The following is a 288,358-nucleotide window of genomic DNA, read 5'->3' on the forward strand; positions in this document are numbered from 1 at the left end:
GCCCTGTGGCCAGCTCTGCTCATTAGTGGAGTACAGGAAAGGGCAGTCCTATTTCTCCATAATTTTATTGCAAAATTATACCAGCATGGGTCTAAGCTTGCTATTACAAGTGACTTTGAGTTTAATCTCTGTTAATTTGTTCTCTTGAAAGGGTCACCAACAGGCCACAGTGTTTCATATAATTTTCTCTTATTTGGTTTTATTGTTACTGTGTTTAAAGCCTCAAAAACATGCACTTCTTTGTCTGTGGTGTAGTTTTTCTATCCTTGAATTCCAGTGATCCTTTGTGATACCCAAGCACTCTTAAGCATTGAGATGAATTAATATGAAAATCATACTAACTGCTTCTCAGTGCTTATGCAAACCAAAGAAAATAGAAGTGAAACACAGATTCAGTGGCTGGATGTCATAAGGCCCTGATTTACCTCCCAATTACCACTAACAGAAAATTGCAGTTGCTGGGAATGAAAAGCCTGTGGACCTTGACAGCATGTTCACAATGCTGTTTGTAGACAACAGCCTCATAATAGCTGACCTTGAGGAACTCTGCTGGGTCTGTAGCTTTGTTTCTCTCCTAATGCTTCCTGTAAACAACAGCAGCTGACAAAACCAATGCAAAAGAGAGGGAGGAGGAAAAGTTTAACTGGATTTTTTAAAAATTCCAAAGATGGTAAAAGAAATTTAATCTGTCAAATAATTGTGTAGGCACTGCCTGCGCCCATCTCCCACTGAATTCACAGTGGTGAACAAGCACTGTTGATGTCAACCAAATGACCTGTGAGATGTATTCTCCTCTGACTCAGCAAACTAAACTGTAGCAATTAATCACCATTCAGCTCGTGTTAAATAGAGTTCCTTACTTAATTTTGGTACAGATTTCAGGGTTTTCTGAGTGACATCTCTGACAAATTAGCAGCTAAAACATAGGTTCCATATATCATCAGCAAAGGATCTATGCTATCAGCAGTTAGGTCTTTTTCAGAAAGATAGTCTGAGGCAGGAAAAGAAAGGTATTTGTGTGGGTTTATATTCCTGCAAGATTCTCTAAGCTTGCCCTGCTTTTACCTCCTGCCTAGCTCTCTGCCACAGACCTGCCTCCCCAACTCCTAGGTAGCACTTTTATTGCCACATGTCTCTGCCTTGCCATAGCTATGGTTCTGATGCTCCATAATTCACTGATCATCTGTGGCCTTGCCCAGGCCAAAACATTTTTTACAGCTATATACAGATTTTGCTCTTTTATTTGATTTTGTCTGGCTGTTGATTCATGCAAGTACTTGCAACACATTGTTTTACGCTACATTTATTTTCCCACTTACCATTTCTGTTTATCAAGACTGCATGAGCTAAAGCAGTGCTACTAGCATTGCCAGCAAGACAATTCTATGATGGATTTATGTTCATGAACATGATATGGTATTTTATTACCCAAGGTCAGTCTGAGCAGTCTCCATGGGGATCTGTCTTTTCCATTTGGAGGTATGACTGCAGGTACCAAAATTTCCTTCAGCTAGATTTCTTGCATAATGAATGAGCATGCCAATACTGTTCCTTTCCATAGGAGATGTCATCGTTTGTAATGTCAGCTGTCAAATACTTAGGGTCAACATTAACCATATTACAATGTTTGGTGGGTACAATACAAAAACAAACCAAAACGTTCATCCTCAAAGCACCTACATTTGTCCTCTTACTAATGAGTTACCAAATCTCACTGCTGTTAGGGGTGTAATGTAATACTGAAAGCCAAGTGTTAAAGGGTGCTTGTAGGGAAATCTGACAGATGATGAAGTCTGACTAAGACAACAAGATGGGAAGGCTCTCAACCCCTGTGCTCTGTTTTCACAGACTTAAGGAAATGTCTGTCTCCAAGACAGAAAAAGTCAGCTTTTATATGTTCAGCATTTTAAAGGTTTGAATTTTGATAATGGCTTGTTTTGTGCTACACTGTGGATAAAAGATAACCATTATGTCTACCCTGCTTTAGTTTCCCCTGAAACTAAATCATTAGCTGATATGAAGAAATGTTCAACATTCCTATTACATTGTATTTGAGAGATTAATTTGTTAACTAAGTAGTTGATAAAACCTGGAAAAATGTCTGCTAAATAATTATGTCTTTCTTGTGATCTTCATGTTTGCTAGGATAGTAGGAGTAAAAATATATTTTAGCATTTTTAATCCATTTTGCAGTAATAATATTTTTGCTCATTCTAGTAACAGCAAAGGAATTCTAGAAAGGCAGTGACCTGGGAAATTTTATAGTTAGCATTTTGGGACCTTTATCTCAACAGCTTTTTAAAATGAAGATAAGAAAGAAATAATTAGACACTGGAATTAAATGTAACTTTCAAATGTTCTTGAAACCTAAAATAGCTGCCAAGGAAAGCAATGTTGAAGTTTGGGATTACAAGTTATTTAATGAAAGACAATAACTTACTACATCAGGAAAACTACCCCCTTGTGGTGCTGTGATCAAGAACTGATTTCTTCTTCTTGTTAGCAGCAGTAAGAATATCTTCTTGCCTGGTAAGAGAAGTGGTTCAGATCTCTGTTGTAGTGATTGTCTTTTCATGAGTAGGAGGATTCACTGAACTACAGAAACATACTCCTGCTGCTACTGACCTTCCTGTGGGGCCTCTCTTCAGCTTGGTTACTTTTATGAGATATTGTACTGTCCTGCTGTACAGAAATGTGAGGATAATTTGGGGTGATCATGAAGTACAGTGATGGAGAAGCCATATGGAGATACCAAATGGTGTGGGATGCAAAGTAGATTCTACTGGAGAAGCTTTATGTTGGGGTCCCTTTTGCCTTGCATCTCATGCAGTTAGTTTCCCCAGAATGCTAAAGCATGCAAATTACTGCAATCTTGATTTGGCAGCATTCTGCATCTCCTTTTCACCAGTTGCCAACAAACCGATAAAACCAAGTTGAAAACTGTTTAACATTCAGAACACTACTACAAGTATGAAGGAACAAACAGCACTGGACTTGAAAGATTCTCAGGAACAAAATTTTTCTATTGACAGTGCTTTACTCAATGTGGAGAAATCAGAATTGTTTTGGCAAGTTAATTATATGCTCCTAAGGAAAGCTATTTCAGTTAGAACATGGTTTTCAGGAGTAATATTCTCAACAGTTTCTCTCCATCTCTCGTGCTACTTTTATAGTATCATTAAATATCTCCTGTTGAAGCCCATAATACTTCAGCAGCTGCTCACTTTGAAATGAAAAAAATCCCTACTGACTTGGGATGGCATAAACACGTTTAAAAACTTTTTCTTTATAAAAAAGACTGAAAGACCTCTGTTTGTCTCATTCTTCTCAAGTAGTGCTAGCCAAAAATATTTCAATGCAATCCTTTTCAGTCAGAGAATACTATTCCAAGGAAATTACACCATTTAGTGGAATTATATTCATTAGTGTCAAACTCAGGAGAAACAAACCAGCAGCAATAACGATACATACACAGAGCACATTCCAGGCAACAGCTTGCCTCAAGCTGTGTAGCCACCTGATAATTGTAAAAAACTGGGCCAGATCACACATCTGGATTAAGCATTTTTACATGTGATAGCCTGGATGGCAGGTGATTACCTGCCTGGGAACCAAAGTGTCCAGGTGAAGTTCATAGTATTCTGCTCAAGAAAGAAAGAAAGAAGAAGGAAAGAGAAGCCCTCAATAAAATTCATGAAGTGATATGACTGAATCATTGTTTTAAAAGACAGGTGGGGAAAATTCAAACCCACATTCAGACACCCATATAGGGACACATTACATTTAAATGCTCAGGTGTGAGATAAATGTATAGGTTTTCATTGAAGTCAGATGAAAATCTAATTCTCCATTCTTTTTCACCCATAGAGGTGCCTGTTGTCACCTGAGATGCTGTAGGATATTCAAGACATCCACAGGTATGATAAATCTGATCTAGAACCTACAGAACACCTGCACCCTGGTGGAACAGCTTGAGGCCATGCATTTTTTATGAGCATTGCCATCAGTAGTTTTCAGTCAATACATGCAATGGAATTCTCAGAATCTGGTATTTAATCAAATGAATGTAGCTGCTCCAGGATAATCTGAAGTTGTGCTTGGTTGGTTGATTTGTTGTTTTTTAATAATGAAATTCTGGTGATAAAGTGAGCCAATGCTTCTGTTTAGTAATACTGCCACTTTACAAAAATACTGTGTAGATGGTTGATACCTAAGCCTCCCTGTGGGAACTAGGTGAGACCAAAGCTTTGCTGGTTCTTCCTACCAGCCTGCTTGGGCAACAAAAGATTGAGTAAAATCACTGTCTTTACCACACAGGTTTGACAGAACAACACTCATTTCATTCAATTCAGTGCAGGCAGTTTCTATCTATGAGATCTGTCAGTAAAATAATCTTTATTTCCAGGAGTTCCAGACATGAAGAGGGAAGGAGCATCATCATGAGCTTACCTTGATGCACCCAAGACAAGAGGTTTTGCTTGTATGGTCATATTTTCCCAAGACCATTTTAAGCAGCATTGAGATGACTGACCTACAAAGACATTTGTGGACTAAGGAGAAAATAAATCCAAAACTTACTATTAGTACAAGCATAGGGTTTTAGAGGAATGTGAAAATGCTGTGAAGAGGTTTTCATATTTATACAGTAAATTGAAGTACAGTCCAAGAAATGTGGAAAAAAACCTTTATTCTGCCTTTATGAATTATTAATTTTAACTGGGCCAGAAAGTGACTGAGTGGAGAAGGGGAAACAGGAGAAGCATGTGTTTCACTGGCTAGGAAGGGAATAGGATGAACAGTTTCCAGCAGTCATATTAATTACTGGCCTCCCCATCCTGCTGGTATTTCCTCTTCCCCCAGCATATTTCTCAAATCTTAAATATATATTCTTCAGTGTAAGAAAATATTAGAAATCCCTCTTTTTAATTTTTAGGCAAGTTATATTTGGAAAGTATAACTGGGAAAGATAAGTCAGTAAGTCTCACTATGACCTGACCAAAATTTAGACACATTTGAAAACTCTGGGCTGAGAACACTAGCTGTTTGGAGAAATTATTGAGTTTTAAAATTAAAGCATGCTTCTCTCTTTTTTAGAAGGGACAACTGGAATGTGGAGAAAACTCTTCAGTGTTATCTAAACAGGGGTATTATCTAAACAATCCGGTAATATCTAAACAAGAGCTGGTGGAGACCACTTCAAAAAGGTTATAAAAACAACTTTAGGAAGACCAGGAAAGAGCAAGGATAAGCCAGAAAATATAGGAAAACTATTTCTAGGCAACACAGCCTTAAAATTTACTAGAGCAAATGTTTGTAAAAGGAACAAACTCTCTTGGACATACACTGACTCCAAGAATGACACATCTGTTGTAACACAGAAAGTCTTGCAGATCACAGATACATTTTGCTCATAGGTGCTGAATGGCTCCAAAATAAAAGAAAAAGTGTCACAAAGGCATGGCAAAAATTGCTTGCTATGTTTTTCAGACTTGTATAGTTCTGAAATGGGTGGAGTTCCTAATTTCATAGCACATCTGTTTAGGAAGAAAGCAAAATAACTGCTTTCACTGAACACTGAAATCTGACAGTACAACGTAGAATGTTAACTTTCAAATAGTGAGGTGCTGCAGCATAAAACATCCCTCATTCAGAATTAAAAATCTCTTAGCTCTATGTCTTCCAGTTCAGCCCACATATAACACAAATGGAACAGCTTTAGCTTCCCAAGAGGAACTGTCTGACATAATTGTAATTCAGCATGTTGGCATGTATACTGCCAACATCTGAGGCAATGCCAGACATAGTCACCTTAGGAGACTGGCAAAGAACAACCAGGAATGTAACTTCCTGATTTGAGGGCAGTCTAGCAATGGTGGGGTACAGTATAATTAAAATTAGAATCAGCAACAAATTAAATTCTGATCAGTAAAGACCATCCCTCTTCTGTACATGTTACATCAGACTGTCACTGACAGTAAGTCTTCTTTCCCATGAAAATAAACTCTGTTTTCTTTTCCTCAGCAGAATTCTGCTCCCATCTGCACAGAGCAGTCTAAACCCAGATATAGCGCTTGGACAGTTTGTACCCTTGTGAGATATTCTGCATTTTATACAAATTAAGCATTGTCCTTGCTACTCTGGAACAGGATGAACCTCTTTTCCTATCTTGTTTCCTTTGTAGAGAAAACACTAATCATGTAATTGACATCTCTAGGTAGGACAAATGGTTTAAGTGATGAGTTTCTGCAAAATGTAGCAAAGCCTGAAGAAAATTAAATCTGTAATCATTCATCCAAGCTCATTATAAAACAAACAAACAAAACCAGTGACCTAACGAACACACACAAAAAAAAAAGTCAATTTCCTGCAATAAAAATACAATAGTCTTGTTTGGCTTGCTAACACAATGGCTCCCTCTGCAGGGTGACATATCTTATCTGGATATAAAATGGTCTTGCTATGTAACTCATGTGTATCTCAAGTTGTTTCCAATGGAAGCTGACAAATTCTCAGGATCAGTGAATCCCCTGTGTTCAGATGAAACTGTGTGTTATGTGCAGAATCAATGTATGATATATTAGATTGAAAGTAAGTGCTGTCTCACCTGAACATTATTCTCTCAAAAATTTTTGTATGTACCAGTTCTGTTCCCTTCCACACTGCTAAATCCATGACAACCTCACAAACCTCCTTGCAATAAAACAGAGATCTCAAATATGTTATGCTTCCCTCCTTACTTAGCAGAGTCCACACATCTGAGGCCTTCTTTCATAAAAGAACAAAATATTGATGAAAGAATGTAAAAACTGGTTAAAAATATAAATAGAAAAAAATAAGAATAGGGAAGGGACAACACTCAGAAAAACAACAATGCTTAGTTACACTGAAAATTCTATTTCTAATAAAAAGAAATATATAGAAAAAGAAAGGAAGACATGGTTATCAAGCTTTATGATACTTCAAAATTCAATGTAATTTCTATTTCTGTTCATTGTCTTTTAGAGATTCTTCCTTTCAAGAAAGAAAATGAAATCTTGAAATCAGAGGACAGAGTTGAACAAACACTCCAGAAAGGAGATATGGTCAATCAAAAATGAAATTGAAAAATCACAAAAATTTGAAATGGAGTAACTACAACCAATTGTACTGAGTTGAAATGTGGTTAAGAGAAAAAGACCAAATCTTGCCCAAATTATTCACTTTGAAATCCCCAAAATCAGGAAAGAAAGGGAAACAAAGAGACAGAAGAGAAACAGAAGAATTGAAATTGCAAAAAAAAAAAGAAACCACCTGATAGGAGGTGAAAACAAGAAAAGCCAGTGGGTTGACCTGAGGTGCAGGAATATGGCCCGAAGCTTGCCCAATTGACCCTCATTGAACTCACAACATTTCATTCCCTTTCCTGCTTTATGCCAAGTCTGATGCTAATAACATGCCTTCTCATGTGTACCAATTATGAATTTAATTTCTTCAGATTTAACATGTTACACAAGTTTTTATTTTATATAAACCTGGTCTGGGGAGAGCAAGAAAGAGCATTCTTTATGTTTGAGCTGGATAGATGGAATGCAGAGCCAGGTCAGAGCAGCAGGCAAGGCAACCATGGGCATCAGGCAAGTGGAGTTCAAAGGCTGCAGCTCTTGCCTGCGGCAGAAGAAAATGGAGATCAGGTGTGGGCTTCTCCCTCCTGCTTGTCTTCCCAGTTTTGCTGCCACAGAGAGAGGGATGGAGGCATGCACAAGTACCAGGCTAACCCCAAGGGGCCACCTACTGCCAATCCTAAGTAGCAGCAGGAACAGGCATGCCCATCCTCTGGGACAGTTCCAGCCTCACCCTCCTCCTTTTTTCCTTCATGAGAAACGACAACGCTCCTTAACCGTGGTGACATAGACTGACAAAATACCCAAATGCAGATATTTTCAAACTCAGATGTTTGCATTTACGTCAAATATGAGCTTGTGAAATCTTCCACCACCATAGCCAGATTTTTCTCATCTCTTACCTCTTGATATTAGACAGGCAAATTCTGTTCTTGAGCTGAAGGTTGTTTATATAAGCCAAGAATAAATGTATTCTTAAAAGCTGCTCTTTCTGGGTGGTTTAGCACAGTATAGTGGTTGCATATCCACTTCACTTAGCTGATGCAGTATTCTAGCAGGAAACAGCAGCAGGAGACCAATGTTATGCAGAGCACAAGCAAAAAGGGTGTCCTTGTGAATACTGATCTCCTGACTGATGTAATCACTGTGATAAAAAAAAAAGTCAATAGTATAAGGCCCAACTCTTCTGCATGAAGTTAGATACATTCAGCACAAATCTGGTTTCTTCCAGGAGCTGAAAAAGGAAGGTCACACGGAGCAGATCTGTTGCCATCCAACAGTTTCTTGCCTCCATGGGATCCAGCACAGCAGCAGAAGCCCCAGGTAAGTCCATGGGCACGGCTTCACAGGATTCATGACAGCCTCAAAACATAGGGTGAGAGGGGACCTCTTCCCCAGCATGAAGGAGATGCTGAAATGCCTCCCAGCTGTCCTGACACACCAGGTGCTGGGAGGCAACAAGTAAACTGAGGCTTCTGCATTTGCAGATTAAAAATGGCATTTTAGCTAAATCATTATATGTATTTTTCTATTAATGCACGAAATCAACAAAACATCCTTAAGAGAAATTAATTTGCTCTGAGGTTATCATGGTACTCACCACACCCATAATTCCCTTTGCATGACAGGATCATGAACACTGTTACCAACTAGTTTATTTAAAATCTTCATTAATTATACACCCTGCTTGTCCCTTCTTATCCTTTTGTCCTTCCCACTTTCTATTTCTACTATTTCTTGGTCTGCAGTTCTGTTACTCAATAAACAACTAATTGTCCAAATGCTAATTCTAACCATTGTCCATTGCCTGTAATAGGAGAGAAAGGTCCTGCATCAGTCTTTTTATTCACACTATTATAATTTTTCCTGTTGTGACAACACCAGAATAAACCAAAGATGGATTTTTAATTTTTTAAAAAGATGATGAAACAGTGAATAACCTGATACTACTCAAAAGACTGGCAGTTACAACACTTAAATTCTGTAGCAGGGTGTGATTTTTGAAACAGTGCTGCAGTAAGTACAGGAAATAGTTATATTTAAAAGATGAGCAAATAGGACTGCAGCACACTAACTTCACAGAGCCACACTTACAAAGCTCATGACAGGCTACAAGAAAAGGTTACCACCAACACTTCAAAAAACTTAGTTTAAGGTTGTTAATTCAGCCTACAGTTCCAGGGACACTCACACTCAAAAAGGCATTGCAAGAGCAGGGTGCCCACATTGCCAGCTCCACACTTTCTAATCTCTTAATGAAAATTCTTCATTTCATGAAAGGAAATGAAATCTCACTATTTCCATGAGTATCATTTCATGAAGTTTCAGTCATTCCATTCCATTTTTACTTCATTTTAGAATTTCATTTTTTTCACACTAACCTTTTAGCAATCTTGGTGCTGTAGCTGAGATGTCCATCCCCATTTATGGCCCTAATCTGCAAGGTGTGAAGGCAGCAATGTTGTGCCCTGCCATAATCATCTTGTCATGTATTTTCCAGCTCCAATGTCCCTGGAGCTCTAGGTTCTTTTTCTCTCTTAACCCCAACTCTAGGCATCTTGTTGCTGGGGCTGGGGTTCTGATCACCATGGGAGGTCCAGATTAGAAAGATGTAGGAGCAGGATATTGGTGCCCTGTCAGGATTGCCCTGGCATGCCTTTTCCAGCCCCAGTTTTCCTGGAGCTGTATGCTCTGAAGCTCTCTGAACCCTAACCTGAATCCTAATGGCAGCTTGTCACTGCTGCTGTGATCCCCATCGTCGTGGCTGGCCCAGATTCCAAAAGTGAATAATGAGCAATCTCAGTACCCTGCTGTGATGAAATTTCTTCATTTTTTAAAAGGAAATGAAATCTCACCATTTTAGTGAAGTCATTTCAATGTACTTCATTCCATTCCAAAAATTTAACTTCTCCTAAGAATTTTATTTTTTTTTTTTCAATTCCGTTTCACTTCCTTATATTTCCTTTCATTGTCTTCTCCCTTAACTTCATTTGCTGATTTCTTGTTTCACTTCCTTTCATGAAAGGAAATGAAATCTCGCTATTTCAATAAAAATCATTTTATGAAGTTTCAGCTCATTTCAATGCACTTCAAACAGATCACCTATAATAAGAAATTTACCACAACTTCTAGTGTTCCGTTTTCGTATATTGTTACATTATTGTCAGTGTGGTAAATATGTTGAAATACATTGTACATCAATAAAGAATCACACACTTATTGTTAATTACTCAAATTTTACTTTCACAAATCTGAGCAGTGGGTAATTTCTCCTTACAAATGCTCTACTTGATCTTAAGAAAGGCCAACTGAAACACTATTGTTTTCTCAGGTCTTTACCACTTCTCTTCAAGCTGTATCAAACAAGCTACAATATGAGATGACATGCTTGTTGGTGGGGAAATAATATGCCTCTGAAAACAAAATTATATAAATAAGATCCATTTAATTATTCACTGAAGGCTCAATAAACAGAAAACATTAAAATACCAAAAGTTCTGAATGGCAATCATAAAATATGCTTTAAGAAAATTCAGAGTAATGACATCCATCAATAATTTTAGCAGAGATTTCTGTACTGTGACCAGAAGTGAACTACTTGGAGAGCTTCTGAGGCTGAATCCCTTCAGTATTTCACAGCTTAAGAATGTGGCTTCCTTTGGCAGCCCCCAGACACTGCCACTGAAACCAGTCTCCAGCCTCAGCAATCTCATGGCTGAAATTCTCATTCCCATGTCTCTTCAGCTCATCCCTGCAACGGCTTTACTTGGATGGCATTTACTTTTGTCTCATTGTGTTTACTGCTGTCCTCTATTTGCTCAGCGTCATCACTGGTGATAATAAAAATGACAGAGGAAGAACTGAAAGTCACTTTCTTCTTTGGCCTGTCCCCTGCTTTCTGAGACATAACTATGGGTCGTAATGGTTTGTCACTCCCTGTTGCTGGTGTCTCTCTCATTGTCCTCTGGAACCTCATCAGGCGAAAGCACAGGAGTTGCAAAAGGCAGCGTCGAAACTGCAACACAGAATAAACAGAATTATGTTCAGCTTCCTAAACATTCACTGTCACCTACAAGCAACTGGAGGGCACAGTACAGTAAATGACTCAGAATAAGAGACTTCTGCATATCTTCTGAGTTAGTTTCAGTAACAAAACATGCTGCCTTTGTAGTGGGTACTTTTTCTCTCTACATCTGAATAGGATAACTGAGCCAACAGAGGGCACTGAAATGCAACTGAATATTTTACCAGCTACAAGCAAAAGACAAGAGAACTAGGTTCCAAAGTGTGCTGTAGGTTTTGTTTCCATATTCAAAAATCACATATTAGATCCAGCAGGGAAAGAATATTCTCAAAAACATTCACAGGAGGATACAGAGGGAAGGAACAAGGGGAGGAAGGGGATACAAAGGCATGTTTTCTTCCTTTTAAGTAACTCCGAGGTCTGGAATTTTAACAAAAGCATTTAATGTCACAGCTGTAAAATGAAATTTCAAATGTTAGTAACACAGAAGTCAAGTGTTCCCATTGAATGTGGATGGAACAGAAGTCTTTCAGATAAACAGCAGCTACCTGTGATACAGGAAGTCTGTTCTACTGTGTGACTAAGTGATGTGAGGTATTCAGTGAAAGCTCAAACCAGCACACAGAATGGAAATTTGAGTAGTAGCACTGTATTAATGTTCTAATTTTGGTCTCCCCTTCAATAAACAAAGATCCAGGTATGAGAGTTAAAGATGCATTCATTCAGTAGCTGCATGTCTGCACATATTTAAAGCTCAAACATGATCCTTTGGAGAAGAACCCTGGATCTACAAGAAATAAGAAAGAACTTCCCCTTTGCTTAATAACCTGTAACAAGAATTGCCTGAAATGTATGAAGAAGACTTCAATCAACCAACCAAAATACCAAAAAGCCCCAAAACAAAAAGAACAAAAATCTCAAGCACAACAAACATCTGGGAGCAGGTGGGAAATAATGCACCTTTTCTCTGAAAAGGGGGTAGGACATCTCTTTCTAACAGAGTATCAAAGAAGTTAGAAAGTACAAGGATGTTAGAATGAGTTCAGATTAAAGGAAGGCAATTGTAGAGAGCTTGTTTTAGGATTCCTTCTGAGGGTAAAATAATTTAAAAAAACATTAAGTAGAAATACTATCATTTTGGTCTTAATCTGGAATTAGAGGCAAGAGAAAAAACTTCACAATGCACCTGCAATAAGCGTGTTCAGATGATTGATACTTAGCTTGGCTGTGTCTTCATTGGCATTACACATGGAACAAATTTGATTTGCTGCTGGGTATCAGAACCCACAAAATGTTTTTCAGAAAAGATATTCAGCCTGACAAACTAGGTACAGAGTCAGTGCCAGTGTATTTAAAAAGTCACTCTGTTGAAAAAGCCTTTTTGACTGTGACTGTTGTTAGCTTCCCGTATCTAGGATAACTCTGATATTGTGTAACTGTGGGTCAGCCTGCTGTGAAATGAGCTGTGGGGGAAGAACAAGATGCCACATTGGAGGCCTCTTGCTTTTACTCAGGAAAGCATTTAAGCTTCCTCTTGCCCTGGGTCCTGACCTGAGTTGCACTCAGCCTCTGCTTGGCTGCCTGTGTGGCTGATTGGACCTACTGACTTGGCCTCCTCATCCCCACAGGCTGCTGGCTGGCCCAGGCTGCTGCCTGACAACTGCAAGCCAGTGCAGGAAACGACAGAAAATTCCATCTCTATAATGGGTTTAAAGGTAAGGAAAATTGACCAATACCCCTCCAGCAATCAGTCATGGGTTTTTACCCTTTGTCAAGGGATTCTATTAAACTCCAGATATCTTTATACAATCTTGATTTCAGAAGTTTCAGAATGTGCATGGTATCTTTCAGTATCAGTCCTTGTGTTGCTGTAACACAGAAGTCAGAAGCAAGTTTTTTTTATTCTTAAAAAATAGACATTGATTATTCTAAACTTCCTTTGATGGAATTCTGCTGTAGTAAGGGAGTGATTCCGATGAGGTTTTCTACTAACAATCCATTTCACAGGTAAACTGTCAAAACTAGAAATTTAAATTCTGACACTGTTTCCTGTCCCTTTTGTCAGTTAAATGTTTGAATTTACATATAAGAAAATTACATTTATGATCTGGTGGTATTGAAGCACCATCAGGGATTTTATTTCTTCTAGATTGTTACCATTTATCCTAGCTGTTGAAATTTTTAAATTTTTTTCAGTGTATCAGACCTAAATTTCACAAGTGTAATACTGGCTACTAATAATTCAAATAAGAAAACCTTTAATGTACCTACCTTTCTACTCATGAAGATATAGATAACTGGATTATAAGCAGTACTTGACTTGGCAAAAAAAGATGGAATGATAGCTACTGTTGGAGTTACAAGGTTGCTGTAGCCGTATGTTATCAAGAGGGAGACCACTGCATAGGGCATCCAACAAATAAGGAACGTGGAGATCATCAAGAAACACATTTTAGCCACCTTCTTTTCATATCTTAGAAGTTTGATCACTTGAACTGTCTGGAAATCTTCTACACAGCGAAGCTGTAGAGAAAAAAAAAATCATAAAATAAAATAGCTTTATGTTTTACTTGAACCAGAATAGTTTTACATTTATTTGTAAGTAACTGACTCAATCTCTTAGTTTAAGGCACAGACACCATACACTTTATATTTTAAACTAAAATTCTTCTTGAAGCTTACATAATGTTTCTCAGATTTTATTGCCTACATTAAATGCAAAAATACAAGCTGAGAAAAAATAGAATAGCTAATCTACTACAAAACAACAAATCAAGAGATGTAACAAAGCATGCTGCAGTTATAAGTACTTTAGAAAAATAACTTGCCCTCAGCTATTGCATAAGCAAATTCAGTTTACATTAGTGATCCTTTGTCTGACAGTTAGACAGTCCTGTAGATTCATGGAAAAAAATCTTTAGAGAAAAAAAAATTCATAGATTTCTCTGTAATGCTTTGTCACATAGTATGTTACCCTACAATCATGAAATCTCTAAAGCAGAATACTAGGCAGCAGGTTCCCATGTTACCTAAGTCATAAAATAAGGAAAACATAGGACATGAACATACTCCACAAATTATCCATTCTCCCAGTACTGTTGACCATAAACTTGAATGGGTCCATTTGTCCTGCTAAAGATTTGAATTGAATTTTCAGGTGAGGATCTGATGTGGATTAGTAAACACAAACCATTCTCTACTTCCTCCCAGTAAAACCACACAACAAATAGACCTCGGTAGCTCTAGGCTAGTTCTCTCCCAATCCTACAACCTATCTAGTGCTACCTGACATAGGTGAACATCAAATAATTCAAAAGTTTAAAAGGGATGTGAGAGTGCAAATTTGGCTTGGATCCAACCTTAATATACATCTTCAACATTTTTCACTGATAACCTTACTTTAAGGGAAGTCTTTTTTGAACTAACTTACCATTCTTACTGCATGCAGAATATGGCCATAGCAATAGGCCATGATCCCTACAGGTGCTACTAGACAGCCAAGGAAAAAAAGGAGCACAAAGGAGGTATCATTGGGGTCTTTTGACTTCCAGTCCACTGAGCAACCTAATCCATGAATTTCCAGTGTGTATCTGTTCCAGCCCAAAAGAGGTGCTCCTGTCCAGGCCAGTGAGTACAGCCAGATGTATGTGATAGCCCGCCAAGACCAAGAGAAGTCAATCACTTTTGCATGGACCACCCGAATGTAGCGTTCATAGGCAAGAGCAGTGAGAGTCATAATTGAAACAATTCCTGTAAAAAAAAAAATCAATTAAATTATTCACAAATACTGTAAACTGGACTGCACTCCTCTTGATAAATGTTTCCTTTGCTAGAAGGTTAACTCAAAATTACCTAGCTCATATTATGAATCTAACACCACTAAGATTTTTTGTGCATCACTCACTAACTACTAAGCCAAACAGAATCACCAGCTTCAAACTACTCAGAGTAGGACACCGATATCTGATCTAGGATGTACAATGGCAAAGAAGTGGGACAAGGAAAGAGACTAAGCCAACACCTCTTCCTAAACATTACTTCATTCAGTGAGGGATCATAGTCCAAGGTTTGGGGGTTTTCTCGCTGGCAGTTGTTGTAGGGTTTGTTGCTGTTATATGTTCTTTTGGGGTTTGTGGTTTCCTTTGGCTTTTCAGGCTTTTTAAAAGAAAAAGCTATCATATAAAACGGAGATAATCAGCAAAAAAAAAAACCTCTTAAAAACTTAGTGAATTGAGACCGAAATTAGACAAAACCTTCAGCACCTGAAAGCAGAGATATTCACCTTTAAAATTACTAGAAGAATTCCAATTTATTTCAAGATATCCTGGAAGTGTTTGCATTCCAAGAAGAACCAGGAAGGCAAAGCATTACATTGCTGAAGGTGTCCCATCTGAAAGACATTCAGTTATTTTGAGTGGTTCTTTCCTATCTTGCTGCTTTCATAAAAATGCTGTCCTTGTTTATTTATGCACTCTTTTCCTTTTCTGTCCACCTCAAACCTAGTACACAATTATTAACATGTTATGATAGAAATCATACATTATTTTCAGCTCTCAGTATTACCCTATCCAGACACTTTTAAAATTTCATGAAGCCAAGGCATTTCTGTCTTGATTAGAATATAAGGATTTCTACTTCAATGGTCTATAACACTTGATGATCAAAACACAAATTGCCCATCAGGCAACCGCCAGACATCCGAAATCTGCTATGATTCAGTCATCAAGTTCATAAACACAGGCTCTTAAACAACAAAAGGGTTTATTTCCCAGCATTCTGTGAGATTATACTTATATCTGTGTCTAGATCTGTATAGATTTTATCTAATAGAAAGCACAAGTTGTTTTTTTTTCATGCATATGCACAGCACCTAATTTCTCCAAGTACATTCATATGTGTCATAAGCTCTAAGAAGCTTAATTGTGCAGATTTCACCACCAAAGAGAGAACAAGCATTTTATACTCAGCAAGAACCTGATATCACTTTGAAAAATGATAAACATTTATGGAAGATAAATTAACAACAGCACAGAAGGACCAGCAACATGGATTTTAGGAAGGCAACTAAGAATAACAAAATCTAGAGCAACACATAGCCTGTCTGTAAAGGCATTCAACAGTAAATGCAGTTTATTGTTAACCAAGTATCTCACAGTAGGATATCCTTTAGGATTCTAAGAAAGTTACTTTATGCTGTAGTTATTAAAATATTCCCTTTTTATAAGCGGTGATCTTAGAAATCTTTATTGTTTAAAAGATTTCCCACTCTAATAGAAAATGTGCCACACTCTTTCATAAATCTCTTTAAAATTAAAAATTTTAATGTGCTTTTTTCTAGTTATCTTTAAATCTTCATCACAAAAAGATGGCTAAAATACAGATGTTCACAAGCAATACTTTCCTAAGTCTTCCTTGACATTCTCAAGGAAGTTATTGAATGCTCAGTATCTCTAAAAATCAGTATGTGGACATTTGAACAATGTCCTATCAAACCCTTTTCAATATAAAAGCACTGCTTTTCAAAGACATACTTGAATTTTCCTCCCTGAACTGTAAGTGGGACTTCAGGCAGCCTGTTGGACAGTATGCACCAAAATGCAAATCCCTGTTCTGTTGGTATTCAAGGAGTGTCTGGCAGCACACAGACTTTGAGGCAGGATGCAGGTCACAGCACAAGATGTATATGATTTATGCATGCGTATGGCTCCATTTTCTATGTTTCATTCAGTTTCTGTAGTCTAGTGCAGAAAAAAGCACTGAATTTTACTTCCCTCCCTTCCCCCACTCCTCTACCTTTTCTGGAAATTATTAAATTTCATCCTGAGTTGCATATTTTAATATGATGAAATGCATGCTGATTAAAAAACCAAATCTATTACAGAAAGCCATTATGGTTATTGTTTGGCTATTAGCCTCCTCTTAGCAAAAATACGCATTTCAATTAAATTTCTACCTTTTATTTGAAGCAAATTCTGTTATGCTTCTTGAGGTACTGGGGATCTATATATTTTGATTCAAGGCTAAGACCCAAGATTCTGAGAGTTGATTTAGTCTACCAGTAATTCACTCTAACTCTTTCAAAGTCTTTACTGCCCAGTGTTTACAGAGACTGCATGTCTGATATACAGATTTTCATCTCAGACAATTCCCCTGTCTGCACGTGCTGATTATGAACATAAACACTCTGTGTTTAGGAACTGCTGCTAGTTTTAGCTCTGATCTAAGCCTGGGCAATTACCCTAGCACAAATGGGGTGATTCCCATTGAAGCTGCAGATAAATGTAGCAAAACTGAAGTGTCTTCTTGTTTAAGCCACTAGTTTGCGATTTCTATGTTGCAACTCCTCTTCTTCTCCAGCAGCCTGCCACACAGAATCAGGGAGCTACTTTTTGTTATTTGGATGTTTATGAAGAAAATTCTCATTTTTGACATTTTGTATTGTTTTCCTACTGAAACACTGCATTCAGTGTAGATTTGATTATGTACCATATGTGCTAATTATCTCTTGTTTATTCTGGGCTTTTCCGGAAGACAGTTCTGCATACATCATTAAATACTTCAATCTGCATAGTGTAGGTCATTACAGAGAAGACGGCAAAACACAGCTAAGCTGTACTGCATTATACTATACAATGCGTATATTCTGACTTTATAATCCTTAATTAGAAGAAAAATATTGCAGTGCCTTCATAACTGAAGTATTACTTTCAATAAGTTTGAACAATCACAACAGCTTCTGCCCTCTCCATGCATGATACACCTTATTTTCATACTGAGCCCTTGCCCCAAGCATGGCCTATAATTTGTTCAGAGATTATATCAAATATTCCCAAAGTCTGAGCATCTCTACAGAGCAACTGCAGCATAATGTAGCAAATAAGATCCATTTGTGAGACAGACTGTGGCTTCTGTCAGAGGGTGTGGAAGAGGTTTTACAGTGACTTCTGTGAGCCAGAGCGAAGTTTGCTAAGTGGATCCATGTTTACCCCTGAAAGAATTTTCTACCAATGTCATTGACATAGAAACCAAGAAAGAAATAAGGATAAATAAGAGAAACCTGCAACTGTCTATTCCAATAAGCACTTTGTTTGTCCTTCATGACCAATGAGTAAAGTGTAAATCTACAAGTTTTGTAAGAATATATAAAAAGCATGCATGCTATAATAAAAACAGTTTGAAGCCTTCTGAAAATGGAGTGTGTTGCTTTGTATAATCTCCATCTCAACTACGACAAAAAGGCATATTATCTTGTATATCAATTAATCCTTGCCCTACATTCAAGTGCTGAATAGTATTTTGCATACCTAATCACAGAAGAAAGCCATCCTTCTGCAATCCCTCCTCACCTCTTTTCACATCTGAAAAGCTAAACAACAGCAACTGAGTAGAAGCAACTTCCTGTCCATGACAAGAAAAGGTGTTATTGCACTCCCTAGTTTTGTACTACAAAATATGTAACCAGTCTATCTGAATTCAGCAAATAGGCATTATAATAAGATGTAGGCACCAGCTATGTATCACTTCTAATTTTACAAGGAACTTCAACACCTGCATTTAAATCTAGATAGGTGAAAAATCATTCCTCTTAGACAAAACATACTTCAAGGATATTTTATATGTAGGTGTCCTATAAAATTATGGTGAAATAAATCACCTCTTCCAGATTCAATATTCCAAGTGATTAATTTAGTCTGGTTAAAAAAAAAAAAAAAAAAAGCAAGCTAAATCTGAAAGCACGTGGATTGAGCCTCCAGCTATTTGTAACACAAGTTTCTAAAACTATCTGCTGAGTAACAATTGAAAATGCTTTTAGTGAGATTAAATCAGTGCATATAACATACATGGGTAATACAAGAGAGTGGTACAGGACATCACTGTCACTGTGCAGGGAAGAGCCCTAGATGAACAGGCTGCAACTGAAGCCAGGTCCAGAAGACACTCTCAAGCAATTAATCCTTACTTCAGTATTTGGTAGGTGTGGTGGTATAACCTTGCCTTGAAACAAATAAAAGAACCTGAGCTGTACACAGAGTAGTTTTTCACAGAAGAGTACAGTCTGTAAAATTCTTACAATTTTTCCCATCCTCTAGTTCACATTACTGGAATGGAGTATACACCCAGATATCAACATTGATTTAATAGCTCATTGAGATCTAGCTGCTGCATTCCAATGGTAAGTTGTCCAGAAGGGACATAATACTCTAAATTAATTTGACATTAAAAGCTGGCAGCGTTTGTTTTACCCTTACAAAAACAGCTTGCAGTTACGAAAGACCGAGGTCTCTAATCACATTTCAGTAACAGTAGACTTTCACTTGCAAACAAGGTTTAATGATACAAAGCCTACCCCAGAGTACACCCTGACTATGCAATCTTCTGTCAAGAGACTGCCTCAGATAAAGAGTTTTGGTGCCTGTTCCTCAAGATCATTCCTGTTACCAACCAGTTTTTCCACTCATTTATTCCATTACACAATTAAACTTAGAAGGTGTTAGAACACCAGTACTGGCCAATGGTTTAGCTACCATTACTTTTAGCAAAAGTGATTTATGCTTGAGGGGTTATTTGTGCATGCTCCACGTGATAAGACCAGCTTACCTCAAAACCCTCAGGGCCTATTTCAATGTACAGAAGGTATTAAAGCAGACACCCACTGCCAGGGGGTGAGCAGTATACAAATTAATGTTGGGCACATCAAGTTCTGACAGTCACTGTCATTCAGAAAAAAAACCCTTAAATATCTGTAAGCAACCAACAGATAAACACAGAGATCATAACATCCTGACCCTGTATTTCACAATTACCCTCTTATCTGAAGAAAGAAATTATTTATGTCTGCTAACCAAGACTTTTGGGTATGTTTACCAGTCAGGTATATTCTCAGGAAATCATAACCAAAAAGCTATGCTGTCAGTGATAGCACACCTCCCAGATATCAGTTGTACTGCTAAAACAGATAAAGAGATTACACAGACCTCTACTACTTATGGCTTGGTTGACTACAGACAGGGAAAGAGTTAAAAGTGTTTTACATAAAGCGAGGGTGGCAGATGCAGTAGGGCCTGCACAGAGCTGACTGCACACCTCCATAGAAAAGTGACCCTCATGATATAAATATATCACTTAATTGATGCACAGCTATCATATCACACCAGGATATACCACCTGTAACAAAATAAACACTGGAACCCAGCAAACAAAATTAGATGGGGATTAGTGTCTAAAACAGACAACTGCGTCAGGAAAGCTTAGACTAAGACTTGTCAGGTAATCATTTATGTCGTTTTCCCTGCACTAATATATGAGGTGCTAGGAATGGCTTTGTAGTTGAGAAAAAAATCCCTTCTCACGGCCTCTGCTATGAAAACGTACACCTAAGCTGTATCTTGACTTCAGAGTCTAATGAGTAAAAGAAAAGAGGGACTGTTATTTGTGTGACGAGGACAGATGTTCAGTAATCAAAATTATCAGTTTTGCACTGTAGCAAGCAGGTCTCTGCACCTTCTAAAGGCTCAATGAAAATCTTTCAAGTCACAGAAAACAAAGGCAGTAGCACAAACATCAGGCTCTGAGCTGTGCAATGCAGCTCAAGAGCAGATGTTACTATATGGCCTTGTCTCAAGATAAAGTTATAATAAGGCAGAAGTAGACTATTGTGAGGAACACAAAAACCAGCCATTTATTCCTAGACAGACATCTGTAGTTATGCTGCCATCTTCTCAACTTAAGTTTCAGACTGTGAACATCTGCTTACAGTGTCTAAGTTCTGGATTTTATCACATCTGTAACCGGCTGGCAAAATGAGAAGCACTCTTACAAAGAAAATGGTCAACTCTTCAATGCAAAATTATTAGAAGTGTAGAGAGTGCCTTCATACCTGTGAGGAAGGAAAGAAGTTGTCATTATTCTGTAATGAAAGCTTTTGAAAATACAGATGCTACTAGTTTATTCTAAGCACAAATGCCACCTATGTATTTAATCATACTGAAATCCTTAAGAGGAACACAGAAATACCTTGATCTCAGTTTTCAAAACAGCATGAGGAAAAACCTTGAAACAAAACCTTAAAATTTAAAATACAGCTGCTGAATCATGATTTTCAACCTGATTCCAGATTAACTGCAGAAATTAGGAAGAATCTGATTTTTAAAATTGGTTGAGAATTATCTCTGAATTTAAAGTGGAAATTCTATTTAACAAAAAACAAAACAAAACAAAAACAAAACAAACAAACAAAAAAGCAGATTTAATAATTTGTCCCAAACTTGTTTACTATCAGGGGAACCTCTCATTTATAAGACAACACATGCAGAGAACAACTTACACCATGTATTGGGTCTTAGGGGCTTGTTCTTCCAATTAAAAAAGATGCATAAGGATGGAAAGTAAGACTGAACAGCCTTTGGGTGAAGGGCTGCCACAGAAAGCTCACATAGCAATGTCCAAGATCATATCCAAGAATGAAATCACAAAGTTGTAAATAAAGAGGTTTTGGTCATCTCATCTAAAATGAGCCAGACTGAGTCCAACCCCAAGACATATTCACACCACTAAAGTAACCTCACATGATCTGTTATGGTTTAATAGACTCCATATCCATGGTATCAGAGCTACCCCCCCTCACCTTATTCCAGAAACATCTTCATTGTGGCTTACTGAGAATTGAACACTGCAAAGCTGTAACGCTGCTTAGTTAATGAGAATTTCACTTTTCAAAGCTGTTAATTTCGTATGTCTTTTGATCAACAAATGTACTTTGTATTCCCAAAAGTTCCTGGGAGAGTGTTATACATTCAGAAGCACTTGTGAGTAATACAAGTAAGACTTCCATTGCATTACTTTCCCTACCACCATCACCTCAAGATAACAGGTGACTTGGGTTGCTATATACAAAAGTATATTTATAAATATAATACCTGGTTACCCTAAATGAAATCTTTAATCAGCATCTTCACCTATACCAGGTGGAAAAAACAAACAAACTCATGCAAATAAAAACCGAGGAAAAAACAAACAAAAACAAACAAAATCCAACCAAAATATCTAATCTGAAGCAACAACAAAACATTATCAAACAGAAACAAACAAACAAAAGCCCTTCAAATTACTGTTTTTTCCATAAATACATTACAAAATGAACATAGAAGCCATGGTAGCAATAATCCAGATGGCAAACAGAGTACAATGTTAGCTGAGGGGCATAATTTGTAATTTTTTTTTCCTCAGCATTGACATGCCTCTGCTTTCCTATGCAGGTGGGGAACCACTTATCTTCAAAAACAGGAACAAAAAAGCCTTCTATTTCTAGATTAGAATATTAAAACAATACTGTGGAGGTTAAAATTAGACATCACTTTATCAAATTAGCATTCAACTATGATAGACAAGTTAAATATTTCCTTTGCTTTACATGGCAGCTTAGAAGAGTAAATTAAGGCACCATTCCTGAACATTAAGTTGTGAATTTACTCTCCATATGATCAACTACACACAAACACATACTTTTCTAATAATAATAGAAATAAAAAAAATTCTTCCCAATGAAGCACATTATGGAAAAGGAACATAGCATGACCAACCACAGGAAGATGTAATTTTACAAACCATAGAAGCTAACTTGACCACTGTCTAGACAAGGCCCATGAATTTGCCTACATTTATTTGTGAAAAAAATTCTTAAATATAGGGATGCAGGAAAGCATCAACACTAAATATATTTATAGTAACAAATTATGTAGCATACCTCAAAATAAACAGAAATTAAAAGTCACATGCAATCAAGTAATTTCCTTGCCAAGTTATATACCTCATTGTTTCTATTTCTACTATTTCAGAAGATGGTATGAGATGATTAGAGTTTGTTTTTTTGCCCTTACTATGTATCTTTTTTGAAATTATATGCAATATACCTCCATCAAAAATAATAAGTATATTATATATGAGATAAAGATAGGAACAGAACTGTACTTTACATCCTCTATGTAAGATTAACATTCTGGCATTAACATGTCTGGCAGCATCTGTTTGGCAGACAAGTACTTGAGTTTATCAAGAATTTGAATAGGCTGAGTGATGGAGAAAACCTTATGCCAACAAAGTGCTTAGTACTTTCCCTGATACCAACAGGCACACAAACATCTGAGGTCTGTGCACTACAGAAATTATCTGGCACCAAACACCACACAAATTATTAACTACATCCTACACCCATCATAACTTTCAAGACATAAAATTTTTGCTGCACTATGCAGCAGGAGTCAAACCAGCAGCAACAACCACACACCTTCGCACAGTAGCCAACAAAATGCTGACCACAGAGCCATGTGAAACAAAGGTTATGTATGCAGGAAAGCTACAAAGCTTATCCAAGACTTTACTGTGTCACCTGAAAGTCAATTTTCAGTGTATATATGTCCAGTGGGTGCACTGTGATCCATCTCTTATTTATACACCTCTGCCAGCAGAGGTATCTAACATGAGCTTTAGATTTTGTAACTGGTTAGCCAAACATTTACTTTCACCATTAGAAACATGAGTGTCTTCTTTTGCAGCATCTTTTACTGGCAATACAAAAGCAATATTCCTTTTAAGAGGCTGCAATGTACATAGCTGGACTGCTACCTAATCTTCTGCAGACTTCTGCAAAGGGTATGTATTAATTTCAGGAAGGAAAGCAGTGAAGAGCTTAAAGGTTTTGAAAATGGAAATAGTAGTGTTAGAATTTCAGTGGTTTCCTAAAGCCCAACTGTAACACTGTTATGACTGAAAGATGGTACCTGCATTTCACACATGGATTCAAGGCACTTCCACACACTGTGTAGCTTTATAAACAGACAAGTCACAACGCTGAGAAGGCTGCTGGGGAGAAGCTTTCCACCTTTTCCACAGAGGTGGAACACTGCTGACCCTACATCCAGAATCACACATGCTCCTTATCCGCAGACTGCAGCTCCTATAAAGTGGTTTCTGCTCATGAATTCTGCGCATCACTTGGTCAACTCCAGACTTCTTCTAACAGCGCTGCTTCTCTTTTCCCTAAATCACACCTTACACAGGCAAAGGCAGGAGATCGAAAAACTGATTCTCGAATAATTTCTTTTTTTTTTTCCCTTCGGGTCGTTTTCTCCAGCACTGTCGCTCTTTTTTTATCAAAAACCGCCGGCTCTACCCCCCGCCGCCCCAACCCCTTCGCCAGGGCGGCGACTGAACGCCCCGGGCCGGGCTGCCCCGCAGGAGCGGCAGGGCTGAGGCGGTTGGGGCAGCGGGGATGGAGCGGTTGGGGGCGTTGGGAAGCGGGGACGGGGCGCTTGGGAAGAGGCAGGGCTGAGGCGGTTGGGAAGCGGGGACGGGGCGGTTGGGGCGGTTGGGAAGCGGGGATGGGGCGGTTGGGAAGCGGGGATGGGGCGGTTGGGAAGCGGGGACGGGGCGCTTGGGAAGAGGCAGGGCTGAGGCGGTTGGGAAGCGGGGACGGGGCGGTTGGGGGCGTTGGGAAGCGGGGATGGGGCGGTTGGGAAGCGGGGACGGGGCGCTTGGGAAGAGGCAGGGCTGAGGCGGTTGGGAAGCGGGGACGGGGCGGTTGGGAAGCGGGAACGGGGCGCGGTACCGCGGGTACAAGCTGGCGAGGAGGGACTGGGCAGGACAGGGAGGGACAGGCGGCGCCCGCGGCCCCAGCACCCACCGAAGAGGCTGCTGCTGAAGCCGTCCCAGACGCAGCCGGCGGCGTCCCACACCCAGCGGCTCCTCAAGCAGGACATAAAGGTAAGGCTCACGCCGAAGACGGACACCAGCAGGTCGCTGAGGCTGATGTTGACGAGGAACAGGTTGGTGGGCGTGCGGAGCCGCTTGAACTTGTAGTAGAGCACCAGTACCAGCAAGTTGTTGCACAAGCCCAGCATGCCGATGGTGGCGACCAGCAGCGCCAGCAGCTCGTAGGTGCCGGCGCTGAAGAGGGGCCGCTCGCCCGGCACCTCCTGCTCGGGCGCCGCGGGCGCCGGGCGGCCGGAGGTGCCCGTGCCGTTCCCCGCGGGCATGGCTCGGGCCGGAGCGGGGCTAAGCGTCCCGGCCCGCTCCCAGCCCCATCGCGCAGCGCCGCTCCGGGCGGGAGGAGGAGTTCCCGCTGCCTGCCCGCCCACGGAGGGCGCGCCCTCGAGTGGCTTCGCCCTCGCCTGCCCCGGGGCGTGCCCGGCCCCGGCGTGGCCCCTTCTAAGCAAACAGGTCTGCTGATCCTGTTCCTGGGTGAGCAGCCCGGTGGGCCGGGATGTGGCTGTTGTTTCCTCTTCCTTAAAGGTCCTCTGTGCGCTTTGGCTGGGCCACGGCTGCCGCGAGCAGCGCTTCCCTCCCGGGGACCGCGTCTGGGCAGACCTGCTCTGCGGCCAGCTCCGGGAAGAGGTAGAACCGATATTTAGCTTTCTTCCCCAGATGTCCTTCCCATGAAGACTGCTATTATGGCAGCAGTGTCTTCTCAGGAGGTTTCCCGCAGCGCTCTCAGCTTGGCCCTAGCAGTTTGAGCACCACGAAGCGGCCCGGCAGCACCATGGACCGTGCAAACCCGTGGTGTGAGCGAGCGCTCTGTCAGCCGTGGGGCAGGCAAGACACCGCGCTCTGCACCGTGAAGTCGCCAATTTCCTGCCTTTGTCTCCGGTGTGTGTAGTACAGGCATACGGTGCTGCTTGTGTACAGCTCCAGCCGCTGCTAGTCACAGTGTTGCCCTGGGCCCCAGCTGTGTGTGGTGGCTATGCTGTCTCCAAACCCAACCCACCCCAGCGTTTGCTCACCATGGCTCTACACCCAAAACACTTTGCCAGACCAAGCATTGGTTTTCCTCACAGGAAGACCTAGTTTGTTTGCTTTAATATGTGTTGATAGGTGACAGCCTTCTTAAGGGCACAAAGAAAACTTTCAGTTTAAGTCTATTCTAAACTTTAGTTTAAAAAAAATCAAATGTGAAAGCAAAAGAATTTTAATGTTTTACTGGGTATATGTCTTGTTAAAAAATAGCTGGTTTTTTTCTTCTCATACACAGTGTTACTAAATGATCTAGACTAAGCGTGAACTGAGACTGAAAACATGGATGGTTGAGGTAGGTTTGATGTCTTTCAAAACAAACCTATGTACAAATTATGGGCTTCTCATGACAGCGTATTTTATATGACAAATTACTGCTGTAATACAAGGCAGTAGGAATAAAGTCATAGGTCAGAAAAACACTGGTTAAAGTATCTATTCTTACTGATGTTAACTTTATTTATGATCCATATTGTTAAATCTCTCATATACTGATGTAATCACTAATTTAAACTTAGTTTTAACAGCTAGTTCAGTCTATTTCTTCATCACCAGTCAACAGGGCTTTTCTCACTACAAAGAGCAGCTTCCTTTCTCAAAATCACTTATATGTTTTTACCATAAAAACTGTATTTCCAGAACACATGACCTTCCAAAATTTCTAGTAATAGACCACAGTACTTAAGCATCAGTTTTAGGGAAAGCATAATTTTTTCTTCATCCACAAAAGAAATTTAACTGTGCATGACAGACCATGTGCAAAATTATTATGTCAATGCACAGTTATGGGTTTGTTTAGGACAGTCACTGCATTTTAAAAGTCTAACAATGGCATGACTGTACCAAATTAATACTACACCTCATTGAGAACAAGACATCTCTATCTTCTGCCTCTAAAGGAAAATCTTAAATTGTGCATCTTTTTATCTGTGCAAAATGAAAAGCGAGAAAAGGTGATAAGAAGAACCGGAAAAATGTAGTGTAATTATTAGTACGTGCCAGTCAACATAGTGTCCATTGGCAGATTCCATTATACACTTAGAATTTCTAAGAGGTATTTCACTACATCACCTGTCAGAAATACTGCCTCTAGATGTCTTTGAATTTATAACCTATAACTTGCATTTCATAAAGATCGTATATCAGAATTCCTGGTTTGGGCTTTTTTTGTAGCAAAACTATATAGATCCATAGATGTGCAATCTCTCCAATGCTTTATTTGCAAAGGTCACTTTATTAATACTGTCAGGTTGCTAATGTTATTCAAGTAGTCTTGGATACTTCATGAGCAGAGTTCCATTTGTCTTCCATGCACTGTCACTTCTCATATGAGGCACAACAAAAATGCAGTTTTGTTGTGTCATCAGGCCAAAGCTGGAAACAGAACCCTGACCCCAGTTCTAGTCTAGATTCTGTTTTACCTAATCCACCCTAGAACCAATGCAGCTATTGTTTTAATAAACTAATTAATTCTTTAGTCAATCCTTTTCTACTGCAAAAAGGGTTTTACCTTTACTTTTACCATTGCATGAAAGGATAGATCAGAACCCTAAAAGTGTATGTGTGTGACTTACTGGAAGTGCATCAAAGTACTAAACGTGTGTTGCTGAGCTCATGAGATTAAAAATGTACTACAAGCAGGAATAGAAGGTCCCCAGTCCTGTACTACAAAAACAGTCTCTGAAACTCCAAAAGGCTTCATAGATCTCTTCTGCAACAGTCCTTGTAACATGTCTGTTATGCACAATTCACATGGGGTAGAAGCATGCATAGGCTGTAAATTTTCAGGTGGCCAACATATGCTTACATGTGCACAAGACAAACCTTAAAACCCAGCCTTGGAACTAATCATTCACAAGTACAAAGTCTGCAGATGTCTAGGACTATCTTCAAAAGTTTATAATATTTAGTTATTTGGAATGCTTCAGCACAGCAGAGCACTGAGTGTCACATGTTAGAGCTGAAGAATCTGAAGCAGAGTAAAGAAACTTTCAAAGTCAGTGCTACTCTCTAAGCTTTTGTAGAAATACAAACCACAAATGTGACTCCCAGTTGTAACTGCACCATTAAAAATGTCTGGTGTTTTGCAGTAAGAACACTGTGGGGTGGAAAAAGAGTGTTTTAAGGCATTCAAGAGACCTATTTCATTTTATGTTCACTGACTTATGTGTTGCTTTCACTCATTTTCACTGTTCTCTGTCTTTTGCTAGTGTACCTTTGAAGTCACAGGCTCTTTCCCATCTTTCCTGACAGAGAGTGAGCAGGAAAGTCTTCTGTCTGTATTAAATACATTTGTTCCAGGAGTCAGATAATGCTGTGGGTTTCATGCCTGTTTTGAACTTTGTAAGCTTATTATTTCCAAGGGCATGGTATAGACTCAGAATGCAGGCTGCTCAAAACCAAACCAAACCAAACTAAAACTTCCCAAAAAACTCTGGCTACCTAGCTTCAGCTTTTTTGTTTTTTGTGTTTCTTTTTACAGTGTTCTCCTGGAATATTTTATTTTCTTACATGTTATTTTTGATATTCTTTAGCCTTAGAGGCAGATAAAAGCTGAGTGATTATTCACTGTATCTATATATAGCTGCAGGGTATATCCACAGAACAAGTGTGAGTGTGGACAGAAGAAAGCTTTCATCTGTTGCCAACCTCTTGGCATTAAAACAAGGCTTTCAAGATAGATCTACACTTGTTGATAATGCAATTTTTTAAGTAAAAAAAACCCAAAATGCACATCCCTAGGGGCAAAAGTTTAAAGCTAGTGCTTCGTCTTGCAGAACTTGTAATCCTACATGTATAATCTAGTCCATATTGGGATGTGAACTTTAAATCCTAAAGCAGGTAAAGTGTTAATGTTGCAAGATTGTCAAAATATTCTGGGCTGAGAGAAGAGCTTGGCTCAGACACAGTTCACTGAAGCAAGCACAAGTGTTTTCAGTGGGGGAAGGGGACCCAAGCAGGCTGTCCTGGGAGGTGATGGTGAGCAGTCAGAGCATTTGTGCTGCATTTGGAAGTTGGCTGCAGCCTGTTCTGTGGATGTGTGAGCTCTGGTATACCTGACATGTGTACAAAGAGCTGTACTAGCTGCTGGTGTGATTCATCCCACCTAAATGATGTATTTGAAAGTTAAGCACTTAAGACCAGTAAGATGAATCACCCTCACCCTTATTCAAGTCATCTTATGTGCCAGTCAATAAACATTGACTGGCACATAAGATGACATGAATAATTAACTTTTAGATGCCTAAGTTAGATGAGATTAACTTCATCTTGGCTAGAGAAACTTGTGTGGGACTGTGCCATGTGCTCAGGAGGCAGACGCATATTGATGCCTCTGTGGCACTTGTTTCCTGAGGAGCAGATTAAAAGAGGTGGTGATATATGCTTGTGCCTGCTGACATCCTGATGTCCTTGCTTGTACAGACACAGTTCATAGGGCAGGCTGAACTCTAAACACTGGCATTATAAAACCGGCAACACCAGTGTTTGCAAGAGTAACATTTTTTAATTCATTTGTCATATAAACTGGGTTCTTTTAAGAAATCACCTTGCATAGTAGTTCATACTCACGCCACAGCTTCTTGTTAGTGTGACAAACATAAAATGAAAGTGTTTAGAAGCTCACTGCCTTGTTGATATTTTCCAGAGCCTAACATACAAATCAATATATAGTCTACAGGAAATGCAGTTTTTAAAACTATCACTTGGTTATTTCAGCTGCTGTTAGTGACAGAGGGGAGCACGTACACTTTATAGCAGGGAGCACAATACTGCTCATGGGGTGTTAAAGAAAAGTGAAAAATTGAGCCAGTAGGAAAAAAGAGTGAGCTAATGTAAATGTCAACATGATAGCACCCCTTAAACACTGTTTCATAGAAGGAATTTAATTTTTACAATGCTAAAATTTATTACTTGCTCAGTCCCATACTGGTCAGAGAATTCAGTCAGTCTGAAGTAAAGCATCTCTATCCTGATTCAATTTAAATACAGCTAGGTTTAATGGGATGTTTATAAGGAAGAGATAGAAAAGGATGGGTAAGCTTATCAAAGAAAGCATCTTCAGGGACTGATTTTTTTTTTTTTTTCCTTTTTAAATGACTGGACTTGACCAAAATCAGAAACAGTCTTTTATGTCCCAATGCCTCTTCAGGGACAACTAAGGCCAGTTTAGATCCACTGTGTGATCTACTTCAGGTTGTTCTGAACCATCATTTTACTTGGGGAGAATTTGCTTTTGCATGAGACCACCAGGAAGAGTGACTGGCAGCCTGGTACAGGCAGGAAAAATGATCTATCACCTTTGCTGATTGTCTTCTTCAGTAGGTATAGGTTATTTGCTATGAGCCATCAAATTACATAGTCAGAATTTTAAAACTTGCATGACATTTCATAAACTTATGGTAGTTATTGAGATAAAGATTGAAAATTATTGATTTTTCAAATGAGGTGCCAATCCTACAATGAACTTGCTGCAGCTGTTCTTTGCACCCATACAGACATATCATTATCTTTGTATCTGAGAATTTCTTATAACTGGGACTAATAAGATTATGTGGTAAGAAGAGAAGAGTTGGCAGAGTCAGCTTCTGAATATACATCAATTATATTGTGTTTCATATCCAGTGCTTTCCACACTATCAGTAAGAGAGACAGTGAAGGAGATGCTTTTCATTCAGTTAATGCTACTAATGCATTAGCCCTACTAATGTAGTGCTACTAATGCAAGGACTTCCTGACTCACCAATTAAATATTGAATTTACCTTTTAGACTTTGCTTATCTTCTAATGCAATTCCTATCTTCTCTGTTTTTTTTTCCAGTCTCCTCAGTCATCACATCTTATTTTTAAATTCTCTTGTACTTTTTTTTTTTTTTAACATTGAAGACAAAAGAATCAACGGGTACTGAAAGCAATGACTCTTCATTTGGGGTTTCTTTGCGTTTTCATTATGTTACATAACATGAAGATTCCACATGGGTTTTTGCAAGACAACAAAACATAGATTTCTGTTCGTAACTTCTCTGTTCTGAGGGTGGATGCTAAATACCTTTTATGAACCTTTAACCACTGATATTGACTGGGAAATGAGAATATAACCTGATGTCATACAAACTTAGATAAGAGAGACTGGAAAAATTAATCAACAGGAAGCACTGCATAACAAGAATTCAGTGGAGGCAGTATGTCAAATATACCACAACTCTGACCAAGATATAGTATCTGACCAGCCACTGAGTACCTTGACCTACATAAGAAATATTTTCTTGGAGAATTACTGTTGGAACAGAAAAAATGTATCTTCAAGCTATCCCTCCCTTTTCCAGGCATCATTCTGATTTGCTGCTTTTCTCTGCCAATGTCTTTTCTTTATTCTAATAAAAAGAAATGCTCATTGCAGTAGAACAGAAGTACCCAGAAACTTTTGGGTTCTTCCCCTTGAAATGATAGAATTCCAGGCTCTTGGATTGCTTGTGTTAGGTAGCATATCATGAGACACCATTTTCCCTGAAAAACGATCTATTTCATGCAGAGCTATTTCCATGCATTATTTTTAGTAACTGTTTAATACCAATTAGTTGCTTTCCCTATATGATTAAAAAATGTCATTTAGCTGATATGCTGAGTGTGTGTGAAGACTACTTCCTTTATTTGTTTTGGTTTTTTGAAGAAGTGACTGGAATATTCTTGAAACATGCCTGTTTGATATCAATCCTCTAGATTGCTGTGAGGAAATATAAAATATAATTTCTCCTTTTCAACTACAGAATCTCCTCAGAGCTAAGACTCCTCGCTCAGGAATTCAAGAAAGCCTTATCCAGTAAACCTGGCATCAACCTTGGGAGAAGTAATAGCAAAGATCAATAGCTAAAGAACAATAAAAAGAAATTGATCAGTGTGGTCTACAGAAAAGTGAGTTTAGCAAATAGTCTGAAATTTACCATTTTCCTGTTATGGCATAGCTCAGTAACATGGCATCAATATCCTTTAAATATATTGAAAATATGAAAAATTTGCATAAGAATCACAATTATATTGAAACCTAAAGGAAAGGAGAAGTAGTCCAGGAAAAAGGCCCCTAGTATGAGAATGTACCAACTAAATTAGTGAAGATGTTACAAGAACTGCTGAAAGGAAGCATAAGCCACACAAAGAGGCTTAAATTTTAACACTTTATGCAATTACACTTTGATGCAATTCTCCGTATTTTTGTGTCTGAAGAACAGCACCTGGTGCCTTACTACAAGTTATAATTTAGAACAAAGTTTTGTGCTGTGTGTGGTGATACATGGCTGATATTTATTGATCTGTAACATAAAGGAGGTGAAAGCAGAACTAAAGGTCAGATTTGTTCAAGCAATTAATACATGCTCAATGCTCTCCACTCCTTCAGCTCTCTCCCCAAAGAAACATTTGGAAAAGTGTTACTAAAACCCTGGGGGAAAATACCTCTCTGGAGACATTAAAAAACCATCTGGATGCATTACTGTGTCACCTTCTCTTAAGTGACCCTGCCTTGGCAGTGAGGTTGGACTGTTGGATCTTCAGAGATCCCTTCCAACCCTAACTATTCTGTGAAAAAAACATGAAGTCTTTCTGTCACCAGTTGCATGAGATAAAATGAAATAATGTCACATGCTAGGTTACTTAGTGGTTCTGGTTCATGACCTGGACCACTAAGTAGTGAGTAGGACCTACTCAGTGAGTAGAATTCTGTGATGTGATATTTTGACAGCCACAGTTCACTACAATGTTTGCCAGCTTGAGATGCTAAGCCAGGGTCTCCTCTTTTTTATTTTGTAATGTTTGCTATACCTGTCATGAAGCTGCATCTCACATGAACTCATGTGGGAGTTAAAGGAACAAAGCAAGGCTTGGACATGGCTGTAAGAAGAGCTCTCCCTCTTGTCTTCTATTCATAAAGGATGTCTGAAAAGAAGGGTGATAAGGAGGGTTGCCCTGCTCTTGAATTGATTGATTTCAAGAATGCTTTGGAGCAGTTCCAGAATCTAGTTGAAAAAATGATCATCCAGAAGACCAAGGAGAGTTCAGACTTGTATACTAAAGACGATGGTAAGAAATACTAATTCAGATGGTAAAATGTAATTTTCACATGGAGAGAACATATCACATATCATGATAATTTCCTTCAAATTAGTGTTCTAACTGTAACTGTTTGATTTTTACAGGAAATAGAGAGATTGCACTGTGAAAGTTATTTTCACATTCTGCTAGGATTTCTGGCCAAATTATAAGGCCATGGTGATCACTCAGAAAATATAATTGGTGGAGTTGCAACATATAGAAGTTAGCATGATGCTAACTGGTTTATGTTTCCATAAAAGCACAAACTCAATAAATTATGTAAATACAGTAACTAATTGTAAATAATGAGGGTAAAATTTTGCTTTTCTCAATGCAAGTGGTTGTTGCTGCTTGAAAGGATAATCCCACACACCGTTCAGGTGCAAAAAAACAAATCACAATTATGGTGAGTAAGGGAAGAAAAAAGGAGTGTGACATTTTTATCTTTTTATCTGTTTCCTGTCATACATTGCAAATTAGGTAGTTTTGAAAAGAGAAAATATTAGGACTGATTTTTTTTTTCTTTTTAAATGCTTTAGTGAATACAATGTGAGAAGCTGGAACTTCCATGGTTTGGTATTGAAGGAAAAATAAAATCATGGGTAGGGTGGATAAGAAAGGAATCTGTAGCTTTCTAGTTTTAAACTGTGTGGACATTGTTCCTCCCATGCAGATGAGAGAGATTATGGAAAGTTCTATACAACCACACGAACACTTTTTGGTTCAGCAGTCAAGGATCAAGATATTCAGGCCTTTTTCAGGAAGGTTATGAGCAACCTTGATGTAAGACCAGAGTGGCTTGAGGTAAGAATTTCTTAAGGTTTTCTTAAATATGAAAAACTAATTACAATTTTAAATGGTGACAGTATTTATCTGTTAATTGTGTGTTGTTCATGAGTCTGTTTTCATGAGTTTCAAGGCAGAATGAGGCACTTTCTTGTTACTTATCCTAGCTGCCTAAAGCCTAGGTGTGTTCAGGTCTTCAGTGAACTACCTCAGTGATGTGCATTGTCACTCAGTCTTCTTGACAAAATGCAAAATCTCTTATGACGACAGTATGCCATTTGTTCTCTGAGGATAAGTCTATCTTTAGCTAAATATTCAGAAATTCTTCCTCTTTTTCTCCATTCATCTCTTTTCTCTAACTTCTGCTTCCTCGCCTTTCTCTTCCCCTGTTCACAGCATAAATCTGGCCCTTACTTTGAATACAAAACCTTAAAGGTAGGGCAGCATTTTAGTAGTTTTTGAACCAGAGAATTCTGCATATGTTATTCAGTCCTGTAGGTGAATGAGATATTTGTAGACAATTTTTCAGTCTGTAATAGTGGTAAATACCAAACCTTTGTAAAAAGCATGTAAGAATGAGGTAATGTGAAACAGTAGATCCGATTTACCCTCTTTGCATCTGTGTGCACATACCTTAAGGATTTCCTCTGCCAGAATTATAAATGCACTCTGTTTAATATCCCTTCCTGGATATTAAACAAATCTATCCATTTGTAAGTTATTTCTGAATCCACCTAAGAAGGTTATCTCCATAGCACCCAGTTTTTCACATTTTGTGAAAAAGTACTTTGTCAGGTTTCTTAAACATTTTTTATTTGCACATGTTTTGAGAAATGAACACTTGCTCTAGAAATGTGTCTTTTCTTGAGGTATTTACCATGGCTAGTGTTTCAGGTAACTGTTCTATAAAAATTACTGATTCTTAGATTGTTAGAGCCAATCCTTATCAAGAGCACCCTTCATCATATATTACTGCAAGACTTTTTTGGTCGTTTCTTACCTGAAGACAGAATTCTGCAGAAGGGACATAACTCCCAGTACACAATGACTTTCCTACGCTAGCATAGGAGGCATTATATTCATGGCAAATCCTTGCAGGACTTAAAGTTTTATGGTAGGGTATTAGCAAGTGACATAAACTATAAATTTGTTAGCGTATTTACATTTTATGTTATTCTGGAACATCATCCTAATATTGGAACCTTGAAGATACCCAAGCATCTGTTCCTTATGTGTTATCAACAATTGCTATAAAGTGATTTCCTGATATCATCCTAAAAGCAGTGTGTTCAGCTGTTTCTGTTTAATAAGGTTCTGTGTGAGAACATTTCTGGTTACTACCTTTCTTAACCATTGTTTTTTCTTACTGTGTCACATTAATCACGTATTTTGCTCATGTCAGCCATTAAAGATTTCCTTCAAGGAGGGCTTGGGGCAAATCTGGAAAATAGCTGACAGTCTGGAGGACTGATTGTCCTTTGTTTAGGCTAGCAGAACAGTAGCAAATTATGTTCAGGCTCATTAGTTTATAAGCGAAATAAGGGAAGCTCTGTATGTTTGCTGGAGTGTGGATCATTTCCTCCAAAACCTTACTGTGTTTGTAATGCAGTCAGACTAGTTACCAAATTACTTAATTACATAAATAATTCAGCTACATAATTACAGAAGTAAGCACAGTACGGGGTGTAGTGAAAGAGGTGAAGCCTCTTTAGTTTCTTTTTGAAATCTGTGCACAATTTCCTTGGGATAAAATTCCCCAGAACCCTTTCTATGAGCATTTTTCAAATTTTACCAAGTATGAGCTGACTGATGATAGTCTTTTAGTATGGCTTGCCTATAAACTGTCTTGCAAACACGGATGTATGATAGCTAATAATTGTGTATGTAGAAAGGAGGGAGCTGTGAAGTGAAAGATGAAGAGTAATGCTGTGTGAGAGTATTTTTTTTTAAAGACGTGCATCTGAATCTCTCAAAGAATGAAAATGGGAGTTCTATTGTATAACATGGAAAATACTGAACTAGAATAAAATACAACGTTTTGTCTCCCATCCAAAGGGACATTGCTTTTAGAATTCATGAATGGAAGTATATATAATGTCTATAATATGAGAAAGGAGTTTAAAATTCTGTACAGCTAAGTGGGACTAATTTCCTAAAGAAATGACTAAATTACTATTGGGTACAGAGCTTGAGATTTGTAGAACATTTCCACTGAAAATTTCACACCCTGGAGTAGAAATAAGCTGCTTACCTGACTATCCTGTGCAGAAATCTTCATCATGTTCAAATGGAACATTGTCAGACTTAGGGAGATGGCCAATAAAGGATATTTTAAATTGTCTTTATATTACATTTCTTTTCAAACAAATGGAGATCTACATATCTTTATGGAAAAGCTCTTCTGTGTTGGCTAAACCACTATGCTGCATCGAATGTCTTTGTTTATAAATATGGAGTTGTGTGTTTTGTGTGCCTTTTGCTAGTTTTGTTTGGTTTTTTTTCCCTAGTAGAGGTAGGTGGAACTGGAAAATGGAAATTGAATATGGTTATTTAGAAAGCAAAACTGTACTAAAAACTTTAAAAAATAGATGGGCTGTATTCCTAGAAGTCCTGTGTAAGCTGACTTCTTTACAAACATTGAAGAAAGATTGTGTCTGAGTATCAGATCTCAGCAGTCTAAAGTCATATTGACAGCTAATGGTTAAAGGAAATAATACTAAGGTACATACTCAAAGAATATTAAATTATATTAAAGTGTGAGATAACTATTTGACTTTATATATATATATATATATATATATATATATATATATATATATATATCTTCCAGAAGTAGTTTTGCAATAAATTACTTGTTTAGTTCTATTTTTTTTTTTTTAGATTTTTGGCTGTTTCAGAAGAGCAAATGGTGGCGTGTCTTCCGCATCAAAAGAAAGCATGGTTTTGCTTGTATCTGAAAAACAGCAGATTACTCATTCAGGTGACATACTTCACCTTACATCAAAAACTATATTTTTTCTAGTGCTGTGTGCTGCTCTCTTTCTTGAAAGTAGGGTGATAAAATCCCATGTCTGTCTTTGCATCTTCTTCTTTTTCTTCTACTTCTTCTCCTTCTTCTTCTTCTCTGTTCCCAAATACACGGGTTTTTACTAAACATTGAACATCCCACTGCTGCATTTTCCAATTCTCCATATTCCTAAATTATTTTGAAATTATTTTTTTCTGAACTAGACTATTTATTTATGCAGTTACACATTGTCTTTCTGTTTTTTTTTTAATGTGAAGGAAGAACTGGCACATCCAAAATTACAATATTAATGATATTTAAAATGCAACATGATTAATTTAACCAAGTATGGGATAATTTATGATATATTGCATCGCTGCCTTGCCTATGACACCAAAATTCTTGTCAGGAAGAGGCACTGTTCTTACTATTATAGTCCTATTTGTTTATGTTCTCCTTACTAATATACTTCTATTTGTTTATGCTTTCCATGTCTGTAAGATGAAGAGTAATATTTTGTCATTGACAGTTGTCAAGAGAAAAGATGTGATCAAGGGTATAGTGAAGGTGCCCCTTCTGCATCTCACAGTAACAGCCTCTCAGAAAGGAGTGCTAACTGTATTTAGAAAACAGGTAATTCTAAATCAAACTCTTTTATTATTCCATTAGCAGTACATAGGGGAACTGATTGGACTGTGATCTAGCATTCAAATTTTCCCATTAAAAAAACTACATATCTTTCTTATCAAAGTTAACTTTTTCTATATTTTTAAGTACAGCAGGAAATATACATTGTTCTTTCCAATTACAAACCTACTAGACAGTCCACACAAGTTGACAGAGATGTCTCATAATAGACATTCTTCATAGAAATTCATTTAATAGAAAATAATCTGTGTTTCTGTTTAGAAAAGATTTCCCTAAATAAAAAATATTCTAAAAATATAAAATAAAAAAATTTTAGATATAGAGTGGAAATCAGAGCATTAACTGTTTTCTACAGCTACTGAAAATATCTAGAAGGGACAGAGACAGTTGTTTGCAAATAAGATTTATTCAGTACAGCAACATCTAGAAGCTTGAAAGTCATGAGTTTTACAACAGTCTGCATGAAACTGGCTCACAGTTAGTTCCCTCATCAGTAAAACATAAGGAGATCTGTACCATTTTAAATAGGAATTCAGGATTAAAATGCTGTTAAACTAAAGTTTGTACATTAATTTCCCAGATTATTATATTACTATTTAGTGGTATGCATCTATAGAGGCTATGAGATAGAATGTGTCATACAGAAACCCAGGCTATCACACATCTATGCTTATTGGTACTTTACATTTGTAAAATTTTAATGTAACCAGTTCCTTAAAATTTATTTCAGGCAATGCAATAAAACTTTAAAGCAGCACTAATGTTTTCTAGGGGTTTTAGCTAATTAGTGCATAATGCTTATGACAGGAGCATTTAAACCAAGAAAGGACTCCTGTGGATGATTAAGGAACAAAGCAGTACTGCAGTTTTGATAAACACTGAAATAATTTATTTGAAAGCCTGTCCTCCAGAACATTATCCCTCTTTTGTACCTATGAAAAATAATTTCCCCAAGTATAAGATTAAAAACAGCTCTCCTCCCTACCCTCTGCCTGCCCCTGCTGCCTCCTCATAGGCTGGACTGATGTTATCTGACATCAGTGACTGTAATGTATATTATTTTACACCCAGCTGCTTAACACAGTGAATTAAGGACTTCAACTCTCACTTATAAAACTATGTGCTGAAAATGACTAAGTCATTGTGATAGCCCCAAGATGTGCCAAGAGAGGATTGGACTGGATATTAGGAATAATTTCTTTATCCAAAGAGTTGTCAACCACTGGAACTGCCTAGGGAAGTGGTTGAGTCACCAACCCTGGAGGTATTCAGAAAATGTGTAGAAGCGGCTATTGGGGACACGATCTAGCGGTAGACTTGGCAGTGTTAGTTTTACAGTTGGACTTGATCATCATAAAGATCTTTTCCAGCCTTAATTATTATATGGTTCCATGGTTCCATTTGAGGGCTAAACATTGCTTTCTTTAATGAATGTGGGCTTAATATGACTCAACACCTGTATACAGCTTTATACCATCAGCTACTTCCAGGTTACTCCAGAATATGACACTTACTCAGGTTGCTCAGGTTCTCAGATGGATACTGCCTTGACCTGCACATAAGACCTGTAGGAGTAGGCAGCCTTAATACACATTTTAGTTACTGTAGATAAAGCCAAGTCTGATACAGTGCATAGATATCCATCTCTTGGCTAACAATGCTCTTAAACTCTGCTCAAAGACTGTCCGTTATGACACCTGGCATCTCACTTCTGTGGGAAGAAAGAATTGCTCCTAGCTTCTTGGTTTATGAAATGTGGAATTGCTGGGATGGATATGAGGTGCCATTGAATAATTCCTGATGAGGGGCAGGGACAGGGGCAAGAGGAGGTGAAAAATCGTCTGTGGGTGTTTCAGAAGGGAAAAGGTTGAAACTGCTTTTGAAAACTTAGTAGTTTTGTTAAAAGACATAATAGATAACCCTGTCTCTGCTGGACGATGGTGACACTTTAAACACTTCAGGTTTTCATCCACATGTTACACTGTCTCCCAGTAGTTACCTTTGGTGAAAGGTGCTGTACCAATGTGGTTATTCCTGTTTGCAGCCTGAAGTGCTGCCTCTGCCAGGGATTTTGCTGGCACTGGTTGACATGGCATTGGGCCAGTGTTAACTTGGGTTTCTATATGATAAATCCTATTTCTTACAGGAGCTGATGCTGTTTTAGCTCTCAAAAACCATTAAAAGCACAATTTCATCAGACCAGCTGATCTGTACTCTTATATGTTGTAAAAGTGAGGAGTTTTTACTTATTATCCTTGCTTCAACATCTCAATGTAGAAACTTCAAACCAAACCAGAAACTATGAAACAATTGTGGGGGAAAGAGAAGTTTTAAATTCTTCACAATATAAAGGGCAACAGACCACAGGCAGGTTAAGGATCTTTCTCAGATCTTAACCAACAGCTCTTTCAGTTAGCAGTTATTGTTCTGATCTGCCTGTGAAGAGATGACTCTGTTTAGACTTTTAATTTAAGAACTACCTTGTTATTATGACAATATCTTTCTTGATTTTTTCAGATGAAGGTTCTGACAACCATCAATATTGAAGTAAGTTATTTTTTTTCTCCTTCCTGTTAAATAATTTGAAGTAAAAATTTGCATGTACGAGATTGAAAAAAGTAGAAACTGAGCATTATTCTAATGTCAATTCTAACTTTGAGACTTCTGCATGATTTTTCATAGGGTGCTGTAGGTCAAATGGTTTCAATTTATTCCTTAAAGTTGTTGAAACAATTGAGTAACTTGATTTCTTTCCTCTGATAAATGAAACCTCAGATAAATGCTTCTTTTTCTGCCAAACTATTCTTTACCCATTACCTTGCCAGAACTTTTTTTTTCTAAAATCCAGAACTTCAATTGTCACTGTAAAATTTTAGTGAGTAAAATTTTATTTTTGTTAATTAAAAACAGTTCTACACTTTCCTAGATAGATGACTGGCTACACAGTGTATACATTAAAACCTTGTGTTTACACTGGGAGTATCACTGTAGATTTTCGGTAATGAGCTTCTTTCAGATGACCTGTAGACAAGAGACATCAGTCTTAGCAAAGTGATGTGACCCCTCATCCTAAAAGTCAATTTGGGTAACTTGTGCCAGGAGGCAGTGCCTTTTGTTGGTTCTCTCTTACATATTGTGGGAGTTCTAAAATGCAACAGAAGTACTCCACATCAGAGATCGACTACTCCAACTCAGAAAACAGGGCTTCAGTTGTGTTTTATGTATTGCAAGGGCTGATCTGACCAGTGGAATCAGTGCAGAGAGGTAACCCTGAGAAATATTCTTGAGACCAACTGACTTTTGGAAACTTTGACTAGAATTTGAGCTTCTACAGAAGTGCTACAGGAGTGAATTTTAGTCATTCCAACCTTGCTTGTAGGAACCACTTTCCCCAGCTCAAATATGCAAAGGTAGGATCTTCCCCAGAGATGCCAAGGGAAAGACGATGGAAGAAGCTGGAGTGCTAGCCTGATGCTGCAGTGGGCTGCTGGGTCCCTTTCCTTTCTGAACACTATGATTCCTCAATGAATGTGAAGGGCTTCTTGCTGTGAAAGTACAACAATATTTGGCAGCTGTAGCAGTATTAGGCACCATTGGAGGACATCTTTACCATAAAATGTGTGAAGGAAGAGGGGAAAGATAAAAGCTCTTGAGTGACAGGATGGAATAAGAAAATAATGAAAAGGTTGATCTGGTGCAGCTGCTTAGTTTGTCTGTCAAGTATAGCAGCACTAACAAGAGAAATTCTTATAACCTTTCCTCTGAAGCTGAAATCTGTTACTTTGCATCATCACAAGCCAACACAACTAATTACTGACAGCTACAAATGTAAAATCTTCTTTTTCAAGCCATTTAGTAATTGTTATCTGACGCTATTATAAGAACCTCAAAAAGCCACTGTTAACAAACACTTCCGTAAGAATTGCCAAACAATCCACAAGGCCTCTGCAGAACTGCCATTTTCCACATGCTTATTGTAGTAAAGGGCAACATCTATATAATAGGAAGTATATTTGAACAATAGCTTAACATAGGCACATGTATATATTTCTAAATAGTTGATCTACCTTTTGGGATAATTAAAATTATTTAATAAAGTCACTTATTTTCATAAACATTCATTTCAGTTTTGTTTTTATAACTGAAATTTTGGACTGCCTTTAAATTTCTTTTGTTTCAAACCAAATTGTATTCAGGTAAAAGCTTAATCTGCTTTACTATGGATGTTTTAGCTTAAGCTTTCTCTGCTCAAGAGTGCTTTTCCAGAGTGTCATTACAGTTTGACTAACACTAGATGTTTATTGTGTTTTTTCCTGTGCAACATTTGTGCCTCTCAGGTGAGTAATTGATAACAGAGGTTGAGCCTGGTACCTCTGTAAATTCATGTATGAGCTATTCCTGGAGTTAGAACTCTCAGTGGAACTAGACCTAGCATGTGCTAGTGAAGAGTACATGTGATTTCTGTGCAAATGGTTTAAAATATGTACTTACATGATAGAAAAGTTGATAAATTTGCAGAGAAAATCCTTCTTTAGCTACTTGTTTTATTTTCATCAGGATACTGCTTGGATCACTGGATGTGATTTCCTGCCTAATCTGAACTATGTCGTGGCTGTAACTGAAAGCACAATCATTCTCTGGGACTATAAATCAAAAGAGAGCAAGGTACTATGTTGGATCAGACAAATGCCAAAATGAAACCTGAAAGTTGATCAGTCTATGTTTCCAATATACTTTCACATCCCTTTGGTCTAACAGGATGAAGGCTTTTCACTTTTGTTGTTGTAGGAACTCAGTGAAACAGTGGAATTCACACTAAAGGAGTATACTCTACATGCAAAATGGGATTATTAAAATACATTAAAAGTTTGGAAGAAAAATAAATTTTTACACTATGATGCAAACAAACCTCCAAGGAATTTCTTTTCCATGTGTATCTAGTGCATATGTGTGCACCTGTGCACCTAAAATGTGTGCATGGGCATACATATATCTCAGAATCTGTTAAGAATCAAGGAACAGGTTTTACAAGGAATATAACACAGATTCTTTTTGAGGTAACTTCCTGATTTAAAGAAAATATTTCTTCACATCCTATGTTTTGTTTGGGACTTTTTAAGATAAAAAACATTTTGATGTTAATAATGTATGTCCAAATTGTTAATGTTTTCTTTGATGTCTTATGCATTTTTGCTGACCCATATCTTAGTTTTTTCTTCCTGTTCCTGGAACTTCTCTTGGAAATTTCAAGTTATCTAAGATGATGAAGAGAAGCCAAGTAATTATTTTTTGGATAAGATTTTTTAGGATTTTTTTTACAATATTAAAAGGTTGCTTCCCAAGGTCAGACAGGTCGATTTAAATCTTTTTGCCAATCCAATTCAGCTTCTTGAAGGAGGGCTCAAATATTTACTCTACACCTATTATTCTCCAAATTCCCTCCACTTATTACATCACTGAGATATGCAGGTGTCCTGTTGATGAATAGGTGCAGCTCTCTTTCAAGACCACAGAAATAATATATGGACAGTCCTATTACATCTACAATGTTTCTGTGCTACGCAGACAGCCTTGATGCAGTTAATTCCTATGGCATGTGAACAGTTCCCAGTTTAGGTTGGCAAGGATGCTTTAATCAAATAACAGATGGAGTCAGGCAGTACAATCAATAAATAGTGTAATGCAGATGACCCTGAATCCCATTTCTGGGCCTTCTAGCAAAATACCGCAGTGTCTTGCAACTGTATTCATTCCCACTATCTCTGTGCTTCAAAAATTGAAACACCTGCCTGAATTGGTACACTTGACACTCCCAGGCTGTTTTATTAATTAGGACACTGGTATAGATAATCCCTGTGTGTTACTGCTAAATTTTGTTGTTTGAATTATTCTTTAATTTAGTTATTACCAATTTTCCTGTAGAGAGCATCTTATTTTTGAGCAGGAAACCATATACACTCTTAGCAAGTACACCATCCCACATAGTATGCAGAGATCCTTCCTAGAATTTGCAATTAATACTTCTTCACAGAAATTCAAAAAGCTACCTATGAAACAAAGTCTTGCTGAAACCTCTAGGATTTGCTTTTAACTCCACTTCATGATGGTCTTCCATGAGTTTCTGATACCAGGAAACATTTAACACAGGGGAAGCTTGGAAAAACAAGGGCAAAATTTGAATGCTGATGTAACTAGATAAGCATGATAGATTCAATTTAAGGATCCTCATGCAATATCTGATAATCTCTCTACCATATTCTACAGAGTGATGGCTTTGTCATCAAACCAATGAAAAATTGTCTGCTCTGTGTTTGTACGGTGACTGTGGCAGATAACCTGGCTAAGGATACCATCTTAATGGGAGATGATAAGGGTTATGTTTATCTGCTTACTATCACCAGTGATGACTTCATAATGAAACAATCTAAAGCTGAAAAAGAAGCACAATTTAAAGTCTTGGACTCCGAATCTTTTGACATGTAAGTTGCTTGTGATAAAATATTTTCAGTCTTGTATTATGTTTTGTTTCTAATTTGGGTTTTGTTTGCCCTAAGTGGAGGATTAGCTTCTGTTTCTAAATTAAGCCCATCTAACCAAAGAAAATAATTTTTCAAACTGCAGTATGATTTGCTTCTTGTTGCATGAAGGAAATGCCATAATTTTCAGTAGAAGATTTTACAAGAGGTCTTACAACTGAGAGGATGCAGAATACAATTCAAGGGGAGAATACACAATTGCTGCTTTGCAGTTTGACAAAGGAAGAGCTTTATTGTGCCCAATGAGATGGAAGCATGATTGTGAATAGAAAAGAGCATGGTTCAACCCTGACTTTCTCTCTGCTTGCATTTGAGCTGGAAAAGTTGTTCTGTATCTGCCCTGGATATTAAATAGGTTTTGTATATAATCTCACTGATAAAATCCCTGTCCACCTAGGGACACATCACAGTAGTTGCTATTGTAGCCTAATAAAATCTCCATTTTTATCCCTAGTCCTAAACGCAAGCTACATGATGACTGGGTTGGGAAGATTAAGTATTTTTCTGACCTAAAACGTTTTGGATCCTGCTCCACAGACAGTACTAATTCATTTGTTTTGGATGACATAAAGCGACTAGAGGACCATTTGTAAGTATCTGACATCTTCTAGAAAACAATAGATCTTCTGATTTATAACTCTGCTGGAGATCAGTGCCTCATAAGATGTGCTCTTGTTATATTGAATCTGACTTTTCTATTAGCATTTCTAATAAAAACAAAAATACAATTGTTTAAATGCTTGGATATTTTTGTATACTACCTTTTGATGTAGGAGAGAACTGTTCATACACGTTGAATACTCCGAACCCTTAAAATACGTTATGTTGACAATGTTGTCTCCTCCAATTTCTCCTCAGCAAGCAATTTTAGTTAGAAAATTGATTGGTTTGTTGCAGATATATCATGTAGCCATTCATTTAAAATTTATACATTCAAAAATAAACTCAACTAAATTTCATTTACAATTTTATTTTCACAAGTTTGAGTTATAGAAGTTTAAACCAAGAACACAATTTATTCTAAGGGTGTGAAGTGGTTTTCCAATGCAGCAGAAAAGCGGTTATGGCCTCCTTATTTGTGCCAAGTCCTTATTCATATGGCTTATCAGTGCTATTAGGTGATTTAACTGATTTAACCAAGACTGATTAGTCTGTGAATTTAGAAAACTTCATAGCACAATAGATAGATGAAATTACCTTTAGACAACTGAAAAATTACACAGCTGTTAAAATGAAATTAATAGTCCTAAAAATACCTATAGATCAAATCACTTGGAAATGTCCATTTAATAAATACCTAGTTTAAAAATACGATTTACTGGTTCTAACAAAAGAAATTTCCCCAGTTAACTTTGTAGCAAGGAATTGTTTTTGTACTCAAAGAAGGATGCAATGCATCTTCTCTTTTATGGGACTTAAGTTTGTTTGTCAATAATGACTGAAGAACAGCTACAATATTTTCTTGTAAAGTATCCATAAAAGAGAGGTATGGATATGATCACAAGGTGCTTCTGTTACAAGGCCATGGCTTGAGCAGGACTTCACAGTGACAGAATCCCTTATTCCCATTGATCTTGGAATAGTGTCAAGATATATCAGTATCAATAGTATCAAGTCCATTAAAAAGCTAATGAACAATTATATAGAAGTATAAAAGGTAAAAATCCTTAGAAAATCTGTTAGTCATACATTTAAATCAATTAATTGTTATTTTGTCCTGTCAAGAGAAATAAGACTTCTCTGTTAGAGTTCTGGAAAGAAATCTTTTCTCCCTCTAAATAATAGGAAGCAAACAGCCTTTTATTTACACCTGCCTAGAAATAACAAGCTCTTTCATTAATTCCTCAAAGTTTCCAGAGTCTCAGATTTACTGCCACCCCTATTTATGGTTTTCAATATTAATGGCTACTTTATCCCAGAGTAGATGAACTAATACTTGTTTGAATCTCAAAAGAAAAAATTAAAAGTATTCACATTTGGCTCTGTACAGCTTATTTACACTGGCAGTCATTGATTGTTTCCTGGGAGTGACAAGTGTTAATCCTGATATTGCTACATCCAAAAGCAATAAAATATTCACTCATTAGCAGCAATGGATGAAACTGGGAGAGATAAGCATAAGATTTAGAAGGGCCACTGAGTCAATTTCAGTCTGTGTTGGCTGTTTGAATTCTCATGCTTTAGCAGTGAATGCAGTAGAATAACTGTTGAGTTTCAGATACCTGTGATCTCTTCATGTTGACATACAATACAAAATAGGTCATATAAGGCCTATTCATTGTACAGTACATTATAGAGAAGCAACAGTAAAAAGTAACTGCCCTTACTTAATGTACCATTGAGATCACAGCAGACCTTCATGTCTGAAACAAGCAAGCACAGTTTCTTTGGTAGTTTTCCTCAGTGATAAACTGCTTTAAGCACATAAGCTTATGTGCAGCTTACTTTGGCAAGAGCTACCATTTTAGGAGTCTGTTTGGAGTTTGCCTGTTAAAAGATTCACGTGTGCAGATCAGATATTTATTTCTTTAATGGAAAGTGCACTCTGTTCCTGTTTCGTTGATGCCAGTATCACTCTAAGTCTCTGTTATAAATCAATTTGCTTTTAACATGAGGTTGCATACATTATGCAAACAGCTATTCTGTATACTGCAGAAAAATAATGACTGTAGACTGTATTTTCTGAATATTTCTCACATGATTATTTTATTAATTATTGCAGACCTGTAAAGGAATTTTCTGTCCCTAAAGGAGTAAATGCCTTTACATACTGTGGAAAGGCAAAAGTCATTGTCACTGGAGGTAAGTACTGGGTTTTTTCCAAGAGATTGTTCTTAGAAAAAAATTGTGAATTTTTTATTTGAGTTAAATAATATCAAATAAAGCTGAGTTGACATCTTAAGAATTTCAATAATGGCTGGCTTCCGCCAACAATTAGAGTAAACAGAGGCCTTGCTTTTAATTTCTCTCAGCCCTTGTCTAAAGAGATATACTTCCTGACAGGAATCTGTCAAGGGCTCCATCTGGGTTTGATTCAAGTATCATTTATATAATAAATGAGAAGAAACAGTATGTTCAACTACTGTAAGGTATCTTTCCAAGTCACTGTGGCCTTGACCAGGTTATACACATTATTCCTTGCAGTATCAGCAGAGCTTCCACCCTATTACTCTCCCACCATCCTTTCATATCTTAAGCAGTCACATTGGCTCATCTTATTAATTTCCATTGGTCTCTGGTCATATTTCCCCAAAGTGTTACTGTTGGTTCTTTCTCCCAAAGCAGACTGCAGAAAGGGCACTCTTACATCCACTTTTCCCCTGTTAGCCAATAATTTTATGGGCCTGTCTTCTGCAGTGATCATGTTTGATGCTGCAGAAAAGCACTGGAGTATGGCAGCAACCTTGTTTATATATTGTCTGATAGGCTGGTGGCCTTGAGTGACATTGATGCTGCTTTTCTTCAAGTCTTTATTGCTTAAAACTTTGTTAAAAATTGCAATAGGAAACATAAGAATTCTTACATCTATATACAAAAGTAGTACTAAAAAATGGCCAAGAGTCTGCTGTCCAGCCTTGATAATATACATGGCAGTCTAATATACATGGCAGTATATGGGACATAATGCAATTCATGTTGAATTGTAACAGTTTACCAATAGGAAGACTGTGAAAAATACCAAAATAAATATCAGGCAGTTCTATTGATTTTCTAGACAAAAGATTTAAAGGAAAAGCTGTAGAAGAGTTATTAGTAAATTCTGAAGTTTAACTTTGGAGGAGATGCTGCTTACACTGATTACCTTGTCACAAAAAAAAAGTAGTCTGGTGAAATTTATTGATGACACAAAGTAGGGAGGTCCTATTTAACAAAATGTGGTCACTATTTCCTACAGGTACAACAGGAGGATTTTGCTGTAGTAATAAAACCAGGGTAAAGTGTCTGAATAGGAAAGAATGTCACAGGAACTAAAAAAAGTTTATTTTACACACTGAAAATTCTTATTCCAGAAATAGCAGAAGAGAAAAATCTGGATAAATTTTCTAAGAAAATTCTATTAGCTGTGGTAGGCCAGACCAAATGTCTTCCTAACTCACTCAGCCCACTTTGTCAGTGACCAGCAGTAAACACTTGTGGCACAGAAAAGAAATAGGATAATCATGAAGCATGACTTGCCCAGGTGCATGTGCTGGTTCTGTCTTGCTGATATGAACCACATTTGAGAAAAATTAGTTCAATATAGAAAAGTATGTAGAATATAGAAAAAGGGTGGGTAAAGGGACCCATAACAATCATCAGGTCCAACTCTTAAGTGAATGGCCCATAAAGTGATTGAACTCACAGTCTTGGTGTTTGTAGCAGCAGGATCTAACCAACTAACCTAAGCTCTAACTGCACCATTGTGCAGAGATTTTAAAAGTATATTTTCTATAACCTAGAAAAATTACAATTAACAAGGAGTGCCACTTGTGATGTCTATTTGAGCAAAAATTAGAGCAGTGATATTCAGGAAGAGTCTTCTGAATAGTGGCAGTTGCAGAAAAATATTCTCTGCTTTAAATGGAGCTTGGATTTTTGAAAAAGTTAGATTGCATACTTGTTTGTGATGGTTGGAGAATAGACTTAAAATGCAGGAGCTCCTATCCCATCTAAACAGATCCCTAATCAGGATATTTTAGAAGCGGATGAATTTTCTCAACACTGAATTCTAATTTGTTTTGACTTTGACTGCACAGAAGTACTGAAAGTACTTGAGTTGGAATTCTGTCTTGCTTGTTACCCACCATCCTTCATCTTGGAGCATCCTCCTGCCTCTCGCCTTCATTCCCAAAGCTTAGCCCTGCTGCTCTCCTTGAATATGAAAGGAAATTATTCCTGAGCTGTATTACTAAGAATCCCAGAGCACAGTGGGAATGCCTGTCCAAAGACAGGGTGGGGTCATCTCTTTCAATTTCACTGTGAAGTTAGATCAGTCAGGGCCTACTGTGAACATACACCCAGAATTTAGAATAATGCTAGAGGTCTTGAGAGACCCCTCTACTAAAGCCTTAAAAAACCGAGCTTTAGAATTCTGCTCTGTTAATGGAATACACTGCTCACAATGGCACAGCATACCATCAGGCTGGAGCACACCATGTTTGCCTCTTAAAAGTCATCTCATTTTTGACTAATTGAGGAACACGCATTGATGCTCCAATTAATGACAGATTTAAACTAGTTAAAATGAACATAAGCTAGTCCTGTTAATTAGGGAGCCTGCAATTTTACCTGTTATATAACCTAAAAATGAGAGACCATAACAGGTAAATAATTCAGGAATCATAATATACAGATTTCTTGGTGACATGTTCAAACATTTATAAAAGCTATGTTTATTTGTCTCATTTGGCAATTAACATAAAAGAAAAATCCAGCCTTTGACTGCAGGCTAGCTTCTAAAGTACTCACCAGGGGTAAATCTGCTAAACATTTTAGTAAGCCCCAGCTTAATGTTTTTTAGGCAGTTTATAGCACAAATGGAATGTTACACACTGTGATGAATTATCATTGTGACTATTTAAAAAGTAATATTTTAAGACAATCTTCCATAATTTACTTGTATTTGATTATGCTCATGAGTTTGTCAGTACTGTGACACAACCTAATTTTGTCTTGTAGATATTTGAAATTTATAAAAATGAATTAGAGAAAAACAAACCTGGTACTGAGTTTGCTTTTCATGCTTAAGGCTAGATTTCAAACAGTAAAATTATAAAAGCCTGATAGCGGCCTAAATTATGGAGCCCAAAGAAGTTTAAAATAACTTCTCTGTGTAGCATTTTGCATTAATATTACACTGAATGGTAAATCTGCATGGTTTTATTCTTATTCTGTATTAATTTCAATTCCAGCTGTGTCTTAATCATCACTTCAGGGAATGACTGCAGTTAAAATCAAATTAGGAATTCATATAAAAACAGGAGATAATCAGTTTTAAATGATACATCGACTTCTAACCCTATTAGTTCTTCAAATCTGGCTGTTGTTTTCCTGGGAGCAATGAAACAGAAGAAAAATTATTAGTGATTTCTAAATCTAACAGTAACAGATTAAGACTGATAAAAGGAGCTACTCTGTGCTTGTTCAGTTTCCTTTGTGAATTCCTGGAATAAGTGAAGCACATTTTCAGAAATACCCTGGAATCCCAGTGATAGAAATCACCAGAACTCCTCTAGCATTAACTGCCAGAAGCCTAGCAAACTCTTTTCTATGGTGCCATCTAAATTTAAGAAGAGCATTCAAAGACAGACAAGGAAGCACAAATTAAAAAATAAAACAGAGACATTTGTCAGTATGACAAACTAGTTCCCCAGATGTCTGGCTGTTCTGAAGAGATTTTGCAGACACTATCAGGCAAGATTATTTAAAAGACATATTTGAAAGAAAGACAAGTTCTTTTAAAGGGTAAGGAGTTTTCTGTGTGGGAGTGGGAGTAGCAGCCTAGAAAGAAACCAGGAGGTATATTTTTCATTTACAGTCTTTTGAGGATGCCACGCTAAATCTAGTATTTCTCCATTCAAATATGGCATTGTTCTCAAGTGGATTTCAACACCACTGAAATGCAGACATCTCATCAGGCCTATAACACCACACAAATTGCAAAACTGTGTCAGCAAGAGAGACAGTTTGACAAAGCATCACATGTTTGAAGATGGTATTTGAGTCCATAACATCTAGCTAGAATAGAGCTGTGGTTGTAGAATCTGACTTCTAAAAAAACTCTGAACATCTGGTTTTATAATTATTTATCATGAAAAGGAGCATGCACAACTGAATCTGTTTTGATTCAAATCACAGATTTCACAAAATCTTTAAAAATTGCTGTTGAATAGATCATCTTCTTCAATCTTTTCTTGAATGTGCTTGGTACCCAGACTTTCTGTCCAGGATTCTGAATCCTGGAGGCATATTTGGAGCATGGAGAGAACAAATGTTCCAGGAAATGTTCCAGTGTAGCAGTGAATGTTAGGGCCAATCTGACATTAGTCCAGAAAGAGAGAAGAGAGCACATCTACTATAATAAAATCTACCATTATTTCCACATCAGTAAAAGGAACTAAAATTAATTCACTGCTTCATATATAAAGCAAACAGTATTTCTTAATTTAGGGAAAGGTTTTCTTCCCAAATATCACTTGATCTTCTTGTTAATATCTGAAGTAAATTACATTTATTAGTGAGTCTGTTCTTAAAAAACATTCTGCCAGAATTAAAGGGCACTATCCTCCCCTTCAATCACTGCTGTCACTTCAGGAATATAAAGAACAGAGCAGTTAGGAAGACCAAGAAAGGTTCTATTACTCAAAAGTGCAGCAAGCAGGTAGTCAAGTTGATCATATATTGTCAACACGTTCTTCCCAGTTCTCCACCATCTTAAGACATGACAGTTTCTGAGGCTGGTAAGGGTTTATTGTACAAGCAATGTCTGTTCCCTCTGATATTAAAACCAATCTCACCAGTCTCACTGGAGGCTTCTGTCAACTGTATTTCATGTTCTCCTTCATGGGAGGTCTGCAAGCTGAGTTTTACTCCCATGGACTTGTTTCACCCTAAACCCTGACCTGGTCACAAGGGTCCTGCTAACTTGCAGGATGTGTCTAGGACAGCCTAACAAACTCTGAGGAAGTGAGCAGGGACATCGACCACATTCTGGAGTTTCCCCATCCAAAAGGGCTTCATAAACAATTTCTGCAATTATAACCTGTTTAGGCTACTTCCTGCCATGCTTATAGCATATACAGATTGTCTAGGGTAGTTTTCCCTAAAAAAGAATCTCCTCCCCTTGAAGTTTCAAGCCAGTCAGCTACCATGACCTTCCTTTCCTGTGTAGAAGTTCTCCCTCCACTGTGCTGTACAGTTGTTTGCATAGTTGAATTCTCAGTCACACTTATGAAATGAGCTGGCATAAATCAAAATGGCTTTCTGTTGTAGCTATTTTAAGAGTAGATCATTCCTTCAGTGAGCTTCTCTCGTTTAGAGAGAAACCACATAAACAGTGGAATCAATTTAACTGAGAGAACAATATTGCTTAATGAAGGAAAAGGGAGATGGGATGCTCCTAAACAAATCACATCTTGCTGCATTAAGAAGGAAAGGAATAGATTTCTGTAGAGAGAAATGGAGGGACTGACTAATGACAGTAGGTTGAACAAGCTTAAGGAAGATTATTAACATAATTGAGCTGAGTGCTTAACATAATTGAGCTGGTTCTCTTGAGACGTATACTTCCTAGTCTATGGGGTTTTTTTGCTTTTTGCTCTTCAATTTAATTTGAGTAAAAAGTAGAGCTCAAGCAGAAGTTTAGACAAAATGTGGCTGTTTCATTTATTGTGTGTCAAAATAAACTGTTCAGCTAGATGCATACAATTCGTTCAATTGCAATATTTGCCAGGAATTGAAAGTTAAAATACATTTTTAACATCCTTGGGTTTTGAAATATTTATTAATAGTTTCCTATTAGCAAAATAGCACCAAATATTCACTTAAAACACAATCAAAGATTGTAGGCAAATTCAAAGTTTGAACATAGAAATAAGTATGAAATACCTAATTCTCATTTACGTTACTACAAACGAAATCATCAGCGGTTATTTTTTCTGTCTGCCCTCAACTTTAATGCCCACTTATTTCTGCATGTTCACGTTCTTCCATAAAGGAAGTTGTCTTTTTTTGTCCTGGCTATCTGGGCACAAATTTTTTTTTTACATTTTTCTAAATTACATAATTGAAGGAAACAAAATATGAGCCCCAGTTGTATTTCTGTTAAAGTACACTGCTTCTCTGGGACTAGTCCACATAGTCTCATTCAGTGTCCCTGCCATTCCTTTAGCAAAATAAAAAAATAAAACTGATTAGCTTTGAAAAGCTAATCAGTTGTGCATTTTTAATATGTGTTTGTGGTTAAGCAATGAAACATAAGCTGGAATCCAGCCCTTAGATTGAAAAATTCACATCCTTATGCGGGAGTAGTCTACCCAGATGAAAGGACAAACTTAAGAACACTAAGCTCTCAATTACAAAGCTTAATTGTAATAGAAGTGACTATTCAATCTTTCTGACTATATATAATTTTTTTTTTTTTTAGGTAATGACAGAATCCTTCGGTTGTGGAATCCGGTTGTTAATTTTAGTCCTATGGGGAAGCTATTAGGACACAAACATAGTATTGTGGAAATTGTGACAAATGAAAAAGATCAACATGTTATCAGCCTTTCCTGTGCAAAGGTAAAACACATTTCTGACCCTCAAAGAAAGAGGGCTGGAAGAAGGATCCAGAGAAGTCCAGGCCTGTCAGGTTAACCTCAGTGGTCCACAAAGTTATGGAATAGAGGATCTGGAGTGCAATCACACAGCACAAACAGGACAACCAAAGGATCAGGCCCAGGCAGCATAGGTTTAGGAAAGGCAGATCCTGCCTGACTAACCTCTCCTTTTATGAGCAGGTGACCCACCTGGTGGGTGAGGGTAAGGCTGTGGATGTGGTCTGCCTGGACTTCAGCAAAGCTTTTGGTACTGTCTCCCATGGCATTCTGGAAAAGCTGTCAGCCCACAGCTTGCGCAGGTGCACCTTTTCTGTGTTAAGAACTGATTGGATGGTCAGGCCCAGAGAGCGGTGGTGAATGGTGCCACATCCAGTTGGTGACCAGTCTCTAGAGGAGACCCCAGGGATTAGTGTTGGGTCTAGACCTGTTCAATATCTCTATTGATGATCAGGATGATGGGACCAAGTGCACCCTTAGTAAATTCACAGACAGCACCAAGTTAGGAGAGTGTTGATCTGCTGGAGGGGAGGAGGGCTCTGCAGAGGCATCTGGAGAGACTGGACTGATGGGCCAAAGCCAACAGCATGACGTTCAATAAGGCCAAACATCAGTTCCTGCACTTCAGCACTACAGCCCCAGGCAGCATTACATGCTTGGGGAAGAGTGGCTGAAAGCTGCCCAGCAGAAAAGAACCTGGGGTTAATGGTCAACAGCAGCTGAACTTGAGCTGGGAATGTGCCCATGTAGCTAAGAAGGCCAATGGCATCCTGGTCTGGATCAGCAATAATGTGGCCAGCAAGACCAGGGCAGTGATTGTCCCCGTGTACTCAGCATTGGTGAGGCCACACCTCAAATCCTTTGTTCAGCATTGGGCCCCTCACTTTAGGAAGGGCACTGAGATGCTGGAGCATGTTCAGAGAAGGGCAATGAGGCTGGTAAAGTGTCTGGAGGGCAAGTCCTACGAGGAGCATCTGAGAGAGATGGGGGTGTTTAGCCTGGAAAAAAAAAGCAGGCTGAGGGGAGACCTTATCATTCTCTACAACTGCCTGAAAGGAGGCTGTAGCCAGGTGGGGGTCAGTCAGCCTCTTCTCCCAGACAGCTAGAAATAGGATAAGAGGAAATGGCCTTACACTGTGCCAGAGAAGGTTTAGGTTTAGCATCAGGAAGACTTTATCCACAGAAAGGGCTGGTAAACATTTGAATGGGTTGCCCCAGGAAATGGTAGAATCACCATCACCAGAAGTGCTAAGAAACAGCTGGACATGGCATTTGGTGTCATGATCTGGTTGACAAGGCAATGCTTGGTCAGAGGTTGGACTTGGTGATCTTGGAGGTTTTTCCAATCTAAATGATTCTGTGAAATCATTGTTATAAATTCAAGTAGGAATCTATTTTTGATTAAGTACTTCAGACAATAATTGGTTATCACTTCATTTATTTTAATAAAAAGGGTTTAGCTTAAAATTTCCAAAATATTTTATATTGAGAAACAAGACAAGAATGAAACTATTTGACATATTATCTACACGAGTATGACAAAAGAATGGTTACAATAGTAGATATTAATATTTTTATAATTTCTGTGTTACTTTAGCAACTGACAGATTGAAAACAGAACCCGTACTCAAATGCTTCATTCAGTAGTGATCACCTGCAAAAATTTCCTACAGTTTTTTACACTTGTCTCTTCCTACCAGCCTGCTAAATCCATAGGTGGGGTTTTTCTGGTCTCTATATATCATGTTCAAGTATTGATCTCTTTCTAACCAGTGTCTTTTACAAGGCTTACTGTTCCAAAGCATTGACCATAAACAGGAATATGAATAAAATCTGTAATAACACTTATTCCACCAAATATTACAAGATTCTGATGGAAATAGGTGTGTATATGAGAAGTGATTGGTAGAATCACAGTGTTGGTTATTTATATGATTTGTCAGAATGAGACTGAATAAAAGAGAAATAAAAACTGAATAAAATAAAATAAAATAAAATAAAATAGAAATAAAACTGAATAAAAGAGAATAAAAACTTTTACAAATATGTGCCAAAAAAAGAGAGAAGCCCCTGAAGGAGTAATTGTGAATGGCTATAGAACTCTTTCAAAGTGGTCCAATGCAATATTTTCGATATTTAACACTATTCCATATCCTTATTATCATCTACAATAATGGAGTGGGGAGGAGAGATACTAAATTAACCATTTACACCAGACTGCTTAAAGCTGCAGGCCTTGAGCAGAAGTAGGACAGTTCAGAATGGTCAATAAAATTGAAGGTATGCTTATGAAAAATAGCTCCTATAAATCAATGAGGACCTAATGTAATTAGTCTGCTGAAATATCCTTCTATCTCAAATGTTTCCAGATTTTTATTGGGTTATGTAGGAAATATTACTGAATTATTTGTCCTTCCCATGCCTCTCCTCTGCTATAATTGCTTACCATTGCTCATTGTGGTGGCAGTAAATACCACATTTTCACTTATTTAATCTTATTCTTACACCCCACACATTTCTAAAAGTAATACTAGTTGAAAATAAATTATAAAAATTTCCCAACTTCACATAATCCTGGAGTCATAATTTTTCCCCCTTCCTTACTTCTATGAATCTATACCTGTCTGTTCTGTAGGTAACTCTGTAGCTTTGCTACAGGCATACATTACTGTGAATTCGAGGGGTTTGGCAGATAGCCTGTTAAGGTTTGATGTGAATTTCAAACCCTACCTGTTTGTAGGATTTGAAATTCACTTCTATATCAAACCATAACATAGGCTCAAGGCTACATGTAGGAAAAATGGAGTAAGATGTAAGACATGACTTAAGGGAAATGAACGAACGTGAAGGTATTTATGAAAAAGCAACTGAGAATGGAGCTCCTGGGACATTAAATGTAGATGATCTTTTGAGAGCCCTTCTGGGCTTTTCTATGATTCAATATTTATGATAAAGCAAAATCTATTTTAAAAGTCTCTATGTATGTGGACACGTGCTCTTAACTAAATATAGCTAAGTAGTGCCAATGACATCAGAAAGACCACTTTTAGATGCAAATGAATATATGAAAGTTTGTTTTAATTAAAAGCCGTGTGTGTTTAAATAGTGCAATGAGTTATAAGGCTGAAATTACAGTTCTAAAAAAAAAAAAAATACATTAATTCCTAGACTTTCAAGTGTCAGATAAATCTTGTGGTCACAGTGAAAACTATATCAAAAATAAGGAATCCCACATAGAAGAGTCTAAACTTAGATAACTTTCAAATAAACTAAACTTTCAAATAAAGTGCTTATCACCCTGTACCTCAAATATGCAATCTATAGAAGATATATGGTATACCAAATAACAGAAGGCCAGCTATAACAGGACTGCTTCTAAACTGCTCAAAGCACATTTGTGTTTGACAGTCAAGAACCAAGAATTATACAAAGGTGTGCAACTTCTCAGGGATCTTATTACAATACTTTAGCATTTAATTTGTTTCCACCTAAAAAACAAAGACCAACTTGCTTTTCAATGTGCCTAGCATAAACAAATCAAAATAGTTTTCTCTGTTTTGTTTCTGTTTTTCAGTGACTGTGATATAGAAAGCAAAGGATAAGCAAAATAAGGACAACCTATATATTTTTACTGAAGATAAGTTAGGGACATATTAAAGATCTTATAGAAGCATTGTATCCTAGTGAAATAAAATCTATGTGCATAGATTTTACAATAAATGTTTGACAGAATAGCAGAACAAGACGAAAAGCTTAGGAAAATTAAATTAACACTTTTTCAAACCTTCCCAAAATTAAATTTAGCCTAAACTGTATCAGCTATCCATATTAAAATAAAAGCTTTTTTATTGTGCCATTTTTAACTAAAGTTGCAGAACAAGTTGAAAAGTAGGGAGTAATTTTTTTAAATTAAAATTTGCAATTTTTATCTTTGTTACAGAATTGTAACATTTGAAGATTCAGATGGATTTTAAACTTTATTACTATTTTTCTTGAACTATATGGAAAAGTTCCTTGTCATTGTAAAGATACTTTTTTGCAATGTAAAATGTGTTCACAATAATGTCTCTGCAGCCTGTATGCAACTGATTTATACTACAGAGTTCAAAAGTAAGGGATCACATTGGCTTTTGTTCTCAGATTGGTGCTGTAGCAACGCATTATGGTCTAAAGAAGGATTGGCTGAATTAAGGGCTCAAAATCTGCAGTGAATGGTTTAAAGATACCACAAATCTTACACATCTATTACAAGAGTAGCCGGGGATTTGTTTAGTGTTATTAGCCTTAGTTCCATACTATAGAACACAAATATAGATTGTGGTTTATACAAAAATGTAAAAATTAACAAATCTGAAAACGTGGTTTCACAGCACTAGTGAAAAAAATTAGAGATCATAGATTTGTATTATAGTGGAAGAGCTAGTTTAGAAGAAAGATTCTTAACTCTAACAGTCTGAATATACCAGAGCATGAAAGGGAGAGTAGATCCCAGAAGGGGAGGGAGGCATCACTGTGTTAACTTTGTGAGGTAGATTCCAAAAATAGAGATCACTCAGCAGACCTTGCCTCTGTGCAAGCCCAGCTCAGCAATAACAAAAATGTCTCTGTATTATCAACCTGTGTTCAGCACAAATCCAAAACACATCCCCATACCAGCCACTGGGAAGAAAATTAAGTCTACCCCAGCCAAAACTAGTACAATTCATGAGATCAGTTCTGCTTTTGTCAGGAGAAGAAACATCTGAGCAGTGCTGTCTTCTTCTTGGAGCAGACTTCTTGATTTGCTCTGTGGCATTTTGGGCAGTATGCAATATGGCTTTCTGGAAAGCATTAAAGAAACCTTGGTCATATTTAATCTAACTAAAAACAAGTGGTCCTGAACCAGTAATAACAAAAAATTACCGCAACAATTAAGAAACTATTTTGGAATTTGAATTCAAACAATTGTTCTATTTAAGAAAATTAAGATTTCTTTAACTGTTCCAGCACATGAGCATTTTGTTTGCTCCAACATTATAAGGATTTCTTGATACAACTAATTATTAGTAAAAAGTTGGCAGGCAGCTATTAAAAATTTTCTAATTCTTCTATCAAAAAAATTAAACTTAGTTTTTTGGGTTTATAGCATAAGAATACCTACAAATTAGGCAGAGACATTGAACTGCATATAATTTCTGTATGACTTTTAGTCACATGAATTCATATTTCCATATTATAACATTGAGGTAGAGGGGAGGGCCCAGGCAGGAATTTTCATATTTCTGTGTTGCTGAACTTGCTCTGGAGTATAATATGCATGGAAATATGTTTGTTCCTGATCTTCCAGTTTGTGAATACCTTGGAGATAACAATTTGCATAGGTATGCTTACAGCTGTAGTCCACAGACATGTCTTTTTCTTCAGCAGTTCAGTTACGTGAATTTACAAGAAGACCTGAAATACTGACATGATCTGTGTGTTCTTAACCATAGGAACATTCTCTGAATCTCATGTTGAGATTTCCCACAAACACAATTTTATGTTAAATTATATACCACATTCACCACAATTCACATACTATATTCACCACAATTACACTTAGAGTGTATCTGTTTTGACTTACATTTTGGTTGAAAATACTTCCAAAAAGTAACTACTGTTAAATTTGTCTGAAGATATTAACTCATCCCCTGTGTCATTGTACCAAAATACAGACTCAGGTTTTCATATAATACATGGACTCTTTGCTAAAGTGTCAACATGTTATAGGCATAGATCAGATTATTGGCATAAAAGTAAATGCAAATGTATAAAACTCTTTGATTGGAATTATTCTGCAGAAGCCACTCAAGCAATTTTCAGGAACCATTTTTTCCGAGATAGGCCAAAGCCTATCTCTAGATTTATGATTGTAATACCATTGATATTTATCATTTGGGAGCTCTAAAAAAAAGAATGAGTGATTATTTTCTACTGTTAGAACTGTTTTACACCTTTTCTCTGCAAAGTAAAATAATATGGCTTATTCAAGCACTGAAGCAATATTTTTTTATTGACAAAAAGTGCTGGTAGAATACTTTAAGTCCTTTTAAAAAACCCAGCTTTGGACTTGGAATTACAGCTAAGCAGCATCCTCAGATGCTTCAAGATACACTCAAAAGACAATAATTATTACATCAGTTTGATGTTTCAAGCAGGCAAGGCAAGATTGTCCTATATAAAGATACTTGATCTGCCACTAATGCATTTTTCTACAAATACCAGTACTCCTAAGTTAATAGAAATTGCTATAGTTGCTTGGGTTTTTTGTTTTTTTTTTTCCTGTTGGGCCCAATAAACAGAAGAATTACCTTTACAGAGTGTGTGGTAATATGAGAACAGTCTGTGGGGTAAAGAAATAATGGAAAAGTGACTTGATGCTTCAGCACAGATAGAAGCATACTGCATAGGAAATCTCTGCAGTGTTTATGTTTTCCTCTCCTTCATGTGACTCAGTCTTTTATTGCCTCTGTCTCTCTATAGTTTTCCCATTCTTATTTTCATCCTGCATCAAGAAGCATTTATTATTATTTTTTTTCGTATTACAGAACTGACTGAATGCATTCAGGAAGAATCAAGGGGAAAAAATCCACTTGTAGGCACAGAGGCTATTAAGCCTGGAGATGTGGCAGAAAGCCAGCCATTATCTGAAAGATGACCTTACACTCTGTGGAAACAACGAGGTTAAGGCTAATAGCAGAAACTGGACCTGACTAGCTATTCCAGAGTGACAAGAGCAATTCCAAGAGGAATAGCTCTTATACTGAAAGGCTGTGAAGCAGTGACAGCCACTCTCAGTGCAGAGTGGCGATTCACAACTTGAACAGTGGAGGCTACAACTTTGTGTCTTGCCTAATCGAGTTGTCAATGGAAACCAGAAAGGCAAAATGTACTTCACCAGGTGTCTCATTGATTTTACTAGAACATCTCAGTGGTAGGTTTGGTTGAATTAGACCACCTGAGTGAGTCAGAACAACATTTGAGCCTACAGGCTTCTATTCGTAAAAATAAAGTTTTGTTTGATGATCAGTAGGGCTAATATAAGGACTACATCCCCAGTCTTTAAAACACTGTACAGTATCATTTGTAAACAAGTGAAGTCACTGTTCTTTTGTTTTTTTCTTTTCTAAAAGTAATTTCATATTTGGTAGCTAAAGAGCAATGCACACATTTACACATGGCAGGAGAGTAGTGCAATAAGCAGGAATTTCTCGTATCTTCCTTCTGGGGCATGGAAGAGCTTCATTCCATTCATAATGTCTTCAAAATCTAATGCAGCCAACATGATGCAACAACATAAACATTTCCTTGCTAAAATTTGCCTATCTAAAGTAATTCTGTTATACATATGTTAGCTTTATTCTTACACAACCTAAGGGTAGATTTTTAGCGTTTCAGACAAGATAAAGGGAGGTAAGATTTGTTATTAGTTTTTTAATTTTCTGACTTTTGCAAATTTACTCAACCCTTGATGTTATCAGTTTCCTGCCCTCTCTCTTCTGATCTGCTTAATATCAGCTGGGCGATATCCCTGTGGGAAGTCATAAGTGTCTTTGTCAGTCTGGAACTGAGCAGGTGATTGTATCGGTGCCTGTTAGTGTGAGTGTTGGTCTAACCAGTTTTGAAAGCACATGATATTGTTGTAAGGATATATTTATAATACAGTCATTTGTCTTCCTGAAAAATGAGAGCAACTTGGCTGGAAACACACTGCTTAATTTATGTCAAACCATTGCTAATCATAGCAGTTACTGGAATGTACTGTATAACAATATTCAATTTTATCTAGATAATTTGAAAAAGAGGCATTTGGGAAATCTGTTCCAGTCATCCTTTACAATAATTATGTGGCCATATCTATATCAGGCACATTTTTTTTATTTACACCTTTGAAACCAAAGTTCTCTTACTGCTGTGCCTTTATTCGCTTTGGTTTGTTGTTTCTCCCAGATATTAGGACCAGAACAAAGATAATGAGAACTTCAAAAACTTTGTCTAAGGTGAGAGAATCATTCTAAGATTGGTTGAAGATTGATAAGGGGAGCCTGACTGATTTTTAACTCTTCTGATTCAGGTATTCATGGGCAGCCACCTCTATTCTATACCTCTAGCTTCCTGTTTCTGACCCCCACACCATCTACATGTCCACTGAAGCTGTTCTCCAGAAGTGCTGAGTGTTATTTTCTCTTTGCAGCAGGGATCAGGTACATCCTGCACACAGTACAGAGACAAGAGCATTTACAGAGCATTTGCACCCTCTCGATAGCAGCACCCAGTAAATATCCTTCAAGTTCATTACTATGTAATTAGACTCACTACTGCATACAACAGTTTGATTCCTTTCCAGCATCCCTTCAGGTTTGGGAAAAGTAGGTAATTTTATATACTACCACATGGTATTATCTGAGGACGTGATTTGAAATGCTCATAATTTTGAACTCTGTCAAGTTTCTGTGTCAATAAGGCAGTAGCTATATTACTGACTGCTGCACCACATTGCATTAATGTGATTAGAACTAAATCCTCCGTGCCTTAACCTCACAAGTAATCCCATTGACATCCATTTGTTCCCAAGTATACTTACTGTGACTGGGAGTTGTAGCACTTTGCAGGATCACCTTCAGGGATCACTAGACACATATAGATGCTCTCTGCAGATAACTTAAGTAATGCAGTAAGCAGAACTGCAGTTTGACATTCATGCCTGGTGATTTTTGTCTTTGAGATGTCAGACATTCCATATGAATTTGTGATTTTTTTCATTTAGACCATGGAGCCTTAAATGACCCTCTCAAACAAGTGAACAGGGTAGCAAAAGGGATCAGATAAACTAAATGTTTCAACAAAAAAACCACCTCAATTGTTCCTTACTCTTCCTGTCTATGGCTGCAGTGGCTAGTGCAACTTCTTTCTGCCCCACAAGTGTTTGGATTTTGGATTTTCCTGCATAAGTCTTTTTAAAAACTTGCAGTATCAACATTCTGTAAAACTGAGGAAAGTTGACTTCTTCAAAAAACAACATTCTTTAGGTTTCAAAAAGTATTAGCAGAATGTGAGAGTTTGGAAGAATTAAAATAAAGTTACTGTTTTCTCTAGAGAGTTACTGAGATATTTCTCATAGAACAGTGTTCTAAAGTCACATATTCATAACTAGCAGAAATTGGAAGGGATTATGTTTTGGTGGGGGAAGGGGGAAGGGCAAAACATTAACTTCTTTAATCCTTATCTATCTTAGTTAATTACAGATAGAAAGGAGAACAGGATTTGCTTCTTCCAAAATCAAAGCATGTTTCCACAGTAGTGTTTTCATAGAAACTTGGCAAGAGATAAGTGTTCCAAAACTTGTACTTTATTGTACCTGAGAGGAAGTAAAAAAATTTTTTACCAATTTTTCTGGGCTTATTTCCCATCTTTTTTCTATTTCCCTCTGTTCTTCACATTTTAGTTGTTAAGATTAATCTTTTGCCTTCTGTCTGTCTTTGCGTGTCTTGAGAAAATAGAAGAGAGGTGTGTTGTTAGTTTTATGTGCTCATAAAACAAAGGCTTCAGAGCCAATGGAAAAGATTGTTCAGACTTTTTTCTATGTTCTCAGTTTTAGGGCTTGAAGGAAGGTTGTGCTCAAGAGGAAAATGTTTATGAATGCAAATATAGACATTTAAATTTTTCAGGAGATATCAGAAGGCTCAGAGTGAGTTTCAATGGCAAGAAGTGCCACTGAATTCCAGGAGGATTTGTTTCCCAATTTTTTATCAGTGTCTGTGGAAATTCCATCTGTAACTATGTGATTTTGCCACTGGGTTGAAAAATGAATGACACAAAGAAGAGCCCCCCATAACAGAGGGAGCTGCTCCATGATGCAGTCCTGGAGAGGATAACAAAGTAATTTTCTGGGGTTATTGCAGCCAAGGTAGAGGAAAGAGATGCAGTGTGCATTCCTTGAATGCCCCTGTGCCCCAGATACCAGCTATGTGGAGAAGGTTGGTCACAATGTGGGAACACGGGCAAGTATCCTGCTCTTCTAAGTCTTAAAAACATCTGTCTGTGGGTCAAAGTCAATTCTGCCAACAACTAAACCAAACAAAGTTTCTCAATAATGTAACCTACTATTGTAGAAATAATGTTGCTGGAAGTACAGTTCAGCTTTCCCTATAAAGTTGAAACAGTGAGTTGTTTCCCAATAGCACTTGAAGCACCTTCTTTCCACATTCCTTCTCCTCCCTAATATGTTTTATTTGCTTGTATGTAATCTGTATTTTGCATTTCAGAAGACAGAGTCCAAAAGCACTTTGCCATAAAGAATATGCTCTCAGAGGTTTTCAGGGATTCCTGGTATTTCTCAGGCTGCTGTGGGAAATTCTTCAATAACTAAGTAGGACAGTAAAGTTAGTATTAAAACAACACTCCTAAGGCAACTCCCCCTAGCGACTTCCTAATTTCTAAATAAGCATGCCTTTTGTTGCCTCTCTTCACACATGGATTCATGCACAGTCTGTGTGCTGATGCAGATGAGCAGCACTGACATTGTGTCTTGCGGCCATGCTGGTGATGCCGTGTGTGAGAGTTACTCATGTGGAAGAGTGGTTTATGTAATCTCCCCATCCCTGCCCACGGGCTGGGAAAAAAGGCAGGCATAAGGCAGGGAAGAGATTTATGAATGCTGCAATGCATCTAGGTTTTTGCTGTCACTTTAAGTGGCTGCGTTTTCTGAATGTGCTGGTGGCCTTAGCAGCTGAAAAAGCAGCAAGAAATAGCACAGGAAGCTCTTAGTTATATTCTCTTGTGTTATAAAAACATCTTCTCTTTTTATTGCCTTGATATTATGTCAAACCTATGTCTCACTTTTTGACCAATTGAACTTGAATGTTTTATTAGACTATTAGAATTTTCTTCATTTTTGTTTTGTGTAATTTCACTAGCACTGTAACAGATCAGGGTGATGTTTATGGGAAGGTTTATCTTTGTTCAGTGACTTACTATTTTCACCTGACTGTAGTATCTCCACAGATACCTACTTTTACTTAATTTTCAGCTCTTACCCCTGTTTTACATGCTCTAATTGTGAATGTACCAGAATTGAGCTTGGAGATCCACTTGTGTTATTGCCATAAGTTTCTCAATTCTCATCATCGATCCTTCTTTCAATTTTTGCTGGTCTACTGTTCAGTTGGATGAAGGTCTTCATGATTTTTTCCTATTCAAATGGATTTCCTGTTTCAAGACTTCTCAATGACTTTTGCTCAATGGTTTGTTCTTTGTAGGCTTTAGAAATTGCATGTCTGAGTAAACTCTGAAGTACAATCAGAAGTCAATCAGAGGAATGTAATGGACATGGTTCTTTCGAATCAGTAATGTCTCAGGGAAAATTTATTCTCAGTGAAAAGTTATTTAGAGTCCTTTCTTCTTGAGTTTTCCTGAAAACAAAAAAAAATATTAAGGAAAAACTTTCTTTTACTTAACATTCTGAAACACTTGTGCATGAATTTCTCTCTAGTGCCAAAAGTGATTTGTTTAAACACGGATTGATGTATCTGTTCCTTTTCTTCCTTTCCTTTTCAGAATTCTCGTGGATCCACTGTAACATACTTTAAAATCACGTTGTGAGTTTTGTCAAGCCCACAACCCTCAGAGTATTGATGAGAGTGTTGATGTTGTACCAACATATGTCTTTGTGTTAAAATCCCAATTAAAAGTGAAGCCATAATAATATCACAATTAAATGAATAAAAATAACTTGCACAAATGCCTACATACGACTCACCAGTTATGGCAGCTGAGTAAGAATTGCAGGCAGGTGTGATGACAGAATAATTTTTGAGAGCATAGTAATATTACCTTGCAGAGAAATACACCACACTAAAGGCCATGGGATCTGAGAAATTAAATCATGATTTCTTGGGATGGGATAGCAGTAAGTTCAACACAGCTTTTGATCAGGATGAAAAATGCTGCTAACAATTACTCTAGAGTTCGAAGCAGATGCTGTGTTTTCCATTGAACCTGAAAGTAAGAACAAATACATCTAAATACATCTAATGCTATTTACAGGATGGTACCCTGACTGTGGTCAATGCCATTTCCTTATGGAGAGTACAAGAACTTTATATGCATAACAATAATACTTCTACAGTGTGCTCTGATCCTGATTTGGTCCAACATCTGCTGTTAGTCAAAGACTTCAGGAATTTCTTTATCCAGTGCCCCCTGAAATTTATCTTTGTACTGTTGCACATCATTCCATGCTCCAGTTCAAATACAAGTTTTTAAACAAGTGGCATTTATCTGTATGCTACAGAAAAGTATGGCACACAATGGAGAGATCTAATGACATCTTGTCATTAAGGTGTAGAACCAGTTTTTATGAGACCTGGTTCTGCTGTGGACTTCTAGTCAAGACTAGGTCAAGACTACAAAATTCAGCCTTTCTGTGCATTTTATTCTTAGTAAAATGGGGATAAAGATACCTTTGATATTTTTCTTGCTTATTTTGGGACATACCATTTTTATCCATGTGATTTTCATTGGAGGCTATAGTATTGTCATAGAAAAAAAGTAGTTGAAAATCCAGTCAGGATACAGCACTAGATTTCCTTGTCTCTCTCCCCCTCTAGGTTTTTAGAGTGTGGGATATACAGACTCTTTCACCGCTGCAGGTCTTCTATGAAGATCATGGGACTCCAGAAGAAATTAATTCCTTTCCCATGGTATTTGACAATGATCATGGCCTGCTTCTCACAGGTATGTTATTGAAGTTGGTGTGTGAGAGCATGCCCTTTCTCCTAGAATCCAAATTTCTTTATGATAAAATACAGCTGAAGTTGAGTACAGGAGTAAGGTATATGAGAATATACTGAATACTGGGAGATGAGGGTATTGCCTATTAATACTGTCTTAAAGTGGGTTATATATGGTGATAATTTCAATATTGAAAATGGGATGAAAATATGCAGCATTAGAATTAACAGCAGGAACCAAAGGAAATGAGAAAGGCTTCTCTGAAGGCAAGTTGAGCCTCCCATAGCAAAATTAAACAACACAGATTGTTACATAGACTTGTCATTTCTTGAAAGCTATTATGTTATTGATCTCCCCCAACTATTCCTCTAGGACCCACCTCGTGGTTGGAGATGAAAACAGCAGCATAAAATCTCTGTGGAGCCCTCACAAGTATATTCAAGCTCCTTATTTAACTCAGTAGTAAAGACAGCCCTACAACCAGAAGTATCAACAGACACAGTGCCCAAATGATTAGTAATAAAATATTGTGGGAACTCAACCTGGAGTTTCTGGGCTCTGTTTCCTGACTCTGTAGTAGGGAGCCTGGAACCTCTGAGGGACCAGAGCTTTGCATTTGTCACAAAGGATCTTAGCCTTTTGTATCTAAGGCAGAGACTCTTGAAATTGGCAGGGTTTATCTGTCCCAGAGATGTAGTCACAAAAAAGACAGCTTTGAATGTGTTCTGAGGCTATAGAGGCCTGACATGTACCAGGCAAAATAAAGTAATTGTCTTTGGAGACAGCTTTTTCTGTCCTTGAATTAGGAACAAGGCACAAAGCTTGCAAAGCTTGTCAGATCTGAGAAGACGAATGTGAAATGTTTTGTTTTCAGTGACCTGATGGTTTCTACTGATTTTTTTAATCACTGAAGGATACAGACACTGTCTTCATTTCAAATTTATGCTGGTGAGATTTTTAAGGACTAGCAATGTCGCGAAATTGTACAGGTCACTCCTTGACAAAATGAGGTACTTTACCCTTATAAACAATGGTCCTGTAAGTGCCTAAATATTTGAAAAATTCTGGTACTAGATTATGTTAATGATTCCATTAAAAGCCTAGGTGAATGTTTCCTTGCCCCTGAAGAGGGCAAGAAAGCGAGGCTGTATATGAGTGAATTCATCCTCATTGCTATGTACCTGGCTTCACAGAGGAGATTTTCACTTAGTAATTCACTAACATTCATAAATCACAGCTCACCTTCATGCTTCATTTGAATTTTGCCATAGCTTTCCTTCTGTGCCGGTTTCCAAGTTGCTGGCCTCCGCACCTGGATTTATGCCAAGGATTAGGCAATTTCCTCCTTTATTCTGGGCTCACTGCTGCTCCTCTGCTGGTAGATCAGCAGGAATACCGGGACTGGAATACTGGAGCTGCAGTGAGAAACTGCATATGCACTCTGGCTTGAGAGCACTGTACAGACCTTGTCCTTTCTTTTGTCTTATTGGTCCCGTGTGCCTCTGTCTTTGCACCCCTGAACTGAGAGCAATGGAAGGTGTTTGGAAAACACCATTCAGAGCTGCAGTGCTGTATAGAGAAGGTACTGGAAAGACATCATCATTGCTTGAAGATAGAATTGCTTTATCTCTAAGAAAGCAGAAATCAGAATTTATTTGAGTGATAGATCTCCCAGTTAGAGTTTTATGTATTTCAGTTCATTCCATTTCATGCCAACCATCTCCGTGTCTGGGGGATTTATGGCTTCTACTAATTTGCAGTCAGGATGTCAATCTCATCAAAGGTGGGCAAAGGACTGTGTAAGACAGGTAAATACTTGGCTTTTGTTTCCCTGGTACTTTCTGGGAATGGTGTGAGAATGTTTTCTGCGTCAGAGGGCATGTATTCTCAAAAAACAGACAATATTACATATCCTCTTCAGAAGAACTCATATGAACACAATGATTTACATGAAATCTTTTCATTTCCAGGAAAAGTAATTATGCACAAAATGTATGTATTCTGCCTTCTCTCACCTTGTGCAGGTTCAGATGTCATTGATATTTATCCCCTAGCTAACGTGATACAAGATTCAAAAGAGTTGCCTCAGACACATGAGAAGAGCCTCAATGTTCTGCTTTACAATAGGGCTTTTCACCAGATTCTCAGCATTTGCACTGAGTCAATACTAAAGGTAAGTTGTCACCCTTTATACTGAAAAGTAGAAGTCTCAACTTTTGTATTCAGAATAAGTTATCAGGAAATTTGATAAGTAACTAATATTTTTTATTCAAAGTGTTGTTTTTGTGGCTATTTTTGGGGTCCAAAGAAGTGGTAGCCATGAACCCCATTTGAGTACAGAAGATGCAACTTTTCTTTTTAACATAAATACAATAATCTACAGTAATCTACAATAATCTACAATACATTTTCTACAATAATCAGAAGAGGTACTGAGAACATGTAGTTTTCAGCAGTTGTTGGTACATTGGATGGCAAAATTTGTAGGGAGAGGTAGCATCTTTTATTGGGTCAGTTGGTGATGCATGGCATTCCTATGGAGAAAGGCTTCTGTAGTGGTTTGTTCAGTTTATACTTTCTCTAAAGATGTTATTTGTCACTGTAAATCCTGCCTTCCTTAGACCACAATGGCTGAAACACTATTACAATCACAAGATAATTGGTGCACTGGTGATATAGAAAATCAGATTCCAGTGCATATGAAATTGGTGGCTACTTGATAAATCCTGTTGCATCTGAGTTATCCCACTACAATGACCAAATTTTGTATTGGTGTTTCATTAAAATATGTTGCTTAAATTTCTAAAAGGATTTCATAATGACCAGAGATAGTAGTTTCCATATTTTTGGACCAACTGTTTATGAAAAGCCTAATTTGTATATTCTGCACAGAAACTACAACTCAAACCATTCTTTCTAGCTAAATTTGTTTTCAAACGGTAAAAACACTTAACAAGGGTCTTTATCATAGCATACACAAAAAATAGAGTCTCCCCTTGCCTGGGTGGCTTCCTCAGAGAAAGGGACATTTTCAGAGAAAATACACTAGTGTTTCAATAAAAAAATTTGCTATTGGCCATAATTTTATTACAGTAGAACACACTGTGTAACCAGTTTTAGAGGATGTATTTAAAAAAATAATCTCATTCTAATATTATTTTTTTAGGTCTGGGACCTAGAAACGGGATCTCAAATATATCAAATAGAAGATGCACATGGGCTGAATATTGAGGTGACCTGTGCAGCCATTGAAAGAAATGGGGTTTATCTTGCTACTGGAGCATGTGATGGTAAAATAATTAAATCATCACTACCTTTTTTTTTACCTTTACTACTTTTTGTTACCATTTTAATGGCATATTACATTAACAGACGTAATTCTTTGCCTTGACTGTCTCAATGACAGAATTAATTTTGATTGCACAGCTGTCAGTCTGCAGAAAGGCAGGGCTGGGACTTGCTTGGTTGGTTTCTTTTTATAGGTGGTTCACAGAAACATGATTTTGGGCTGCTTAGCCTCTGGTTCTTTTTTAGCCTATTACTCTTTGAAAGACTGTCTTCAATGCTCTTGGTCTGAAAAGTTGTTTCCTTGTAAATACTTAGGACCTAGATGTATAACTAAATAGTTCCAGATGAAGAATGGCAGTTTTAAAATTTTCTAGTCTTTAAGCTCAATTTCATAGTGATGGAAGTCATTGAACACTAGAAGGTATAGATAGATAGACAGAGAGATATAGATTATAAATACAGATACAGATACAGATATAGATATAGATATAGATATAGATATACATATACATATACATATACATATACATATACATATACATATACATATACATATACATGTACATATACACATTTCCTGTATTTTTCATGTCTGTTATTAATGGTGCATGAGTTTTAGGTAATATGACAAGACCTCTCCAATACACAAGTACATATCTAATTGTGCAGGAAGTTTTAATAATTTTATAATCTGTTAACATGAAAGCATAATTCTTCTTATCTTAAAATGCTCAAGAATACACACCCGAATTTCTAAAATATGTGACATTTATGGAAGCTACTTCACATGAAGAGGAAATGATGGCCTTTGCCACACAACATACTGGCTAATATTTCTTGTTTCTTCCTGAGAGCAGAGACTGCACCCTTTATGGTTCTTAAGAAGGTGAATATTGTCAAGTATTTCAAAAGAAAAGTCACAGATAATTAATAGCTTTACTTAAGAAAATTCCATAGCTCCTTCTCCCCAGTATCTCTCTGGGATAAATCCAGAAATCAGGTCCCTCAGCTCATTGCTGTTGCTCAGAGCCCAGAGTCTTCTGCTGGATAGCCCACACTCTGATTGCTCTCTGATAATGTTATTCAGAAACTGTAGAAGTAAGATAAGCAGAGATCTTTTATCCTGGGCTGTACAAAAAAAAAAAAAAAAAAAAAAAAATAGACATTAAAAAAAAATATTGAAAAGTTGAGAGGGTAGTGATGTTTTCTGTTAAGTTTTTTTGGCCCTACAGCTGCTTAGCTAAGAAATATAGTTACAATTTTTTAAAGACCAGCAACCTAGCTCTTGACCTCAAATTGACCTCTTTCTCTTGACCTCTTTCTCTTTTCCCTGTTTGGTCCTATTTAAGATTCTGGATTTGCAACACAGGTTATTACATAAAGTTCATTCCCTTTTCTACATTTTTGTCATCCCTGTGTAGGATCAGTGAAAATATGGGAGTTTGAAAGCGGGCAAGAAGTTAAGGCATTGCCTTTAGCGCAACACAACAATGATGAGCATCGTATGCTGAAGATAGTATATCTGAAGGCTGATGAGGGTCAACATGCAGTTATTGTTTTGGAGCAGAGAGGGAAGATAAAAATCATTCAGGTTTTTCAAACATGCTTCCTTTTCCCCCACTAATTTCATTTGTTAGCCCCTCATTTCTGAGGTAAAATAGGACTTTTTTATTAATTAGTAGATAAACTTTTAGAAACTGTCAAGGAACAATCTACTTCTTCAATGTAATCAACTTAGCTTTTGCCCTTCTGTCTAGTGATAAAATGTTTATTAGTCCATTACTGGTTTTCAGCATTCTCATAATTTTTTCCTCAAGTTTGCTTTTTCATTTGTGATTGAGGTTTCAGTAGTTACAGATCCTTTGAGACAGTAACTTTAAAATATTTGTGTTGTTACTACAAATAGTGTTTAATGTATTTAAAGAGCTTCTTAAGATGATATTTTGATGAATTTTTTTTTTTTTTGTTTAAAATAATAGATTAAGACAGTGGATTCTTAGGAACTGATACCGAGAAACAAGGCAGTAATAAACCAGATTGCCTTGCTTGGCTTGATTTTGAGTATATACTCTGTGTTCCCTTCAGCTAAAACTAACAGGATGCATTCACAACTTAAAATAATTATAGCTTAATTTTTTAGCTTAACTTCTCAGATAAACCATGTTTCTTTGGAATTAATTTCCTCAAATTGGAATGTTTAACTTGGAACAAAATTCTTCAGAAACTTTAAAGCTACTGTGTGCAAGGTAGATCATATATTTGAGAAAAAAAAAGAAATATACAGGCTCTCATCTCAGTAAATAATACATTCCTTTAAGCCTGCTAATGAAAAGCTGCTTTATACAGGATTTTCTTCTGTTATTCAGACTTTTTTGAAATACTGCATCACACTACTTGCTCCTCAGTGTTATTACTGAAATTGTTCAACCACCCATTAAGTGTAAATTATGTAAATGTATCCCTTGATAAACAGATTGGTGAGGAGTTGAATCTCCTCCAAGTCTTTATGAAACTATTAATACTGTTACACATACTTGCAGAACTACATTTTTCCACAAACATTTCTGTGATAATGAAAAATGCAGGTTGTTTTATTATTAGCTTTTTTAAAGGCTTTAAATATAGTAGTTCACAAGGTAAATGGCAGTAGCAGCCTAAAACAGTTCATCTTTTGCAGGACTCTACTATATATCGCTCCATTTTTAGTTCTTTCCTAAAGGTATTTCTTGTTTTATTACCTCAATAGCGTAAGATTAATTATTCCTTTGTTCTGCAGCTCAAGACAACTATGAAAACAGTAGCAAACCTAAGGAGCTGATTTCAGTAACACTTCTCAAAACGGACAGAAATGTCCATGTTAGAGCAGGAACTAGATACTGGGGTGAATTTGTTATAGCTGGAAAAGCATCGAAGTAACTCCCTGTTGCCTCTAGGCATGATGGAGAGGAATCAGAGACTCAGCTTTAGCTGAGTTATAGCTTCTTCTCACACAGCTGGAGCAACCTTCACTTTTGCTGGATGTTTTGGTAGATATTAAATGGAGAGTAACGGTGTTTGTGAAATAAGCAGCTAAAACTAAGGAGTCAACTTACTCTAAAGAGGTAGCTAAAATGAGTAAAATCAATAGCTCTGAATTCCACAGCTGTGCAGCTTCTAATCTAAGAGCAGGTAAGGGGAGCTGAAATATGTCTAGATGAAGCTTCAGTTTGTAGTTTATGCATATGCTAGTTAATACCTGTAACAATTTTTGTAATTTGTCAAAGAAAACAAGCTTTTGATACACACTTGCTATAATTCTTTATGAATAGAGAAATCCTTTCCTTCCTCTTTCATTAAGTCAGTTATTTTAATAGGGTGACTCAACTCAAACAGATCTGTATGTCACATGGGTGCTTCCCGAGATAGTGCCATTTCCACGAAGGAATCCAGTTGTGTATCTGTCTCTGAAGCCTGCCTCCTTAAAAACACAAGATTTTTTTCCAGAGATTCGTCTTCTGTGTAACACCAGTTGCATGAAAAATGACACAGAGGTGAGAAACACTTCAAAGGTTTCACAACATTTACAGAAGATTAGAATGTAAAATGTTTACTGTGCTCACAAAGATTTCATGTTTTAGGAACACGACAACAACCAAATAATTATTTCCAACTGTAGTCCCTTACAACCTTACACGTTCTGTGATTCTGTGATTCTAAACTTTACTGTACACTGAAGTAAATACACAGAATAAATCATGTAAGAAAGTGACTGTTTCTAAGGGCTGTATCTTCCTAGAAGTCCATTGCATGGTTATCACCATAATTAAGGAGTTGCTCTGGACATAAACTTGACATTCCTGTACAATATAGTAAATTGAGGTTCTCACATAAACACCTCTAGAAATGAGGTGTCTTTCCTTCTATAGCTAGGCTGACCTTTAGTAGTAGTGGCACGTAAAGATCAAGCTCAGTATCAGAGTGATTCCATTTTCTCCTCTTACTGCTTCTGTAAAATAAAATGTCAAAATTATGTTTCAATTTAACTTGAATAGTCCACAAGACAAGTTCTGTCTTGTAAAATTTCACTAACAGGTGTGGATGATGTTTATGCAAAGGTCATTACATCTCTGGTCAGACTTCTTCCTTTAACTTGATTAGAGTATCTCCATAGATACCTACTTTTGATTAACCTTCAGCCCTTACATCTGTTTTCACATGCTCAAATTGCAACTGTACTGTAAAAAGCAGGTGAGGTTGGAGGCCCCTGTCCTCTGCAGCAGGGAGTTTCCCAATATTTTCACTGCCTGTTTCCTCTGGTGCTTCTATGTAGCTCAAATACAACAGCATTAAAATAGCATCCCATATACGTTTGTTCTAGACACTGTCAATTTAGGCATTTTGTTAGATTAACAGTTAAAATATATCAGTCTGTAGCATCCTACTCTTACTCCTACTCAATTTTTTCTTTTAATCCTCTTTGTAGACTTTTTTATCTTCTGTGGATATTAGGTGTTTTGATGTTTTAAAAGTAGAAGGAGGCAGATTGATAGCTACAGGAAGTGCAAATGGTGAAATAAATTTGTGGGATTTTGAATCTGCCTCTGTGAAATGCCTGTAAGTATTACTTTCATGCCTTTTGATCTCCAATATGTCATGCAAACTTTTCAAATGTCATACTAGAAATTCCAATATGCCCAAATATAAAAGGTGATTTACAAGCAGGAATTAAAGTAGCAATTTATATGGGCCCTCCTCCCTCCCACTTCAAATTACTTTGCTAGGTAGTCCTGACATTTCAGGTAGGAGAAGTGATAGAAGAGTGATTTGGGGAAGGGATGATATAATTTAAAATAATGTTTTAATGTAACTCAGCACTGCCACTGAAGGAAACTCACTATATAAATCACTCTAGTCATTGACTAGAGGCTGCTACAGAGCTCTAGAAACATCCTTATTTTGGAAGTTTTGTGTTTGGGAGGACATTTGGAAGTAATGCTACTTCAGATGATAATTGCAGAAGTTCAATATTATCAGTATCTCAATCACTGTCCATACCTAGAAGACTAAAAGTCACATTCAATGAGGAGAAACCTGATGTGATTTTGGAGGTTTGAGAGTAAAGATCTTTCAGAGACAGAGACAAAGAGTGATCATAGGATGGTTCCAGATATTCTTATCCCCATTAAGCTGCTATCTCAGTAAACTGAACCACGGCAATATGTCTGGTTAGACTGAGTGGAGCAGCATAGCAGTATTCCTGTGTTAGTGAAGGAATACAGGTCTTTTAGGACTATACAAAGTTAATATTTAACTATCCTAACCAAGAGTTTCACTTCATCCTTCATGTGCAAAATTGGCAGGTTTGTGAGAAAGTGAGATGAGTTTTCTGCACCATGGAAAATAACCAAAACTTTACTGCAGTTCAGACAGTGGCTTTTTCTTTATATTTGCTTCCCCATATATGAGTCAGCTAATTCATACTGATGCATGGAAGACAGGAAGTCAATGTCAGTAGAGTACTTTACCAGGGACTCACATCACTGCTTGAGTGCCAGGAAGAAGGAACATTGCTAACATTAACTTAGTTATTTAAGTTAATTCACTTTCCTCTTAAATACTAATCCTCAAGAAAATACTTGGCTGAATGAAATTTTCATCATTCCATTAGGTACCTGTTTTTCCTGCAACAGGCACATTCTGTATGTGTTGTCCACTGACATTAAACCATCATGACTGATTAACTGATTCTGAAAAACTGTCTAAAATTTTGGGTGGCACGCATTCTGGGATATTTAAAGTTTAATTTTTTACAAGTTAAATTTGTAACATTTTCTGGAAAAATACACAACCTATCTGACATATCCTGTACAAATATCTTTGTTTCCAGGCATAAAACTACTGAAGACAACCAGGGCTCTGGAGTCAATGCCATATTATTCCTTGTACATAGGATTTCCTCTTCCAGGTAACTCTGCATTTTATCTTCCTTGGGGACAGGCACAGTCGCTTGGAATTTTGTTGTAGTAAAATGATGTAATGTTTCTCCAAGACAGATTATTTGAATTGAGATTTTATTTGTATTTAATCAATTCAGATCCATGCAGTTAATTAATTTTCCCAGTCTTACACTTTCATAATGCTTGTCAAACAAAATGGTTGGTTTTTTTTTCATTCAGCTCTCCTTTTTCCTCTAAATGGTCTCATAAGTCTCAAATATGTTGAAGAATTCAACAGAAGGTAGCTTTTGCCCGGTTTCAGTTTTCCAGTGTACCATAACTTCTATCTCTATGAGATAATTGTGTGGCAGCAGGCTCTTTTTTTATTTTAAACCTGATAAAATCCTCCTGCTTTTAGATACTCTCAGCAAAGAGGAAAGCACATCAAAGCATGTAGCCACAAGATACCCCTTAAAACAAGGTAGAACCTTCCATAGGTTGGTAGTGTTGGAAGAAAAAGAGATTTTTAGCCAAATAAACTCATTTGGAAAGAAAGGCTTTGCACCTGTACATCACTTCAGAAGCACTTGTGTTCCAATGGGGTAGCCAAAAGGATTCAGTATGGCTTAAATACTTATGCAGCTTTAAGTTTTTTTAGCAATTAGATAGCTTTTTTGCTCTTGTGAGCCATAAAGCTGGTTGATGGTCTTATGTTGTTTTAAAATCTTCAAGTAGCTTATGCTACTTGATATCAGCGCTACTTAATTGAACATAAATTCTCTTTTAATAAGTACATGATAACTTAATGATTAGTTTAAGAAATCCTAGCTAAATTTTAAAAATAGGAATGATTAAAATTCATGGATAGATTTTTTTTTATATAAATTAGGATAAGATCTTACTATTCTTAAACAGGAGAATCCTACAATTTCTTGGAAAATCATACAGTCTTAGGATGTTTTGTATTTACTGGGAAAATACCTGGATAAATTTGACTGTGATCATACACACACAAAAATGTTCAAACATGATAGCAAAGCTGTAAAATCAAACACTGAAAATTGCAAAGTTATGGCTACCTGACCAAATTTAGGTGGACTACCCCAGCTGCATACTTTCTAACTATCCAAATTATTCAGATACTCTTGCTGAAAGCAGAGCAGCTGTGACATTAGTGTGTTATGTGGCAAGAATCACTTATTAACACAGTAAGAATTTTTCATGACTCATAAAAAATACCATTAACGATCACATCCATTTTTTGCCATTATTTTCTTCCACAAAAACCACATTATTGAGAGTTTGCATAACAGTTTTAAAGTAAGTTTTTTATTATTAATTGAAAACTATTTGCAGATAAAGTACTGTGTAAAATGAAAGGGAAAAAGCCATTGTCAGGCAGTTAATTTTAAGGATGAATACCAATGTTACTTTTTAATTACGTGGATTTCGTTACCTCAAAACTCCTGCCAGGAAAGGCTGGCTGTGTAATATGCAAATATTGCCTAGTTACTTGAAAAAATATATAAAACCAATAATTCTTAGTCTAATCAGTTTAAGTACTATTTTATTATGCTTTTTAATGCTGGATGATATTGATTTCCAGGTATCAAATAGTATCTTCAAGAATGTCAGTGATCTTCAGTAATTTCTTTCACACAGGAAAAGAAGTTCCCTGTCCCCTACTCCTGTGAGGAGTGATGCCAGTGCCATTGCAGAGCAGAAAGGAAGTTCTTCAGACCAGCATGAGGTAGGGTGGGTGGTTTGATGGATTTGGTAGCATTCAAAACAAATTTTTATTTTCTTTTTGTTTTGATTTTAAAATACTGTAACTTACTAAAATGCCTCCCTAACACCATCTGCAAAACTAAATATCAAGAATTATAAATTAAGAATTATTAATTATGAATGAATTATGAAGAAATTAAGAATTGCTAAGAATTATTAAGAATTAACAAAGCTTTGTTTAGCTTTGTTAAACTGACTGTCACGGTGCATTAAGAATCCTTTGTTAGACAGCTGGCTCTGTGACACATGGAATAGCTAACTGTCAAAGTGTTTGGCAGATACTTATCACCAGCAATTTTGACTTTCATGTAGGGGTATACAAGGATTCAAGGGGGAAGGTAAAATAGAAAAATTATAAAGGACTTGAATAAAAGTGGAACCACTTCAACATTGCAGCCACACTTGCTTGGATACATTCTTTCAAATGAAAGCATCTTTTTAAATTTTATTTTACCAATGCTGTATCAGTGTCTCAATCTGTATATTTTTACTAAGGATATTGTTATGGGTTTTGTGACACTTTTTGGCCTTCTATGCCAGAAGGACATGCCATACTTGCAGAGCAATAAAAAGTAAGTAGGCAAAAAGAGGAAAATCCTTCTACCTCTGAGATTCTTACTAGCATGTTGTTTCAGCAGAATATGGCACTTGGATAGATTCCCAAGCAAACTCTGGCTTAATTGCTATCTGCAAACTGAAGTATCCAATGCACTGTTCTGTGTCCTCACTAGAATAACAAATGGAAAGTGATTTTCAGCCTTTGAAAAGATGCCTGAAAGCTATATACACCAAGCCTTACATATAAATGTGTAGGATAAGATTTAAGTGACTTGCCCTCTTCTGAGATACCTCAAACACTCAGGGCCACAGGGTTTTCCCTGCCTTATTTGACTTGGCAATTTCTGACATCAGGATACTGATTACTGTCAGCCTTGGGGATCCTCAGAAGCCTGTGTGGCAAGGCACAAATGAGGATTTCTGAAAATTCCCTCACTGAAAATGCAGACATGAGTAAAGGTTTATATATGCATAAATGTATTTATAAGCTTTGCTAATTTTTGCTCAAGGCAGTGACAACACTATATGTGTGTTCTGAATGACATTCTCAAAGAGATCTCAAAGGTTACATTCACGATTGTGACTGACTTTGCTTGTCTTAAGAAATTGTCTATTCAGCTAAATTTACATTTAACTTGCTCCTTAATGTCCATTAATTTTGTTTTTTATTTGTTCATCTGTTTATTCTCTTCAAATAAAGTGTTTCTTGTTTATACTCAGTGGAAATTTGAGGAATATTTGAATAATCCATCTAAAAAAATAAGTTCTTACAATCATTTCAACTAATGAACTGTTCTGTAGTTAAATCCAAATTCCACTTCGTAATTCTCTTACATTTTATTCCTTTCTTCTAGAAAAATGCGGAAAGTGATGAAATTAATACTGAAATAAAAACAGGTACAGAAAGATGATTTTCATTCTTTTTGATGTTGATCCACAAGTTCTGCCCAGGCTATTGCAGAAACTGAGTTTGTCAGTTTGTCTGGCAAACTTTGTTTAGAATAATTAGATAACTTCTGGCATGTGAATGACAGAACTCATCATCTTCGTCTCCCTCCTGATTTGCAGTTATTTCCCAAAAACCAAGACAGGATCCAGGATATGCAAGACCTTAATTGCTGTTTTTCTCCAAGTTGACATGATAACACTTTCAGAGTTTGGGAATGTCAGCTATACAGCTATGTATTTATACTACATAAATATTCAATCAATGAATTATTGAAATAGTATAGCAAGAGCCAACTTTAGTCAAGCATCAGTCTCACAGACAAAAAGCCTTGAAACTAGGTGACATTTTAGAAAGAAAATTCTTAATTTTGGTGTCTGTCCTTAAATATCATAATCAAGGGAGAGCCTAGTGCCTAAGAGTTAAAGCTGTGCAAATGAATTGGTGAATTTACAAGAAATAAATCCTCTAAGATCTTCTGAATCCCTTATAAATCCTCTGCTGGAAAGCAGAATTTCCCAATAATAAGAAATTTGATCATCTGCAATATGGATTTAAGATCAAATTATTTGGGCAAAAAAGCACAGTACACCCTAAAACCAGAGCATTCCTAAGCCTTGTAGTTGCCCAATGAAAAAAGACACACGTTAGGTCTTGCATCCACTGAATGTCTATGAAGGTCCTGCCAGCATCTCCAGCTCTGGAAAAGTCACAGCAGAACCTCAGAATGGGTCTCTGTGATCATCTCCTTGCATTTAGCAGAAGTTTTCAATTGGAGAAGTAAGTATAGAAATCTATGATTACAGAATTTTTAAGTGTCACCTCATTGTTAAATTTCATTGCTGAATTCATTGTTGTCTCTAGAAGCCTCATGCAGAGGCTGCACATTTGCCTGGTAGCTGTCCTGATGACCACTGTCCTGCACTCCTCCTCCACTCTCACTGGTGCTTGTCGTTCCTGTAAAATCTATGGCTCTCTTCTAAATAAGGTTCCCCTACATCACCGAGCAGTAGTTCTGGCTGGTTTAAATAAGATAATGAAGACTGTTCCCACTTCTTTTCAGTTATCTTTATCTATACCTGTAATGTTTTTAGAGTAACACTGCCTTGATGATGAGTTTTATTTTCAAATGTAATTCTTTTTCGTGTGTTATGTAATTTCTGTGCATTGAAAAGCAATACTAAAACCTTTTGAGAAAATATATGATCATTTGTGTTCCAAAGCAGAAGAAACAACTAGCTGTAAGGACACCCAAAATCCAAAGATGAATGAACAGTTGTTGAAGGCTAGAGCAGGATTATCACCTCTACTGGCTTCTGCTCATGAAAGTAGCTGTATCCGCCTATGGAGTATTCAGGTAGCCAACTGAATGTCTTTGGGAAGGGACTGGAACATTGAGAAGATAATGCCACTAATCTTTGGAAAATTGCTCTTTAACTAACAATTGCAGCAGCAGATATTTATTGCATCTTTCGGTTATCAGTTTCTTCCATAGACACAAATGAATTCTGCTTTAGTAATTTCAGCAGGGCATAATGGCAAGCGGAAAACAAGAAAAATTATTTAAAGTAATTATAACAAACTGACTAAATTTATGTGAAAGTCTAGAATTTAATTTTTCACCCACAACATTCACCTTCTAAAAAAAGGATGACAGGCAAGGCAGAGTGTCCTACTCTCAGAAAAGGCTAAATAGGTCTGGAAAATTTACATGTCAGCTAGCACTAGTAGGGTAACAAACGAGGAGAGAATCATATCACCTCAGATCTATAAGACTTTTCCAGGCACCATGTTACTCTAAATAAGATACACAGAGTAAATACAACAAGAAGGGAAAGTTGATTTGTAATACTGCTCATTGTGGCAGACAGTAATCATGAAAAGTCAGCCATGTAAGGCTTTAACAGGAATCCCAGCTAAAGCAAGTCATGGGAAGAATTTTTCAGAAAGTTGGTGAGGTAACTTTGCAGATGTTTTATGCAAAATAGAAAATTATGGTAAATGTATCCAAGTATAGTAGGTGTGAGCTTTGTTGGGTTTTGTTTTCTTCATAGTTGATGTATTAGTGTGCTTAGATTCGTACAGGAATCTCCAAATTCATATGCCAGTGGTGTCATCACTAGACTGATTGTCATCGTAATTACATGGATGACAAAATAAGAATCTCCTTATCAGTAAAACATTCTCCCTCACATCCTCCCAGTCCTGAAGAGGCAATAATGGAGAAAGTCTGCTGGTGCTAACTTGTAAAATAGAACAAGCTGGTGAAGGAGACATTATAGGCCCATTTGCATCAAAAAAAACAACATTTCAGTAGCAAATGAGGAGCATTCTGATGTTATTCCATAGCAAATGAGGAGTAAGTGGTGAAGTAGGGGTAGGTGCAACTAGACTGACATATCTGAAGAATTAAAGAGCTTGTCCTTTCAATGACGTACAAGAGACAGCAATCCAGAAGAATACACAGCGGTCTTCATCATTTAGTAGATTTAGGAATTTAACTTCTTAGTAGGTTTCTGAAAAGATATGAGCTCAGCAATGTTGAATATATAAAATCAATGACACACAAATTCTGATGAGTTAATATTTTGAATGTAGATACTATAAGATAAATATGTGGGGGTTATTTGTTTGTTTGTTTTAGGGAAACTTGATGAAAGAACTTCTGCCATTTTCAGGACGTCCCTCAGGTCCTCTGACAGTACTGTGTACAGACATCTTCACTAAAATTCTTTTGACAGGCAGTAAAGGTGAGTAAACATGTTAGTCATTTTGTTCAGGACAGTCAGTAGGATAAGAAAATACCATGGTCTAAATGTGCCAGAAATGTGGAAACGATGATCCAAGTGCTGCCAGGTTTTCTCCATCAAAGCTATAATTAAATAATTATAAAAGTTGTTTTGTTTTATAAAAGGATAGGAAATTAAAGTTTAGTGTTATAGTGTTATCAGTAAATTGTTTTCATTAAAGACATTAAAATTTCCTTCATTCACATGCCCTGAATATACTTTCCATCTAAATTGTGATATTGATCCCAAGAGCAAAGATTACTGCTAAGAACAAGCAAAAATTTCAGTTCCATGGTAATAATACTGAATAAAAAATTGCAACTTGGGCTGTACCAAGAGCTGTGATTCAAACACTGATACAGAGTGCACAGTAATGGCTCCAGCAGTATAAACAGCTATATAGGAAAAGCACTTGTCAATGCTAGCAGCTCATTACTAGACCTTTAATTTCACATGAAGTCTGGCTTTTGTTTGGCAGAATGTTCAAAAGTTTATCTGCTGTGTGATTCTTCTTCAAATCTTTGGAATCACCCTGGCAATTTTCCATTTCAGTGTCTGTCATAATGTGTCACTTTTCTTTTAAAATACGTATTATAACTCTTTTCTGCCAGCTTCCTGCTCCTATGTGGTCAGATATTGGATGGAGCAAGAGATTTTTCCCTTTTTGTTTCAAAATTGAGCAATAATTTAATCTTTATTCTGAAAATGATGAGGAGTTTCCACTCCTCTCTTATTCAAATGAGTAAATGAGTTCAGAAAGGCAGCATGCACTGAACAGGATTTCAATTAATTGTAGAAAAGTATCCATCCTACTCCCTACTCCTTTGATACTCTCCCTTTGCCTTGTTGTGTTTGTGTCGCTGTGTATTTGCTTTTCATGCTTTCCACACTCTTCCCTTTTATCTGCAGTGCTGCTACCGATTTCCCCTCTACAGATTTTTCCTTGTTATAAAAAGGTCAGCTTCTCTGCCTGCCTCCTCCCTTGCTTGCAAATGTACAGTCCTAGAAATCAAATATGACTGGTATGAAAGTTGGAATTACACAAAATATTCCTGTCTTTTAGTAGAAATTAGAAGTAGGAGGCAACTTCATCTGGAGCGGGAGAGCCTATGTAGGAAACAGAGCTGTTGTGGGTGATAAGGAAAGTGGTTCTTTGATTTTAGTTTCACATGAGTGCACTAAAAGGTTGTAAAACATTAAGTATTCATTATGTATACAATTAATTAAACTTTGTCCATTTTACCAGGATTGAAAAACAGTGTAATCCCCAGGAAGTTCTCATACCTTGGCTGCACAATAGACAACTGTCTTGATAAGATAACTCTTGCTTTTCACTCCTAATGTAAAGAAAAAGCTTTACCGTCCATTTCAAACCTGTCCAGTTAATGACACATTGCTCACAACTTGCATAGGTGTTTCTTTGCATATTAATGAACAGTCCATTATTTCTACTCTGAGCTTGACAATAAGATAGTTATATTCACAATAAATGAACTGAACTCTGTTCTCTTCTTCATTCTGCCCAAAATCTACTGAGAGTAAATGGCAGCAACAAGTGAAGGTGTAGCGCTAAAGAAATTTACTGGTGTTTTGCTTTCTCCTTTCTGCAACAGAGGGATATATTTTTCGCTGGAACATGGCCTCATTCTTAGAAGATTCACGAAATAAAAAAAATGTAAGGAATTATCCGTAAGACCTTCTTAACTTGAAAAGTATACCCAGACAAACAGAAAAAAAGTAATACAGAGCTCCACAGGGATAAAAATGTTTTCTGCATATAAAGATGGTGTTTTCTGCTTGAAGTAATAACTTGATGCTGTGGGGGGAAAAAAACACAAGTAAAATGGTGTTAGCATTATTTCATTATGTTCAAAGAAGGTATATTAAGAATAAATTTATCCATGTCCCCTGGGTGGTGTTTCTACCTTATGCCATTTGCAGGCTGTTTCATGAAGGGATTATTTTTTTCATCTCTTCTAATTTTCAGAAAGACATGCTGATAAATCCTCTAAGTTAGCAACCATGATCAGGTACAGAACTACCTCAAATGTGGTTGTGTTGCCTTTTCCCCTCAGGAAATAAAGGAGGAGCTCTGCTGGAGGGCACATGCTACTGAAGTGGTTGACTTATTTATTGAAGAGGAGAAAAATGTGGTAGTGACAGCATCCATTGATAGTTCAGTCAGGTATAAAATAACTAATACTTCCTACTCCTGTGACAAATCAGTTGATCTATCTTCAAAGTTCCTTTTCTTGCTGCACTTTTATATAGGCTAGAACTTAAATAAAATGCACTGGGTGCATTTTCTGTTCTGCACCCAAAATAGCTGGTTTTAACGTAACACTTCTCCAGAAGGCAGATCTTTTGCAGATTTCATTTTCTTTCAGCCCTTGCTTTACTTTTACACATAGGTAATGGCTACATAATTTTTTTAATTACTTCCTGTTCTAATCCTATTTTAGCTTTCAGTATTTGTTAAATTGACATGGATCCTAAGTATGGCATCTAATCAATGTGTATGCAATTAGACCATGGAAGCTTGAAGATACTTCTTAGACAACTATAATTCCTTCTCAACTAACAAGTTACTTTGAAGGGGTTTCTCTTGGGTTTTTTGCAAGTATTAAATGCAGAAATTCTGTGTAGATCCTACTCTGGTGGCAGACTTTACTGCAGGAACAATTCAGGATTTTGGCTCATTTACTCTTAATTTTCATAAATACAAACATGAAGTAGGTTTTTTCCTGTTTTTTTACAACAACCTTCTGAATTTTTTTCACTCTCAAATTATTTACATTATTAAAACAATCTCACTGATGTTTTTTATGACTGGCACTCTGAACTGTAGAAAAGTGCTGCAGAATTTGATAATGTATACAATACTACCTCAATTCTGTTCCACTTCTAAAAATATCCATTTTTCTTTTCTGTCCTTTTGCACTGCTTCTACTATGTCTGTAGGGTTTGGCATGCCAGGATTGGATATTATTTTGGTTACTTTGGACAAGCCAGGAAGTTTGAATTAACAGATACCAGTCGGTTGATTTTGCCTTCTGATGTTAATGATTTTTCTGCTATAATTAAAGAGGAGAGCAAACATACAGAAAAGAAGGAGGTTCTCTATCCTCTCGTGCTGGACAGAGACAAGTAAGATCTCATACATTTACATACATGTATTATTGGGGGAACAGTTTTGAAAACAAGCTTTAAAAACACCTTTCATCTGAAAGTCAGGGAAAAAAAGTACTATTTGTTATTCAGAAAAATCTTTCTAAAGATGTTTTTTGACCCAGTATGGATAAATATTTTCCTTTTTATGACTTGGTGACAGTCAGGATTAGGTGACATTCAAGGTTTGAACTCAGTAATAGTGATGACTAGATACTTGTCTCAGCTTTTAGCCTAATTAGAGGTTGTATATAATATATGCTGTTTGTGATAACAGCCTGTTGCCTGAACAGCTTAATGTGAATTTTTTCGAGCAAAACACAAATCCTTCTAGAAGAATAAACCAAATTTAATCTTTCAGTTTAAGAAATGGTCATCTTAAACTTGCTGGGATATTATGGATACATTCACATACATGGGTAGAGGATTCACAGATCATGGCGTTGTGAAACTGGCATACATGTGTGTTCAGTAGCAGTGTTGAACTTTTCTTCTAGGTAGAATTCTTAAGGGAGATGGGATTAGTTACAAGTCCAGTCAGAGAGCCTTGGGCTGTTAGTTTAAGTATATATTTCTAGTCCTGGAACACTCTGGTTCATTAATTAGTGTATTAACCAAGTGAAGAGAAATATTGAAGAGGGCATCTTCAGAGGCAATACATGCAGTGTCTTAAGTAACAAGAGTCCAAATATTGAAAAAAATATTTAGAACTTAAAAAGTCATGCATTGTTTAGTGGTAAGGTTTCATATACCATGTCCATTCTTAGGCTGACTTTCAAGCAAAGCAATTTGGAACAATGGAAAATCTCTTAAGTTGCTTTACTGTTACCCCATTTAATTTGGTATCCTGCTAATAATTATTATTCCAGGGAGTTCTTACTAATACAAGTAGTGTCACTGCAGTTAGAACAGTAACTCATCAATACAGAGAAGTGCTTGGCCATGTTTGAAGGACCTCTGTAGTTCCTCTGACTAGTCAGTAGCCAGTTTGAAACCTCTGGAACCAAAGATACTATCATTGAGTCAGATAACCTGAAAGAAACTTTCCACAAATTACATGCCTGTGTCAGACTATGACAACTTTTTGAGGATTCTTCAAATATTTCAGTCAAGGAGAATGGCTATCATACATTTAAACACATTAGCTAAACAAAGAGCAAAAAAATGAGAAATGCTTAACTGTGTAGAGAACTGGAGAAAAAAAGCAGCCACACTCGGTGCAATAGAAAGTTTCAGACTTATCCTTCTACAAACTTTATGTGCTGTCACCTCAAGAGTGACTTGGTTCCTCTGGATTAACTGTATCAAATATTGTAATGGAGAGCTAGCCAACCATCATCCAAAAGGCTGTCTTACTTATGGATGCTAGTCTTTGTACTGTAGGATGCAGGCAATTGTCTTGGGACAAGTCACTTATCTTTATCATGCTAGTATAATTCACTTACTGGATAACTCATACAATATTCATCACCAAGATAACATTTTAGGATCTCAATTCACAAATCATGTTACAAGTGTTATTTAAAGATATATATTCATTGAATCATAGAACCATTAAGGTTGGAAAATATTTCTAAGATCATCATGTCCAACCATTAACCAAGGACCACCATATTCACTTCTAAACCATATCCCTCAAGTGCTACATCCAGATGCCTTTTGAACACTTTCAGGAGCGGTGACTCCACCACCTCCCTGAGCAGCCTGTTCCCATGCCTGACTACCCTTTCAGCAAACAATTATTTCCTGATATCTAATCTAAACCTCCCCTGGGGGAACTTTAGACTTGTCCTGTTGTCATCTGTGAGAAGAGGCCAACCTCCACGTGGCTACAGCCTCCTTTCAGGCAGTTGTAGAGATCAATAAGATCTCCCCTGAGCTTCCTTTTCTCCAAGCTAAACAACTTCAGCTCTCCCATCTGCTCCTCATAGGACTTATCCTCTCAATCCTTCACCACTTCTGTTGCCCTTCTCTGGACTCACTCCAGTACTTCAACATTCTTCCTGAATTGAGGGGCCCAGAACTGGACACAGCACTTGAAGTGTGCCCTTACCAGTGCCGAGTATAGGAGGACAATCACCCATAGTCGTGCTGGCCACACTATTTGTATACCACAGATTGAATATCCCAGAATATTCTGAGTTGGAAGGGGACCCACAAGGATCATCAAGTCCAATCCTTAAATGAATGATCTGTACAGGTCATACGATGCCAAAGCCCACAGCTTTAGCATTATGAGCACAATGCTTCAGCCAGCTGAGCTAGTGACTATTGTGCCATTGTCCTTCTTGGCCATCTGGGCACAGCTGGCTCATGTTCAGCCACTGTGGGTCAGCACCTCCAGTGGCAACTTTCCAGCCACTGTGCCCCAGCCTGCAGCACTATCAGGGGTTCTTGTGACCAAGGGCAAGACCTGGCACCTGGCCTTGTTGAACCTCATACCACTGGCCTTGGTCCCTTAGTTCAGCCTGTCCAGGTCTCTCTGCAAAGGTTTCCCGCTGTGATCTCCAAACATACTGAGGGTGCACTCAATCTCCTCCTCCAGATCATTAATAAAGATATTAAACAGAACTGCGCCCCTCAGTAAGCCCTGGAGAACACCACTTGTGCTCTCTGGAATACAAATCACTAAACTCCAGCTGGTGTGCCAGCTGGATTTAACTCCATTCATCACCACTCTCTGGGCCTGGCCATCCAGTCATTTTTTATCTAGCAAACAGTGCACCTGGCCACACCATGACCAGCTAGCTTCTCCAGGAGAAAGCTGGGGGAGAATATTCCCCAAATGTGAAAGCACTTAAAAAGGCACAAACCCACCTGAGCAGCATAGGTGCTTACAGTTTAAACAAGCATCTCAGAAGATAGATTGAAAAATGCCAGGAGGTAAATAGAGCCACATAGAAGAATGGTCTCAGTTTCTCCCTGTAGTTCCTTAGGTTGTGCGACCTGACTTACTTTTCTGATTATAAAGGCAACTGTTAATCTGTGCTAGCAGTAAATCCAGATAATTTCTTCTCATGACTAAATTTGGAAACCAGGCATATGAGCAAAGGACACTTTTGTTATGAAAGTCACATTCAGGTGTTCAAGTCAAAACTTAAAGAAATGCTGAAAAGCCATTACCAGAGAGTTAGCACATGACTCTTGTAAATGGTGTTTATATTAAGATTTCCTGCCTTCTACAGGTGACAGCCATACCTGGATTGGCAAAATATTAGTGAAGCACTCCATGACACCTATGAAGGTCCTAATATAAATTATATTTTGAAGATATATGAAATCACATATACTTCAAAATAATTTCATTTTGGAGCCTAGTTCAAAATAATTTCATTTTGGCATCATATATGAATATTGTGTTAATAACTGTCATTTTGATAGGAACTTCAAATTTTTTCTGTCTTGTACGTACAGGTTGAAGTCACTGACTGGATCACCTTCAGATTTAGAAAAGGCTGGACATGAGGAAGCAGTTCATGGCTTCAAGTTTTTCAGAGCTCTGGCTCCTGAAAAGGTAGCTAATGTATATGACAAATTTATGTTCTGTGCCAGGTATATATAGTAAATAAAATTGTATTTTTTATTTTTAAATTATCCATAAATAACCCTGCATATCTTTCTTATTCAATGGACAAGCTAGACAAAAATGCAAAAACAGAGGGCTCTAAATCTCTGTGGTTTTCATTCTCATTTTTCACATTTCCGAATTTCAGTTTAGAAGGTAGTACAAACTGATTAACTGTTTTAAACATATAAAAGAAACCCTAAAATCTTCCTCTGCTTCAACAGAAAACCTAAATATCTTAAGTTTACTCTAAAGATGTGTGAAAATACTAGAATAACAGTGAATTCCTGGTTGCATTCAATAGTTCTTTCAGGGTTCCTATGAAATCAGAAGTCAGGAGAGTTAGATTTCATTACATATACTTTCTACAACTCTAATTGAATATCAGTGGAGCTCTTCCATCTTTACTTGGCTTTAACCTTAAAAGTCATGGGAATATAAAATTTCTCTTGCAGTTGTAGTAAGAATGTCTTGATTACCTTTTGTCTTCAGCTACTAATGCACTGACTTTGGCTTCCCTTGGTCAGCTCCAACATTTGGAAACTTTTGAGTTTGTAAGCAAAGAGGCTGGTGCAGTATTTGGGTTACTTCCTATCTATGAGGTAAGCAAAAGTGTTTTCTACCTTTTATTGTGTTGTTCATACCTCAGAAGCCATTAGCACTTGTACTTTATTACAGTGACATGCTCTGACATTCCACTGTTAATTGTCTGCTTCTCAATTTAATTTTCTAACATGATTTGCATTACTACTTATCCAACTCCAACTCCAACTTTGGTGGAAGCTTGAGCATCCAATTGAAGTGAGCATGCCAAACAGTGAGTATTGCAGATGCTTACTCCTCCTGTTCAACCTCATGTCAGTAATGTTTTGCTCAGACTGGATTCTTTTAACCAGCCCCAAACCTATTGATTCCCATCCGTCCAAAGATTTGAGTAATTTAAGGTAGTACTATTTTATGGGTATTAATGATCTGATCTATTGCAATCTGACTGGCAAAGCTTCTTAGGTTTTTCTTTTATGGAGCAAGATCAGAATATTCCACAGACTTATCTATCCCACATATCATAGGATGAAATTAATCACCCTTAGCAAAGGTGTTGACCCCTTTCTGTAGAGGGTATCTAGAGAACTGACTTGGATCATAATTAGATCCTACATGACCAGTTAGGTGGGATTAATAGGATACTTTGCATTCCAGCTCTGTATTCCAATACATATGACCTAATCCTTGTACATGCAGCATTACAACGTGTCAGAAAAAACTCAGGAGCACAGTGTTCAAATGATTGGCACATATGCTACTTTTCTGACCATTAATGTACTTTGGAAATCTGTGTTTCATTTTCTGCCTGAAAAAGAAAATAAAATACTCTGAAGCCAAGGGCACTGCAATGGATTTAAAACAAAATGAAATCAGACTTTTTCTGTAAGCTATGTGCACCAAAATATAATTTTTGTCTGTGCTGTTACAAAATGCTATCAATCTGGTCTATTGACCTTAGTATGTTAATTAGTTCTTGAAATTTTTTAAAGGTCTTCAAAGGATCAAAGCTGAGAAGACCGGTCACAAGGGACGGGAAAAGTATCCAGATTCCATTGAAGACTTGAGTCAAGACAAATAAATGTAGTTTCACTTCTTCATTTAAGTGGATTAGCAGATTTCTTTTGTTATTTTTCTTTCTCTGCTTTTCAATTAAGTTTAAATCTATTTCATTATTAAGTAAAACATATAGAAAACACACCTTTACTTCTATTCCAATCCTTCATGCAAAGGATAAATTCTAATAAAGCCAGTGTATGATTATAATTAGATATTGAAGAGCCCATTTGACTTAATGTATATTTGCTGACAGTTATAATCTATGTCAAAACCACTGATTTCCTCTCTGCTTCAATTTGTCCGGTTTGAACTTCTGAATATTGAATATTACACTGCTTTTTTTTCTTGCCAGATTAATCATAAGGTCAACAAAGAGTTAATATGCCCTGCTGTTTCTGCCTGTTTGTGCGGTGGCTCCCTGCCACGGCCTCGGGCAGATGGGATGAGCCTCTGGCACTGCCCGTGTGAGGCCGGGTGGCCACCACGAGAGAGGCACCCCAGGGAACGGCGTCCATCGCCCTGGTGGTGCCGAGTGCTGCGGCGTGGGTGAGCAGCTTCCGTAGCTCCGCACGCTGAGAGCAGGTGAAGGGATGAGACAAGGATACTTTCTGCCAGCCCAAAGAGTCTTTATTTTCCCCAGGTGGGGCAAGAACAAAGGTGCTCTCTGAGTGGGTGCAGGAACAAATGCCAAAGAAATCAAAAATTACAGCAGCTTAAGTAGGAGGTGGGCGGACAGGGGTGCAAACCTGTTTCGCCCGATGGAGATAAACCAGAGAGGGATAACACCAGTTACAACAACCTGTGATAATGTAACGGGGTAGGCACAAGGTCAGGGGACAAATAGAAAAGCTAAACTGGGGTGATTGATACAGAATTTTCTGGAAGAAACTGGGGGTGGTTACAGGATTGACAGCCAAAAGGGTACAAACAAACTCGGATTGATGGAACCAAATAAGGAGAAAACAGGGAGAGGTGAGAAGATTGACAGGTAACTGGGAAGCCAAGTGGCAGGAACTTTTGGATCAAACCAACTGTGAGGGGACAAATGGGGGAGCATAAAGGCTAACTAACATTAATAAAACAAACTGACTAAATCAAACCACACCGCAACATGTTTGCTCCTTGCTTATGCTTTCAAAGAGTGTATTCATCTTCTAAGCCAGAAAAGTGCCTTCTGAACTCATATTCAATTAATTATCCATTATGCTTCCACAAATTTTTTCTTGCATTTCAGCATTTCAGGACAATGTCATAACATTGCCATAACATCAGAGCAGAAAATACATTTTCATCCTTTGGCTAAGCATACAAATGGTGCCAAGTGTCTCACCTTAGTGAGAAAAAAGGTAATTGCATATAATAATGCATATAACTAGTGATATTATTACCTATTATTTTGGAGAAAATATAAGGTTTTCTATATCACTGGTATTGAATGGTGTTTGACCTGCTGGTTTTCTTGAAAAGACATTCGTTTCATTAACTGAATATACAAAATGACTTGCAATTATTTACCTGCCTTCGACTTGTTATAAGGCTAGATGGATTTAAGGGTAGCTGCAAAAGATCATGTGGGAGTATATTTAAAATCCTTATTATCAGCTGTACCAGATCTGGCAGGGATCAATGTAATTTTCTTGATAGCAGCTGGATCCAGAATTAGTAAATAAAACAGTGCTGATAACACACCAGTGTTTTGCCTATTGCTGAGCAATGCCAGCATAACAAGAAGGTGCTTTTTTCCCCACAGCCAGTGAGTAAGCTGGGAAAGGACACAGCTGGGACAGCACATACCATATAACATCCTCATGGAATGGGGAGGGAACAAAGATGTTCATGGTTATAGTGTTTGTCTTCCCAAATTGTCTTTCCAATATGTGTGCTGAGGCCCTGTTTCCCAAGAAGTGGTTAAACGAACATCTGCCTGCTGGTGGTAAGCTGGTTCTTGTTTTGCTGTGCTTGCACATGCAGCTTTGCTTCACCTATTAAGCTGTCTTCATTGTGGCCCAAGAATTTTCTCACTTTTGCTCTTCCACATCTCTTCCCCATCCCACTAGGACAAGTGAGGAAGCAAGCAAGAAACTGGGCAGGCACTTGGTGTCTGCAGAGTCAGCCCACCACATTAGCCAATCTTGTGATCAAAACTAAAATCAGACTTGTCTGACAAACCAAGTGGCACCAAATAAAGTGTGATCTGTCATTTACTGCTTGTATTCACTTCATCTGACCCATGATTTAGCAGTTAGCATATGAAAGGCAACATTCTTGCAATTCTGAGTCCTATATAATTTTGAAATCTACATAAAGTCTTTTTCAGTTACCTGAAAATTGCCTATTCTTCAAATATTATTGTATGTGCACAGTTCAAGTGAAATCCTTAACCATTTATTTTAATGCTCGTATGTGTTATGTTTTAGCATACATAATATAATATTTTCTCTTTGGCATTGTCCCTACTAACAGGTGTAAATTGTTTTACTGTGGTTGCAAGATGCAGATATCCCACTTCTCTTCTGTTCATTAACTGACTACTTACTTCCTCAAAACTGACTATTTACTCAATATTTCTTTTTACCAAACTTTTATCAGTGCTAGTATTTAATATGTTCTTAATTTTCAAATTATACCCTTTTCAGTCTTGCTTCCTTTTCCCTTCAGTTTTCTTTATTAATTGCTTGTGTTTTCTAGGAGTTGACTTGTAGTCATGGCTGTTCATGCCACTATACTCTCCACTGTACAGAAACTATCCATAATGTAGTACTATTGCCAGTAAAAATCAAGTGTTTATGGCGAGTGAAATAATGGACAAGCTCTCAGGAGAGAAAGGAGGGAATCATGCTATAAAGAAAACTGTCAAAAATGCATTATATGTGTGTGCTATCTTTATCAGCCTTCCATCCACTCACTATCTTACTGTTATGCTATTTAAAGTGTGACCAAGTTAGAGTGCTGTAAGTGCTATCAGATCTTTTTTTCATGATTCATTATATTAAAAAAAAACTGGGGTAGATCAGGCTGCATGTCTTTGCTCAGCACTACCGTTTACTTTCAAACCCTAGGCCTTTATAAGCACCAAATAGAAACTGGTCCTGGCCCCAACCATTTTATACAATGATCTTATCCAACTGTCTTTCTTAAGTGTCAATAGGAAAGCAGAGACATTTAATTTCTTTGAACAGATAATCCACTAAGGCATTGCACAGAATTTATTAGAAGATTAGTTGTTTATCAGAGGATAAGACTGGAAAAGAAATTAAGCACAGGCAAGTGATGCTTGCACCCACTCATCTTTATCAGTCTTTTCAATGCTGGGTCTAGTACAAAGGTGTGTGTTAATGGATTTGTTGGTATTAACTGTGGATTTCCTCTATCTTGATGCAGGATGGTTTCCTTCTACCAGCATCCACAGTTATATCGCACTTAAATGTTCCAGGTGAATGAGTTGTTTGATTGTTCCAGATCACTACTCTATTAAGAAAAGGCATCTTAACAGGACAGCCTCTTTCAGCATGGCAGAAGTTTGTGCTTCTGCTGGCTGCAGTAGTTAGTTTGCCAGAATTTCATTACAGCCCTTGCCAGTGCTTTACAAAATCTGTGACGCTCTTCAGCTGCCCTCACCCACTGGGGCAGTTCAAGCTGAATGGCATCAATGGTGCCAGAACTACGGGAACCAAAAGTCTTTGTTATGTACCCGCCACTATAATAGCTTCCATTATTTGGGCTAGGATTGGATGGAGAAGGCACACAAACGTAACTCTTATTTTGTCCTTCAATATATTTACCCAAACTTCTGTTCCCCGCAATCAAAGTCTCAGAAGACACATTGACCAGCTGACTGGCCAGATGGCTTATTGAGGAATTCGATGCAGAAAATACACCTGTGTTAAGGGAAGTTTTTGAAAGTGTGTAACCTAGTTCTATCCACCTTTCAGGATGTGCTTGTCCATGGATATCCAGAATTAGGCCACCTGACATCTGTGATTTTGCAGTGGTCAAAAATCCCATATAGTCCTCCCAGGCCTGTTCTGCTTGGGGAATTCCAAAGGAGGCTTCTTCCTTTTCCCTGTTAGCATCCATCTTGAACCTCTGTAGGTGGTTTATGATGATATGTGGGAAGAAACCATCAGTAATTTTGTTGATTTCTTCAGCAAGAGCCTGAGCCACCTCTATAGTATACCTGTCTTGGTTGGTAGGCACTTTGCATTTCATAGCATTTTGACTACTTCCAGGAGGACAGACATGAGAGAAAATACAAGAGGATGTCATTGCATTCCAACAGGCAGCCTCTCGATCAGGGATGTCTTTAGGTTCCATTGATCCACCATGCGGGACAGAGAGAATGAGGTTCATGTTGCCCACTTGATATTCTGTGAAATTATTATGACCAAATATAACATCTTTGGTGACAGTGACTTTCAAAAGCAAAGGTAAAATGGAAAGGAGGAATAAATACATGTTTTTCATTTGCTGCTGGAAGACTCAGCAATATAGAATATATCAGTACCTACAAAAAAGCAAAAAACAGACTCTAGATTACTTTCAGTTGGGAACACATGACACTGTTCAGCTGCTACTGGCATAATTAGTTAATGATTAACCTATTTTAGTTCTATTCCATGTAGCACAAAGGAGAACACTTATATGAGAAACAGAAATTAACAGGGCACTTAGTATGGCTCGATGTAACAGATGCAAGGGAAATATCCCAGAAAGCACAAACAGTATTTGATCACCCTATCTGATTCCAGAGAATTATCCCAGCAAAATATCTGATTTTTTTTTTTTTTTTTTTGCATCAAAGCCTCTCTTTTTTCATCTCTGAATTGTAAGAAAATTCTAACAGAATTTGATAAAACATCTGTATGACATTAACCTGTGTGAAATAGCTTTGTATTATCAATGTGGTTATAGAGGCTATGTCAGATCAGACCAGCACTTGTGTGACCAGGCTTGTGTAAAATAATCAGACTGATAAAAGTTGAGTGCTACCAAGCTCTGTCTTAATTATGCTCCAGACTGGGTTACTTTAAAACCTTTATAGACAGTCTATAAGGTATAGATAGGTACCCTGGAGTGCATTAAGTAGTGACTCTGTTCTCTTTAGTTTGCAAGTCTCCATTCTGTTTAAGTGAACTAAAATACTTTAAAGCCCTCACTAATGATGCCATTTTTTGGAAAGCTGGAATTTAACAAGATGCTGGCAGGTTTTTCTGTTTTGAAGATATGTCTAGCAAGATCAGCATCTTGAGTGTAACTGTATGTGGTGGCTGTAACATGAACCAGTAAAGTCAGTGAAATCAGAATAAAAATGGATACTTTTCACTTCCAGGAGTGAAAAACCTAATCAGTAAAGGCCAGATGAGTATATAGACACATGTATTTGCAGATGACTCAGGGTACCCTGTTGTCTGGTCCCAGCCCTATCATTACAGCACCTGAGGAAATACAGAAGACAAGAGGAGAGACAAAGGTGAGAGAGAGAAAGAAAGAAGATCAGCACAAATCGATCCCCAACTTCTGGCCTGGGACTATGTATGAGAGCAGCCAGTAATACTGAGAAGGCAGTGGGCACTGTGGAAGCACCTGCCATCAGCTGCCTACTCTAAGAAAGGGAGAGGGAAACGTCACCCAAATAATGCAGTAAAATATTATTTTCCTGCTATGAGGGAGTACTGCTGGATTTTTAGAGACAATCTCTCCTGCCAACTGCACTCTGAGGAACCTGTACCTGAAAAATAAACATCTATCTTCTGCTCTACTGTCTGGGCTGAAAGTCCCATAAAAGTCTGTGAGCTGGAATCGGATATCTGAGAATCTCAGCTACAGTTTTCCTGTTTATGCCAAAATATTTTTTTGATTCATTTTAAGCTTTCATTTAAAAGCTTCTTTTAGTTGAGCTACTGGCTTAAAAAAAGATTTTATCCAAGGCCCATATGGTCCATGCTTCCGTAGACTTCCCTGAAACACAGACATTCACCTGCTAGAAACACTTAGGAAAGGAATGCTTTCAAACATTATTCAAAATCCCTTTTCTCAGAAAAATAGACTACACATGCAGAGTAAGTATGGGAATAGCTTACCTGAGGTGCAGGGGAGTTCAGCACCAAGTTAAATAAGTTGACAGCAACAGCTCCCCAGAGGCTGCTCACCTGCCCCAGAAGGACTCACTCGGCTTTCTTGTCTCAGGCTCTCTTTCAAATACGATGACACAGCCGTTCCTTTCCCACAGCATGCCACGCTGTTTGTTGTTCTCGGCAGCAGTTCTCTTGTCTTTTTGCAATTTCTTGTTAATTATTGCATCAAGCTGTTAATGCTAGTAGATCATGCCTTAATGATAGATATATGGAGAGCTCTATAATTCCCAAACTGAAACATGGCACAGCTCATGTTCTAGACAGACTTGGAGAGTCTGGAGGTACCTTTGTTATTGTAAAGTCAAAAAAAAAGAAAAAAAAAACAAACAAAAAAAAAAAAAAAAAAAAAAAAAAAAAAACACCACAAACCCAAAAAAACCCCCAAAAACCACCAAAACCAAAACAAGAGTAATTTAAAGTGGTATTAGTGACTGGAGGACTAGTTTGAAGATTTACTTGCAAATTAAGAGAGTTTTTCCTGTCTCTGTGCCTCGGAAAGCGAAACTGAACTGCGCTTTGCACTCGGCTGCAGCTGAGGCTGTGTGCCAGGAAGCCTCTGGGGGCCAGGCTGAGCCATGCTGAGTCAGAGACTTCAGCAGCACCCGGATGTATGATTTCACATTGACAGATCACAAGGGAAAAAATATGCACTACTGAGATACTAGTGTTTAGTATGCTTTTGTTCTCTATACTGACATTATGTTTCCAGAGCTAAAAATCTTGCCACACAAGGGGCAGAGCGTAGCACAAGTGCCACACAAGTGTAGCACAACCCAACTTAAGACAAGTTCAGAATAGCTACTAAGTTAACATAATCAGCAGATACCCGTAACAAAACTATGTCTTCTTAGCGAAGCTAAAAAAAGCTGTGAAAATATATAGTCCAATAATAGATATTTCAACAATAGATAAATGGTGTGGTGAATATAAAGCTGCCACCTATCAGAGAAAAATCAAATTTATTTTCTAAGAAATTGATTAAATAGTCCAACTAACTTCCAAAAAAACTTTTTGAGATAAAAGTGATCAACTTCTTAAGCAGTGAAAACAATACAGTAGCAGTAATAAGAAATTCACTGAAGTTTTGGAAAAATTATTGTAAACCAGACAGTCTATTAATATCACAAGGTTGATGGTCTGATTGTGAGCTTCAGCAAAGTGCTGGTTTTCTTTCTGAGGATTTTCATCTTCTGCAAGAAGACACTTTCAGCTGTGCCAGACACTGCACAGAAGGAAGTTTAGTAAAAATCTGGAGGATGTCCTTGCCCATTGTAGCGGGCACAAATTTAATTTTGCTTTACTTGTCTGTGTAAAGGTTAGATGTTTACATCAGTGATCCCATTCCCTCTCTTTAGGAGAGCTGTGTTGAGAAAGAAGCATTTCTAGAGGTACTTCAGTGTTTTTATCTTGGGCACCTATCTCCAATTTCTATTAGGGATCAACAGGGCTATACTCTATACTTCCTTTTTATTACATGAAAGAAAACAGTTGCAAAGAAAACACAATGTTTCTGCTATACTTCCTACTTCAAGATCTCTTTAAAATGTATTCTGCCAGTCACTATTACAAAACTGCTCAAGGAAAGAGAAAAACACACAGCAGAGATTTGGCATAATAATTTATAGTCTTACCAGTTTTCCTGATACAGGAGCTTCTTGTGAAAGAAAATAATTCTCTCTATTACTACAAGTCTTGTAACTAACCATAATGCAGTGCTGCTTTCCTGTTTCATCTGGTACCTATGGGAAATAAAACTGCAATACTGTGATATTCTTCAAAGGAATAACCCACCAAAATGTCACCATCTGACTACTTTCTTCCAGGAGACACTGTTGAACTGAAAGATTGGTATCTTTAACCAGGTTTAAGTCAAGATAGCTCTACTGAAACCAACAAAGCCTTTGACTCATGGTATCAAGCTTCTATTTTATGGAAGACCTCACAAGGGTGGATCACACTGGTTCATACATGGCTGAAGATATTTGTAATAAACTGAATGTTAAGGCATGTTGTGCTAACTGTTCAATTCCAAAGTATTTATCCTTTCAGGTGAAGGAATTGAAAAGGAAAACCTGAGCTGGGCAAGAGTTCTGTAGCTCTGGCTTCTTTCAAGGCAAGTTATTTGGCTCCAGTGCTTCTGACTTTGAGGTTCACCTTAGGACTATTTTAAACTATTTTTAATTTACAGAAAATAGTCAAAAGTATTTTTAATTGAATTACATGTAAGATTTTTAATTTATGTACCAATGATATTGGTAGATTACATTGTCCACTCTGATTACTTATCTTCCCATGAGCACAGCAGTTTGATAGAAGAAGAAATATCAGAAGTGATAAAAGAACATATTTTTAAAATAAGATAACCTAATCCAAATGGATTCTAACTGCAATTGCATTTAAAACTTGGGGAGTGTGTAATATATAGTCAGAATCATGGAGTGAAAAAAGAATTCACAAAGCAGAATTCAATTGATATTTTCAACATCAAAACATCTTATGCTATCACTGTGGCCAAGTTATTTCTATGCATTTCTTAGCTGAGAAATTGTAATTCAGATATGCTCTTTCCAGAATGCATTGAATTTAAACTTTGCTGTCCACTGGAAACATTGCTTTTTACACTGCTGACTGAGTCATCCATGTCACCGAGTCAAAGTATCTAAGAACTGTACAGGTTTCTAAATGGCATGTAGAAAAAGAAACTTCTATCTGTAATTGGCCTACATTTATATCTTACTGCAATTTTTGCTTTTATTTATGGAAATTTATGTTTTTATTTACTTCGGCCATCCGTTCTTACATTAATCCCGGGGTTTCAGCGCTGTAACAATAACATCTGTCCCCGCTGCATCCTTGGCAGGCAGTGACCCACCTCAGCCCCTCCCTTCCCTCCCTCTCACCGCGTTGGCTGCAGTCCATTGTCCTGTTAGAACTCTGCGGGGACTTTTGATTTATGCGTATGTAATATTTAATTTAGCATAAATTCGTGCTCAGGACTAAAAAATACAGTGTCCTTTTTAATGAAACCAAGTGACGGGAAAGAGCAACATACACAGGATTAATTTCTGCCTCAAAGGATGGTTATTCTGAAACATTACTCTGTCTAGAAGATATGCCTTGAACGATAAGATGAATATTCGTCGCCAGAACAAAATATTCGAAGAGATTACCGTCTAACAGGATTTCAGCAATGAGTATTGCGGGGAAACCTCCTTTTAGAAGCATCACGAGAGAAGAAGATGCATGAATATGTGAAAAAGGACAAGAGGAAACAGGAAGATCCCCCCAGAATCCCGCCAAGTCTGGAAACAATATCAAAGAGAAATCGGTACCCAGTGAGCCGCCAGGGTACGGTGCTGCAGTAGCCCGGACCCAGTTCACGCAGCACCGATCGCCTGGCTCGGCGCTGGTCTGCTTGCGGCTTTTCCAATTTTGCTCTGACTCGATTTAAAAACCCCTTTGATTATTAAATCCACCGATTCGTTTGTCACGCGCGTTTAACGTTTACAGACGCCGCGCTCCGCGCGGGACGCCCTCGGGCACGCGCGCGGCACCCTGGGCATCGCTTCGCCGCGCGTGCGCGGGGCGGGGCCACGGCGCCGAGCGCGCGCTGCTCGAAAGCGCCGCGCGGCCGACGAGCCGCGCCTGAGCTCGGCCGGCCGGGCCGCGCAGCGTCTCCGCGCCCCTCTGCGCCTCTGTCTCCCCAGCGCCGGAGCGCCGGCCCGCCGCGGGTACAGCCGGCCCGCCGCGCGTACAGCCGGCCCGCCGCGGGTACAGCCGGCCCGCCGCGCGTACAGCCGCCCCCGCCGCGGGTACAGCCGGCCCGCCGCGCGTACAGCCGGCCCCGCCGCGGGTACAGCCGGCCCGCCGCGCGTACAGCCGGCCCGCCGCGGGTACAGCCGGCCCGCCGCGCGTACAGCCGGCCCCGCCGCGTGGGGAGGCGGCCCCGGGCCGGGATGCGGCGGGGCAGCCGCGGGAGCTCCTCGCGGCCGCGGCGGTGAGCGCCCCGGCGAGCGAGGGTCGAGGGCACGCCGCGCTCGGCTCTGCGCTCTCTCCCTGTCTGCTTCCCCGCTCCGCGGCATCATGGGCATCCAGGGCCTGCTGCAGTTCATCAAGGAGGCTGCCGAGCCTTCCCACGTGAAGAAATACCAAGGAATGACGGTGGCTGTGGACACCTACTGCTGGCTGCACAAAGGCGCCTATGCTTGTGCTGAGAAGCTGGCCCGGGGAGAGCCCACGGATTTGTAAGTCTTTCTTACGCTTAGCTCTCAGCCCTTTTAAAACTGAAGTTTTGTCAGCTTGGTGTTTCTTGAACTAAAAACTAAGTTACATTAGTTACGTTTCTTACTATTGATTATGAATTCTGAGTTGAAGTCTTTTGAAATTGAAATTTTTGGCGATAAATAAACAGCGTTCAGCTGTACAAAATAAAAAAAAAGTATTTAAGAATATATTGGGGGAAAAAGTTCTCAAATATTTTTTTTGTTAGAATACTCAAGGCTGTATCAGTTAGGTTTTTTTGTCCTAGCATGTTTCACTCTCAACTATAATCTGATTTCTCTGGTGAAATTCTGTACATGCAATTCTTTAATTTCAAATTTAATGTTGTTTTCAGATACCTTTTTTGCATGCAAAGAGACTTTGTAAATACTTCTGTGACAAAGGTTGTAATGATGCCAAGGAATTTTGAAAGATGTGTTGTGCTCTGAATAACGTGTAAGATTTTTTGCTGAACATACTACATTTTTAGTTAAAGTAGCTTTTAAAAAACATTTACACAGTTACAGTTCTGGGGAAGGAAATGAACAAAAATTGTGGTCATACTTCAGATTCAACTCCACACCTTAGACCAGGTTTGCACTTCTTGCCCTTCTCTGGCAATATGGCTTGAACTCTTGTTTTAGATTGGATATAGGTAAGGTTGGAAGGGGCCACTGCATGTCATCTCATACAGGCTCCCTTAGAGAACGTCACTTGGGGTTGTGTCCAGATGGCTTTTCAATATGTCCAGAGAAGGAAGAGGTTCAAAAACCTCTCTGGCCAACCTGTTTCAGTGCTTGGTTACTTGCCCAGCAAGGAAGTTCTACTTATCTTCTAGTGGAATTCCCGTGGTTTGGTTTCTGCCTGCTGCCTCCTGTCCTATTGCTTGGCACCATCCAGGGACCCTTGGATCCATCAAATGTTTGATTGGAGGCAAGAGAGAGTTGATGCTTTGCAAATGGATTCAGATATTTACTGCTGCTTATGTTAAGAACTGTGGAGTTTCAGTCCAGTCCTGCCTTGAAGGTAGTGGAGTTTCCTGAGAATAGATACAATTCACCTGAGGAAAAGATTGTCAGGAGAAATAAAGTCATAGGAAACTTTGGAATGATTGAATTTGAATACATGAGTACTTTATGGGCAAATCTTGTTTCCATGCACACATGGCCCTAGACTGGCACCTTAACTATAGTGTAGAGACCTTTCATAGTTTAAAATTCATCTGGATGGAGGTATTATATAGTGACAGTGCTATGTGCTCCTGTCTTTCAAAAATCTGTTATTTTTCTGTAGCTCTAAATCTAGTTTCTTCAGTGCTTCTATCCTTGCATTCTAAATGCTTCTAAATCCCACTCTCCTTCTCCTCCCTTCTTCTGTTAATGAGGTTGCTTTTGCTGTTTTAAACAGTGTCTTTAAAATTAAATTATCTTTTTTCTTTGAGCATCGCTGCAATATGCTTGCTTAGTATTTACAACAGTTGTTAGATTTTAATTCTGTGCTGCTGATAAAACGATCTCATACACATATGTAGGAATAACAGGTAAGAAGATGAGAGGTTTGAGGGAATAACTAATATCTGGAATGCCCAACAAATATTTTTTCAAGGAATGGGTTTGAAGGCAGTGGATGGTTGCCTCCTGAGCCATATACCATCTTCACAGTTTGTACAGAAGGGGAACTTCGCTGTCTTTTGGAATATTTCCAGTGCTGTGCCTGTATTTATAGTATGGGAAGATATGTTTGCATGTCTTGTCCATAGGATATATCCATTATCTGGAGAGAAGAGTGTATAGTTCTACCAGGAGAGACTAAATAACCCCATCACTTCCAACTCGACAAAAGTGGTTTTAGTCTGCCTTTCTGGGGGAAGGTCATGTACTGTGCTTGTCTGTTTCCTGTTTCCCTGGCCATTCGGAATTGAGTTGCTGAAAGTAAAAAGACAATCCGTGTTTTAACTGGTTAAGTTTTTGTCAGTATTGAATCCTAATGCAGCAAAATCAGCTGAATTATACTTTAATTCTTATTTCATTTTGTCTGGGAGAGAGGAGCAGTCAGCCCAGTTCTGAACTGGGAGGTGGATTGTTTCTCTTGGTCAAAAAAAATCAACCAAACTGCATTCAAATGTTCTTTGTTTTTTGTGATACTGGGAGAATGTTCAGCCTGTTATGATTTTTGAACACTAGTTAGTCCTAAATTGACAGTTCTCCTGTCCTGCATCTGGAAAATGTGTAATAGACTTGTGATTAGCAATAAAGTTTATCTCACTTTTCTTACTTTTGTTGTTGTTGATACAGTTATGTAGGTTTCTGTATGAAATTTGTTCATATGCTCCTCTCATTTGGAATTAAACCAATTTTGGTGTTTGATGGATGTACCCTACCATCTAAGAAGGAAGTGGAAAAGGCACGACGAGAGTAAGTACTGAAGTGTACTGATTTGCAAGCAAAGCAGTTTTATTACTACAGTAAAAATCAAAAACCCTCCAACTTCAGCTAGGAAGTAAATTCTGGTAAACTCTGCTGCAATGTAGTGTGATATTTTTTAATTTGCATCTAAAATCATACAAACTTCCTAGAGGTTTTATTCCAAATATAGAAATGCACTTCATAAATGAAAGCTATTTTATAAAGGAAGGAAGTAAGCCTTTGAGCAGTAGTTCCTGTTATGTACTAAAAGCTTTTAGTTTACCCACACTTGTGATCTCTGGACAAAAATATTTTTTCCACCATAATTTTATTTTAAAATAGTACCCCTTTCCTCATCTTTCTCTACAACTAACAAGATAATGTTGTTTCAAATTTGGATTCAGGTCCCTATAAATGGGACATTTCACTGAAGTTATGAGAATTTTTCAGTAGTGGTTGTTATTTATGAAGTCTCATGAGACACATGCTTTCTTCAGCGTGAAGTGAACAATTTCCGATTTATGAAATTAGGTAAATTAGGTTTTCTGTCCTCTGAATCAATAACTATCTAGTGTCAGATACTCCCAACTCCCATTAAATCTATTTTACTGCAAGCTGAGTGCATGCATTTCTTCTTTTACACTGCTAATTTCAGTTCCTATTTGTCACTGTTTTCTGAAAAAATATTATCAATTTCAGCATTCAAATCTTGTTGTCTTTGTCAATGCAGTGACCTAGTAATTATTTTGTTTTTAAAAGTTATGCAGTAGCCCAGATTTGGGAGGTGTTACGATATCCCCCCTTTCTTACCTGTCTCTCTTATTCCCTTCTGCTGTTTGTTCTTTAAGTGAAAAATAATCTGAGATTGGTGGATATTTTTGTCTTTCTTTTAGGAGGCGTCAAGCCAGTCTTCTGAAAGGGAAGCAATTGCTGCAGGAAGGGAGACTGTCAGAGGCTAGGGAATGTTTTGGGCGAAGTGTAAATATTACCCATGCTATGGCTCATGAAGTTATTAAAGTAAGTTGTCAACATTATTGATAATGCCAGTTTTAAAAAAATCTCTGCAATAGGTAGCATATCCTACTCTGCATTTTTGTGGCTACATCACTGCCTCTTCTATATAGAAAAGGAAAGTATTCCCACTTGCTTAGTCTCTAATTTTTGTGCATGTTATTGGATTGTGTTAAACACAATTAACAAGCTTAAAGTTTATTATGCCTATTTGTATAAATAATAATGACGTGTCAAACAAAAGGCATCTCTTCCCACCTCTATGAACTGAATTTGATAACATCTGTTTTACTTTTGCAGCACAAAAAAAATTAAGGGTTTTTTAAAAATATTTTTCTGTTTTCTAGTTTCTGAGCATAGACTACAGAAAAAAAAATTGGCTGATTAAAAATTGTTCTAGTAACTTTTTGCTATAATTTAAATGCAGTCATAGGGTCTTTATCAAAAAGTATTAAGTTTGTTCTAGTACTGTTCTTTTTTGTCCAGAATATAACTTGCATGAGTTCAACATTGTCATCTGTGGTCAGATGTTATAGGAGAGTGTTACAGGAAAGGTTGTTTTTGTAAACCAGTGTATATAGATCTAAACTGCTTTAAAGTGGAGTTTCTGACTATGAAATATTGGACTCTTACTGAGGGAAGGATGGATCTGTGGTTAAAAGGTCATGGTTTTGGCTTTTTAATGTAGAGGTTTTTTATGCTTTCAGGTCTCTTAAGGTAATTACTGAAAATTAATGCAAAGTACTTGTGTGCTGATTTTTTATGTACAGGCTGCACGAGCCCAGGGAGTTGATTGTATTGTTGCTCCTTATGAAGCTGATGCTCAGCTGGCTTATCTTAATAAGACTGGCATGGTTCAAGCTATAATAACGGAAGACTCTGATCTTTTAGCTTTTGGATGTAAAAAGGTATGGAAGAAAATACTAATAACCTTTACCTCTTGCTGGTGTCAGAAAAGCAGAGTTTGAAGTTGCCAAATATGTTTGGTGTATGGATTAATTCTTCTACACCAAATGTGGGAAACAAGAGATAGGAATAGCACTTTGCCTTGTCTTGTTTCCACCAAGTGCAATGAAACACCTTATATGGGTAAAAATTATTGTTTTCACTTCCTCTTAACTTTCAGGTGTTTCTGAAAATTGACAAGTTTGGAAATGGACTAGAGATAGATCAAACTCGACTAGGAAACTGCAAGCAGCTTGGAAATGTATTTACAGAAGAGAAATTCCGCTACATGTGTATTCTTTCTGGTTGTGACTACCTCCCTTCAATTCATGGAATTGGGTTAGCTAAAGCATGCAAGTTACTAAAATTAGCCAACAATCCAGATATTATAAAGGTAAACTCAGTTTTGCTTTGTGTTTTGTTTTTTGGCAGCTTATAATAGTATATACAAAATTTAGCACTGAATTGAAAATATGAAGCTTTGTCTTCCTCCATTTTGAGGAGAATACTAAACAGTATTTTTACCTGTTCTTAAAGATACTGGCCTAAACTTACTCAAGTGCTGAAGCTGATATATATTTATAAAAAATATACCACGGTAAACGTAGGTAAAGAATTGTTTTAATCCTTCAAGGGTATATTCTGTTTGAAGGGAAACTTTTGTTAAGACTTTGATTTCCACCCCCCGCCCTCATTACTGATTTCTTCTGCTTCTGCAGATTAGTTATTAGAACTGTTCAATGAACTGTAACTTCTGCATAAGTACAGGTTTATCTCTGTGAGGGAGGCACAGAGATTTGGAATCCTATTTCATTACACGCATCCATAGATATGGACATTTCTATATTAAAAACAGTATGGAAGAAAAGTGTGATATGATGCAAAACAAATTCATATAGGGTGGTTTTTTTTTTTTCTTGTCCAATGTATAAAATTAAAGCAAATCTCATACTAGGAAATACAGAGATTAAGAGGATTGGAATAACTTCTTCTGTATGGGTAAGAAGGGAGTAGAGAGGTTAAGAGCTAATAAGAATACCTCATGGCGCTGTCCTGGAGGCAGGTAAATCTAGTCCAAAAAAGCCTTTTAATATGCAGTTTAATTAACTTAGTGTGTTATCTTATTTCTTAAATTCCTTGTGTTTTAGTGTATTTATCTTTTTCTCTCACAGAAAAAGAACCATGATTTTTAAATTTAAAGTGTTTTGTATCATACAGAGCAGACATCAGAGCAACTGGTTTGGCTTTTGAGGAAGTAAAAGAGGAACTTTGAACTTTTCCCACGCAAATCATTATTTGCTTTGATGTATGTCTGAGAAAAATTCCAGGGCTTATTCTGGTTGGTTTTGCAATTTTTTTTCCCATTATAAGAACACCCACATATTGCTTATACATCCTGATAAAAATTTGATGTGCATTAGTTTAAATAAATACACCTTAAGGAGATTATATGTTTTTCTGATCTCTAATTTTGTACTGATGTTTGTATTGAAGGCGATACAAAAATTGAATTGTGTTATTTTTATAATTGTAGACAATTTGAGTGGGAAAAGAATGCACGGGGTTCTATTTTCTTTCCTTCCCCTGTTTAAGTTGAATCTGCTTGTTGCAGTAGGACACTCATTCTACATTTAATTACAAGCAAAGAGAATTAATATTTGACACATACTTAACCTTTCACATAACGTGTTAAAATTAAACAGTTGAGTAATTTCTTTTTTTGACAGGTTATTAAGAAAATGGGGCAGTACTTGAAGATGAATATAACAGTACCAGAAGAATACATACAGGGTTTTACACGAGCTAATAATACATTTCTGTATCAGTTAGTTTTTGATCCTGTCAACAGAAAGTTAGTTCCTCTGAATGCATATGGAGATGATATTGATCCAGAAACACTGACTTATGCAGGACGGTATCCTTTGTGTTGAAACAGCAGAATGGGGAAATAAGAGTGAGCTGATGTGGTATCTTGCAACTTTCATTGCATCTGTGGTATACTTAGATTTTTTTTCCCTGCTTTGACTAAAGTCTGGCTTTTCTGCCATCTTAAACTTTTGTGGGGGTTTCCTTCTTTTCTCTTTTGCTCTGATTTTAATATATTTTTTTAAGTGCAGGGGGTAACCAAATGACCTATTATTGATACAGGCAGAAGTTATTTATCTGGCTCTTCTTGTTAGAAAAAAAAATTGTCAATTACAGTTTAAATATAAACTGACTGCTTTATGGCAGTCTTGAATTTCTGCCTGTGTTGTATGCTATAATCTCTTCCAGTTTAATTCTTGCAGTTTGTACTCAACTCAGTCTCTAATCTTAGTATTTCCTATTTTACCTGATCCCTCTTCCTATAGAAAAGGTAGCATTTTGCAACATCTGTGCAGTGTAAATTTCAACATGTAAGATTAGGAAAATGAAGGAAGAGAGGGGACTGTTAAAGTAGTTACTAGCTTTGTATGATCAAACCATCTGATCTCTGGCACTTGCAGAAATTAGGAAGGAGGAAGCTGCTGCCTCTCCTGCTGATAATTGAAGAATTTAATATTGACTTGCATGATATGCCAAAGACTGCAGATCTATTACAATTGCTGTTACATCAGACTGAGCCAGGAGTAGTAGTATTGGTCCTTTGGGTTAATATTCTAGCCATGCCTTTTAGTGGAAAAATGGGATAGTGGCTGTTCTAACTTTCATGGTACAGTTGTTGAAACATAATGTAATATTCATATATTTTCCTTTACTATGATGGAAACAGTCATGTTGGTGATGATACTGCTTTTCAAATTGCTGTTGGCAATATTGATATCAATACAATGGAACAAATTGATAGCTATAACCCTGACATGGCACAGGTAACATCTTTATTATGAAGTTAGACATTAAGAACTTGATGTGGGTCTGAATGTTAATGGGGAAATGTGGTTGAGTGTTATCCACAAATGAGTTGTCAGTGAAAGCTATTCTGATATTACAGAAACTGTGTGCTCCTATACACATAATTCTCTTTTTTTTTAAAAGGTAAAGTTTTATTTTTCATGGCATTTGACTTAAATATCTGTTTTACTTTCAAACGTATTTGCTAGGTCCTTAAATATTTTTACAGAAGTAACTGACTTAAAGAGAAAATTCTTAGAGTTTTGGATTTCTTCCAAGAATAATCCAAAATTGTTTCCTGAACAGAAATAAATTTGAAACTTTAAATTTGCTCTGAGATGAGCAGTTAGTCACTAGTGCCGTATTGAAATGAAGACATCGTGGGAGCACAACAAAAAGTATGAAAAGCATGAAAATTGTAGGAACAAAAAATGTTTTTTGTAGACTAACTAGATGTACAAATGTCAATATTTCCTTCTTTGTGTTCTAAGTCAGGAAATCATATCTAGAAGGCAAGATTATAAACCTGTGTCTTGGTTTTTAACTTGGTTTTCTGTAGTCTGTGCAGCAGAGAAGTTGTGGCTGGAATGACCGACGTGATAATCATGTCAACAGCATTTGGAGCAGAGAATACAAGTTTGGCCTCACTGAAGATCCTGCTCCTCCTAAAGTGCATTTCCCAGAGAAACCATTAACCAAAGGCATGGAGAAAATAATTAGTGTTAAAGGACTAAAGCTTGCAGGCAAAGAGCTCTTCTCAAAAAGGCCAAGGAGTGGTATGTTTATATTAAATAAGTATATGAACAACAGTAGAAGGTTGTGGGAAAAGAAAGGATTTTATCTTGTACTTTATGGTATGAGGCTTTGGTTTGCTATAATTTCAGGTTATGTTTAATACAAGCTGTATTTTGATATAGTTTTGGTTTTAATTTCTATCTTAAAATGCCTTGTGAAGAAGTTAAACCAGCCTGTTTTTCCTAGCACTGATATTAGGCCAGTCTGAAAACATAAAGAATGTTTTCTGTACTCAGACTGTGTTGCATCTAATCCCCTGTATAGGTGCTCTTTTTGCCAAATTTTTCATTTCTCTAGTGCATCTGTGTTATCTTGTCTTCTATGCCACCTGAGTTATATGTGCTCGGATAAACTGTGGGCTTGTAATAGAAGAGGCACTTTTTGTTCCTATTGTGCTTTATGTTAAGTGTTTTCCACTGCTTCCTTTGCTTTCTGATTATACTGTTGGAGCTTTCTTTTTTTCCTTTGGTTCTCCAGGTATCTTCCTACTCCCTTGCTTATCAAAGTCTCTAGGTAGTTCAGCAACCTGCCTCTAAACCAAATGTAGTTTCATTGTAGTTGTTCTACCTTCACTCCATCTACCTTTTCACCAAATTATTTTTAAGGGTATGTTTAAGGCTATGCTAGAAAACAGTGGCATTAAAGACGTCTAAACTCTATTTTCTTACCAGATCCTACTAATATGTTTAAGCCTGTGACAGTAAAAATGTAATGTTTAGCTAACTCATAACTGCTTATTGTAGAATGTGCTTTTACAGTGATGCTTAAATTGTCTCTAGATTCAGAAGAGCTCTCAGATGGAGATCTGTTGAAGCAATATTCATTTTCAAAATCAAAAAAAATCAAGAAGGAGAATAATGATGGTCAAGCACAAAAGAGTGTGTCAGCAATACAAGACCTTGATTCTCCAGGAATTTCCATCTCTCAAGAAAGCTCTAACTCCCTACCCAGAATTAGAAATAAATTTGCTTCCTTTTTACAAAGGAAAAACAAAGAGAAGGATGCTGTAATTGTTCCAGGAACAAGAAGCAGGTATGTTTGTCACATGTTTTTATGAGCAACAAAACACTATTTGCTGTCCTGGTTGCTAAAATAGCCTGAATAATGAAAATAGGAAAAACGCTACCTCAAACTTTTTATAAAACTGTATTGCACCTCAGCTGAGGTGGTGGATCCTTTGTGCTAGGCATGCTATCTTTTGGGAGATAGATAATATTCCTTTTTTTACTGCTGAAGTGAAGACTGATACTATTCATAGAATGGTTTGGTTCAGAGCGGACCTTAAAATCATCTCATTCCAACCCCCCTGACATTGTCAAGACACCTTTTTCTAGACCAGGCTGCTCAGAGATCCATCCAACCTAATCTTGAGCACTTCCAGGGATGGGGCAGCTTCTCTGGGCAACCTGTTCCAGTGCACCGCCGCACTCCCATTCACCACAAGGTGAAGAATTTTGTCCCAGTATCTAATTTCAGTCTCCTTCAACTTGTCCTGTCACTACATACCCTTGTGAAAAGTCCCTCTCCAGCTCTCCTTTAGGGTCCCCTGTAGATACTGCAAGGTGCTCTAAGGTCTCCCTGGAGCCTTTTCTTCTCTAGGCTGAACAGTGCTAACTTTCTCAGTTTTGCTTTGTAGGAGAGGTGCTCCAGCTCTGATCAATTTAGTGGCTCTCAAGAAAGTATTCAGTATCTCCGGGTATCAAAATTAATTAGGAATTGGCTGGGGTTTTTTTCCAGGTAAAGGACATATGACATATCTCAAAAAAACAAGGGTAGCTACTTTGCGGCAAATATGCAAGCAGTTAATGAATACATGGACTTAAGTTGATGGGGCTTTTTGTTTATTTCAGTAAAGATAAACCTGGTCATCCTCTATGACAAATACCTATTCTTATCCCATCCCATTCAGCTGACACTACTGATCTCTGCAGCAGCACTTTGAGAACAGGGACTTTCTTAGGGTTTTTTTTTTCATTTAGTCCCATTTGGCCACAATTACTTGATTTCTCTCTTTTTTTTAATCTATTATTGTGTAATTTTTATCTTAAATAATATGAATATTTTTGAGCAGTGCAATTTTGCAGAGCAATCTTAATACCTTAGTTTTAAAGCACACCTTTCTGAGCTGAAAGTTTTGGAAAGTTTTTTTATTGCATGAAATATTAAGAGTTGTCACTGATGATAGGCTTTTCCCTAAATCTGTGCTCAGTATTCTCAGGAACCGCTACTATAGCATAGAAAAAAAGTAGTAAGGTTTTATTTTCCTTGGTAAGTAGTGCTGAAGTATTTCACTACTAGTTTTATCATAGTTAATATATTCTTAAATGTTGTAGAATTTCTAGATGTTTCTCATTCAGGTGAAGAACCTTCTTAGTATTTCAGCCAAAGAAAGCATCTGTAAAAATGGCATTTTCCTGCTTATTTTTTCCGCTAAATGTCTCCCTGTGGGACTTTTCCTTTTGCCAAAATAATTTGTCTGCAAGTATACCTTGAAAATAAAACTGATGGATAAAGACAATGATGCAAATTAGTATGTCATCATCCATAACTTTCTTCCCCCTTGCTTTCACTTTTTTTTTTCCTTTTTTAGGTTTTTCTGCAATGATGCAGTTATGTTTGACAGTAGAGCAAAGAAGGAAGGTGGTGCCCTAACTCAGGATGCTGAGCAGGATTGCCAGATACAGGAAATAAAACATGTAGCTGAAGATGTTTCTAGGTTTTCAGAAACTGAAAAATCACCACAGACTGTCTTTACCCCTCCTGGAAAAATGCAGAAAAGTTCTTCCCAGTGCTTTAGCGGCCTCAAAAGTAACTCGGGAAATCTTGGTCCATCTCAAACTGTATTTTCACAGCAGTTTCACCAACAGAGAAACAACTGCATTCTATCCCAGGAAGATCAGATTAATGTGGCAGTGTGTGATGAATCAGAGGAAGAGTCCTCCCCCTTAATAGAACTGGAACAGTCATCACAGTCTCATGGGTCTTGTGAGCCATCAGAATGCAGTTTGGAGTCTTCAGAAATCCTGCAAGTATCCAGCAACAGCTTAGGTCCAAAGGTAAAAAAATAAGACATTGTTTCAGCATTTGTTTTCACATTAAATTATAAAAGAAATTGTTCAGTTAAGTCTCCTTTTCAGAATGGTGCCCTACAGCTGATGTACCTTGTGCTAACAAAACTTATCTCTAAATAGAATCACAGGATGATCATTTTCTTGTCAATGCTTAACATAATTGTACAGAATAGATTGACATACTAACTTAAATCAGATCTGTTCTCTGGTTTTAGTTTGTCTTATCTATGCTTTGCTTAGGCACTGCTATTGCTGCAGTGCCTCATAAATGCACCTGGTAGGCAACCTTTTGTTCTCTGCTTTTAGTCCCTCAAGTGCTTTCAGAAGCATATGCATGCCTTTGTAGTGTTGCTTGCTAAAAGACAGGTTTTTGTATGAGTTCTTAGAGCTGCTGAAAATATTGTAACTTAAAGTATATACATGTAGCTATGAAAACATCTTGTGTTTACAAAAAGACAACCTATTTTAAAACCGGACAATTCAATTTTCTCTTGAAGGAATCTGATTCTAGTTCAAAACTGAATGATGATCAATGCTCTCTGTCTCTGCTATTTTCTGCTGTTCAAACTAACAAAAAAACCACAATCATAAAGACCAAGGTAAGAATTATTTTAATTTTATGAGCTTTACTAAACTCTGAGAATCCGTTCCTACTAGTTCATTTTAGAACTTGTAATGAAAGACATAAGCAATGCAAATGTTGACAAGACAAAGCTTTATTCTTGTTCATCTACCCTGGAGCTGGGGTGAAATATAACCACCTATAATTTATAAAATTGTTGCAGCATGTTTGGGGTTGTTAAACACTTCAGTGTAAAGTAAGCCAAGGTAAGGCAAGAAAATCCATTTCAGGTTTTATGATATAAATTGCAGTAATGTTCACAGTCCAGATATGGTCACAAAATACAGCTCTAACTTGACTTCTCTGTGTTTGCTTGTATGTAAAAGAATAAACTTATGTTCCTTTTCTTTGGAACATGTCTAAGAGCTTAATGTATTTATCTAGTTGTTAACTTCTAAGACTTTAACAGCTCTGACTCCCTTAGGTGTTGTCATTAGTTTTCGCCAAAAGATATAAGAGGCAGATGTTTTCTATGTATGCCCCTTAGTAAGTTTTCATGTAGACAGACTAAAAATCACAAGCTTCTTGCTGCCAGACAATAATATTGTGTGTTTTGTAAAATAGTGACATCTTGTGGTTATTGTTAGGAACTTATTTTTTAAGAAGCAAGTTACATTTATATTTTGGAACATGAGCATTTTTCCTGCTTTTTCTCAACAAGACTGAGCAAGGAAATCGTCCTGGCATTCTGAATTCTTATTACTTTGGTTTTAAGATGGTGTTTAATATGTCTTATATTATTTTGCTCACCTTAGAAGGTGTATTGGGAGAATGAATATATTAAATATTGAGGGATCACATTAAGGTACTACTGATGTAATATAATCATCGCATAAAAACAAAATTTTAGCATGCTTGGAGCCCTTCATGAAACAAATACTGCTGAAAAATCTTGTGAGGACAATAGAGTTAGTTTAAAGCAAGTGGCTGTTAGGAGGATTTCCACCACTTATTTCCATGGCCATGAATTCTCTCTTCTGTTATGTGCTGGGAATAATAATTATAAAGAATTACATCAGAAAACTGGCTTGGCCGAAAAGAAACCTGACAACAATGAAAAGGTCAGTGATATTGTAACTTGGGCCCATCCAGACTCTTGGGACTCCTGGGAGTTGTTGCATCAGTAAGACCATGGAAGAGGCAAAGTAGAGATAAGGAGCACCACTTGTGGCTCAGTTTTCTTTCAGAACTTATTAAAATCTTGTTAAGATATTTATTAGGATCCTGCAACTGTAAAACAAGGGATGTGTTTGCTGGTGTTAAACACAGCAGAAGATACCAAAGGGGAAAGTGAGTTCCAGATTTAGGGAAGAAGCAGTTAATCACATAATGCGTAACATATTCTGATTTTGGTAAGCTCAGTATTGGCTATGTAGATTTGCTTAGAGAAATTTAATAACTGGGAGTGGCAATCTGAAAAGTTTGTCAGCTCTTATAGTGGTTCCAAAATATGAAGTACTATCTATTAAATTCTAATATCAAAATTAGTAGAAGATTTTTACTAAAATATGCCTATGTGATACAGAACTCCCTAAGACCTCAAGTTTTTTTCTGTGATACTTCAGCTGTGGTTTTTACTCCTAATTATTTTTCACAATTGCTGTGAGCTCAGCCAAGATTGTAATACAGATAATATGCCAGAGCAGAATGCTCTTTTCTGAAATTTCTTAGCAGGTGTTCACCATGTAGGTTTGCCTACTTTTGGGTTAGCTAAATTGAGTTCAAACTCAGACATAATTCAGTACTACATGGATACATAGGATTTAGGTGCCTTCACATGCTGCAAAAAGACTAAGGGGATTAGATAAAAAGCAAAATACTATAAAGCAGGCAGTTTTAAGATTTTATTTTATTCTTCCTAGTATTCTTGTCACAAGTTTTAGCTTACAACATTCTAAACACCTTTTTCCTTCCTTGGAATACCAAGATCTGCTTAATATATTTAGGTAGAAACAGTGCAATTTCAATAACAGAATCATAGAATCATTAAGGTTGGAAAAGACCTTTGCAGTCAGGTCTATCTGTCAACCCAGCACTACCATGTTCACCATTGAACTGTATCCTGAACTGTATACTGGATATGTATGCCATATCCACACAATTTTTGAACGCTTCCAAGAATTGTGATTCTGCCACTTCTCTGGGCAGCCTGTTCCAATGCTTTACAACCCTTTGCAGGAAGAAATTTTTCTTAATATCCAATCAAAACCTCCCCTGGTGCAACCTGAGGCCGTTTCCTCATGTCCTATTAGTAGTTGCCTGGAAGAAGAGGCCAATCCCCACCTGGCTACACCTTCGCTTCAGGCAGTTGTAGAGAGTGATGAGGTTGCCCCTGAGCCTCTTTTTCTCCAGGCTAAACACTCCCATCTCCCTCATCTGCCCATCATCAGACTTATGCTCCAGACCTTTCACCAGCTCTATTGCCTGTCTTTGGACTCATTCCAGTGCCTCAATATCTTGTAGATGGGGACCAAAACTGAGCACTGTATTTGAGGTGCAAAAAAAATATATAATAAATGTGTGTGGTGGGGGGATGGCAAAATGCCATGATGTTTCAGAAATAACTAAGCTATGAATTCTCTTTGAAGAAAAGACTGCTGAGATGTTCCAATTTAAATCTGATTGCATTTAAGACAGATTCTGGCCAAGCACAACTTTTCTGAGCTCCTGGTATAGAAATTGGATAAGAAGGTCCATCTAGAGTTCTAAGGATCCTTGGGATCATTGTACTGTTACCTGCGCTCTTGCTTATGGCTCCATCTTTGTGAAATCCGAGTGAAACTCACAGGGACTGATACCAGAGAGCCACTGCTCTTAAAATTCTAAAGGATGGCATTACATGAAAGCACAACAAATAGTTTTCAAACAGATGAAAAAGTAACTATTCAGTAGGTTTTAAAAGCTGAATTCAAAAGAAATTAGTATTTACAACATTAATATGAAGACTTATGGAAGCAGGTTTGCCAGTTTTTACAGCTGCAGTATATCTTGCGTTTGAGATGCCAATTTTGGCTTATAGACTATCTAAATATACTTTGTTGTGGCATTTTCAATTTCATTATCTCAATACAATGTAAACCACTATTTTTTTTGATTATAAGCTTTGCAGCATGGTACCTGTTGCTTGCAGGTTGTCATTTTAACCATGTGTGCAATATTAAAATCCTATAGGTTCCTGGATTACGTAAATCCAGTAATATAAGGTCACATATGGCAACAAAGCTCAAGCCATTGATACCAGCTAAAGTAAGTGGACTAAGCAGGAAAATGTCACCTGTGCAGAAGAAAAAGGACTGTGATACTGAAAATAAGCTGGGGCTACAATCCACTATTGGGGAACTCTGGAAAAGCTTCCAATTTAAAAGGTGAGTTGCTTTAACTCTTTACTTAGTATGCTGCCTACTTTTTTCCCAAAGAAACAATTTTCAAAGCAGACTCTACACATGTTCTCCATACAATTCCATAAGGATAACAGCGCAAAATTAGATATTTTCTACATACAATTTATAACTTCCTATGCTTGATGTAAACATGAAGCATGGTTTTTGGTAAATATATTTTTATAATTAGTTTTTTCATTTAACCAGGAAAAACTCTTAGCTAAAATTCACTTACTGAATTTTATTGATAATTACATTTAGTTTGACAATTACATTTAGTTACCATAATTGATATGAAAATCATTGCCATTGTTTGCCATCAAACACAAACAATCATTTCTTGTCCTAAATGCAAAAGCTGCATTAAAGTTGCTAGATTTAATTGCATACAAGACTACTTCTATTTAACTCTATGTCACTCACATTTGGAGATGGCTGATTGGCAGAAATATTCTCCTTTCAAGATGACAGTGAACTGATGGAATATTTCTGTTAGCTGGAGTTTCTGGTTACAAGAGACATTCTTGTACACTATAAAATGCTGTTGCTTTTCCTTGTGGCGATGACTTGTCTAACTTGAAGTTTATGCAAATAGCTTCAAGGTTTGAATTTGAAGGGCAACTATTATTTCTAAAAGGTACAACAGAATCTGAAGTGTAGTTATTCTAACACTATCTCCATGGGCTCAGATAAAAACTCCTGGTGGCAAAGTTTTCCCAGCTTTAAGTAGCAACTTCAACTTTGAATAAATAGGTCTTACTTAAATAAAATTATTTTCACTAACTTGAAACCAAATGTGAGTAAGACAAAAGTATTCTTTGCACTGAGTAGTAAATGTTGATTCATATTGGTGAGCATATGTTAATTCAGATGAATGTATTTTAGTTTGGGACTTAGGGTAGGCCATTATAAACATAGAACTGTGTTCTGTTTAAAAAATATTACTTAGGGTATTTACATTTTTAGAAACCTTACTTATTATCTATCTTATGGGGTGTGAGAATGACTGACAGTTTCAAGAACAAAGTGAAAGTCTTCTGTATTTATTGCTTGACCTCTATTTGGTCAGGGTTGCTCACAGGGAGAAAATTCATAAATTTGGATTTATCAGAATACAGGCAGATAGAACAGTGTGAGCTTAGGTGGCACTCTCTGCTGATGGTTGCAACACTTGGCTTCCACCATGCACATCTTATCCATCCAGTTTTGGTTGGTTTGTAACCTCTGGGTGTTTATACTGGGAATATATATTTTTCTATTACTTCTATGTAAGCAATAGTGTATTAGCTTTTAGGGGATTTTTTTTCCTCAACACATTTCACAAATTGGGTTTTTTACAGCTAGAACTTGCTTAGCTCTTTTTTTTTTTTTCAGATTTTAAGATGTTTCTAGCCTTATGTTTTAACAATTATGTCATCTTATGGCAAATACATTATGTGGGACACTCACCAGTTCTGCCTCAATGTCAAGGCTCACAGGAGCAATGAAGTGCTCCTATGTATAAAACTACATTTATTCAGAAGACTTAAATGTTAAGAAGGCATGTATAACCCAAAGTAGGATGGGGTACATATAGTCTTTCATAAATAAAGCTAACAGCCATCATTCTGTCACTTTCAGTGAAGTTGTTCAGTTGTACTGAAATTAAAACTTCGCATCATAAATTTTTATTTTTTACTTTTTCCTAGGTGGAGTGGGTAGTTAGGTGAGGGGTCTTTCTTTGTTTTAACCTGTATATTCTTACAGGCCTGTGGTCAGAAACACAAAATATCATAACATCCTTTGGTTTTGTTTTGTCTTTGGTTTTTTTGTGCAGAGAGTATGAAAAACTTCCTTCTTGTAGAAAGTCAGATCCTTTGTCTCCAATCAAAGACAATATACAACTCACTCCAGAAACAGAAGAGGAAATCTTTAATCATCTGGAACGTAGTCATGTTCAGAGAGCTATATTCCAGTGAACTGCATGCTGTTCATAATGGGATGGTTTTTAATCATTGTCAAAATTTACCCTTTGGATATTTCATCAATATATAAAAGATACTTTGAAAACCAGCAACATACTTTAGTCTGACTAGTGATTTATCATCTCTTTTTATAAAAGCGTGAATTCAAAGGTACAGTTCTGTACTGACTAGAATAAAATAATTCAGATTCCTCTGTTCTCTTATGAAGTCCCCATGCTAAATTTTTCTCCAAACACTTTTTAGTTGTCCCTGGGCATTTTATGTAGGTCTCACATACAATTCAAGTTCCTGCAAGAGCAGCAGAGCAAGCTTGTGTTGTAATTTGTAATAATTAATGTTTTTTGCCTCTTTCTTTTTTACTCTTGAGGATAATTTGGCTTCAATACAGGTTTAAAACTGCTGTTAAGTGTGCGTAACAGTCTGCAGTATACTTCCAGCAGTCTGATATCTATTTCTTTTCACTATGAGGTAAGATTTGCTCTCTTGACACTTTTTCTGTTTTGTTCAGTTGTGTTGGTGGTAGGAATAACTGGGTGTCTGCAGAAAGAAATATCACAAATATCTGGTCCCCAAATTCTCACATTAATAGAATGCAATCCAAAAAAATATAATGTAGTCTTCTGTTTAACATCTCTATTTCACGTTTATATTCTTCAACAGCAGACACCCAAAATGCTGGTCCTCAGAGGCAGGGTTACAAAATAACATTGTCATCACAACAGGCCAAGCTTCAGTATTCAAAGGAATAGAATGCAGGAGACTAGAGCCATTGCTGTCTTTGACTCAATTACCATGAAATAGTATGATGGAATTTCAGATTTCTACCTTGCAAATCAGGATTTGAATCATTGTAAAGGTATGTTTGCAACTTTCCTGTTTTTAGGAATGGATAGTATTTCTGCAGCAGATGAAGGTTCAAAAAGATATCTTAACCTGTGAAATATATATTTTCCATTCCTGAGATTAATGCTCTCCCTCAGCCTTTGAGCTTTTTGCAGGAGTTTCAAGTTCGAAATTACCTATGAGAAGCAGAGGTTTTAAGGTTGCAATGTACTTTTTTTCCCTAAGAGAATTTCCATCTATGAAACTGAAGTGAGCAGCTAAATTAAATTACAAAGAAGCTGCTTAAAAGAAAAATTTGATCCCCAAATTTGTGGGATCAGCCCTCCTATTTCTATATTTGTGTTGAAAATATGGAAAACAAGGAATTGAGGCAATGATGCTCTAGGACAGGCTTTCTCTCATATGTGCACCACTAGAAAATTTCTAACACAGAAAAGCAGTATTTTAATGTTGATCTTCAGTGATAACTGCCAGGTATGATGTTACAAATCTAGGCCAAGGATAAATGTTTGTATTTCTACTCATAGAACTGTTACCTAGGATGAATTTTTTATGTGTTCCTACAAATATAATAAAAATGACAGAATGAGTCTTTGAAGGGAAAACAGAAAAAGTCTATTTTCATCCATTTCTTATTTATTGGTTGTGGGAGTTGCAAGGTTTTTTATACAGTGCATCCTTGCCTTTTTCCTGCCCCTTCAATCAAAGGGCCACCTGTTCCTGCTTTAGTGGATCATCATAAAAGACAGACTACTTGTTTTTGTGCTAGCAAGGACAGGTGATTTTAAAGGGATTATCTTTTGTGACAGCTACATTGTATGTTCTTAAAGCAGATTTCTTAAAAATACTTCTGTATAGTTCCTGATTTGTATTTGGAGGTCTTGGGTGTACTGACTTCACATTACAGAGGATTCTTTCCAGGAATAGAGGCATCTGTTACATTGGATGTAAATATATAATATGTGTAAGCATACAACAGCATTTAAGGTTTATACTTCTAATGTGGAGTTATTGTGTTGGTGTTTACTCTGTGAAAGGTACAATAACATAAATGCAAGTGAATTGGTGCAAGACTTTATTCCTGAGTTTAATAGGGTAGGAATAGTAAAAATTAAGTATCAGAATAGGAGAAATTATTACAGGTTATGATGGCCTGGGGAGGATAAAATATAACACAATGAAAAAAAAAACAAAAACAAGAAGAGTTTGGTGATTTTAAAAAAGCGCAGGCAATTTAAGATTTGGGTAGTTGGAAAACAAGAAGTGAGTAGAAGGAATTGAAAGCAAATGACAAAGAGGGGCATAACTGTGTTGCTTGCTTTATAATCTCATAAAATACTAAGTGTACCTTTTTTAATATCTAAAACTAATATTTCTAATTTTATCAGCAGGACTTCAGACTATTCTTACAAAATTGATGGCATTGCTATACTATATTAAAAGGGTAAATCTGGCCCAGAAAAACTAAATTTACTAATGGTGATCTAATCAAGTTTCACTTTTGAAAGTGCTGGCTGGCCATTCTTTCATCAGAATTCTCATATGACCTATAAATCACAGAGAATTAATGTGAGAGCGTGATCATCCAAATCCAGTCATGGTTTTGAAACTATAGGTAACTTGTTCAAATTCAACTGAGTATTTCTGCTTAAATAGTTTTATTCTTTCTCATACAAATCAATAGAGTAGAGTTATTTTTATGAATCCATGTGAATAAGGATGTTTGAGGTCAATTAGCAGCTGTTAGCATCCTTTTTTAACAGCTAATTCTGTTAAACTAAATACAATTTTAGATATTTCACCTCACCATTTTTTCTCCAATGAAGATTTTAAATTAGCTAATGCTAACTTTAGCGTATTAAAACCATTTTCATTAGCAAACACAATGACTTTCAATGTTCACCTGAATTACAGTGAACATTTTTAAAAAGTTTTAGGTAGAACTAAACATTAGTACAGATTTATAAATAATTTTTAGTTTAAATATAGAGAACACTGACTTCTAAGATTATGGTTGCTAAATGCAAGAAAACATTGCACATTTTTGGGGGGTCTTTGTTAGGGGATTTTTGTTTGGTTTTTTTTTTTTAATAAGGTAAATTGCTAAGCAAAGTAGAATTCAGTTAATGGTCTAAAATCTGATCAAAACTAAGCTGGATTGTCCTGTGTCTAATATGATATGTATGTTCAGAGGCTTAAATAAGCTAATATTTGTATTGGCTTAAAAGTCTGCTTCCTGGAGGTCAGTCACAGTAAGAACATCCATCTTCTCATTAAACTATAAAAATGATACCATTTTGGAAGTTTCTGTGGTTTGTCTTGATTTTATTGGTTTCCTGTGTCTGGCATGCACATTTTGCCAGTGCCAGAATCCTGAAGTGATATCTGTTGGAAAATTTTCTGTCTGACAGTAAAGATCAAGAGACTGTCTTTTTTTTTTTTAATGTTAATGTGGATTTTGCCCACTTTGATTTCACAAGATTTAATATCTTCAGGCATGCAAGAACATTATGCTCCTCTGTTCTGGTCAGTATTTTTAAGTCAAATTTCAGCTGGCATTGAAGAAGAAAAAAAGCATATATACTGGCAGTGCTTAGCTGAATAAATACAAACTACATATAAATATCACCATATTTGTATTAATGAGTCTTTTGCATATCCTCGGGTTTCTTTTTTAAACAATTCCTTAAAACACATAAAAGCTTTACATAACAGATAAGTTAGAGTAGTCAAAGTGTAGTTTTGGGGTTAGTTATTTTTTTTGTTTTTTCTTTTTTGACTGCCATTATGCTATTTCCTCAGCAAAAACAAGATGAAAGACTTCCCTTCTTTGCCCTAGCCCACATTTATATATATGCCAGCAGTGGCACATGGAGAGAAGGAATTTTGTGGATTTTCTGAAAAAGTTAAAATAGTCTGCAATAGGAATTTCCCCAAAATTAATAATTGTTTGATCTGTCTTCAGAACAGTCCACTGAAGATTTCTGTAGTTTCTGAGGTTAGAGTTTATTATTCTAATCTTATTTACTCGACCTTGAAGTTAGTTCACTGACGTCACTATTTGTCTTCAAGGGAACACTGACTACTAAACTTTACAGCTAAGAATTTGTTTTCATTCCTGCTTTCAAGTTTTAGACTTGCTTCATAGTGATGGCATGAAAGTGGAACAGTAATTTAAAATATACTTACTCTACCTCTCCTCCTCTACAGCAAAGGACAATATTTGATGTGCAGCCTCATTTTTATTTTCCCATGCAGAGTTACACAGCTATAATTAAGCACTATGAGACTAGATGCCTGAGGAAGTTCTTTTTTACCTGAGACTCACTGACTTCTGTGGATCAACACAGGTGTTACAAAAAAAACAGCCCAACTTGCAGAATTTGTTTCATGTTTGCCCAGTACCAAGTGTAATAGACCACTGTCCTCTGGCAAGTATTTGAAAAACAAAATCCTTCAAATTCTGGTAGAAAACTTCATTAGGGTCTGTTCTGAATCCTCTTCAAAAAATACAGCACAATTTAAGGCAACACAGCAAAGTAAGAGATGGGGAGGTATTACCAATTATTAGAATTAATATTTAGACTACAGTGGTCTAGAGCATTAACTAAGACTATTTTCATATCCAAATATAAATAATAAATAACACATTGCTAAGTGTAAAGTTTTAGAGCCAGTTGTGAAATCCAATTAACTGTTGTTTAATTGCCTTTCATGAAAGAGTGTTTCAGCCTAAAAGTACGGAGCAGTAACAAGGCTTTATACTGTGTAACAGTGCACATGGCTCAGAAGTCTTGGGTGCTCAGTGTGTTCCTGGTAGGCAAGGCTCTTATGGATTCAACTCACTACCTGTGTCTAGAAAGCTGGGTAATATTTATTGCTATGTTAATTAAAAAAATAGGATAATTGCCATCCATATCTGAAAATCTTGCGAGCCTGCTTGAGAGTCTGAAAATAAGGACCATTTTGCACAGTAAATCAGAGTTTAGTCCCGATTTGCTGGCATGCCTTGTAATAAGGGAAAAGGATGTATTTACAAATTTTTGGCCTGAGGACTCTGATCACAAATCTATATCTGAACCCAGCTTTCACAAGGAAAGACTCTGAACATACATATTCAGTTGAACTTTTCAAAAAGCTCCCACCAACTATCACAAATTTTAAGCCAAATAAAGCAGTTCTGGAGTACAAACATTTTATGCAGAGTCTGTAAAGTGCTTATTCCACTCTCCTTGACGCTCTCCAGTAGCAAGGAGTACTGTTTTGGGCACCATACTTAAAGAAAAATGTAGACACCCTGGAGACACTTCAGAGAGAAGTAGAAAGAATGAGCAGCAGTCTAGAAGGCACTATGAGGGAGGGTGGAAGGAACTGGCATTGTTTAGTCTAGAGAAGGGAGAGCTAAGAAAGATGGGATGTCAGCCCACAAACCATGAGCAATGTTTCTGCAAAACAGAAAACATCAACTATAGATTGGGAGCCAAGCAATGAAAAGTACACAGCAGAGGATCTTCAATCTTGTGGCTAGAGTAACTTTTCTTAAATAAATTGGTTAAATGCTTAATTAAGCTAGCTACATTTAATTTTCAGTTTAAAAATTAAGTCCTGGTATCTGAAAAGATATAAAGCACAAGTAAACTCTGTATATAAACTGTAACTTCTAGGCCAATTCAGAAGCCTTGACAATAAACTTTCTAGGATGTCTGGAAGATTTTTATATTAAACAAGTGCCTGCAGTAAGTTGTGTCCACTTAACATGAGAGGATACTAGTTTTGCTGAATGCAACCAAGTTGAACATAATTAGTGCAAAGTTTATAAGTAGTAGGACTTTATTTTCATTTGGGTTTTTATTTCATTTTTCAGACCAGCAAGAAAATCTCCTGGGGTGGAAGGGGTTCCATCCCAATTTTTACTTGAATTATTTTCTTTTTGTGGGCCACTGAACAGAGGTATTAGTTTTGCTAACAGTTGTAGTAGTTAATTTTGTGTAAGATCTGACCCTCTTTCTATTCTGAGTCTATAATGTCTCCAGAATTGAAAAGGGCTTTAGAAACTTCTAAACCAGCTGTTTTGAATTTTTTTGTCCTTAATGAGGAAACTGGTTTTCCCTTTTTGTATCAATATTCTTTAATTCTGAATGTTTTGGACCTCAGTTTTCAGCCGTGTCTTCTTGCTTCATTCCTACTTCTTTCTAGGGGTCTAAACAATAAATATATATAAGTAAACCAGAACATTGCATTTAGATATACACATTGGAAAATCATAAATGTTAAAGGACATTTTGGGCTCATATCCTTCTGAATTGAAACATGGAACTTTATACTTTCTGTGCAAGGAGGAGTATTTATATCACTCATATTTACTTTATTTGTACTTCTAGAGACCTGATAACTTAGAAGAGACCATTTACTAGTCAGAAAAGAGGATCAACCTGGGCTCCCTTTCCCACAGGGCTACTAGAAATCATCAGATATGGCAGGTAGAAGTTACTCCATCACAACTGTATTTTACTTAATATATATTGTGCCATACCTTCTTAACTCCTTAAGGATGCAAGTTTTCTGGAGTACTTACCTGCTTGATAGAGTGCTATCACATACAAGTGTAGTGAGAGTAAATTCTGAGTTGCAGTCATTTAGCTTTTATAGGTCTCAATAACAGATCTCAGTGCAACAAGGATCAACGGTACAGTCCTCATCTTTTTTTAAATAGAAACTCTAATTGGTCTGGCTTGGAGGATTAGCCACTGTTTTCTAAACCAGTGAGAGAGTAAAAAATAGCACATAGATACTGTGAATCACAGTTCTGCACTGTAACAAGGAGACATCATTCCTGAAAGCACCTTGAAAATTACATCAACAATGAAACTTGATTATAGGACTACTAATGTGCCCTTCTGCGGTGGGTCACAGGTGCTCAGAAAGGAATAGTATAAACATACAAGCCCAGAAATGTCAATTCAATAAGGTTGACTGTAAACATAAAATCAGCTTTTAGGAGATCAAGGAACACCACTGCTTCTTGATTTATTTTAGATTCTGCACCAAAAAAGCTAAACAAGGGGAGTTGAATAATAGAGATGTGCAAAAAGAAAAGGAGCAATGTCCAGCCAATTAGAACTCGCCCTAATCCCAAGAAAAAAATATTCATCTCATTGCCCTTCCTAACTGGCCCAGCTTGCATATAAACAGGTGATAAAACAATATTCTTTGAGAACAGTTACATTTCAGCTGGAGGGCAAAGATGCACATTTGTTCTGTACAGTACTAAATGAATAGACGATACAAGAATGCATCAGTCCAGTGAGTTACATGTCTACACCTCCATTGTCTGGAGCATAACTTATAAAGCTGCTTCTGCACTTGAGACATGTGCCTAATATAGCTGTGGGTGAGAGCATCTGAACATTCCTCAGCTGTGCCTGCAGGAGGAATAGTGCAAAAATGTTCAATCTCCCACATTTATAGCTGTTGTGAAATGCTGGTATGCTCTAGCAATCAGCATTAATACTTGAGTTTGTTTTGTGGATTTTTATTTAAATGACACTAATTTAAGTTTGAAGAACTTAAATCTATATGTGATGTGGATTTAGATATGAGTGTGCCTTGTGTCTATATGAATGTTGGAGATCAAGAGGTTGAAATAGGAGTTTTCTACCACTCTTAAATACATGTGGGTCAACTTTAAATATTGTATATGTGTAATTAACTTCTGTAGTGGTGCCTTCCTGGGCAGCTGCAGGCTGTAGAAATGTAGGTTATATGTAGGTACAAAAACAGGTGATATACAATGGTTTCTATGATGCCACTGAATTCATAAATTTTGGAGTTTAATCATGAAGATAAACACTGTAACTTAATAAAAATGAAAACAAAGATGACTTCTAAAGTGAGGCAATGCAGTGTATTTTCATATATGTGATAAACTATTTCGAAGAAATCACTAGCCAGTGAAATCACTCAACTGGCTCAATTTGTCCTTTTACAAAAATAGATTTGGTGTCGTGCAGTTGTGCTGCATGAGAATCCATTATTTATAATGGACTTTTAGGGGAAGTTTTTTTCAGGACAGATTAAATATTTGGACTTCAGGACTGTGGGAAGCCACACATTACTTAGAATGAATGTCTGTTGTTTAATTCAGGTATTGGCCTGTATTCTGGGGAGTTGTAGCACTTGAGGACTTTGAATGTCATTCAAACTTACCTTAGCTCCTACCCATCAGCGTTGCCTAGAACCTGACTTGACTGGACCAGAGATTCTGGCTCACAAAGTGTCTGTGCAGTGGAAGGCAAAATAATCCCTGAAAAGCATGGTAGAAAAGATAATTGGTGGAGTCTTATTTTTATCTATACATGTGGCCCACTGAAGGTGAATGCCATTTGCTGGAAAATGGTAACATCTGGTAGATTTATTTTCAGTTAGAAACGTATCTTATTTTACTTTGTGACTGCATTTTTGTCAAACAAAACCTTACTGTTTTCAATTGTTAAGTGTTTGAAATTCTGCTTTGAATCGGTCACGGTAAAGCTGGACATATCAGAAAATATTTAGGAAAGGTGATATATACTGGGTAACAAGGGAGGATAAATGCTCAAACTAATGCATTCTATCAATGTTATTTAGCACTGCTATGGAGGAGAACTCTAGAAAATGACCTTTTGCCTCAGTTTGACCAGATTGTAAATGCCTGGCCTCATTAATCCAGAATGCTAGGTTAGCCTTTGTTCTAAATTCCCTCTGATGCATTACAAGATATCCTAGGCCATTGTTATGTGGTTACTTTAATCTCCCAGATGCCTGCACTGCTGCCAGAAAAGATTGGCCTTGTTTTTTCTTCTCTCCAATAACCCATTGCCTTTTGCCTGCTGGTTTTCATGTCCTACCTCTAGTATGCAAGAAAACTAGTATCAATGAAACAAAAAAATCAGTGTGCTGACACACAAAGGTCATACGTTCATCTGCTAGACTGAAGAACCCATTACCAATTCTTCCTGTCTAAACTATGAAGGAAAGAAAACTATTTGAAAAGAGTAATTTAGCCATCTCTTATCCATAGGTAAAGTAGGTGGGTTTTTTTCCCAACACCTGAATCATTCTTTTGACAATTCTTTGAACTCTCTCCAAGTTGTAGCATTAAGCTTGAATTGTACTCACTAGACTGTCAATAGGAACAGTCATTCCATTGCCAGGTGCAGAAGTAAAGTTAAAATTCTTCTCCCTGTACACTAATCAAAAGGATTGTATTAACCTTTTTTTTAATGACTGGCAACACGTGGTGGCCGCTGTATGATTATTCTCATATTCTTCTACAAGGCCCAGCAGCATCTCCTGTAGTTACAGCTATAGCTGGATTTTATACATGGCTGTTGTGTTTTAACTGTATGTGCTCACCTTCACAGCACCACTAACAGTGATCTGACCTTCACTTTTTATCACTGTCTGTTGCCCTGTAAAATATTTATGGTGAGATACTCCTCAATCACTGTTACTCTAATTGCAATTGTGCCATTGTGTTTCTTTCTGAATACTACTAGAATCCAGATAGAGAGCTTCCATGTTTCAAATGGGAAGGTGGACAGGGTCTAAAAAGCTCCTCTCTAATATGTAAGTAATCCATGGCACATGGGCATTGACATTCTTCCCCTTCCTTTTCAAAGACCCTTTCATTTGTGAGGAATGTCATGTCCCTTTCTGAGCATTTTCTTCTTGAGGCTAAACCACCTCAGTTTGTGCAACTTTTGTCATACTAAATTTGTTCTTATCATTAATAATCTTTGAATTCTCAAGTGGTTCATATTCTTCTTGGTGTGCAGTACACTATACACAGTATTTCAGGCAAAGCCCTACAATTGTTGAGTATAGCACAGAACAGGAATATTTTACCCATCTTGCAGGCTCTACTCTTGGTTAGATATCTCAGTATTGTGTTTGCTTTTCTCAAAACAGCATGATAGTGTTGACTTCTGCTTAGCTTGTGGTTCAGTACATTCCATGGGCTCTTTTAAGAAGAAATGCCACCAGCCACTTGTTTTCCATCCTATATTTATGTAGCTGACTATTCTTGTCTTAATGTAGGGTGTTACATTTATCCCTCTTGAATAGTACCCAGGCAGTGATGACAGCCCTCTTCATCTCTTCATTCTTCCTGTAAGATCTTTGCCAATATTTTTGTGTTTCTTATTTCAAAACCCACAAGATACACAGGACTAGCTAGTCTATGGATTTTTTTTTTTTTTTTTTGCCTTTGGATTCATATCTTTATTTGTTTTGAAGGCATAGTGAGTAAGGGTGTTAGATAAGCACCAGCTCTATTAGCAAGTACTTTGTATGTGGATAAGGGGACTAGAGAAGAAACTTCTCAATTTGTGGGGTAAACTCCATAAATTCTGATTTGTTTAACCAGAGATTAAATCCCAACGTGAAGCAAACAGCATTAACAAGAAAAAGGCAGGAGCTGACATTGGTTAAACCTTTGTAAAATTCCATGACGTCAAGCAGATGATTAGACTTTCAGTCAGGAGAAAGACCTCCAGCATACATAGACTTCCTTTGTGTTTCCTTGCAGTGCAATCATGACTTCTCGTGCAAAGTAATCAAGGAATTAGATATAAAGAAAGCATCTCTTCTCAGTATTTTATAGAAATAGGTCTTCTCACAGTGTTTAGCTCACACTTCATAGGCAAAAATAAATCACTCTTCAGCAATTTATGCTGGAGCCAAAACTGGTTCTGAGCACACCTGAGAATATGGCAGAAATAAGAAAATTTGTTTAAATAAAGGTATCATTAGAGTGAGTCTAAGCACTGTTTTTATATCACAAAATCTTCTACTGGTAAATGGAAGTATTTGGGTTTAGTAGCTGATTAAATTTAGCATATTTGCTTCAAAATACAAAAAGCACCAGGATTTGTTTTGACCTCACTTCTACAGTTTTGGAATCACTGTTCAAACACTCTTTATTTAAATTTAGTAAAACCAAAACTGGGATAAAATGGAAAAGAGCACTGAAATCAGTCTGAGCCTTGAATTTTGGCCTGCTCTAGATGCTGGAGTTTTGTTAATCTCTGATTCAATACCTCTAGTAACCCAGAAGCAGGCCAAGAATAACTTTGAAGCACCTATTTTTTTATTGTTTGTTTAATATACCATTGCTCAAAAAAAATCACAGTTATTGATTAAGGTTATGTAGCAGACTGCAGTGTGGCATTGACTTTGATAATTACAGAAATATAAGAAACAGTATTCATGGGCCTAGTCACAGGGTCAGAAAATACAAATATAGAGAAAAATTCTGTCCTCTCCAAAGGATTTTATTTTCAAATTTCCTGATATTCACCCTGCAATCTGGACTCTCTATAGCATTAATCTCACAAAAAGTGAGGGTTTGTTAACAGATTTCCAAAAGTGTAGGCCTTACATCAAAGTGAGAAGATAATGTGCACACAGCCCTGAAGCATTCAGTTTGTAGTATGACTCTCTTCTTTAAATTCAATTTGACTATATCATCTTCCAAAGAGTTTGCCAGCAGTAATCTACTGGGCTTCACATTCCATGGATAAGCAGGGTGATGCTGTACTCTTGCTCTAGTATTTGCTAACATAGTGAAGGCAGCCTTGATTTAGTGTTTTCTTACTTCAGAAAGATCAGAAAACATAGTCTAACCAGAAGTGTGTGTGCCTTGGTTATATGTAACCAAAACACATCCAAAAACCCCACAGAACACAAAAAATTCTGTGCTGAGAATAAGCAGAAAGTTCCACCTGATTTTAAAATGAGACATCAAAAATGGAATAACCTCTCTTTTGGCTTTTCAGTGTTACCTGAGTGCCTCTTGGCACACTTAGTGCAAATTTTTATTACAGTTACACAGGTTTTTCTCCCATATAATGTAAATTGAGATTTGGATTTTTCTTTTTTGACAAACCAGTTTAAGTAAAATTAACTTGATGAGGGGAAAAATAGTTTTGTTTGAATCAGGAAATAAGATACTTGGCAAAACTGTATTTTGAAGAAAAACTTCCCAAAAACTTAAACCTAAAATCCTTTGTGTCTGCTAGAGTGCTTGACCTTTCCTACTTTTCTCCACTTGCTATGGATAAGTGCTTCCTCCTATGAATTGTAACATGGTAGCTTTAGCTCTGCAGCCTTTATGGCTCCTGACACTAATTTCAGTGCCTGTCCCAGCTTCTACTGGAATTGCTTCATTTATTTTATAGAGTTTTGCCTAAATTTTCCACTAGTAAAACTATTGGATCTCACAGATCCTGCAGTTGCATAGTTTATTTTCAGAAGGAGAAGGTAGGCTGGTAGTTTAATTTGGGAGCTGGGTTCAAGCCCTGTAACCACATACCTGTCACTCCTGGCTTTACCTACAAAAGCCCTAACTTCTGGCAGCAGAAGTTAATTTGTTGTGCTGGGTCCAGGGAGACAGGAGCTATTGGGAATGCACTGTATGGAATTTGTGGCTCAATATCTTCAGGGAGAAAAAGGAATCATAGCAGGGTCTCCCCCGTTCTTTATCCATTGAGTTATAAGTATGCTTCTCTGTGAAGGACATGACAATAATCTTGCTCAACACTTGCCTAGTGGACCAACTGTCTTGGATGTCAGAAACAAAGGAAATCTTCCTTAAAGGAAGATTTATGTAAGAAGTCCTGACAAGGACTAGCCTGCAGACCCATATAATCAAGGTCTACCTATACCAACAGCAGTTCCACCCCTCAGTTTCTTGTGACAACCCTCCTCTGCACCAAACCTCTCCTGAAAGTTGTCACCTCTCACCAGCCTGCACTGCATGGCATCCTGCTTCTTTGCCAAAATCATCTGGATGAGCTGAGACATGAAATTAAGCTGTTCATTCACCTATCTTCTTGTACCGCTAGAAAAATGGTTCCCGTTGGTGAGCAAGGCTAACCCACGCAGCTGTTCTTCAGCTAATTCAAGAAATTTTGTCTCAACAAAATTCACTGGAAGCAGGGGGGTTACCCAAATAGCAGTAATGTATACAGCCATCTCATTTAAACTGCTGCTCCAGCCCTGACAGAGGCGTAGAAAGTTGAGTGACTGAGGCACAGCCAAATTTTGTGGGTTCAACATAGACTGAATTACCATAGCAGAACAGTTATGAATTATTGTACAAGTTTGTCACATGGCAACTAAGGTCATATTATTTATAATTTTCAGCAGTCTTGGAACCTGTAGCCAGGCTCTGCAAACACAGAAGGCCTGGTCCCTTTCCAAAAAAGGAATGGGAACAAAGTCAGAGTGCAAGAGGATGGCTGAAAGAACTGAGGTTTAAACCAAAGCCAGCTGCCTCCTAGGAAAATGCAGTTTCTCCTGAGTCCTCTCTTGACAGTTTTGACAGGTTTATAGCAGAACCAATATAATTTCCAATAGCAAAATTACCTTCATAACCCCTGCAATTCTTGGATTACCCTGACAGTCTAGACAGCACAGATGTGTCTGCACTAAGCTGGTGATTCTTCTCTCACCTGCAGCACAGCAGCTGTTTTTTCTGTTGATGGCTCTTTCATTTTGTAGGTGACTAATGCATCAAGCTGCTGGAAAATGAGCCAGTCAGCATTCAAATATGCAGCTCAAATCTCTGATTTTTAATTTTTGAGCACAGATGCAGCATTTCTGAGGAGAAAGGTCAGACAGAGACCATACTACTATCCATCACTTGACATGAAGTTTTTACGTTTTCTCAGTAAGGGCCAAATTGCCTTGTGAAGTAGTGCCAGCACCAAGAATAGAATTTCTTTATTTGCCATGTCTGCCTTTCAGCACCATTCTGTGTGGTTTTTTCCATTGACAGAGTTCACGTTTTGTTCAGGAAAAGTCTATGTCTACCCTCTATCTGTGAGCATGTGTTTTCTTTTTCATAAGTTCTATTTGTAAGCTAATGGGTGTTATAGTTGCCTTAATGAGATCACACTGAGGCTCAGGCTTTCCAGGCAGTCACAGGCAGGTTTGTGAGGAGTACATGGTTGCAGCTGCTTTGGGTGGGAGCACTGATATGCATGCTTAACCCTCTGGCTCACTTCTTCTCCTTTCCTCACCCACTGATTAGCTGACCTAAAGATTTCCCTGGAAATCCATTTGTCAGGCTGTAAAGTCTTGGCTCTGTTTTTGAGAATAAGAAATAAATTGTAGGTCTACTTAGTAGGCGTGTCTTGCTCAACAGCATCAAGGACCATGCAATCAATTGCATTTCTGACATAAAACAGGTTTGAGCTGAAGGTTTGATTAAGATCCAGACCATGCTGTTATATATAGAAATAAAGTAAATGCAGGGTCCTGAAATATTTGCAAAAATAAACACCAGCAACCAAGCCCACCCTGCAACAAATCATAGGCAGCCTCATAAAGGCCCTTTACAGTCCCTGACAGACATGATGTAAGTGCTGAGTGGCCTGGGCAGCCCCTCCTCAGTCCCTGCCTGCTCTGGAAGCTCTATGTATATCCAGGCAGGCACACTCCCTCCCTCCTGAGGGTCTGCCACTGCACGGAAAAGGACAGAGCTGCTTTTTGAACTGGCATTGAGACTTTCCCTGTGTTCTTCAAAACCCACCTGGACTCCACTGTTACAGTTGTAAGAGAGGCACCCACATGAAATACAGGAGGCAGGGAGTGGTATGACTTTCTGGGGAGAAGCTTTAAGGGCATTATTAATTTCATTCAAGTTATATTCATGTCCCACTAAACTAGGGCCAGACTGTGATTTATTGTAGGACCTAACTGCCCTTGCATGTTGTGGGCTGTACAGGAACAAGTAGTAGCGAACTTAAACTCCTAAGAAACAATCCAAAATCATAAGGGGAGAGAATTGGGTAGAGCTAACACTATAAAACAACAAAGCACCTTAGGAAAGCTAAAGAAACTAAGCACATATTTATAGGCAGAAGTCTGGTTTTGGGTTGGTTTGTTTGTGCGTTTTTTGTTTTGTTTTTGTTGCTCTTGGTTTTTTATTCTCTGTCTCTTATGGGTTGATTCAAAACTATGACAAAAAGGGGCTATTTTAAGATTCAGGAGATTTGTCTCAAAATATTTCTGGAACAGTTGTTCTTGAGGGAAGTATGTATGCCATTACTAGTTTTGCATATTGGAACTGTAACATAGGGAATCACATTTCTCAGTCACCTTCAGGGATCCCTTGGAGGTTTTCCATAGAAACCCTTCCACTCTTCCCACTTCCACTTCATAGTGCGTAAGTTAAAACGCTGGCTTTCAAAAAAAAGTTTCTCTCCTGTTTAGGTTCTATTTTCTCCCTATAATTTCTCTACAGGCTTTCTTGAAAGAAGAATATAGCAGGGTAATTTGATGCTGAAGATAAAATATTCTGTCCTATTATCTCATTTTACCTTCTTAATTACTGTATCTTACCTAAACAAAGCAACTTATTTGCAGCAGGGGACACCATCTGTCACTTATTGTGTGTTAAATATTGAAATATTTTTATCCTGAAACAACCACCATCTGGAAATAGTTAGCATGGGAAAACAATAAAAAGCCCATCTAAGTTCACAAGTGTTACTGCCTTGAACAAGAAGATTAGCATTCCCATTCATTTATTTATTCTACCAATATAAACACAACATTAAGTAATTTTAAAATCCAGTTTGGAAAGCTCCTGATGTTGCTTATGTGTGCTAAAGCCCAAGCTGAGGTTATCATGTTTGCCTTGCAGCAACAAATGTTCAATTTGCACTCCATAAAGCATTGTGCACAGGTTGTAGATGGCTGTAGGACATACTTCCCTTAAGGATCACTGTTCCAGAAAGGCCCTCATATCACTCTAATATTCCATATCCTTCAGATTGATTTGGTTTATATTTGAAGCCAGAGCACTGAGCATCTTCTGGCATTGAGCTGGTAGGCTATGGAAGAAACAGAAGTATCCTCAGAATGTTTTCTGTTCTCTGGTGGATATCTTTGATATTAATGAATACAACTCCATATCATGAAGATAAAACTTTTAAAAACAAATGGCACCTCTGCCATCTCTTTTTACATTAGTGGCACATTGAAAAGAAGTATAAAATCTGCTTAACACAACATTGTGTCCTCCATTGGAAAAAATATACCTCTTTCTAATCAGTAATTATTTGCTTGAGTAAATATTAGCTCTTCAAACAACAGCTACATTGGAAGTAGCTGCAGCTATCTCAGTTGCATATGTCAGTCTGAGCAGTTTTTCTGTTTGCTTCTTTTCTAATCCTTGTTTTTTGCACTTCAAGAGAGAATAAGCTAAATTCAAATCTTCTAATCATACCAAGGCAATTCCACAAGCAAGACAACATATTTATTTGGGCATGTAACTCCTAGTTTATTATTTTAAGATTTTGTGAAAACTGTCTTTGATAGTTAATATCCTAACTTCAACATCTGATAGAAAAGCAGGTCTATTACTATTACCCAATGATCCTTTCCCAGTTCACAGGACTTATTTCTAGGTTCATCAGGCCAGTTTAAACAAGTTTATAATGATGCTCTTTACCTGCAAGTGACATTCTTCTTGTGCAACTTTTTGGGCTAGATCTGTGACTCCGCCTGTAGACACCATACCCTAATGTTAATAAATGCTGGAGGGATCAACACTTACACCTCAGCCACTGCATTACAAACCAAAGAAAGTTGGCTGTCAGACAAAATTGTTCCAGCCAAGAAACTGTAGTGCTTCTCTCTTCATATACCAAGTATTAGACAAGACAGGAAGACAGAGGAGCCATTGAAGCAAAATATTAGCCCAACTCTGGCTGGCAAGAGAGCTTCAACACAGGAAGTCTCCCCTTGCTCCTCCCACCCCAAGGTTCCCACAGCTGTTCAGCATTTCTTTATGGTGCTCCTGCCAAGCAGGTGTCTCTGCTTCCCTGAAGGGCTGGTGACAAATGACTATTGGACTTCAATTTCTGCAGTGGAAACTGTTTCCATTACAAGGGTAAGTGAAATATATCCAAGGGACTGATTCTGGCATCCCAAAGCTCGCATGTTTTTATAACCTATACCAACACAGCCTTATCCTTTCCACAGGTCAGTTCAATGATTTCTTTGTTCCTCAGCTCATGAAACACGAGTTGGCAAACATCACCTCCACTACAGCAGGTACTCCTCTAAAACCCCTGGTTTAGAGGCTCAAACCCAGATCTGCTCAGAACTTCATATTCAAGAGATTATTAATGCAAGAGAACCACTGCAAAAAGCTTACACACACATTCCTTCCTTAAGCATAACTTAAATACTGTCAACACTTCTTTCTTTGCAGTCTAGTTATTCCTACATTAATAATTCTGCAGTTTAGTGCTGAACAGAAGAATTGCATCATATTGTAACAATTTGACCAACCCTAAACTGAGTCTGCCAGAGGTTGATTAACAAACTGCAAACTGTGACAGATATTTAAATTACTTGGTGTTTTTAGTTGATCATGCATGATCAGAGCATTTCCAGCTTTCTAATACATTCCTCACATACAAGGAAGGCAGCTTGAGCTATACTTCAGAATAAGGCTCATGTCAAGTGTTCCTTTAATACATGTTTATAGGAACCAAGCCTGTACATTAAGATGAATCAACATTTTACTACATGTTTTTTTTTATATTTTCAACATTTTCCAGAAACACTGGAATATCTCTTAATCACAAAGTACATGATTTGTCTCTGTTTTTGAGAGAAGGCTCACCAAAGTCCTTCAGGATATGCCTGTAGGGGAATGGATATGACAGTATCTAGAGTAACCATGCTAGCAAAATTCAGTAGCAAGAAAATAACTCTTGAAACTTTATTACCATTCAAATCCTGCTATCTGCATTTCAGTTATGCTAATTAGCAATCAGGTTGCTTATTTAAATAGTTATCTATACCACAGAGAGTGTTTTCTGTAACAGCTGACAGTTTATTTGGGTGTTAAACTCTACACTGCTCTGGCACTACTACTTAATCTCACAGCCCAGATACCTATCTTAATGAACTTTTCATGCTATGGCTTTGCTCATGGGTGACACAACTTAAAACTGATACTTTGTTCAAAAGTTCAGAGTAGCTGTGCAAGCAGTGTTTCATTTAAAAAGCATTGATTCCCAAAATTATTATAGGAGCTTCTCCTAGACAAATTTTTAGAGTCTTTCCCCAGATTAAAAATAATATTCAACTCAATACTTAAAAGGTTCTTTATTTTTCTCTTAGGCTTTCAGGAAACCTTAAAAATCAGTTTGACAACAAAGACTGATATTGCAAAGCAGTGGAGGTGCAGTTCAAAAGAAAAAAACCTAACCCATAGTGTCTTCAAATATAAAAATATATATCCAAATTATTACCTAAGGAAAGTGTACCACCATTTCTGTCTTAAGCTGGTCCTGCCAGCTTTTGGATCATAACTCCCACTACAGAGCTCAAGAGCTCACACTGGAAGGAGTATCTCCGAGGTTCATGTCACAGGCATGATTCAGAGCAAACTGCTTTGCTGCAGCATATGAACCCAATCTTAGATTTTCTGAAAGCATTCCATGGTTTTCCCTTGGGCAGTGGGTAATAAGCATCCAAACATCTCCTGGGAAGCATAGGTCATATACACAAAGCCATCTTCATCTTTGTAGTCCCTGTACACTTCTGCCATTGTCAAGGACATACTGGCTAGGCTTTTGTTGTTCACCAGCAGGTAGAAAGCTTGTGTAGCTGTAAGAGCCATCCTACTTCTAATTGAAAAAGAGAGGAGAAAAAGAGGATTAAACATTAGCAAGCTGAATATGATTTCAACTTCAGTCTATGACATGCATTAAGCAGAGCAGTTGCATGAAGTAGGTACAAGAAATGCTGTGTAAAGTTATTGTTACATTCTTCCATCAGCAGGAACTTAACTGGAAGCTCAAAGGCCTGTGCTCTGAGGAAAGGCTTACATGGCTACACCAAAGGTGCTACCGAGCATGAGCTTGGAGATCCCAGTTACCAGGAAAAAGTGTGAGTAACCAAAGAAGAAACCAAAAGCTTCCATAGTGCAGATTTTGTAAAGGAGTCCAGCTCCAGTCTGTTACATTTACTATAAAGTCTACCTTCAAAAAACAAGTCTTTTTCAGAGACATTACATGCAAGGATTACAATCTAAGTTGACCAAGAGCCAAAAGCATCTTTTACAGAAGTTACAATCTAGAAAGATCTTTTTCTATACTTCAAAAAGTATGCTGAAAAACATAGCTTTCACATTTTGTCAGAAAATACCACTGAGTATTTTGGGCGACTTTGTTTCACAAAGAATAATTTAGAACATTTCATTTTGCTCACATTCAAGAGCTGCTTTGAACTTAAGCTAATTCAGCTAGGTGCACTAAGAGAGCAAGGCAGTGGGAGTCATAAGCAGAACAAGATCACAGAGCCCCAGTATCAAGTCCATGAGGCAGGAAAAGAGCAGAACAAGAGTCTTACATAGTCTTTTTTCACTACAATTACAGAGAAGGGAGGGGACTATGAACCCAAAAAAGACCACATTTTTCACACAAATGCACCTATGAAAACATCTGTTTATTATCTTCAAACACTTGCAAGAGAAGGAAGCCATTACACTACTAACACCTTTAGTGTTATCCTCCCACCCACCAAAGGAAGCAAGATGTCCCCAGCAGCACACTAGGAAATACCTTCCCTGGGAACAGCAGCCAAGTCCAGGTGCAAATCCAAACAAGTAGTATGCACTACCCACCTGATGATGGTTATGAACTGTGCCATGGTCAGCTCCTCGGGAACCAGAAACTTGGTTTTGTCCAAGAGAGGAAGGTATTTCTCTTTATGGTACCTCTCAACAATTACCTGTTTTAATTAGAGTCACACTTAGCAAAACCTAAAATATCCATATCCTTTTCCCTCCCCTCACACGCTTCTTTCCTTAAACAGCGGCAACAAGCTCCGATAACAAACCAGAGATTTACCGGGATTTTGGTCGGGAACTTGGCTCGGATCCCTGCTACTTCTTCCCGCCGGGTGGCTGCGGGGCAGAGAAGAGAAGCGTTACGTGTGCGCGCAGCCCCTGCGACCCGCGCAGCCCTCCGCGCCCCCGGCGCCCCTACCGAGACTCTTCCTGAGCTTGAAGGGCCGGTCCGGCTGCGCGCCGGGCGCCGCCCGCATCCTCCCGCCTCGGGGCCGCCGCTGCGCCCGCCGGCCCGCGCCTCGCACGGAGCGGCACCGCCCGGCCCGGCCCCGCCCCGCCCGGCCCGGCCCCGCCCCGCCCGGCCCGGCCCCGCCCCGCCCGGCCCGGCCCGGGACCGCCCGGCCCCGCCCCGCCCGGGGGAGGCGCGGCCGCCGAGCCCGCCCCTCCCGGCCGCCCCGCAGCGCGCTGTTCTGGCTCCGGGACGCTGCCGTGCTTCGTGAGAGGGCTTGGTCTAGCCTGCCCAGTGGTTCAGGGGTGCAGCTCACGGCTGGAGTGGCCCCCAGCTGTCTTCCCTTTCCACGTGAGCAGCCTTCTTCATACCGACAAACAGCTTTCAAGCGATGTCTTTGGTTTGAAAAGAGAACGAGACAATCTACTCCACGTACACAAAAAACTCCAAAAGCAAACAAAAAAAACTACCTCCACCCAAAAACCCAACCACCCGCCCCTGTCATTTTTCATCTCCTCAGGCTACCAGACTGCTTATTTTCTCGAGAGCTGAGTTTTAGCTCTGGTTTTGTCTCTGAGGCACAGTTGTGATTTTAAGGGGTTTCAAGAAGACTTCAAGTCCATCTATTTGGTAAGTATGATTCCTTGCCTTTTGGATTGCTGGTTCACCTGAGTTTGCTTCAGCTGTCAAGACGGCTTTGCAGATGAAGATGGCTCAGCAAGGGCTAAAGTTGACTCCAGTCTGGTGGTTGTGTTTATAAATCATCTCAGTGGGGGTCTGGAACTGAGCCCTATTACTTGTTTGCTTTGCTTATCCCTTTAAAATATAGGAATTTTCATTTTATTTTATCTATCATTCTGATCATGATCTAGTTGATATGGTGCTTAGGGACGTGATTTAGTGATGGATTTGACAGTGCTAGTTAATGGATAAACTCAAGGATCTTACAGGTATTTTCCAGTCTAAACTCTATTATTTTACCAGGTTAAGGGCAACTAGAATTTGCAAATTTTTACAACTTACAGTTTACAAGCTATGGCAAAGTCAATTACTGTCACCCAAGATAATTTTGAAAAGGAACGTCTTTATTAAAGTGTCTGTGTACTATCTACACGTGTCAGGTTTTTCAAACAGCCTCTCCAGAACAGAGTTTGCAGTGGCTGCAGTCCTTAAGGCTGCTGAGCTGTCCTTTTCTCTTGATCTGGAAGCGATGAGCATCAGCCACAGCACAAGCTCCCCCACGTGGCAGCACAAATTTTATTTTGCAGAGTAGATACTTGGCTTTGAGGGACTCATAGGCAAGAGCTCTGAACTTTGAGAAAGGCCTTGAGCCTATGCTAGAATGGTTTGAGTCCAGCTCATCCCTATGATTTGATCTTTGCATGAGGGGAGGTAAGCCCAGGGATTGGCTTAGAGTAGCTAGGTCTAGTTTAAGGGTTTTTGAATAGAGGTGAGGTGAGAGACTGAGGAAGGCTAAGTGAAGGAGGATGTGTGCCAGAGAATTGACATAGTGCCTTAACTCAGTATGGTGAGTTGTATCTAAGAAGATGAAGGAAAATAGGAATAATTTGAAGAGTAAAGAAACTGCATGGACAGCACAGGAACAAAGCCTGTAGGAGACAGGAGGATGTGTGGAGATCACAGAGTGTTTCTTTGGAACTGTGGTCAAGCATGGGGCTTTCCAAAGCTGTTCAGGAAGTGTATCGGTTTTCCCACACCCTCGTTCTGGTTCTACCTAGTAGATTCAGTAGAAAGAGCTGTGATCCACCTTGTGTAGAGAAGAGGGAACCTGCTATCTATACCCATGCTCTGCTTCCTGTGTCACCTCTCACTGCAGGTGAAGTACAAAAGTGTGGCTCCACCCAGGTATCAGCTGCCTTGTTTGCAGGGAGAGGTGGTTTCTTTTCATGTTCATAAACTCCTATGGCAGCATCTGGAAAGGAAAGTGAAAACCTGGTAAGAAGGTGAGCCAAAAAGATGATTTCCTAGCAAGCCTGGTGATCAGTTATGGCTCTAATGTCTGTGAGAGTTAAGAGTGAGCATAAACCCAGGCTTTAATTAGCATGTGCTAATTAATAATTTTCTGGAGGTAGAGAGAATGGGATGTCTAATGTGCCTGCATAGCACCTATACTTGCTTCTGCAGTGAAATACTCAGTTTCAGACCTAAATGTGGAATCTATTCCTTCTTACATCCTTTCCTTTGGAAGTTTTTCTTACACGCACATAATTAATGAGCTGATAGAGCAATTTTGTGTAGAGAATGGAATACTCAGAGGATACTATTGATACAGAAATGGAAGGACAAAAGTTTCTACCTGCTCGAATGTCCAAAGCCAGCACTTACAGGCATCCTTAAGTCCCCAAACATTAAAGGACAAAGTCAGAGTTCTGTATCTTATCTAGTTGTTTCATTGCCACATCCATAGCCTCTTCCAAAGCCCAAGGTCTGCAGCTGTGTGATTGAGTTCTCATGTGTCCACTGTCTCCATATTGAAATGATCTGCTCTGCAAGTGCTCTCAAACACTCCAATGTGTCCCAGGGAGTCAACAATTTAGCCAAAAGCAGCCATCTACTTTTTGCAAATGCTGTGAGACTTGCACTGCTTTCATCTGGATCTGTGAGATACTGTGGATGTAAGGCTCAAGTTATCTGTAGACTAATAATTTAAATATGAATGATACAGTGCTATAAGGACTGAGATTATTTAAGCAACCTAACTGAATAGCAAGAGAAACTGCAGCATGATGTTCTTAGGGGAAAAATGTGACTTGGCAAAATGAGGGCTTATTTGTCGCTCTGCGAAAGCCTGTGAAGTTCTACAGTATTATGCATAGTTATCTTAAATACATGTTTCCATGGGGGTTGTAAGTGAACCATGAGGTTGAAAGTGAAAATAATCAGGAGGTTTTGAAGAGCCCTCAAGCAGTCAGGCTCAGCCAACCAATTTAATGGGTTTTCAAAGAGCCATCCTAAATATTTGCATGTTTCCTGAACACAGGTAGTTACAGATATGGAATCCTTTACTTACTTCTTTCTTCTGCAACTCTGAATCTGTCTGTATGTCCTCCTGTGACACAGAAGCAAGCCCACTCTTATGGATAAGCCTGAAGTTATTGTGTGCCAGTAACTAAATTTGTGAATTCATAAGTCTTTATACCAAAAAAGTTAGCTGGAGTATTATTATGTTTAAGGCGATGCTTAGTACTGTAGTATGATTTTGGTCCAAGGTCACCCACTAATAAGACTCAGATTATAAACTTGTCTCAAAATGCTGAGATAAATTTCAAGGTCAGCAGTGGTATTTCTCACTTGATTGACTAGGGTTTATATGTACTTTTGGCTCTTTTTCTTTATCTCTTGATTTTTGAACTCTTATATTGAACCTACATCATAACTGATGATCTCTTGGTGTAGCCACAAGGATTAGAAATTATTTATGATACTTTTAAACCAGAGATTACATTACTGTTTTGTACCAGAGCTTGAGATTTTGATCTTAAAATGTCTCTTCCACAGAAGAAACTTCAGTTAGACTCAATAGTTCTCTCTTATCTTTGCCTGTATGCCTGGTATTCAGCTCATTGTGATGGAATAGTTTCTTTAAACTAGTATTTGGATTAAAGTGCACCAGTTGTACTTTTCTCTTCATTGTGCTCTTTCATTTCAAGATTTTTAAAATTGCTCTCAATATTAATTAGCTGAATTTTCAACCATATTGAAAGAGCTGAGCTCTAGTGGTGTATCCTCAGTAGTGTTTTAAGTTCTTTCACACATAAGTGCTCATAGTTTAGCATTTTAAATTTTACAAGAATTTGAGACCTAAATTTTCAGTATTTTTCAGCAAGGGTTACTCAAATTGGTGATTCTGACTAGACATAAAGCCAAAAATAAATCAGTTACTCTCTTTGAGAAAAGCTGGTGTGAGCTGGCAACCTGTTGGTCACAGCCCCTGCAAGTACATCTTTGACTTTCTGTTTCCTGCTGTAGCAGTGGTTCACTGGCTTTTTGCCCTACAGGTGTGGGAGAATGGATTGTGAGAGAATAGAGACAGTGCTGAAGGCAATCTTGCCCCTGATGAGTTGCAGCTGTACTAATTACCAAAGAGTAGGAACAGCCTTGCCTTTAATATGTCACAGCTGTGTCCAGTAAGGATGGGTGTTATAAAAGAGTGGCTCAGCTGGTTGAGGGAGAGTTGGAGTCACTTGGCTGTGATGAGAAAGGGTCAGGCAGCTGTGTGGAAGGAAAAGGAGCCAGTGTTGTGAGAACTGCCCATGAGAACTCACAGGGAGAAGGTATGAAAGTCTTACAGTAAGATAATAAACTAACAGTGGCAGTCAGTTACCATCTACCATTGGTTACTGCCAAGCACCAATGCTGACAATTGGTGGCCCGTACAGCGATGGATCCTGACATACAGGGGCTGAACTCAAGGTCTAGGCAAATGTTAAAGAGGAAAAAGCATTATTGGATCTTCCTTTCCTATCATCTGTTCTCTTATTACCACTAATAAAATGCAATGTGTTTTGTTTTCTGTCTACAGAAAAAACAGAACTGATATTGTTGCTACTAGGCAATTTCCTTGTGAAACTAAAGCAGTGTTCTTCTTGTGGACTGGAATTATGGGCACAATTTCTTTCTTATCTTGCTGTGTCTGCTGTTTGACTTGGTAGAACATTTGCACTCTGGTTTGCTGGTTTTAATAATGCTCCTACTATGAGTACAGCTCTTGATGCTGGTGCCTTGGTGAGAAGCAACAGCATCACTTGCTCTGCAAATATGGATATAAAACTTACTCTTTGTCCAAATATGATCATAATAATGTTTGAAGTGTTTTTTTCTTCCATGCAGGGCTTTAAAGTATTTTGTCCAATGTAGTTCAGTTCTTTTCAGATAGGATGTCTTTGGCTTTATTGCAGACTTTTCCTGTCCTCCCTGTTGAGGTTCCAAAGAATGCGACAGACAATGCCAAAAGTATCCATTGGGTTTTGGTTTGTATATACTGGAAACTGGCTTCTACTTTAGCCTTCAAAAAGGCTGTTTGTTACTGTCTGTTTGACACATAGTAGAGGGTTTTAAAAATAGCTTCAACATGTCACTGTGAAGCTGGCAACTTTGTTGTTTGATCCTTCTGACAGAAGGGGCAAGAGAGTCAAGCTCTCTGTCAGGGTTGAGAGCCTCATCAGGAGAGCAGTGCCAGAGTTTCCAGGAGTGACTGGGACTCCTTGGATACCTCTTCTCTCAGGTGGATATGTAAGAGGCCTGATCCCTACTGGGAAATTGTTCTGTCCTTAATGAAAATCTGGACTCTTAAGGTACCCCCATTTAGGTACTTAGCAACTGTGGCTCTCAGGACTTGAAGTCCTTTTTAAATGATTTCAGCAGAAATGTCTAAGGCTTAGGTCCAAATCCAAAGAATAAAAATCTAAGTATAAAGGAAAGATTAGATTCCTTCTTTACACTGTCAAGACTGTTTACTTTGTTTCAAAAATCTGTTTTTAGGGAATTTTTTAAAGTTGTTAGGAAAAATGTCAAGATTCATGTATGCAAAAGAGTGGGATGTTGCTCAGCTATTTTCAGAGAAAGACCCCCAGATAACTATTCTTGGTGGCTGTACTGAGCCACCTATTCTACTTCTGTGATTTTAAACAAGTGCTGGGACCTGGCCAAGCCCCTGAACCATATCATGTACTTGGCTGCATAACAAATGCATTGCAGAGCTCAGGTCATACTCATGTGCTATGAATGAGGCTCTGGAGAAATGCAAACAATTATTGGATATAAAAATGCTGGAAAGTGCTATGGACTGATATGGGATTACTGCAAATTGTAACCCAAACATTAGCAGATACTCAAAATTGTCTACTTCAGGAGTCTAACTAGGGATGATGAGCCCTGTTTTCTTATGGCCAGTGGACAGAGGAAGAGAGAAACTCTTGTGTTTGGAAAGCAGGTGACTTTCACTACCTGTATGCTTTCGGGTTCCCTATACTCTTTTGAACAGTGTCTTGAGAAGCAATGCAATGCCAGTTTCATAGTGCACCCAACAAGAGCCAAGGTCAGGAATAGATATGCAATTGTTACTGTTGGTGACTCTAACCATACCGTGGCGACCAGCACCACAAAATGGCCTTTTTCCTGACACCTCAGTGTTTGTAAGGGAGACTCTCAGAACAAGAAGAATCCTGCATGGGAAATATTGCTGAAGAGGATTTTTTTTTCATGATTTAAATTAACGATTAGGTAAAGCAGGTCTGAGATCTGGTGAAACTCTCATCCTATAAAAAGACAGATTAACAGGGTAGATGTGGTTGCTGGCAGTAAAAAGTAAAAAGCTCCTGTTGGTAACTTCAGGGAGCCCATATGTAAGGACCAAATGACTCAGAGTGGTATCTGGGTCACTCAATGTTAGGCTTCTGATATGGATCCTTCATATTGTCAATACTTCGTATCAGTTTGTCTGTGATGAAGACCTTTGGAGCAAATGCATGGGATAGTGTCATTTAGTTTCTACTGGGCCCAAGTAGCATCCTTTTTAATAGAGGACAAGTGTAAATTTTCCTCTAGTTTTAAAGAGGACCTCTCAAACACAAGGTTGAACCACACTTAGAAAATAATGGTCCAGAGGGAGCAACTGGAGTGTTAGATCCATGGACCCTTCTGACAAATAGAAATCTTCTCCCTGCACATGCACACTTGGCTGTTTGCACCAGCATGATGGATGTTGTATGCTGCTACTTAAGTCTCTTGGGCTCAGCAGTAAGATGTGTTCCTGTCTGAAACAGTCTCTGCTTGCAGGCTGGGGGTTTTCATTCAAACCAAACGACTCCAAGAAGGCTGCGATCGGACTGCAGAAGGACACATTAAGCTTTTAGACAGCAAATCAAGAGCTGTCCCCATTCAGTTTCAATACATCTTTAAATACTTAATCAGGTGCTTTTCTGAGTTTATAGTATTCTCTCCTTCAAACAACTTTTCCTTTTTCCACTAGTTCTTCATATGCTGCTTTTTTACATCTATCCATGTGAACTGTGTCTTCCTACACGGAATTATGTTGAATATTATGCTGAAATATAAATAGTGAAGTGTATTTCCATGTATCACTAAGAGTTTATTGGGAAATCAAGTTAGCTTCACAACAGCTGAGGCATTCATTTCCATCACTTTTTACTGTGGAAAGTCAAACCAAATTACTCAGACTCACTCTTGTCCCTATCCCTTATGTAGCATTGACTCCATGTAACTGTTAAGTGCAAAACTGGAAAATAAATATTTTATTAACGTAAGAACTTTTCTTGCCCTTAAAATTTCAGTATTCCCCTATGACTTAATTCTGGTCTTGTATTTTCTTTATTGTAAGATGAGAAGCTCTAATCACATCAGGCATTGTGGATTTTTTTGTGTGCATACTTGTATATATAAATATGTACTATTATGTATAATTCTAAGAACATACTTATACATACAGATATATATATGTGTGTATATATATGTATGTATGTTATTTCTTCTTTTCGACTGATGATATGAAGTCAGATACACTCAGTGGATTAAATAAGTTGCTATGGAAGTAAATAATACTAAATGATTAAACAGCCCAGCTGTCTGTGGTCAAATGCAGCTTCTCACAAAACACTTCTCCAAAATAAAAATTCTTCCATGGAATGATTTATAATTTAGACCAGTAAAAAGGTTTCCTGGATAGCATTTTTTTTCCCATGCGTAATGTGGTTTTAAATCTACTTTCTGATCCAACTTTCTGCAGTTGTCTCCAAAATGGGCTTGGTGACAGATGGTGGCAAACTGCCTAAATACAAGTAGACATTTGACTCTCTAGCATACATCTCCATGGTGGTGAATTAGCATCTATCATGGTAATGTCACAAAGAGGAAGTGGGGTGAGAGAATTGCTAATCAAGAATGACTTGCATTGGACTCACAGAAGAAAAACTAGATAGCCAACTGCCTAGACTGATTCCTCTTATCCCATGAAGATTTAAATGTCTTTCTGGGAGAGATTTTATTCAAGCAGAACATCTTTTGTAGATTGTTTTTTACCTGAACAGGAGTAGAATCCATGTCCTATACACATTAAGTCCCATTTAAGTCCCACTGGTGAGGATACCGATACATGAAACTGCCTTCCCTTCTCTTGGGCCAACACAACCTCCAATGCAGTGCAGTTTGGCAACTGGTGAAGATATTCTTACCATCCATTAAACTCCATTGACCTGGCCATCTTGACACTTTTATATGGCTCTTTTTTTTCCTTCTTTTTTTTTTTTTTTTATTTTTTTTTTCCCGTTTCCCATAACTGCAAGCACAGGAAACTAACCTGGGTCGGTTCCAGCCTACTGTCAGCTGGCTAATAGCATTCTGGCATCAGAATCCTTATAAAGTGATACTTTTGTCTACCAGTGAAGAATTACCACAAGAAGGGCTTGCCCTTATGTGAAAACTGAACTCTGAGATGCTGGATTCCTAGCTGTGTCGCAATCAACCTGGGTGCCTTTGGAGCCTCATTCACTTCTGATGGGATATTCAACAATATCTACAAAAAAGTGGTGCAAAATTTCTCATCTGTACTTAGTGCAGTGATTAGCACAGTTCTACTTTGTCCTCATTTGGAGTACACTTAATATCTTGAAATCCAAAGAGAAAGAAGTGGATGTTATTAGTTACTATGCTTAGAACTGGGGATATCCTATGAATATTCTTTCTAGAAGAATGATCTTGAGAAGATAATTTCTCCATTAAAAGATATAGTCGTATGTTACAATTTGTGCATGTACTTTTACATTATGGACTAGATGATTTTTGTCTGATTGCTTTGAATAATGAATAAATTCAAGGAGACTGAGATCTGTTCAGACACCTAGTAATGATACAAGAATAAAATTCATCAAGGTAAAGGTTTACCGTGTGTTATTTTTTGTGTTTCTGAGAACTGTGTAAATTGCACACACCAAGAAGTCTCCTGGTTGACCTACAGTCCCTTCAGTGCAGATGCCATGTTGGTGTCTCTCTCCCTCCTCTGCCTCAGGTCTCTTGCTGGTGCCAGCAGTGATCTTCATGCAGCATCACTGACATCTCAGTCCAGTTGCCTTCCAGTTTGTGGCTGTGGCCAGTATCAGTGACTACCTGTAGCCAGAACTGCCTTTCAACTGTGCCTTTACTACCATCCTAAGATGAGAACACACTATGGAGCTAAATAGACCTTTGGTCTGACCCAAACTTTTTTGTCTTAACACTACTAAAATATCTAAGGGAGTGTATGAGAACATGAAATTATACTCGTCCATCCTCTGCCATTTGAAGTGCAATAATTTCCTGAGCCAGGGATAGCAGTTAATACCCTGGGATATCTTTTTATGGCTCTGTTCAATAGCATTTTTAATTATGCTATTATAATTAAAAATAGAATTTTTAATTATACTTCAGTATAAACTTAAGTATTTGCAAAAGCCTGCAAGCAGTGATTCCTACAACTTAGCTACACGTAGCATGAGGAACCACCTCCACTTATTTATTCTGAACCTTCCTATTAGTAGCTTAATCCAATGACCCTTCATTCTGGTACTTAAGAAAAGGACAGTCATCCATTGTTCACGCAGTCTGACATACTACTCATCTTTGTAAATGTTCCTACAGTGTGAAAACAAAACATTGATTTTATTCTCAGTTGAAACCAAATATTTTTTACCATGGATGATCAAATTAAGCAACAAGAAGTGACCTGCCTTTATGCAGCTTGCACCTGCTCTTTTGCAGCTTCCAGATAAGACTGTTGATTTAGGTACATGTTGTTCCTGTTTTCTAAATTAAAGTGTCCAAGTTATAAGAGTTTTGCATACTGTTTGATTGGCCTTTCAGGGTTATTAAAAAAAAAAAGAAAATGGGAGGTTGTGGTTTCCACAATCAGCACTGAGTCAGGCACATGAGAAGCAAGTCTGAAGAGAGAGAAGGTGGAGTTTTTCATAGAAGATGTTTTCTTGCTTAAACCACGCTGTGACAGATCATAATGAAAAATTAAAAAACTTCAGTCAGCCTCTGGGTCTGTGCAAACCTACAGGGGACGTTTGTTTTTGCCTGATAGGCAAAAAACAATTTAGAGGCTGGGAGCTTGTTGCCTTCAGGGGAAGGCAAGGCGACCTGGTTTCAAGGAACAGCACGGCAGCCCAGTCTCCCCTGGGCCACTCGGGCCAACGACACGCGCAGGCACCAGTGTGGTGGACGGTCGAAAGCCTTTATTATCTTATCTCATGGGTTTAAATAGTCTTGGGGGACTCTGCTACGTCAGGGGGGGTTGGTAGGGTTTCTAGGGTTAGTCAGGAGTGGAAAACTACTGGGTTAGGTGTGGTTACATTCTTTGGGGTAAATGGATAACATGTTGCAGGGTGAGAGGGGGAAGGGGTCTTTCTTTCCGTCACATCCCGAAATCTTCCGTTCGCCTGTCCCTATCTACTACATCTCCCCCCTCCTTTTCATAAGTAACATGAGGTAGTCGTAGATATAGGCACTGGAGTGAGGTACAAACTTGTAACTTGGTAAGGAAAAAAGGGTTTTTGGTAAACCTGAGTAAATCTCGCAAGGTGAGTTTTGAAGGCTTTTGCAGCTGATTGTATTCGCAGTTTTTGGTTCACAGCATTTGTTGTTGGCCCACGAACAGAATGTTTGCCCGTTCTAGACGGGCCTGAACAAACGAGACTAGCTTGTTCAGCAGGCATGGTCATATGGTAACAGCTAAAAGCAGTATTGCCAGTGGACTTACTAGGGCAGAAATTAAAGTGGTGAGCCAAGGTGATTGATTGAACCAGGATTCGAACCAGCTCTGCTGGGTTTCCTTGTCTCTCTTTCTTTGAGCCAGTCTATCTCGGAGTTCTGCCATGGAGTCTTTAACGACTCCTGTATGATCTGCATAAAAGCAGTATTCCTCTTTCAAAGCTGCACACAGTCCTCCTTGTTGCATGAACAAGAGGTCCAGTCCTCGCCTATTCTGTAAAACTACTTCTGAAAGCGAAGAGACTGATTTCTCTAGATAGGAGATGGATTTCTCGATCCTCTGCAGGTCTTCATCGATGGTCATTTGCAGCTGAGAGAGTCCGTGCTGTTGGGTTGCGATGGCTGAGACACCTGTGGCTGTACCAGCTGCTCCCAGGCCGAGCAGCATTGCGATAGTTATACCTGTGATTATTTCTCTTTTGTGCAGTCTGTCAGGTTCTTCGAAAAGGTGGTACACTTCTTCATCTGAGTGGTATAGGACCCTAGGAACAATCAGAACTTGGACACAGAAGTCAATAGAGTCATTAAATTTGGCAAGGAACACACAAGGACTCACTCCGGATCGCTGGCAAATCCACATCCCAGATGCGGATGGGACCACCCACTTACCGATCTTTCTGTTGGGCTTGACAACTTTAGTGCAGAAGTTGCCTTTCTGCTTTGCTAAAGTTGCATTGCCAAAACATTTGCCTTGTCCTGTGATTTGACTCAGGGTGATTCCTTTGCGGGGAGTGTCCCATCTGCACTGCTGGGGGGCACTGGCTGTGGAGTAACTGAAGGGGGTGTCTAAAGCAATGCCTTCGTAGAAAGGGGGTTTAACATCATAACAAAGCTAACAGGAGTTAGTCAGGTTCGGTTTGGTTTCGTTTAGGGTTAGAAAGGTAGCTTCTAGTATATAAACACAGGGGTGTTCCACGGGCTGGTGGAGGGTTCTATGTGACCCTTTTGCAGCTCGAGGTTGACCAGTTCCAGCAAGGCTGCCATTCGAGGCTTTGACAGGGGCCACTGCTCGACCCATATGGGGTCTGGTGATTTCTAAGTCAGTTTGATTGGCAGCAGTGGGTGTACGGCAGTGGCCCTTATTATAAATTTGTAATCCTGACTCCTAACATAGCAAGGATGTCCCTTCCTATCAGGGGTGGAGAGTTTTGCAAAATGTAGGGGTGGATTGCTACTGTTTGTTCTGGTCCCTTTTTTGTATGAAGCGTTATGGCTACTAATTGGGTGCTTTTCCAAGCTCGGGACGGTCCTCCCACTCCGTTCACTGGGGGGACTTCTTTGCATTGCCAGTGTCGGGGCCACAGTGCTTGGGGAAAAATCGAGCAGTCTGCTCCTGTGTCTGCCCAAAACTGAAGCCCTATGACATGGGGGTCCTGACTGCCATAAAGGCGGCACGTCCCCCACACCTTCGGTGGCTCCTTCCCTATTTTCATGGCCAGGGCCACCCAGGGGTCCCGTTCTGGGGCGTCCCCTGCTGACCCTGCGGCACAGGCGCTGCTTGCGGCGGTAGTGGGTACGAAGGTACCGCAGGCTGTGTTGCGAAATTCGCTGGCGAGGGTACGAAGCTGGCTGCTTCCCGTGGGGGTATGGGGTATAAGGGCGCCCCGTCCCACTGGGGGTTGGCATAGATGGGCTGCCTTGCATTTGCAGCGGGAGGAGGCTGGGTGCAGCCCGCACGCCCCCTCCCTCTCCCGTTTCCCTGGGTCCGGGACCTGCATTCCTTGGCCAGATGCCCCTTCCTCCCGCAGCCCCAAACAGGCTCTTCTCGGGCGTGCTTGGGGTGGAGGCGCCGCGGCGGGCTGCCATGCCAGCTGGGGACAGCTCAGCGCAGGCTATTTTTATTTCTCCCCAGTCGGTAAACTGGGCTGGTTTGTATTGTGGCTGCTTTTCGGTGCGGCTTAAAGCTTTACTTGGTTTTGTTTTAAATTGCATTGGCTCTATTCTCTTCGTCTCAGAGTCCCAGCCGGCTCCCGTCAGCTCTTCCGAGCTGCCAGAGCTGCTGCCGGACTCCGAGTCGGAAGTCGAATGCCAGCGCACTTCCGGGGCTCGGTGCCGTTTTGCGCGGCTCCGACCCCGCTCCTCCCCCCGGGGGTGGCGCCGCTGCCGCCCCCCGGGCTCGCCCTGCCTCCTGCAGGGGAGGGTTTCTCCCTTACATGGTAGCGGCGTCAGGCGCGGCTGCCGATCGGCTCCGAGCCCTCTGCCGCTCTCCTCCTCTTTCTCCCGCACACGCGCATTAGCGAAACTCCACGCCTCTGGGCTCTTCGCGCCGAGACTGCCCGCGCCCCGCCCCTCCCCTTGGCTGCCGGCGCCATTTTCAAAGGGGTATGGAGGCGGCGTGGGCAAGATCTCCTCCCGAGCCGCGGCTTCCGCGGCTCTGGCTTCCCCCGCCAGTCCTTGCCAAAAGAACTCTGCGCGCTGCTGCACCTCCGGTACCGGGTCACTGCCCGGCGGTGGCGGGGCGGATGGGGAAGCCGCGGATCTTTGGGAGGTTTCTGCGGGGGGTCCCGGGCCCCCGCCCGGGGAGGGGGGCGACGTGCCGGCCCCCCCCGGATCCCCGCTCCCGGGCGGGTCACCCTCAGAGGCGGTTTGCGTTGCCGCTCCTACCCCTAGCTTGGGTGTAACCAATAAACACGTACGCGCTGCGCTCCATGTCTCCTGCTCTTCTATTGCTCTGCGCAGGGCTTTCTCTACTTTTCCCCACGCCTTAAGGCATTTGCCGCTGCCTGAGGATTTCGTGTCCTCGGCCAGCGCGGCTGTGCATTTTTCCCATATCTCCGGATGTAAAACATCCACAGGGCATTCAATTGCCCCAAGCTCAAGCAGCTTTGCTATAGCAAGATAAAAGTCTTTGAGCTTACACTCAATTCCCCATTGCTTATGAACCTCACTTACGACCCTGGCAATGGCATCCATGATGATCGCGGGTCCTGGGACGTCTCCCTTGCCGAGAACACGGTTTCACCGGTCTGGCCGCTGCTCTTGTCCAGGCGACACCCGCTGCCCGAGCGAATTATTCCCGGGTTTCGGCACCAGTTATGTTGCCTTCAGGGGAAGGCAAGGCGACCTGGTTTCAAGGAACAGCACGGCAGCCCAGTCTCCCCTGGGCCACTCGGGCCAACGACACACGCAGGCACCAGTGTGGTGGACGGTCGAAAGCCTTTATTATCTTATCTCATGGGTTTAAATAGTCTTGGGGGACTCTGCTACGTCAGGGGGGGTTGGTAGGGTTTCTAGGGTTAGTCAGGAGTGGAAAACTACTGGGTTAGGTGTGGTTACATTCTTTGGGGTAAATGGATAACATGTTGCAGGGTGAGAGGGGGAAGGGGTCTTTCTTTCCGTCACATCCCGAAATCTTCCGTTCGCCTGTCCCTATCTACTACAGGAGCTTATTCCCCGGGGTCACTGAACTTATAGAAAGAGATGAAGAAAATGTGTGTTCCAGAATGATTTGGGCTTTAAGCATGCAGTGAGTGATATTTTTTCCTACCAGATGGCAGTAGAAAGCAGGGCTGTAGGAGGTCTTCCTGCATTAAGGTCTTTAAGAGATACAGAACATTTTTTGCAAAATACAGAATATCAGATGCAAGTTCAAACAATCCAGGATATATGTGCAACCCAAGTTCAGTTATGGTTTATTTAGGACAACTGCCCTACTCTGCCCTGCAGGGTAGTTGCACCTTTCTGGAGTGCACTGGAAAATCTACAAGTACTAGTATATCATCTTGTACATAATTTCTTAGTACCTCTGTCAAGATTAGAAATACCTTAAATTTTCCCTAGCTTCATAGTATAGACCTCAATCTCATACCTATGAGTAATACTCTTACCCCAGAGGTGGACTGCTAATTAAACAAAAAAATCCCTTCTATCTCCAAACTAACATAACTGAGTGACAACCTGTTACAGAATTATGTATATTGATAATGGTTTTAATTTGTGGGGGGAGGTATTACATGTATTTTCTTCTTGTTAGTGTCAGCTGAGTGCTAAAGAACCCTCCCGTGCTGGGTGCAAAACATACTCTGTACAAAAGGAACATCTTGCCGTGGCTTCCACCCTGAGGAGTGGAGAAGTTTTTGTGTTCATAAGGGGCAAATAAATCAGTAAGATGTGCTTGGGCACTGTCTCATATGGGACAGTGGCTTTGGCGAACAGCCAGCTGAAGCTCAGCCACTCTCAAAACATCACACTTGAAGAGAGACCAGAAAAAATTCCTGACACTCAAGTATGTTGCGGGAGTTTCCACAAATTGAAACTTCAATTCCCATTGTTCTTGGTGATAACACAAATGGTTCTGCACCCACTGCCTTTCTCCTTTGTGTTGTGAAAATCAGTGCCTTACACACAGCTTCCAGATGAAAAGATTAGATTTAAAATTTCCTCATGGAACTAATTTTATTTGATAGAGTCCATGTTTTTGAGTCTAAAATTTCTTGCACTTAGTGAAGTTTTGCTGAATGTCCAGAACCCTGAAGTAACCCCACAGCTATTGCCTGGGAGGCTGGCCAGGGAGTCTGGGAAGCCCCAGCCTTCAGTGATGCTGATACCTGGCTTTGCTGTTAGTAATAGAGGGAGCTTAGCTGAGCCATTCCATGAGCAGCTTCCTGCTGCCTGGAAAACTGGGAAGAATAAGAAGATTTCATCTAATTCAGACTAAAACCAAATTCTGCAGAAATTAAGTTTTCATGTAGCAGGAAACTGCCTTTCCTGGCTGTCATCTGTTGTAACTTAGATGAGTTCATCCTCTTATCTAAACTCAGGACACTTGTACTTCTTGACTTTGGAGTTTCTGTACACAAAGGAAATATATTAAGGTAGTGGATTATAATGATTGTTCTAATGAGAAGCACAGAAAGGAATTACCTACATTTAAATTCCTAATGTGTTTCCTAACACTGCTTCTCCCTAAATAACTGGATAAATCAGACTGAAAACAGATGGTGTTACATATAGCTCCAGAAACAATCTGACTACTGTAGTTGGAAGGGAATTTACTCTGTCAAAGTCTAGATAGGTTTTTTAATCAACAAATTCATAGTTAAAAATCAAAAAAATATGTAGGCCAGGAGCAAAGGTTAAGTCTATCCCTCACATGTAACACAGGCAATAGCTTTTTCCCACATTTATAGCAGCCATTCTTAGAGCAGGAGGCTCCTGCAAAGTGGTGAGGGAGCTCTTGTGGGAGAGGACAAGAGGCCTTCCACACAGCAAGGGAGGAGGAACTGTAGAAGGTGGAAGGAGCTTGGCCCCTGGCCAAAAGGCTGAACTCAGAAGCTGCAATGGTTGGCAAGTTCAGCAGCTTTATCATCATGTGATTGAAAGTGAAGGACTCTTCCCTCAGGATGCCTATTAGAGCTCCCAACAAAGGTACATGCTCCTTAGTATTTTGGTAATGGGACTGAGCCAAAGTTGATGAAGCACACTAACATCCACTAGAATTAATAATCATACAGAATACCAAAATCAGGTAAATAATTTAGGCATTGTTTGTGTTACATTGTAATACCCAATAATAATTTGTGCTTTTACAATACTTTGTAATTCTTACTTCCCTATCTCCAAGTTCCACAATTTTTTTGGTATCTGTAATTCTCTTGCTCTCTGGATGTAACCTTTTCTTACTCCATCAACCTCTTCCCTCTTTGCATACTAACTATTGTTTATGTATTGAATAGTAGATGTATTATGTATTTAATTATATCCTTACTAATTATTCTGCCATTTCATTCCATGTTGGAATATGATGCTTTTTTTTCTGGATATTCCAGTTTCTTTGATAATTGCTATTATTATTCTTGTAAATCATGTCTTGCACATAAAACAAAACATTTTTTACTGGTGTTGCCTTTAGCCACGGGTACTTGGATTTGAAAGGTTCTCCATCAAGACTCAACAGATGTAGGTTAATCCCACTGTCACAACCTCTACATGAGCTCAGTTTTCATGAGAGAAACAAGAGCAAGATAGAAATGAGGAGCAACTACTTGGAGAGGATGTAACATCTTTTTATTACTTGAATGACTACATGCAAAGTACACAGTCTGCATGAAATGACAGAACGTAATAACATGAATGTAATCTGCAAAGGAAAAGACATGGCAGCAGAAAATATTGAAAAACAGTCACAATAACACTTCAGGTTAATGAGAACTACTAATAACACTGTAATTAGTAGTTCTCAGGTGTAACTGAAACTTCTCAAAACCAAGTGGGAGCATTTGTATAAAACAGCCAAAAATTAAACCTTTTGCTAGGTACTTGATCTTATTTGATCTCTGAATGCATGTTGAGAAATTATAATATGTATAAATGGAGAAACACCATAAAATTTTTATTATCCTAAGGGTCTGCCTTGGCATATTTACTGGAAAGGAAATTTTAGGAGAAATGACTGCCAATATTAATTTTATTATGTTCATTTGAGTACTAGCACAAAGGAAAAAATAAACCTTAATCCAGGAGTTGTACCTGTGGTTTAACACATTCTTTTGAGAGTTTTGCTCTACCTGACCTCGAAATATTTCACAAGAAGGCACAGTATATTTTCATGAATGCTGACAGCACAACAATGATGCTTCCATTTAGAGACAACAAAACCAGACAATTCTCAAAGATCTTGGAAAGACTGGGTGATGATGGCTTAAAATCCAGTTGACAGAAATGGAAGGTAAGTGCTGGATATGAGATAATAAGCAGATTTAAGAGAAATGCTGATTTATTACTTATCACTTGAAAAAAAGTATATTGAAATTATAAAGGATTCTGGAAATTTATGCCCAGTCTACCTGCTGAAAAAATCTTAAGAGCTTTGTTGTAGAAAAATACAAAATGGACACAAAAGGTGAATATGAACTGGGAGTTTTAAAATGTCAGGGATTAGAGAAAGCAAACACCCAGAGGTTCTAATGATACCAGGCAAAACTGCCGAATAGTAGTTCTAAGCAAAGCCATAGGGCAAGACTTTCTCAAAAGCAGGTCAATGACTATAAACACGTGGCTTGGGCCTCTGGCACCTTCACTTGAAATGAAGAGCAATGCTCAAACCAGGAAGAGTCCAGCACAGGCATGAAGAGCTTCCTGTTTCTGCCCACAAGACACACATTGTCACGCAGACTGCAAACCATTACTATCAGTAAGAGATCAGCAGGCACTTTTTCTACTTTCCATTGCAGCTGTATGAATTCCAAAGAGAAGGCAGAGTCAGAAAAGACTTCAGCAGTAGCTGGCATTTTATCTGCAGTTTTTGGAGAAAGTCCTGGACGGGGGCGGGTGGGGGAGGGGAAGCACCAGATCCTGACATTTTAGAAGTAGCTGTAGTAAAGTTCTATAACAAAAAATGTTTTATGTTAGGGGTTAAATGCTCAAAAATTTTGAAATTTATACTAATGCTGTGTAATAAATACTTCAAGGTGAAGTATACTCCATATTAGTGTACAGAGAGGTATGTACATGTGGCACTTCCCTTAGTTCTCTGCCATAATGGTTACCATATTTTTTCAAGTGCAGATGGTTTGGCAGTCAACTTCCTAAGCTCTGAGACACTTAGCCTGTTGAGAACAACTCTTACACCTTTAAGACCAAATCTCTTTCTTATTAACTTGTCTTTATCCCAACGTGCTTTTTCATCATTTCTTTTCTGCAAGTCTTCTTTGGATGGGAATGCAGTCTTGTCGAGGAACTGAAATGGGAAAGAGTAGAACTTGACTATCAGGAAGTGAGTGTGGAGTGGGCATTTTCTTCCGACCCCAGTTTATTTTCACAGCTTTTTTCCTACAGTGTCACATACCTTGGGCATGTGGCTTTGCAAGAAGAATTTAATTCAGGAGGGATCTTGCATGCCAGCCCTTCTCTATTCTTCCACTGTTACTTTAAAAAATGATCATGATGGCACTCATCACCCGTTTTCAGAAACCCAACCTTCTCCCTTGGGAAATATCTTTCTATTATATTAAATTTTGCCCTACTGTTCTCTAAATAACAATGGACCGTGATGCTTCTGTTCAAATACTAGAAAAATCTTGGCATAACTCAAATTGTACTTTTTTCTCAGCATTATGTAATTATATTTTTTAAAAACAGTGAAGTCCTACAGGCCTGCAAACCTTAATTTGATTTCCTCTACAGTGATCGTATACACTGGACTTCTGTTAAGCTTCCCCAGAAACTAAAACTGATATCTGAAAAAAAGAACACTGAAAAAAACTCAGGTCACTCATCTTGCACGGCCTGTTATCAATATTCTGAATACTGCACTTTGCATTCAGCTATGTATAACAAGAGAGCAATTTACTGTTCATACAGATGCTCACCTGATCATCATGGGTTACCACCTGCTGCCTTTTCCCAGCAAGAGGGGAGCAGTTCTCAGGCTGAGAGATTGCAGTCCTCTTGTGTGAAGAGAAATGTATTTCATTTGATGTTTTCTTTTGGGCTGTGTGGGTAGCACAGGCTGTAAGACATTTTATGTCGTGTTTCACAGCATCCTTTCTCAACAGCAGTGGATGTGCATCTTGGAATGTTAGTTTACGAACAGAGCGACATGTAACAAGCCAAACAACAGTCTTCATAAACAACATATGGTGGCCAGATACTTTCATTTCTGCTGCCAGTTCTTCATGCCTCATTACATATAGAATGTAGACTTGATGATTATAGATCATTAAAGCATTTCCCTCAAAGAGAGGGATTTCCAATTGCTCTCCAATAGGACTAATACATGAAAGTGTTGACATATTCTTATAATCCTTATTCGTGATATTGGTGAGTGACTGTAAAATTTCTGAAACAGCACTGTTACATGACTTTACAATAAGAGGATAGAATTTTGACGTCTTTCTATCTGGCTTCTCTTGTGCAAGCTCTTTCACTGGGGTTATTTGGAAACATTTCTCATCTTCAGTTACTTCAGGACTAGAACAGTGTCTTGTTAAGTCTGGGCTGCTTGGTATTAAAGACTTTGAAAAATTGTGCCAGAAGGATATGGAACTCTCTTGCACCTTTATTACTGGCCATATGTAAATTACAGACTGTGTTTCTGTAGCTTGCCTTGCTTCAGAGGCACTTCTTGATGCAGCTACAAGGAGTTGCTGTAGTTCAGATGGGAAAAAAGATAGTGGTATTGATGTGGCTTTGGCTTGATGTGGTATCTCTAGATCAGGTTTTAAGAACTGTGCCTGAGGTTCTTCAGTAACTTTAAGAGGATCAGAGATTTCAGAAGCAAGTACTTTGTCTTCTTGTTTAGTATGACTTAGCGAGGAAACTCTTTGCAGAGAGTGCTTCGCAGCTACATTTTCATCACTTTGAGCCTTAGAATTGGTTGAGAACTTTCCTCTGCCAGCAGAGGTCATGACACTATTTTCTAGTATGATGACACCTTTGTTGCTGTTCCTTTACTGATCCTCTCCCAGCAGGGCAGATGCAGCCCTGGCATCCATCTCCTAATGAGTGCTGTGGTTTGACTCAATGGGTTCTGTGTAGACAGATAAGCTTTTGTGAAGGGGCAGTTGTACACCTTGGAAAGGCTTCTGGAGGAAAGAGAATGCAAAAGGAGTTTCATCAGGTCTCATCTATTTTCACCTCTTTCCTGAAGGGCTTCACTTGTGCAGCCTGACATGCTCACAATAAAAGTGGACAGAAGTTAACATGTGATTACATGCTTGCAAATGCACATGGAGATTTTTCTTCATTACCTCAAAAAAAAAAAAAAAAAAAAAAACAGAAACATATTTGTCATGTAAGTATTAACTACAGCTCATCTAGCCAGAATTTTTCTGCAATAGCAATTTGCTGTCAGATACTTCCAATCTTAAGTTGGCAGTGAGTTTCTGCTTGCTTCTGTAGGAATATACCCAATACTGCAAGCTGCTGGTGGACAGGATCTATTTTGTTTAGATGTAGCACTCCCTCGTGTCTGAAGATACAATCTTCTTAGACACAACACCATTGAAATCAATGCACATTTTTAATAAAAATGGTCTTAACAAAGGCCTTTACAATCAGTTTTGTACTTTGCTTGCAGAATGCTTTGACTTCAGCAGTCAGCCCCAGCCTACACTACTCTCTGCTGTAGCAGAATCAGACACAGTAGCTTTGTCATGGCTTTTAATAAAGATGTAAAAAATTTTTTTTAAAAGTTCAGATGTTTACCTGATACATACTACAATCTTCTAAGCACCAGTGAAATTGTAAAATGCTAAACAGTAATAAAAACACAGTCGAATGTACAAGAGAAGAAAACGTGAAATTTAAATTCCTTTGTAAATTTGAGATAAATTACTTTGAATTAACTGCTGCTTCTCCAGTGTTTATATTCTCCTAGGAATAACCTACTCATCACTACAGAGTTGATTTTTGTAGAAGGGAAACACATTATTTGCGTGTCAATCACACAACTCTAAGGTGTTTTTTAGCCTTCCTAAACATTAAAAACCACAGTGAGTTTCACCTCCATAACTGAAGAGGTTCCACTACTTAACTTACAAAAAGAAATGAAACAAAGACAAGGTCAGTGAGCTTCTGTTTAGGACCATAAAAATTAAATTTTCTGAGTCCTTTTATCTAGCAAAAATGAATAAACTGAAAAATAAAATGACTTTTCATCCTCATCTAGGCCATATCTCCTGCATTTATGATGCATACATCAAGATGTAACCACCCAGTTCCAGGACTTTAATCAAGAATAATTAGAAATAATTATATCTATTGTCAGCAAGGTATTTGAATAATCACTTGTACATAGAGGAGTGAGGCCTTCTGTAGAAGCAGACTCTAAATCAACTTTTTTTTCTTTTGCTTTATCTGATGAGCAGCGTAGTTTTTTTTTGTTCTGCTTTTTAACTTCTGATGTTAGGGGTTTTTTACTACATCTAGCACTGCAGTGTGATAAAGGTAGGGCCAATCTTCTGATCTAGAAAGCCTTTTAGCATCTTAAGAACTTGAAAGTCTCAGAAACCTAGAGACACAGCAATTAAACTAAATTTTTTTTTTAAAAGTATATTTTTGAGCTAGAGAAATCTGGTTAATCGTGAAGTCAGCTGAAAAAGAGGCAAATTATCACTGCAGAAGAGAAAGTCTCTGATTCTCAGAAGTCATAGCTCGACTGTGTAAGCTCTGTACTGATTGATGTCGTGATAGAACTCATCTAGTATAGTCTCCAGCTTTGATGATTAATGTACTGTACCTTACAGTGCACAGTAGTGACCTTGGTTGTGTCATTTTGTCAGTCCTTGAGTTAAAGACATTAACCCTTGTATCATGGGTCTCAAGGTTCCAAATAAAACTGAAAAAAGAATGACTATATTTACATGCCTTAAAATGTCCTTATCTACACACAAAAAAATATCTGAACAAAGCCTTTCTTTCTTCTTCCACCTTAAAACTTGCACACTACCAAGAATATCACACTTAGCAGCTGAGCAGCACAGATTTCCCAATTACTTTGATTTTATGGCTATAACTATTTTCCATCTGAAGTGGTCTCACAATCTCATTTTTACGGCTGTGACTCACCATTGCCCTATCTTCACCAGAGATGATGACAGCCAAGAATCTTAAGAATAAATGAGTAAAATTCGTATTTCACGTTTCCCTGTTTTTGACAAAAACGTGCCATGCACACGCAAGCTCCTAGCCCAGTCCGTGCCTCTGACGGTGGCGACAGCAGAAGCGCCGCACTACTGCGGGCAGCGGCCGCGCACACGGCGACAATCTCCTGGCTGTCCCCAGGCCCGGCGCGGGGGCACGGGGCCCTCCGAGCCTGCAGGGCTCCCCCGGGTTTCCTGCTGGCACCCGGCCCGCCGTGAACACCCCAGGGTTCCCCACACCACCCACCGCGGTGCCCGCGGGGCTGTTTGGGCCAAGCCCGGGTCCCAGCAGAACAAGGGGTGAGGTTTAGTTACCACCAGATCCAGCGCAGCCCCGGGGGGGCGGGGAGCCTTCCGGAACCTTCCCCAGGCCGCGCCCGCCTCGCCTCAGCGCCGGGGGAAGGGGCTCCGCACCAAGAACCCGCCTACCCACACCTCCACGTGCCGGCGGGCAGAGCGTCTCCCCCAGCCCTTCCCAATGAAGGCACCGGGGATGTGCACATGCTCCTCGGCCGGCTCCCCGCGCCCCCGCGCCCCGGCCGGTGCAGCGAGCGGCCGGGGCAGCTGAGACGGGGCGCGGGCGCTGCCGCCCAGCCCCGGGGCTGGCGGGGCACGCCGGGCTTGCGCTGCGCTGCGTGGCGATGTCTCGCTCTTCTGCCTTTGTAACATTTGTCATCCGCTCTGTCACCCCCCCGCAAGGACCCTTTGCTAAGGGGTGACGGGAGACAGCGTGTGTCTGATTTGCACTGGAGCTGCAGCACTCACATCCAGGATCTGCCCGGCAAGAGCTCAGGGTAGCGCTGGTCACAGGCTTAATGCTTATAGGTTGCAACTTATCTCCAAATCCAAGAAACTGCTTAACTTTCAAACCATTCATCCCGTAGAGAAAAACCCAACTACTAGAAAAAACAATCTGTAAACAGAAAAACAGTTTGTAAATAGGAAACATAATTTGTAAAGAAATCAAGTCCTTATATGAACTGACGGTTCAAGAGTCCTGGATTTCTATGGGATTGGTCCTTGTGATGTTTGTTGAGGGGACATCAGGATAAGCAGACATATCCAGTATGTTCCAGTGTCCATTGGAACATATTTCTCATGTTTAGCCAGCTGAACATCAAAGGATTATTGTGCTGTTATATGACTGGCTGGAAGACATGAGAACATGATATTACTTAAGACTTAAAAGGGGGGGGGGGGGGTGCACATTCACCCCAACCTTTTTCACCTTTTTTGTCTTTGCATTAATATCTAAAAATAGGAACAAAACATGGACTTTGAACAGTGTTAATAAGGTAGGGTGTTGCTGAGGGGATATATTTTTTTACTATGAGGACTTGAAGGAACCTCTTCAGGATGAGGCTTTCTTGTTTATCTCAAAGGAAAAAGGGTTTAACTTTTGTAAAGTTCGTATACTAATATACATTTCTTATAGGTTTCTGTATTTTATATTTTTTTTTTAAAAAGGCTTGTATTAATACCTTGTGCAAAACAAGTTTTTAACACAATTTAGGAATTATTAAAGAAATACAGATATTTAAATTTTCTAGTTAATATGGTAACAGTGCAAGCAATATTAACAGATTACTTTTATGTTTGGGGGTTTTTTTTAATGATGACAGGTGACAAATTCTCAGTTAAAAATAATTTTGCACCTGAAATTTGCTTATGATATTTCTAAATTAATGTTCTATGTATGCTTTAGAGGATCTAGAATGTGAGGATGATTGTATTCTTCAAATCTTCCAGGCTGATCTGGATATATCACAAGTAGAAACACAATGAGAAAACTTACTAAAATAAATTCTAGGGTCTCTTCAATGCACAGTTGCCCATGTCTGAGACAGAAGCGTAATATTTTCTTAGTAACTGTCACATACTGTTATCAGAGGCTTATTAATTTTTGTTTTAGCTAGCATAAACAACAATAAATATTGTACTGTGACTTCTAGGACATACTTCTGAGACTGTTACACAATTTTGTAATTCTTGTGTGACACTCCTACAATATTTTTACCCTTAGTACATTTTATTAGTTTATTAGAGTCTGTGGAATATGAGAACCTTTCAGAGGGCAGGGTGGCTGTGAAGTTTTGTTGAGGTTTGAGGGATAGAAACTTGGTCTTTGCTTTTTCACTGTCCATATGCAGGGATGTGTGCTGGTTTCCTGCTGGACTTTGTGAGAGAGTGGCCCACTCTTAGCTGCTGTGGAACGGCTGTGCCATCTTTTTGGGATGGCTTGGTTGCTGTTATTCCCACGGCACCACACCCCTGCACTTTTCTTTCTACTGCTTTTTGCTGGGTGGGCCCCCGCAGGGGCTTTTCCCAGGCTCTGCTTCTGGGTTTGGTGTCTGCAGCTTTTCTCAGGGGCCAGGGATGGCAGCTCTCCCTGTGGCTCACCAAGCATGCCCCCTCCTTTCCTGGGGGAGCCCTGGAGGCTCTGAGTCCTCCCTATTGCACAGCCTGACCACAGGTTCTTGCATGGTCCACAGGTCCTTCAGATGTCCTTGTCCTTGTCCTCCAGCCAGGGCCTTGGTGGCTCTGGAAGGGAAGGCATCAGCAGGCCCAAGCTTCCCTCCTGGCCTTTCCTGAGCACTGTTTCCCTTGCTTTGCCTGGCAGTGCTCAGGAGTGGGGCAGAAACAAGCCCTGTGGCCAAGGTGAGCAAGGAGGACTCTGCCCCTGGCACACCTGTGCTGGCCCATCCCAGGGCATGCCATTATTCCCTGCTCAGCCCAGCCCTCCAGGAGCCTGGCTGACAGCCCACTGCTTGCTCTGCAGGCAAGGAGGTGCAAACGAGGTGTTCCTTACCTGCTCACACCTTGGAGAGGGGAGAGAGGTTTCAATATGAACTCTCTACCTGGCTTTTTCACACTGATTTGGGAATGTGCACAGCATGTCAGACAATAAATAGATGTTAGACTTCATATTGATTTTTTTTTTATTTTTTTTTGCCTGAACAAGAGTTTTATTTAAATGCCTAGTGAAAAAATATCAAATTTATTTCAGTGGGTTCTGGACCAAGTCCTAGCATATCAAGCACTTGCACATAATACACTGTGTTTATTTATCTGTTTCAGATGTTGAGCTTGACATATAAATATGATATATACTGATTTTGAAAAGAGGTGGCTTCCTTCAGCTTGTGACAAATTCTGTTTGGAAACAATGCATAGCCTCCAAGGGGAAACTTGAAGAATAGAAGGCAAGCACCCCTGTACAGTCTGAGAGAGTAAGCTATGAGAGAGTAAGTCTGAGAGAGTATGCAGCACCAGAGCAAAGAGTACCAAATAGATATGCTTGTGGGCCTGCAAGGCACCAGCCAAAGTCTGCACATGCCTCAGAAAAATATGAGTTTTTAGTGTTATAAGTGAAAATTGATCCAGCCAAATTAAAAATAAAAATGAAAAAAATTATTTTGCAATCAAATTCTATCTAGCCAGCTACAAGGAAAGAACAGTGCTGAGGCTGGGATCAGCGCTGGGTGTGCAACAAAGAAGTCAGCCTCAGCAGAGGTTTTCCTCTATGCCTACACACCTCCATCCTGGCACGAGTGGTTTTTATAGGGAAAATTCCGCCTGAGGCCAGGATTTCGGCAATCAGTCCTTTCTTCTATTCAGAGTCCCATAGTTTGATGAGATTTCTTTTTTTGGCAATGTCCAGAGTTGGTGAATCCCTTAAGGAAACCCTGCATTCACATGTATCTGTCTGGAGGATTTCCATTATATCCCTCTCGGGTCATTCATGCGATGATCAGTGCCTGGGCGTCCATCCTCAGGCGAGCCACATCCCTTTACTTGTAAATCGGGTTTCAACATACACCAGGTTTCCCCTGTGAGGGTCAGGGGGGACTCCTAATACAAACATATATACTGCAACAAATATTCAATATCACATATATCATACTAGAAATTATATCTACTACACATAACAGTAGTGTTTCCTACAAGCAGCTGTGCCCTGCCAGCATGATTCTACAGCACAGTGAAGGCACTGGGATGCGTCAGCTGTGCCAGATGGGAGCTCTGTGGATGTGAGGTGCCCTGCACAGCTCATCAGTGTGCCAGCACATCCTCCTGTGCCTCTGTTGTCAGGGTTCTTCCACCACGCTGGGCACCCGAGCACCTGAGGTGCTCAGTTCAGCTACAAGCTGGCAGTGTCCTTGTTCTTGTAATGTGTGGCTCTTACTAGCACGTGGCACAAAAGACTGAGTGGACTGCCTGCACTCCTTGAGCAAGATCTTTGAGGCCTTACAGCAACCTTGAAGGGCACTAAGTAAAGCAGATGCTTTACGTACTTTAGAGGGAAGCTCTATCTAGTGAACAAGAATTAACCTAATATCATTATTTCTATGCACCTTCCATAACTGAACAGATGTATTACATTCAAATATCTTCCTTTTTAAATGATTCCACTTATTGCAGTCCTTAGCTGGTGCCTGCTCCTCATTGATTTTAGAGTCACTAACTAGATGCTTCATGGTCGCCAGCTGTGTGAGGAAGAGGGGGGAATTACGTCTCTCAGTGGTAAACGCTTGGGTCTGTCAGGTTTCCATAATTGTAAGTCCAACTTCCTGGGCACAACATTTCAGAATGACTCAGTAGCTTACAAGAGCGTGGACTGGGCTAAGGGCTGCCAGGGGCACGGTGCATTCACCACCCCTGGCGGTGTTCAAGGTACGACTGTGTATGCCAGTTATCTCTCAGCGTGGGCTCGATCTCAGAGGAAGGTCTTTTCCAACCGAATTGTTCTGTCTGAAAGTATACAAGGAGCTTGCATATCAAAGAACATCCTGCCTTAATGTTGAGACATTCCACGTTTTCCACGGCGCGCGCCCGCAGCGCTGCGGGGCCGGCCCGCGGGGTCCTCCGCGCCGCCAGGGGGCGCGCCGCGCGCGGGGCGGGCTGCGGCGAGCGCGGCCATGGCGGTGCTGCTGGAGACCACGGTGGGCGACCTGGTCATCGACCTGTACACGGAGGAGCGGCCCCGCGGTACGAGCCGGGCCCGCCGGCACCGGGCTGGCCCCTGGCCCCCCGGGCTGGCCCCTGGCCCCCCGGGCTGGCCCCTGATCCCCCGGGCTCGCCCCTGACCCCCCGGCACCGGCCCGCCCCGCACCGTCTTTCCCCTCGCTCGGGCCGGGGCCAGGGGATGCAGGCAGCGCTTGCGGCCACAGGTGTAATATCGCTAAATCCAGGGGCCGCCGTGGGCTTCTTTATCAAGTGTTTGCAAAGAAACGGAGAGGGGGGGTGGGGGGGGGTGTTTCTGTATAACGGGCCGTGTTTAGGGTTCTTCGAATCGCTAGAAAAGATTTGTAGGAAGGGATGAAATGTTACGTGTCCTCCGAGCATTTCTCTTAGCGCTTAGAGGCTGTACCCTGAGAGGTCTCGACGCAGTCTGCTCCAGAATCACTTTTCTGCGCGTTAGACTACGACTCTGTTATATCTGTTATTACTGTAACTGGAATTTCCTTTGTAAATGTTGGTATGATTTCTTGCAGCTTGTCTGAATTTCCTGAAGCTCTGCAAAGTCAAGTATTACAACTATTGTCTTATTTATAATGTACAGGTGAGTATTCTCAGTTCCTTGTTTTTCAGTTGGTTTAAAATCGCAAACATGAAAGCAATACCGTATGTATTCTCTTTTGTGACAGAGGGATTTTATTATACAAACTGGTGACCCCATGGGAACTGGTCGTGGAGGAGAATCCATATTTTGGTAAGTGTTTATGTATAAAAATGATACATACCTATGTATATATCTATATATGTATCTCAACAGAGAATTTGTGTAAGGGAGTAGGCGTTCCAGTTAGATTGTCTTCAGCTTTCTTGGGGCAGAATTGCAGGTGAGAAATAAAAATGTTGATGAATAAGCTTCTTTGGTTTTCATACTTAGATACCTTTTTAATGTCTATGCTGCCTTTGGCCATTCACTATATTTTGCCTGGACATGATTCTGTCTCTGACCTTAGAAGTTAAGTTATAGGTAACAGCTTGTACATACATTTTTGTCTGTTTAAAAGCTGGTAAATAACTATATGTTTGGTAAGAAAAGTATAATGACTAAATGCTCTGTAGAAGACAGAATCTATTAGCATTGTGAAGAAATTTATTATTCAGTGCTATATATATCTAGGTTTATTTGAAGGCCTGATGTAAATGTGAAATGTAAAAAAATTGTGAGATTCGTTTAGAGTTTTACAATGTTTGGTTTCCTCACTTTTAAAAATTCCTTTTTCTAGTAACATATTTGTTATATGTGTGCTAAGCAGATGCAAGTCTGGGTAGGTAAACTCGCCAGACTTGCCTATCTCTGCACACAAGTAAATTAAGTTTATTTTGATACGGTACAAGTCTTCTAAGACTTTCTGGTATGGCAAATTGTGAAGTACAGTGTGATGAGAGAGTGGCAGATCCTGTCTGGCAGTAGCATGGAGAAGGTCAGTTCATCTTTTGTACCTGTTTGTTTCTGCTGCAGTCCATGAAACTGGAGTTTCTGTTCTTCCAGGCAAAGTTTAATTTTAATCGTCTATTCATAGAGGCTAGCTCCTGCTTAGCAGAATGAGTTTAAACATAGTACTATCCTTACATTTGGGCAAATATGGTTATTGATCATGCATCCATCAGTTTATGGAGTGAGACAAAATAAGTGATAGCAGGGTTAGACATAAAAAAATTTAAAAGAATGCAACGATTTGCTATATCCTGCATATACTAAATTACTGTATGTAGTCCTGTCTGTATGATGAACTGATTTTGCACATAGATGTACTGCTTTTCTGTTTTTCTTGGGAGATAAATCTTTGATGTAAATAACTGCATTTTTACGGTGTGGAATAACTTACTTTCGTAGAATCTACTTAAAATGTGTAGCTCCTTCATGCCTCAGAAAAATGTTTCATACTATACTTAAAAATATATAAGTGTACCCTTCCCACCCCACAAAAGGCCTCTTGAAGTGAAATGTCCAGAGAAATATTTGTTGTTCCTTGTAATATAAACTGTGGAAGTGTACAGGTCTGTAAATATGTTCATGGGTGCAATGTAAAATCTAGGTTTATTTGAAGGCCCGATGTAAATGTGAAATGTAAAAATTTTTTGAGATTCATTTAGAGTTTTACAATGTGTGGTTAGCTCACTTTTAAAAATTCCATTTTCTTGTAATGTATTTGTTATATATGTTTTTTTAGTCAACTGTATGGTGATCAAGCCAGATTTTTTGAGGCAGAAAAAGTGCCAAGAATCAAGCACAAGAAGAAGGGAACTGTGTCAATGGTGAACAATGGCAGTGATCAGCATGGATCACAGGTCAGCACATGGTGGTGTTACATTTCTAAAAAACTAAAATAAAAGTTACAGGAGTTGACAAAAGCTGTAGAACAATGACATTGTCATGTCAATAGCATCTTCTTGTAGAACAGTCAAAAGGCATGTTACAAAACCCACCATAGCTAACTATTTTGCATAGTTTTCCAGGTGCATATGGGTATTTGGTTACAAATAGAGGAATTAAAATGCTCATATTCAAATCCTGTCTTAAATTAATTTTATTTGCTAGTACTCAGTCCTGTATTTTTCCCTTTATTTATTTGTCTCTGTTAGTACTTTGATGTGATTTTGCTAATGTATAAAATGGTCAGGAAAAAAATTCTGTAGTTAAATGGAAGTGAAAATTAAGGAAACTGAGTTTTGAAATAATGTTGACATATTCTGGTTATGACTCTGTGTTAGTTTTGAAACTGAAATCATAGCACAGTTTCTCCTGTATAGTTGCTTGAAAGTTCATTCATAATGTAAGTTTCCACTTTTACCACAGTGCTGGTACAAAACAGTTTTTGAAAGTGGTCTTGTTCTCTTTGCTGTTCACACACACAGTTTTTGCTGTAGGTAATTCTTTTTACTTATTTTGTAAGGTTTTTTTAATATTTAAAGCTCATAGAACACTATTATTAATTAATTATTTTAGGTGCATTGCCACTTCTATGAATTAAAACACCTTACTTGTAATAGCCATGTATTTTAATAAGAGTGATTTTTAATAATCAAATAATAATTTTTTAAAAAGGTAGGGTTTTATTTGAGCTAGAGCTTGTAATATATACAAGTAATTATGCTGCTTCCCTGCATTGTATGCATAAAATGGCATGGTTGGGGTATTTAGGAAAAAGAGATTACATTTTTATTTATATTTAAGATCCAGCCTGTTAGTGTATATGTAGGCATGTGGGAATGATGCTGATCCCAAGAACATTATTGCAGCTTCTTCCTTGGGCAAGAAAAATTCCAGAAAGGAGCTACATGGAGTTGCCTTACAAGTATAGTGTAGCTTAGTGTAACCTATACCAAATACTAACCAGTCTTAAATGTGTTGTAGAGAGAATGAGGTGTGGGATGTTACCAGTCAGACTGTAAAGTGTGGGTGCAGCAGTTGTGTCCTGTTATTTGTGCATATCTGCCTCTTCCTCCCTCCTCCATTATGAAGTGCCCTCTACAATTTGTTACTAAATTCTCAGCTGGTATCAATTTTCGTAGTTTCAGATTTGTGATAGGATACTTTCCAGTGCCAGTTTGAGTTCATCTAAGTCAGTGTGTTAGTTCTTCTCTCAATGCTACTGAATCCTGTTTTTCATGAGAAAAGGGTTTGTGGGACAAAAGGAAAAACGTCTGGATATAATAGGCAAAGATAGTAGTTAAAGATAGTACTATGGGAGTTAGGTAAAGATAGTACTAGGGAGTTTTTGCCAAATTTATGAAAAAGTACCTGCTGGATGCTGCTTGGTGAACAGGTGATTTGAGCTGAGCTCACACAGGGTAGCCTTGCTCTTTCAGTCCTCTCCCTTTCATCAGCTATGATGCCAGTCACAACCCTTGCTGCTCTTGCTTGCCAAACCTCCCCAGCAGAGAGCTCTCTGCTCCTCCAATGCCCTTGTGCCCGATTACCAATTCAAACCAGTTCACAGAAGAGTCCTGTGAGCTGCTCCTGCAGAGAGAGATTTTCTCAGGTTGTGACTGTGAGCTGTACATTGGCTCACCATGTTCTCTGAGGTAAGAGAACACGGTAAGCCAACGTACATGGGAAAATGGCAAGAGGTTTTCCTCCCCCCACTGAATTCAGTGACAGTGTGTTAAGGTAGAAAAATTCAGGTTGTATTTTTTTTTATTTACTGTTCCTAGTTTTGTATCTTTTGTAGTTCCTCATTACCACAGGAGAAAACCTGGATTACCTTGATGGTGTACATACAGTATTTGGAGAAGTGACAGAAGGCATGGATGTATTGAAGACAATTAATGAAACCTTTGTAGATAAGGATTTTATCCCATATCAAGATATCAGGTGTGACTGCTTTTAACTTTACTTTTTGAGGAATACATTATTATTAAATGAATTTACTTCTTTTTGAAAACTAGATGAATATCATGTCAGGTGACCTGTATGTGCTATCTTAAATAGTGGTTAAGTAAACAAGTACTAAATAAACAAGTATGTACAGAAATCTTTAGCATGTTGCCCTTCCAAAAGAATCAGTTCTAGAATTTATAAGCACACAGGATATTTGGCTGTTTGTGATACAACTGAAATTTAGTGGGGCTGGCTTGCTGTTAGTTGGGTAAACCAAGTTTTACTTGCCTGTAACCAGTGCTGATCTTGATTTTGTTTTCTCTAAGGATAAATCATACAGTAATTTTAGATGATCCCTTTGATGATCCACCTGGCTTGTGCGTTCCTGACCGCTCACCAGAACCTACAAAGGAACAGCTCGACGTGAGTGTTCACAACAGGGGAAAGTTGGAAGAAATCATTAAATAAGTTTATCTCAATTAGTGTCCAGCACAGATTTGGCCAAAATAAGAAATCAGTCTTCAAAATTTTGTGTCTCAAATCTGTGTCCTAAAAGAGCTATGCAATTTTTCATGTAGAAGGTGTTCTTCTACTGTGCCAGCTTGAGTTCTGATATATCAAATGCTTGTCAGTTATTTGGAGCTGTTGCTGTGTTTAATCAAATACAGCTGCTTAACCTTTCAATAGAAGGATAAAAACGTGACTTGGGTGCTCTCCCCTATGGGTTTGGTGGAGTTGTGTTTGAAAGCTGTATTTCAGTTTTCTATTTACAGTGTAGATAAGCAGAACATTCGGAATATTTAGTGCTGGTATTACTGGTTTTCTGTATACTCTAGTAGAAGTCAAAATATAACTAACATTTATTAATATTGAAATAGTTACTGCTGCTTTCCCTTTAAATGTGAATAGGCTATGTTTCAGTGGAAGTAATCTTTGTCATTCTTAGAGTTATATGTGAAGGCACACATACTGCTGTAGGCTATTTGTTCAAACACAAGGAATTTCCTAAAAACTAACTGCAAGCATGCAGTTACATACTTGTATGTGAGAAATAGTATATGTGAGATTATTCCCTTGTATGGAAACAGTTGTTTCAAGTAATGAGTTAATTAACAAGAGAGAATATTGATAATTTTTAAGCTTTATAGATACTATTACAAGATTGAAATTAGGGTTTCATAATATGTGTGTACAGTGGTTAATCTCTGATGTGCCTTCAGATATGTTAAGAATAAGGTCTTTAGTAGCTCACTGCCAGCAGCATAGAGATGTGAAGACTTGTACTGAGTTTTCTTCCCTTATAGCCTGTCTGAGGATACCCCTTTTAGCATAGAAATATCTATAAGAAAGGCATTCAGAGATGCTGGTGAGGAGAAAAAAAACAAAAACTCAAGTCCTGCATAGGTATAGATGTATAAAACCAAAATTATTATTGTACTATATGCTCTGTTTAATGTCTTGCTAGACACAACATGTATTTGCAGTCTTCCTTACCTTCATTGTGGCAGGAGTTACCTGGAGTAGAAAAGAGTTGACACTTGTGGTGAGATGTTGAGTAGGTGGGTATATATAAAAGGATTTAGAGTACCTCACTGAATATCGTTCACACTAGTCACAGAAGTTCAGAAACAGTTAACAGTGCCTGAAATGTGAGGATAACATCTTCTCTTTTTTTCTTTTCTTCTAATCTAAGTGGGAAGAACAGAATAAAAGCCCAGTTCTGCAGACATACAGTGCTTAAGCATTTTTTGTGTCTTGAGGGATGATGGGAAAGGTCATCCAAGTAATAGTTGGAAAGTGAGAAAGAATTTTTGGCCATGGCTTGGTAATAAATAGGCTTTTCCTTCACTTTTCAGAGTGGCAGAATAGGAGCAGATGAAGAAATTGATGACATGAAAGGACGGTCTGCAGAAGAAATAGAAGAAGTTCAGGCAGAAAAAGAAGCAAAAACTCGTGCTATTCTTCTGGAAATGGTGAACATCTTTCTGTATTATCTTTTAGATCTTATTCCAGTGTGTGTGCATGTTAAGTCTAGGAGGATTCGTACTATTTGTCTTGAAATTACATATCTGGTGATGATGTCATGTTTCAGAATCTGCTGTTAAATATTTGTTGTACAATGAAAGGATTGAGCATGACCGGTCATGTTGTGGTTTTCTGATAAAACCGGTGATACTTCATTGTCAGAGTGGGCTGGTGGAGGCTTTCTAAAAACTTACTAGAAATGCATCCAATTAAAAAATGTAACAAACATAGTATGCTGCTGGTATACCTCCAGTCCTGGAAAACTTTTAGCATGTGTGGGAGAGAGCTGAGTTAATTTGTGACAAACTCCTCCCACTATGTACAATGGTAAACTCCATAGTAACAAAAATTGTGAACAGAAGTCCTTTTTTTTTTCTTAAAGAAAAAAGAAAAGTAAATAAAGAATAAAGAATTGAAGGACGAGTGAATCCATCTCACTTGCTTACAACTACCAAATTCAAATTTATGGTGAATAGTTTGCAGCAGAGACTAATTCCAAGATCAAGCCAGATCTGGCCACAGTGTTGCAGAAGATTTGTAGGGACAAAAAGGGTGCACTTCTACCTTTTAGAACTGTCTGTTTGTTATGCTAAGAATAGAAAAAGCAAAGTAGAACGTATTTGTGAACTTTCATGAATTCTAGCAGTGGAATTGCAAATAAAAAATACATTTTAGGTACTATAGAAAACACTTTATTTTGTGACACTGAGTAGGAAAAATACTTTATTAAGTTTGATTTTGTGATAGGAATGTGAGAGCACACAGAAGATGTGTTCCCACTGTTCTATGTTGCCTGTAGAGAGCTTTAGGCAGAAGGTGATGAACGTCTTCTTTCTGTATCCCAGGTGGGAGACTTGCCAGATGCAGATATCAAGCCACCAGAAAATGTCCTTTTTGTTTGTAAACTGAATCCTGTGACTACAGGTGAAGACCTGGAGATAATATTTTCACGATTTGGTCCCATTAAAAGGTAATTATGATAAAAGAGAAAACCTTCTTTCTTGAAATTGAACTTGTTTCCTCCCAGTCTGTTTGGGTTTGGCTGTAAAGGAGTAGTCTGGTGTCTCAGGAGATTTTTGCTCTGTCTGCATAGAGACCACACCAATGGGGATACGAAGGCAGATCTAGCTAGAGGAGTATCCTGTCCCCAGCAGTGGTTTTAAGGAAAGCCTAAGGAAGTGTAGGAATCAAGAAAGCATATGACACTCCTCACTGCCCCCCATCCTGTCACTCCTTTCAGCAGTTTTTAAGTCAGATGCTCAAATGAGCTGGGTAGAGACTCTGGGTTTTCCTTTCCTGTGGGAGTATATGTGGTTTGGGATAAAGCACCAAACATCTGATACACTTCTTGTAAGGTGTTCCTCATTCCTGCTGCCCTTCTCAGTTTTGGTCTTGGCTTTTAGTAGTTTCAGCTGATTCCTCCTAGTACTGGTATCAAAAGATCGGATAGACAATGAAATCTGCTTTCCTGCACTCCCCTGTCCTACACTCTAAAGTTATTTTTTTTTCTTTGCTAAGAGTACTAACCTACATATACATGCTTCTTCATAGTAGAGCTATAATTTTGTTTCATTTTTCTTGTTCTTTTCCTGTTCTTTTGTTTTCATTTCAAGATGAGAGAACCAGAACTGCACACAGTTTTGAAGAAATTACAGATTTATAGTGGAACAGTTTTGTTCTCTCTTTTACTCTCAACTCCTTTTCTAGTGAATTCTAAAGCTGTTTTTAACATTGGGTTTTTTTTTTTTTTTTGGGATTTTGGGTTTTTTTACAATATACAGTTATGGTTCAACCCATGCATATCTTGTTGTGTGTTTATCAATTCAAAGATGTTCCTTACGCCCTTGCGCTTACTTTCCCCAAAAGCCTTTGGTGCAGGAGTTCATTAGAATTTGCAGAGGGATTTCAAAAGGCTTAATGGAACAGATCATCATCATCACCACACATGAGCCTATTGAGTCTGTTAGAGCATTTCACTTAAGTTTATTCAGATGGTCCAGAGTAGGTGCTGTATATTCAGCTGGATGCTAACTTTGTTCTGCTTGAAATTTCTAGCAATTTGTGCAGCACTGGCACACAGGCCTGCAGGCTCCCAGATCCTAAACTACACTGTCTCTGTGTGTGGGTGAAATTGGCGTTGTGTGCCACTCTTACAGCTCCAACATGATTTCTCTATGCCCTAAGGATTTCTAATTTTTCGTTCCTCTGTCAGAGCTGTCACTCTTCTGCAGTCTTTCCACTTTTAGATAGGTTCTCTGAATGATCCATGGGGGAGGTTCTTGCACAAAACCATTCTGCCTTCTGCTGCAAGGAATTCCTATAGCTTGTCTGAATAGCCTTATGGTCTACTATTTTTTATTTCTCCCCAGTTTTTTTTTTTTTCTTTCAGCCTTGATCATCTTTTGATTGTAGATCCTGATTTGTCACTTCCTCGCTACATGTGGGGGAGGTCTCACATTTATTCTTACCTTAATGCCACATATCCTGTCCTTGTTGCCTTTGTGCCCTCCTTCAGCATCCTGCAGTCAGAATTTACATCGAGTGCAAGAGTTTTGTAATACTGATACAATAATATATTGTTCCCATTTTACACTCCTTACTCAATACTTTCAGGCTTTTTACTTTTGCCCAGTGGCCTGTGTGATAAAAAGCTGGGCTGCTGAAGAGGTGCGTGCTAAGAAGAGAAAGTTTGTCACAGGATGTTGTGTAAACTTTTGCTTAAAATGAGAGAGAAAACAGAATATGAAATTTCTGGTCTTGCATTAGTGAAATGCAAAAAATTAAAAACAAAGAGTAATGTTGGAAAATATATTTTGTTTCACTGATTAGAAATTAATCTCTAGTTTTGTGCTTCATGGTAACCACGTGTGAGTTCAGTGTAATTGTTCAAAGCAATGTCTCATGCATTTTTTCTTGCAGTAGGGGGTCTCAGAATCAGGTGTTTTAATACCTTCAAGGTGTTTAGGTTTTGTGGGTAGGGGTTTTTGGTTATTTTTTTAACTCTTACTCTCCCTTTTAAATAGTACTTCCTACCCTACAGTTTTTTGCTCTAACAGTGTTGACATTTTAATTTCGTATCATTTTTTCAGCTGTGAAGTGATCCGAGACTGGAAGACTGGTGAATCTCTTTGTTATGCTTTCATTGAGTTTGAAAAGGTATGGGTTTTAGGTATGAACTCTATGTAGATCCCCCTTGTAAAAGCCCCTTTTGGCATACTTCCATTTAGGAAAAACACTGACATCTTCAAGTGTGGAATAGCTAATATTTTCTCTTACTGAGAGAAACTATAACTTAGTTATAGAAGTTGTAGGTCCTAAATGAGGCAAGCATGTAAGTCTGTCTCTGTTTGAGCAGCCAGTACAAAAATATACTTAGACTGTGTTGAAACCAGTGTGGGGGGATCAGGCCCTTTTTTCCCCTGAGTGCATTAAATCTTCAAAGAGTTGAAGAAAGGAATGCTAGGAGCATGCAGCATGAAGAAAGGATGGTGTATGGAATAAGATGGATCCATGTATGCAGTAGTTTTTTCTTCTGGGCTTGTAAATGATGCCTGCTGTATCAACACTGCTAGTCTTACTGTGAGATGGATGGCAATAGTTCTCTTGGTGGTGCATAGCTTTATGTGTGCTGGTATCTTTCATCTGTGAGGATAACACTGGAAAGTCTTCTCACTTTTATTTAGCCTACTTACATAGTTAAAATGGAACTTTATCAGTTCTAGTTTTTTTTTCTGAATGCGTTACATGTGCCAGACGTGTGGCTGGATTAGCAAATTTTTTAAATAGTGAAATGAACTGAAGAATTGGGAATTGAAATGCTGATATTCAGGCAAAGCATAACTATTTATTTTGAAATGGTACAATTTAAGAACTGTGGTGTTTAAGCAATTTCAGAAAGAATTGTATGCCACTAAGCAGTTGAATTTGTGTTTGAGCTTTTCTGTGAATATTCCTGTGAAATAATCATGACTCAAGATTTTTCCTGGTTAATATCAGGAGGAAGACTGTGAGAAAGCCTACTTCAAGATGGACAATGTGCTGATAGATGACAGACGGATACATGTGGATTTTAGCCAATCTGTTGCAAAGATTAAATGGAAGGGAAAAGGTAAGTACATTTGCAATTCTTCAATCCTCATAACTTAATAAACTGTGACTTCTAAACTAAGTATTATATAAAGAGTTAGGAGTTTAAATCATCTCATCTTCAGGCATATAGATGTTCCTGGTACTGGAATAAATAGAGCAAACACAGTTGTTAGTTCTTCCCTTCATTTGTTTCATAAGAAAAAGTAGAAGGGTTTCCTACTGTTAAATGAACATTGCATTGCCACTGATTAACATTTTAGTCAATGTAATTTTGCCACTAAAACATTTTTTTCATCTCAAACTTTGGACATTATTTTTTCTTATATATTACTTACTAGCAAAATAATATGCCAATATATTGTTATTTTCTAGTTTCCTTATTCACTGTATGCCAGTCAGGTGTATACAAGAAAAGGTCAGTATTCAGGCCAGGGATTTCTGCTCTTAACCTCCTGTAGGTCAAACATACTGCATGGCAGACTGTATGTTACAAAAACCCGGTTTCAGATGTTTGAGGATGTTTTGGGAGGAAAAGGGTGGTGGAAGAGGTGGATGCAGTGGTTATTTGAATACTGGGGCATGAGCAAAACACTGGATTTGGAGAGGTGTCTGTGCATTGCATTGGTGACGTTCTTGTGTGTGGTCTTCTAAAGATGCAGTCAGCCCTCAGTTGTTGGCGTGCAGTTTCTCCGGTAGGGTTGTGGCAATGAACACTGAGATACTGGGACTTGTCCTGCACAGAGCTGAGATGACTCTGTATTCTATCTATACTAGGTGCTCTGGTGCATCCTGTATTGACTGCCTACTTGGGAAACTTTATCTGAGGTTTAAATTGTCCAAACTATTGGAAAGCTAACTATATTGTCGTTTTGTGCTTATATGGTACCCAAAAAATGACCTTTCCTCCTCGGTGATGTTTCCTGGCCCGTGAGTGTTGCAGTTCTAAGCGTGGCCGTGAGAGGGCAGCACGTTGCTGTAGTCCGTTGATCCCTGCATTGGTGCTTCAGGGAGTGGGACTGAAATCCATCGTGTCCCTCTTTAAATCCAGACTAGAACATTTTTTGTCATAGTCTTCCGTTTGAATTCTTGAGCTGTAGCTGTCTCAGAGGTTTCCCTCAGTGCGTACGAGAGCAAAAAGTCATTTAATAATGAGAACAGTCTGTGGGCTTTCATGGTAACAGAATTTTAAGTAGTGTGATATAGGACCTCTAATAGAAATGAGACTAAGCTAGCTGCTGAATCCTACTTTGTGATCCTCTTTATGTGTTGTCTCCATTGGACATGAATGAGCAGAAAGCTGGGTATTGTTTAAAGGAATTTGCAAGCAAGAGAAGGACAGAACATCACAACTTGTACTGCTCTCTTCTACTCTGTTATGCAGATATCAGAACTTCTGGAACTGTATCCTGCTCTGGAGCTCTCTATGGTTATAAAGAGCCCCTAAATCATCACCAGAACTTAATGATGGTTGCGGGTCTTGGTTGTGTTTGTGGTTAGAGTGAAATTAACATCTTTTTTTGTGGACAGGTGGGCGGTATACCAAGGAAGATTTCAAGGACTATGAGAAGGAACGTGACAAACCTTCAAAATTTGCTCTGAAAGAAAAGGTCAAACCAAAGCAAGAGTATCCTTTTGTTTTCAAAGGTACTTTTTGAATTAAGTAGAATTTATGAAAACAACCTGGAAAAAAACTTATTTTTAAAGCCTGTCAATTGGATGTTTGCCTTCTAGCTCATGTAACCATTTGGTATTTGAGATGGAATTTAATATTTTGTGGTTTTCACTTTGATCAATTTAGTCAAATCAAAATGTGCTGTTTCACTTCCATGTTGTGTGCAGGTAAATAATGTCCCTGGAATGACATATGACATAACAGAGTTCTTAAGTAGTTTCAGAGGGGACCTTCTGCATCCAAAATGAGACCTCTCTAGTAATTAAATAATACTCTAAGATTATACTTTGCTTGTGGTAAGCATGAGAGAAAACACCATAGCTTGTTCAGATATCCACAGGTAGAAAGGAGAGGAGAATGCAGCCTGGCTGTATTGTTCGACAGGACAGACTTCAGTCATTTTAGCACAGCTGATTTTTTTTTTCCAATGTGTACAACTGTGTTCTAACTGAAATAAGTTTTAAGTCCTGGTAAACTCTTGTCAGATAAACAGAGATTGGTTTGGTTCCTGGGCTGTTCTGCTCTTTATTGATATTGGGAAACAGATCTGTCCTTAACCAGCACCATCAGTGCCAAGTATGACCTTGTGCTGGATGAGGATGTAGAAGAGTCTCACACAAGTCAGTCGCACTTGGCTAAAAAACAGAAGAAGAAAAAGCACCACCACTCCGAAGATGAGGATGATGACAAGAGGACCAAAAAATCTAAGGTACTTGACTCTTCATGCATTAACTTTATATCTGTTCATTGTTTTCCTCACAGAAGAAGCCAGGAAAAAAGTGTGAAATTGAATAAGGACATGGCCGTGCAAAGTCCTGTGTAACATACAGCAGTTGTAAACCTACAGAAGGCTGATGTTAATATTTGATTATGAAAGAGGGCTTCCTCATGGACTTCTGAAGCTTGGCGTGTCTAGATGGTTTTTTGCCAAAACATCCTGAAGAGGCAATGTAGCCTCTCATAAAGTAGGGGATCTTCAGCACTTTGAACCTGCTGTTCACATATTCCTAGCCATAAAGTAGTAGGTAATCATATTTCATGACTGTAGACTAGGTCTCATTTTCTTGCCCAACCATCATACATTGGGTTTTTCCTACATGGAGTTGGGAACACAATCTCTCCACATTATCTTTTTGTATTTGTTCTTAACTGTTTTGGAAGTGTTTGTGTAAAATCTGCACGTGGGTTTGCTTGCATCTAGAATGTGTAAGCCTATGTGCTGTGAGGCTGGGGCTGTGGAGGACAGCACCAGGAGACAGTAATTCTGTCATTCATTAGTTCCACTGCAGCCTGTTAGGACAGCACTCCCACATTTCTGTGAACTTGGGATATTGAAGACACAGTGTTTTGTGGAAACAAAGTCTGCAGTGAGAAATGGAGGGTTAACCACCACTGAAGTGAGTGTTAGGAAGAATTGAGCTAAGCTGGAAAAGAAAAAAAAACAAACCCTAGTATTTTGACAGTACCAGTTTTATGAGTGAGAACAAAGCTGTCTTCTAGCAATTTTGCAGAAAGTGAAAAAGTTTCAGTCACAGCAAATAAGGCTATTGTCCCATCCTGAGTTTTCAGTACTGCTGAAAGTTTTGGGAACACAAAGCTTACATGATTCCATTCTTATAGATCACTTCTTGCTGTGATGCTTGAAAATTATTTATCTCATGAACACCAGCAATTAAAATCTTTCAGTGCCAGCAGTGAGCCCTATTGCTCATTCATGGACCCGGTTTTTTTATTACTTTACCAATTCAGTCAGTGGAATTCAGTGAGTGGAGGGGAGGGGTTTGTTCAGGTAAGTAAAGCCCTGACTGCAGCGTGTGCATAGAAGAGGTGTGGGCTAATGTTGGTTTAGACTTTTTCCTGTCTGGCCGATAGAAACTGTTGCTTTAGACTCCTTGAAGAAGTACGGAAAGGTATTTTTGGTGACAGTCTTCGTTCCTGATGGTTCAGAAATTACACCCATGGAACTGGCTGGTCATGCATAGCAGAGAACATTTTAAAATCACTTAGAAGTCTTCACCCCTGCAGGTGGCACAAGTGCTGGCAGCAGAAGGTTTTTAACATCTGTTCTAATAATTGCAAATGGATTGTGGGATTTCATAGCACACAAGCATGAATGAGAACAGAGGGATTCCTGGTGCTGTTTTCAGGTTCTGGAATAGAACATATTCTAATATTTGTCTGTGTGATCTCCTCTGTGTTTATATGTATCTTTTTTGTGATTTAGTCACCTGCTCCTGATGTGGTTTGTTCTTATAGTCTGCTGCTGCTGTGTTCTGATATCTTCTTCCCCACAGCTTTCTTCTCTCTTAGTCACCTTTACTCATTTTGCTGTAAGTAGTTTAGCTTTCTTATGCCCGAAATTACAGATGGAGGCTTACTTCTATTCTCTGATGGCAAGCATCATAGTTCCCCCTTGGAGCTGTGCAAATTAATTTCTGGGAAGAATTTTTCTTTCTGGATTTGAATATCCTCATTAGTGTGTACTGTACAGTGGGCATATACTGAGCAGTATGTACTCAGTCTCACACAGACTCATTATTTTGGGCATCACCTCTCTAGTGAAATCTGCAGCTAGCTTAGGTGACAAATCCTGTTTAGCATATACAAAATTTTGCTTTATTTTTTTACTATTCATACTTTTGGCATAATATGTGAAACTAAGGGGAAGTAGGCATGTTCCTGAGGTGGAATATATTCAGTGGGAATATTGAGTCCAACACAAAGCATAACAGCATGAAAACTTTGTAGTGAATGGTAGCATTTTTAGTACAGGCAAACAAAGCATTCTGCCTTTACCCTATTTTGTAAATCTCTGAATGTATTTGAGGTAAGAACAAGAAAACAAAACAACAGCAGACCTTCTACAACTCATCAGCCAAAGACCACAGCAGCCATGCTTCATACAGAAACTTCCACCATGAGTCCATAGTGTGGCAGAGATTTTAATTAAGAGAGATATGGGGCTTATAATGGGAAGTTCTGGCAACTCGAGCTGCAGTTGGTGCTATCAACTCTAGCTATGACTTGAAGGAGTTTTATTTTCTCAATAGTTTCCATGATGTTGAGTTGTTTTTCTGTTCTCTTGCTGGTGTTACTTTTTTCTTCAGTATATTTTGAGTCATCCTTTTCTTAGTCTGACACCCACTTCCTGAATCTTCAGCTTCTGTGTTGATGTTTCAAGAATATATTTTTGAGTCTTGTGCTGTTTGACTTCATTCCAGTGGGTAGAAGAGGTAGGATGCTGTGACTCGCTTTTAGTAAGTAACAGGATGTGGGTCTGGGGCAGAAGGGTGGACTGCCATGTGGTCTTGTGAATAGGATTTGCTGAGTTTCTTTGAATACAGGACATGCTTCCACCTGAGATCTATATTATGACTTTGTTTGCCTTCCAGTTTTCTCTGTGTATTTTCACTTGGATTTTATTTTTTAAGAGAACTGAATCTGTGAAGTAGTACGGCTTGTCCAACAGACTTTTGTGAGACATAGGGACTTTCCAATTTCAGATTTCTGTAGTATGGTTTTGGCAGAGGTTCTGATTTTTCTGGTTTTGGTTTCCTGCTTTTACTGCTTATTGGACACTGTTCCCTTCATATTCAGGGCCACGTTTTATGAATTTCTCCCCATAGAAAAGTCTCTCTATATTTGTTTGCTCCTTTTAACCTTTAACTACTGTATTTAATGTATGTAAGAGGTGGCATGTGTATTTTACTTCCGTGGCCTTGATATTTCTAGCTATTTCACCTGTGACTGCTGTTTAGCAAGTTCCTACTTTTGGCAAAATCGGCCATGAACTTCCAGAGAAGCATCTTTCCTTATTTCCTTCCTTGTGTGTTCCAACACAATGCTGGATTAAGAATTGGGGTGATCATCACTTACTCATTGACCAATGAGAGGCTGTGATCGTAAATTTGAGAAATCCAGATTTCAGCAGTAAGAGAGACCCTGTTTTAAAGTATGAATTTTTTTCTTCTTCTTCCAAAACAGTGTGGTTTTTTTACTTTTGAGCATAAAAATTTGGTTTCAAAATACCATTATTTTTAGTAATTTAGTGTGTTTTTAAAATAGACCATTTTCCATGCCAAAGACTTTAAAATGAAAAATCTTATTAAAGGGGAAATGTAACTTATGCTGGTAAGAAATAAAGATGCAATTCATTATATTAATTTAAATTACAGTTTTCTTCCTTTACATTGTGATCATATTAGCAAATGTGGTGACTTAGTTGTGTCACTTTCAGATTTGTCCTGTACACCTGTACCTTAAATGCTTTTGTGAAGGTTACTGTTGTCATTTAACACAATGCTTGTATGAGTTCTAATCCTTTCAGCAAGTTGTCCATTTCTGAGGTATTCAACATGGCCTATTTGTCTGTAGTTTGAAATGTTCACTAAGCTGTTCCCTGCCCCCACTTGACCAGTAGCCTTGTCTCCAGTGTTTACTTGGTAGATTGTTCAACTGAGTGTTGCCCTGCTTTTCTCCTGTTTCTTCATGGGAGGAAGCTCCAGCAGCAAACCAGTTAGAAGGCAGCCATACACCAAGCTCTCCATTTGGTTTTCTGGCCAATATTTTTTGTCTTGTTCCTGTATACCTCTCCACTAACATGTCCATTGTCTGATATTTACTTAGGCCTTGTCACATAGGGGCTTGAAACCTACTGGCTTTTTCAGACATACGGAGAGTGATGCTTTTGGGTACCAGACTAGTAATATGGCTGTGCATCATTTTGAGAATGGATGGACAAATCTCTTACAAGTAGCTGGAAGCATCACTGAGACTTTTTGGTGGATCCAGATTTTAAAATCTGTACTGAAATAAAGTCTGTCAGTAAAGATGTGGAATAGGCATTTGGCCACCAGTGAGATTACTGTAACCCAGCAGTAGCAGAATGTTTTTGTTATAGATCAAACCTGTGATTATTCATGTGTCTGTTTATCCAGAGGGTTTGTGTTGCTTATTGTAACCCTAATACTTTCAGCATTATCAATGTAATTCTAAAGGTGGTGTTTGCTCTGGGAACCACCCCAGTCACTGGCTTTCTGCATAAAATCTCTGTTCACTGTTTTTCACTGTTCTTCCAAATAAATGAAGTTTGCTTGTTAGTACATGGAGTATAGGTTTTGACCATACAGTTGTGAAGGCTGCTGTCATGGTACATCCTTAGAAAAATAATATCTGAAATGAGGAAAGAAATACTGTGTGATTCAATGCAGGCATACTTCTTAAGTCATATTGATCTATGCTTAACACTGTTGTTTCAAAAACCCCATAAAATTGTATCTCTCTGTTAGCACATACAGTGATATTAAACTGTTAGGTTGTACATTTTGTTGAAGCCTAGAATTTAGACCATTAAGAATTATTACAGGTAGGCCTTAAAATACAGTATGCATCTGCATAGTACTGGAATGCCTTATAGGGCTTAAACCAAAAGTTATGGAAATATTTGCATTGCTGAGGTAAAAAAATGTGAAATCCAAATGTAGCTTACAGACCTGTTTGATGCTCGTGAAGAGTTTGATAATACCCACCTGAATGGAATCCCTGATAGAACCAATTTTTGCTACAGCTCCTTAGGCAGTACAAGAAACATGCCTGACAGCCATTCTTTTTTCCGTAAACACCAACAGAAACTTACTTGTAAACTTACCTTCTTCAGATAGTTTCAGTAGGGTATTTTTATGTTAGCATTTCAAATCATTGTGGATGTGAATGTCTTTAAGGTCATACCAGCTGTAGCTAAGGAACCAGCCATGCTCAACTTGTCTCTAGTTCTCTTTGTGCCTCTGTGTGTTCTCCCCTCTTGTTTGTAACTGCATTTCTGTCCAATTCCTTTGCCAGGATTCTGACCGGAAGCACGAAGAGCGCTGCAGGGAGAGGAGCAAGAGTGAGAAGAAAGACAGGCATCGGAGCCGCAGCCGCTCTCAGGAGAGAGATTACACTTACAGCAGGCAAAAAGACAAATACAGAGAAGACAGCCGAGTAAGAGACTGGGATAAAAAAGCAGACAGAAGCAGAAGTCCTAAGAAATCAAAAGACAAAGAGAGATCCAAATACAGATGAAAGACAAGGAAAATACAGAGGGGCACTAAAATAATAAATTTAATTTTTTTCTTTTGTGATAGTGTTTTTTCTATAATACTTACTGTAGTGTCTGACTGCAGTATGCAGTAAGATATTACAGCTTGAGATACCCTTTATTGGAACATGGTCTGCTAATTCTGAAATTCAAGATGAATTGCTGCAAATTGCTCTGCCCTGGAGTGCTTGTGCCTGGATAGAGTATTTCAATGGAATATGAAGAAAAATAACTTCTTACTGATTCTATGGGAAGGCAGACATTTAAGGAACATAATCACTGAAACTATCCCGTGGCAGAAAATTCTGACTAGGCAGGCCTAGCGATAGCTGTAATCTCCGGACCTAAGCTGAGCAGGGATACTGAAGGTATATAATACAGAAACGTACTTTTCAGCAGTGTCTGCCCTGTCTTTGTTTTGTTAAAAACAAAGCTGGAGTCTAACATCTTTGGCGCTTGTGGTAATTAGAAAACAGAACAAAAAAACCCCACCTTCCTGTAATGCTGAAAATAACATAGAAAATGCTGTTGCAGAAGCATTGGTTTCTTCACTTTGACATAGCTGAGGCCTGTTTGAAGGGGAATGCCTCATGCTTTGAGGCTCTTTGTTCCTTCCTTAGTTAGAAACCAGCTTAGAAACCAGCTCCTCAGAATTTTCTGTTGGATTCCTTTACTTGCAACAGCTTAAAAGTGTGATGTAGACTCTAAATTGTTTTATTCTATGGATTTGAGTAAGTTTGAGACCTATTTTGATGTCACACATTATAGTTCCTTTAGTTCTTTGTAGTCTTGAGCTTGAGTCCAAGATTTAAAGTGAGCTTGACCAAATACAGGAAATGTACTTGCCTAAGAAGCTGCCTTTTGATGGATCTCTTACTTTTGTGTCCTTCAAAGCATAGAACCAGAAATCTTTTGTGGTCTTCAACGCATGAAACTAGGGCTTTCACAGCTGTCTCCTGTCAAAAAATTTCTTGCTGCCTGAGACCCTACAGAGGCTGGGGCCATTCTTGCAGAGTCTGAGTGAGAGCCCTCTGTCCCAGAGGAGAGGTAAACAGAAAACCTGTTCCTGGAAGTCTCCTGGGGAATCTGGGGCTGAGGACTGCTCACTTTTCCTGTCAAGAAAATTTCTGCCTTCTGTCTGAGCATAAGAAGATTCCAAGGAACTGTATTAAGTCAGGTTATGGTGCCTTTGGAGTAGTGCTATAGAAGCAGTAGGTTGTCTCAAGCTCTTCCTGCTCTTGGCCTGCTCTGTTAAAGAAACAAGGATTGTGCTGTTGTCCTGTTCTCAGTCCTGCTGTCCTTCTCCACACAACATTTTTAACTTGGAAGAAGCACTGGACAGATTTGACAAGGGTGTGGAGATAGTGAGGCACTTGTATTCTTGCTTTCTTTAGGAAATGGCAGTCAGAGAAACAAACTAAAGCTTCCAGCTGAGGAGAATGCTGGATTCTTGCTGAACATCACAGGTCCTCTTGTTGGAGAATTGTGACTTAACATCTCAGAGTTTCAGCAGCCATTCCTAGGCTTCAGCTAGCCCTCAACCACCTGTGAGACATAAAAAACTTACCAATGTTTAGAAACAAACACCCTATTTCTGGTGAATGTGCTTGCTTTTCTGCAGCAGAAATGACTTTTCTTTGCAGCAGGTAAATGCTTAAGAGGTGAAAATTTAAATGAGTAGTATATGGGAGTAAATAGTCCATTTTCATTGTTGGGCAAAGAGTCTTCAGAATTAAGGGTTAAAAAGTCAGGACATCCAAAATGTTTCAAGTTTCTGATTTTCAATATGCCTTGGTGCTGTTAAAAATACACAGTATCTTCAGATTAGTGAAATTACCTGTTTATATTTTTTAAGAGGAAGCTTTGTAGGTGTTCAAAAATAAAGTGATATTAATAGGTGATTAAATGACAGTATAAAAGCTCCCAATTTGGGGGCAAGTACTTAATTTTAGGGCTGCATTTCTAGTCTGGTCTGCTGACACTGGAAGGATCGCAGTTCACCTGGCACATAGATGGCAGAGCACTTGGGTTAGATGGGATTTACTCCTCCTGTCATTGGAAATTATGGTTGTGTACATGTGGTTCTTCTGGAAATGGCACAAACTGAAACCACAGATATTTCCTGCTGTTCCTGTCCAGCCAGAGGTATTGGAGTGGACAAGAGTTTTTTTTTTGCGAGTTCAAGAGTTGACTTGCTTTAGCCTAATGAGAAGTCATACTTTCCTCTCATTTCCTTTTTGTCAATACTATCTCCAAACTCAGTTTCACTATTGTCCTTTGGTGCTTATGGTAGTTGAAAAACAGAACCAAAAAATACAGCTTCTTCTATAATGTTGAAAATATAATTTTCAAGAAATGATATTTTCAACATTATAGGAAGTGTAGCAGAATCATCAACTTCTTCACTTTGACTTAGCTGATGCTTGTTTGAAGGGGAATACCTCATGCTTTTGGGCTCTTTGTTCAGTGGTTAAAGTCTTAAAAACCAGCTCCTCAAAGTTTTCTACTGGATTCCTTTACCTACAACAGCAAAAATGTGATGTCAACTCTAAACTGTTTCATTCTATGGATTTGAGTAAGTTTGTGACTATCTGGCTGTCATGTGTTGTAGTTTCTTTAGTTCTCGGTAGATCTCTTGAGTTTGAGTCCAAGACTTTGAGTGGATTTGGCCAAAACCGTGTTATGAATAGGACCTGGTGGCAGAGTACTAAAGGCAAGTGGGAGGAGGGTAGGTTGCAACAGATCTCTCTCTAATCCCATGGACATCACACAAGTCAGTGGAAGTAGCATAAATGTTGTATCCAAGTAGTTGGCATTGCAGGATGGGAGTTAACCCAAACCCAGTCGTGGTAACCCTGTATTCTCTGGAGATAAAGCTCTACCTGATTGCTTCCACTTGTCAAAACCACATCCAACCCTAACAACCACACAAACAAACCAAACCAAATTCCCCCCCACTCCCCTCATCATCTATTAGTTATTTGGACAAACATTTTAAAATTTCCAAGAAGTTTAGAATAATTTCTGATTCTGTTGCTGCTGTTATCGTTGTCCATCTCACCCTCCTGTAGCCTGATTTTTATCATGTAAAACTTGGATTTGTTAGTGACAGGATTGCAGGTTTTGCTTGTAAGCTTCCTGGAGCATGGGTAATGTCTCTTCTGTCAGTCACCTGCTGCACACAGAAGATGTACAAGCAATTTGAAAAATGTTAAATTACAGTCAGATTTATGTAAATACTTGCTACAGGGCAGTAATTTTTTGTAAAATGCTTGGTCTGACCACTGATGGAATGTGCTTTTTCTCTGAACAAGCCAGTGTCACCTTGTTTAAATGTGGTAGCTGTGTTAAAAGGTACAAGCAAACTCTATGTTGGTTTAGGTCTTACGTGTTTACAATGAATCATTGATGCTGAAAGACAGTTCCAAGAGCCTTCTGAAATCTTAACCTGAACGGCAGTAAACTTTTGAACTTGAAACTTGTTTGGGACTTTCTGACTCTGTAAAAGGTACTTTTTTATTTGAAGCCCAGTGGAAAACAACTTGAGTCATAGCAGTATCTTGTTATATAAAAGGGGGAAAAATAGATATTTTAGGCCAACCAAGTAGGGATTCTGCTACATCAGACATTATGGATGGGGTTGCAATTTTCCAAGAATTTCCATTGTTTGCATGATTGAAATTGATTTTCTTATTATTTGTTCTTTCTGTTCTGTGATCAGATGCAGTGCTTGCTACAGTGGCATAGTTTTGGGGAGGTAGGAAAGGTGGTCATTTTGGCAAGCATGTAGAAATACCTCTTCTAAAGATAGTGGCTTTCTGCCAGTCTGAATACTGGATTGCCTGTCCGTAACTGAGCTGGTACTCTAGTAGGACCTGCTAAGTTAGTGATGTATGCTTTTGGGGTGAAATTCTGTCTCCAAGTCAAAATTTTCAGTGTCTCCAACAGGGAAAGAATTTCACTGGCAGAAATTCATCCAAATTTTGCCTAATAGTAAAAAACTGTAATTAAAATCAGGAGCATAGCTTATACTGTTGGGAGAGCTTGGCCTGAGGGTCTGACCTGAGCCTTCCTGAAGGGAGTAGGGGAATACTCTCACTTGAGTTAGGATGGAGAATGTATTAGTTCCACAACTATTAAAAATATTCCTGGCAATAGACCTACATTTGATTTAGCACTTGCTTTATTCTCACTGTGTTCTGCTGGTTAGGGACTAAAGAATTTTCACTGTGTTGCTATGGCCATGTGCTTGTTTGGCACACAGCAGGTGAATTTTTCAGATGAGGAAGAGAGTGATGATGCTTTTCTCTTGTGCTGATGCAATAGTGACTATTTCCCTTAGCAAAGCAAATACCTCATGAGGTGTGTAGACCAAAACACCTGAGGTGTTCCAAGTTTCAAGAGATTGGTTTTTCCATGCAGGATCTAACACCATCAGGAAAGTGCTTTTGTACAAGGGCCTTCTTCAAAGTCGTGCTTGGTCATCTCTGTAGCCTCCAGGAGCTGCTGCAGCAAGGCTGCCTGACTTTGAGGTTGGCAGTGATTCTTTCTGGTGAGTGTCTAGTTGTTTCACAAACCAGTAAATCCTCAGTCCTCAGCACTGAAACATCCATTAGTGGGGCGATCTTCCCCTCTGAAAACTCCTACTGCAGCTGTTTCCTTCTTGAACACAACAGTGGCCTTGAGCAGCAATAAATCTGTGCTGGGAAAAACTCAGCATGTTTGTCAGCACAAGGGAGCACAGCAGAGAAAGGAAATGTCTATGAAACCACAGTCTTTGGTGCTCAAACATGAGTCTAGGCCCTCACAAAAGGGTGTGAAGCCATCGGAAAAGTTAAATATGCTCCTTTATTTCTCATGGTCTTCTCTGTGGTAGCTGGTGATCACCTAGGTAAACATTTCAGGAACTGGCTAAAGGTCTTCCTGGCTGCCTATGATTTGAGTGATGTTGAAGTCTTTTTTGCTCATGGCTTTTTACAGTAGATGGACATGGTCACTTCAATAGAAATGAGATTTATTTTATCTAATTGGCTTTTTATAGTCTCTGATTTGTTCCTATTTAGGTAGTAAAACCCCGATTTTACTGAGTAGGGGTTAAAACAACACCACACAATGTAGGTGCTTTCTTCTGTTGCTTGCTTGGGTTATAAATCATGCAGCAACTTTCTTTCCAGTAGTACTGCTACTTGGTGGTCTTGTGATGACATGTGTGGCATTGTGAAAGCTTAAATGGAGCAGAGAAGATCCCTCCTCTCCAGGGATGTTTGGTTGGACTTGATCTCAAAGGTCTTTTCCATCCTGTGATTCTGAGTCCAAGGAGTGAGGAGTCAAAGGTTCTGCTCTCACAGCTGTTCTGGGCAGCAGGGAGCTGACACATTTCTTTAGTTGTGACCCTACAAACACTTCCCTGTTTCTGCAGCCTTAACCTGCCCAGCCCTTTGTGGCTTAGAGGAAGCATTGTGCCAGAGGTAGGATGGAGGAGGCTGTGTCCTGCCCCTTTATCCTGTCCCTGCCTGAGCACTGCTTTACACAGCAGCAAGGCATCCTGGTTCCCAAAGAGTTTCCAGGAGTCTTGGTGTGATGTAAAGGTGTAACCATCACTTGGAAAAAGTGAGGCTTGTAGCAACCAGCAAACACTCTGGGTTAAACAGGATACCACTACAAAGGGGTTGACCACCCTGCTTACTCCCACAAAGTATGCAGGTAGTATGATTTCTAACTGGAAAAGGTCAACCCTGCTCTGGTGTGTTGCCTTGTGACAAGTGGCAGAGGTTCTCTCCTTCCGCAGCACAGCACGCCAGTTGTCCCTCAGGGCAGAGGGCACTGCACATGCAAGAGATGTCTGAAGCATCCAAAAGGTCCCAGAGGTTGACCCTTCTTAGTCTCCAACCCTTCCTGCTGCCTAAAATTGGATTTGGGATGTATTTCTTTGCAGTGAGGTAAGGAAAAAGCAGAGGGAAACCTCAGGATTCCATGAAGTGCCTGTCAGACTTTGCTGTGGACAGGTTGAGCATCTCTGAAGCAGTCTTTCCAATTGAGGCACCAGCAGGCTAGAGGGGGTTGTTTGGATTTTGATGTTTCATTGTGGTGTAACATTTTGATGGTTCATTGTAGTGTCCCAGAGCAGGTTCCTTCAGACAGGGAAGTGTTTGAATGAGGCTTTGCAGTATCAGGTGCTAAGCAAAATGTTGATTTAAAAAGTACTTTTCCCACATTTCCCCGGAGGTCAGGAATTTGCTGGATGCATGGGAATGAGGCTGTGTTAATTTGGTACAGCAGCCCTGGTGGAAAACATTTCACTTGACCCAGAATTCAAGTGCTATGTTCTCATTGCCCAGTGTTCTGCATCCCTGCTGGAGTGAGTTTGACTAATTTTTGCCTGTGATTCAGAACAGACGTGTGTCAGGAACCTCTTTTATTTTTTTTCCTTTTTAAATATGAAGTGAAAGTTTATCAGCCTATGGTTATACGAGACCATGGCCTGCCAAATGAGGAAGTAAAACCTTCCTATAAAATGAGTTCTGCCCACTGCACTTGCTTGCCTCAGTTGACATCAGCCCTACCTCTAAATACAAGCTGGTGACTTCCTTGTGAGCCTGGTACTGCTTTGAATCCAGCTTCTGGCTGGGGGATGGTGGGACAGCGCTGCTGGGCCACAGAGAGAACAGCTGCCAGGTAGGTACAGAGCAAGAGGGGCTACCTGTGGGCACAGCTCACTCCCTGGGGAGTTTGGCTTTATTATTTTTAGCAAATGGAGCAGGGAAGGTGGGGAAGAAAAAGGCAAATCTTTTCTTAGTCATCAAGACAACAAATGTCTGGTGTTGCTGTGAAGAGTTTATGAAGAGTTATGTGCATCTTCCATTTGTGAAAATAAGAATTCTTAGTTTTCTAAAGGTAGAGCAGCCCCACCACATGGCAGGGCTCAAATGGGCTGTCAGTCTTAGGTGGTTTGCAGTGTTATTGCCAGGGGTGAAGGAGGAAGAGGGGTGAAGTGATCCAGCCCTGAGGTGTGAGGAACAACTCTGCGGTGGCAGGGAGCTGTAGCTGTGCTCCTTGTGCTGCTTGGCATGCACATGAACTTCAGAGAAGAACTTACCCTGCTCTGCCTTGACCAATGCCAGCCCTGGGGTTGTGTCCCCTCTGCCTCTGCTTGGGCAGAACAGGCCTCCGAGGGGGCTTTGAAGAGCCCTAATTCCCTGTGAGTCAAATTTCTCCTTGTGGTTCTGTGGCCTGGGGCTGCTGGAGGGGCTGCTCTGACTGGTCGGAAGAGGAGCAAACACCTGGTGGAAGGAAAAATTATTCTTTAAAGTCATTCAAGGTGTAGTAGTTGCCACCACTTCTCTGGAAAAGTGTTGTCAATTATAATTTTCTAATCTGAAAAATCTGTCGAAATATGCCAAAGGCAGAAAACCATAAGAGGTTTTTTGATATTTTTTTGTCAAAAGTTCTCATTGAAACATTAACCTTCTAAAATGTTAAGATTGAAATAGAATTTTGGAAATCTGACTGAAGCCATTTCTTCTGTGTGTGTGTGTGTGTGTGTGTGTGTGTGTGTGTGTGTCTGTCTGTAAGAGGAGTCACGACAACACGGAGAGAGTGCTTTTTAAGATAGAACATAGGATGGGCACACTATTATCTGTGGATAAATTATTCTATGAAATCAGAAGACTTTGGCTTTCAGTGGAGAGAAAATAAAACCAGATTCCAGTGGGATCAGCTGAGATGAAGGGAAGGAAAGTGGCAGGAGGAAATCTAAGCAGTTTGCAAATGAAGGTCATAAAGTTTATAAACGGGATTTCATAGCCTGTTTGTGATAGCAGAAGCTGGACTCTGTGATACACAATTTCTCCTCTTGCCATGTTTTTTGTGCTGGTTATAAGCAGCCTGCTGACCTGCTGGACTTGGGCACACTCCTGAATGTTTATTAATGTGTAAGCCAGGGCTTTTATTGCATTTTAATTCCCCCTTGAGATGGGTGACCTCAGTGTTTTCTGTGACCAAGGCTTCCATCTCAGTTTTTCCAGATTATTCTCACTGTGGTGAAAACCCTGCAGTGACTGTATCACCCATTTATGGTGTTTGGCCACATGCAGCAGAAATCCAGTGGTTAACTTTGCAGAATTACCACATTGCTGGTGATGGCTGCTGCTGCATCACATCAACCCCAGGCAGCCATCCCATCCCATGCTCAGTTCAGTGCTTCCCATGCTTACCAAGCCAAAGGGATTCACTGCTTGCACGCAGGGACCAAGCCTTGCAAAAAGCAGCAGAATGTGCAGACATGGACCACGGGCTTGCTGCCTGGGATGGAGCTAGGAAAGTGTTGTGGTGAACAACTTTCATCCAGCACCTGCTCATGGGTGCTGGAGGCTGCAAGGTGGATGTGGCTTCTGTCCCCTCTGCAGCTGGTAAAATTCTAAAGAATTGAACTGAACCTAATTTCAGGTGAAATCCAGGACAAACATCCATGCAACAAAATGTGATGCTAACAGAGGAAATTGTTCTGATAGTAAAAGGAGGGGGGGAAAGAAAAATAAGAAAAAGCATCAAAGTAGACAGAAGTACAGGTTTGAAAACAAAAGTAATGGCAGTTAAAATATGTGGTAGATATTTTATTTTCAATCTGAAGACATACTAAGAAAAGTTTTGATTAACAGTAATTTATTTTTAAAAATCTCAGCATTTGAAAAGGTCAAGTAGTACACTTCGGGTGCTTGGAGCCACTACTTGCATACATAGATGCAGGTTTTACTGTGGTGCTAGCCCAGAAGTGACTGCTTCTGCTTTATTTGGTTACATCAGTGTATTTCAGCTCAGACAGTAGCTGTTTCAAAGATGAGAAAACATTTCAATAACGAAAAAGCATTTTCATTTTCATCTTTTGTCAATGAATTAAAAACAAGGATTAGGTATAAAAATGGTTACAGAGTGCTCTGTGAGGAAAACAGTCACTGACTTAAATAAGCAATGCTTTAGTTTAGATGGAAAAATACACATGGTAACTGTTTTCCCCTTACAGTTATGACTTCAAGTATGTATTATTTTATTGATGCTGTTTGTAATTTTTATCTGAGTGCCAGATTTCTCCCAGAGAATACTTGAAATGTATAAAGCTACATAGAAAAGCAAAGATCAAAGTTTCAGGAGATGAGGTTATAATTATCATGTTTTCCTGCTGAACTAATCAGTTTTAAATTAACTGAACCCAGCACGGAATTCTTCCCCAGAGCCTGAGAGGGCTCTTATGCCTTGGGGAGGAGCTTCACTCTGAATCCTCTCCCAGCTGCTTGTTTCCAGTACCTCCATGCCTTCTTCCATATGGTTTCAGCTTCTGGCTCCTGGAGTGGCCCACTGCTGGGCAGAGATTGTCTGGCGGGCTGGGAAGGGGAGCTGGTGGTGGAATATTCTGGCTCTGGGCACAGAGGGGTTTGTTTGGCCAGTTAGTTCTGCATCTGACCACAGTCAGCAAAGGGAAGACATCCCTTACATCCCTCGTGTGGGTAGAAGAGCCAGCCACAGCTTTCAACCAGGTAGCATCAATAACTGCAGTGATGTGGCAAGAGATGCTTCAGTGCAAGCAAGCTAACAGTGACTGAAGGTGTTTGGCTTGACAGATGAGTGCTCACCCACTGTGTGTGTTCTCCCATGTCACGCTTGTTGGGCTTGGGCAGCTCTGGGTATCCCTGACTGTGCTGCCCATCCCCTTCATTCACTGGGTAGACCAGAAATCTATGTGGTGCAGTTCTGGAGAATATGAAGTAGCTTTTTGCTACTTTTGCACACTCATTTCTGAATTACCTTGACAATAAACATAAGTGAAATTGAAACCGCTTTCTGGATCACCTGCTTCAAGGCACTGTCCTGACGGCTTTCAAAAAAAATAAGCTTCTTCTCTGAAAATAAAAAGTCCTCACTGAAATAGCAAGTAACGGGAAAAGAGTAGCCAGGCATCATTAGAACTGATGAGTGACATAATTTCAGAAATTATGTCTGTGTACACACAGACAGATACATAGTAGGAAAGAGAAAACTATAAAAAAAATCTGTTTCCAGATACTTTGCAAACAATATGTTTCCTTAAATCACTGGATGAAATTTGCTATACATCTTAAGTTGCTATGGCATCTGAGCCTGTCCAGTAAAGCTTGACATATTTATCTCAGGCTGAGAAACCACACAGCAAATTGAAAATCCCCTTTGTGTCATTTCCTGTGAGATAAGTCTGCAGAACCAACTCACGCATGCAGCCTGTCTGCGTACAGACACCCTGACACAGCTCACCAAGTAAAGTGACACCTGTCTGACATAATGTTTGGAGAGTGACGAACATTGCATGGGACACTCTGGTGCTTTTATAATTGAGAGCGGACCAGAATGCTGAGAGAAGACTGGACAGTGTCCTCAGAGAGAAGACAGCTAATCTGGTCCCTGCTGTGCACTAGGCAAAGAATTGAGATGATTGCATCTTCTTCCTTAATGCTTTTGTTTTGTTGTTGCTGATTTTTCCCTCCCTGAAGCTGATGCCTGTTCAACACAGCTGGGAAGACAGGATCATCAGGTTTAAAGGAACATAAAAGCCTGCTAAAATGGCACTGGCCAGTTCAATTTCTAGCAAAGAACCACCACCACACTCCAGAAAAGTTTCTGCAGCAGGGGTGGAAGTGCACCAGAGCAAGATGGATTTCTTCTGCAAGTTGGGCTATGGTAAGCAGGACATCTGCAAAGTGCTGGAGAACCTGGGCCAAGAGGCCCTGGAGGATGATGTGCTGAAAGAGCTGATTCGGTTGGGGAGCAAACCTCAGGCTCTGGAGAACCAGGCTCAGCCTTCCCAGCTAAAGCTGGTTGCCCGTGGATCGTGTAGCACCACCCCGGGGCTGAAGTGGCTGGGAGAAGAGGAAAGTGATTCTTCCGACTCCTTGAGGCCCATTGTGATCGATGGCAGCAACGTCGCAATGAGGTAAGCTCCGTTTCTTGAAGGCTTCTCTCTTCCTCTGAAGCTTTTGACTTTTAAAACTGATGGCTTGAAGTGAGTTTTTCCTTCAGGTGAGAGGGGCATTGATGCATTTGATGTATGAATAATTGCTTATTCCTGTTCTTTGGCTTTTGCTGTCATGGTGCCCATGAATATGCACATCACATGCAATTATTGGCTCACTCTGGCAACCTCTGTCCACTGTTTATGGCAGTGTCTCTCCCTTGGAGCTCACCAGTAAACTACCCCCCATTTCCAAATAGGCACCTAAGATTTCCAAACCTGAGATGTTTCCAGGGAAAATCTGGTGAACAGATAGACAGACCACCCAACCAATCTAAGGAGAGGGGAAACAGTCAGTCGGGTGACTGTGGTTTCTAACAATACCACCGTTTTACTGCTTTGTCATGCAAGTAAACTCCAAAAGTAAATGAAAGCCAAAAATCAACAAAAATTATGCAAGCTAGGAACATTTCCTGGTTTATATAATTTTAGTTGGTTTTCTATTTGGCTTCCATTTTAGGTAAATATCAGGGAATTGATTGTTGACTTGTATTGAAGAGATTCATTTCCTCCTTAGTCATTCTGTTTCTGGGAAATGTCGCATCAACCCGTGCTGGCCAATTACATTTCCTGAGCAATGCCCTGGCACTGTGAAAACGCTCTTACAGATGGGGAGCCTGGCCCATCCCTGTGGATGGGATGTCCAAGATGGCAGTGAGTTGGCCTCTGTTTATCCAAGCAGTACGGAGCCAAGAGTCCAGGATTCACTGGCTATCCATCTGTTTTCTCCAGTAAATTCCCTGTCCATTCAGCAGGGCCAAGCTCATCCCTGCAGGCTGAGGGGGGCAAAGGAAGGCTTCCTCCTTGTGTTAGCCATCCTTTGAGATGAGATGAGACCATATCCCCTCTGGCTGGAGAGAAAAGTGGCCAAGCACATCCAGAGCAACCGGAGACCAAGCAAATTATGCCATCTTGTGGGTGAAGGGAGAAATCCCAGAAAAAACCAAGTTGTTCCCTGCTCACGGCAGCTCACTAGGAGTGGGAAATACACAACAGGGCAAAATTGTTTGGCCTTGTCTGGGCCATGAGCTTGGTAGCCAGGTGTTAGGATCTCCTGCCCTGCTTTGCCTCTTCACCCAAGCCCCTCCTCAGGGTGTCTTTCTTGTCTCTGCAAAAGAACTGAGCACCCACTCGGGCAGTGTGGCTGAGCTGATCGCCCACCCTGCATTGTGCCGGGGTCAGTGTTACCCATGGTGGGCCATGGGCTCTGTTCTCAGCTCTCCAGGCACAGCAGATTTAAGTTTCAGAAAGGCAAAGGTTTTACAGCTCTTTTCAGACATCCCGACCTCTGTCTTGGTAATGAGCCTGTGGATGGTGGAGGAGACCATTGATCTTGTCATTTCAGTAGGTACTGAAAGGGCACAGCTGCTTTCCTCTCCTGGATGCCTTTCTAAGTGGTGCTGAATGGCATTTGCTTTGGCTAATGGGGTAGGCCTGGTCAGTGCTTTCAGTATCCTTATTTAATTTTTCTTGTTTGTAACTGTCTGAGTGAGATTGGCATTATTATGCAGAAAGGTCAAAGTACAAGGATGAGCATTCTGTAGATATTGTGAAGGCATTTATCCACTTAGGACTTTGGGTGCAGTTTATTTGGTTTCCCTGTGCAGGGGTAGTTAACAAACTACCTTCCTTGACACATACACTGCACTGTAGTCAAAGTTTAGATAAGTGAATGCCAAGCAGCAGGAACTTTGAGGGAAGGTGGAACATTTAGAAGGATTGTTTTCCTTGAGGTTATTTTCTGTCTTATGCTGCATATTGAATTCTTCAGAATCCCCCTTGCTGGCACTTCTAGAACACTTGTCTTGGGGCTTTGTACCTCTGTGCAATGAAGAAAATATCCATCAACTAGAGCAGGATAAAATTGGGCCTGAGGCACCTGTGGCCATCTCCATCATGTCTTGTCCCTTTTTTGGTTCTCTGTTATTTCCTATCCTGCCTCTTACAGTTTTTCTTCCCCTATACTTTGTCTCATGTTTCCAAAAAAGATCACCAGTGGAGTGCACTGTGATCACACCTGCAGCCACTTCAGCCATTAAAATCTCTAATGGCCCTGTTACCACAGAAGAAAATTCCCACATTTTGTTTCTCACAGGAGCCTCATGGGTTTCTGCTTGTGCAGAAAGAAACTCTCACCCCTCAAACCTTTTTCAGACAAGGCACATGAAGGGTTTGACAAGGCCTAACATCTTCTTGGTACTTTAGAACTTAAGTCCATCCAGATACAGATGGAAGGATTAGGCTTGGGTCACAGAAATGGGGGACAGGATACCTTTGTTTTTAAGTATCCAAACTGTTTCAGATAAATCTTTGGCCTGCTGGAGGAGGTGTTTGGGTCTGTCCGATCAGGACACCCTGCTGGTTGTTTTCTTGGAAACTGGTGAATGACACAAAAGCTGTTTATTTTGCCTTTTGATTACTGGCTCAGTTAAAGAGAGCTCTGAGCTTCATGAAAGCTTTGCCTCATCATCCTCTCTCTTTCTTTATAGTCATGGAAACAAGGAGGTGTTCTCCTGCTGGGGGATCCAGCTGGCAGTGGATTGGTTTCGAGAGAGGGGGCACACTTACATAAAGGTTTTTGTCCCACTCTGGAGAAAGGAACCCCCTCGACAAGACAGCCCCATTGCAGGTAGGTCACCATCCTGGCTGTAATTTGGCAGCCATTAGGTGCAGTTTGGAGACATAGGGGGTGTGAAGAACCCAGTACAGGTTTTTTTCCTGTAAAGACAAGCACAGTGCAAGTTGTGTATCACGCTTCCCTCACTTAAATGAGTCATTAATTCATTGCCCCATTCAGTGCTCCTGGCTAGCAGCTAAAACTGCTTACAAGGCTTTGTTACACTGCTTTAAACCTTCTGCTCAACAAGCACAAGGTGCTGCCAAGCTGAGTTAAAGGATTTTGTCAGCTTGCAATGAGTCTGTGGAGCCTTTGAGGACTGCCAGGAGACAGTGATGTTCATTACTGCATGACTATTTTCTGTCAGCCTGCTGCCCAACACAGAGGGTGCATGGGTTCCCCTTCCAGGAGAAGAAAATGCATCAGCAGAAGTATGTGGAGAGAAGTGAGACTCAGTTTGTCTGGAAATACTTTGTCTGGAAATCAGCCAGGTTTGTGCCAGAAGCTTGGTGTCTGCAGATGAGGTGGATCTGTCTACCTGCAGAGAAGGAATGGCAAGAGGTCAGAGTGTCCTCAACAGCAGCAAAAGAAGTTTATTTATGGATTTTATCACACACGTTTTATCTCCATGCAAAGCTTACATCAGGGCTGGTTGTGAGCCTTCTGGCATCTAGCAGGGCAAAAAGGGCACTGCAGGGATTTAGTATCAGACTCTGGTGTAGAATTCAAGGCATTCTTTTACAGATAAGACTTAAAAATCAAAAAAGGGTAATGGGTTTTTTTAGTAAAAAAAAAAAAAAATTACTGGTTAGGTAAAACCTCTTTGTAAAAGACCTAATTTTCAAGTTGCCAAATAACCACCAAATATCACTGCATCTGAAAATTGCACCATGCCTTTCCTAAAGTGCTGAAATACCTTTAGATTCCTCTAGGTTTCTAGCAGACATTTGTGACATGGTTATAATTAATTAATTTGTGTCTCTTTTATTTTTGCTTCCCTCATCTGCCAATTCCCCCGCCAGATCAGCACATCCTTGAGGAGCTGGAAAAGCAATCCATCCTGGTCTACACACCCTCCCGGAAGGTGAAAGGCAAGCGGGTGGTTTGCTACGACGATCGCTACATAGTGAAAGTTGCTTATGAGAAAGACGGAGTCATTGTGTCCAATGACCACTACCGGGATCTCCAAAATGAAAACCCCGAGTGGAAATGGTTCATTGAGCAGCGACTACTCATGTACTCTTTTGTCAGCAACAGGTAAGAGATGACAGTGTTACAGAGCCTAGAATTTAAATGTTATGGGCCAAGTCACCTCCAGCATCAGAGTACCTCCCATCAGTTGCAGAACACGTGAGCCTTTTTATGAAAGGAATTTACTGCAGCTTTTCTTGTCTCGTTTCTTGATTGTCCTACTCCCTCAGCTTTGGTCTTAAAACCTTCCGTGCCACTCTTCTATGAACTTTACTACTTGAATGGCAGCATTAGTGACCAGCTTTGCTTCTTTCCAATCCAAGCTGTGATGTTGAACCGAGGGCTGATATCTTTTAATTTCTATTTCCTGTAAGAAGCAGAATTAAATCCATGAGAGGAGGCTGGCTGGCAGTATTTTTAATTTCTCTACATGAGAAAATAGGACTTTTCCCTGTGTTTCTGCAGTTGTAGCTTGCTAAAAGAGACAAGAATCTGGTCTCTCTGGCCCTTCACCATCCCTGCTGAGAGAAGGTTTTCATTCTGGCACTTGCACCAAGCCTGTGAGGCTGAGCTGAGTGCTCCTCAGTGTGTTCATACTAACCTCTCTTCTCTCCTGAGTTTCCTAATAGCTGAGCTGTCCAGGGGAAATGCACTTCCCTGAGACATCCAGTGTGCACAGACATGTGCTTACATCCATGGCTTCTTTTACTTTTCCAGGTTTATGCCTCCCGATGATCCATTAGGCCGGCATGGACCCACCTTGACTAACTTCCTCAGCAAAAAGCCAGTGTTTCCTGAAAAAAAATGGCAGCCTTGTCCTTATGGTGGGTTTCTCCCCATGCTGTGAACTGCCCCCTGCTTCCCAGCAGTGCTCTCCCTCGGCTAGGGGCCGCTGCCATGTGCTGTCCTGCTCCGTGTGGCAGGCACTTGGCTTGGGGTTGCTCAAAGGTGTGATGCTTTTCCCCTTCTGCTTGAGTGGCTTCAGCCTCAGCAAAGGCAGCAGATGTTTTTTGGGCCCCTCCACCCTTGCCTGCACACAGCACCCACGGGCGCTGTGGCTGTGCTGGCTGTCCTGCCCACACACACTTCTCACTTGGTGGAGTGGATTTAGCTGCAGCACTAGGGAATGGCCATCCAAACACCTTCCTTCTCTCTCCTCCCACCAGCCCCCATAGCAATGTGCAGGTTTCTCAGAGGTCAATCATTATGCCATTTTTTAAAGCAACCTTTTGTAGCAGCAAGTCTCCCAGCCCACCGAGTGCAGGAACTGAAACATGAATATCAGACACTTCCAAAATAGCGAAGACTTCCTTTCGCTGCTGCTTCACCCTGCTATTTATATCAGCAATATTTAAATCTGGAGTCAACAGTACTGAGTTTGAAAACAGTACTTCCTCCTTTCTGTGTTCACCCAGTGCTCGGGAGAAGCGATGTGTGCATTAATTGATGTCGGTGCTAGCGACAACTTCCTGTCTGATTTGTTTTTATCCTTTCAGGTAAAAAATGCACCTATGGCAATAAATGCAAATTTTACCACCCAGAGAAACAACGTCACGCTCAGCTTTCAGTTGCTGATGAGCTCAGGGCCAAAACAAAGGTCCCGTTTGCGCTGGGGAAAGAGGAGGAGAGGCGCCAGTGCTCCCCGTGCGATGCCTGCACAGGAACTCTGCGGGAAGCCAGAGGCTGCTCTGGGCCTTGCTGCTGCCCAGGCAGGGCCCCGGGGAGCTGCCCTGAGCACTCCTTCCGTGCCTGGGCCAGCAGTCCCGGCTCCGACCTGCGGCTGGACCAGCGCTTGCCGCAGCCGGAGCCGCTCCTGGAGAAGATGTCAGCGGTGTCCATCAGCGAGGACACCTACGGCTGCAGCTGGTCCCTGTGCGCCTCTGGGGACAGGGGGGTCACGGCCGGCCCTCAGCGCTGCTCTGGCCTCAGGCACGAACTGCTCTCGCTCCATCAGCGCCGGGGCTTGGAGCGCAGCGGCTGTCCCGGCTGTCCCTTCCCGCGGACGGGGCTCCCGCGGGCGCACGGCGGGACGTGCCCGCGGCACGGCTGGGCTCGGCAGCGCCCGGCTGTGCCCGGAACAGGCCGGGGGAGCCGCTCCTTCCCCGGCGGTGCTCAGCACGAACAGGCCCTGGAGACGCCGCAGCCCCTTCTGCTGCAGCCCACAGCCCCGTCCCCGGCCGGGGTCCCCCCGCACAGCGAGCCCCGGCTGCAGCGGCGGCAGCGCTGCTTCCCCGGCCCGGCCCCGGGGCAGCCCGCGCCCTCCGAGCCCAGCATCGGAACCGCCTTATTCCAGAAAGCCCACGCCTACCCCAGTGCCTCTTACAGGGACTACTGGCCCAGCCCTGCCCAGCAAATGAACATCCACAGGGAGCTGTGCTCCCCTTATCCTTACAGCGGGATGAGCCAGGTCATGACTTTGTACCCCAGGATCCAGGATAAGGGGACTGGAGCACCGCCCCTATGAAGACAGGCTCGGGAAGTTGGGGCTGTTCAGCCTGGAGACCGCATAGAAGTTGCATGGAGACCTCATAGAAACCTTCCAGTATCTGAAGAGAGCCTACAAGGAAGCCAGAGAGGGACACTTAATCAGGAACTATAATGATAGTACACAGGGGATTGGCTTCAAACTGAGACGGGGTAGATTTAGATTACATTTTAGGATGAAATTCTTAATTGTGTGGGTGGTGAGACACTAGAACAGGTTGCTCAGAGAAGTTGTGGATGCCCCATCCCTGGAAGTGTTTAAGGCCAGGTTGGGTGGGGCTCTGAGCAATCTGGTGTAGTAAAAGATGTCCCTGCCCATGCATGGCAGCAGGGGTTTTGGAACTGCATGATCTTTTGGGTTCCTCCTGACTCAAACCTGTGATTCTATGATATTGCCTGTTGGACTTTAATGATTCAAAGACACAGAAACCTGTGAAACCTCCAGAGCAAACCATTCCAAATAATCACAAGTCCCAGAGCCAAGAAGATGCTATTCTGAGGCTTAACTAAGTGTTTTTGCTATGGCGAGGATTACAGCTGCTCCAGGAATACAAGTACAAGCATCAAATCAAGGCAAAGGCTGTCATCCATGGCAGTGGGATTGCATTCCACCTCCCCTGAAAGAGAGCAGGAGGGCTCAGGGTTATTGGGCTGTTGGCATTTGAACCTCACTGGTGCCTGGACCAAGGATGGCACAATTTTCATTAACACCCTGAAACACTAGATGTGTTTTTAGAGTTCTAACCTATGGTTCAGCTTCTGTAAAACAACCGTGCTCCCCAGTCCCCAGTGAAGGGCTCTCCCATGGCCTGTCACTGTCATTTGGCCTCTTCCCCTAGCACAGGGCCTTGTTCTCTGCTAGAAGGCAGTTTTGGATTCCTGTCATTGCCTGATTCAAGCCCAATCCACTGTCAGTGAGCTTTCAGAGCTACATCTCCTGCTTCTAAAGCAATGCTGGGAGCACACAGAACCCCTAGCAGAGGGGCTGGAGGTGCACCAGAGCACCTGAAGGAGGACACAGGTACATTTCTCAGAAAAGAGATGCACACAGCATAAATAAAATCAGGGAAGTAATCTTCAGTGTAAGTCCTGGTGTGGACTAAGGGGTCAGGGCTGGTAATTAAAAAAAATCCAGAACTCCAGATTGAAAAGAGGAAAAAGAGGGGGGAAAAAAAAGCTCAAAAGTGTCTCCTGTATGGAACAAGAAATCTATTGTTGACTTACCTCTTAATTACCAAATGTGGCCCCATAATGCAATTATACAGTAAACTATGTTCTGTTAGGACATGTTTGATTTTCGGTAAGCTGTAAAGCTGCTAATCTTTGCATTATTCCACCAAATGCTTCAGGTTATAATTCAAATAGTAACGTTGATCCTGAAAGGTTTTTTTGGCATTATACCAAAGTTTAAGTATGTCAGTATGACATGTTTTAAAAATGTTTTAAGATATTATAAAATGTTTATCTATAACACTTTGTTCTCAATAATGTCTTCTTTATTTTCTGGATTTTACTTAGGTGGTGGGATTTTTGTTGTTATTTTGTATAGTTTTTGGTTTCGATTGTTTTTTTCCTGTAGTCCTCTTAGAACAGATGCTTCAACATTCAGGTGGGATTTTCAAGCTCTTTGACCCTGCAGTATCTCATTTCTCTGAAGTGCAATGTTGTTAGTTCCAGGAAGGAATTAAGCATGGTCCTCAATGAGAAATTGGAATTCTGTTGCTTGCACAAGGTGGCAGTAATTTACCCTTAGTGACATTATCGCATGATGAATTTTTTGAAAGTGGTGACAGTTGGACCTGTTTCCCTCTGGAAACCACCACCATTTTTTTTCCTTTTTTTGGTGATGGTGTTCGAAGAATCTGCAGAAACAAAGTATACTGTATCTGTTCAGTTTCTTATGCCCCTGTGGTTGGCTCCAAAAAACAGCAATTTGGATTTTGGAGATATGACTTACGCTCACAGAACACGACAGTTTTTTTCCATAAGTCCTATGGATTGCTGGAATGGCTTATAAATTTATCCACAACATATTACATAAGGATTAGAAGTTGTCTTACAACAAAACTATGGAAAAAAATTCTCTGTGATATGCCTCAAAAAATACTGGAGACGAAGTGTGATGCTGAGTGGAAAAATACCTTCCACTCACTCAAACAAAGTGAGTCCCAAATGGCAGCAGCCAGAAAACACACACACAGCAATGGAGCAGGATGTAACTGTACATGCCAACATTAATTTTCATGTCTGGCATGCAGGTTACATGTTTCAATACACAAAGCATTTAAAAATCCATAGGAAAATTGGCACACTGCCTTTATATGGTGTCCTCGGCTTGCTGGAGATGTGCATGAACTTTTCTCCCTTTCCTTTGAGGATGCACAGGAATTTGGTGGTTGTTCAAAACTCTCTCAATGTTTTTAACTTTTTTTTTCCCTTTTAATTTCTGTCATATTTACTGAGGAATCTTTTTGTAAAATACATAGAATGTGCACTCTGCTGAGAGTGTCTGAGAAAATAAATCAGACTTTGGTGCTAAACAGAACTTGATTTCTCTTGGCTCTTGTGCTCACCAGAGGGTTTTTTCTCATGGGGATTTTGTTGGAAGGGCAGCTCAGCAGCGCTGTGTCACTGCCTGAGAAGAACTCTGCTGCTGGCCAGGAGACCACAGAAAGCAGGGAGTGTTTCCCTGTTCCACACAGCCCAGGCACATGGGGCTCAGGGGCTCCTGCTGCAGGGCCTTTTGCCCTTCCAAAGCAGGGATTTCTATTTGCCTTAGTCAGCCCCTGGAGCAAGGGAAAGGGCTGTGAGCACAAAGGAGGCGGCAGCTTTTGGACAGAGGGGTAAGAGGCTGTTGCTATTTGGTATCTCTGCTGAGATGCATTTGAGGCCAGCTCTCGCTGCCAAGTTGCAAATGAACCCATAAATCTTAACAGGCTCAGAAAGCCCTTGATGTTCTTTGCTTTTTGGTTGTCAAGACTCTTTTAGAAGAAGCTGGAAGCACTGAGAGCAATCTTCCAGGAGATGGGCTGCTTTCCCAAGGGAGATTTACAGAGTTGCCAAGTTCATTAAAAAAAAAAAAAAAAAAAAGGAAAAAAAGAGTCAGGGAAAAAAAAAAATCCTCTTTCTTTCTCTATACTCTGCCCTTTCCAAAAAGGCAGAAAGCCAGAGACACCCTCCCTTGCAAGGGGCTAGGGAAACTAAACACAAATATTTCACTGAGAAGCTTTGGGTCAGCCCTGCAATAGCTCCTCAGTGTAAGAAGGGGGAAGGAGGGTGCTCTTTGCAGTCCTGGGCACCTCAACACACCTCCCACCACATCTTCTAAAACACAGCAATCTCTCCTTTGCAGAACATGGATGACAGACCTACTAATGTGGTGTGCTGAAGTACCATAAGAATTAATGCCATAAAACAGTCTATAGAGTAGATAATCTTGCTGCGTATATCAAACACTTGTATTTGCCAATTATTCTGAGAAGTTTCGATAATATTTTAACTCGGTTCCCACAGGAGCTGGCACAATTTATGAGCAAATATTTGAACTAATCACAAAAACTAAGTAGAACACGACTTCTCTCTGCCTTAAAAAATGTTGGGAAGAACAAGTCCTGTACTTCACCAAGTGTGACAGACCTTTGCACTCCCTCATGTATACACACGACTGCTGTAGGATCTATCTCCCATGCACTGGTGGGACTGGATGCTTTGAAGAGTTTAATATTACAGCACCATTACCATTATTTAAAAAGTGCTATGACTTGCTATTGATAACAATGGGATTTTTATAGTATTTTAGCCACATCCCTTCTCCACCCCCAGCTGGGCTCACTGCCTTGAAGTCTTGCAGCAGGCTCAAAGGAACTCCTTAGTGAGATGTGCTGACTTTGCAAATGCAGCCCAAGCAGACGTGCATGTGGAGCAGAGCAGTGAGTGCACACAGCCATGCGTGGGGACAGCACATGGGAGGCAGTGAGCCAGAGAGCCAGGACAGCCGCTGCAGGGCTTTGAGTGCAGGAAATGGGATGATGTGCATCAGGGTGGCACCAGGATTGCTCACCCTAACCACACTGCCAGCTCCTCCCCTTTCCCTGAGTCAAACTGATTCCTCACCTTCCCTTTCTTCTTCCATCCTTGTTGGGCTCAGGATTTCCATTGCACCTACAATTCCCTAGTTTTGGCATTGAAGGGAATTACTAACACTGCTGGTTCCACACAGAAGACAAATGGGCATCAGCAACTTTTTGGCAGAATTAAACTAGGAGCAGGCAACAAAATATGGATGGCATAAAAAAAAAAGCCACACTGGACAACAAGTAGATTTTCTCAAGTAAACAACAAAAATAAATTAAATACAATTAATGAACAGTAGAGTTTGAAGGAGCAAGCAATGTCACACATGGTAGGATGAACCTTGGAAAGGAACTGCTGTGCAAAGTAAGACTGTAAAAGGTGTCTGCCACCCATCTGCACACTTGCAAGACTGAGCAAAGTAGGCCCAGCTCTCCTGCGGCTCTTGGCTTGCTGAATTTAGAATCTGTAATTTAATATCTGCAGAGACTCTAAACAACTGAGAAAACTGCTAAATAAGAAGCAGATCAGCTGTAGTAACCAAATGAGCTACAACACTGAACACAAAGTCAAGACAAAGATAACTTCACTGTCTGGTGATTCAGTTTCCAGATTAGACTTCATTTTACTACAGGAATTAAAGTCCTCCTGGCATGATCAGGAGAAGAGCTGTGCAGAGACCAGAACTGTCTACAAGGACTAAAGAACAACCAAGGCTTGCCAAGGGGGGCAGCAGGAGAAGCCCAGAGGAATGTGATGGCTTTTACCACTTGAACTGGTAAGCAACAAAATCCACTTCATTAAATAATACCCCATTCGCCAGGTCAGGGAAATCTAAATCCTAAGAACTGCCATGATGCCCTGGCAAAGGTTACAGTCCACCCCTTGCCACTCCAAAAGTGGTGCTAAGGAAAACTTAGCAGGGAAGATTTGTTATTGCCAAAATATACACAGCCACTGGCAGACAATTATAAGTGTTACTCAAAACCATCATCAGAATGAGAAATACTGAGTTCTCTCCACAGGAGGTCCTGTTAGGGAGAGGTTGAAGTGAATACAGAAGCTTGTAAAAATGTTATTTCCAGCAGGGAAACATTCTCGGAGAACTTCAGCATCTGCATATCCTTTTGTTCGTAACGTAATGTATGACATGTGGTGGATTTGGAGCCCTGGCTTCACTTAAAGAAGCAGATGGAAGATCTTTAAATTTTCAGAACATCTTCCCTAGGTCATATTTAAGCCTTTGCAGAAGGTGAAAAAAAGTGAACACCAGTTTAAATTGAAGCCAAATAAACAATATTATGGAAAACAGGGCAGAGAATCAGATTTTCTACATCAGTAGAAAAAAATAATCAACAGTTATTTCTGTTATTTCTGTTCATCTTGATATTCATGATATTGATAGACTACTGGGGATGGTATTTGCGAGACACTGGTTTAGATCAGCCTCTGCACTTTGCTCTTTGATGCTCTAATGTTTGAATTTGCCCACAGCCAAATGGAAGCCCCTAGGGAATGTCCCACAATTGACATCCCTAAGACACGCACCAATACCGCATTTCTAGAAAAGACGATGGCCAAGTCCACCACCAGGTGTCGACGTGGTAGCACTAGAAGCGGATTTGCTGCTCCGAGGGCGGCTCTGACCGCCGGGCCGGGCACCCGGGCAAATCCCGGCGGCAGACCGCGCTCGGGAGCGGCACAAGGGCCGGGACCGACGGGGCTGCGCGGCACAGGCTCAGCTCCGCTCGGCACGGACGCTGCTCCGCCGGGAGCCGCCCTGAGAGGCTGAAAGAAACCCCGAACCCGCGGGCGAGGCTCGGCCACACCGGCCGAACCGGCCCTGCTGCTTCTGCCGCCCGAACGCGGCGCCTGCTGGCCATTCATCCCCCGCGTCCGGCTGCAGCCGCGGTCCGCGCTTCAGCGCCCTGCAAGGGCACCCAGCCGCTCAGACGGACTCGGAGCCTACAGCAGCGCCAGGCTGTGCAGCAGGGAGAGACAAATGCAGGATAACAGCATTTTACAAAATCTACCCTTTATTCCATCTCTTTATTCTCCCCTCACCTGCAGTTCAAGCTGCGGCTGCCCTGCCATGGGCGGCTCAGGATTTATCTTGGCTGGGGCCCAGGCGCTGCTGCCAGGCTTTCCTTTCGGGGCAGCAGCCCTGGGAAAGTCACTCGGGGTTAAGTTTAGAGTTCCAGGTTGGCACATTCTTAACGCAAGCCAAAAATAAGTGTGAATGGGGATCAATTTTATGAATTTGCTGAGCTGCCAATTATATTTTAAAGCTGAAATCTGAAACTGGGTTTGCCAGCGGATAAGTATCACAGCCAATCCCTAGGCAGAAATTAATTGAAAAAATACTCTGCAAGCCCAGATAGCCTTGCCTTACAAATGTTATCTCCCATGTCTTTCCAGATGGACTTTGGACATTGGCAGTCAATCAGAACACAGGGGATTTTAACTAATTAAGTTTATTGTCTTGTATGTGTCAATCAGCAGTTAGGTGGATATACAACAAATATTCCCGGCATGCGACTGTAAGGGGGGGCGGTGGGGACGACAGGGGGAACTTTCTCCCAAAACAAACCAGCACAAGCTCCTACTGCATTCCTTTTACACCTTCTTTCCTTGCATTTTTGGGGAGCAGGCTCACCACAGCTGTACAGCTGCCCAAAGCCAGGCAGTTGAGTTGTGCATCTACATCTCAACAGAACTGAAAATAAAAATCTCCACTTGCCAGGCAGAGGCTGGATGTGCAACTCAGCACTTACAGCTATCTCGAGCTCACAGCTATCTGAAACCTGCCTGCAGCCTTGTTTCTAAGCTTCTTGCCAGAGGCACAAATAACCCTGTGGATCCAGCTATCACATCACCAGCAGAGCAGCAAAACTGCCTTGAAGGCAGGATTTCCTGATGGAGCCTGTATTTGTCCACAAGCCAGCAGATGATTCCCAGTGCTGTGCCATACTTGATTTCATTTATTCAGGCCTGCTTAAAATGCTGCATTTGTGGTGCCCAGCTCTTGGTTTCAGGGCTTAATACAGTTCTGAATGCACTTCATCTCATTTCAAAGCAGATTTACATCAAAGCCATTAGCACTGATATTACAAAATTATACACGCTTTCTAAACTCTGCAATATGTAAAAGAATCTGTGAAAAACAGAAGACATCCCCATCCTTCTTGAACAACTGTTAAAGCAAATCTTCCAGAGGACACAGACAAATTTATGACATGCAAAATGTATACGTCTTCTTCATAAAAAATGTATTTCACATATTTTAATAATATAATTTTACTATGTATATATATATATATATATAACATATAAACATTTTGTTACGTTGTATTGACACTGAGCTGCAATCCAAAAGGACTCACCTCAAGTGCTACGTGCAGTTTTGGTCACAGCAATATAAAATAGATATAGAGCTGTGAGAAATCATCCACAGAAGGGCCATGAGGATGGTGAAGAGTCTGAGAGGAAGCTGTATAAGAAGCAACTGAGGTCATTGGGTCTGTTCAGCCTGGAGGAGAGGAGACCTTGCTGTGATCTTCAACATCCTCAGAAGGCAAAGCAGAGGGGCAGACAGTGAAATCTTCACTCTTGAGACCAGTGACAGGACCTGAGAAGATGGCCTGAAGCTGTGTCAGGGGAGGCTCAGATTGGATATCAGGAAAAGGTTCATCACCCAGAGGGTGGCTGGGCACTGGAACAGGCTCCCCAGGGAAGTGGTCACAGCACCAACCTGACAGAGTTCAAGAAGTGTTTGGACAATGCTGTCAGGCACAAGGTATGTCCTGTGCAGGGCCAGGAGTTGACTAGATTCTGATGTATCCGTTCCAACTCAGCATATTTATGATTCTAAACACTGAGGCTTTTTCTGGAGCATTCCCAGGGTGCTGCCATGGCCCAGCCTGGAAACACTGCCCTACAGTACCTGGCCTCTGAAGTGCAGGGTAACCTGCCCTAAGAGCAAAGGCTCCCCCAGGCTGGCCTTGACACGATTCGGAAGGAAGCAAGAAGCACCAGCTTTGCTCCTGCCTGCCTAGGGACCAAACACTCAATATTGGGTTAAGAGTACAATAAAACCTTGCCAGCTCAGGGGTGATTCAGCAGCTCATGTGCATTACATCAAGCCCTGCATGATCAAACACACTAGCAAGGGAAGTCAAGAGAAAATAAGGAAACACTTGGTTTGGGAGCTACTCGTGGCAATAATGTGGTATAACTCCTCGCAGCACTGCAGCAGGCTTATCTCTTCCTGACTGGAAAGTGCTAAAAGGGCAGGGAAAGCAAACCCCATTGACCCAGGTACTGGAGGCTTGTGAAAAAACATCTGGAAAAGGTCAGCAAGCATGCTGGCTCACGTTACTGCTAAAGGACATGCAGAGAGAGCTAACTGTGCCTGTGTCCTGACAGCTGGCAGGCACCCTCTCAAAATACCACATGAAAACCAACCAGAGGCAGCCAACAAAGCCTGCAGGTATGAAGCATTTTGTAGTTAAACATACGACAGGAGGGCTTGGAGGGGGGGAGGGGGGGAATCCCACACAAAGCAGGCCCTGTCAAATATGAGTGACAGCTGATGCTTTAGAGGATCACACAGGAGTTGCTAACAGATGAATAATGACTGACAAAACAAGCCTCTGAGCAATCTGATTTATGCCACCTACCTCAAGCCCTCAGCCACAGCCTTTTCACTGGTGTGTTTTATTCATTGGCCTTTATAAGGTTGGGTTTAAATGCTTTTACTCTTAAAATGAAAATAAAAACAATTAGGTCATGGCAGTAACAGCAGGAGCCAATTGTGATGTGAAATGAGCTGTGTTACCTTCCTGAGACTCATCTGGAGTCATAAAACCAAAATTCAGAAAAAAGCATTAATCACCACTGCCAACATCTTCCTCTTGGCCACAGAAGTGAAAGCCCTTTCTACACTAGGCAGGAAACAGCAGCTGTGACCAAATTGATGGCAATGCCAAGATCAGCCATTCCCTGTCAGCCCTAGGAGTGTGCCATTCCAGTGCCAGAAGACAGGATTCATAGCCCATTAACAGCTCCACAGAGAATGGGAGCATCCTGGAGTGTAGCCCTGTAAACCAGTAACAAGGACACCTCCAGCTGGGGGTGATGCAATCCCTGCTCTGAAGCATTACTAATGCATTTTGTCTCAGTCTCATGAGATGAATTTCACATATGAAATGAAAAGACACTGAGCTGAAATCACCACATGGCAGCCCACCACATTCTGGGCCAGTACTATGACTAATATAACCATTTAAAAATCTAAGAGAAAAGCATGGTTGCCATGGGGTGGCAGACTGATGAACAAGTGAGACCTAGATGCTGACTCAAGCCTTGAACTCAAGCACTGTGTGCAGTCAAGCTATCAAGAGGTTCAACCCTGCTACCAAATACAGGGATTGGTCCAGGAAAAGAACAAGATGAAAAGACAGGAAATTGAATGTAAAAGATGAAGATCAATATGAAGCAATAGATCAGGAGATGGATGACACTTTTCTATGCAGCTATGTAAGACATACATTTGCATGCTGCTTACCTCATGTCCACTTTGAACTTGGCTGGGCTCTCAAAGCTGGAATGCAAGTTTCCAAGCATGGCAGCACATGGTACAGCCATGCCTCACAGTTGTGTTGGGGGCAAATAGTAAATAATGTCAACAGTGAAGTATTTCTCTCCATCACTCAACACTGTTTTTTTTCAAGAAGCATTGAGAACTGGGAACAGGGAAGGTACAGAGTCATGAAAAAAACCAAAAGATAAATCATACTTCTAATCCAAACCTTCACTGTAGCTACTGGATAGTTGCAGTAAAACATAGGAAACTTGGCCTGAATGGTTGTTCAAGTCTCTAATTGGAGACAGAGAAAAGGAAAACTGAAAAGACAGAGGCAGAGATGAAGGCATAGGGAATAGCAAAATCCTGGGGTCGCATTCTGCACACTGCCATGGTACAGCAACAGAGAATCTTTTAGAAGCTGAGCAGGTGACAGAGCAATTGCCGAGATGGACAGACCAAGGGCCAGGCTGGATTGAGCTTTGAGCATCCTGGACTAGTGGAAGTTGTCCCCACCCATGGCAGAGGGAGCTGGAACTAGATGAACTTTAAGGTCCCTTCCAACCCAAACAAATATTCTCCAATACCTTTGGCCATATGCCTTTAAGGCCTAAGAGGTATTTCACACTTTTTCGCTATTGTCCACAGGCTCACAGTCAGCACCAGCCCTAGAGCAGTGGGATGGGACACAATGCGCCCAAACATGTCCTTCTTCCAAACAGCAGCTCCCTAGATGGAACAACAGTAGCTCTTCATGACAACAAAATAAGTACACACAAGAGCAAAGCTGCAAAAGGATTCTGTAAAAAACCCATCCATCCATCCATCCATCCATCCATCCATCCATCCATCCATCCATCCATCCAATTTTGTTCTACACAGGAAATACCTGTGAAATAGTAAATATTAAAAATAAATTAAAAAGCCAAAATAACAATCAAAAAAGGGCCCCCAACTCACCATTTACAGCTAACTATGAAGTACAGAGCTACTACCATGAATAAGTAGATTGTAAATTAAATGCTTTTTTATATCACCTGATAAGAGACATTATGCATGTGCAAACATTGCTTTGCTTGTAATCTTTGATCAACAAAAAAATACTATAAAACAAATTCTTTAAATAAAGTTTTTGGGAAGATAATTTTTGTAATCAAGTTTTCATTACAAACACATATTCATTCTCTCATCTGAATCATGTTTCCTGTCACCTCAGAAGAGCTATCAATATTCATTAGCCTCTTTAAAACTCACTTCTAGATTAACCACCTGAATTAGGGAACACCACTTTTATGGTTTTACTGTTGCAGTACCATGGTACAAAGCTAATCCAGAATTAATGATGCACAGGCTGTTCTTCCGAGAATACGAAGTGTCTCTTTTAAGGAATCAGTGTCCAACCTCCAAAACCATGGAGGCAGGCACCTCTTCCCTGTTGTGGGCAAGCAGCTGTGTACCAGCCAGATGAGGAACTCCAGGAATTCACTTCCCACTGTCCTTTCCTCAGGAAAACCTTGTGAACTTTTTGTCAGCACGTAATGAAATGTGGCAAGTGCAAAACCTCAGCAGACAACAGAGATGTGGCTGTCCTGTCAGCAGATGCACAGTGGTGACACCAGCATTTCTCTCACACAATGTCCCAACTTCCTGACTCCAACACACCCTGTCCAGCCCTGAGGCCTTCTGCTTGCCACATTTTATTTTGCATGTTACAGCAGGGTACAAGGAAAGCAACACCCCCTGCTTCTGTATACAGAGAACAAAGGGCACAGCATTCCTTAAGCCTTGGACCTTCAATCACTTGCAAGGGGAACCTGAATTTAGGGGTATCAGTCACAGGCTAATAAGGTCTGCTGATATCTCCCAAGACAAAAAGCACATTAAAATGCTGAATTTGCAGCATCTCCATTTGTTACCATATCAGCTACACCAAAGCACCACATTCCTGTAAAAGGAGTGAAAAAAATCACAGTCACAGAATTCAAAGTCCTAACAATCTGAACAATGTGCCCCCTTAAAAAGTGGAACTGGTTTATAAAGCGACTTTGAATGCTTTGAAGTACTGCATAGTACCTGAATTAAGATGCTACTTTTTGCTTTTAAAATCTGCACTAGTGTGATATGATAGAGTTTTATTATTTTAAATTAACTCTCACATCATAGGCAGTTTGAACCCCTGCAGATATTTTGGCTCAAAGTCCTCTGTAAGTACACATGGATATCTGCTAATCAAATCAATGAAGAGAACGACATTGGGAAAAATAATCAGTGAAATTCATGCCTGCAGCAGCACTGCACTGGCTGAAGATTGTTATATTTTGATTAAATATTAAAAAGTATTTGAATTTATGATAGAAGCATAATTATATGCACTGCTGGAAATTAACATGTGTGAAGTCTTGACTGAAGCAAAAATTTCTGTACTTAGTTACTCAGTGCTGCCTCTGAAGGTGGCACTGTTTGAGTTCTACTGTAGATGCCATTCATACAGAACTGCTCAAAGAGAAAAATTAAAACTAAAGAATCACATCAAAAAGTCAAATTGAATCTGATCATATAATTTTCAATGTTCAACACCACTCCCAATTGCTCCTACAGCACTTAAGCTTATTATAGAGCCTGGAGCCCCCAAACATTTCATACTAACTAACTAACATACTAACTCTCTCAGTATACTCTCTCAGTACTTTTAAAGTAGTTTTCATACTGTTCTCTCTCAGTACTTTTAAAGTAGTTTACACAAAATATGGACCTCACAAAGCATTCTGGACTACATAAAATCAAAGATTCTTCCTCAAAATTAGCAATAAAAGAGCTATTCAAGCAGTCAGGCTTGAAAAAGGAATGCACTGTAATTATTCCACTCTGTGGCAATGAAAGTAATCTAAAGTTTAATTTGTATTTGCTGTTCAACTTATCTGGGCATAACAAATATGAGATAAAATATCAAATTATTTTCTTGCTAAAGTTAGAATTAAACTTAAATAATAAGTCATTATTATTTATGCTGTGCATTCACAAGCTACACTACATATTCTGCTAACTGCACTGAAAAGTTTCTGCCACTGCTCTGTAGCATTACTCCCATTTTAGAATATCAAAGGAGTATTGAAAAGAGTAAACAGCAGATTTCAATAGATGGCTCTTTTCTAATATTCCTTCTACATCTTTAATCAAGTCTTCCTTTGTGTCCAGGCTCCAATATACATTCAAGTGAGAGGAATTTGATTGAAAAAATATAGTACTGATAAGGACACTTTTCCCCCAGGCATCTACAAAACAAGCTGGAGGTAGGTGTTTCAAGACCACAAAACCGATTATTTTCACATAAATAAAGGAAACACACAGACAGGCATGAATACTGACCACACAGTTTTAAAGCAAATTTATCATTAGCTTGAGACTAAAGATTCTGAATCTCATTATTAAACTGAATTTCATGGGTGCCACACCTGGCCACACAGAATATCTTGACTGCTTGTAGACTTGGAGACAAACGTTTTTCTAATACATCTAGGAAGTAGCAAGGTGAACTGAAGTCAGTTCCACTGAGCTGATGTCACACAGAAGCCCAGTTGGTACTAGCTCTGCTTTGTTTCTACATTTCAAAAGTTATCCCAATTCTGAAACTTGACCAAGTGATAATCTTAAGCATTCACAAAAAATAAAGAGGAGCATCTCTGAAAGCCAAGAAGGGTACTCCCTTCCTGCCCACAGTTTTTTTTTTTTACAGTGATCCCTGACAAAGACAGTACAGAAGAGTAAAAAGTCATAAATCAGCATCCAATATAAAGTACTGATGTTCACAACACAAAGTTTAACCTTCCTGCAAGTATTTTTTTAATGTTCTGAGGAAAAAAATCCAGCAGTGAAATGTAGCTCTAGTTCATCCTTCAAACTGAAGGCCATAGCAACACAGTACATTGATATGCCACTGTCTGATGATATATGTGACCTGAAGTATGCTAAGGACATAAAACTCTTGAAGGGGAAGGTAAAAGTCTGGAATAGACACTGGAGACTTCATGTCTCTTATCCCACTGTTTCAGGATCAGTTACTGAAAATGTTGTCCAATACACACTCACGTTGAACAGATGGCTCTGCACAGCTAGCTGGAAGAAGGATGTATTTTTTTCCCCCTTCAGAAAATAAACAGTCAATTTCATGGAAAAAAATCAATTACACATTTCATAGAATGAGCAGGATTCCATCTCACCTATTTCTCCAAATATGCTCTTTCCACCCCTCAGCTGACTGGAGTTTCCTTTATAAATTCAGTTGCCCCCCTCACTCCAACCACTATTTCTATATTGCAGATTACAGCACACTAGTTGAATGCTATGCATTAAGGATTTTTTTTCTGGATCGGTAGTTAATTTTTTTTTTTTTTTTGCAAAATCAGTTTATAGATGTCTCCCAAAGGCCATTTATACAGCATCAATATGCCTCGGGAAAGCCCAACTCCACATAACAAATACCTGCTTCAACAGGGTCCATGTGGGAAAGACATGTCAAGGAACACTCCACGTCTCACAGCATTTATATCCATAGTACCAAGATACTGTTTAGCTATATTCATCCTTAAACTGTGCTTATATCAACATAAGTTTGTCATCTGTTACCACAAAACAGTAGCCCTAAAATCTTGATTGACTTTTAGAAAAACATTTAAAAAATTGATTTAAAAATTGAATAAATTGATTTAGAAAAACATTTTAAAAATCATGAACCCCAGAAGCAGGAAGTAAAAAGGGCCTGTGTCTAGCTTATTATTTTATGAATAAGTGAGCAGATCTTTGGTCAGAAAACTCTCATCAATCCAACTTTATGAAATACATTCCTTATGCTCACTGAACTGGAATTAAACAGAGTAATGCATGCCAGGAGAGACAAGGTTCAACAAACAAACAAATAAAAACTCTGGTCATAAGAAATCAGCCTACTTTTAATACTATTAATGCTTATTGTTCTGTTGAGTATTCTGTTGCTCCACAGCATGGAAAAAGCAAACAAATCACAAAAGAAAACATTAGAATATATTTTTTTTTAATTTTTATAAATAACTTATCTGTTACAAAGGCAGTTTACCCAGCTAAATCACAAAACCATCAACTCAAGATATCCAAATTAGGTTTTATTAATAAACAGGTAAAAACTGATTTGTCAATCTTCACATAGAATTGCAGATGAAGCTGAAAAACAAGGCCTCATTTTATAAACAAAATGCATTGAATGCAAGTGCTTTGGGTCTACTGCCTAATTACCTGGGATTGACATTTTCTTCCCACATAAAAAAAATGCAAAGCCTTCAAAACAAAGGCCTCTGTGCATTCACATAGATCACTTGTAAAACTTCTAATAAAAGTGTCCACTGGCAGATGTTTACAGTGGGTGACAGTCTACTTTGTCTCTTGCTACATGGTTAGCACTCCCTCCAGCCTCACGCTAAGTGCTGCTGCTACATAATTCTTCGCGTGCTGTCTTTCATGCATATTGTACTGGAATTCCATTTTCTTGATCTCGGTTACATACATCCCCGATCATGTGAGTATTTTCCTTAAAAAAATAGATCATCAAAATAAAAGAGATGCTTGAGGTTGCTTCAGTGTTCAAGTCTGTTTGATTTCTCTTTTCCAGCCTTTATTTCAGTTGTCCTAAATATTGCTATCCTTGTTTTCTATAAATATGAGACTTCACCACAAAGTCAGGTTTAGAAACTGGCTGCCAAAACAGGAAAGCATTTAAAGTCCTTGAACAAAGCTGTACGATGCTGCTGCTGTTGATTTTGGCACTTTATGTACTTCCCCAATGGACCTCTCTTCAGGAGTCTGCAAGACACCCAGCAGATGAAGCAAGCTGAACTCAGATGCTGATCTGTTGGCGGGTTGAAAGTTTCCTAGTATAAGGTTTCCTCACACCAGACAAAATGCTCCCTTTGTGTCACCCACCGTAAAACTCAGTGTACAGAGTGAACTATATGCATAACTCTTCCAACTTTTCCTGCACTTTTACCACGCTGCATCTGCAGGTCTTCACAGATCATCAGCATTTACAAGAGCAATGTACAGAATGAGCAGAGGAAAGCTATTTTGTGCATAGTTTCTTACTAATGCTCTTATTTTAAGGCATTGCTTCTCTCAGATAAAAGCTTAAAAAAAGGGACATGATCGTGCTTAATCACTTAAAGGGAAAAAAAGAAAGTTAACAAAAAGACTATTACACTATACATACAGAAGTACAAGAAAATAATAAAGGTGAGGAAAAGAAATCACTTAAAGCAGGCTCTAGAGCTATGTACAGTAGGAAAAGCTTTGGGGTATTTCACTGTGTGTATTGTACAGACAACGCATGCAGTTTTTCCTTTTCATCTTTAGATGTGATTGTACTGATTTCTGGCTTCACAGAGATGTTTTCAGGGAAGACAAGGCAAAGAGTACCACTGATTTGTGAAGTTCTTCCCTTTATCAAAGGCACTATGTGGCAGCAAACAGTTTAAATATTTAAACCTTGTTCCTTTTTAAGATCTCCTTTGTGCATGTAGTGTTCCGTTGAAAGCTCTGAAAACAAAAACACTAGCACTCTATTCCTTTCCCCTGTCAAAATTCAGTAGTGACATCGGGGGCAGAGAAGAGGATGGGCAACACCCGGGCACTGAACACGGTGTGTGTTACTGGTAATACTGTACATGGTTCAGGCAGCTGGCGAATCTCTCAGCAGACTGCCCTTCAGCCAACCAGCGTCAACTGCCTGTGACACAACTCTGAGGTATTGCTTGCTCTGTGGGCTGACATTTAACAATAGCAAAACACCATCTCGTCACACCTTCCATTTTACAAAATCCTATGCATAAATGCTTTTTTTTCCCCCAATGCCTGAACAATTCCTTGTATGTTTGCTATGGTTTTACGGAAGGTAACGGGCCCATTGGCTCAGAAATGCCTGGGCATTTCACACTGTTCACAGCGATTTAAGGCCGGATGGTTTAAAAAAGTACAGGCGGTACAACTCCACTGAGCTCCCTCATCTTCATCTGTGTCTGGAACAGTCTTTGGTGTTTTCACAATGGACCTCTGATCTGTGACATGGAAGAGATAAGATAAGCAGTTACTAACTGAAAGCATTGAAAGAATTTTGAGATTTTTTTTTTATGCAACTGAGAACTATCTTGTTCCTCTGAGAACAGCATAGTTATTAAAAGTGACAAAAGCAGCTTTTTACCACCCCCTTGACTACAGCTTGATTGTAGATCAGCCGAAAGGCTCAAGGTAAAACTACAAAAATCAAGTTTCTCATCCCTTAACTCTGCTTTCTTCCCTCAGTTGAAAGCTACTGCATAGAAAGAAGATAAAATGTTCAAATTAATCAGCACAGGAAACATGTACAAGATTTAGATCTGAGATCTACAGAGTAGTCTAAAATTCGTTACAACAAGAAGTATATGCTTTTGTAACCCTTTGATATATTAAACTTTTTGATTCTAGAAAGAAGGCAGCAGTTCTTCAAGCTAGCTCAGCAGGCAGATGTACTAAAGAAAAACCATTGCCTGGCTCTGTCATTCTAGAGTAATCATCCCAGCCATACCAACACATGATGTGTGTGTTAGACAGCATGTGTGTTTTTGCATGATGTGTTAGCCAGCAATCTTCAACTATTTTAAAAGAGAAAAGAAGAAGAGATAAAAGAAATGAAAAGAGAGATGAGTGACTTCTCAAGTTAAGGGTTCCCTGGTTTAGGCAACTGCAAAATCCTTTCAGCCCATTATTTCATTTGGAATACATCTCATCATCAACTAATCAATGGCAATTGCTGCAAAATGACAGCAAGTGCTCCAGAAGTACAATGGTACTGATCACAGTTGCAAGAAGAATTATTTTTGTTCTTTTGTGATCAGCAGTAATTCTGTTATATGTCAAAGCCTACATGATAGCTAAATTGAAGCTTCAAATTAAATTAAAATTAAAGTTAATGAAGAACTAAAATACAGCAGAGATACTTTTTTAAAAAGAAAGAAGAAAGATAATTGATAGAGGGACTTCAGAGCTTTATAAACCAGTCATGGTTAATTTTGCATTTTTAAGATGGATTGAATTAAACACTCAAATTTGTGAGCTCCTACAAGATAAGCCAACAGAAATGTTGACAACTAGTCAAAGAAAATTAATTTTTCTTCTCTGATAGATTAGTTTATATTTATTGTAAAAGAAAGTACATAATTGAAAGAACTTACAAGTTCTTCATGGTTCAGTTGTAAAATGTGTCTAATGGGAACGTGTATGGATTTAACTTTACTTGGAATTTTCACTATCAGCTCAGGTAATGAAGGATAAAAAGTGCTTTAAAGAGCATGAAAACCGGTATCAGTTTGGAAGTGTTACAAAAGATCTGCAGGACAAAAAGTTCAATTTATCTAAACCATTTTACAATTTAGAACTGTCAGAAATCTCTAGGATGAGATTCTGTAATAACAGTTACTTCACATTCTAAGGAGAATTTAACACACACATATCTGTATTATGTGAACTTCCAGGACAGAAAGACTGCACAGAAACACCTGTGGATTATCTCCATGTTTCATGAGGTGGTCTGTCTAAAGTCACAGTATTTGTTACTGATGTTCCAAACAAGTTGAATTCATTCTCTGCTTTATGTAGAACACAAGAGATAATTGTTCTGCTTTGTTTGACATCCTGAGTGGGAAAAAAGCAAGTAATGTGCACACTAATGACTAGTAAAATGTTTAAGGGTAGCTAATATTCAGCAATACTGACTGCCCTACTGCTCTGCATTACTTTCAAATACCTAGAACTATATTTACCAAAAGTCAGAAGAGGCTTTCATGTAACTTGTTAATACAAATTCTACAGTAGCCACAAATTCCAGTGAGGGTAACCAACCTGAGTTGTTAGTACATGTAAGTAAATCTACTCTTCTTTATGGATAATGGTGAAGTCATCTAAATGAGTTTCACTGATTCCTAAGCAATGTACCTCATGCTCATTTTTAGAGAAAGATGGCTGCTTCCATTACATAAACTGTCTTACAATATATTACCCATCTTTAACATAACCCATTTAATATACTTCTCTTTCCTGAATGTATGAATAAAGAGAAAACAAGAGAAAACAGAAACATACTTACTGCCAATACAAATAAAATGCAAGGTTTGTATGCTTTTGAAGTAATCTATTTCATAATCAACACTTAAACAAGATTTGTAAATTAGAATTTGATATTGGATACAAACCAGGTATTTGTATCAAAACCAAATTTTATTAATACAATACCTTTGGGTTTTGGTGGCACGGGACCAAGAAATCCAATATTATCGTAAAAATTATGAATAGCACTGGGATTAAAATGTGGTCCTAAAAATAAAAAAAAAAGTGCAGCAGTTTAAAAAAATAAACTTGAGTAGGGAGTCATATCAGTTTTTTCTGGTAGTAATTCTGTAACAATACTATTATTCACTTTTCACCTTTTATATCAAGGTGTCAATACCTAACTGAGATATTAGTGATTTCAACAATACACTTTAACAAACTTATTGCCCAAAATATGCAAAATAAAGTCAGAGACAAAATCTAGCAAATTAAACTCCTTTAGAGGTATCTTTTTCTGCTACACTTTAAGATCATTTTGTTAGTTCACCTTAGCTGACTTTTTCTAAATTGAAACTATACTCAGAGATAGCTTACCTACTATGCAGTGTATTATACATGCTTAGAATTAAAAGTCAAGAGGAAGTTCTAAATGCAATTTACCGTAACAAGAAAAAAAAACAACTCACTATTCACTCTATTTAAGGTCAGGTTTTTAGTGTAGCATTACACTCAGCACACCTGTCCTGAACTGCAGGTACACTGTCTGAAGCAGAATTTGGTGGCTCATGTCCCAGCTGATCTAACAGCTCACTGCTTCTGAAAGTGGGAAGTACCAATTCCTTCCCTCTCACTATCTCAGTTCTCCCTTCCTGTGCCTCTCCCTCACATCAGCTTTAGCAAGCTTTTCCAGTAATGCAAGTTTTAGCTTGGCTTGTGAACAGAATCAGCTCTGCAAAGTGTCTAAAAAACTGATACAGAGTCAGAGCTCAGTAAGTGGCAAGAGAGAGAAGCAGGAAGAGAGAGGCTTTCTTGTTGGCAGTTCCTGAACTGGCTCAGCTGTCTCATAATTTCACCCCCATGAGCAAAAGCTGCGTCCCTGCAGACAAGGAAAGCAGAGAGCACACTGGAAGTTACAACCACACTTTATTTGCTAACTTGAGAGGCTAAATACAGACAGAGGTGTAAGACAAAAAAGAGAGATGAACACATATGTATAGATGTATCATTCAAAAAACTTACTCTCTTTGATACTCAGATAATCAGATTTTTTCACCCTACTACTTAATAAATAAATGGCATCACAAACTTCTCTCTTCTGAGAGAAGTATGAAATAGGAATGACCATGAAATTAGGAAAATCATATGGCAAATATAAACAACAGGCTTTAAAGACAGTTACTACCATGATTTTACCCAAAGTAATGCAATGATTTTTCAAAAAGTGTGTATATCCATTATGTATGACACAGAATTTTTTGAAACATGTGGACAGTGAAAAAAAAAATCAACATTTACAGTTACTGATGTACTAAGACATACTGTACCTCTTGCTTGAAAAAGATCAATCTCTTTGGTTAGGCAATCTATGTCTATCTGCAGTTGTCTGTTACAACTTCTTAACTGTTGCATTTCTTCCAGCTGAAAAAATAAATCTGCCTGTTAGACTAATTTTCCCAGTTTATGAACAGTTATCACTCAGGCACAGGTAGACATTTAATTATTTCAGAAGTGATGATAAAAGAATCTTCCCTAATGACCACCTTTCTTTTAATCTAAGCATAATCTTATAAAAAGCTTCCTGACCTACTAAATTGTTCTCTCTCATCAGACTTCAGAGCTAACGGAACAACTCCAATCTGCCGTCAGGGCACAGCCAGTGGTCTGGTCCACCAGATCAATGGATGATCATCCAGCACTGAAAGCTGGTGCATTAATCTGTTTCTTTGGGCTCAGTATATGCACCAAGACCAAAAAGTACTTGGTGTGATAGCAGTATGAGTATTAACTTGTAAGGACTATCACGTCAAACCTTTTGTGACTGCCTTTAAAAACAATACTTCACAAAGAAATTAGCAATCTTCAAGGCTGTGGTTAAATGACACATTTTTAGTCCTTACTCTAAACTCCATTGTTTATCAGCTTAATTCTAGCTATACTGCCTGTCCCCAGTATATTGTCAATATCTGAACAAGTCTTCCTTCAATTTATTGTGACAGACCACACTTGTGGTTTAGGTTCATACCCTATGGATACTTCAACTTACTGATGGAATTTGGGAAACAGAATTCGATCTTTTCAGGCGCCTTCGTGTTAGATTATTCTCCATTTCATTGACCTCTGATTTTAGTTTATCCAACTTTTTCTTTTGAACCTCAAGTTCTCGTTGAAGTCGCTCCATCCTGGCCTTCTGGTGTACCAGTAAAGCTGCAATACATAAAGTCCCATTTTATCTACTTTATTATCCTTCACATGGCAACATCAGATTAAGATGCAAGTTAGTACTCTTTTGAGAAAAAAAGGAAAAAAACACTGCTACAGACTGCTTTTCCAATTTTCTCACAAGAAAATCTCTGCCATAAAACAGAAAGTGCTGTATTTTTGAAAACAGCATAAGCTAACTACAGACAAACAAATATGAGAAAGCCATACAACATAATAAATGGCCATGCAAAATTTAACTGTAATCTGTAAAAACCTACAAGACTAACTACCCAAAGGCAGAACAAACATTTCTTCATGTATTCATCTTAACACTGTAAAACAGGTAGCATGAAAAGGATTTCAGAAAACTGAAATATGGAGCACTACATATCCTTATTACAATTAGGATTGGATCCAGTGTTCATCATAGTATGAACCATCAAACAAAACCAGACAAGAAATAAGCACACCACTAGCAACCTGTGATATTTGTCAAAAGCTGAACAGTATGTCACTTTACCCCTAAACTATGGTGCTGAATCATTAGCTCAGCTTCTAATTTCTAACACTGGTTACTATTTGTAAAACAAAAGGCACAAGGAGACCTAATCAAGAAACAATGAAGTTAGCAAAACTGCACAGTTTTAAACCACAGTTTTTTAAAGGTATAAAGAATCTAAGTAGCAGATGACACAAATTCATGCAATCTAATGAGTTTATTTCATTGAAAGCAGGCTTACTATTAAATATCATCACAAAAGCAGGTATCACAGATCAAAGTAATAATCACCTTCTATAAAAATGTATTTCATTAGATCAAACAAAGAATCATTTTAACTTCTGCACAGCCATTCATTCATCCATTAAACTAGTAATTCAAATAAACTGTGATAATTTTCACAGACTATGAATACTTTTCTATCACCCTGGAAATTATAAACAAGTAGCAATAACAAGGTATTTTATAAAGATTGCATTTGCTTCACAAAATCTTTCAACCAAATTCTAGCTGGAACATGATGTTTAATTCCTTATAATTTCTTCCTTCAAGTACCAAAAAATTAGAAGCATTCAAATCTGGTTGCCTAGGTTTCCCAAATAGCAGCAGAGGAAAAAAAAAAACCCACATCAAAAAGAAGGAACACTTCACATCTCTGGCAAGCAGAACTGTCTTCTCTTGCAGATCCTGCCTACTCATTCATTCATTCACACATTGCATTTTGTCTTCCAGAGGTTCTTTAAAAGGAGGAACCATGCCAAACTATTTTTGAACAGCGTTACAGACTGTACTGAGATCCAGCCTAGGCTTTTAAGCCACAAATGTTCACAAGACACTGAAATGACACCTAGATTCTGCTATGCTTTGTTCAAATTGGTGAAATTTTCATAAACAGACACCTTTACTTTGGGTCACAGTAATTGCACTACAGTAAATATTGCAGCTGTGCTCATATGTGAAATAAAAATGTAATAACTGAAATCTCAGTATAAAGATTTTTGTTGAAGACTTGGAATTATCAGGTAAGTAATCTCAACAGCCTCTCCTCTTGAAAAGTCTTTTACAAACAGTAAATGAAGCTGCAAATCTAAAGAAAGGAAATTGAAGACTACTTTGCCTCTACTCCTGCAGAGAGTGTACAAGCCCATTATCTTTTTACAGTTTATTTCCAGTTCTAGACAGTCTCTTCTGTTTTCATTACCTTGGTAAGACTGCTGAAGCAACACAGCCATGCTCTACTGCCTAGACCTCTTCAGACCTGTCAAACTGTGGACGCAAGCAGCTGGTGAGTAGCCAGTGATGCTGGATGGGGTAGGCGAGGAGCACTGTTACCAGAATATCATGTTGTAAGGCATGGCATGGCCTCAAGAGTTCAACTATGACCGAGACCTGACCTGCGCATCCCTCATTCCCTTTTTTAAGGTACTCTTGAAAAAAACACAATATCTCATTTTGATGTTCTCCTACTTGTGAGGTTTAGAAGTTCAGCTGTCAGTATGGAACTGTACAGGGAGGAGAAGGCACTGATGGAAGGTTACAGCACTACTACATGCTTTTCATTTTTATGTCATATCTGGAAAGTTATACAATTTATTCTCCTAGGAACTTTGTGACTTAACATCTGACAATTTCAAATCCCAATAGGTTTTAAAAGCACACATTAAAAATTACCATTGTGATTAAAGAAGAATCATTTGATACTACTGTGCTATCCTTCTACTATTAAAAGCAACTTTGATAAAGAACTTGAAAGAGATTGGTTTAAGTGGAGACTTTCATATACAATTTGGTAATTTTGCTTTAATAACAATTTGGTAGCTGCAGGAAAACAATGGTGGGAGGAAGACAAAACCCTTCCTGTATTTCAGTGTCATATTTATGAATGGAAACCAGCAATTTAAGTGTTCAGCTCCCTCTAGTGTTGCTCAGAGCAACTGAAAACGTTCAGAAAAACACTGCAGTTCAACTTCTTAATTAAGTGCAAACAGGGTATTTGGCACATTTAGTTTTTTACACTTCTGCATGCTTCCATTCAGCAGAGTAAAGTATATTTCAATGCTCTGGCAGATGCCACTGTTTCCTCTGACATTCAAAGTGCACATTTTTCACATAAAAGCTGTGTATCATTATAATTACAGGAAGAAGCATAAAAGTCTGGGGGACAAAAGTTCACTCTTCCTCTCCCAGAAACCTTGTCAGTCAGGCACTAAATATACCTTTAAATTTGTAAATCTATGCATAATTGTTTTTCCAAAGACTCAGTGAATATTAATTTAGTGTTTTCTGCTATTTTAAGTGTTTCTAAAGATTTCACCCTATCCTATAGACTATGTATTTCTTGAATCTCTTAGTTTGTCAGATATGGAGGGGATTTCTGGCAATGCTGTTACACTGTGGCAGGAGGTTCATGAGAGTTTCAAAACACACTTATGCTTGTGCATGTTTTCAAAATTATTTGAATCTGCAAAGAAGTCAGTCATCTGATGTGCAACTTCAATAGTTCAACTGATTTTTTATTATCTCTTTACCTATTTTTTTAAAAAGAGCCTCACTGAAGAGTGGGGATAAGGATATACAGAGCCAAATATAAAGTGGTGTTTTTCTTAGACCACATGAGGCAACAGACTCAGAGCCTCTTGGCACATAGGCCACAGCTGTATCTTAAAGTCTTTTTTCTTAAACATCTACAAGGACTGGCTAAGAATTAAAAAAAATTGTTTCCTGCAGCTTTATTTTTTTAAGTTTTAAAGAGCTCCAAAGCAAGAGCTGTGTAAAATGTTAATTTACTAATCTAGTTTATCAGTTCATTTATTTACATTAAAAACAAAGTGGTGAGAAGTACTAATCAAACATGCATCCACATATATAACTATATATTACTCACTCAACTTTGCACACCATCCTCTTTCAAGTTTAAGAAAATAGTATGAAAATATCACAGTCAAAGCCATGTAATATTTAAACAAGGGACTTAAGTTCCCTAGTAAGAAAACATCTACCTAGTGATGTTAATACACAATTATGTATTTTCTTGATGGGATGCCTTTCCATTACACAGATGGAAAGCTATACGCAGAATGAGCAACTATTAAAATAACTGTTCAGCCTCACTACTCATCACATGATAAGCATAAAGAGCATATATCACAAAAATGTACCTGAGTACAGAATTTTCAATTTCTAACAAGATTCCAATTTTTCATCCATATGACATTTTATACTAAACTAAATTATATATTGAAATCCCACTTAACTACATCATATTAATAAAAGTAATTATAAATTGTAATCTCTGCTAAATGATGGGAATACTCCTGCACACTGACAGAAATTATACTGAACACATAAAAATGCATCCTCTTTTGGCTGTCCTTCTGGGCATGCATCTAACATTACCCTTCTCAAAGCACCGTGAATTTTTACTGACTTCAACAGCAGACACATGCACTCAACACTTCCACAAGTGAGTCCTCAGTATCTCAAACTAGAATCCTAGAAAATGAGAAACATCCCTCAGCAACCACTTCTCAATAGTCTGGTGACTCTGAGTCTCCTAGGATCACAGAGTCAGTGCCAGAGATATAACCAAGCATTCCAGGGAAATGACACTGATCTTATCTGAGCAGTACCCACTCCTTTACACATTATGTAACCTCCAAGTTTGGCAGCAAATAAGACAGAGACCTGGGGCAGTCTTCTACTACCCGCTGTGACTTTCTTGGGAGGGAAACCAGAAATACCATGGAAGGAGACTGAGGTGCCTACACACACTGCAATTAAGTAAAGTTTTTTTGATGGCAAGCAGCAGTACCTACAAAGACATCCAATACATCTTCTGCTCTCCTGGGCTGGACCATGCATATAAAAGAAAAATAAATAAAAAGAGCAAAGGAAATTTCATTTGACATCAAAGCAACTCCCTCTTCCACCCCAAAGTTTCTTTCCCCCAAAGCCAGTTTCAATTCTTTCCTGCCAAGATAAGAAGCATTCTGTCAGAAATGGAAAAGCTGATGAAAATACATTTTTCTCTAATCATGGCCAGAGAAAATACTCATCTTCTCTAGTTAAAATTAAAATGAAACAAGCACCTTGCATGGAAAGATTCTGGCAGTCTGGCTAAATCATTAGCAGTTTAGAACACAGAAAACATCAAGTAACTCAAATCCCTTTTTGTATGCAAGACTAAAAAAAACCACTGCTAAGTGTAAGAAACATGTTTAAAAGCAACAGTTAGGACTTCCAGATATCAATATGATACAAGTAAGTCTATCAGATTTCTCAACTTTCCAAATATTAATTAATAACAAAAATGTAAGAAACACTGCACTTATTGCAGCAGAAATGGAATACACATGCCAAAAATGCAAAACTTCTCTACATGTAAAGAACTTCAGAAGTATAAGCACATTTTCTAGTGTAGGACACAGAAGGATGGTGATTTCCTGAGGTTCCTAAAGTTTTACCAGCCCACATCATCGATCTACACATCACCTAAGAGCTGCAACTTGGCTTCAGGAAGAGCTGGGCTCCACAGCAAGTATGAGGTCAACACTTCTGGAACTCTAGTATCAAACTTGCCTCATCTTGTTAAACTGCTGGTACCTGCAGCTTGTAGAGATTTTGCTGGAGGTTACTGTGGCCATCACTACCAAGGGTACAAGAGATAAAAAGGTAGACCTGGTAGAAGTGAGCACTCTGAGAAAGGAAAAACAGAAGAACGGGACAACTCCCCAAAATGTACCCAAAGTGCTATTTTGCAACCCCCTAAAAAGTACCCAACTTGCTTGGGAAGCAAGTTCATGACCTAAAAGACTTAAAGCCTAAGGACAAGATTTCAATTGCTTAATTTCTGGTATATGAAGTTTTCCAGGACTAAGACTAAAACATACAGCTAAGTCTCCCTCCAAAGTAAGAAAAGGAAATATGATCTTGGGGGCAATTGTTTTGCTTACCTACAGATGAATTTTCTGAAGTTCTTTATGCACTGAACATAAGAGAATGTAAGGATGATTAGCTTTTTTGTTTTGACACATAACCTTTAGAAACTTTTGAGTTAGGATTGACTATTCCTCACCAAAGATAATTATATCCAGAAGTAGTGCACAAGCTAGAATAACTTTTTGATTTACTTCATTAACACAGTACTCCAGATGCAGGCCTGTCTTTCAGTGTCCTGATCACTGTACTTACTTACACAAAATAAAATGTCTAAATTAATCTGAAGAATGTTTATATTGGCCGTGGAACAAGACAGTTTTTGAAATTCTGAATTGTTTGCTGAGTCCAGAGAGGACCAGTGAGGTCAAAGACAAATTATTTTGATAACCTATTGTGAATACTGCTTAAATATCCTAAGACTCATTCAACATTTTTAAATGCTTACAGGAGGGTTAATAAACCATGAGTTGGTAATAAAAGCATGCAGACCCATGAAAACACAAGAAAAAGATTAACAGGTTATCTCACTGTATCACATATTCTAAGTTTTACCCCTCCATTACCACTGATCCCTTAAAACAGATTCCTTTGGTTTGGCGTTCTTTTTCACATTTTAAAATGTAACAGAAGTAAGTATCAAGACTTTGAGCATTTTATTGTAGGAACATAGTAGGAAACATGGAGGCCAGGCCAACACTTTGTGCCATTAATTGCTTTTGAAGTCTGCTTTTCTTTCCTCTTAAATAACACTCAAAAAAAAAAAAAAAAAAAGGAATATAATCCAATGTAAACAGTATCTCACTGATTTAAAAATCTGACAATGGAATTGTAGCTTTTAGTAGAACAAATGTAGATGTTTCTTCCAGAACAACATAAAAATGAAGATGGTATGACTCCACTTCATTAAACAGATAACATGTCTGCTTAAGACAAACAGAATAATATCTCCAAGTATTCAGCTATGTGTCTTTACCATAAAAAGAAATCTATGATTTGCTTATAAAATGCTTTTATTTATTCAGGAAACACAAATGCTAAAATTAAAGACACTTTAACATCATAGAGGTTACTAACTGTTTCCTGTTCTGCAGTCTACACACTGAATTGACAACCTGGTCAAAATCTCTACAATTTATATTAAGAATATTACCTTGCGTGTAGGCAGCATCATCAGATCCCATACTCAATTTCCGTGCATCACTGATCCTATCCACATGTGCTAAAACAGGGTCAGTAAGATGCTGGATACCCTCTGTTTCAACATAGTGATCAGGAAGGTTTAGAAGGTTTGTAGGTTCAAAAGTTGGGGATACTACCCCTGGGGAAACTGCAGGGGGCTTATTTGGAGAAACTGTAATTTTAAAAGTATATTTTGTGTTAGGCTGCGTAACAACCACTCGAGGAGAAGTTGCAGCGGTGCTGTTGCCCACTGCTCGGCTCTTGGGTGGATGGTGATGAATAAATGCAGGACCCATGCTTACTTGACCAGACATATTCCTAGCAGTAGTAGATACTCCAGGATTTGTCGATATGAAAAGCGTGGGCTGGTTCCGCACAAGTTGATCATCTCCTGTTGTGGCATTTGCTGAAATGTAGACCTTGGGCTGACCACGTGTGATCACTTCATCAGTATTTGGAGGACTGGCCGATATGTAAACAGTGGGTTGACTTCTACTTAATGTCTGGCTGTTGAGGGAAGAGGGAACAGTGGAGGTGCGAGGGCCAGTTGAACGTAACTTAGAAGAACTGTTTCTTTGTGGCGGTTCAAGTTTGATTTCAATTTGATTTTTGCGAGGTCCTGTGGATATATTCTGAATGTTGTATTGGCTATGAGCAGAAGATTGTGAGCTACCAGATGAATGAATCATAGGTGCTTGTGGAGTAGTAGGAGAACTGATAGGCATGTACACATGAGAAGTCTGGTGGCCTTGCTGGTTTGGCTGTGTTGAGTGTTGCGATGAGGTATGTGGCGTAGTACTGGATGTAGGAATAGTAGTCCAGGGACTTGGCTGTGACGGCTGGTAGACTTGCTGAGGGTGTATGGGATTAAACTGAGATGCCCAGCCTGGCTGCTGCTGTGTTTGCCGAGCGGTACCACTAGGAGCTGTGATGTAAGGCCTAATATAGATAGAATTTCCCTGGGGACTGTTAAGTACAGGAGGAGGTACACCATGTATGTGCAAAGACGTTGGGGTATTGCGACCAGGCTGAATGTTTGGGGCTAAAGTTACCATAATGGGGTTGAATCTGGGTGTTTGTTGAGACAAGTTAGATACTCCTTTGCTGCCTAGGTGAAATCCAAGATGCTGCCCTGGATTAGAAGCACTAACTGTATTAGCCATCCCAAAGACATTAAATCCTTGTGGAACCTGCACAGGTGCTGTCTGTGGCTCCTGCTGAAACAGTTCATTGCTGGACTGACTGGTTTGAAGGTGTCCATCACTAACGCTGTGAGCTAGAGTCCTACTTCCATTCATTCTACTTCCTTCTCTTCCATGGTGATAGACGTTCTGTGACTGCAAATCCAAATTAAGAGATGTCATGTGATTTCGTAGTCCAGGAATCCCAGAATCATCCGAAAAACTCAGGTCTCCTTCACCGTAGAGATATTTTGTGCTCTCCTGAGAGAGAACTGCACAACAGGCATCCAAATTATTGTTATTCTAAAAAAGACAGATGAAAGTTTGACATTACTGATAAAATACTGTCACAGTTATGTATGAATACATCAAATCACAACTGAAAAATGAACAATATAGCATCAGATGAAAGCCTTAGCTGGGTGGCTAGCATAGCTGCTCTATACACACAAAGGGCTTGCCTGTGAAGCTCACTGCTCTGGGAACAGTGACTTAGCCAGTGGCATCCAGGGCAGTGGTCTGCATTGCCTCTGAAGCAGTGACAGGGAGATCCTGCACCTTGGAAAGCTAGCTTTATACAATATGATACACCTTGGATGAATACTCCCCCTATTCCTTCTCAGTTTCAGAACCATCTTCAGCAGAGACCAAAGCTCTGCCTTTAGGGAGGAAAATGACAGCAGGAATGGATTCACAGCATCTGCATAGTAATGATTAATAATGTAAAAACAAAAGTTCGTTATAAATGTTTTCCCAAACACTTCAATACCAGCTATGCATTACCTCCTGCTGAAAACAGAAAGTGAATCTTATGAAGAGAAGAAATACTCTGACTCAAGAAACTGTACATGACTTCAAAAGAAATGCAAAAATTCAGTTCATACAAATATATCAGGATTATTCTTTTGTAAGATTAAAACTATTAATTGAAAACCCAGAGGACATTTGTGTTTTAATTTTAAATAATTGCTTGTAAAGCTTTTAATAATTATATTTGTACCTTTAAAAACCTGTAATAGGATGACTTAGAACAGAAACCACAACCTAGCTAGCTCTTTTTTAAAAGAACATTTCAGAAGCAAACTGCTAATCTCTCTTCTCCTTATCCACATTGTTTAATAATATTGTACTCTAATCTTCCCAATTTAGTTTCCTACATAAGGATTTGTAGAAAGAGTGAACATACATCAGTGACCTAATTTCTTTATACTGTGCTCCATCTTTATCACTTTTCACACAGAACCTCCCACTCCCCAAGAAATTAAGGTTAATACTTTCAGCCAGAAGAGCACCTGTTCAGGCCCATGTTATGAATGCTAAATAGGTGGCAAATCCATCCTGCACATAGAAACAGTTACTTGAAAAAAATGCACGTGATCAAGGAAAAAAAATTGCATGTGCCAAATAGCAACATTATCAGTTAGTTAAAGAGTAATACAACCAGATAAACTGATCCATGCTACATGCTTTCTATTTTGTCATTTTTGTTAAACTAGCAGACATTTCTCATTCTTCAACCACGATGGTGACAGTGTTGTGCAGACATAGCAAGACTGTCTATACTTTACAGATTTACCAAATTAAAAAAACCTAAAAAAACCCCCAACAACAAAAACCCCAGAAGTGAGAGAGGGATGACAAAGCTAAACTTCACCCACAAAACCAAAAATATTTGTTCATACAGACCAGTTACAGTTCTGAATTCTTCCAAATTAAAGCAGAAAAAAAAAATTCCCCAAAAAATCCCAGCCACAAAACTTAAAATGACAGGATTCCCTAAAGGCTGTCTATCCAGCCAGCTCTAGATAAGGATTGCTGCAAAAAAATATTCACAGATATGAAAATGGATCAAATTGATGATAAGCATATTGCCTCTAGTTTGGAATAATCACCAGAAGATGAAGTAATCAAAGGAAGTTAGTAGTGAAGAAAGGAAACACGCAGACAGAACAGTGGGTAAGATAAGAACAACAGCCTGGTATTTGTTGCAAAGGAGAAAAGGGAACCAGAAAAGAAAAAAAGATAGGATGCTACATAAAAACAAGCTAGAAAGATCTCAAAGGCAGATTTTGCATGAAGTGAATTAAAATCATTAACAGAAAGGCCAAAAATACCAAGCCAAAAAGGAACAGGCCAAGCTCGCAAGGCCCTTACATTCAGCTTGAATGCATTTCTTTGGACAATTTTTTTTTCTTTTTTAAGACCGCATCCAATCAATTCCAAAATTTCAGTGACGTCAATGAGAAAATTGGAGAACTCAAAGGGGAAACGGGGGCATATGGAACCCCTGGCATCTTCTGGCTGGCAGAGGCAGAGTTTCAACCGCTTCTAGCTCTTTACAGATCAGAGAACCGGTTGATGGCAGAACTGAGCATATTCCAGCAAAACAATACCCCTCATCTTATCTCTGCCCATGTCCCATTTGAGTTTAAAATGTTGGCACCCTGAAAGAGAAAGAAAAAAAAAAGAAAGAATAAGAATGTTGGAGGGAAATGACGAAGTAAGGAGAGGACGTAGACTTGAGGAGCAGGTATAGAATGCTCCAGACACAAAAAATAGAATAACAGGGGACAAAGTCCACTGACTGTGGACACTGCAGTGATTGCTTTAAATCAGGAGAATGGGAGAGCTGAATGCAGAAGGCTTGTTGGGACGAACAGAGGGATACAAAACTTTTTAGGAATATTCAGTGCTGTCAGCCCAAGACTTTTTACTCCCTAGACTAAGCATGTCTAGGTTTTCTCCTATTAGCTCTTTAGCTCCATTGTTAGCATGCTATTTATTGTTTATGCATTTCAACAGTAGGCTATTTATCTTGAGGTCCTTGCATACTCTCTTTATCCTTAATTTTTTCATTATAAGCATATAATGCTATTTATAAACCTTCCTTTAGGAACAGCTGTAAGCATTTGGTTACAAAGAATTAATGGAAGATGACTGAAGTATCTACATTTTTTTCTGCTCAATTCACAGTGATTCAAAGAAATTTTCTTTGTTATGGTATTATTGATGAGGCTTTTATAAACTACTTAATTGCTTATATTCTTCTAGATTCTCACCTGGGGTATCTTATAACCTCTAGCTTAAAAATAACTTCACCTTGACAGATGATGGCTGAACATAAGGTACTGTGGGGACAAGGCATTTCTTATACCAAATGTCCTCAAGTACTTGTCTTTGACCTGAACTACACTTACTACCTTTACTGGAAATTCCTTCCACTGCGTCCAACTACAATGCAGCAGAATTCAAGATTTCAGACACTGTTCCACAGCAGCATTGAAAACATGTGCACAAGTCCTCTCAAATTCTGCTTTTAAATCTTTCCCATCAGTCCAAGTACAAAATTTGTTGGTTTGAAGAGGTTAGGCAGCTTTTATAAAAATCAACCCCAAACAAACCAAAACACACACAAACAAACAAGACCCCAAGCCAGAGAGTAGCAAAGCTAGAAGGTGCATCAGAGAAACCAGAGCTCATGAAATTTCAAAAAACCACCAACATGACAGGATTTTCTTGGTAAGTCTTAGTTTACATAAAAGGTAGCTTTCCAGTGTGACAAATTAGTTTAGCAATACTGCACACACGGAACATTAACTGGAACATTAATTACTCTAGACTTTAAAGATCATCTTATGAAAGCTGACTTAGAACATTTCCTCAAAATATAAAACCTTCCCCATAAATCTGTCATAATATGGGATGTACAGTATCTTTTCTTCACAGTTCTAAGGCTCTTTTTATTTAAAGAAATCCACTGTATTCAATGTTACAAAGGCTGCTGACTCTATTAAAGACAAGCATTCGTTTTTAAATTTATTAAGAATTACATTCAGAAGATGATTATTGATGCATTCACTCCATCAAGTCCACAGACCTTGCTGAACAAGCAGCTGTCATGTTTGAAGAACAAAACTGTACTTGTAGTATAAAGCCTTACAGAGCACTAACAAAAATAGCAGTGTACAATCCTGAGAATAAGTACAGGGAATCTATACTCTGGTTCAGTTTCCTTTTCAGCTAAATAATGAGAAAGAAAGGACTGGAGAAAGCTTGAAATCTCATGCGCCCCAAGCAGAATTTTGCCATCTTGCAAAACAAAGCCAATTCTGTTGAAACACACTTTTCACAACTTCTTACTCTAGAAAGACTGGAGAGTCATGATAGTCTGGGCAGTATGAGTGTTAAATTGTTACAGATACTTTTCCCAACAGTACCAACACTTTATTTGGAGGTAGGTGTGTGTGAGTACATATGCATATGTAAGTCTAGAAATACATGTATTTCATACATAAAAATACATATAAATATCATGACAAAAAATTAGGATATAAAGAATGTTGAATCATAACCCCAGTTGCCCTAGCCACAGTCCAGAAACAGTTAGCTTCTGGGAAGCTGTAACCCATAATTTTTCCTGTCAGTGTATACTGATGATCAGTATGACTATTTGGATAATTCTCTTATTAACCAGAATAAATCAAATTATGAATATCCTAAAATGAAAAAGAAAATCAACCACTATGGATGCTTTGAATTGATGGAAAATGCAAAGTGAACATGTTTAAACAACATAGTTAAATAAGTCAAGTCTACCAGCATTTGTTAATGTGAGCCATTTAGGTGTCCCTGTTGATCTTTGGAGGGACATTAATTTATCCTCTGAAGTAGTTAACATGATATTACAGAACAAGAAGCTGATACAAAATATGGTATGTGTTCCGATAGTGGCAGCACTGAAAACAGACAGCTACATGTAGAAGTTGAGATATGCAGCATTAGCATTAACTACAAATACACTGGTCAAAAATTATTTTTTACTATCAAGTCCAACAGAAATCCATTAATTAACCACACAGACTCCAAAGGTACAGCAAAAAAATGAAGTCCATCTGGCAGCCAAAGCCTTGGGCAGATGCACACCAGTGCCTCACCCCCGACTCAGGTCTAACACTGGAGGGGGAAAGCTACAAGCACCTTGTCCTGCCTGAGACAGCCCAACTTGGAGCACCTAGCTGTGCCCACATCACGCTCCAGGCTTCCTGCTGGAGAGGGTACCTAAGGCAAACAGTGCTGGCTCTGCAGGCCAAGGGAGCTGGGAACGGAAAGCATTGGCACCAATCTGTATGCAGGCAAAGGCCCACCTTTAAAACTGATGGAGATCAGGTAGCAAAATTGCTTCTGGACCCACTGCAACACTCAAATAAAAATCAAAATAAAATTCTAAATGCCCCACATTGTAGAATTGCTTTAAATTGTCCCTGCTGGGCTCAAGTTGGCTTTGCATACCTCCTTTTGCCACAGTTAATTCTGGCTCTTGAGATAGCCAAAAGGCATGAGCATGCTGATTGGTGAGACAGCAGTCTCCATACACACACTGATTACTGATTTACAGGCTGATGTACTCTGAACCATCTCTGATTAGGCATGGAAAAAGAGAGGCCAATTTAACACTTTGCTATGCAATATCAAGAAATTGGCTGCATATATTTTCCTCTTTTATAGAGAAAAACAAAAATAAAAACATCTGCTTTCAAAGGGGACGCCCATACAGAAAGCTCGAATTAGCAATGCTGCTTACTCACACAGCCATGAACAGAGCACTGACCTGTAACATGCATCTGGATACAACACCTTCAGGTACCTCAGGAAACTTCTGTCGCAGGTCATGTAAAACCTGAATATCAATTTGCTGGCTTCCTTGGGCCATTCGTATGTTGCCTGGTCAGGATTTTTTTTCAACAGGCAGTTTTAGGCCTTAGTAAAGGGAGTATTCATCTCTTCTGTCCCAGCATTTTCTGGAAGAGAAAGGAAAGCCTTGAGACACCAAAAGCAGGCATTTCTGTTGTAACAAAAGAACACCCCACAAACTGAAACACACATACAAAATCCCTTTTCAATTACGCAGCCAAAATCTGTACTTCATGTTGATGTTTTCCCATGTGACATTTTTAAGTAATTGTCCTTTACACACTCATAACCTTGAAAATTGTAATTTATAGACATAACTGGTGGTCAGTTTCCTTCTGTCTTTGGTTTTATACTGACATGATAAAATACATTAAGAAAAAAAACCCAAAAAACCTTGATTTATCAAAGTATTACTATTATTTGGTTTAAGAACAGCACATTATTTTAAATAAGCACACTTATTTTAAACACAACTGAACACAAAGTAGTCCACATCAAATTAAATTAGCAAATCTTATTCAAGCATCTCCATGAATTTTACTCACTTTCTCTGTGGCAGCAGTAGAGCAATTAAAAAAGTTACTCTATGTCTCACTAGAAGGACATGCATGTTACTTCAACAGTTTACGGTGCTAGACAAATTTAAGCAGTGACAAGACTACTGAACTTGCACTTTCTTTAAAGAAATAAGGAAAAACACACTTCAAATGAAAAAACTAAACAATTACATTGTTTATCAAAAAATTTACTGCAATACTTCTCTAATTAAACTTCAAATCCAACAAGACCACAGCAAATCCACAGAACCAGAAGATTCTATTAACAAAAAGAAAACTGGTTTACCCTAGTTCAGTATCAAATGCCATTTTTCCACCCCTCTTTTACTGAGCAGTCCATAAAACTTCCAGCTAAATAGTTAACTCTCCTCAATCCTCCTAAGATGGCTTAATTTTTTTTTCCAATTTCTCTAACCTACATTAAAGCAAACCACTTTGCAATATGCTCTATTTCAGAATAGCAAATTCTATTATATCTATCTCAAGTTCCCTGGACAGTACTAAAATTTTGTATTTACTCTTTATTTAAATTATACCAGCAAAAAAGCACCTTCACAGCTGTCACAGCAAAAACTCCATGGAAAGAGATCAATCTATGCAGTCTTTTTAAAAAACCACAGAGAATAAATTAAAAAACCAGTACTTAAAACAAATGTTCCACATTGTCACCCCAGTGCTTCATTTCAATAAAGTATTTTGTATTCTAACTCATTTTTCAATGTCTGAAGTCTTGATAAAACACACAACAACCACAATTTCCATTTATTACTCCAAAGCAGCAAAGCATTATAACAATTACCTTAAAATTCAAAAGTGCTACAGAAAAACTTGTCTGCATCTTCATGATGCATAAAATGATTTATGGGTCATCATTCAATGCTTGCAAAGTTCAATTATTTGTTGGTAGCATGCAGAACTCTGGAGATTGCTTATTTTTATTTTTTCTACTGTACTTTTAAGTTTTGGTGGCTTAGCACCAAGCAGATGCCTGCGAGCAGTATCACTTTACTAAATTTCCTGATAAATTTTTGCACATGTGCATCAAATGTGTCAACATAGCAAAATATTATTTTTACTGTAATATGGGAGGAAGTAAACCAAAGAGGCTCTGCCCCACTATCTTAATTCAGAGAAATATACTTCAACACAAAAAGAAAGACTTTTTTCCCCTTAGTTTCAATTATAATAGGTAACTGATAAGGCTTCACTGACAATTTAACATATGAAAAATGTATCATATGAATATGATGGTCTCATTCCAATCATCCATGAGGTCTTTTGAGGTCTCTCTAGGTAAAGACAGATGAAAAGATTTTTTTTCCCCAGTTCTTGATGTCACAAGAAACTACAAATAGTATTTGGGATGCATCTCCAGAGGCAAACTTAAAGACCTGAAAGTTACTTTGACAGATGGAAGCCTAAGGAACAGACACACAACACTGCTGTCAGCCATGGAACTCAGGATCATGCAGAATATTGTTAGAAATATTCTTAGACCATTGTCAGAAAGTTACATATGCAAATGGAAAATAAAAGGCATGAATGCAAGAGTGAATAGCCAAGACTGCCAGTGATTAAGACTGGAGAAGACAAGGGTATCAACAGGAGGCAAAGGAAACTGCTGACAGCAATATTTTTGTTTCATTCCAAGACTCTGGCATAAAAATCAAGGCAATACAGCATTACAGAAGTAATCAGAAAAAAACTATTCAAAAATTAATTATTGAAGAAGGAAAATTTAACACTGGTGACTCAGAAAAATAATTCTTCCTAAAATCATTAATATCAGAGTTCAATTACAAAGGAAAACTTCTAATACTGGAGTGCAGTACTACATAAAGTTATTCTTGTAGTAATGCCCATTTCCAAACTAATCGTTTTACATACTGCTTTTAGCTATTAAAGAAAAAAAACCAAAACAAACAAACCAAAAAAACCCACCAAAACAACGCTTTCAATGTGACTTTATAACGTTGAAGAGAGACAGAGATCCCAGTGCTCATTTATGCCAGAAATACTAAGTAACCGGAAGAATTAATTAGCTGTGTTCCTTTTCAAAGAGTATTGGCATGATCCCCAGACAACTTAAAAGGCCTGGCAATTGTATCATGATGGAGCTCCTGTTGAAGCTTTATTCTGTGAAAACTATTGAAACCAAAGTAAACAATGTGTCATCTCCCAAAGACTACTCAGAACCATGAGTATAAGACACAAAATACACTGCCTCTCTTGTTTATGAAAATATTCAAAGACAACTTAATGTGAAATTTAATTCAGATGCCAAATACTAGGCCGTTATAGTGCTGGACCAGTGCTAGATAAATACATAATTTTTCAAGTCTCCTTTCTTCTGACAGAGCACATGTTTAACATATCACGGACAATTCTTCAATACAAAACTTAACCTAGTATATCACATTGACTTTCCACAAAACACTTATAAAGCAAGTGCTCTTCAGAGTAGATTCTGCCAAAATGGATTTTATTAAATAATTAAACGTGACACAATCTAAACAAAGAAGCTGACAGACTAGAATGTTATCTGCACTTCTTGTTCATTACTAATTTTTTCCTACTGCAACTTCACATGCAGTCCATGTCACAATAAATATCAAAGGTAATTGTACAGATTTTAACATAACTTCTGTATTTAATAATTCCAGTTGAAGTTATGATACACTCATTATGACTGAAGTCCCATTTATGGTCAGCTACCATTCGCGAAACAGCCTTTGTGTGCTCAAGAGAGCAGCTTTTGGAAATATGCAGAACACTGCCACAGTAACCACCATGCCCTTCACCTTCTCCAAACGCAAATCAATGCAGCCTTTATAATCTCCCTTGTTAGTTCAGCTACATCCAGTAAGCAAATTGTTCACATTTTTCTGTGCTTTTAATCTGATCACATCTGATCTGTGTTTTACTCAACTGGCTAAAATGCTGTAAAAGCAATATATCTAAAAGCTTATTTTAGAAATCAGGCTGTAAATACTTCTTAATAGAGTGAATGCAGAAACAAGAGAACATTTTCTTGTAGCATTAATGCTGCAGGGTACAGACACTGTGCATAAAAGACTGCTGTAATGACAGGAAATCAGATGCAGCAAGTTGCAATGCAAGCCTGGTAGAGGTTGCTAAACCAACAGCAGAAACACATAAGCAATTAAAAAGATTACTGAAAAAACCCAAAACCCAACAAAACCCCAAAAATTAAGCACCCAATCTCTCTATACTTATCTCAGGCTCCTACATAAGGACTAAGACACATGTATCTGTGTCTACACTAAGACTATGTATCTGTGCATTTGGTAACTCCAAAAAGTAAAATTATCTTCACCCATTCTCACTCCATGCTTTCATGAGCAATACCTTCTACCTTTCCCCATATATTTAGCTAATTTTTTCTGTTACCTTAACCAAACACCTATTCAGGCATGAAGCCAATAAATATTAAGAAACTTCTATGGGTCTTTTTTCAGCCAGACCTCAATTCTGATGTCTCACTCCAATAATTCAACTAAAGACTAACCTTAGTTCACTTTCCATTGAGGGATTCTTTACACTGAATTGCTTGAACAACAAAGTATAGCAGATATTATTACTGCTACCATTTCTTTCAGCTTTCTTAAAAAAATTTTTCCTCTCCAGTCTACAAGTCTGGAAATCACATTATAAATGTATGAATTTCTATCCACAGAAGACCCCTTCTAAGCAGGATCTCCATTCCTCTGACTGTAACAAGCATTCCAAGTTTAATGTTAGTTTGTACTTCTGTGTTAACACTCCCCTTATGATTAGAAGTATGCTTTTGTATCCCTATTGCTTAGGGAAAAAAAAAAAAAAAAAAAAGAACATCGGACAATAAATGCCATGTTGTTATCTTGCAACCTCCTTCTTCAACCTCTTACATGCCAATTTCCACACCTATTCTTCCTTTTCTTCCTCACTTATAACTGCACATTCTTGTTAAACATGAGACTAGAAACTTTCACTGTATGTGTGCCTAGCAAATGGAGGGGGGGGGAAATTAAAGAGTTACCACTGCATGTAAGGTCAACTTTCCCTAAAGAAATTGGCTCCTAGCTACATGCAGGACAGCACACTTTTAACTCTTGTCAATGACACCTTGCAGGCAGGAAAAAAGAAAAACTCAAGAAAAACAAAACCAAAAGTTTATGGTTCTCTGAGAAATTACAATTAATAAAATTAGAAAATAAACAGCACGGAACAATGAAATTCTTTTCTCCCCATTTAGCACTAATAAACTTTTTCTGAAAGCCTAGATGAAGCCAAATATCAGGCAGCCTGAACACACACTAGTTTTCTTAAAATTGAAATTTAGAGTAATTTTGTAAGAGCAAAAATATAGAAACAAGAGCATTCTACCCCAGAGTCTCATATTCTTTCTGCAAAACAGATTAAGAAATGACAAGACAAAATCTAAAAGCTTACACTAAAATCACTAACCCTTTAAATGCATATTTAAAAAAAAAAAATCTGTGAGAACTGGATGATGGAAAGAGGTTTATTAAATATTCCTAGTATAATTTAATTGTCCTAATATATTATTCAGCTTTTCCATTGCCAATTTGAACCATTTCAGCAGTTCTTCACCAGTATCTCTGCTTAAGAATAGTATTATCAAATCCAGATGTTATACTTCAATCATTGCCATCCATCTCTTAAATAAATAGAGCATGAATAAATTTAGCCCATCACAGTTAGTTTCCCATTGCATCCTCAATCTACAATACAGTGATACTTGTAACTGCCAGATTTCTACTCTGCACTGCTCTGAATCCAAACACGAACATGAAGGATATAAACCTGATTTCATTGCATGACCTTAAAACTGAAAAAAAATCAGAATACCAAATAAGCATCACTATGAGGTTTTCCCAAGCACATTATTGAATTGGATCAAACCAAAAGACATCTATCAAATAATTAATGATGAGCAAGGTCAGAGGAAAATGGCAAACTCTGGAACAGTTCAAAGAAGTAATCTGTTCCTATGGAAAATTTATTTTAAGTGATCCTACCTGGAAGCAATTCCTACCTAGAAGCACAACCTGGTATTTTTTCTTCCTCCAAATTAATGACAAAGAGTAATTTCCAGAAATAAATTTTATTTAACACATTTCAAAATGCCTTTTAAACTCCTGGCAGGAATGACAATGTACTTTAATTAGTCCCACAGCAAAAGTGCACACATGAAACATTTAAAGAGGCATAATCTGTCAGGTATTCCTTGGAAACGATGAGCAGTTACACAATTTCTTTTTCAAGGGAAATTAGTTGGGGATTGTACTTTTTTTATGTTGAGCAAACAAACAACAACAACAAAAAAGTTTGGTTTTGTTTGATTGTGAAATTTTAATTCTTGCTAGTTCAGTAATGCTAATGCACACATTAAAGGATTCTACTAATGGATTTTACCTAAGTTTGGTTTGGATTTTTCTTGCCTTTTCCTTAAGAAAATTAATTAAAAACAAAGCCACCTTCCTTTACTACCGGTCATTCTGTCAATTCCATCAAAGCATAGCTGACCTTTTCAGAGCTCAGCACTATCTCATACAAAAGCACATTAAAAACTAGGTTTCTCAGATCACTGTAAAAATTTCCCCAGGAATATGGTTTCATTAGAGAAAAATCTATCACAACAGTTGAGCTCGCCCTAAGCTACTGTTAGGAGTTGGCAGCTTGAAATTTGGCCCCTATTCTTTGCACAGTATGGTAACAATAGAAATTCAGATCTGAAAGTTGTGAAATTTGTAAAAAGGGTTTAATTCATTCTTAGTGGAGATGAACTAATGGTGAGGAAAGCAAAACACCTTTAAGATAGCTGAAAAGGCATTTTCAATTCTTCCTCCACTTATTCACCTAGGCATACCCAACCGTTTAAGAGCAACACTTCTCATGTGCTCTCCTGTCCATACCGTTCTCACAAGACCCCTAAAAGCTCTACATCACTACCCATTAAGTTATACTGGAAATGTATGTGAAGATATAAAAATCAGATTTCTGAATTACATGTGTATCATAAATACAGTATTTGATGAAACTCAGAATTAAAAGTCCAGTGTTACAAATCTATCCTTATGAACCATTTTTTTCATCTTAGAAGTAACCGTACGTTTTGTATGTGTCTTGTAAAACTCGTTTCATGGCAATTGCAGGATGTCATATGGAAATGAAATACACAAAGCTAAAATCGCATTGCATAATCCAGTCAGGTTTTTTTTTTAAATTATACTAATGAACTCCACAGTAACTCTAAATTCTGCCTGCATTGGGATTCCAGTCCTAACATTCTTCATGTCAATTTTATCTAGATAATCAAAACTCTCAACCTTTAAGTAGACTTATTCCCTTTTTTATTATGCAGTTATTATTGCTTCCTTTTGTCAGCTTCCCAATGAATGAAAAACCCATTATTAATTTACAGGAAGGTCAAGTAGCAAGTATTAATCTTCACATCCCCACCTGTGATTGTATCAGGTTTCTTTCACAGATTAACAATATGAGAAAGCTGTCAAGTATTTTTTTTTTCCTTCTGCATACCTAATTTCTATGTTGCTGCAGTGTAAAGCTTTCATAAAGATAATCCTCTATGAACACTCTGAAGTCAAAAGCAGGTGTGGCTATTTTGAAGCGTATGCACTATTTCCACTACAGCTGTTCTAAGAGTTGAAGGAAGAGGAAAAAAAACCTTAAAACAATAAAAATGCCAATCAAAGAAAGAGGCAGGAAAAACACACCTCTATGACTAGCCCTTATTAAAAAAATTTGAAAAAATAACGGAAAATAATGACAGTCTACATAGAAATATGATTAAACATTTTTACTTTAATTCATTTGACTATATCTCCTTTAAAATCTGCTTTTGATTTATGACTAACAAAAAGATACAAGAGCTTCCTAAAATGAAGCTATGATTTTAAACAACCAGCTGAAATCTAAATAGATGCTATAATTTCTCACATATTCTCTGATCACAAAGTGCACTAATGTAAGAACATAAATATCCTACTGAGTCAAAAAAGGGTCATTTTAACTCAGTGTTGTTTGCAAGTGACAACAAAAAGCAATATTCAGGAAGAACATGTAAGTCTAAGCCTTTTTTGAGCACATTCCTTTCATTCTCTCTGTATGTATATGTACAACTGTGTGATTGAGGAAACTTGAGAGCAATGCCCTGCCTGTTCTCTTTACAGACTTGTTGACGATGTATTCATCAAATTCCTTTTCTTAACCTACTGAAATTATCTGCCTCTCCAATACACTGTGGGAAAGAATTCCAGAAGTTTACTACTCTGTGCATTTTAATCTTAGACTCTTTTCAGGCTTCTTGTCCTACAGGTCCTGAGTGGTACACAGTTCCAAGTTGCAGGATTCTGTAACAGTTCTGCATTCACCACCTGCATTCATTTTCAGGCTTTGCTCATAAACCCTCCTACAATCTTCACCTCTCAAAAATGGTAAGTCTGTTGTCCACATGCCTCCTGGAAGACAAGAGCTGTTGCCATAATTAAAAATAAAATAACATCCTCTCACTACCTTCTCTAACACCAACATATGCTCCCTGAAATACAGGGACTGTAGCCCTTGGTTCTCAAGGGGAGGGTTTACCAGGGCTTCACATAGCAATGACACCATTTCTCATGTCCTCAGTATCTTTCTGATGATGACCAATAGCTTTGCTGGCTTTTCCATCTGCTCCTGAACACTGGCACCAAAAGTTGTACACAACTCCTCAAAAATCCAAGACTGCTCTTCTCAGAAAAAATCAGTTATGAATGTAGTATCTATACTAGTCCAAACCAGATCGAAATCTTCCTTGAACAAACTGCCCCCAAAAAGCTGTGGATGTTCAAGGAATTTGCCAGTAACCCACTGCCAACAGCAGCAAGAAAATACGTATTAATTACAAGTTCTTTGAGTAGCTTCAGGAACCTCTACAACAGCTGACTCCAGACCAAAGGGGACTACCCTGCAGCCTATGTCCAGAGGAGCCCATCTCAAAACCTCTTGGCTCCAAACACCCTATAGTATGAAACCACATTCCAACTAGACCTGGATCTGCAGAGCTTGCAGGCTTCTGGCTCTACCTCTGAAAACCACAGTCCTGCACGACTGACTGCTTCAGAGCTGTCAATCTGAATTCTAGAATCATCAGCCCCATGACAGCTTCACTGAACCCAGGGAAGATTCAGCTTACACTTACTAAGCTCATATTTCATTTAAAAATCTGTACATAAATGAAGTAGACATCTCATGAAATGAGAATTACGACTCATAGCAGGCTACATATTTAGCAGTAGTTTTTGACAACGACTTCCCAATTAAAAATTAAAACAAGACAGCACACACACCAGGCAGCAAACCTTTCAGTAACAGATGTACAATTACTACTGAAGAGCCATCATGGGACATCAATGTATAGAACTGGGCACATAAGAAGGACGTGATGCTTTTTGTTCTTCAATGAACACATGATCAGGAATATCTCTGGCTTTCTCAATGTAAAGCTCTATTCAAAATTATACATGAACAATTTATTGTTTGAAAACAAGAATATGACATAGAGAAATAAATTTAGATCGAAACAACTTGAAATTTAATCAAGCACAAAGGGACTCAAATCTGTGTTGAAATAGCGAAGTACAAAAGCACTGGTGAGTTTCATACTGAATTCCACATATCCCAGTTTTCATTTTAAAGAGAACAGCAAGAAGAGTCATTACCTCAATTCAGAACTAAGTATGAGTGCAGCTAACACTACACCCTTCCCTGTGACTCAGAAGACTGTATCAGAGAAACACTTCAAACCCAGATGGTCTCAGATTCATCCATAAAAAAAAATCTTCAATTTCATTACTGTATTGCCAATCCAAAGATGATAGAACCCAAAAGGCTAAAGAAATGATAAGTTACCTGATATATGATTTTATAGTGACTTACACTTGTTGCATGTAAAATTATCCTGTTTGTCATGTTTCCACAGTGGAAAGTCTGAGAGTGAACTTTGTGCCCTTTTAGTATGTTCCCAAGGACAATATTACCATATTTTGTTAGAATTCATATGAGAACATAAACATGTGCCATGTTTTAGCAGCTTGCCAGATAGTTCAATTTCTGATATGTATTTTGGTTATTCAGTCCACAGCAGGAAGCTCTGGAAAGCCTCTATATCCAGGCAAATAGCTGAACTTCAGCAGTTCAATGCAGAAGCCAACAACAGCATTACAAATCTCAGAGCTTGCATTATGCAACCAAATCTTCCAGTGGTTTTGCTGATGACTAGATTGGTATTTGAAGGACTTACTTCAGTGTTTCATACTTTACTAAAGCAAGTACCCCTAAAAATGCTGAAGTTTGATGAACCCCTAAATGAATCCCTAAAGTTCCATTATCCTACAACAGTAAGCCAGAAATGAAGCTAATCGGAGATCAAGGGATATGACCGCATTTTAGGGAAAACATTACAGAATCAAAGTATCTCAATAATTGCCCCTAGCCACAATCAAAAATTCCTGAAGATGAGATAGCAATTTTAAACTAGAAGAGCATATATTTAGATTGGATATAAAAAAGAAATTATGCGTGTTGAGGGTGGCAAGACACTGAAACAGGTTGCCCAGGGAAGTTGTGGGTTCACCCCTCATTGGTGGTGAACAGGTTAGGTGGAGCTTTGAGCAACGTGAGCATCTGAAAGGTCTTCCTGATGTTTCAAGCCCATTCAGACTTAAAACATTCTGTATCAGTGGTGTCCAAACCAAGGATAATTAACTGGATTTTGATGCAGTTAAGTAATGCCTTTAGAAATTTTTTTCCTACAATTATATGACGTTGCTGAAGTCAGGCTGTATAGCAAATTAAATGCACAGAATTACATTAAGAAAAACATACAGAAATCCCAGCAGTAACAAGGCATGACAATTGTCTTATTCACATTAAATGATGTGTCCCATTTTCTAGCATTTGCATTACATTTTTCCCTAGAGAAAAAAAAAAAAAAGGCTCGTGTGTGTTGATAGCACACCTAGAGTATAAAGAGTGAGAAACAAAAAAAGCTTGTCCAAATAATTTCTAAATTATGGTGAATCTTTCTTATTGCTTTGACTGAAAACATTAATTTATGGGAAAAACTCCTAAGACATTTGTATCTCTCTTTCCTTCTTAGGTACACATAATGTACAGGCTGTTTCCTGATCTTACAAGGAAGATTTTCTAAGTATTGGCCTGATTTCATGGAACCATTCTCCATTCTTTACTTTTGAAATTCAATTTCTACATTCTTAGTTGTGCAAGCCCTCTCTATACAGTGTCTCATACTGGCACAACCTGGGCACTGCAGCACAGCCCAGCAAGAGTAGCGTCCACTGTCAGAAAGCAAAGATACAGGAAGCAAAGATCTGCAAGTCATACGTCAAGAAAATCTGGTTCTCAAATGTTTGTATGACTCTAAAAAGAAACAAAGCACACATTTCAAGTTCAGGTCCAGCTGCACCTTTGACACTCTCTCCAGTTGTTCGAAATTCAAATGAAAACATACATGTCCTTATTTGGAAGATGTTTACATTTGGCAATATACGGTCTTTCTATTATTTTTTCCCCTGTTCCCTTTATGTCTCTTGAATGTGACTAAATGAGGTAAGTAGGTAACTGAACTTCCTTTAGACAAAGAGATGGAACAAATTCAAAATGTGTCAATATAGAGCCACCTGAATGACCAATGAAGTGGCCAGAAGCTATCTAAAAGTTGACAGCTCAGTCCATCCTTTTACTGAGGTCACAAGTATAAGGTTAACTATAAGGATCTAATGGAACATAAAGGATTTAAGGCTAACTCTAGCCCTAAGCAGGAGCTGGGGAAAAATAATTCAGGTCTGGAAAAATGATTTGGAGGAAACTACCATCTCTGCACTAAGACTTAAATTAATCTTGTTTTCTTAGTAATTCCCAGAATAGAGCCAACCAGCCAAGAGATTTTTTCCATCCTTAATTTATTCTATTGCTCTGAAAGGTTGTTACTACTGCAGCAAGAGCATCACTACTGGCAATGCTTCTGAATGCAGCTATGGCACTGAGCAGAAACCAAAGGCCATGGAGGGAAACAAATTTTACTAAGTTTCGAACTCAGCCAATGTGTTAGAAATGTTACAATAACATTTCACGCAGCAAGACAGGCCTCTAGCTTGAGGAATTCTCATTACGAAATTTTAAAATGGAGCTTCTGACAGTAGGTATATTAGACTAGCAACAATAATTTTTAAAAAAGTATTTAAAATTCTCATTTCCTGCTATAATAAGGCTACTATGGACAATAACATTCTTATGAATATTGCTGCTGGGTCCTTGCTCTTGTAGCCATGTTATATACTGTTCATCATATTCTACAAATGAAAAACCCAATGCAGTAACTGAATAAAAGGCCTCAAAAAGCATGACTGTACCAAAGGCAAATTAATAGCTGTGATACTCTGAGTTACACGTAATTGTAATGCCAGTGCAGTCACATAATGACAGCCAAACTCTAGTAGTAGTACCTTCTTTAAATATATCTTGTTTTCCATTAATTATTTTTCATTTGTATCTAAAACCAGTGTGTATTGTTCAACAGTTGATATACTGACTACAGAGCAGCCTATATTAATGGTGTCTGAGGAAGGGCTTTAAATACATATAAAATAGCATGACTTTTGCAGAAAAAAAAATATAAAGCACTGGGAAGTTAAGAGTAAAAATATTAGTAGCATCACAGCTAAGCCTGATGTGCTTTCACACAAACATTGCTCAAATCCTGCCTAAAATCCTGCAAGAACTACACAGGACTGCCAGGAAGAGAATTGCACACTCTGAATGTAACATACTGGAATGCAACCAAAGAGACAATTTCTCTCTTCTTACCATACTCCAGCTCATTCATCATCTTTCTCTTGTATTGCAGTAGGCAAAACACTCTATTTCTGAATTGTATCACCTCTTATCAATGCAGCCTCCTTGCTGATCTCATTTTAAAACATAGCAGGAATTCTAACTTGTTGAAACAGGAATTTTTCCAGATCAAAGTCTCTGATTCCCCATATGCTAAGCAGGCACTTTAAGAAAAATACTAACATTTTGCAAAAATTTACAGCAAGGGCTTTGTCAGCACTTGTATACAATATGCACCACAAATTCAGCTTGCTGAAGCCACATTCACACAGCATTTCACTGTGATTCACTGACTACTTTGAGAATGCCTGATTTATACAAAACATCACTCAAAAGAAAAGAGAAAAACTCCTGAGCAGTAAACTGGCTTTAGGGAGATTATCTGCTTAGAGAAAAGCAAGGATACCAAGGATAACTTGAGCAATAATATTTTGAGCAAGTCTGTAAGCTACTACAAGTTACAAACCATATGATTTAAGAGCAAAACAACTTCATTGCCTTCCATCTTCAGTGCTCTTTCCTGGACAGTACAAACAGTTACCTGTACATCAAAGTGTACCTTTGACACCACACATAAATGTAGCTGGAAGCTTGGTGGTGGAATTTGCGATCCAATTTCCATGAAAGACATAGCACAAAGCATTTAATGGATCATCAGCAACCCCTAGTGTGTGCACTGCATTAGAAGTGGAAGAAACAAGCTGGTTTACTTCTCACTAGCTGTCATGTACAGCCATGAGACCACATAGCTTCCTCCTAGGAGGTATGTGTTAAAGTACACCATTTACAGAAAAACTGGAAGTAGCTTTGAACTGTTCAAGAAAGCATCAAGAAACAGAACAAAAAAAAAAAATCTATTTCATATATACCAGACTTAAGTATTTGAACAGTTGCTAAGCAGCAGCACATTGTGAGCATCACAAGATTTTAATGTTTCACTGATATGTTAGAGACAGTTTTGCAAAATCATCTATCAAAAGTTTTTAACTATTTAGCCATAGTTCATCAAAAGCGCAGTCTGAAACCTTATTAACCAAGCACTACAGCAACTAGCACAAACAGAGATGCCGTCATGTCACAAGTAATGCACATCTGTATTTTAGTCCTCTGGAGCAAAATAACAGACAAGCAAATAACAGAGAAAGTTCTTAGATTTTTGGCAGGGACCTTTTCCCCTATGGATAGAACAGGCTGTCCCCACAAAACTGGTATTTACCAAACGTGGCTCGATGATCAAATTACACTTTCTCTGGTATTCACCAAGAAGTGAATGCATGTGTCACAAAAAAGCCACAAGAAATCCACAAAGTTGAAGAGTAAACTTCAAGTATTCCCTTTACTTTCCAGATATCCTTTCAGAAAGCAGTCTCAATTCCATGATTGATATGCAAAAGCCCCTTATTTTTTATATTCATATTTAAGGAATAAAATTTCACCCACATCAATTAAAATCACCTAAAAATATTTAAGTAACACAAATAATTGGTCCAGGATACTAATGATACTGATTCTAATGTCTCAAAAGCAGGACCTTTCTTATAATTGAGACTGCCAAACTAAGAGCACCATTTATGGCAAAATCTTATATGCATGCAAAAAAGAAAAAAAGTAGTTGCTAAAGAGAGAATTGGGTTCATTCAGATTAAGGATTCCACAAGTAACATTCATTTCACTTTTCTTCTCCGCTCTTTCTTAAATAAAGAACAAATAAATACTAACACAAAACAGTTAACGTTTTATCAAAACAAAATATTTATGGCCTTCCATTATGTGCCCTAAGCAAATGATACTTCTGAATATTTAGACAAAAATCTACTGGCTTGAATACAAATGAAAGCTGGCTATTCAGCCAACTAAATGTCTTCTGTCTTTCAACTCTTCAAAGTAATTCCAGAATTAACACTCTGGCCTACTTTCTTTTGGAAAAAAAAAGTAGAAAAAAAATCATTTCAATATATATCTGAAATCTCTATGAGCCTTTTCAAATCAGGGTAAAGGCCACTAATATTTCCAGATGCAAACACTGAAGCTCCAAAACTCAGATTATCAGATCTATCAGCTGCCTCCTGTGGCACAAGGCCAGCAAAGAAGCCGCCTTAAAAAAGCACAGAACCAGCTCCTTTAGCTTCCCTGAAGTTCAAAAGTCCACAATCACTATTCTCACTCACTGTGAGGATAAGATTATCACATTAATCTTCATCTATGAGAAGACTACAATATGCAAGTTAACTGTGTGGCAGTAAGTCACCCTTGCATGCTCCTTTCCTAATGAAGCACTTACAGATTAAGGGTGAGAAAGCTGAACAGACCGAAATCTTCAGTATACCTTGCCTTTCTCGCCACTCTGCTCTTTGACCCTGCAATTCTGACCTCTTTCTTGCTCTGGCCACGATATTTTCCACCTCTTCTCCAACATAAATTCAAGAGATCAAGTTATTAGGAGATAATACCTTTCCTTTTTGTTGGATTTCTCTTTGCATTTCAGCAGTGATGAGCTGCCGTGTAAACTCAAACCATGTTAGAAACATTCAACTGTACCACATCCAGCAGACTGGAAGATCCCATCAAGTGGAAAGCCTGCAAATGCATTCTTCTGAAATCAAAGACTTTACTGTGAGCCTGAAAGAAATAAAGAACTAGGCTGATATAAATTACACCTGCTTCCCAAGAACTGTAATTAAGAATTTGAATTACAGACCCTGTAAGCATGGCTAGACCAAAAGCTGAATTGGGGCAGTGAGTTATGGGCCATGTGTTGTTATTTCAATAGCCAGCATTGGATCAGTGCTATGATTGGATAATTTTTATATCCCATTCCTATTATAATCCTATGGGACTACATATTAAACCAATTCTACACCTAGAACAGGTGCAGAAGAGCAGTGACTGCCTAAAAAAAACAAAACAAAAGCATTTCCAAAAAACATGCAAAAGCAGGTTTTAGGAAGCAGTAATCTCAATTCATGGAGCCTCAAAAAAGCTGTAACTATATAATCTAAGGCTGCTCTGTCTCAAAGCACTTCCAACAGCACTTCCACATAAAACAGTATTGATCTAGAATGTTTTCTAAATTTGGGCCTATAATTCTTGAATACTCTGTAATAAGAAACAACTCTATCTTCACAAAATTACTGATAAACTCAGGTTGAAAGGTACTGACAGAGGTCAACAGTTCCAAACACTATTGAAAACCGGACTCTACTTCAGGTTTAAACCAGGTGCACGAGGCCCTGGGCAATCAAATTCTCAAAAATCCCAAGGATGGAGATTTCACTAGGTTTCTGGAAAATCTCTTGCACTGATTAATCACACTCACTAAGAGCAACTAATTCTTTATATCCAATTGGGATTTCTGTTGTTGCAGTCTATTACTTGAAATTTTGTTTGCTACCTGAGAAAGACATTCCTGCCCCATCTTGCCTCTAATTCTGCACAATAGTCCATCTTTAGAACTCTGTTCCCCACATTAAACATGCTGAGGTTCCTCAGCCTCTCTGCTTATGTGGCTAACCATCTTATTTCCCTCAGCTGAAGTTGCTCCCATTTGTCAGCATTTCTTGCAATGCCTGGCTCAAGGCTGTCAGATGCACCCTCACAAGCGCTGAAGAGAAAGAATAATCACTTCCTACAGCATGCTGCCTATTCTATTTCTTATGTTCATTTTGAAAAGCCCTTTGGCTTATCCTTTGACAAGTTCATTTACTGAGAAGTACATACTGAGAAGCCCATTCACAGCTGCTGTTTGAAAGATGCTTTTTTAAAGACAATGTTAATTAGCTTGATTCTTTTCCAGTGCTTTTGCACCAGTAATTGTATTATAAATCAAATAAAGCTAGGTATCTAAGCAAATACAATAACTGGTATAGCAATACTTTTTCTCTACTTTTACATGTATAATACACACATCTCCCACATCTTCCTCTTCCACAGAAGATAGAGAAAACCATTCAGATTTGACACCTGCCTATGTAAGAATTGAAGTGGGGAAAAATACACAGAGAAATTAAACTTAAGGGTCTGAATAAGCTAGGAGGAAGAACAACTGGAAAAATTATAGACTTCAGTGCAATTTGTGACAGAGTCCAAATTAAATTCAAACATCTGCACCAAGGTATTTGTCTGTTACTGTTGGGCTCTATGCAAATCCATAATCAGTAGCTTCTGTGAGTCCTAACATTTTTTTTCCAGACCTTTAGATCCCTCTCCATTAACTAGATGCTTACATACCTCAGTGGAATTTGGTTCCATTTGAATAAGACATTTCTTTTTAGCCCAGACACATGTCCTCTCTAGACATCACAGAGAACACATTTAAATATTTGAAAGTGAAATTTTAAAATGCCAAACTTCTTAATGCCAAAAATCAAAGCCACTGCTAACGTTATTTGCACAGCAGGAAAGTTTTCATGCCAGTATAGACAGTGGAAAAGCTTTTTCAATATCATATACTGAAGTTCAGAAAAAAACTGTCAAGCTCCAAATCTTCCCATGTCATCACAGCTGGCAGATCTTGCTCTGTCTTTTTGAATAAATGCAGGATGCCCATCTATTGGTTACGAGAACAGTAAGCCTGGCAAATGGAAAAGCATATAGGTATCAAAAAGGGCTACTATGAGTTGCTACTGGCATCAGTCATTATGAAACTAAGGAAAAAATAAAAATCCAAACCAAAACCAAATGCTTTCAGATGGACTTCTAAACTTCATTTTCCCCTTACTGCCCTGCTTCTCACCAACAAGGAATGGAAACTGACACACTTTCCATAAAACAGAAGTTACCACCATGTTGCAGATAAATGGTTAGTTATTTTAAATGAGATGGTATAGTTAATTCCTTATGTGGAAATAAAAAAGAATTAAAATAAAAAAGAATTAAAATATTTAAAATGCTCTGGCTTCCTCTTACCCTACAGATCTTCCAGAGGGTCTACTGATTAGTCTAAAGACTGATATAAAATCCCTTTTGGTAATTACACATGAAGTCCTCAGAAAAAAAAGCCTGAATGTCCTTCTATTTTACCCTAAAAGCTATGTTCAAGCTGTCAAAAATGTCAGTGATCTGTCACTGGAAATGTTGTATCCTCATTTTGACACTGTCAGGGTACTCTTTTGCATGTCTTAAAAAAAAGCAGTTCCCTCAGTGACTGAACCACTGAGGAGGCCTCACCCACAGGATTATTATGCAGTAGTTTTAATGACACTGGTCAAGTCATCTTAACCCTTTCACTGGGAGGCACAGAGGACAGATACAGCACTATAGGTGTGACAGTAACCAACTAAATCACACTGGGAATTTTCACATCACAGCAAGAATTTTGACCATACCATGCTCTCTTGTAGCAGTGAGAGTTAGATACATTTAGAATGCATGACTGATTTCATTCTTCCAAAGAATGCACTGAATTTGTCATAATACAACACAGCTTGTAATAAACAAATTAATAATTCTAGAGCTATTTAACTTCAGGATACTAAAATATATTCTGAAATATTTTCACTTCCTTCATTGTTTCAGCTATAGTAAAATCAATCCCTTTCTATCAGCAGTAAGTCCTAACAGGATTGATAGCTCAGTCAAAAGAACCCTAAATGCCACCAATACCACCAACCTAAGAGGCCTTGTATCTTTCAGGAACAAAATAAAACAACATATTCTAGAACAATAAAACCTTCTGTGAACACAGTTCAGTCAAATGAATTTAGAATGAGGAATCATTAAATGCTCCTATGCATGGGTCACTAGTAAAATTAGTGTGTGCAATAGTAGAATAAAACACATTCTACCCACTATAACATTTCATAGCAAAAACTGATCTAACAATTAATTACTTAAACCTCTACAATATACGTAACTTGCCTTTTAAGAAAAGTATTCCTTGTATCTCAATTTATAAGAGACAAAAAACAGCTCTTCGTGTAACTTAAAATTCCATAAAGAAAATTCCATTACAAACAATACTGGACATTAGAAATGTATTTCTTCTAGATTCAGCAAAGGAAACCACTATTAATTACAGTGAAATGCTTTGCCCATATTCATTTTTCCAATGTCAGAGGAAATTCTGCATGAGTTGTCTTTACAGCTTCCCAACTACTGCATAATTTTCTCAAATGTTAGTGACTGGAACAATTTCACTCTTGCATTGATCAGTAAGCTTACCCTTATATTAAAATTTCTCTTCAGTGCATAGGAAAGCTACAAATAGTCAGCAAAAAAAAAAAAACTGTCTACAAAGAACAGATTTGTGCTTCCTTTCCAAGCCACAAAATATAAAAGTTTAGGAGCTGCTTTTCCCCCCCGCTCCACTTTGATGAAACCTTAAACTTTGCATAATTAGAAAAACCCCTTGCAGTTGTTGCCATAGGGATAGTGAACTCTTAAAGGAATACCCAAAGCACAAATTTCTATGGTAATATTACTTTTGATTTCTCAATTGATTTGTAATTGTTCCACTATAACATTACATGATAAGTAATGCTGAACAAAAGCATTCTGAATATTAGTTTGTTTCAAAACCTAAGAATTCTCATTGTGTATGTGTATTAGTCCACTCTAGATAGATACTTGTAAATGGAATTGGGTAGAAAGCATTCCAAAGACTCATTACCCAATGATATAAATGAAACTGTTTCATGGCCACACAAGAGCTTAGATTATTTGCCAACTTAGAGAGTAAAAACCATGAAATTTTTTTTTAAATCCTAGAAATATTCTGTTAGGCACACATGACTGAAGGAAGATCACCTTAGCAAAATGATACCTGTATACAAAGAAATGCAGTATCAGCTCTTTTATTCTACTTATTATTGTATACCAATATGCCAAAATACAAAATTTAAAAGTAAATCATCACAAAATTCTAACTAACTAATCCGAGTAAGGGAAAATACTTGCCTTCCCTCCACCCATTTATAACATGAGACTGAGAACTGAAGCTGACATCTAAAATGATTAAAAAATCCAATTAGAAAAGAAATTAAAGAATTGAATTGTCTGTGTACAGGACATTTGACAAGCAACAGGAGAGCCAAAGTTTCAGGACAAAGAATGAAAGCATTGTTATGCCTTCTTTCCCAAGAGGACCAATAGCTACAAAGATTCAGCAAAGACCCACAGCTACATAAGAAGGAATTCTTAACAAATTGCATATTATCTTTATGTTTATTATCATAGCTACTAAAAAACTGTGAATTTCATTTCTCCTAAGACTTTCTGTTGCTCTCATCTTCAAAAATAAAGGTTGAATGAACTTCAGGAACACTAGTGTTGTTGAACATGGAAACAACTATCTCAGCATTACATATATTCCAAGCCGACAGCATAAAAAGGGGAGGATGTCTTGATTTTACAGTTCTTTAATTTTCTAATGATTCATATTGTTTAAATCAGTTTATGTAAAGAATAGTAAATTTTACACAGAACTGTCAAGACTTGTTTTATAGACATATTTTGACAACATAAATATATCAGAGCAAACCCCACAATCATCCTTTTCTCCATTCCACAGTTGAACTGTGGTAATAAAAGCTGTACCTATGTGAAGAATATTTTGCCAGCACAGTACAACTGTACCTAGAATACACAGATTAAGCTATAGTTTCACAACACTTTTTCCACTACAGTACCAGCTTAAGCAGTCCTCATTCCTCAGCTGTGCTGGCACAACTGTTTGTGCAGCTGAGCAGTGAGGCCGGTCAGGGAATCGATCCAGGTTAAAAATAATATTTTTCTGATGGTAAATTCCACAATCTGCTTTGCTGCAAAGCCACCTGGCACATTAACTAGTTACACCAGCACAACTGAGGGGCACGGCAGGAATAAGAAGCTAAGGTCAGGGCAGCCCATACCAGTGCTGACATGGAAAGAAATGCTCATGAAACTACACTCTTGGTCTTTAAATGGTTTGGCATTCCCTGATTAAGTGCATTATCCAACTACCACAGAATAAAAGGGAATACTAACTACTACCTCAAAAGCATGTTGAGCACTCAGTTGGCTATCGTATTTGTGTAAGGGCTACACCCAAGCTCCTTGGTAAGATTTTAAGCTTCAGTAGCAATAGAGCAAGACATTCCTTTTGTCAGTGATCTACTTTACACCAAGTTTATTCAAAAAGATGTCTACAAGGCCATGAAAAGGGATGAACCCTTGTTGGCTGTGTTCTATTGATATAAGCACTTTCAATCTTGGGCACAAGCTATTGGCATACAAATACTCAGGTTTAAGACTACATGGATAATGCTTCCCAACAGAAGCTGGTTTAAATCATGTTAGCATGGCATGGAGCACACAGAGAACACACGTGTCAAAGAAGCATCTCCGGCACACAACCTCCAACTTCCTGCTGGTTACAGCACCATTTTTGAGAGTATTGCAGTTAATATTGAAAGAAAATATGCTTTTACTTTTTCTTAAAAGAAAAAAAACCCACTAATTCTGGGAACATTCTATTATTTCATTTTGTATCTGATTCATACATACATACTTCACATTTAGGCAAGGCTCTGAACATATTACCAGAAAAGTCAATAAATTGAATGTATCATTCCAAACATTAAAATTTAAAATATATCCAACAGCTATGTCCAACTTTTGTAGCTTCTTTCTATGAAATTGCTTCATGAGAAATTTTTAACACTAATAACTTAGAGAATAAAGAATATTTTTTTTACCCACCACCTGTTAACTTCAGTTTATAATCAGATTTAATTCAAGGTACAGTTCAGAATTTTTGTTAAGAAATACTGTAATTGAAGAATAAGTCTTATAATACTGATTTGGAAGAATTTTTAACACCAAGTACACACTGTACTCTATCCAGCCATGGCTGGACAGGGTACTTCTTAAAGATGGGTCATGAGGAACAGGCCTTGTTTAGTATTTTGATTCTTTATTTACCTCCCAACAGATACTACAATATGGCAATACAGCAGTAGCAATAATACATGAAAACCTGCTGACTCTGGACTAATTTTCTGAAAAAAAAACCCAAAACCAAACCTGAAGCAGGAACAACTGTACTGTCAAACACTGACACAGGCTTAAGTTTAAGATGGAATTCCCCTCTCACCTGAATACAACTTAGCACAGAAAGAGTCATATTGGAAGGGATCACAGGGGGTCATCTTGTCCAACCTCCCTGCTCAAGCAGGATCATCCTAGAGCACAAGGCACAGGATTATATCCAGATGGTTTTTGAATATCATCAGGAGGGAGACTCCACAGCCTCTCTGGGCAATCGATTCCAGTGCTCAGTCACCCTCACAGTGAAGTTCTTCCTCATGTTCAGGTGGAACTTCTACATCAGTTTCTGCCCTTTGCCTCTTGCTCTGTTACTTATCCCCTCCCAGGAGTTAAGGTTGTGCACTTCCAAATCTATTAAAATAAAAACTAGCCAGAAGCATGTACTTCTTCAGCAATTAAGAGACACAAAAGAATGATAAGCAGTGCATTTGTCAGACATCACCCAAATGACCCCAAACTACTTGTCATCCTATGGTATATAACTACAGTAGCCCATATCATGAGAGAAACACTACACCGAAGTTTTGAGACAGCAGTCTGGCTTCTCATCTGGTCTGAACACACCTCTTCAGGGGTCAAGTTTCACTGTATTACTGTTACAGTCTAAGTTCTGAAAAAATCATGGTCAAACTATAGCCTGTGGGAGCCCACAAACATACTTTATTTAGGTACTTGTTCTAGCACCTTACCTAGTCTTGTTTTACTTTGATAAAGAGTCATAAATTTTGATGTTACCAAATATGTGACCCAACACACATACTACCTGTTCACCTTGCACAAAAAGTTTATTTAAAAATGCACATTTCCTCTTACATATGTCTCACTGTACCATTACGGTAACAGAGATGGGCCTAAACCAATCTACCTTCTCAGAAGGTCCTACAATGAGTAGCTGAGCAACAGCAGCCAGCTGTCACTCAGAGGGGCTCCTTTCTGAACACCACTCCAAAGCCCTTTTGATAAATGTCCTGCAACAAATCTTGTTGTGCAAAGGTCTGAGAAAAGTTGTAGAATAGGACATTATCTATTAAAAGCTATCAAGCTACCTTCAGTGAAGTTTCTTCATCTATTTATAATTTACCAACCATTTTTCCATGCCCTCAAACCTCCAAGTCAGCCCAGCTCAACAGGTTGCTGCTGCCCCTTGCCAAAAGAGCTTTAATCTCCTTTCTCCATCACAAAAACTTCCCTGGATCTTCTGCTCATTGGATACTTGAAAAGAGGAAGTCCCTTTGCTAGGTGATCAGAAAGTGATTATCTGGCAGCCTGAATTTGTCTGTAGCAAACGGAGCTGGTTAGAAAGAGGTACCTGAAAAGTGCCAGTTAAAGCCCACGTGCAGGGGAAGATACACTTGTTAACAGGAGAGAATTCTTTGACTGGCACTGTATTATTTCCAGTGACAGGAACAAGCAGCACCACTGCTGAACTTTCAAAGCCAACTAGCATGATGCTTGTTGTAAATAAAGCCACCTACTGTTATTATCAACAAAACTAACCATGTCAATATTGCTCACAGAAACTATAGAAGTTGGTTTCTGAAGTCCACCATTTTCACACAAACATTTAAAGACACTTGGGCCTTTGAAAATAAAATTCTTAGCTGACTTTAGAGACCTTTAGAATACTTAGTCTTGCATCCCTTTGCAATGAAAATATAGTCTGAAGTACTGAATTAATATCAAGATCACACATATTTGATTTCAAGCTTTCAATGAATCTCCAAGGAGTTGAAAGAAACTACTCCATTGGAGAGTAGTCAGCAACTGCGCTAATACCCATCAGTCTGGTGAAAGAGCAGAAAACCAACTCATCTATCCATTAAATTCCTTCAAATTTGAATTAAGTATCTTGAAGCTGCAAGTGAAGTAAGGCATGAAGCATGAAGAAAGCAACTGAGTTGCCAGTCTCTGGTAATTCATAAAGATAACAGCTTCCACCAGGGTGCCATGGTGATGCATTACCTTAGATTGGTACTTCATCACTCAATTGTAAAAACCCTTCAGAACACCAAACATTCAGTTGGGTAGTTTTACATTATTAATTTCATGACAAATGCCATTTTAGATTAATTGTAGTCATCAGCAACATGAAGCTGACTGGAAGTCCTTGGAATTTCAGTTTTAAAAGTAAAAAGCAGTCATCAATATGATGACCATACATAAATGGGCTCTGGTTTTCTGGAAGACTTCAGAAGAAAGTCTGAAAGAAGAAAGAAACAAATTGCTATCAGTACCATTTTTTTTTCTCCTTTCTTTCACTTTGTTTCCTTAAAATAATCAGAAGTTATGTCAGCTATGTTTATCAGCCTTGAAAGACAGCAGGTTATGTTTTAAGAATACTGAAATTCTAACTTTAGTACTGGACAGCACCATGCAGCTCATTGCAAAACCACTGGAGTTGGCAGCACATTTCTTCTATTACTTATTCTTGTCATTTCTTCATGCACATTCTACCAGTGAACAATAACATATATGCAGAAACCAAAACTTTAATTACCCTATATCCCTTTTTGTCTAATTTCTCATCTGTTAAAGAGCAATCCTGCCACAGTCAGCAAGACCAAACCAGGTAAAGATGTAGTGTGAAACAGGTCAGGCATGGTAGGCTGGAAGAAAATGGTAAAAACAGGTATAGAAAGAGCACAGTGCAGATTCCCTTGTAGAACACTGAGGTAAATAAAGAAAGGACAAGAAAGGTCCTGAGAAACAACCCACTAAGGATAAAAAAAACCTTGCATAGCAGATACCCAGTTTAAACAACAGATCTTTGGAGAGGGATAGATGAGTCAATAATGCCTACTAGAAACAGGCTTTGACTATCCTCTGTTGAATTTCTTTAAATTATACTGCTACAAATCCTACCATATATCGTATAAAACTACAATATTCTCAATATAAAAGTCCACGTGCATGGACTACAATGACTTGCTAATCCAGTTCTTGACAATTTCATTCTGCTCTTGAAAGGTAAATTTTACTGGCTGCTCTGATAAAACTTATCTACCTCAAAACATAAGTCCCCAGCATAGTAAGACTCAAAATTCTGGCTCTCCCTCCTCTAATTCCAGTAATTTTCAACATCTTAAATTTCATTATTTAAGTCCAAGCTACCAAGAGAAAACTGCTACCTACACGAAGCTGTATGATGCATTTTGCATGTCAGTGATAATAAAAACACGAAAATCCCTTTTTCTGTCAAGGAAATAAGTAATCAGATATGATCCTAACAAAGAAAAGAGGAGCAAAAAATTCAGAAAGGATTATCAGAGAACACTTCCCCATGAACACAAAGACTCATGTTCCTCACTCGCTATTTGCTCAAAAAAAAAAAAAAGGCAAAAAGCAAATGCTTGCTTTTTATGCATGACATGAAAGGTAAAAACTTCTTCTTTATGAACATCTGTGCAAATCTGGCTTCTTAAAAAAAAAAAAAAGTTAAAATATTGGTGTCAAGAAACTATCAATTTCTTTGACTAGTTTAAAAAGTGAAGAAATTAAATGAATTATTTAAGCCTAATTGAAAACCAGTTTGTTCAGAATATCCAGGCAGAAAATTAGGTTCTCAAACTTTTCAAATAAAATAGTCTCTTGTTTGTCTTAACACAATTCACACAGACCATATTTCTTTTTGCTCAAAAGCATCTTCAATTAAAATGTTTCATTACAGATAATAACCATTTCAAAACACTTGTAACTACACTTTAATCCAGAAAACAAAGTCAGTATACTAAACTGTACACATGTCACAGTGTAAATTTTTATCAAACTGAAAGGCAGAAGTTAAAAAAATCATGTTTTTTGCTAAGGCAAAAATTTTGATTGCAAAGAAAATGATTGGATAATACAATCAGTCATATGCTTCTCTCATTTTAATGAAATATAAAGCAGATTTGTTCCAACAGAGGCAAACAGTTTTGGTTATTTTAGGGATCTGGGGACATCTCCACCTAAGAGTTTATTCATACCGGTCATCTTTTGAGAACAGCAAGCTCAAAGATATAGTAATAAACAAACATTAAAAATATGCCTGATGATCGAATAGAACAGCTCTTCAGTTTTGCGCATATCTGTACTTCATTTCATCCATATTTTCCTGAGAAAATGACTACAGTTATCAAAGAAAATTCCATGAATTTTTCTTGCTAGGCTTCTAATCCAAAATAAACTCTCCTTTTTTTCATTTTGGCATGCTTTAAAGTTTTTGCAATTACATGTGAAACTGGGACAGTAGGACAAGCCTCAAGGAACCACCAAATGCAACTCTTTCAGTCTCCTCTGGCATGACCACTAACACCTTGTCCTGCACACTCCAAAATGGTGAAATCTCTTATGGTTAATTCCCATTCAATAGAGGTGGGTAGGTGGAAAGAGGCTAATGGGCAAAGAAAAATATCCACCCACTCTTCGGAAGCACACAAATAATTTTGAAAACACTTGCACTTTTCATAGTATAATGACATCACCTATCACTACCAAACAATTGAAACAGTAAAATGTGTGCCCACTATCAGACACTTGGGTATTGCTTAGAAAGCCCCATGGTCCTAATGCCCACAGAAACTGATGCAAGCAGAATGAAAGCTCTGAAGCAGCTGGGCCAGGGAATATGTAGTTAGATAACTAAGCAGCCAAGTACCACAAGCTCCAACTTCCCTCCTGTTCCCTAAAGATAAACCAAGTAACTAAAGGGCAACTTCTACTTCCTTCTCATTTATGCTGCGTGACTCTCCTTGAGAAAAATCTCCATTTATTTAATGAACTTTGAGATTTGATTTAATTTCCCAGCAACCCTCATGGTACCCTCTCCTGATCAAAGAACACAGAGGATTGTGTCTCACACACGGTTTTACTTCTGGGCTGATTGAATAATTTCCTTTACTTCTGGGCTGGCTCAATATTTTCTTTTCCATTCTTTCACCCTTTACAAAATTCATACAATTTCTTTAATTGATGGGAGAGGTGCCACTGGTAAATCCAATGTTTGCACAAATACCTACTGGAAGCCAGACTGGCAAAAAAATAAATTCCTTTTTCATCTTAATCAAGGACTTCACTTGTTTACCAATACATCCTTTATTAATAATATTTTAATGACAGTAAAGCTGGGTATTTCAGCCACTCCTTAATATCCTGTTCCAAAACAATTCAATACTGCCACTGTCACGCCTCCTGTTCCCAGGCATGCATTCCCCCTCTCCCTCCCCTCCTGTGAGTGCCCAATTTTGGCACTGATCTGATTCTCCAGTAAGCCAGTTCATGGAGCAAAATCAGAACAGGGAATAATGTCATGTTAATTTTCTGCTAGTTTAGCTTCGAGTCAGATGAATGTCAGAGCGAACAGAGGGAAAGAAGCATAGCCAACTTACACTGATCTAAAAATCACACCCTTAGCATTTCCTAAGGACAACCTTGGAGGGGAGAGAAAAATCAAGGTTCTACTCAACACTACATCAGACTTTTCTGATTTTACATTACCTTAGCACTAGAATAAACATTGAAAAAATTAAAAACCTAGCCCAATCACACAAAGCTGCTTCTGGAAGCTGTTACAAACAAGCAACAATGTAGGCCTGTAGGACAAGAGGAAGGAGGAAACATACAAGTTCTAGAGAAGCTATACAAAGGGTAAATAACAGCAAACCACTTCCTTCAATTGACAGCAGCTATAATTGGAAACAACTCTGTCAAAACACAGTACCTGAACTGAAAGGCAGTGGAGAAGCTTCAGAAAGGTTGGTAGGAAAACACCAAGAGAGAACCTCCCACCAAGGGTTAGGAAAGAAAAGACTTTCAGCTATTTAACACAGTACTATAAGCAAAAAAATGGTCACAGAACTCCCTTTTTCCGACAATCCTCTCCTCTAGAAGGGCAATTGAGATCCTTAGATATAAAGAGTGTCCATATTAGGAAGAGACTCACAGCTGGGCTGCCATAGTTTTAGGCTAACAAAGCTTTACTTTGTATCTGAAATTATCTTCACCTGTGAAACCACACTGGCAGAAATCCCTGGGGTAATAGTGGAGGACTTTTGACAGCTGCCAGGAAAAAGGGGGAAAAGGAAGGGTGAAGTGTGATCATGGAAAACTAGTTGTTGCTTTCTCTTTCTTCTCCATTAGTTCCCAAACCAACACATATAAGGACAAACCCAAGAGCACCACTGCAAGATTTGGGAGGAAGCCTCTAGCTCCCACTTATTTTCTGCCAAATTCGTAGTAGTAAAAAATAAACAAAAATCCATCCAATAACCCACACCAATACTAAGATGAGATAACAGACACTGATAGGCATGAGTCAAATAGAGATACTCATGATGGTGCCCATACAACTTGGTTTTCCTGTTGCTTTTCTTCCAAGGCCCTATGTGATGCCCAAGTAGGGAAAAGCAACAGAGAGATCTCTAAGCAGCTATTCCTCTAGCTCCCAGTTAGCTTCCCTTATCTTCTTCTCGAATAAAATACAGATTTCCCATCAAGAAACTGATAATACATAATTTTAAAAATTGCTATTTTTGTAGGTTCCCCATGTTTCACTATGAACTGTCTTCAATGAAGACAAGAGTGCTAGTGTTAGCGTTCAGGAACACACATAATTATGGGATATGATTATATGCAGGTCTTTTATTGAAAGCTCTGGGAATCAGGAGTACAGACCCAAATCTGACTCTGACATGGCTTTCAAGCTGAACGTGTTTTATATTCTGTTGTTATATAACTTACATATTAATTATTAAACTTATATTATTCTATTGTATACATTGACTTTATTCTAGCACAAGTTTCTCGTGATCTTTCTTAGGCCCCTGACCACAGTTTCTCATGATTATTCTTATGATTAAACAGGAATTATATTTAATTACTAAACAATCATTACATCTAACAATTATATCATTTATCATGTACTAGCTACACAGGTGCAACTCTAGCAAGATACAAGGCCTTCATGTACCTAGAGTATTTATTTTTTTCAGGGCCTACTAAGCTTAATTTTCCTTTTAACCCTAAATCCCCATGATTTTAAAACCCTTTTACTATCACTAGTTGTCCTCCATCCTTTCAGTAAGGAAAGGAAAATGTGATCACTGCACTTGCTGTTATGTAAGGGACTAATACCACTGATCATTTTTTCTGCATTTTACTCCACACAAGATTCAGGGGAAGGGGATTAACAAGGAAAGGGGAGAGGAAAGCCAGGAAGAGCTGAAATGTCTCCAGCACTCACAGCTTCTCAGTACATATTGTTTCCTGCTGTAACAACCATTAAAAGACGATCACTAACCCTTTTACAAAAATAACTTATCATCTACTTTTTTCCTACTTTAAACTAAAATACCTTACGAGAACCCTGACAACAGATACATACTAACAAAAAAACTAGCTACTCAAAAGGAAAAAAATAACTAAGTAACCTGCTCTGAAAAAGGTGGACAAGGAAAAGTAATAGGAAAGCTGAGGAGGAATAGAAAAGATGCCTCATGGCACCAGCTGAGTAAAGAGCTTCTAGCCTTGTAAGGTCTTCCACTTTTTCACGTCACTTGGGAAGAAAAAAAGAGTCCCACAGCAGCAGTAAGTTTTACACAAGACTAAAATTCACATAAAAAATCCAGAGGACTTGCAACTAAGATTTTGTCCTTGCGTGATCCCTATTCCAAGCCGTCTTTGTAAAATGTGGGCAGAGAAGCAGAAAAGAAGTGCAGAAATAAACAATTTCTACTCAGATTTTGACTTCCCACTGTGTTTTCTGGATATCTTCTGAATATATTTTCTGGATATTGATATCAGCTGATAGCCTTTTACTAAGAAAAAAAGAGGAAAATATAAAAAGTACATACAATTAAGAAGAAGAATAGTTAAACCTTAATGTTTATCTTCGAACCAGAGATATAGCCAGAGATTGTGTATTTTCAGGAAACTAAAGAAAGCAGACAACCCATTTTATGAAAATAAATATTAAACAAGAGCACAGTGAAAAAGTAACTCTGCTAGTCTGGATATCTCTTCACAGCTTTGACATCCTAATACATTTCTTGCATTTGCAACAAAGATAAGAGGCCTGTTAATAGAAGTAGACCGACTTTTGAAAGATAAAATTAACAGTGTCACACAGATAAAGCACCAAAGGATTCATAACTATTTAGCTCTGTATTTCACAAGAATTCAATTTTTATTCATCCCAATCTTCTAATGCTTGTCCTGCAAAAATAATAAGCCATAGGTTACAGACAGGCATAATTAAAAAATGCAGATGGGGACTTAACAGAGGAACTGGCAAGATCCAAGATATATTAAAAAAAACATACCTCATGCTTTAATTTTGTGATATCACCACTGTTCCCCGCATAAATAAATAGCCAATTAACTACTATTCCTTCCAATTACATTCTAACAAGAGATTCAGAAAGGATGGTAAAGGAATGACAACAAATTCTTAAGTTCACAAGGCAAAAAAATCTGCACTGCTAGGCTTCTCCTAAATCAATTTAAAATCCCAGTCTATCCGTATATACCAGAAAACAAAGCTACAACAGCCAGAGAAGGTAGCAATAGTCAAACATAAAATGAGAAAGGGCTTTTGAAACCAGTGAATTTTGACAGTCTGCAGTCACTGCAGGCATTCTGCAGCATTCATTGAGAGGACAGTGTAAGGTGATGATTTGCCCTTATCACAAACAGGCAGCAGCTTGAAGTCACACAGACAATGCTGAAATACTGTTTTGTCCAAGACTCTTAAAAACTTCAAACATAAAGACAAATTTCTTTTAACTAACAAGATCCCATGCTAGTATAACTCTAAATATTTTTCTAGATTAAGTATTCCTCTCAAACTATATTATGTTGAGGCAAGTTGCAGGTCTTAATCTCATTTGTGTTGGCAAGAATTTCCCCACTCATTGATGGGGAGTGGAAAAAACCTTCCAGAGGGTTGCCCCTGGCTCTGCCCTGAAGAAACATAAGCTTCAGTTTAGCCTGTTATTTTGGCTGGTTTCAACAGGAAGGAAGCCTGTAGCTTCATCAACTCTGTTAACTCCATTAAGTGGTACTTCAAGATACTCTCTTGTCACAGCAATACTACTGGCAACCAAAACCCCTAAGAAAAGAAACAAAATCAATATAATAAACACAACCAAGAAAACATGAAAGAAATCACAGCCTAAGCTTTTGCTTGAAGAAGTTATTGGTATCTACCAGCCCAGAATCTAAACATGCAGGCCAGATTAGCAACTACTGCTGAGTTCCAAAGTCCAGTCAACATCTGCAACTTGAAGAAAGTTGTTTCTTCCTGAAAGAAAGAGAACACCTACAGACTAGTTTTAACTTACTCATCTTTAAATGAAGCTTTGTCTTCATTAATATGTTTGAATAGCAGATTATAATTTAAGAGATTCACTAATTTTGTCTTTTAACTATTAAAGGTTATAAAAGGCTCCAACTCTAGGCCACAAATAATGCTCCCTTGTAGTACACAAGTCAAACATTAATATTATTACAAAACATCTGTTTTGCCATCCTAATTTAGCCACATTTTTCCTCAAGAGTCAACAAGTGCTGCACCTTTTTTCTCAATCTTTCTCTTGCCATAGTTTACATAACTCATTGCACTTACACTTACCTATTAGCCACACTTTGACTAGTCTCAGTGGGACCTGAATTTCCTACTGCATTGCAAAACTGCACTACAGCATTTAAAGATCAGAAAACCTTAGAAAAAACTCTTTCTTGATGACAAAGAGAAGACTGCTAGGGTTCTTGCAGGCACCATCACTTAAAGCTAATTAAAATACAGCTGTTGAAAGCATTTAAGAGCCTTTGATTATGTCCACGCAAGAGGAGAAAAATTACTGTTACCACCTTTCGTCCAGGTAGGTCACTAGTGAAGATTTTAGTGGTAGAATCCACATACATGGGTTCTGTGGTGAAATTAATTCAACTAATTAAATTAGTTCTCCTTTTTGAAGGGCTAGCTTTTAATTTACACCATTTCGGTATTTCAGTTGGGGACTCTGTGAACAGCTGCAGTGCCACAGTGCGTAGGGATGAATCCTTGAGCTGGTCTTGATGCTTCTCTGTCACAGGACTACTCTCAGGTCTATAGTTTCATGAGGGGTTTTCATCATCCACAATACCAGCTTAATTAACTCTTATTTCTTCTATCTATCTATTCTTCTGGTTTTTCGACCATAATTCAGTTTTGCAGAAAAATCTGTTTGTGGGCTTATACTAAAACCACACCAGTGAACTCAGAGGAAAGGATGACAAGTCCATGCCTTGTCGCTGAGGTAGCACAAAACAACCCCCTCAGTGTGAAGTTACAGGAGGCTTTCAGACTGATCCAGCAGCTCCTCAGCACCCAGGGCTGTCTCAGCCCACAAGATCACCTAAGTTTAATAGCAATCTGGTTAATTTTCTAAACACCCATACAGAAACTGCCCTGGCTCACAAATAGATAAGACCAGAACAAGGGACCACCTGCTTGTGTCAGTGAAAGCAATCTTCCTTGTTCAGTCACAGCAAAATATCAATGGTCCCTGATACTCACAAACACTTGTTTTCCTCCATTTTTTGCTCTGAACCTCCTATCTCAAAGCCATTTTTAATATTACTTCAAGAGTAATTAATGCATGCACAATACTGACAAAATAGCGAAAGCATTCCTTTAATGACAGCTAAGCCCTGTTTTTGTATCAACAAAGCAAAACTACTCACTCAACTTTGCAGCTCTTCCAGAAAAATAACACCATTCTGCACATGTAACTGCACTACACCAGCAATCTCTGTATACAATCTGTGTATGCATCCATCCTTATGGAAGGATGACACTCTTTCATCCATCCAAAACCGTGCAGCCATGCTGGTACCTTTCCCAGCTTTGACAAAACCAGTATCATCAGAGCAGTCAAGATACCGCATTGTCAAACTGGTATTTTTCCTCCACAGCATGTGTATGAAAGCACTACTGGCAGAAATTGTATTTTCCTTTTGATCTGGAAACCACAGGGGTTTTCAGCCCCATGCAGGGGAAAAGAAGAAACAAATAATGGGTATTTTCTCTGAACCTTGCTGCTTCACACCAGAGACTGGAAAGAACAGGAATTTCCACAATTCAAATGACAGCTTTCACCTGCTGCTTACAATTTATTTTATACTCCTTCACCAAGTATTATGGAAGAGGAACAAAAAAGATGAGTTGCACTTTATGCATGGAAAAGAAAGATCAACATGTGCTTCTTGTAGAGGCACAAAAAGTGATCCTTTAGCAACGTTTTTTTACACATACATTCATATTAAGTTTTAACTCAGACACAGAACAAAAACAAATATACATTTTTAAGAAATTGCTTGTGCTTAGATTTTCCTTGTATTCAACTCATTTTCTGAAGAAATAAGAAGTTCTCATTCAGAGTGAAGCCCCAAGTGTGTCACTCTGATAAACTTCAGCTCTCAGCTTTGATACACCGACCTCTACCCTAAGCAGCTACCAATGAACACAAGCTAGTGAGGGTCTAACTCAAGTAATTTCATACCTCTTCTATGAATTTTCCAGGCAAATATTAAAAGTAATGTCAAAACATCACTGAATGAATTACAGCTATCAAAGACAGTTCTAATTAATTTTTAAAGACTGGAACAATTTTAAAATTACTGGAGAACTAACAGGCCTAATAAAGAAAAATACTTTGCTAAATGTCTTTGCCTAATCCAACATAGGTACCTAGGTAAACAAACATATTATTCATGGGACTGCAAACTCTTTTAGGACTGGCTTATTTAATAAATATTTGTACACTGCCTTGCACAAAAGGGCCTAATACACATTAAACTCTAGTCAATACAATATAATAATCTCGTATTGGCAGTCATTACAGTAATGACAGTTTTAAATACACAACTTTTTGCATACAAAATAATCTTATCCCCATTTACCAAAGAGTAGTACTTAAAAAAAAAAGAGAGCAAGACACCAGAATTTTTACTGCTTTGTACTTCTCAATCTGAAATGCCTTTTTAAGCATATTTTTGCTGAGCTCCTGAAGATAGTCTGTTCCCAGGCTCAAGGCTGTTAAACTTAAGAAGGATCGTTAAGAAAGATAACCTACTATTCCCTTTGAAAAACAAATGCTTGTTCAACAAATGGAAAGTTACAGTTTGAACCAGTTGAATGAATAGAAAGAAATCCAAGTACAGAACTCAAGATCTTTTTTTTTTCTATCATTCTCTCAGGAAAGCCTAAATGAAGCAGTGGCAAACTTAGTAATGATACTCTGAAGAAGAGACAAAATGGGAATGAAGTGACAAGTGCTGAATCAGTCTCTTCAGAAAGGTTAGAACAAAAAGAATGGCATAGTCAAGTATAAACAAGAGGGCACTAATGCTTCAGCTATAAAGTACAGATCAGCATGCCCAGGCAAGGTAAATGGAGAGGATATGAATGACCAGATTTCCTCTTTTCTAGCCTGCCTACAAAAATAATAGGATGTTAGTGAAGTGGCTGGAGGAGATAAATTCTGCATGGCACAGATTTCTCAAAGAGTAAAGAAAAAAAAATAGAAAACCCAAAAAACTATTAATGCTGTAAAACACAGGAGAGTATTGCAAATAGATGTATAGCACAGCAGGGATGCAAGGAGGGGAGACTTCAGTTCTTAAGAGTTTATACACAATATAAATTGACAAAAGATACAATTACAGACCACAGTGTACAACTTAAATGTTCATTTAATTGTGTGCTTTTTTCCCCCCTGTATATAGATGAAACAGTTAATTTTTTTCTACCTGAGGAAATCAGGCTTAGGACTTACATGTGTAAAGACTTTTCTGCATTTCTAGCCTTCAGTACGAAATAGAAATCAATTTCCAGAACCCAAATAGCTTCAAGAAAAGACATAATTTATCTGAATGTACATGTCACTCACAGCTTCTGAGGCATCAGATCAGTAGCTAATGTGTGGCATAGTTAAATTTTGAAATTTACTGTATTTTTTTAGTTACTTTACTAAACTTGTCTCACTTACCCTGTTAAAAAAGACATTCTGAGAACACACTGATAAACTGATGGATCAGCAAGAGATTTTTACACACAGAGCAATTTCCTTTGAAAAACGCATTCTAAAGCCCCAGCTTTGAGTCTGTAAGAGTTACTCCCTAAACATTTATACTCAATCTTTCTACAAATCAACTATAAAAACACCTGATAACAGGAAAGCATATTATTGAAAAATAAAGACAGGCTGCAGCAAATAAAACTAAATGGTTGCTGTTAAAGAGCATTTCCCATCTGCCAGTGATTTCTTATCCACTTCTACTAGCACTGTGGACAAAACAGAGGTGCACCAGGCAAATAATTATTTCTAGGCTCAAGAAACTACATAAAAAATTTTAGTCTGTAACAAATCTATATTAAAAAGCAAATAATTTCAGGCTTACTAAAACAATTTGATAATACCATGGCTCAAAAAATCAGTTAGACGTGGGAGTACATCTCATGTACCATTGGCCACACAGACAATGACTGAATAATACTACCAGCATGCAACCAACATGTAAGTCACATTATGTAAAGAAGCTGTAACTATACATGATATAACAATAAAATAATGCTTTTGATGGTGTATTTTGAGACAAACATGTATGTCTTACACACTTACGTAGCTCCTCCCTTACTCATGCACATTCTTGCCGCACGTTGCTTCACACTCTGTGCCAGTCTGGGCACTCCTGTTGAATCAGACCCACACAAACACAAGCGCAGGACAGCTCAAGAGGCTCTGTAACGCGTGGAAGCAACTGTATCACCAAAACTTTTTTTTTTAATCTTCATCTTCTTAAGAACCTATTTTAATGTGATTTTTGTTCAGAGTGCTGTCCCAGAAACAGCAAAATATAATCCCATTTCCCACAGATTTTCTCTGTGTCTCAGCCATGCCCTTGTGCTCCAGTTAGTCACGTTCCACCTCTATCCCAGATGCCTATTATCTTACCACTCTCTTCCAAGCACTGGCCACAGTATACTTAACCTCTCACGTCCTCTAACTACTGACTGGAGAAAAGAGTACAGCACTTCATACCTGGTTCTTACCCCACAGACAACTGGCAGCTAAGTACAGGTAACTGCTAAATTAATGCCAAATTTTCCCCTAAAGAGATGATCTTAATGAAGCCATTAACTTTAACAAATTTAACTTTTGTTCAACATTATTATAACACCTTTCACACCTTGACTCTTGGCTAATTTCTCTGCTGAAATTTTGATGAGTTCAAATTTTACTGACACACAAGATTAAATGAAATATGACTACTCAAGATTTGTGACTTTAGAAAAGCAAATGAAAGACAGTTTATACACTACACAAATATATAAAACCAGCAAATATTTCTTTAAAAAACCCCACAGAACATAGGTGCATATCAACATTTTATCCACAAGAGAAGAGCTAAATCTGAACTCCCAAAGTGCAAAAATTTATTTCCTAGCATGTCCAGTTAACAAAGGCAACTTAAAGAAATTGCACATACCTGTTTCGTTTGTCCTTTTAATAATTACTTGCATCGTCTGATAATTTTCAAGTGCATTTTAAAGGACATATAAAATCTCACAGATAAAAAGGGTTCTACAAATTTCATGAAAACTGGCAGCTCCACAGAAAAAAGTAACTTGAATTCGTGCTTTCAATGAGAGTAAAAGCAGGTTGAATTCTGCCTTCTCCATTGGCAGCCCCAGAAGACCAGCCAGCCAGCACCACATAGTACCAGATTTGATTAATTCTGGAACAAGTATAAGATCCTTTCCATTTAAGTGGTAATCTACCTTAAGTTAATCATCAAAGCAGTGAGCATATAAAGTGGCTTTGTCCCATTTTTGGCAAATTCTAGCAAACCTAACAATATCATGACTAATAGGTGTACAGCCCTAGTTGCTTGGGTGATTATTTTGTAAAAACTCATACATACAACCAACACTTTTCTCCTGCCACTGAGTATTCCGAAGTTAATGCTTTTTTAAACGCTAAAGGGAGCACAAGGTTTAAATCCATGCTGAAACACAGATTCTCAAATAATGGAAAAATTAAATTCTGTTCATAGTACAAGCAGGATCTGAATGAGTTTTAAACCACTCATTATTAAAGACAGCGAAATCTGATCTTCATCTGTGCTTAGAATAGAAAAGAGCTACACATTTTGCACATTGCTACAAAAATTGATTCCACATAGCATTTTTCTAAGAGTAGAATGCATATTTCAAACAAGAAAAAATGTATTTTTCTGGTAAAATTTTCTGACTAGGTATTAAATTACAATTTATTTAGCACATTATCAAATTATGCTTGACTTCTTGCAACCAACAAAAAAAATCTAATGCATTCTAAAAATATTAAGTATTTAACTATACCTTAAGTATAGTTGCCTATGGCAACAGGAATATACCAAGCGATGCCGTTCAGTCAGCAATGGTCATGGTCCAAGAATATTGGGATACTACACACAAACCCCACAGATCTTTTAACTTTACTTATGTCAAGCTATTTCACTTGGTTTCACTAGAATCCAATTGCTACCAATCAAGGAACACCACCTAAAGCAATGTAACAGAAACCAGAAAACTCAGTAAATGTCTGTATAGCATCTGCAGTAATTTCTTGATTGAGAGTTTTACTTGATGATCAGTTCAATAAAAACAAATCCCTAACTTTATTACAATTAGGATAAATGTCTACAAAAACTTCTGTCAGGGAAAGCATCAATATTATGTCAATGATTTTTTGGTAAGCATTCTCGAGAGAGGGTGAAACTGAAACAACTATTATACCAAAAAACTCCTGATGACATTGAAAAGTTGATAAAAAAATATTTTCCAATTGTACATCTGACAGCTTTCTTGCTTTCATAGTTGCATTTAAAAATGTGAAATCCAAACCAGACCAGGTTGCTAAGAAGGGTTCAAGATGTCTTAGGGCATCTAGCAGCATTTCTCCTCCTTGAAACAGAAAGCACACACTTGGCCCAATTGAGATAACCTACTACAGCAATGAAGTGAGAAAAACCCAACTTGAATCACTGTATACAGTCGTGGTAAAAAAGTTACCTTTCATGTCAAACATATAAATGTTCGAATTTTGAATATAGCTTTTAAAAAATCCAGTTCTGAATCACTGGAATTTCTGTTCTGTTTTCTGTAAAAGCACCAACAGTAACATTGTTCAGCATTCCGCTTGCAGCAGCTCAGAAAAGATCAGCCTGATCCCGCAGTCCTAAATTTACAGTCATTTCATAAACTTGAGGTCATATCTGACCAACTTATTTCTTCCAGTGTTTCCAACCATGGAGATCATGATAAGGAGGCAGCACTTGTAACAGGATGAACAGTAACAGTTTTATGTTTCAAAATACATTCTCACAAAGAAATAATTTGCTAATAGCCCTTTAAGCTACATAGCAAAAAAAAGTTTTGGGTTTGGTTGGTTTTTTTTTTTTTCCCTGAGAATAATCTCTTCAACAGATGACAGGTTTAATTCTACAAGACTCAAAAAACATACCAGCTACCTGTAACACCAAAAACCACTACAAAATAACACAAGACCTTGGCCTTCAAAGCAATGCCATGGTGCAGAAAAACACTATTTCTGTACTGTCACTGTTGGGAAAGAGAAGTTTCTACCAGGACGCTATCATAGGAAGAGTGCCCATTTTCAAGAATTCTATGATTGTATTAACAGACATAAAGGAACAGAGTAGAATCATTTGACTTCTCTTATGTTGAGAAAGATAATGGTTTGCATTTCACAAAGTCTTGAAAAGCTGGCATAAGCAAAGGTAGCATAGCAAGATAGCACTGCCCTCACATGTAATGATAGGGATGATGCTTTATCAAGTATCTCTTAAACACAAAAATGAGACAACCCAAACTGAGTACCTCTCCCAACCACCTTCCTTACCTCTTCCCCTTTGGAGGCTCTCTCCCCTGTGAAGCAACATGAGAAAAACCACCCAGGTCTTCTCCGTTTTTACAAGAATTTGAGACTCAATTGAGGGTTCATTCTGGTGCAGCACAAATCAAGGTACTATCTGCAGTTAAGAATACCTAAGTTAAACATGTGGATCACAGTCACAACTGACTGAAATTTTAATTTAAAACAGAGAGCAGGACTCACTGAAGCTGATGACATGTCTCTCCTAACCTGTCAGTGGAACTTCCCTCTTGCCAAAAGCAGGTATCAGAATACAGTTACAACAGTATAGGCAAAGAACAAATAACTGAAATGTGTATGTGAAACACAAATGCCTAATTATCTGGCAAATCTACAGCTAAGCTGAAAATTATTCTTGATTTCAGCAAATTGTGGCCAACAGTGAATATAACGCTATTGCTGCAGCATCATTATCCCTCCTTATAAAGTAGTGCATGAACAGTACCATTTTGGTGGGTAGAATCATGACATGAATTAATGTGAACAGTCTAAGACTCTATCTGACTTATGCTGATGTTTAGAAGGCATATGTTAGAGTTGAAAATTATATGCAGCACCATTTTCAGAGTTCTACAGGTGAAGTCCAGAAACTGCTTTATCAAGTCTGTATCAGAGATCCTAAACTTACTACTAGAAAACCACACCTGAAACCCACTCCTTAAGAAGCATCCCTTTGGAATTCCTTTTTTATGTATGTGCTTACCATCATTAATACAGAAATACCCACAGGTGCTGGGAACAAATCAGGCCCTGCCAGCCACCAGGCACAGCACAAAGAACACCACCAGGTTTCTTCCCTGAAGGCCTTGCCTACATCAAACAGGACTGAGCATTCAGACTTTTCATACGAGCCTTCCAATGAATGAAACAGAGTACTACACACCTCCGCAGAGCGTTCCCACGTCTCTCAGAGGGACAAAACAGAAGAAGGGAAGAAAATGAGAAACGCTATGCATCTCCTCTCTGCAAAACAGCTCTTATCAGAGCCATTTCAAGAATTTCTACTCGACAACTAAATTGACTGGAATAATGGAAACCAACGTCCCAAATATACTATATATGGAATCGAGCCCAGCCAGCCCCCGCAAAGGCACGGGGCACCAAAACCTCACACCTCAGACACTCGGGTACTCATCCTCAAATGGCGGAGTCTCGCCCGCCGCACTCACACCTGTCACCTGCCAGGCGCCGGGCCAGCCCCTCCCTCTCTCTCCCCCTCCCTCCAGCAACCAGGCGAGCCCGCTGGCAGCTCCCGCCCCTCCCCGGGCAGCCGCAGCCCCCCGATCCCTCCCCGCGTCGGGAAGCTCCAGCGACTCGCGGAGGAAAATAAGTTTCCATCTCTGCCTGAACGCCCCGCTGCGCGGAGGCTTCCCGTGCCGTCCCTTCGCTCCCAGCACGCCGGCAGAGCGGGGTGCCGGGCTGCTCCCTCCCCGCGCACAGGCCTTCCCCGTCCCCCTCACCCTGGCGCAGCCCGGGGCGCGCTGAGCGCCCGCGGGAGCCCGGCCCCCGCCCTGCCAGCCCCCGCGCCTCTCCCTGCAGCACCCGGGATGGGACCGCGAGCCCGGCCCGGGGAGTCGCCAAGGCCCGCTCGGCGGGGTCAGCCTTACCCTGCTGCCGCTTCTCCTCCTCCTCCTCCTCCTCCTCCTCCGCCGCCCCCACAACCAGGGCAGCAGCCGCCGCCACTACCGCCACCAGCGCCGCCGCCGCCTCCGCCCGGCAGGGGGGACCCCGCCGACCCGACCCTCTCCGCAGCCTCCCGCCGCCGCCGTTCCGCTCCGCGGGGGGAGGAGGCGGAGGAAGGAGGAGCAGGAGGAAGGAGGGCAGGGGGGTCCGTGCTGCCGCGGCGGCGGGCGGGGCGGGGTGTGGGTGTGCGGGGTGTGCGTGCGGTGGCTGTGGCGGCGCCGCTCCCGCTCAGCCGGAGCCGCCGCTGGGGCCGCGCGCCGCTCCCGGCCCCCTCCCCCCGCGCTCTCTGCGCTCCGAATCAAAATAGAGCGACAATATGGCGGCGGCGGCCCCAGCATCGCGAGACCGCGCCGCGAGCGCTAACGGGGATGCGCCGCGCGCCAATGGGCGCCGGGGCGGGCGGGGGCGTGGGCGGGGGGGAGAGCGCGGGCGGCGCCTCCGCCGGCTCCGCCCTCAGGGCGGGGCGCGGGCGGGAGCGCGGCCGCCGCCTCAGCGCTGCCGCCGCACCGGGACGGCCGCGGCACCTCACCGCGGAACAGCGCCGAGCTCGCCGCGGCGCCTCACCTCGGGACAGCGCCGAGCTCGCCGCGGCTGCTCACCACGGGACAGCGCCGAGCTCGCCGCGGCTCCGTCCTGCCCTGCGGCCACCGCTCCGCCTGCCCCCCGACACAGGAGGGAGCGGGGCAGGCGGTGGCGCGTAGCCGGGCTGCCCGCCTGGAAAGCAAGCCGGGTCTGAATGGGCTGGGGAAGGAAGGGCAGCATCTGCACTGGAAAAAAAAAATAAATAAAAAAAAAAAGAAAAAAATTAAGAAAATTAATTCAGCCCTCCCTCCCCCCGCCCTCCAGTTTATAACCAAAACGGTTATTTCGAGGGAATTGCCAGACGCTTTCTATCAGAAATAGGAGCGCTTGCTCCACATTACTCAGAGTTCGTGATTTCCATCATCCCTCTGAGGCAGAGCTCTGACTAATCATCTCCCAAAAATGTCGCCGGCTGACATGGCCCGGTATTCTGGTGAATCCCTCTTCCCCTGTCAGCTCCACCAACACCCTGGCCCAGTTCACGACAGACATCCTTCATTTTAGTGGGGAGTCCAAGTAGGTCTTTGTATTTCTGTAATTTGGGGAGTTTCAGCTTCAATGAAAAGACAACTTTCTCATGACATTGTAAAATCATCCAGTAAATCAGCTGAGTTTCAGGGTTGTGATACCTTACAATATCTACTCCTTATTCTTCCTATACTTGCTTTCTTCCTGCATCTCTTGAATCTTCCTCCTTCCTCCCTGCAATGAGCAGATGCTGCCCATGTTGTCTAACAGTAGTCCATCTATCCATCCTTATGTCATCTTACTCTGAAAAGTACTGTCAGACACAAATAATTTTAATGCAATCTTTATCATCTACAGCAGAGGGAAATTGCCAGAAACCTTGCAACCTAGAATGGGACCTGGCAAGGAAAGGGATGTGCTGAAGCTTTCAGCTTTTCCCATACAGTGGGGCTGGAACCAATAGAGAGAAAGGTTTTCTCCACCACTTTAACTCTCAGAGGCACCAGTGATTTCCGGCATGTGCCAGTGTGTGTGAAAGGTGCTACAAAAGGGCCAGGCCATAATCATCTCAAACATTAAAACTATCCCTTGCACTATCCATTTCAGGGGTGTGACAAGAGAGAGCTGCACTTTCTTTGCAAGACCTCAGCTGTTAGACCGGCCAGTTAACAATTGCAACACTTAATGACAGAAATTAATAAAAAATCTAGCATGCTGTAGGCAGGAACTAAATTACTCATGACAATTTAGGCTAAGTGTTCTGTTACAAGAAATAAAGACAACCTTGCCATTGAAACAATGGGTATTTACAGAAATTATTGGAAATGCATTTTCCAAATGAAAGCATTAACACATGAAAAAATCCCTCTCAACTACATTTAGTTAAAGCTGTCAGAATCCTGAGGGAAGCAACTGCAAGGATTGACTGCTTGGAGTAGGCAGGGAGAGAGAAAATACCAAGGAGTCTAATAGTGAGTTGTTATGCTGTGATGGGGAAAAAATAGAAAAAAGGGGAAGAGGAAGACAGCTTTTTTCCCCTCATAAAATGTGGAAATATGGGGGGGGGGGGGGGAGGGTGTATGTATGTACATTCCGGTAAGAATCAGTTGCTTTCATAAGCTGCAACAGAGAAGTCTGCAGTTCTTTTGTACATCAGCAGCATGGAGCGGGAAATGCCCATGTCCAAACCTTTTTACTGAGCCTGTCTTGTGTCAAGCTTATACAGTGTTGAGAGTCACTGAGATTTGTTTGTTCATTGTAAACAAAATAGTATTTCCCTAAACAAACAGAAATTATTATAGTCCATTACAAAAATGGGGCACCTAGAAAGAAGGTGCAGTGGGAACATCTGGTTACAGCTGCACTGGATCTTGCCCCATTCCAAATGTTCAAGTACATTAATCAAACCTTTCTCTTTTTCTACCTGTGCTGTATACAATTCCTGGTCTGCCTGGTCATTGCTCAAGCACCCTGCTCTTCAGGTCTTCCAGCACAACTGTTTCACACTTTGTTAAGCCATTCCTGACCTTTCAGACAGATAGGACAATAAACTTACATGAATGTGTTTTGTGTGCAAGAAACTCAGTTTATTTTTCTAAATTTAATACCAAGTTAAATATTTGACCCTTCTGCCTACAGATGCTAAAACAGGGATTTACCACAGGAAAGTGAGACCATTTCTCACTGTGCTATCAGCAGAATTTACTGCAATGCTTAAGCACTGGGATCATGTGAGTGAGCCGCACAGTCCCTCCCCTCTTTTTCCAGGTTCCCCACACCACATCTATGTCTGAGTCCATTGCTAAGTAGCTCTTCTCCTACAGCAGCTAATTTTGAATCAGTTTTTAGCACCTTTCCAAAATCAAAGAACAATTATTTAGGAAATCAGGTTTTTGTAGTGCAATTCAGAAATTAACTGTTTTCCTGTGTATCTGAAACAAGAACTAGGCAGATCTATCTAATAATACATTCTGTGTGTAACTTACCATCAAAGCTCTGTCACCAGTGAGGCACAGGCCTTACTTCTTTCCCTTAAAATTTTAGAGATTACCCCCCCCTTTTGCCATATAAGGTATGAGTTCTTCTTTTTTAAATCTTCATCAGACTGTTTATATTTTTCCCTGCTAGAAAATGTAATTTTCAATAGGTTTGGGGAATTATTCTAAACATATTGTACAGAAAAGTTATTTCTACAAAGTACAATCCATTTCATCAGCTTGCTACTGACAATTCTGATGCTCAAATTTCTTGAGAATGCTCTTTAGAAAAGGGAAGAGGAGGAGTCCAGTTAAAATCCACAACTGGCATAATTATTTCCAAAATCGAGTTTAAAAGTCATCTTCCACAGCAAAAGAAGCACTGACAGCATTGGCAGCTTTAAAGACACTTTTCCATTGAACATTCAACTGGCAACTTATTTTTTGTTCTTCTAGATAGGAGGTCTGTCAGTCCTCCTATTGGAAGGGTGACAAAAACAGGAGTAGCATTCACTGGCCAAGGACAGTCCTTGCAAGCTCCTAGCCTGAGGTTGCAACCACAGCGTCTCCTACAAAAACAATTAGAATTTGAAGTAATAACACGACAAGGAAATACAGAAATTTACCTTATTTCACAAGAAACTTCAGGCACTGTACTTCTCCCATTCCATGTGGAAATTACCAGCTGTGTGCAGTTACAAAAAGCTGTTGTGCCCTGATGTTTTTCTTTGCGATCTGCAGAACACAAACAGCTCCTGTTATTAATGTTGAGACTCCCTTCTTTTCCAGGTTGCTGCCGGCCTTTCTTCAAGATAGCACCAGCCTTTTCACTTCCTAACAGCTCATCTGTTTGGGAGTGGAGCGCAAACATGACATTTGCGATAAGGATGTGATTAAGAGGTGCCTCAGTGGTTCATGAGTTCTAGCAGCTTCACAAGATTTGGATAAGGCCTTCACTGAAGGCAAATCCACTGAGATTTTGAGGGCTCATTTTAGTCCTCAAAAGCCTGAACCTACCCAGGCTTTTCAGTTGTAAAAGCATAGGGATCTGTGTTACAGCAGAGCATTATTGTAGTCTATGTATTAAAATGACATACAGCATGTTTTGAGACTTGGTAAGGCTTCTTTTAATGCATTAGAAAACCCACACTTGTTTATATTGATCACGAGCATCATAGGAAAATATTTACACTTGAAGAAAAATATATTTGTCTACCCAAAGCAATTCTGAATTTTTTTTCAATAATTGTTTTAAAAAGTGGGAAAGATGGTCATATTAAATCAATCTTTCAAGTAAGTAGGGAAATGTGCATCCTTGACATATCTTTCAGTGCTCTGAATAAGAGAATTAAAAATGTGTGAATAAAAGCTCAAATGACACACAGTTGGGTCAATAGCTACTAGGGAGACAAATATAGTATTACTTAATGCTACCATAAATCTTTTTTTAAAAGCATTTTTTGATAATTCAATGACAAAATATAAAAAGCCAACACCATTTGAGGCTTCAAAATACTTCAGGAGAAACAATGATTATGTTTCATCCCAAATCCAGTGTTTCCTATGCTTTGTGGGAAATGGAGTAGAAAGTAATGATAACAATTTATTCCCCTTTTCTTAAGATTTATGTAATACTGGTATAGAGTTCCTACATGTCTCTAGGGTCTTTATCAGCAAGACACCTTTAGTCTCTTGCTAAAGTCCATCTTTATTCAAATACCTTTCAATCACTTGCTTAAACTTTATGCTGTGTTGAAACCTGAGACAAAGAATGGGTTTAAGTCTTTCTGGACAGGTATAACTTGCTGAGTTGAGACAGGAAACCTACCTTGAAGTCCAAACAAATGACTTGCCTGTTCCAGATACAAATCAGGCATGAATGTTTTCATAGTAAAAACCCTTGCAGAATGTCTTACAGCCCTTTCTTTCTCTAGCTACTGATTTTAACCTCTTCTGTCTCAGTGACTTCAGCCAAATCCCTTCCCTTTACACATTTGTAAATGTGAGAAGTGAGAGTGAAAACTGCAAGATATTTAATCTTACTATATATGTTAACACACAAGGTGCAATAATTATATTATGTTTAAATTTCCCTAAATGTGAAGGAGGCTGTTTGTAGCTGGCTAGTATATTTTTAAAAATAACCCAAAGTACTCTCTAAGCCTAAATGTTTCATGGTATTAGATTTCTCTGTCTTCTTCTGGCCTTCTGCCCCACCGCTGTAATTACCTTAACTTATCACCCAATAATAAAACTCTCTGAACAAATCCTGTGCCTACTATTAAGGAAAATTAAAGCTTAGCACAAATTCTCTGCATTCTTTCTTCTCTTCATCTGCAGTACTTGACAGTTTGCATGGTACAAATGAAACACGCAAAGCCTTTAAGCCATCCCACATAAAAAAAAAAAAGGCAACTCAGATTTTTGTAATGCTGATAGGTATTAGACCAAGTCAGTTTTTAAGAAGAGGGTACTGGGTCTCCTTTTGAGCGGAAAACTCATTGGCGTAACAAAACAATCAATCATGTGAGCTTATATACGCACTGTACTGTTTTGTTTCCTTCTGGGTCTTATGCAAGCCCTTGTAAGGAGAAGGCAGATTATTCCAGGTCCACTGTGTCCCAAGTCTGTCCGAGATTGCCAGCAGAAGTGAAAATTGTGGGAATACATTTCTCTATGTAACCAGTTGTCCCCTAGCTACTGCATCAGAATCCTCAAGTTCCTGTTATACTTGTGTGACTTTTGAGTTCCAAACTGAGCTGCATTTCAGTCATAATCTCCTGTGCTTTCAACCTTTCTGTGGGAAAAGATCACTTGTGTGCATCCACAATTAAAAGTATTTCAGTATCACAGAACAAAATATTAAGAAATACTAAACTTCCAAATCATCAGCTTACTAGCATGAAGAAAGATCACCTCTTTTCCAAGGTAAAATTCTTAATACAACTAGGAAAACCAATACAGAAAATACAGTAATCATTTGTGAAAACAATCAGCTACCACTGTACCTGTTTTCAGCTACTACATTGTCATGTAGTGGAGGAAGATGAAATTGTGGGAAGTTTGTTAGGAGATGCGTGACATACATATTTAAAGAAGTGCATTAATCTCCAAAAATTTTAATGTTCACTTGTTGGCGCTTTTTTAATCTCAAGATCTTCTGATAAATAAAAAAAAATCTTAAAACTACACAAAAATCTGTTCTTCCGTCACGAGGGCATCCATTCTGAAAAACGCACAAAGCCTTCTAGACCATAACCCAGAAACTACAACCCCAGCTAAGCCAAACACAAATTTGTACTTAGATTTAGGCATAGGAAAGTTTTGTTGGCTTTATTCAACTCGCTTAAAATTAAGCATATGTTTTAACACTTTACTGGATTAGAGCCTATGTCAGCAAAATAAATTTCTTGGGAAGAAGTAATAAAAATGTAGCTTGCAGTGAGGGACAGCAGAGCCATTCACAGTTACAGAAGCTTTAAAACACTAGCTGGTATTTATACATTTAGAAAAGAAATCAGGTGTGAAACAAAACATTTTAAATAGCAAACTAATTAGTCTGCTACACAATCACTTTTAAAAAAATTTCATTTGAAGAAAAACACTTTTTTCATCCTTGTGCCCCCAAAAACAAATTGATTTGCACATCAAGGAAAAACGTTTTTTGCAAGCACAAGTTTCAAAAGCAATTTCCCCACTGTTTAGTAACAGCTTGGTTGTTCCAGATATACCATTTCATTCCCTGGAGAAGAGGACTGACAGGAGGCCAAGCTTTTTAAACACAGTTTCATTACACACATGCACTTGAATTTGCTCATTCAACTTCACATAATTGTATATATACTATAAACATCAGCTAACTAATTCTCTTGTCTGCATTGTGCACTGGTGTGTATTTATTCGTTATGCTAAGAACCTCTCTGAATATTTGATGTTGTAGGTCTATCCTTTAAAGAGAACTTACATCATTCTCAAAACCAGAAGGAGTACAATTCTACCAGACTGTGTCCATGCTAATTTTAATTTTTCCAGCAAAACCTTTCTGTTGCTAACAACACAGTGGGGCAAAGTATGAATTCTAGTGTAGCCATTTGCTTCTTTGGCATTTAAGGCACAGGGCTATCTGTTGTTCTTCAGGGCTGCTCTATCTTGTGTGAAAGGACCACACACCCTTCAGGAAATCTAGACCTGGGAGGGGCAGAGCTGGAGTTGCCCTCTGTGTGACAAGGCAACACTTGGATTGAATTGAGCTCTGTCGTAGGTGGATGATGAGCAAGTCAGGGACTTATAGGCTGAATTTAAAGAGCAGACTGGTAAGGGTGGGACTGTGTGGTGTTTGCTGCAGGCCATCTGATCACAGGGAGGAAGTAGGTGAGGCCTTTAACAGACAGCTGGAAGCAGTCACAAAGGCATTGCTACTTGTGGGGGACTTCAACCACCCTGACATCTGCTGGAGGAACAACATGGCAAAGCACAAACAGGAGGTTTCTGGAAATTGTTGGCCACAACTTCCTGACACAGGTGGTGGAGGAAAAAACGAGTAATGGTAAGCTGTTCGACTGTGTATACTGACAGGGAAGGCTTTGTTGCAGATGTGAGGGCTGGGGGCAGCCTTGGCTACAGCCACCATGAGATTCAGTATCATGCATGGCAAAGGTAAGGGCAGCAAGTAAGAATGCAACCCTGAAGTTCAGAAGAGCTAACTTTCAGCAACCTTCTTGGAAGAATCCCACAGGAACTGGCCCTGCAGAGAACGTGGCTAGTCAATATTCAAGGACTACTTCCTCCAAGCTCAAGAACAGTTCATCCCTAAGAGCAAGGATTATAGAATCGTACAGGTTGGAAAAGACCTCTTTTGCAACCTGGATAACTGAGTCCAGTTGTTAACTATCACTTGCAAATCCAGCATTAAACTTTGTCCATAAGCAGCAGATCTACACATTTTTTTGAACTTCAAGGGGCAGTGATTCTGTCACTTCTATGAGCAGCCTGTTCAAATCCTTGACCACATTTTCACTGAAGAAATCTTTCCTAATATCCAATTTAAACCTCCACTGGTGCAATTGAAGCCATTTCCTCTTATGCTATCACTTGTTAGCAGGGAGAAGAGATCAATCCCCCACCTATCTACAGCCTCATTCAAGATAGTTGTAAAGTGTGGTAAACCTCCATTTCTCCAGACTAAATAAATGCTGCTCCTTATTGGACTTGTGCTCCAAATCCTTCACCAGTTTTATTTGCAGAAGTTGGTGTGTGAGAAGTTTCACCTGAACGTGAGGAAGAACATCTATACTATGTGGGTTACTGACCACTGAAACAGCTTGCCCTGAGAGGTTGTGAAGTCTCCTTCCTGGTGGTATTCAAGAAGAGTCTGGACACAATCCTGTGCCATGTGCTCTAGGATGACTTTGCTTGAGCAGGGAGGTTTGACCGGATGAGCCTCCGTGGTCCCTTCCAACCTGACCCACAGAGTGATTTTGTGATTCTGTATATTGAGGCACCAGCGGTCACAGCAGGACTCTGCATTAACTCTTAGGCACTTCCCAGCAGCAGTCGAGCTCTACCAGCAGCTCTCTCACTAATATCCTTGCATAGAAAATGTATTAGGCTTCCACAATAAGTGTCATCTACTCCTTTAGCATTGCTTCACACTTGAATCACCAAGCAATGCTTGTGCATTGTATTTTCTGCCTTTTCAAAGGGATAAACCTTCATTCAGAAGATATCATAATTTGTTTTCAAATTAGGTCCTTTACTGATCTTTAGTAGCTCTGTCCTTATAGCCAGTCTTCCAAAGGTGCGAGATTGCTGAGTAGACAGCCTGCAGGTGTTTGTGCTCATTCTGCATTGCCAGCTACAGCCCCAGAGCCCATTGAACAGTTTCAGATAGACAGGTTTCTAGTTTGGAACTTTTTCAGAAAATAAGTATCTGGGTTGAAAGTAGTATCCTTACAAAAAGGGAAGAATGAAGATGGATCTCATCTCACCCTTACGACACATGAGGGAAGTCACTGGAAACACCAGCCTTGAGACACATGAAAAGCAGGTTTCACCACTCCACTGCTAATAAATTCCTGATCTGACTGGATTTTACCACTCAGGATCTGCAGTCCTCTTTTCATGTCTTATTCACAAGGCCCACTGCTCAGTGAAGAATTGGTCATGGTCCCAATGCCCTACAGAGCAAACAAACATTAAACAGTAATGAAATTGGACAGTAATGAAACTTATGAGATCACAGATGGTAAGAAAAATAGCTCCAAAGGAATGTTTTCTCCAGTAATCCTTACAGACAGTTATGGGACTCTAAATAGTAGAGTTTGTTTAAAACAAAAATCCATTCTTTCTACCACTTATGTCAGACATAGCTTTTTCTTCAAAATAAACCTCTTCACCAACTCTTCTGAGGTCCTGTGTTGATTTCTGCACTGTTTTATACAGATACCATTAATCAGGTTAAAACTTTTAATAGTTTTTAAAATTACCCACTTCTAGCAAACCCCAGTGCCGCCTCTGTTCAGCTGGACGTAAGCACTGTGCAATCCATAATATCATGGGGAATAATGACACATATGAGTTACGTCTCAGTTCTGCTGTATGGCTGGCATCTGCTACTGATGGGCAGGAGACCAGAATGCAAATTGGAATTGTGCAGTTTTTGTGTTGAGACAGGACTGCAAAGGAGCCTTAGCAATCAGCTGCACATTGACTGAGAGTGTGGGAGAAAGGAAAGTTTCATTTAGTGGCAACAGCAGCAATGCTGGGGCTTAGTCAAGTTGAGCAGCCAAGCTAAGATGTGCTGACCTGCAAAAGAAACCAGCCGTAGGGAGCAGGCTAAGGTACAACATGGCTGGAATGACAGTTCAGGTTCACCAACAGTTAACTCAGCATTGTGTGTTTAAAAGAGCTGTAGTAATGGAACCATAAAAACTCCCACCAGTTTGGGAGCTTCCTAATGCATTACATATTTTAAAGTTTAATCATCAGCCCTTCTCCAAGCAAAACTCCTACTCATTACAGTTAATCTTTGTCAGAATTAGTCCCAGTAGTAGGCAACACTCCGCAGTAAAGCAAAAATAAGTTTCTAATCACAGAAATTAAGTTCTGAAATAGTCTTCCAACAGTAATGGTGAGTGAAAACTAATTTAAAAATGTAATAAACATGTGCAGAATCATAGAACTATGTGCAATGAACCATAGAGGTCTTATCTGGTTCAATTTCCTAACTACCAAAATCCAATACCTAGTAGTAATCTGAAATTTGTAAATGCATTGAACTGTTATTGATTAAAATATTTGTTACTAAATAATTATTTTAGTGAGACCATCATCCTGAGGAAAAAAAAAAAAAAAAGAAAAAGAGAAGATTTAAATTACTGTTAGTAACTTTTAGAAGCAATTTTTCAGCTTGTTTATAAATACTTGATGCCCAACAGCATAAACAGACTATGTTTCTTACTTAGAAAGTATCAGTTTAATTTTTAGGAACAGCATTTCTATCCAGAAATCTTGCTACAGTACTCTGCAGAAATTTTTGTTCTGAATAAACAAGGTCTACAAAAGCAATGCTTGTATTAAATTGTCAAAAAACCTGTGCGTTTTTGAGGCAAGAAATATTCAAGTAATTAGTGTGTTTCAAGTAGGATTTGTACTCATAGAAACATAGGGATTTTAAAAATCAGTTTTATATCTAAACTGGCTTTTATGCATCAGCTTATATAGGAGAGAAGACTCTTCAAAATAAAATAAAATACTCAGAAAAGAAAGTAGGTTTTAGTTATTATTTTGATTATGATTATCCTAACCCTGAAAAAAAACCCAAAGGAAGATCACAACAAAATAAAAACAGGTGTGGAAAACAGTTAAGAGATGGTTTTACAATGCTGCAGCTGAGAGTCATAAGGTACCTGTATAAAGAACAAGTAACACATGTGCTGCACAAGAGGCAAGGTTTGAAATGTGTAAGTCAAGATGTCCTAAATAATTGGCTGCCTTTTGATTGTTCACCTGTGATAAAATATTAATTTAATTTATCCAACTTTTAGTTTAAGAATGTATAAGTCATTAATTTTGAGTTGTGATTTCATCTAATTTAATCTACAGCCTTTCTCATAACCGCAGTTTAGATAATGCAGCTTCAAAAAAAGAATTATATAGACCACATGGCTGTGTAACTGGGCAATTTAATTACAAATGCTCTCTGTTTCTTTGAGGTATGATAAATTACCAAAGAAAATTATATATACGCAGTCACCCTGAAACAATGTAGTGATGAAAAAAAAAAAACTGGTATAATTTCAGAGTGGAATCCAATAGAAATTTTGTAAAAGGGAGGAGAAAAAATTGTAGCACAATATGTAATTTTTTTGTTGAAATGAAAGAACATGCAATTGTCAATGATGCAATAAAATAATAGTGTGCAGCATTAAAATGCCATGCATTGCAATAAAGGAGTTGGCTTGCAAATAGTACACCTACGTTTCCTGTAAGGTGTTTTGTATTGCAGCTGTTTCTCTCAGATCAAGAACAGTGAGAAACAGTGCCTTTTATTCATATAGTTTTGTAAGAATGCCTAGAGAAACATTAAAAAGTAGATAACTTTTAAATGGCAATAATTTGATAAAATCTTTAAGAAAAAATGTGTGCATCCCATTGGAAAGTACTTTTAGCAGTATTGTGGTGGCACGACTTCTAGGCACTTAAATTAGGCTGAAAATCACTATTGAAATAGAGTTGCAGTATCAGTTTACCTCTTATTCGGATAATCCAGTGCCCTGTCTCTAAATATGCAGATCAGATAATTACTGTGCTCAAATGCACTCTTAAAACATTTTGCTGAACAGAGCTCCAGTGTAATCACTGTAATGTAGCTAGGAGAGATGCCTTCTGTTCTGGTTACCTGGCTACGTATTAAGTTCATACAACTTTTAGGCTTGGTACTTAAAAGGAAGTATCAGTAGTTAAAAAACTCGCCTTATTTGAGAAACTAGTTATTCATATTAAGAGGCCTCATTACTGTGTGTTTTAAGTGAATAATAAACTTTACAAACTCCACAAAAGTCAGCAGTGCTGTAAGCACTAATTCCTGGTTTAGTGCCAGGTAGGAGAGCATTTCAAATGTAAATCTGAAGTGAGGTCTTGTGTTCATGGCTTTACTCCAGGCATTACTGGGCAAAACTGTTCAGAACATCATCCCAGCTGCAATACTATTCCACATCACCCTTTGCAAGCAGCAACTCTTCCATCTGCCTTATGACAACCTGTGCAGAAGATGATGGAGGAACAGAAAGCTGCAGGAAGTACCAAGCAGCAGTTTGTGGTGCACAGCTACAACCACAGCTGGCTCTGCAGCCCTTCTCAAAATAGAGCCCTCATTAATCAAGATAATTTTATGAGCAGAGTTCTTTCATGTCTATACTCAACACACAGTACCAGGACTAAGGTGGTAACAGGTGCCTTAAAGATACCTCTCTTAAGAGTGATCAACAGATACTGAAAGCTGTACCATGTGTCTTTTAATCACATTGCACAATGCACAGCAGTTACTTGCATGTGATCTAAAGCAAGTACTGTTTATAATTTCTTCCCTGGCAAGGTAAAGGCAGCATTGTTGTATCTTTATGATAAAAACAGATTAGAAATAAGCAAGAGGTTTCTGTCAGGCATAGTGCCTGAAATACTGTTAATAAAGTAATTTATTGAGGACTGTAATTCCTATATTTTAACTCTGTAGAAAGATGCCTACAGAGTTAGGTAAGAAAAGTACGTGCCAAGTGCGCCTAACTTAGAGACATTGGAAATGCCTTAATTAAAAGGCAGGCACATAGGACAGAACAAACAGATTTGTTACAGGCAGATCTACATGTAGGAAAACCTCCCCAAAACCCCAAACAGCAGCAGAATTAACCTGGGCAAAGGCTGGGTCGTTCCCCCTGCTGCAAAATGGGTTCTTTGGAACGCATGAAGAAAACCTGGTCTGAATGTAAGCACAGGGAGCATGGCGCTATTGGCTTTGTCATGCATACAACACAAAACAAACTGAAAACACAGAACCCCCTAACTTCAACATAAGCAAAAGCTGGGAAGTAGGTCAAATGCACCACTGCATTATTTCAAATTACATAACAGTTCAATTACATGAACACTTTTTCTCTTCCATGATACTCTCAATGTAACATTTCTACCTTCTACTAGAAAAAATTACAACTATTACTAGAATTCCTTTAGTTTCCAATACATGGAACACAAAATAGATTAAATATTCTCCTAATGCTTATTGGCTTATTTCTACCAGGGTACTCTTCCTTGACTAAGTTCCAGAAATTGGAGATTGAAATTTATCAACCAACAACAGTCCTTGTCATTTGTGCTTCTGTGTTTCCCTTTAAAACTCAAAACCTCTGCCTCTTAATTGTGTGAAGTTTTCCTTCTTTTTAACAGATTCTTTAAAACATTTCTGCTAAGGACCAGTTCTTGCTCATCACTCACATTCGTTTGTTTCAGTTCTTTGTTTCGAAAATGCCTGGCTGATCCATGCTCTCATCTTCGTGAAATGATCCCTTTCTAAAACAGGAAGAACTGCAGAGTAA

At 38.8% G+C, this 288,358-nt stretch overlaps 7 protein-coding genes and 1 long non-coding RNA gene across 12 annotated transcripts in view; 4 read left to right on the plus strand and 4 right to left on the minus strand.

Moving 5' to 3' along the window:
* Window positions 1-10,844: 10,844 nt before the first annotated feature.
* Window positions 10,845-25,154, minus strand: OPN3 (opsin 3). Its single transcript, XM_021527194.3, has 4 exons — window positions 24,803-25,154; window positions 14,555-14,874; window positions 13,396-13,647; window positions 10,845-11,115 (listed from the first exon to the last, which is right to left on the minus strand). Exons 1-4 carry the CDS (start codon window positions 25,152-25,154, stop codon window positions 10,846-10,848), a joined length of 1,194 nt encoding a protein of 397 aa, XP_021382869.1. The 3' UTR covers window position 10,845.
* Window positions 25,155-32,831: 7,677 nt separating this feature from the next.
* On the plus strand, window positions 32,832-89,658 carry WDR64 (WD repeat domain 64). Its single transcript, XM_077781790.1, has 28 exons — window positions 32,832-32,979; window positions 33,665-33,795; window positions 36,658-36,757; window positions 37,314-37,417; window positions 39,950-39,979; window positions 41,990-42,097; window positions 43,697-43,911; window positions 44,423-44,557; window positions 46,691-46,770; window positions 53,093-53,232; window positions 65,894-66,020; window positions 68,042-68,190; window positions 69,184-69,307; window positions 70,727-70,896; window positions 72,659-72,835; window positions 73,768-73,898; window positions 75,172-75,249; window positions 76,883-76,970; window positions 78,421-78,463; window positions 79,739-79,869; window positions 81,157-81,262; window positions 82,915-82,976; window positions 83,377-83,486; window positions 84,263-84,448; window positions 87,884-87,983; window positions 88,562-88,636; window positions 88,818-88,851; window positions 89,570-89,658. The coding sequence occupies exons 1-28, from the start codon at window positions 32,832-32,834 to the stop codon at window positions 89,656-89,658; spliced, it is 3,171 nt and encodes a 1,056-aa protein (XP_077637916.1).
* A 10,165-nt stretch (window positions 89,659-99,823) lies between these two features.
* EXO1 (exonuclease 1) lies at window positions 99,824-117,178 on the plus strand. Its single transcript, XM_077781791.1, has 13 exons — window positions 99,824-100,014; window positions 102,325-102,444; window positions 103,329-103,452; window positions 104,217-104,354; window positions 104,573-104,785; window positions 106,119-106,306; window positions 107,144-107,240; window positions 107,822-108,038; window positions 108,801-109,089; window positions 110,648-111,113; window positions 111,626-111,727; window positions 114,922-115,115; window positions 116,947-117,178. Exons 1-13 carry the CDS (start codon window positions 99,854-99,856, stop codon window positions 117,086-117,088), a joined length of 2,451 nt encoding a protein of 816 aa, XP_077637917.1. The 5' UTR covers window positions 99,824-99,853; the 3' UTR covers window positions 117,089-117,178.
* A 17,918-nt stretch (window positions 117,179-135,096) lies between these two features.
* Window positions 135,097-137,053, minus strand: MAP1LC3C (microtubule associated protein 1 light chain 3 gamma). The gene is made up of 4 exons (XM_021527182.3): window positions 136,996-137,053; window positions 136,858-136,913; window positions 136,632-136,738; window positions 135,097-135,633 (listed from the first exon to the last, which is right to left on the minus strand). Exons 1-4 carry the CDS (start codon window positions 137,051-137,053, stop codon window positions 135,423-135,425), a joined length of 432 nt encoding a protein of 143 aa, XP_021382857.1. The 3' UTR covers window positions 135,097-135,422.
* A 27,236-nt stretch (window positions 137,054-164,289) lies between these two features.
* PPIL4 (peptidylprolyl isomerase like 4) lies at window positions 164,290-183,036 on the plus strand. Its single transcript, XM_021527037.3, has 13 exons — window positions 164,290-164,378; window positions 164,885-164,952; window positions 165,038-165,102; window positions 166,577-166,694; window positions 168,578-168,720; window positions 169,053-169,149; window positions 170,583-170,699; window positions 171,597-171,721; window positions 173,841-173,907; window positions 174,748-174,859; window positions 176,368-176,464; window positions 177,083-177,221; window positions 182,351-183,036. Exons 1-13 carry the CDS (start codon window positions 164,309-164,311, stop codon window positions 182,570-182,572), a joined length of 1,440 nt encoding a protein of 479 aa, XP_021382712.2. The 5' UTR covers window positions 164,290-164,308; the 3' UTR covers window positions 182,573-183,036.
* A 10,044-nt stretch (window positions 183,037-193,080) lies between these two features.
* ZC3H12D (zinc finger CCCH-type containing 12D) lies at window positions 193,081-199,895 on the plus strand. Its single transcript, XM_021527181.3, has 5 exons — window positions 193,081-193,545; window positions 196,113-196,252; window positions 197,263-197,497; window positions 198,149-198,255; window positions 198,928-199,895. Exons 1-5 carry the CDS (start codon window positions 193,175-193,177, stop codon window positions 199,893-199,895), a joined length of 1,821 nt encoding a protein of 606 aa, XP_021382856.1. The 5' UTR covers window positions 193,081-193,174.
* A 14,705-nt stretch (window positions 199,896-214,600) lies between these two features.
* On the minus strand, window positions 214,601-274,892 carry TAB2 (TGF-beta activated kinase 1 (MAP3K7) binding protein 2). Of its 5 annotated transcripts, none has more exons than XM_021527034.3 (8): window positions 274,668-274,892; window positions 273,028-273,157; window positions 234,499-234,688; window positions 227,681-229,193; window positions 220,936-221,096; window positions 220,217-220,310; window positions 218,856-218,936; window positions 214,601-216,646 (listed from the first exon to the last, which is right to left on the minus strand). In XM_021527034.3, the coding sequence occupies exons 3-8, from the start codon at window positions 234,598-234,600 to the stop codon at window positions 216,501-216,503; spliced, it is 2,097 nt and encodes a 698-aa protein (XP_021382709.2). In that variant the 5' UTR covers window positions 234,601-234,688; window positions 273,028-273,157; window positions 274,668-274,892; the 3' UTR covers window positions 214,601-216,500. The 5 variants fall into 5 exon arrangements, with proteins under 5 accessions (XP_021382709.2, XP_077638254.1, XP_021382711.2 ...); XM_077782128.1 differs by lacking the exon at window positions 274,668-274,892 and adding an exon at window positions 273,944-274,280; XM_021527036.3 differs by lacking the exon at window positions 273,028-273,157.
* A 3,575-nt stretch (window positions 274,893-278,467) lies between these two features.
* LOC110468921 (uncharacterized) overlaps window positions 278,468-288,358 on the minus strand; it is a 17,300-nt gene continuing 7,409 nt past the window's right edge. The window contains exon 3 of the long non-coding RNA XR_002465165.1: window positions 278,468-278,504. This is a non-coding gene — a long non-coding RNA (uncharacterized LOC110468921). The remainder of the gene's footprint in view (window positions 278,505-288,358) is intronic.

This window comes from Lonchura striata, chromosome 3 (assembly GCF_046129695.1).
Source record: "Lonchura striata isolate bLonStr1 chromosome 3, bLonStr1.mat, whole genome shotgun sequence".
NCBI lineage: Eukaryota > Metazoa > Chordata > Aves > Passeriformes > Estrildidae > Lonchura > Lonchura striata.

Coding starts and splice junctions, on each gene's coding strand:
- OPN3 (XM_021527194.3), bottom strand. CDS start 25,154: ATGCCCGCGGGGAACGGCACGGGCACCTCCGGCCGCCCGGCGCCCGCG. Junction 13,648..14,554: donor TTCTGCATGCAGTAAGAATG/GTAAGTTAGTTC, acceptor TTTTCTCTACAG/CTTCGCTGTGTAGAAGATTT. Junction 11,116..13,395: donor ATATCTTCATGAGTAGAAAG/GTAGGTACATTA, acceptor TCTGTGTTGCAG/TTTCGACGCTGCCTTTTGCA.
- EXO1 (XM_077781791.1), top strand. CDS start 99,854: ATGGGCATCCAGGGCCTGCTGCAGTTCATCAAGGAGGCTGCCGAGCCT. Junction 104,786..106,118: donor ACAATCCAGATATTATAAAG/GTAAACTCAGTT, acceptor TTTTTTTGACAG/GTTATTAAGAAAATGGGGCA. Junction 111,728..114,921: donor CCACAATCATAAAGACCAAG/GTAAGAATTATT, acceptor AAAATCCTATAG/GTTCCTGGATTACGTAAATC.
- TAB2 (XM_021527036.3), bottom strand. CDS start 234,600: ATGGCCCAAGGAAGCCAGCAAATTGATATTCAGGTTTTACATGACCTG. Junction 220,311..220,935: donor CTGTTTCCCAAATTCCATCA/GTAAGTTGAAGT, acceptor TTATTTTTTCAG/CTGGAAGAAATGCAACAGTT. Junction 218,937..220,216: donor TGATCTTTTTCAAGCAAGAG/GTACAGTATGTC, acceptor TTTTATTTTTAG/GACCACATTTTAATCCCAGT.
- ZC3H12D (XM_021527181.3), top strand. CDS start 193,175: ATGGCACTGGCCAGTTCAATTTCTAGCAAAGAACCACCACCACACTCC. Junction 196,253..197,262: donor ACAAGACAGCCCCATTGCAG/GTAGGTCACCAT, acceptor TTCCCCCGCCAG/ATCAGCACATCCTTGAGGAG. Junction 197,498..198,148: donor TACTCTTTTGTCAGCAACAG/GTAAGAGATGAC, acceptor TTACTTTTCCAG/GTTTATGCCTCCCGATGATC.
- WDR64 (XM_077781790.1), top strand. CDS start 32,832: ATGTCTGAAAAGAAGGGTGATAAGGAGGGTTGCCCTGCTCTTGAATTG. Junction 43,912..44,422: donor GACTCCGAATCTTTTGACAT/GTAAGTTGCTTG, acceptor TTTTATCCCTAG/TCCTAAACGCAAGCTACATG. Junction 82,977..83,376: donor ATTCACGAAATAAAAAAAAT/GTAAGGAATTAT, acceptor TTTTCCCCTCAG/GAAATAAAGGAGGAGCTCTG.
- PPIL4 (XM_021527037.3), top strand. CDS start 164,309: ATGGCGGTGCTGCTGGAGACCACGGTGGGCGACCTGGTCATCGACCTG. Junction 170,700..171,596: donor GTGCTATTCTTCTGGAAATG/GTGAACATCTTT, acceptor TCTGTATCCCAG/GTGGGAGACTTGCCAGATGC. Junction 176,465..177,082: donor AAGGTCAAACCAAAGCAAGA/GTATCCTTTTGT, acceptor CAGCACCATCAG/TGCCAAGTATGACCTTGTGC.
- MAP1LC3C (XM_021527182.3), bottom strand. CDS start 137,053: ATGCGGGCGGCGCCCGGCGCGCAGCCGGACCGGCCCTTCAAGCTCAGG. Junction 136,739..136,857: donor AGTTCCCGACCAAAATCCCG/GTAAATCTCTGG, acceptor TAATTAAAACAG/GTAATTGTTGAGAGGTACCA. Junction 135,634..136,631: donor CAGTTCATAACCATCATCAG/GTGGGTAGTGCA, acceptor TTTTTCAATTAG/AAGTAGGATGGCTCTTACAG.